Raw genomic sequence first — 288,358 nt, forward strand, 5'->3', positions numbered from 1 at the left:
TTTGTTTGTTACATAAGTTACATTTAATATTTCACCTCTTTCGCTTCGTAATTTAGTTTCGTAATCTTGTTAAAACGTCATCAATAATAATATTTTTAATAGGCATTTTTAGTGAATTAAATAATGGTATAAGATAGTCTATAGCCCCAATTTGTCATTAATTCGAAAATTACTTGGCAACTAATACAATATACCTACAAGCATGCATGAATGCTAGTCTCGAGTCCCGAAGTACCTTAATGCCGCAAATACACCAAAATACGGGTAATTCCGAAAGTAGCCGTCCCGGCTGACGGATGATGATGTATCACAGATCACCAAGTACCATTAGATGTCGTATTATAATTAATAATTTCATTAATAAATAGTTGAGGGGTGGATCTTCGAGGTTTTTAACTGCTCGGGTAAAACGTGATTTATTAGTTGAGACGAAAGTGGACGACCTGTGTGAATTCCTCTTTTCATACAAACGTAGTCCTCATTTTCCTCTTTTGATTTTAACATTATTGCAAATATTTGAACACAGTTCGTTATATACCAACCACAGCTATATTTGATTTTTTTTCGATTTTTTTATTATTATAAGAGATATAAGCTTTTACAATGTATGTCAAATCTGTTTTTCACTCCTAATTTATACAATAATCAAAAAATCTAAAAATGTCAAACGGCGGAGTATTTATAGCTATAAGTAGTTAATATACATCAAATTATGTAAAAATGTTTTCTATAATGTCAATAACCAGAGAGAAAAATGGGGACCACGTGTGTATGGAGAAGCGGCCGTCCCCTTTCCTTTCAACTATGGTTGAATGAATCAACTATTTTTTGTTGTGATTCTGTCCTAGGTAGGCGACAACAGTTTGTTAGAAGAACTCATTTACCACGTTAAATTTAACACCGTGCTTAGATTTTCTTTTGTAGAAAGGGCTTATTACTACCACAAAAAAATAATAATAAAGAAATAAATTTAATGCATACTATTGGGTTCGTTTAAATGTCATAAAACCGGGATTTAAAGGGTGACCAAGGTGACAGTAACCATAGCAACGAGTGACAATAAAAAAGACGAGGTCACTCACCTATGGTTTGGATAGATTTGCTAAAAGCTGCAACACAAACCACCATAGTTTAGAGTCCCCGTAACGCTTCATAGGTACAGTTATAATTGGCAGAGCGTGGCGATCGCAGAATTATGCGCAATGGACAGAATGAATGAAACCTTTATCATTCTGTCGAAGGTGAAGACGTATACCTCTCGCGTCGAATCATATTCTTACGAGTCTTCTTCTTCCTCGCGTTGTCCCGGCATTTTGCCACGGCTCATGGGAGCCTGGGTTCCGCTTGACAACTAATCCCAAGATTTGGCGTAGACACTAGTTTTTACGAAAGCGACTGCCATCTGACCTTCCAACCCAGAGGGGTAAACTAGGCCTTGTTGGGATTAGTCCGGTTTCCTCACGATGTTTTCCTTCACCGAAAAGCGACTGGTAAATATCAAATGATATTGCGTACGTAAGTTCCGAAAAACTCATTGGTACGAGCCAGGGTTTGAACCCGCGACCTCCGGATTGCAAGTCGCGCGCTCTTACCGCTAGGCCACCAGCGCTTTTTTTTTAAAAAACAAAAACAACGAGTATGACAGTTCATCTTAGATGTTTGTAGACATTTTCTGGAAGTTTAGCATAATAATTAATTTAGAAGTGTAACAATTAAGTCATGAAAATATGGTAAAAATCTAATTCTACGAGTATTTTTTATATTTGTCCGCAATACGTTTTTTACGCTTCGTTAATCTATTTGAATTTACAAATTGATCCAAAACCAAAAATACGTGAAAATAACTGTCATAAAGACAATAAAAGATGACTTACGCTAGACCGTCGGAGCTTCCGGCGCTTCGTTTTCTACGGAAAGCACCACGTGATCACCGATCAGCCGTCATAGAAATTGACGTATTGGACGCTCCGGCCCGGTCTAGCGTGAGTTATCCTTTTCAACACGTGAGAAGGATGTAAAATGTGATGTCTAACTGGAGGTAATCTGTGACGGATGAAAGAGCAATCGTCCGCAAATCATCGATCCTAAACACTTGCCGGTTAAGTAAATAGGTAGTTAATTATTAGCGCAGCTATGCTTAAGTGATTGAGTGCTAATAATGTATCGGTTTAGATTTTACTATACACCGTGTTTTTATTGAATTTCGTTAACTTCGGGGTATCGGTAAGTACGTTTAAAAAAACTAAATGGCATAGTTAATTAAAAAAAAAAAAAAAAATGTTTTTTTTAACTATTTTTATTTTTATAAAAAGTGACTAAATGTTGCATATAGCGTTGTTGTAACACGGGCATTACATTAAACTCAACCAAACAATTGAAAACTGTGACATATCAATGTCATTTCGAACGTCGATCGTCCGAGATAGTACTTACGTTTAGTAGCAAATGTATGAACTCGCGCTAAACACTAATCAATAAGTAAACAGGCCCTAAGGCAAGTGTACACACTCGTAAGGGCCTTATAAGATAAAAATTAATGATTGATTATCTCCGAAATGGAGTTAATTAGAATATCGGTGTCTTTGAGAAAGTTACTTAAGTTAAGCTCAGGAATGCACCCTCGAAATTAACGCAAATCAAAAAAAACACGGTGTATATTGGTGACGCAGTCTGGGTTCTGGTATTTTTGTAAACCTGTACACATCTGTAAGTACCTTGCGACAAATGGCATGAGATTTTAGATGATTGCCGGCTAAGTAGGAGCAACGAATTCGATCAATCTTTAAAATGCCGCAATGTATCGCAAAATCTAAAGCGATTAATAATAATATAATAATATATGACATTCTTACACAGATTAACTAAGATTCGCAGTCAGCTCAAGAAGGCTTGCGTTGCGGGTACTCAGACAACGATATACCGTGGTTTTTTTTTTTGTTAATTTCAATGGTGAATTCCTGAGCTTCAGTTAACTAACTTTCTCAAAGACACCGGTATTCTAATTAACTCAATTTCGGAGATAATAAATGAATGAATGAAATTTAATCTAGAAAATTATTTCCATATACATTATACATAAAAAAAAATATTTTATCTGATAAGGCTCTTACGAGCGTGTACACTTGCCTTAGGGCCTGTTTGTGTTTACATATTGATTAGTGTTTAGTACTAGTTAATACATTTGATACTAAACATAAGTACTATCTCGGATGATCGATATTCGAAATGACATTGATATGTCACAGTCTTCAATTGTTTGGTTGAGTTAAATGTAATGCCCGTATTACAACAACGCTATGTGCAACATTTAATTACTTTATATAATAAAAAAAATATTTAAGGAAAATCAACTATGCCAAGTAGTTTCCTTAAACGTACTTACAAATACTCCGAAGTTAACGGACTTCAATAAAAACACGATGTATATAATATACAAATACATAAATAAATAGAAAGGAAAATCTTGCAAGTATTTAAAGACTACCATCTGCATCTGGCATCTGCTTCTCATCATGGACCCGAACACTAACTAGCCGCCCCCTATGGCTATTTTAAAAGTTATCGAATAAAAATTAATCCTTGAAACTGATCGTTGCGATTAAAGCCCCAATGACAAAGCCACCCTGTATACCTACTCGTGTAGACACATTGTACTTAAACGCATCCCCCCATCGCACACACGGACAATCCGCCATAAGAACACTTAAATGAGCAAACACTATTATAGCCCGAGGGATTTCCTTATGTGGTGCTGGCGAATAATGCTCCGGCTATCATGGATTGAATGACGTACATAATGCATTTTCTATGAACTTAACATCAAAATTAGGCTCTCCACTGTTTGTAGCCAATGCGTAAGTACTTAGTTTCATTAACCGGAGCTTCAGCACCATATAAAAACTGAAATAAATGTCATATACTAAGAAAAAGTGACCAAGGCTGGAATCAAACCAGCGTCCTCTGCTATCGCGGCAGGTGCCTGAGCCACTCGGCCACCGGGGTCACGGCAGCATTGGTCGAATTTTTCCAAGTATATGCATCTCTTACTGAAGGCTTACGGCGCCCCCTAGCACTGGAGGCCTTGGTCACTTTTTCTTAGTATATGACATTTATTTCAGTTTATAAATTATATAGTAGTATTTCTACTTGAAATAAAAACAAATTAAAATATTTTCGAAAAATAATTTAATTTGTTCTAATAGTACAGAACCATATAGTCTGGAGAAGCTCATGATCACTGGCCGCATGGCAAGGAAGCAAAGGGATGGACGTATGGCCACGCATTGCATGGACAGAACAGAATAAGATCACACTAGCATACACTGGACCTAAGATAAAGCTACGTGAAGAGCACTGGTGAAGATTGTCCACAGTCCTCACGTCCCCCAGTAACGCAAATACAAGAAAGAAAGAGCAGACTCTCCAACTAAGGAGCAATACGGGTGTGACACATCTACAACGGACACTGAAATGACTAGAGTCAGACCAAGACCAGTCTGCAACGACTCAAACTTCTGTGAAATTATGACGTATAAATAACACTTGCACTGCGTGTGACTAAAGCCACATTACAGGCTAGCATACACTGGACCTAAGATAAAGCTACGTGAAGAGCACTGGTGAAGATTGTCCACAGTCCTCACGTCCCCCAGTAACGCAAATACAAGAAAGAAAGAGCAGACTCTCCAACTAAGGAGCAATACGGGTGTGACACATCTACAACGGACACTGAAATGACTAGAGTCAGACCAAGACCAGTCTGCAACGACTCAAACTTCTGTGAAATTATGACGTATAAATAACACTTGCACTGCGTGTGCTATCCATATCGTTGCAGACGTATATTGCTATAACTTTAGGCTCATTATCACTTAGAGGAATCTGTGAGCTGTAGATCTTGTGAATCGGGTTGCCATACATCAGGATTTACCCTGACATTTTTAGTCCTTTGACAGAATTGCGGGTGAACTTGGCTAGTTAGTTAGCTAGTTCTGTAAATCGACAACCATTGTGCCTATTTTGCGTGAAAACGAGGTAGCGCTACTCTAGCCACCCCAGCTCCTCCATGAAACCTAGCAGTGTCTTCAGGTTGCTAACTGCTTCTTTTAGTGTGCACGGAGTCCCTAGGTATTTGCTCCTGTATACTTCTACCTTTTTGCAGTCTAGGAGAATATGTTTCGCTGTTTCCTCTTCTTCCATGCACGCTCCTAACTAAAAGTTTCAAGTTAGGCAGAGGATAGGGACAGTTATGCTACTATCTATATCTACCTAGCAGTGTGGCAAATTAAGGAGCTAATGGCACAAAAGGTTTTGGAAAACGGGATTTAATGCCTTAAATGGGCGGATAAAAAAAAATACCGTTTAGGAGATGCCAGGATTTTTAAGGTGTCCGGATATCTGCACTTGCCATATAAATTGGCAAAAAATCTTATAAGTTGAAAGTAACGATAGTCGGTTAAAAATGCGAAAAGATGTATAAATGAAATGTAAATATTTATTTTCCTTTTTTATTGTGGAACGTTCCACATTATAATCTATAATCTATTAATTCCATGCAGGCCCTGTTGACCAGAGTTGATCATCGCTGATTTTTTTACTGTGATTGACATCTGTAAAACAATTTCGTTACGGAAGGTGGAGGTAAGGAAATAATCTCCATGTACCAAAAAGTGTCATAAAAAAATCATAAATAGGTGGCGCTACAATACCTAGAATACTTGAACAAAAAAATCAAATCATAGACAGCGCACTTCACTCCATCAATAGCGCCTAGGTTCTTAGCTACTCTAGCGCTACTCTGGAGAGATTTGGAACTATTATTTATAGCTATCACTCCTCTTAATTCTACATTCCATAAATTTCGTCAGATAAAGTTGGTTTTTGTTGAATTATATTTTAAATAATTAGTGAGTTTTACTTGTCACTTGGCGATTTATAGATGTATCAATTGCCAAAAAAACTTATAACTCTGTTTGAAAGCAACGATAATGGTTTAAAAAATGCGAAAAAGAAGCTTCCCATAGTACCCTGTATGCTCTATTGACTCGCGGTCCTTAAACACATCCCTCCATTACCCACGGACCGACAGAAGAACACTCAAATGACCAAACACTATTATCTGAGATTTCCCGAGAGGCCGCCCTTAAAACCGTTGGCCCTACGGACCTTTCGTATCGTAAATTGTTTAGTTTTTTTATGTGTTAAATAATAGTGTTTATCCAACAGTATGGGTACGGTGTCCGATGTCATCTCAGTACTATTTTCAATTTTAAGATTATAAAAAAAAAAGATGACATCGGGTAAGGTACCCATGCTGTTTGAAAAATAATAAGTTACGTTTTTATAGGCATTTTATAATGTTTACAAATACAAAACTTTCCTATCAATCTTGCCAATAGGTGCCAATAGTGTCATATTCTTGTTTTTTATGACCCGGATGACCTTTGAAAGCCAAGTCCCAGAATTAAACTAGATACAGGGAAACCAATCTCGAATTGATTTTCTGGCTCTGATATAAACTTCCACGATTTTTACACTTTTCACTACGACAGGACTTAATCGCGTAAAATTAAACTTTAAATTGACCTCCGACGTTTCGAGGACGGCGTTGTCCCCGTGGTCTCGTAGAAAACAGGCTAAAGTTGACATCAACATTTTCTAGCCGCGTGATCAGTCAATCAATCAATTCAATCAAGACGAAGGTTTTAAGATCTCAACCACATAACCCAGTCATTAGTAAATATAAGCAAAAACAAATATCGCAGATCAAATTGAATGTTTATAAAAAATATTTTATAAATGTTTACTTGGATGTTTATTTCTGAGGCCACAAAAAGCAGACATGATAAGGCCGATATGATAATGTACAATAGGGTTGTTTCCATCTACAAATCTTAGGGCAGAATAGTATCCCAATAAATTCTTATGGATTATAAGAACATGTTAAACTACCTTTAGTGGACCTCTAATGAGCCTATATTTGTAAATATTGAATTTAAAACATCTTTTAACACACATCACGTGACCGAAGTCGAAACGACATTGAAGATTCTGATGACGTCACAACGGTTTGACACTGGGCTATAACCGCGAAAATCGAAGTTCGTCACTGCGGGCATTTTTCTCTGTCATTCTAAGAAAAAGATCCCCACAATATACGATTTTCGGTTTTTGCGGTAGCCCCCCCGTTGTCTGTTCCAAAGAGTAAAGTAAGTATATAGGTCTGTTCTGGCACAAAATTTAATACTCAAACCGTAGCCATTTTGGTGGTGGGAAATTAATTGAAGCTTCGATATCTGAACTAAAAATTAACATCATAGAAATGCTAATGGACAATAAATACTTTATGATATATAAAAACTCATTATTACAGAACACATATTTTATTAGCTGGTTAAAAACCCACACGCACGCATACACAGCTTTCCCACCACCTAAATGGCTACGGCTTGAGTATCAAATTCTGCACTGAGAATAGCACCTATATAATTACTTTACTCTTTGGTATGTACATTGTTGTGTCAAACCGTAAACTGTGACGTCATACAATTTTCAAAGAGCGTTTTGGGCGCGAAAGCATGGGTCAAAATATATTTTGTTAATTTAACATATTTAAAGCCGTTTTTAGGGTCAAAGTTAAGTTTAGGGCAACGTTTGGTTAATATAGAACGTATTATAAACTTTTCAAAAAATTGGAAACAACCCTATTCTATGAGGGCTCTTAAAAAAAGTTAAATATACTAAATTAAAAAAAAACGTGTTACTAATATTTCGTCTGTGTTTCATCAAGTCTATGGAACCACAAAAATGTCATTCATAACAAACTGAGCTTTGCGTAAATTTGACATTTTGACTGTTTATGATTATATTATTTACACGCATATTTTTTTACATTTTATAAGGAACGAAATTTACTAAATCATGTATATTGAAAGAAACAGGAGGTAGTTTAAAAAGGTACCTATGTTAATTATCACGCACGACTAAGTAATGTTTTCTTTTCTGAATCACCCAGTCCTTTCCAACTTTCTAACTGTACGTCCAAAGGTATGTCCTTAAACTACGTCCAAAAGAGAGGTATGGGCACTGTGTATGTCATCTCGCTTTGTGTGGTAGGGCACAGCACAGCGGATGTCATTCCAGGTCTAGAGCAAAGCTCAACGTGGGAAACACAGACCTTACAGAAAACTGCAGCTAAGTAACACTAGATAGACCCTACTCAAAGTGAGTTCCTGCCGGTGAGTAAGGTCGCCAGAGCTCAACGAGGGTGCGGAGTGTTAGGGTCGGCAACGCGCATGTAACACTTATGGAGTTGCAGGTGTCCATAGGCTACGGAGGCTGCTTACCATCAGGCGCGCCGCATGCTTGTTTATCAACGACGTAGTATGAAAAAAAAACCTTTATAATATTCTCATGAAATTTTACTTATTCACCACTAACTTGATTCGCAATATTTAACATCCTATCGTGCACGCTCAGCACTAACGATGACTAACATACATAAATACACTGACCAAAACAAATGTGTGGCCAATAACGTGCTAGTCAATGAGTGCCAACCTGTTAAACTTACTTGCGTATTTTGCGTATTTGCCGGACGCCAGCCTGATAATGCGTCGTCGAGAGAAACACGTGTCCAGTTTTGTACTTTTGATTATCATCAATTTGTTATATTTTTTTGCGTGTTTATTTTCGAGGCGGAAGGGTGGGAACATTAATTGCATGTAAAAATACGCAAGTATAACGAGTTGGCACTGATAGCACGTTATCATATCGTGGATTAGAATAATATTTTTTTTATTCAATTATGGTCACTCAGAGTGCATGCTCGGGGCGTGCATTTCGTGGCCGAGGAGTACCCCACACTAGCGTCTCCCGAGCGTCGGCGTCTAGTCAACTCTATGGCTGCTGCTCGACGCAATGTTAGCGCAACTGCGCAGCGACGCCATTTTCCATAACGCTGACTAGACACCGACGCTCAAAAGATGCTAGTGTGGGATGGGGTAAACACTGCATATTTTCTTACTTCAACGCGTAACTAATCAGTTTTGTTTCAGTGATGCCATTATTGCAGGCATGTTGTATGACCGCCTCTTTGCGCACGGGATGCTTAATAATAGGAATACTTATGTTAATAACGTCCCTTTTAGTCTGCGGATATCCCAGCTACGAGGGTTTTGGTATGAAATTATCACACTGTTATGGACAAGTACCCAATGATCAATTAATTATTTTAACTCTTTTTCAAGCATAGTTCTGGCGTAATTTTTGTAATTATTTTTTTTCGAGTACGATTTTTCTATTTTTTTATCAAATTAGATTGGAAAGAAAATGTGAGTCGTCTCAAATGTAGGGTCAAACCTAAAGTATTTAGAATATATTGAGATTTTTTGAGTAAATCATCTAGATTGATGCTGCCTGGAAAAGAGTTGAAAAACACCTTTTTTAAGAGGAAAGTATACAACGTGATCGTTTATACAAAAAGAGAAAACGTTTTTCCACTTCTAAATATTTTCCAACTTCCATGATTTTTAGTATTTTATTGACACAATGAAAAACTAGGTTTATAGGTATCCCTTTTTTTCAAATATTGCAAAAAAAATTAAAAACATACACTTTTTTTTCAAAAAAGAGAAATCTATAAACCTGGAATATATTATGCTGAAGTGATTAGTTAGTGGAAAAAGTTTTCTCCTGAAATGGAATTTCATAGTAATAAAAATACCGTTATTTCGTTAGATTCGAAAAGGTATCTTCCCTCTTAAGGCAAAATGTGATTTTTCATAAATTGAAATATAATAGGGGCTACTCTTTACTACAACTCAGTACATTAAAATTAATTGGTTTCAGCTTTAATTTTAGCTACTTTCATATACATAGATTGTATAATAACAGCAATAACCAGCATTTTGTTTCTGGTGTTTGGGATTTATGTGGTAATTTTGTATTTTATTCCGTTTATACTATTATACAACAAATATCGGAGCGGCCAAGCAATTCACTACCGAGCCGACCCTGTCTCTTTTACTCCATCGAAAGCGTAATTAGAGTGACAGTGAAAGATGCCCGCAATTTGCGAACTTCGGTGTTCGCGGTAACCAGTAATCTTGCCGTTGATGACTTGCAGCGAGCTATTGCAATATTGTAATTTTTCTATGGAACTTAATCACGGGAAAGGATATGAAAAATCACACGAAAGTTAGACTATAATTACAAGGGCAGACTCCAACAAAAACCACAATAAAAATTTAAAGTTGGCATTATAGAAAAACAACCACAATATCACGTATAATTTCATTTATTTTCAAATTGTGTATCATTAATGTATACCAAAGCAATGTAAGTTTATTATAAAATAGCTAGTGACATCGCTGAAGGCTCTAACGCCAAAAAATTCAGAGTAACTATAATAATTATAAGTAAAAGGTAAAAACACATGAAAAATATTCGGAATCTTCTCATTTTTTTTGGTAATCCAAATTTTCCATTTCCATAATGAAAATTTCCCATGTTTCCTGTGTTATTTACTGAAATTTCACAGAACTTTCCCCACTTTTTGGCAACTTTCCGCAGCTTGTATTTCTGAGCCTATGGCCGCTCCGATATATCTGATAGAAACTGTATTACTTGTATAATTTCGACAAGAAAATATAATGTTTGTATTTCTTTTGCAGGATAGGTTATGGGCAATGATAATGTATGCAAATATATTGGTAATAAAAATATTCGTGGATTTAATACTTTTTATTTTCGCAATAATTTTAGGAAGCAAGTTTATTTTCAATCTAATAAACGCAATATTTATGACGTGTAAGAATATTTTTGCATGTTTTCGTTAACCCGTTCTAGATTGCTTTGATTATAAATTAATAGGACAAAGCTCATTCTGCGCCAACTTTGACGCAACAAATACCAAACTTTTTTTTATATATATGATAAACTGCTCGGCGATGTTTTTGTCATTACATTTGGTGCAAAGTTAGCTTCGTCCGACTCTAATAGACTGTTTTATGCTCACATGTTTGATACACTTTTAATCTGAGATGTTCCTTTTCAGTTTATAACATGTACTGTTTTTGGGTGGTGTACAGTTACTACAGGGAAAGTGCTGGGGATCTTATTCCGTTGTGAGACACGATTCAGAAACAGTGAGATGTCCTATGTTCTGCACAAAAATAATAATTTGCCTAATTAAATGCGTCGAGAAACGCAATGGAATCGTGTGACTGAAATCGGAATTTAAAAGGTACCAGTAATGGACGAGGAGTATCCTCGACGAATATCCTCTTAAAAGTGGTTTTTGACAACAATCGTAGAGTTTTATTCATTTCTCACTTTGTTTGTTGTTTGTTTGTTCAATTTATAATTAAATTAAATGAAATGTTTAAAATTTTCACAAGTAAATCCTTTAAAAAAGAAACAAGCAATTTTTAAAATTATGTTCCTATGTAAAACCAATTGATATACATACACATAAAACAAACTGTATTCTGCTTCCAAAGAGTTCCATTTTTATATATTGTATATTTAATGTAGTTCCAGTAAGGGCCCATTCCAAATACATAAGTAGCAGCCCTCGTATAAAGAACGCCATTAATCTTAACCAAACGTTTCATGGTCTTAGGACCAGGAGTATTAGTACTGGCCTGGCCAAAAAATAATGTATAATAATAATAATAATAAAAAAAATGACGCCGTCAAAGTCAAACGTGTTTTTCTATTTTCTCTTAAATTATTTTCTATATTTTGTATTTACATGTTGATTTTTAACTTTATTTTATGGAAAAAAGTACCCTTGACATGTCTACAATCAAGAATCATATATCGGGTATAATAAGATACCATAAATGTTCGACATGTATTACAAGATGCATACCTAACGGAAATGATTACGAGAAGTAAAACACGCGGCCAATTAGCGTCTCTACAAAACGCACGTCCACCACCCTCGCCCGCCTCGTCCGTCTCCTCGCAACCGTCGTCGGGCGATGAATTCGCCACCGCGCCCGACACCAGCGAGTCGAGCGACGAGTGCGGGCCGCCGCCGCCGCCGCCACGACCACCTGCGCGACGAGGGCGGCCACCGCTGCCGGCACGCTTGGGGCCTGCGGGACATCCTGCCCCGCCCACGGCTCCCGCTGCCGGTGGTGTAGTGCGTCGCATGCGATGGTCTCAATCCATGAATGAGAACGTCATGCGCGCCTACTATGGGGCTACAGAGGGGGGAACACAGCTATCCGCGTATCGCTCAAGAATACTTCCTCTGTTTCAGGCTCTTGAACCTACCATCATCGTATCGGAACAACGATTATCGGATCAGGTGCGCGTCATTCAGCGGCTAAAGCGGTTGGATGACGCGACACTTGATCGGCTTCGCCAGGAGGCTCTCTCTGCTCGCGCGGACTCCTCCTCGGTGCGAGATCTGCCCGCCACTTCGCCGGATCCGATGCCCGCACCCGACCTGGCATCGGGGGCGCCGCGGGTTGATTTCAGTACCGACGAGGGGGACTTTGCGAGTCAGAGCGTGAGTACATCTGCCAATGAGCAACTGAGGAGGACTCTGGAAGAGGTGATTACGCAGTATCGGTCCACATCCAACACTAGGCCACGATTACCACGTTTGCCTATGAATAAACGCAATCTAGCGCTAATGGGAGCCCTAAACGCTTTACTAGAGCCATATCTGCGGACTAGTAAAGATTTAGATGATACGCACGCGATCATGTATTGCGGAGCCATCGCGGCGTGCCGTGTTGCACGAGTCAAGTTTCCGGACGCTGAACGTGCACCTAGGACCGCCGGAGGTGCCCCCGCATGGCAAATACGGATCGAGCGACGTATCAACTCGTTTAGGACTCTCATTGCAAAGCTGATCTGCTTCAGGGGGGGCAACCACCGCCCCCGAGTAATGCGCTTTGTGAATCAGGCGTTCGCGGGGACGGGTATTGAGCCCCGCGACTATATTGCCAATCTCACGGAGCGCATCGACTTTCTTAAGCAGAAAGTGTATGCATGGGCAAACCGTATTCGCCGCTACAGAAAGCGTGTGGATCGATTCCAGCAGAATCGTCTTTTTCAGAGTGATCAAAGGAAGGTATACCGAAGGTGGGAGGAAACCAACCTTCGTGCGTCCGACACGCGGTCGCCGGATGCTACTGCCATGACTGATTTCTGGCGTAGCATCTGGTCAGTGTCTGTCGAACACACCGAGGGGGGTTGGATGAGTGTTGTCGAGCGTGAGTGCGAGTCCATCGAACCTATGGGGGCAATTACCATCAGCCCCGATGACGTAAGTTGTGCCATCCGCACGGCCCAGAACTGGAAAAGCCCTGGGCCGGATGGATTGCACAACTTCTGGCTAAAATGGTTCCGATGCTCGCACTCGCGCTTGGCAGCACAATTTCAACAAGCCCTCGAGCTTGGTTCTCTCCCACCTTCCTTAACAACTGGTGTCACCTTCCTGCTCTATAAGTCCGGTAGTACCACGGAAGCAAAGAACTACAGACCCATCACGTGCTTGCCTACTCTCTACAAGCTCCTTACATCCATTTTGAGATCAAAAATAAACGCGCACATTGTCGCAAACAACATTTTGGCCTCCGCTCAAAATGGATGTAGGGTTGGGTCCCGTGGTACTAAAGAGCTCCTCCTTATAGACATGACCATTTGCCAACAAATCCGGCGGAATAAGGGGGCCCTCTCTGCCGCTTGGATTGACTACAAGAAGGCCTATGATTCGGTGCCTCACTCATGGCTGGGGAGGGTCTTAGAGCTGTATAAAGTTGATACAGCTTTAAGAGCCTTCCTAAGCGCGTGTATGAGGCAGTGGACCACAGTCCTTCGTCAACCAGGAGGTGGGGATGACCGCCCTGGCCCGCAGGATTTTATAAGGATTGAGCGAGGAATATTTCAGGGTGATAGTCTGAGTCCCCTGTGGTTCTGCCTAGCTCTGAATCCCCTCAGCACCCTGCTGAAGGATTCGGGACTAGGTTGCCGGCTTCGGAGAGAGGGTGAAGTCATTTCTCACCTTCTGTACATGGATGACCTCAAATTATTTGCACCAAATAGCCAAGACTTGTTGGAGCTACTGAAAACCACCGAAGTTTTCAGTAGTGCCATCAACATGGAGTTTGGTGTCGATAAATGTGCGGTTATACATGTACAGCGGGGGAAGGTTGTAAATTCAACAAATTTACAACTATCTGAGGCAATGTCTTTCAGATCTATCTCTGAATCAGAAACCTACAAATACCTTGGTATGTCACAGTCGTTGGGTATTGAGGACGAGGGTATTAGACAGTCGGTGAAGGAGCGCTTTTTTAGTCGGCTCACAAAAGTCCTTAACAGTCTTTTGTCAGGAGGCAACAAAGTGCGCTCCTTCAACGCCTGGGTAATGCCCTTACTCACATACTCCTTTGGCATTCTAAGGTGGACTCAGACCGAACTGAACGCCCTGGACCGGAGGGTCCGACTACTGCTCACCACACACCGTATGCTGCACCCACGCTCGTCAGTTATGAGATTGTACATCCCACGGAAGTGTGGAGGTCGAGGCTTCCTAAACGCCAAAGATCTCCACAACCGCGAGGTGTGCAATCTCAGGAATTATTTCCTTAACAACGAGTGTGGGATGCATCGTGATGTGGTGGCAGTAGACAGGAACCTCACGCCGCTCTCCTTGGCAAACGAGAACTGGCGCAAACCTGTGGTACTAAGTACTGCGGATCGCAAGGCGGCATGGGAGAGTAAGGTGCTACACGGGCGGTTCTACAAGGCCCTCACGGGACCCGACGTGGACCTGCTCGCGTCGGTGAACTGGTTACGATTCGGGGACCTCTTCGGAGAAACCGAAGGTTTTGCCTGTGCAATTGCGGACGAAGTGATGATGACGAACAACTATCGGAAATATATCCTGAAGGACGGTACGGTCGACATTTGTCGGGCATGCCGCCGTCCCGGAGAGTCACTCAGGCATATCATTTCCGGTTGTTCTGATCTTGCTAACGGCGAGTACTTGCACAGACATAATCTCGTAGCCAGAATTATTCACCAGCAACTTGCTCTTCTATACGGCCTTGTGGACCGCGAAGTACCGTACTACAAGTACTCACCTGCGCCAGTTCTCGAAAATGGTCGTGCCACGCTCTATTGGGATCGATCTATTATCACTGACAGGACTATTGTAGCCAATAAGCCTGACATCGTGATAATAGATCGATCGCAACGCCGGGCCGTGCTCGTCGACATCACCATCCCCCATGACGAGAATCTCGTGAAAGCCGAGAAGGACAAATCCAGTAAGTACCTAGACTTGGCTCACGAGATAACCGCCATGTGGGATGTTGATTCGACGATCATTGTCCCGATAGTCGTTTCAGCGAACGGTCTCATAGCGAAGAGTCTCGACCAACACCTTGAGAGACTCTCGCTAGGTGGTTGGATCAAGGGTCAGATGCAGAAGGCGGTGATCTTGGACACGGCGCGGATAGTCCGGCGGTTCCTCTCCCTGCGGCCCTGACCACCGGCAGCTTGGGCCCTGCCCCGCTGCTGGCGGCACCCTAGGTTAGGTTTTTTATAATGTGTTTATATCTTTTGTATTGTTTTGTAAGTGTTTTTATATTTTACTTTTATATACATATTGTAAAAAGCCTAATCTGAGAGAAAAAGATAAATAAAGGATAAATAATAATAAAGCATCGTCACGACCAAGTTGCAGCTATCATACACCAATATCTTGCCTTCAAATACAACTTCATCAACAACAGGACCGCTTACTATAAATACACTTCTCAGATTGTACTAGAATCACCCGATTACAAACTTTACTGGGACAGAACCATAATTACAGACAGAACTATCCACTACAATAGACCTGATATTACACTTCATGACAAAACTGCAAAGACTGTTTATCTGATCGACGTTGCTATTCCAAACACCCACAATCTCACCACTACACACACCGAAAAGATCAGTAAATATACAGACCTATCCATAGAGATTAAAACTCAATGGCGAGTGAATACCGTAAAAACTATTCCGATTATAATTTCATCCACTGGTGTTATCCCTCGTTCTCTGCATACCAGCCTAAAATCTCTCGATGTTCATCCACTCACATATATCCTCCTGCAAAAAGCTGCTGTTATGAACACATGCAGGATGGTTCGTAAGTTCCTAACTCTAGAACAGTAGGATTTTATTTCACACTTTCTGTATTCGTTTGGTCAAAAGCCCGCGAATATGGGAATAAAACTTCCTCCAGTCGGAGAGACAAGTAAAGAAATATAAATAAACTGGTGTCACCTTCCTGCTCTATAAGTCCGGTAGTACCACGGAAGCTAAGAACTACAGACCCATCACGTGCTTGCCTACACTCTACAAGCTCCTTACATCCATCTTGAGATCAAAAATAAACGCGCACATTGTCGCTAACAACATTTTGGCCTCCGCTCAAAATGGGTGTAGGGTTGGGTCCCGTGGTACTAAAGAGCTCCTCCTCATAGACATGACCATTTGCCAACAAATCCGGCGGAATAAGGGGGCCCTCTCTGCCGCTTGGATTGACTACAAGAAGGCCTATGATTCGGTGCCTCACTCATGGCTGGGGAGGGTCTTAGAGCTGTATAAAGTTGATACAGCTTTAAGAGCCTTCCTAAGCGCGTGTATGAGGCAGTGGACCACAGTCCTTCGTCAACCAGGAGGCGGGGATGACCGCCCTGGCCCGCAGGATTTTATAAGGATTGAGCGAGGAATATTCCAGGGTGATAGTCTGAGTCCCCTGTGGTTCTGCCTAGCTCTGAATCCCCTCAGCACTCTGCTGGAGGATTCGGGACTAGGTTGCCGGCTTCGGAAAGAGGGTGAAGTCATTTCTCACCTTCTGTACATGGATGACCTCAAATTATTTGCACCAAATAGCCAAGACTTGTTGGAGCTACTGAAAACCACCGAAGTCTTCAGTAGTGCCATCAACATGGAGTTTGGTGTCGATAAATGTGCGGTTATGCATGTACAGCGGGGGAAGGTTGTAAATTCAACAAATTTACAACTTTCTGAGACAATGTCTTTCAAATCTATCTCTGAATCAGAAACCTACAAATACCTTGGTATGACACAGTCGTTGGGTATTGAGGACGAGGATATTAGACAGTCGGTGAAGGAGCGCTTTTTCAGTCGGCTCACAAAAGTCCTTAACAGTCTTTTGTCAGGAGGCAACAAAGTGCGCGCCTTCAACGCCTGGGTAATGCCCCTACTCACATACTCCTTTGGCATACTAAGATGGACTCAGACCGAGCTGGACGCCCTGGATCGGAGGGTCCGACTACTGCTAACCACACACCGTATGCTACACCCACGCTCGTCAGTTATGAGATTGTACATCCCACGGAAATGTGGAGGTCGCGGCTTCCTAAACGCCAAAAATCTCCACAACCGCGAGGTGTGCAATCTCAGGAATTATTTCCTTAACAACGAGTGTGGGATGCATCGTGATGTGGTGGCAGTAGACAGGAACCTCACGCCGCTCTCCTTGGCAAACGAGAACTGGCGCAAACCTGTGGTACTAAGTACTGCGGATCGCAAGGCGGCATGGGAGAGTAAGGTGCTACACGGGCGGTTCTACAAGGCCCTCACGGGACCCGACGTGGACCTGCTCGCGTCGGTGAACTGGTTACGATTCGGGGACCTCTTCGGAGAAACCGAAGGTTTTACCTGTGCAATTGCGGACGAAGTGATGATGACGAACAACTATCGGAAATATATCCTGAAGGACGGTACGGTCGACATTTGTCGGGCATGCCGCCGTCCCGGAGAGTCACTCAGGCATATCATTTCTGGTTGTTCTCATCTTGCTAACGGCGAGTACTTGCACAGACATAATCTCGTAGCCAGGATTATTCACCAGCAACTTGCTCTTCTATGCGGCCTTGTGGACCGCGAAGTACCGTACTACAAGTACTCACCTGCGCCAGTTCTCGAAAATGGTCGTGCCACGCTCTATTGGGATCGATCTATTATTACTGACAGGACTATTGTAGCCAATAAGCCTGACATCGTGATAATAGATCGATCGCAACGCCGGGCCGTGCTCGTCGACATCACCATCCCCCATGATGAGAATCTCGTGAAAGCCGAGAAGGACAAGTCCAGTAAGTACCTAGACTTGGCTCACGAGATAACAGCCATGTGGGATGTTGATTCGACGATCATTGTCCCGATAGTCGTGTCAGCGAACGGTCTCATAGCGAAGAGTCTCGACCAACACCTAGAGAGACTCTCGCTAGGTGGCTGGATCAAGGGTCAGATGCAGAAGGCAGTAATTTTGGACACGGCGCGTATAGTACGTCGGTTCCTCTCTCTGCGGCCCTGACCACCGGCAGCTTGGGCCCTGCCCCGCTGCTGGCGGCACCCTAGGTTAGGTTTTTTATAATGTGTTTATATCTTTTGTATTGTTTTGTAAGTGTTTTTATATTTTACTTTTATATCCATATTATAAAAAATCCTAACCTAAGATATTGAATGAATAAAGAGAATAATAATAAAATGCTTTATTGCACACTACAAAAAAAATGGTACAAAGTATGTAAAGGTATAAATATGTAGGTAACAACAGGCGGACTTATCGCTAAACAGCGATCTCTTCCAGACAACCTTCAGATAGAGAAATGGCGAACATAATCAAGGTAACGGGTGGTGCAAAAATAAAATAAAATACATATACTACAAATATTTTTAATATTTTTTTTTATTTTTATACATATGTATAATGGGTGAAAATAAGAGAAAATAAACCGGTCAAGAGCATGTCGGGCCATGCTCAGAGTAGGGTTCCGTGGTTACTCTTCCGTCACAATAATCTAAACTGGAGCTTAAAGTATGGTAGATTGTTAACCGAGGGATGAACTACTGTGGGTGTACGTCTTTTTACTATGAAGGGGAAACTTTTTGCGATAACTCAAAAACAGCTAAACTGATCATATCCGCTATAGTTTTCATTTAATGTCTTTCTTAAGGTCTACTTCCAAGATTATTTCATAATTTTTGGAGCTATGGTTCAAAAGTTAGAGGGGGGGACACTTTTTTTTTTCTTTCGGAGAATATATCTACGAATATATTCACTTTATCAAGAAATGTTTGTTGAAGACCCCTATTAGTTTTAAAAGACCTTCCCAACGATATCCCACACTGTAGGATTGAAGCAAAATAAAAAATTTCATCCCCACTTTACGTGTGTAAAAAAATTTTTTTGATTTTATTGTACGACTTTGTCGGCTTCATTGATTTATATATCCATGCCAAATTTCAGCTTTCTAGCACTAACGACCACGGAGCAAAGCATCGGACAGACAGACAGACAGATGGACATGGCGAAACTATAAGGGTTCCTAGTTGACTACGGAACCCTAAAAAAGGGGTTCCAAGCTAATAACTTTGCTGACTGTACGTTTGAATCATATAGATATCTAAATAAGGTCTACGACCTCAATGTTTTTTTGCATTCAGAAGTTAAGATTATTAGTAAAACCGTAATTTTGGTACTAAGTGGTGATAATATTAGACGATATTCGTCATAGACTGTACATATGTAAAATGTATAATTGTTGGTGCAATAAATAATTACTTACTTACTCTTCAGGATCCTTGGAAAGATTCTCCACTCTGCGAGCGCAGCGAGGAAACGATGCTTCCAACGCTGTTACCTTCACTCGTATTCTGGACCAGCTGAAGATTTGGATCAGTCACGTCTGAGTTGGTTACCTGGCTAGATACTGGGTACTAATTAACTTCAGTGAAATTCAAATCAGAACCAAGAACAAAGTTGCTTTTGTGACGTTTCGTTCGATTTTAAAACCGAACCCAGTCTATTCTATTTTCTAGTACCATTGATTCAATATTGACTACCATTTTCTTACATGGTGGGCCGTTAAAGGTAAATAAAAATAGTAGCGCTTTTTAAGATCACAATATATTCTTCTTTATATTTAAGTGCTCTTGTCGGTGGACCAATCTCCAACTCGTCCGGTCCTCTGCCAACTCCTTAACCTTCTGGTATGACACGGCCTGAACCTTTTCTTTCATTTGGTTGTAATATTTTTTCTCGGTCTTCCTCTTCTTCGCTTTCCCTCTATTTCCCCTTCTATGATGTTCTCAAGAAACAGGTCGTGTCATATCAGATTTCCAATTAGTACTCATCTTCTATTTTCTGTTTCCTTTATTATATTTTTTTTCTCTTTAATCCTAGCTAGAAGGGTTCATTCTCCCTTCCATTATCCGCCAACACCATGGTTCACAATATTGTTGCCAAAAATTTAATAAAAAATCTTGACGCCTTTCTTGAATAACTTCATTGATTCGTAATCTCATTTCTTGACTTCCGCGCTCTAGAAAAAAATCATCGAAAAATTTAATAGAAAAAACGGATTATAATAGCTAAATTAAGCCTGTTGACGTATGTTTTGGTCGGCCTCACCTTAGTTTGGCAGTTTTTGCAGCCGACCACATTTATAAAAAATATTGTAATATTTATACTTATGAACTTGACAATGAACTTTAATTTGTATTTTCGAATACCGAGTCGAGTGAAATGGATCGCGTCTAACAGCGGACTGCACCGGCACATAGCAACGTAGTGCACATTACTTGCATAAGATATGTCATGCAATTTTTAAACTTAAGTATTAGGGATTAATATCTAAATGAATATGACAAAGTTTCCTTGAAATAAAACTTAACTAGTTAGTTACATATGTATAAGTAGATACTGCGGGGAGAGTTGGGATCCACAACCAAAACGAGGTCTCCTACTTTTGACGGCTTTCGCTCCTCGAGCCGATTTGTCCCAGGCACGAGATGGGGTAAGATTTCACTTAGCTACCCCAGCCAGAACATGTCAGAAAGCCTCTGCGCCTTCCGCCATAGTTTCCTAAAATTGAGATCAGAATCATCGAACTCTCCTACAAGAGGGAGTCGCGATGATAACCCTAAATGGAAATGATTGGGAGTAAGAGACTCACCGTCAGCAGGATCGAAAGTCACGTGCACCAAAGGACGACCGTTGACCATGTTCTCAACTTCTGCCATAAATGTGGTCAAAACTTCATCCCTTGGTGCTCGTGCTTTCAACCTTGAGAGCCAACTTTAACTAACTCGCCCTAACCTTATACGTACTTACTCCTCTGGGGCAGCGACCCAATATGTGTACCTTGGCCTCCAACACGACTACTCGCCACTGATCCCGGTCCTGTGCAGTTTCTCGCCAGTCTGGAGCCTGGAGCTCCCGCCACATCCACCCCATCCGCCCATCGATACCTAGGTCGGGCGGCGTGCTATCGATTTTCCCTCAAACGCTCTTTTCACCGCCTGATCGCTTCCCATACGGTCTAGATGGCCGAGCCACAGGAGCCTTTGCGTCTTTGTGAACCTTATGGCGAGAAAAATATAATCAAACCTCTATCTTGATAACTTTATTTTAATTATCAAGAAACATTTCCGAATTCAGTTTGCAATTTAACCAATTTTACGTGTGCTTATTAGTCTTATAACACTTGAAATTTCTATGAAATTACATTAAAGACAATTTTTTTCATAGAAAAGACCAATTTTCTAATTGTAAGTCGGTTACTATGATAGCGTATTATCCTCGAAAAACCAACATACGTGCATTACATCGCGCAAATTAGTTAGACAATTTAATACTTCTGATCAGAAGTCTTTTGCCTCTATAGTTACACGAAATAATTTAAAGTTTCTACGGAACCCTCGGTGCGCGAGTAAAGCGAACTCGCACATGACCGTTTTTATCTCTAAATCTACAAAGAATTGACAGATGGTTTATGCTACGCATTTAATAAGAACATAAATAAGAATATCGAACCACGTCGATCAGCAAAGCCATAGAGCCAGACCCAAGGTATGTTGGCAGCGATTTTGACAGTCCAGACGGTGCAAGTGTTAAGTAACCGTCATAATGTCATAGAAGTATGACGTTTAAAACAACACTTTCACCGTCTGGACTATCAAATTCGCTGCCAACTTAGGTTGGTCTGACTCCGGAAAACTGCGTGTGTAACCGGCATAAAAAGCCAGTTTTTGTATAGAGTATAGAGCCTAGTGAGTATTATATTCTTTGGTATAGAGTACCTCTACCTTCGTTCTACGTCAAAGATTAAAGTCTGTGAAAGCTCAGAAATGTCAAGCAACTAAAATTTGTGTCTGCAAAGAATTGTACATAGTTTTTCTACATTTTTGCGATCATGGCGTGTTGTACAGTGAAAAACTGCGTTTTTTCTATAAATCTCCGTCTAGGCAGCATTTTAATAGCACTACTAACTATACTAGAATCGATTTATGTAGGCGTGATGGAAATTCTCAAAGAACTCTGTAAGTATATGATTATTAATTGAAGCTTTTATTTAACCTGTATGTATAAATGTAGGCATGTTATGGATCTCTTAATAAGGGATACGGGAAACTGCGTAGGGGGCACCACTACCACAATCCATCACAATCTGAGGGTCTGCCGCGAAACAAGTAAATCGAAATTTCGTTATGTACCCTCTCTATCACTCTTGCATATTCGAGCGACAAAGAGGTGAGCGTCAGGATGGCGGATGGATCTCAGCAAAATTGAACGATATATTTATAAAAATATTGTACCTTCGGTGTGCATCAGTGTACCTTTAATACAATCAAGTGTACCTCTCCCTAAAACGAAATATTTAACAAAAAAAGGTCCACCTGCCATTCTGACGTCAGGATGGAGTGTGGACCTATGAAATCTTGCATTATACTGCACTTAAAGTATGCAATTATATTGTAACTTTGTAAACTTTTAATAGAAATCAGTTTAACTATCCCTAAAACGAGCTAGGCTTAAAACAAGGTCCACCCGCCAACCTGACGTCAGGTTTGCGGGTGGACCTATGAAATCTTGCATTTTTTAACGCAAAATAGATGTATTTTACCTTGTATTGTAACTTTAGTGTACCTCTATAAACTATGAATAGAAATCAGTGTACCTCTCCCTAAAACGAGATATTTTACAAAATTGGTCCACCCGCCATCCTGACGTCCTATAAAATTTTGGATTATACCGCACTACAAGTATGTAGTTATATTGTACCTTCAGTGTACCTCTGTAAACCCTCTGTAAACTTATCCCTAAAACGAGCTATGCTCAAACTAAGGTCGGAATGGCGGGTGGACCTTTTTTGTTAAATATCTCGTTTTAGGGAGAGGTACACTGGATTCTATTAAAGGTACGCTGAGGTAATGTCAAGTTTACAAAGTTACAAATTTTAAAGAACAGACAGACGCAGTGGGCATCCATTTTTTATCGCAATTAACAGCCAAATAGAGCGAAACGTCAAGCGGAGTCTATAATGGTTAATAAAAACATTACGAATATTATGGTCAGACATAGAAGTTATTGTGGCAAAAACGAGTGCTTGAGAAAATGAAAGCTAGTCATAGATTAATAATTAAAAGATGTAAATTCTACTTGCTGTAATTTACCGGGAAATTTCAAGAATGCAAATCAATTACAAATCCGACCATAATTTCTTTATTGCATATATTAAGTATTTAAAAATAAAAACGTAAACTGTAGAATACAGTGTCAAAAAATAAGAAAACTACCAATGGGTGTGATACACCCATTGGTAGTTTTCTTATTTTTTCAACGACGCATAGTTACCGCTTGGCGATTTGTCGTCTTCCTTATGTTTGTTAGGCTAATTAGGTTTTCGAAACAAATTTTTGTCAAGCTCGAGATCTGATGGTAGAATATATGAGGAATCGAGGGAAATTTTCAAATGTGAAAGGCATACATATAGTATTTACTTTAACAAATCAAGCATTTACATTTTAAAAAGTGACATTTGATTGGCGATTTGTCCTCTTCGATGTGTTTGTTAAGTAAATTAGATTTACAAGACATTTTTTAACATAATATAATAATCTTTATTTCACCGGTCTCCCTCGTTGAAGTCGGTTTCTTTTCTTAAACATTATTTTATACTTACTTACTGCTGTGGCGCAGTGACCCGAAGTGGATCTTGGCCTCCGACACCAAAGACCGTCATGCTTCTCTCTCCAAAACCGTATTTATTTATCATATAAGAAATCTTTATTGATAATATAATCTAAATACGGTGAACTGGATGCAATCGGGCTCTCTAGCAGCTGTTTTTCTCATAGGCACCATCTGATATCGGAGAGGCACTTTCGATAATTTGGGCTATGTCGAAATATGTCTAGCTGTCGGACCGATATTATACTCGTAGGATGCATCCGATAAGGATGTCGAATGTAGGATTCCACATTCCGATAATGCGGAACACTGTGATACTGAGTAAGTCCTACATCGGATATCTGTTCCGACAATCGAAAACGCTCAAACAATAATTTTACTAAGTAAAACGTTATAATAATGTCAATTTGCCGAATGTTGGTTCTCAAAGTAAAACATCTGCGAAATGTTGGTTGGCAAGTGAAATTCGGACAATAAAACTTCGGCGAACAGGCAGAACATCAGATGTATGTATACGTATACCGACTACCGTATGTATGTGATGGACGTATGTATGTATGCTCCGGTCAAATTGTGCAAGCTAAATTAGACCCATTATTCGATTGAGCTGAAACCTCATATATATCGAATATATAACTTGGGTGACAATATAATATGACAAAGAAGATGGCCATAGGAACTGTGTGATAAAAGAATGCATGTTTGAGGTTGACAGAATTATCTCGATGAGTATTAGCTGTCTGTTGAAAGAGAAGAACAGTCAGCGATAAAACCTTGAGTTTCTGATGTCGTCTTTGAGAATCTTCTTAATCGGGTTTTGCCTTGTTTGTTTCAGCTCTGGCTATGACTGTCGTTACCTGGATATTTTCTGCTATATTCATAATAGCTAGCATTGCGTTCCTGTATTGCGGGGTTCATAAGGTATGTTATATTGTTATATATATATAAACCCAAGGCACGCGTGGCTTCATACAACTCCCTTGTTCACGACGTGGTAATGTGTGCGCGCCTGGGTGCGTCATCACATATCAATAGTTTCGGGTCTCCCTTTACATTCCTAACAATTTTTTCCTAAAATCACTTGCCCTAACCATTTTAACGACCGCAAACGCGCGTCAGTAGGGCTAATATGGTCGGTTCTTTATCATTTGTCACCATGCCTGTCACGTTCTAACAAGTATGTAAGCACGAAAGTGACAGGCATAGTGACAAGCGATAAAAATGGAACCATGATGTCACTGCTGCAGCGGTATCATGGTCGTGTTTTTGTCACATGTCATATCATCCGTCACTTTCACTCTTACGTATTTGTTAAAACGTTACAGTTAGGGTGACAAATGATAGACAGCCGTCCATCTTAGCCCTGCTGGACATAAGTCCAGCTTGTGGTTTTTGTCATAATGATCATAAGATCATTATGACAAAAATTATTAGGGAATAGGAGAACAAAGTTTAGAACAATGTGTAGATCCAATAGTTTCGCTAATTTAAATAATTAGAATAGAAGAAACTTTATTCAAAAACGCTTAATTTAAACTTACCTAAATATCTAATAACACTGACATAGTATCACTATAAAGCGTCACTGAAATGGTCTCCACTCAGCTTCATGTCAAGGAACCTTTGAGGACCCCGACGCTGGTCTTAAGTAGAAACCCTTTCGAGAGAGCGCAACTACAAGCTATACAATTTAAATATCATTTTATGTAAAATCTTCATCTTGCAAGAGTTAAATTGTTAAAACTATCGACATACAATAAAACTATTGACCCGTACAGTAACAGTCATACTTTTCATACTCATAAAATTAGTTCCACACAGAAAGAAACAAAAAGAATGAGCACAGATAATTAGAAAACTACGGTTTTCCTGTACACTTACAATGTGTTTTTGAAGTTAACTTTAAACGAATTCACTCATAATGAGTTCCTAAGAGGAGGCGGTATATTGTTCTAGCTTTTCGTGGCAGAGTATTTAAAGCACAAAATGCGGCGATGCTGTGCCGTGGACAAAGCAAACGAGTAGCTCCCCTAATATGCCTTTGTGAAAAAGTTATTTTTAGGGTTCCGTACCCAAAGGGTAAAACGGGACCCTATTACTAAGACTCCGCTGTCCGTCCGTCCGTCCGTCCGTCTGACACCAGACTGTATCTAATGAACCGTGATAGCTAGAAAGTTAAAATTTTCACAGATGATGTATTTCTGTTGCCGCTATAACAACAAATACTAAAAAGTACGGAACCCTCGGTGGGAGAGTCTGACTCGCACTTGCCCGGTTTTTTCGTATAGATATTGGGACATTATTATCCTTATAATACCAAAAAGCATACAGACGAAATGCATTGAACGTCGCGACTACATATTCATTAACCCGCTCTGATTTAGGTAAGGACCCATGTTATGGGTTCGAGATGGAATGTAAAAACAAAAACGTGCACATGCATTCTGCACACGCTGTATTAGCTTTTTGAAAACAGACAACCACCTATAACAAATTGGCATAATTGAGTTTTGACAATATCAATAATTTCCACAGAGATATTCTGAATTTCTGACTTCAGTACTCAAATACCTACGTACATTATATAATATTTTGAGTCTATAAAAATATACTCGTGAGGTCTCTACGACATGGTTGTGAAATCTAAGGTTACCGTCCATGAGCACACCCAAGTTCCTTACTTCGGCCAATTGAACTAATGTTGAATTCGTCATTAATATGAAGCTGTGTTTTTGGCCGAACATTCAAGCCTTCGTATAACCTTGACAAAAATCTGTTACGGAATTTATTAATTCATTCAATACTTGACTAGAGTCAGGCTAAGCTAACTCTGCAGTATATTTGATAGCACAAAATGATGAATGAATTACATTCAAGTTTTTATGATAACACTTCTACGCTGTGATATACTTGACGTATGTATTTCGTCGCCTAGTACCAATAGTACAAGCTTCGCTTAGTTTAGAGCTAGGTTGATCTGTGTACATTTTTCCCCAAAATTTTTATTTATTTATATTTATATCCACACGAAACCACCAACACTATTGCCTTCCTACGCCAAATCTTGGGATCAGTTGTCAAGCGGACCCCCCAAGCTCCGAGGCTCCCACACTGAAAGAAATGGTTTTCCATAACTGTAACAAAATTTTGGTTACTGTTTACACAAAAATTGGGACTTGCGAACTATGTGTTATATGTTACAAAACCGTGTTTGGCTATCAGTGTTCAGGTACTGGGTATACACTACAAAATAAGTTTGTAAATTTATGCAAAGTTTATTTTCTTATAACCGTAGTTTAGTTATTTAGTAAAGTTACAAAACCAGTTCGGCGATCTATTTTTTTCAGTGCATGAGCCGTGGCAATATGCCGGGCCAAAACGATAAAGAAGAAGAAGATTTATATCAAACACGCTGCAGAATCACCTTAGTCTGACTTTATTACGTTTATTTCACAGAATGGAGCGCAGACTAAACGAGCATATGCGATGATACTACTGATAAAACTATTCGTCACAATAATATTTTTTATTGTTCTTGCTGTAAAATACGGATTTGTAAATTTCGGTTTAGCTGTCGGTTTGATCATTCTTGAAGTCAGTAAGTGCTACTGTTTAATACATATACATACTAATCCAGTAATCTTTTACCCTGAAAATACGGGGTACTTTGCGTCACATCCGGTAGTTCGGACTTTTTGCAGACTTGTTTATGATGTTGCCCCTATGAATAATCCAACTTTGTGAACTAGCAACAGTTCGGATTCGTAGGGGTCGCAGTTCTAACCTAACTCACTTTTTTGGTAACAGTTTTTTTTTTGTGAATATAATAAAAGTCTATTTAAGATTCGGACTCGCAAACATTCGGGCTATTGTATATCATATAAACTGAAGCTTTCTGCAAATTTTACATTCTTCGAAAAAAGATCTACCAAATAGGTTATACCATATGAATATGACTTTAGGGTCACTGAAATTATGCCAAATAGACAGAGCCCTTGATTGATTGATTGATTGAATGGAACCGTTCGTGTGCAAGTCAGACTGGCACTTGGCCGGTTTTTTATGGCTCCTCTTTACGATGGCCCAGCGTAAGCCAGTCCAAGGGACGCATTTATGCGTTAGAGTGAGCAAGTGATATTTCTATCTCATTCCACCGCATAGCTGCGTCCCTTAGACTGGCCTACGCTGAGCCATCGTGTAGAGTAGCCCTGATGTGCGGACGAAAAACCGACACTACGGCCATCCCATGGCCATCCCGCCGCGCCATAAGCCATCTGACACCGCTACCCTCTCTACACGCTGGCCCAGCTTAGTGGGCCACTATGATGGTCCATCGTGTAGGGGAGCCATTAAATTTGCTGCTTTTTACAGTTTTTACTAAAGACAGAAATGATTTGACAGACTATAAATAACACACTATACTATGGTTCAAATATCATTCTGTACCCCTAGTGTAAATAAATTCGATTTTAAAACGTGACGTACGCGTTTGCGTTTAGTCTCATTTTGTATTGGATTTAGAAAGAGCGCGCCAAGCGGGACGTTTTGGAAACTCAAAATCCTATACAAAATGAGACTTAACGCAAACGCGTTCTGACGAACGTGACCGTTATGATGTCGATAAAATTTACACTAGGGGTACTGATGACAATGTACGTTCGAATTGGCCTGTACGCAAAACTTGCTTTCTGAAATCCTCCTAAATGTGCAAACTGTGTTTAAAACGAAGTTTTATTTTTCAGTTGTCGATATTTACTTTTTCGTGGTGGTATACAGTTACTACAAGGAACAAACAGTTATTCCGGAAAGAACTTGAAGTCAAACTCACCCCATCACTAAACCAAACATAGGCAAATCCACGGTATGACAATTTTGTAAGCTTATAAGTTATCTATTATTTAAATTAAATTTAGAATTTAATATATGGATTTCAAGCTAATCTACTTATTTATTAAAAAATAAAACCGTCAAGAGCATGTCGGGCCATGCTCAGTGTAGGGTTCCGTAGTTACTCTTTCGTCACAATAAGCTAAACTGGAGCTTAAAGTATAGTAGATTGTTAATCAAGGGATGAAACGATACCTTTCACCCGAGTTAAACAAATAGACAAATTTGCATAATCAGTACCTAATTAAAGTAACAGACTTACTTGCAATCGAAGACTGCATGTCTAAAGATAAATATCCCATAGCGAAAAACATTTAGATTGCTATATAGATGAATAAAACACATATTTTAGCAAACTGCAGTTATTTTAAAATGGTTTGGTTCATTAAAGCATGAAAAAGTAAAGTATAACAATAAGTCCTAGACATTAAGCATCGTACATGAGTGCAATAAACGAATATGAATATAAAATTAGCGGAATTGCCTCTTACTTTTTATTTTTTACTCTTTCGTTCTAAAACTGCCAGTAGCCAACGGCTTTACTCATACAGCCAATGAAACTGTTATAGACAAATTAAATAAAAATAGAATGTGTAAAATAAGTAATTTTTTATCTTAAATTATACCTTATTTACATGAATAATGCCAAATAACTTTAACAACCCGTTTAATGTCGTAATAACATAACGTTTAACTGTGTACGTCTTGTTACTATGAAGGGGAAACTTTTTGCGATAACTCTTAATGTCTTTCTTAAGCTCTACTTCCACGATTTTTTTCATATTTTCTGGACCCATAAAAGTATGGTCTTGCCCCGCCACTGAATATGATGATAGGTTTAGGTTGGGAAAGAAAAACCGGGCAAGTGCGAGTCGGACTCGCGCACGAAGGGTTCCGTATCATTATTTATAAAAACGGCAAAAAAATTATGTTTGTTGTATGGGAGCCCCTCTTAAATATTTATTTTATTCTGTTTTTAGTATGTGTTGTTATAGCGGCAACAGAAATACATCATCTGTGAAAATTTCAACTGTCTAGCTATCACGGTTCATGAGATACAGCCTGGTGACAGACGGACGGACGGACGGACAGCGAAGTCTCAGGAATAGGGTCCCGTTTGACCCTTTGGATACGGAACCCTAAAAAATAGTTTCTTGAAACCTGGGGCTTCAGCTCTTTAGCCCCTTTTTTCGGATACAATTTTTTCCTTATTGAATCGATAGTCTTCGTCATTTTGGGTATAAATTACCTACCCAAAATTGATGAATTTGTATTTTAAAAAATGAAATGAATAATTGTTGAAATGTATAATTGTTGGTGCAATAAAGAATATTTACTTACTTTTACTTACTTACTTAAAAAAAATACACTTTTTCCGGAAATGCTCAATAACAACAAAAAATGGTTGATTGACCCCCCTACTAATTTTATTATTAAATGTGTGTTACAGGTAAAAGAAATACAACAGCCATTCTTGATCGTATTTGTGAAGTGTTTTGGAAATAAGTTCAATATTATAAACCTGTTTAGTGTATAATGTAAGGTTTATATTATATTATCTAATTATAATTAATTTTTCGTAAAATTAAACATACGTAAATGACTGAAGACATTTTATTACGCTAGATATCTTAATAGTACATTAAAATACAAGTGCGAATAACGGAAAATTCGCAACGAGTTGCGATAAATTAAAGCACGACCACTCCCTTCGGTCGTGCTTTAATTTAAATCAATACGTGTTACGAATTACCTATTCGCACATGTATCTTACAATTTACAAGCTTATGCGCGTGTTAATTTTCTCTACATTGGGTCTATACGAGCTTACACGCGCGTACGCGTAGGCACGCTCTCATAAAACGCTGTAGTCTGAAACCACCCGAACGGTGACCACTTTTCTTGTACCCTTATCCAATCAAAGTCACCGTCGAGCGTGCACGCCCATGACCGTGCACGCTCGTGACCGAGGTGTAATTGTATCCTGAACATAAGTTGAAAGTTTCCTGTTTCGTAAGAAATTTCCGCAATTTGCATACCACACCACCGATTACGAGTGTGCTCTAATGCGCAAGTGATCTGGGTTTGTCTGGGTCCAGTGCAAGTGCCCAAAATAAGTAAATACTACGCTGCAGAGAAACAAAGTCCTGTGTTACACAAAAGAATGTTTTATAACGGTTCCAAAGTTCACGTGAAAAGGAAATTACGAAAAAAAATTACTCTCCCACAGGATATTTCAATATCAGACCAGCAAAATGTATGAAACAGCCAAAAATTTTTTCGCGATTGTAGGGTTGGTCCCAACGTAAGATGCTCAGTATGACCTATATATTCACGCGTTTAAGTAATTGCTTTTCGTTCAGATACATACTGTATATCATAGATATAGACTTATAGCAAAGAGAATTTGAAATAGAGGTGTATTGTCAAAGAAAACTTTGTAGCGACATAAATTTACTGCCATCTTTCGACATATAATTAAAACTTTTAGAACCCCGTTTGACTTTGATCCTTGTTCTTTCACTGATACATGTCCAATTTGTTAAATATCAAAAAGTGGTGCCATCTAATAGATCAAAGGCCAAAGATGAGCAATGGCGCCAGAACCTTTAGATAGTGCCCGGTCTCTATATGTCATGGGTTTTGGGACTGCTGATAAGTGTATTGCTCAACAATTTACGACTAATATTACAAGCAGAAGGAGTTGAAGAGTTCCGGTAATCCGTATATAATACAAATACAAATACAAATCTTTATTTATAACGCCAAAGTTACAAGTCACAAAATCAATAATAATAGGTACAATAGTAAACCAAATTATTCATACAGATTATTATTCAATGCGATTATTACACTAAACATAAGTTAACACAGTGTGTAAGCACATTGAAACTTATGTGTACGGAAGTTTAAAAAACTCCTCGACACTGTACATTACTGTACATAATATTAGCTGAAAATTGTTGAGTATTGGACTTTTGGGTCGTCGTCTGTTGTCAAGTAGCAGTACTGATAAATGCGCTACTTGACGCTAGATGTCGACTACGAAAATAAGCGTTTTGGTAAGAAAACTGATGTATGGAGTGATTACTCTGTTACTTATTTCTTTATGGTCCATATAATATATAGGGACCGTGCGCGTTAGAGGGTCTGCCATCTTGTGGCCTGAATCGGAACCATAAACATGTACATTTACACGTTACGTGTTTTCTTGTGCATAGTAGCTTCTGCCATCTTGTGGGCTACATCGGTACAATAAACATCACATTTACGCCTCGCGCCAAAAATCTGACGGCTCCTGGACACTTTTGCAACAGTTCTATCATAAGAGATTTCTCTCCTCTTAAATCCACACTCCATAGGAAAGGAAGGAGGCAAGGAACAGAATCTCCATATACCAAAAAGTGTCCGACAAAAAACCATAAATAGGTGGCGCTACAATACCTAGAATACTTGAGAAAAAAATCTAATCTTAGATAGCGCACTTCACTCCGTCATGTCATAAGGAACGAAATCTCCATGTACCAAAAAGTGTCATCAAAAAACTTTAAATAGGTCGCGCTACAATACCTAGAGTACTTGAACAAAAAAATCAAATTATAGACAGCGCAATTCACTCCGTCAATAACGCCTAGGTTCTTAGCTACTCTAGCGCTACTCTGGAGAGATTTGGAATTATTATTTACAGCTGACAGCTGGACACTTTTGCAACAGTTCTACCATAAGAGATGCCACTCCTACGAGTATAACTCCGTCAATAACGCCTAGGTCCTTAGCTACTCTAGCGCTACTCTGGAGCAGGGACTGAAAAACCGCAAAAGACCGGTAACCTAAAATAAAGATATCAATTGAATAGGTATCCAAAGCTAAGGGTACCCGAATAAAATTGCAAAAGACCGATACCTAAGATAAGGGTATCAATTGAAAAGGTGTCCAAAGCTAACGGTACCCGAATAAAATCGCACAAGACCGATACCTAAACTAAGGGTATCAATTGAAAAGCTATACAACTGTAACGGTACCCGAATAAAATCGCAAACGACCGATACCTACACAAAGGGTATCAATTGAATAGGTATCCAAAGCTAACGGTACCCGAATAAAATCGCACAAGACCGATACCTAAACTAAGGGTATCAATTGAAAAGCTATACAACTGTAACGGTACCCGAATAAATAAAATGTAATAGGTACATTTTTCAAACGGTACCGCTACAGTTGAAAGGGTACCGTAAGGTACCGTTTCAAGTAGACTTCTACTTTGGAATCCAAGATGGCGGCTGTGCAGTCGTCATGGATATCGTTTTGTAAGTTTTAGGGAGTGCAGATTTCGAAAATGATGACCATTTTGGAATCCAAGATGGCGGCCGTGCATTCTGTCATAAAAGTCGTCATGGATGTCGTTTTATAGGTTTTCGAGGGTGCAGATTTCGAAAATGATGACCATTTTGGAATCCAAGATGGCGGCCGTGCATTCTGTCATAAAAGTCGTCATGGATATCGTTTTATAGGTTTTAGGGGGTGCAGATTTCGAAAATGATGACCATTTTGGAATCCAAGATGGCGGCCGTGCACTCTGTCATAAAAGTCGTCATGGATATCGTTTTATAGGTTTTAGGGAGTGCAGATTTCGAAAATGATGACCATTTTGGAATCCAAGATGGCGGCCGTGCATTCTGTCATAAAAGTCGTCATGGATATCGTTTTATAGGTTTTCGAGGGTGCAGATTTCGAAAATGATGACCATTTTGGAATCCAAGATGGCGGCCGTGCATTCTGTCATAAAAGTCGTCATGGATATCGTTTTATAGGTTTTAGGGGGTGCAGATTTCGAAAATGATGACCATTTTGGAATCCAAGATGGCGGCCGTGCACTCTGTCATAAAAGTCGTCATGGATATCGTTTTATAGGTTTTAGGGGGTGCAGATTTCGAAAATGATGACCATTTTGGAATCCAAGATGGCGGCCGTGCACTCTGTCATAAAAGTCGTCATGGATATCGTTTTATAGGTTTTAGGGAGTGCAGATTTTGAAAATGATGACCATTTTGGAATCCAAGATGGCGGCCGTGCACTCTGTCATAAAAGTCGTCATGGATATCGTTTTATAGGTTTTCGAGGGTGCAGATTTCGAAAATGATGACCATTTTGGAATCCAAGATGGCGGCCGTGCATTCTGTCATAAAAGTCGTCATGGATATCGTTTTATAGGTTTTAGGGAGTGCAGATTTCGAAAATGATGACCATTTTGGAATCCAAGATGGCGGCCGTGCACTCTGTCATAAAAGTCGTCATGGATATCGTTTTGTAGGTTTTCGGGGGTGCAGATTTCGAAAATGATGACCATTTTGGAATCCAAGATGGCGGCCGTGCATTCTGTCATAAAAGTCGTCATGGATGTCGTTTTATAGGTTTTCGAGGTTGCAGATTTCGAAAATGATGACCATTTTGGAATCCAAGATGGCGGCCGTGCATTCTGTCATAAAAGTCGTCATGGATATCGTTTTATAGGTTTTAGGGGGTGCAGATTTCGAAAATGATGACCATTTTGGAATCCAAGATGGCGGCCGTGCACTCTGTCATAAAAGTCGTCATGGATATCGTTTTATAGGTTTTAGGGAGTGCAGATTTCGAAAATGATGACCATTTAGGAATCCAAGATGGCGGCCGTGCACTCTGTCATAAAAGTCGTCATGGATATCGTTTTATAGGTTTTAGGGAGTGCAGATTTCGAAAATGATGACCATTTTGGAATCCAAGATGGCGGCCGTGCACTCTGTCATAAAAGTCGTCATGGATATCGTTTTATAGGTTTTAGGGGGTGCAGATTTCGAAAATGATGACCATTTTGGAATCCAAGATGGCGGCCGTGCACTCTGTCATAAAAGTCGTCATGGATATCGTTTTATAAGTTTTAGGGAGTGCAGATTTCGAAAATGATGACCATTTTGGAATCCAAGATGGCGGCCGTGCACTCTGTCATAAAAGTCGTCTTGGATATCGTTTTATAGGTTTTAGGAGGTGCAGATATCGAAAATGACGACCATTTTGGAATCCAAGATGGCGGCCGTGCACTCTGTCATAAAAGTCGTCATGGATATCGTTTTGTAGGTTTTCGGGGGTGCAGATTTCGAAAATGATGACCATTTTGGAATCCAAGATGGCGGCCGTGCACTCTGTCATAAAAGTCGTCATGGATATCGTTTTATAGGTTTTAGGGGGTGCAGATTTCGAAAATGATGACCATTTTGGAATCCAAGATGGCGGCCGCACGGTGGGCTGAAAATCGGCCTTCATAGAAATAGAAACCGAAGTATTAATTTTGAACTTTTTTTATTGGAATAGCTTTTGTTGGGTTTTATTGTGTCCAAAAATTAATCTTAGCTAATTTGGTTGGAAAAATAATTAATTATATTTTTTTTTTCAAAATCTTTGTATGGCGCGTATCAGAAAAATCGAGTTTTCTCCGAAAAATTGCACCCCGTAGGAAAAGTCTTAGTATATGAAAAATCATGAATAATTGGTTTTAAAATCATCTGTCAGAATATTACCGTTAAATTTTATTTTCGGAGAAAACTCGATTTTTCTGATACGCGCCATACAAAGATTTTGAAAAAAAAAATATAACTAATTATTATTCCAACAAAATTAGCTAAGATTTGAGCTAAGTATATGTTTGAGCTTTTTGGGGTGGAAACCCTTGGGCCGTGGGGACCTGGCGCTCACAACATTTTTAAAGAGCTTTCGAAGCGCCTCGTGTAGGCAACGGGTGACAAGAGGGCTGGCTCTTACCTCGCACAACGCATTGGCATTGCTGTCCAGCGCGGCAATGCCGCCAGCCTTCTAGGCACCTTGCCACAAGGCACCGAGCTGGAGCCAATTTTTTTGATTTTTTTTCCTTTTTAGCTTTATGTAGTTTTGTTTAAGATATATTTTTATGTGGTTTTTATTTTTTATTTTTCAATAGTATATTCTTAGACGCTACTTACGACAGATTAATTTTGGGACATAATAAAACCCAACAAAAGCTATTCCAATAAAAAAAAATTCAAATTTAAGACTTCGGTTTCTATTTCTATGAAGGCCGATTTTCAGCCCACCGTGCGCCGTTTTGTCACCTAACTAGTGACGGACGGACGGTCATTTTTTGGTAGGTACATGGAGATTGTATTCCTTACGTCCGACTTCCATATTTAAATTGTATCAATTTTATAGTGACATCTGGTGGCGTAGTTTGCATAATCGGAAGTCGACTTTAAGCAAAAGTTAGAGATGTCTCGATTCAATTAATATAAATCGCCTCCATCTTAACTAATGTTAACTACATTTCTAAGTGTCGCCCCATAAGTAAGACTGACACCGACAAGGCCAGAGTCGAAACGCGAGTGCAAGACATTCACCATGAAATTCGAAGATTCAGATAAAGTGAAAAGTAAAAGTAAGTTATGTTATATTTATAAAATAGGTCCTCTGGGATCCTCAGATATCGATTTTCATCTCAATCTGAGCTTAAATGCCGAAATCAAAAATGGCGTGCGTTTTCTAAAAATTTGACCTCAGAATCATAATAAAGGTCCTCTGGGATCCTCAGATATCGATTTTCATCTCAATCTGAGCTTAAATGCTGAAATCATAAAATGGCGTGTGTTTTCTAAAAATTTGACCTCGGAATCATAATAAAGGTCCTCTGGGATACTCAGATATCGATTTTCATCTCAATCTGAGCTTAAATGCTGAAATCAAAAATGGCGTGCGTTTTCTAAAAATTTTACCTCAGAATCATAATAAAGGTCCTCTGGGATCCTCAGATATCGATTTTCATCTCAATCTGAGCTTAAATGCTGAAATTTAAAATGGCGTGCGTTTTCTAAAAATTTGACCTCAGAATCATAATAAAGGTCCTCTGGGATCCTCAGATATCGATTTGCATCTGAATCTGAGCTTAAATGCCGAAATCAAAAATGGCGTGCGTTTTCTAAAAATTTGTCCTCAGAATCATAATAAAGGTCCTCTGGGATCCTCAAATATCGATTTTCATCTCAATCTGAGCTTAAATGCCGAAATCAAAAATGGCGTGCGTTTTCTACAAATTTGACCTCAGAATCATAATAAAGGTCCTCTGGGATCCTCAGATATCGATTTGCATCTGAATCTGAGCTTAAATGCCAGAATCAAAAATGGCGTGCGTTTTCTACAAATTTGACCTCAGAATCATAATAAAGGTCCTCTGGGATCCTCAGATATCGATTTTCATCTCAATCTGAGCTTAAATGCTGAAATTTAAAATGGCGTGCGTTATCAAAAAAATTGACCTCGGAATCATAATAAAGGTCGTCTGGGATCCTCAGACATCGATTTTCATCTCAATCTGAGCTTAAATGCCGAAATCAAAAATGGCGTGCGTTTTCTAAAAAATTGACCTCGGAATCATAATAAAGGTCTTCTGGGATACTCAGATATCGATTTTCATCTCAATCTGAGCTTAAATGCCGAAATCAAAAATGGCGTGCGTTTTCTAAAAAATTGACCTCGGAATCATAATAAAGGTCCTCTGGGATCCTCAGATATCGATTTTCATCTCAATCTGAGCTTAAATGCCGAAATCAAAAATGGCGTGCGTTTTCTACAAATTTGACCTCAGAATCATAATAAAGGTCCTCTGGGATCCTCAGATATCGATTTGCATCTGAATCTGAGCTTAAATGCCAGAATCAAAAATGGCGTGCGTTTTCTACAAATTTGACCTCAGAATCATAATAAAGGTCCTCTGGGATCCTCAGATATCGATTTTCATCTCAATCTGAGCTTAAATGCCGAAATCAAAAATGGCGGGCGTTTTCTAAAAAATTGACCTCGGAATCATAATAAAGGTCCTCTGGGATACTCAGATATCGATTTTCATCTCAATCTGAGCTTAAATGCCGAAATCAAAAATGGCGTGCGTTTTCTACAAATTTGACCTCAGAATCATAATAAAGGTCCTCTGGGATCCTCAGATATCGATTTGCATCTGAATCTGAGCTTAAATGCCGAAATCAAAAATGGCGTGCGTTTTCTAAAAATTTGACCTCAGAATCATAATAAAGGTCCTCTGGGATCCTCAGATATCGATTTTCATCTCAATCTGAGCTTAAATGCCGAAATCAAAAATGGCGTGCGTTTTCTACAAATTTGACCTCAGAATCATAATAAAGGTCCTCTGGGATCCTCAGATATCGATTTGCATCTGAATCTGAGCTTAAATGCCAGAATCAAAAATGGCGTGCGTTTTCTACAAATTTGACCTCAGAATCATAATAAAGGTCCTCTGGGATCCTCAGATATCGATTTTCATCTCAATCTGAGCTTAAATGCTGAAATTTAAAATGGCGTGCGTTTTCAAAAAATTTGACCTCGGAATCATAATAAAGGTCCTCTGGGATCCTCAGATATCGATTTTCATCTCAATCTGAGCTTAAATGCCGAAATCAAAAATGGCGTGCGTTTTCTAAAAATTTGACCTCAGAATCATAATAAAGGTCCTCTGGGATCCTCAGATATCGATTTTCATCTCAATCTGAGCTTAAATGCCAAAATCAAAAATGGCGTGCGTTTTCTAAAAATTTTACCTCAGAATCATAATAAAGGTCCTCTGGGATCCTCAGATATCGATTTTCATCTCAATCTGAGCTTAAATGCCGAAATCAAAAATGGCGTGCGTTTTCTAAAAAATTGACCTCGGAATCATAATAAAGGTCCACTGGGATCCTCAGATATCGATTTTCATCTCAATCTGAGCTTAAATGCCGAAATCAAAAATGGCGTGCGTTTTCTACAAATTTGACCTCGGAATCATAATAAAGGTCCTCTGGGATCCTCAGATATCGATTTGCATCTGAATCTGAGCTTAAACGCCAGAATCAAGAATGGCGTGCATTTTCTACAAATTTGACCTCAGAATCATAATAAAGGTCCTCTGGGATCCTCAGATATCGATTTTCATCTCAATCTGAGCTTAAATGCTGAAATTTAAAATGGCGTGCGTTTTCAAAAAATTTGACCTCGGAATCATAATAAAGGTCCTCAGGGATCCTCAGATATCGATTTTCATCTCAATCTGAGCTTAAATGCCGAAATCAAAAATGGCGTGCGTTTTCTAAAAATTTGACCTCAGAATCATAATAAAGGTCCTCTGGGATCCTCAGATATCGATTTTCATCTCAATCTGAGCTTAAATGCCGAAATCAAAAATGGCGTGCGTTTTCTAAAAATTTGACCTCAGAATCATAATAAAGGTCCTCTGGGATCCTCAGATATCGATTTTCATCTCAATCTGAGCTTAAATGCCGAAATCAAAAATGGCGTGCGTTTTCTAAAAAATTGACCTCGGAATCATAATAAAGGTCCACTGGGATCCTCAGATATCGATTTTCATCTCAATCTGAGCTTAAATGCCGAAATCAAAAATGGCGTGCGTTTTCTACAAATTTGACCTCAGAATCATAATAAAGGTCCTCTGGGATCCTCAGATATCGATTTGCATCTGAATCTGAGCTTAAATGCCAGAATCAAAAATGGCGTGCGTTTTCTACAAATTTGACCTCAGAATCATAATAAAGGTCCTCTGGGATCCTCAGATATCGATTTTCATCTCAATCTGAGCTTAAATGCCGAAATCAAAAATGGCGGGCGTTTTCTAAAAAATTGACCTCGGAATCATAATAAAGGTCCTCTGGGATACTCAGATATCGATTTTCATCTCAATCTGAGCTTAAATGCCGAAATCAAAAATGGCGTGCGTTTTCTACAAATTTGACCTCAGAATCATAATAAAGGTCCTCTGGGATCCTCAGATATCGATTTTCATCTCAATCTGAGCTTAAATGCCGAAATCAAAAATGGCGTGCGTTTTCTACAAATTTGACCTCAGAATCATAATAAAGATCCTCTGGGATCCTCAGATATCGATTTTCATCTTAATCTGAGCTTAAATGCCCAAATCCAAGATGGCGGGCGATCATTCAAATTGAGTGACCGGTTTGTATTGGGGTATCCGATCGCGTGGCAAGATACTTTTACTTAAGGGTACCGTTTGGACGGAAGCTTGTTTGGGTACCCAAAGTATTGATATCGCTTTCGGAATGCTATTTTAACGGTCGGGTACCCTTTCAAAATTGTTTTAAAGTCTAAGGGTATCGTTTGGACGGAAGCTTGTTTGGATACCTAAAGTATTGATACCGCTTCCGTAATGCTATTTCAACGGTCGGGTATCGTTTCAAAATTGTTTTAAAGGTACTTTTATTTAACGGTACCGTTTGGACGGAAGCTTATTTGGATACCCAAAGCGTTGATATCGGTACCGAAATGCTAGTTTAACGGTCGGGTACCCTTTAAAAAGACCGGTCAAAACCGTTTTTAAGGGTACCTTTTCAGTCCCTGCTCTGGAGAGATTTGAAACTATTTATAGCTGACAGCTGGACACTTTTGCAACAATTCTGCCTAAGGAGTTCGTGTTCCTTAAAAGTCTATGAAAGATCAGAAACGTCAAATGAGTGACATTTGTATTGCGAATTTACAGAACTAAGTACCTATACATAGTTTTTTACGATTTAGTAATCATGGCGTGTACAGTAAAAAACTGCTGTTTTAGTGTCGGTCTGCGTGTGGGCAGCATTATTATAGCAATAATCAATATAATAGAAGGAATTCTTATTATCGCGACATTAGCTCTCTTCTCTGCGTGTAAGTATGATTATTGATTCCTCCATGCGTCGTATTGCCTGAGTATTGAGGGTCGGGACCTCCCTTTTGCACCACTTTCTCTATTACTATCTTCCTGCATCTGTTTCTGTCTCTGGTGGTGTGGAGGGCCATATCTGGTCAGACCAAGGTATTGGGCTGTGTCCATTAGGCCTTTTCCTTTCTCCTTTCGGGAAATTTATTCTGTCTCGTGGTCATATGCGGCGATACTGAACAGATTTAATAGTTCCATGTTGAAAATAAAATCGGCCAAGGGCATGTCGGGCCATGCTCAGTGTAGGGTTTCGTAGTTACCATTTTGTCTGAACAGGCCAAACGGGTGCTATTATAAGTATCATGTACAATATCTGGTAGACCGAGCTTTGCTCGGAAAACAAAAAAATAAAAACTCCGTTTCCGAATATATAAACTTTATCAAAAAATGGTTCCTTATTCGTTTTATGGATATGGATATCCCACACTCAAAGCAAAAAAAAATTGTATGGGAAGTATCCTATTTTATTTTATTTTAATAGTATTTTGTTTTACCATTCTGTTTCCATGGATGATTTATGTATTCATATCAAATTGCAGCGTTCTAGCACTAGTAACGATCACGGAGCAAAGCTGCGGACGGACAGACGGACATGGCGAAACTATGAGGGTTTCTATGTGACTGCGAAACCCTAAAAATGAGATAGTTGCAAGGATTGTAACGTCTTCTTCTTCTGGATGTGCCCTGTCATCATCTGACGTCGGCGACCATCTCTCGGAACTTATTTCTATCCTTTGTCATTCTGCTCAAGTTGGCAGTGTCATTAATATGAGCCCAGCTTTTAATGTTATCCATCCAGGCTAGCTTCCTTCTTCCTCTACTTCTTTTGCCCTCTAATTTGCCTTCTATTATTTTCCTTAGAATTACATATTTATTGTTACGATATATATGTCCAAAGTATGAGATCTTTCTTTTCTTTACTGTTTCCAAAAGTTCCAATTTTTTCTTCATTCTTTGTAAAACTTCTACATTGGTTATTCGATCTCTCCGTGATATTTTTAGCATTATTCGGTAGAGCCACATTTCAAAAGCGTAACGTCAGAAAAAATTGTAATCTCTACCTACATACAGTCAAATAATTGAATTTCTCTACCATTTCGTAACTTTGTCACAGTGAAAATCAATATGGAGTCGCTAAGACCTCATTTTATGGTCACTGTGACAATGTACGAAATGGTACTGAAATTCCATGGTGTTGGTATTTTTTGGTTCTGAATTTGGTATTCTTGGCCATACCTAATAAGTATTTTGTATTTTGAAAATAGGTCCCAAAAACGAATTAAAATAAAATACAAAATGATTTTCTTATAAAGGTATTTTAATAAAAAATAGGTAGCTTGCAAGGAGAATTTGAAATAGAGGTGGATTGTCAAAGAAAACTTTGTAGCCACTGTAAATTTGCTGCCATCTTTCGATACGTGATTAAAACTTTTAGAACGCGAGCATATTAGCCCAAAGGTTATGGCGCCATCGCTCGAAACGATGCCGCCACACCTTTGGCCTATGCTCTATTAGATGGCGCCATTTTTTTGATATTTAACTAATTTCAAACACATAATTATCAGTGAAGAATAAGGATCAAAGTCAAATTTACTGTGGCTACTAAGTTTTCTTTGGAAATCCACCTCTAATTCAAATTCTCTTTGCAGCTTGTATTAAAAATGAAATTGTTGACAAAAAACAAATTTTACACTACAGTCAATACAGATAAGTGTAGAGAGGGAAATGTGGTCTTCATGGTTGGGCCGGTTTACACGTTAATTACATGTAGACTGCGAGTTTAACTATATGTACTAATCCGAGTTCGTATATATCTGTAGGGCTAAGATGGTCGGCTCTTTATCATTTGTCACCATGCCTATCACGTTCTTAAAGTATTGACGACCGGTTTGGCCTAGTGGGTGACCCTGCCTACGAAGCTGATGGTCCCGGGTTCAAATCCTGGTAAGGGCATTTATTCGTGTGACGAGCATGGATATTTGTTCCTGAGTCATGGGTGTTTTCTATGTATTTAAGTATTTATAAATATTTATATATTATATATATCGTTGTCTAAGTACCCTCAACACAAGCCTTATTGAGCTTACTGTGGGACTTAGTCAATTTGTGTAATAATGTCCTATAATATTTATTTATTATTTATTTATTTATTTATGTAAGCGCGAAAGTGTCGGGCATAGTGACAGGTGATAAAAATGGAACCATGCTGCCACCGCCGGTCGTATCTTAGTGACCCATCTGTCGAGCATGGATGTGTAATTGAAGTAATTTGCATGGACATACAAGGACATTAAAACATTTTGTATGGGGACTGTTGATGTGTTAAGACTCTTCTTAACAGTGTTTTTGCCTTGTTTGTTTCAGCTCTGGTTATAACTGCCGTTACGTGCGTATTTAATGTTATATTCATAATAGGCAGCATTGTGTTCCTGTACTACGGGATTCGTAAGGTATACAATTTACGAGTATTACTTATACAGTGTGTCCCTAGCCATTGGACAAAGCCGAATTGTACATATGCATTAGGGTATTTAGAACCAGTGTACAAAGTATAACAACCGGTGTAGCGGTTGCGAAGAAATTAACAAATTACCATTTTTTACTTTGGAGCAGCCTGTATGTGTTAGTAGCTCCTGAGGTAATATCCTAAAAGAATAGTATGGAACCTTCTTCGAACTTTTTGATTATCTTTTTTATTTATGACACTAATAAAGCTTCTGACTTTTGAAAAAATGTCATCATTATCAAATATTTCGAACAAATTATCAAAAATACTGCCAAAGATTAACACAGTGTGTTTCTTTTTGTTGTCGATTATTGCAAATAACTTTTGTTCGAAAATTTTTATTTTTTATCTTTTGTTCTAATTAAAAAAATATTAACGTCAGAGCATTCCTGAGAAGTAACCCTACGTGGGATTTCAGGGTTTGTCCAATGGCTAAGGTCACCCTGTATATTATCAATAAGTAGTATCGCCAATTAAAGTAATCGAAAATTGACAAGGCTCGGAAAAACGCCCGGCATTTTGAAAACATAACCATAATTTAGGACCATTTATGCGTCGAAAATGTTCGTTCACAGCCTACGGGATGTCTCGGGCATATCTAGTCGTTAACATTGGTATAACAAAGTCTCTGTTGTACGTAGAGATGGATAACTACCCAGGTAAATATATACCCGAGAGCGGGTATTTACCCGGTATATACCCGATATTTATCTACGCGCGGGTAAATACGCGGGTATTTTTCGTTTTTCTTCTATATTTGATGTGTTAATTGGTCTGTGAGTTTAAATAAGATTAATTTAAGGTATTTTTACAAGCTTTTTATTAACTTGCAATGTACATATCTACGTACGGGTCAAATCTTGCAAGTTAAATTAACCAACTTCCCGGTTTCCGATGAAGCTGAAAATTTGCATACATATGTAAGTCGGGTTTGCATACATATGTAAATCAAATCGACATGTGCAATTGTGCAACTAGGAATGAATCTACCCGTCCATTTGGGTAGATACGGGTAAATACCGGGTACATGGGTATTTACTGGGTAAATAACCGGGTGGGTAAGTTGGGTATTTAACCGCGACCCATCTCTAGTTGAACGGAACAGGGTCATGTCTATAAAATGACGGGGCTTCTATAAGGGGCATAAAGAAGTCTCAGTTGTACGGAACGGGGCTATTTTTATAAAATAACGGGGCTTTTACAAGGGGTATAACGAAGTTTCTGTTGTACGGAGTAGGGTTATGTTTACAAAATTATGAAGGTTTTATAAGGGGCATAATGAAGTCTCTGTTGTGCGGAACAGGGGTATGTTTATAAAATGACGGGCGTTTTATAAGTGTTATAACAAAGTCTCTGTTGTACGGAACAGGGTTATGTTTATAAAATGACGGGGGTTTTATAAGTGGTATAACGAAGTCTCTGTTATACGGAACAGGGTTATGTTTATAAAATGACGGGCGTTTTATAAGGGGTATAAGGAAGTAGAGACTTCCTTATACCCCTTATAAAACGCCCGTCGTCGGAGCAGGGTTATGTTTATAAAATGACGGGGGTTTTATAAGTGGTATAACGAAGTCTCTGTTGTACGGAACAGGGTTATGTTTATAATATGACGGGAGTTTTATAAGTGGTATAACAAAGTTTCTGTTGTACGAAACAGGGTTATTATTAAAAAATATACGGACGTTTTCCCAAGCCTTGAGCATTGTTCAAGCTGTGCTGCTGTTGGCAGAACATAACTATTTTGATAAACATTGCTATGTACTGAATTTATTAATTCAAGCAGTGCCTGAATGAATGTTACGTTTTATTCACAGAACGGAGTGAAGGCTAAAAAAGCATATGCGATAATTCTACTTATAAAAGTAATCGTCGTTATAATAGGGGTTATTATTTTTGGAGTATTTGCTGGAGGTTATTTAAATTGGGCTTCTGGAGTTTGTTATATCAGTAAGTATTTATTTTTAATACATACACATATACAACGTATTTTTAATACATACGTATATAAGGTATGCCAATAACTCAAAAGACTAAAACTGTGGTTCTACTATACGAACCGGCATTATCCGAACCAATTGAGACCTAATGGGGATAATCGAAATGTGTGTTTTTTGAGACGAGTACACACAAATACCAGAAGCGCTGGTGGCCTAGCGGTAAGAGCGTGCGACTTTCAATCCGGAAGTCGCGGGTTCAAACCCCAGTTCGTACCAGTGAGTTTTACCAGTCGCTTTTCGGTGAAGGAAAACATCATGAGGAAACCGGTCTAGTTCCAATAAGGCCTAGTTTACCCTCTGGATTGGAAGGTCAGATGGCAGTCGCTTTCGTAAAAACTAGTGCCTAGGCCAATTCTGGAGATTAGTTGTCAAGCGGACCCCAGGCTCCCATGAGCCATGGCAAAAATGCCGGGACAACGCAAGGAAGGCGACACATAAATACCTACAATAACTTTTACCATTAAAACTAGGTAAGTACATACATATATTATAATAGCACGCTGAATACTACACAGACCAATTCGAATGTACCTACACTGATATCAAAATGATATTTGAATCATTTAGTGATCGTGCTTCTCGCCCGCGCCAATACATGTAAGGAGAAGTAGGAGCGAAATGTATGATAACTAAATCATGACTTAAATATCACTTTGATGTCATTGGACGTTCGAATTGGCCTGTATGCTGAGCTTGCTTTGGAGTTAGTACTTAGGAAAGTATACCACGTGGTCGTACAGTCACGTCTGAAAACATCGACACGATCGAAGTGCCAAAAGTATGTATACACGACTTTATGGCCATATATTACGGTAGTGTATAAATTTTTAGGCACTTTGTCCGTATAGATATTTTCAGACATGACCGTACATATATAAAGAGTTTTTCCACTTCTAAATATTTTATATTATCCATGATTTTTTAGTATGTTATTGACACAATGAAAAACTAGGTTTATAGGTTTTCCTTTTATTCAACATTTGCAAAACAAAAAAAATATTTTTTTTTTCAAAAAAGGGAAACCTATAAACCTAGAATATATTATGGTGAAGCGATCGACATCAAAATCAAAGTGATTTGTTAAGATTTACATAGTTAGTGAAAACCGTTTTCTCCCGAAATCGAATTTCATAGAAAAATTACCGATACAACGTTAGATTCAAAAAACGATTCTTCCCTCTTAACCCTTTACCAGGCTATTAGCTCATTTAGACGGTGCGAGAACTCGCATGCGAGTTTTATTACATTGCGGTATTTGATCGGTCGCCGAATTGGTTGTAAGCTCAATAGTCCGCAATGTAATTAAAATCGCCTGCCAGTTCGCGTGCCGTCTAAATCAGCCCTAAGGGATATATATTTCCCACATGCGGCTCTTCAAACATGTGTTCTATTTTCGATGAGTAAGACTGACATTCGATTGTCATTTTTGAACTGTCAGCCTGGTAAAGGTTTATGTAAAGTTTGTTTAAATTTAAAGCTGTTTTATTTTTCAGTTGTCGACATTTGGTTTCTCGTGGTGGTATACAGTTATTACAAGGAACATACAGCTGTTTCTGCATAAACTTGACGTCATCACGCCGACACTAAACCAAAGAGGCAAATCCGTGGCACGATACTTGTGTAAGTTTATATTACGTCTTATTTCTAGACCTAGAACTTTTTCTTTATAGGGAGCGTGCATGAACTGTAGGAGGCAGCACAGGAGCCGCCAGATTTTTGGCGCGAGGCGTAAATGTGATGTTTATTGTTCCGATGTAGCCCAAGAGATGGCAGAACCTACTATGCACAAGAAATTACGTGACGTGTAAATGTACATGTTTATGGTTCCCATTCAGGCCACAAGATGGCAGACCCTCCAACGCGCACGGTCCCTATACCTATGAGATAGGTTTATATGATGATAGGGCGGGTTGGGTTGGATTGGAAACAAAAAAATAATAATTTCTTTAAAACTGGGGCTTAGCTCCTTAGCCTCGAAAAACGAAACGAAACGCTAATATTTCCATGCGTTATTTACGTAGTTATCTTAGTTTTTGGTTTCGTTCCCTGCATACGATTGATATCTTGACTAGGCTTTTAGATCAGGGGCGAATTTATGAGGCTAAGGAGCTAAGCCCCGGTTTTAACCTGGGTGACTGGGATATAACGCTCCGTAGTGTAGCGTAGTCATCTCTCTCTATCACGTGCTTCTATATTAGTGCGACAGAGACAGTTGCGTTTCGTTCGCTACCGCAGCGTATGCGATTGGCAAGTTGGCTACGCACCCTGACAAGAAATCAAGGAAACTCTTCAAATAGGCAACTCCAAGGTATATTTACTAAACAAATGATCATGATTTCAATTAAATAAATGATATGATATGACATTACATGACATGACATGACGACATGACATGACATGACGTGACGTGACGTGACGTGACGTGACGTGACGTGACGTGAGTTCCATTGAATCGACATGACATGACATGACATGACATGACATGACAAGAAATGGTTGATTTATTTTTAAACGTCCTACTAATTTTATTTTTAAATGTGTGTTACAGGTCATAAAATACTACAGTCATTCTTGATCGTATTTGTGGAGTGTTAAAAGACGTTGAATATTATAATTAATATAAAGTGAGGTTTGCAAGCTTGTTATTTTTTATCTAAAAAATTGTCCTGTCTACTTATATTTTATTCTTCATAAAATAAAACATTTGTAAATTATAATTATTATAAAGTATTTTTTTTAACTACATCAGTTTTTTCCTTGGAGGATTTTACAACTAGAGACGCCTTGTCTGTAATTTTCTGTACAAAACAGTCTGTCAATTTTTACGGGAGACCGGCACGTTAAATGTATGAGCCATGTCAGATAAATATCAGTCCATACAAAACCTATGACCATTGACCGAGGTTTTCGATAGAGGGTTTTTTTTTTATACTACGTCGGTGGCAAACAAGCATACGGCCTGCCTGATGTGATTACACTGTTAGAAGAGAATGTCCCAGAATGTACTAGAAACCTTAATTTTGAACATGTGAGTGCCTCAGATATATTAAAGGCGTTTAAATCAATTAATGTAAAAAAAACTAGTGACCTTTGGGGAGTCTCCGTTCATACTGTCAAATCCTTAATAGAAGTTGTAGCGCCTGACCTGGTAGTTATATTTAATAACAGTGTTGACTGCGGTGAGTTTCCTGATCTAATGAAACATAGTAAAGTCACTCCTTTATTTAAATCAGGTAGCACATCCGACCCCACTAACTTTAGACCGATATCAGTGTTACCAACATTCAGCAAAATTTTTGAAAAAATAGTTTTGAGTCAGTTATTGAAACATTTTAACATTAATAATCTAATGCACAACAAACAATTTGGTTTTACACGGGGTCGCTCAACAACCGACGCTGGTGTTGAGCTAATTAAACAGATCTTCGATGCCTGGGAGGAGTCACAGGATGCTTTAGGTATCTTCTGTGACTTATCTAAGGCCTTCGATTGCGTCTGTCATGAAACATTGATCAGGAAACTGCACTATTATGGAGTAAGAGGCTCGGCACTGAATTTAATAAAGTCTTACTTACACGGTAGAATACAAAGGGTTGATGTGAGTGGACAGCGATCACCGGGGTCATTGGTCTCTATGGGTGTACCGCAGGGATCAATATTGGGGCCGTTCCTGTTCCTTATCTACATTAATGACCTGCCTTACCTAGTAAAGACCCACCATGACATAGTATTGTTTGCAGACGATACTTCACTTATTTTCAAAGTCAAACGACAGCAACAAGCTTGCAGTGATGTAAACAATGCTATTTCTAAAGTAGTAAATTGGTTTAATGTTAATAATTTATTGTTAAATGAGAAAAAGACTAAGTGCATTAAGTTTGTTACAAGTCACATAAGGAATGAGCAAACAGGTGTCATTGTCAAGGATGAGGAATTGGAACTAGTAGATAGCACAGTTTTTCTTGGTATAACTTTAGATTCTAAACTACAATGGGGTCCCCATATTGCTAATCTCTCGAATAGACTGAGTTCTGCAGCTTTTGCAGTGAGCAAGATCCGTCAGTTAACAGACGTGAAAACAGCTCGATTAGTTTACTTTAGTTACTTTCATAGCATTATGTCATATGGTATTTTACTATGGGGTAGTGCTTCAGAGATAAATACCATTTTTGTTCTGCAGAAGAGGGCTATTCGTGCAATATATAAAATGTACCATAGAGACACACTTAGAGATAAGTTTAAGGACATTAACATAATGACAGTACACTGTCAATATATTTATGAGAATATTCTGTATGTACATAAAAACATTGCCAGTTTTAAGAAAAACTGTGAAATACATAATATTAATACTAGAAATAAGCATAAGCTCGCAGTGCCCTTCACTAGGCTCCATAAAATTAAGAAATCATTCATGGGTAATTGTGTAAGATTTTACAATAAACTTCCTAATATTATAACTGAATTGTCTGTTAGTAAATTTAAAAATTATGTAAAACGTAAGCTTATCTCTAAAGCCTATTATAGCACACAAGACTACATGAATGATGAAACACCGTGGGATTAAGTGTGATTGTAAAGAATGAATTATTTATTGTTATGTTATTAATGAATTGAAATGATGAAATTAATTCAATGTATATATATACCGTATTTTTTGACATTTAGATTTTATTCTAGAAAGGTTCTAGACTAGTATTTTTATACAATTTTGATGTATGACGATCTTTTTATGAAATTCTTATTATTAAGTTTACCATATCTATAATAGTTCAATGTTTTTTTTAGAACAATAATAACTGCATCAATAAATTGCTCTGATATTTAGATTAAGATGATATTTGTAAAATTTGACGATTTAAAAGTGCTTGTTGCTAGGCCTATTTGAATAAAGAATATTTTGATTGATGATTGATTGATGGTAAGCAGTATCCGTAGCCTATGTACGCCTGCAACTCCAGAGGAGTTTACATGCGCGTTGCCGACCCTAACCCCCTCCCACCCTCGTTGAGCTTTGGCAACCTTACTCACCGGCAGGAACACAACACTATGAGTAGGGTCTAGTGTTATTTGGCTGCGATTTTCTGTAAGGTGGAGGTACTTCCCCAGTTGGGCTCTTGTGGACGTAGTTTAAGGACATACCCGGGTCCAATTAGGGTAAGCTCTTAAAGACGACTCCGTTTGATAAATCCTCCAAGGTTATTTATTTTATTTTATTTTATTTATTCACCAACTTACATTTACAGTTAAACCAGACATGCAAGTTATGGGTTACATACATACTTAAAACTAATTAGACTAAGCTTATCACTAGATTTAATTAATATTAATAGTTGTGGGTGTAGATATCGACTCTAAGTAGCGGGCTGCTGTGGCTAGGAATCTCGGTTCTGTCTGTGAGAATATGTCAAGAGTAGGATTATGGAAAACAATATTATTAATATGGTTGAGTGCAACATATAGAGGACTACTGACTAATGTCATTGTGCTGGTATTGGGAATTACGAACAGAGGTGTAATTCGTGGCCGGAGAGTAGCTCTAACAAATGGTGAAGGTACCTTAAAATGCACATATTGCAGTAGCAATGGATTAAATATTAATCCACGTATTAACCTAAAAAAGTATTTTACCGTTGTGAGCTGCCTACGTACTTCAAGGCTTTGATATGAGACCATTCCTAATAGAAACGGCGTGGGATACATGTAGGGATAGTACCCATGTGTTTTCCAGTAGAGATACCTGATAAATGATTTTTGATTTTTTTCAAGAAGAAGAATATACTTTTTTTCGTGCGGGTTCCATACAATGCAGTTAGTATCCAGAAGGCTATGTACAAATGCATTATATAATAACGTAATGACATGATGAATGTTAAAGTGTTTTGACTGACGAACAACAAAGCCAAGCGATTTTCTCGATCTATTGCAAATTTGAAGTATATGTTGACCAAACGATATTTCAGAATCAAAAAATGTGCCAAGATCACGCATACATTTAACACTTTGCAGGGTTTCACCATTCAATGTATAAGAACGATACGTAGTGTGTGACGTCTTTGAGTAGGTCATGGCTGCACATTTATTTGTATTTAAATGTAAACTATTACGTACACCCCATTGGTAAACGTTATCAATATCTGTTTGGAGCTTGATGATGTCAGATTGGTCGTGTATAGGCAAAGCAAGCTTGACATCATCAGCAAACATCAGAATTAACGAATGCTTAATACAATCCGGGAGATCATTTATAGTTATTAAAAATAAAAGTGGCCCAAGACTGCTTCCTTGACCTATACCAGAGGAGACTGAGTATGTTTCGGATTTGGCTGCGTTGTATACGACATATTGTTTGCGTTCTGAGAGATAGTTGGCGAAGAACTGTAACAGTATTTCTGAAAAACCTGACTTGGCCATTTTTTGCAATAAGACATCACAATCAATCCTGTCAAAAGCCTTGCGAAAATCTAAGTATATTACGTCGACTTGTTTTCTGTCGTCCAAATAGTGGGCTGTGTACGTTACAATATTGAGGAGATTAGAAGTAGTAGATCTGTTGTGAATAAAACCATGCTGGGAGTCAGTAAACCATCCTCTTAATTGTTGATAAATTTTTTGATAAAGAACACTTTCAAATACTTTACCAAACACAGAAAGAACGGCAATTGGCCGATAGTTTTTAAAATCCGATTTTGAGCCACTTTTGTGAATTGGGAGAACTTTCGAGATTTTCCAGACAGATGGATAGGTGTGTGTTTTGATGGCTAAATTAAAAATAAATAATAATGGTTTCACAAAAGCTTCGCAGCAGTCACGCACAAGATACTGTGGAATAGAGTCTGGGTCTTGTGTGCTCTTGGGAGCCAGTCGCTTTATAGCTGTACGTATATCATTTTCATTAATGTGGTCAATTGAAACGAGGTGATGGGATGTATCCCAATGTTGACTTGCAGTATGAACATCTAATATGGGAGAATCAGGTAGAAATACACTACTAAAATACTTTGAAAATTGTTCGGCAATTTGTACTGAAGTTAAATCGCCAAAAATGGCTTGTTCGTTATTTACCCGGTTGCTTTTAACATAGGACCAAAATGCTGTAACGTCTTGCTTTATGTTCATTTGCATGCGTTTATTATATATCTTAAAATCTCGTTCTGATAGTATTTTTGTTTGCCGTCTGTAGTATGTAAATAAGCTATAATTCAGATCGTTAATTAGATTGTTACTTTGTTTATATAATTTGTGATAATGATTTTTTAGCGTATTCATCTTAATAGTCTCCGGGGAGAACCATATCGGGTATCGGGTTTTTTGTATTCTACGTACCTTAAAAGGCACTGTATTGCCAATATTTCCGTTGAGCGCACCATAAAAAGCAGAGACTGCATCATTGACATTATTATGAGAATAGGTATCGTCCCACTCATTATTAGCTATTTCAGAATACAATAGAGGGAAATTAGCTTTACAAAAATTTCTTTGTGGTGGTGAAACAGTTTCACTCTGGATTTGGTATTGAGTGGTACAAGAAGTTTGTTTTGTGTTAACGTGGATCTTTATGTCTAATGGAATATGGTGTACTTCTTTAGAAACTATACCCTCACATGCAGATACCGATACTCCAACCACAGTCTCATTGACCAATATCAAGTCCAACATTCTACCAAGATCATTAAATACAGTATTTTTCTGTAACAAATTACATTCAGCTAGAAATATTTCGAATTCACTTTTTACGGCAGTACTCGCAGAGTTTAGATTAAAATCTCCTAATATAATTACTGGCAATTTAGAATTATTAATCATCCTTCTAATACAACCAAAAATAGAGTAATATTTGTTATCAGTCACCTTTGGTGCTAGGTAGACAACACAGCAAATAAATCGCGAGCGACCCCTTGTGACCATCGCGCAAACTATCTCATCATCTTTACTCGGGTTACAATCGAGTCGCGAGACGGAATAGGGCGTTCGCGCCGCGAGCAGTACGCCGCCGCCCCGTCCCCCGGCTCGGTCGCAGCGCAGTACACTGTATGCCGATGGGAACACTTCAGAGTCGAACACACTGTCATCTAGTCGGGTCTCAGTCAGTGCTATTAGACAGCTTGTATTGATTGTTTGTAGAATATTTTTAATTTCTGTTCTTCTAGATTTTAATCCCCGTACATTTTGGTAAAATATCTGACCAAGTGTTTTTGTTTTACAGCTAAGAAGTATTTTTTTATGCCCCTTATTGTTCTTACGCTTTAAAAGTGAATTATGATCGAAAAAAATTATTGCTGTTATTAAAATCTTGTGGAGAGTGAGAGCGTGTAATGCAGTCATTAACGGTAGTTGATTGGCTATGAACCTTGAATATAAATTCTTTCAGTCTTAAAAATACACTCCTGATACCATATTTAGTAATTTTGCCTGAGTAGTTACAGAACATATCATAAGTAAGATCCCGGTTTGTGTCAAATACATAAGCATAGTTATTTGTTTGCATATCCATAGTCAACAGGTTATTAAACATTTCGACTTTGTAATTATATATGAGAGCTCCGCAAACATAAGTAGGAACACAAATTATTTTATTAGTGTGTGTTATTTTCTGGAGTTTTTCTCTTATAGTATGAATATGGGGGAATAGTCTACGACGACTACGACTTATCTATGGCGCTTAACACACTCGCTTGTCGCTCCGATGTTTGAGCGAGAAAACACTTTGCGCGTAATATAGCGACATCCCGCTCGCACATCGGAGCGACATGCGAATCGCATCCAGTGTGATAAATAGAACTCGCGCAGTTATTTCCTTTCCTAGTACCATACTACCATCGCCCACATTTAACTGTCTATCGTGCATAAATGGATCTTATTACAAAAGACATAAGGTCCATCGATGTTAACCTTTTGAACGATTTATGTCGTTAAACACAAACATCTCTCAAACGCCAAGCTCCCGGCCGCAAGGGAAATAATGTAAACCTTACTAGAGGTAGTGTGAAGTTTACTTTGACAGCGTCCGCCATAAGACCTATAGTTGTCCTTGGCGCTGTGGGCACGACAAGTAACGACGACTTTAGGTGTTCTTGGCGTTCAAAATGTCAAATTATATTGTATTTTATACGAGTATGTATGCTACGTTTCTATTTAACCTAATACCAAAGATAATTTGAAATAGAGGTGGATTGTCAAAGAAAACTTTGTAGCCACAGTAAAAATTTACTGCCATCTTTCGACAATGATTAAAACTTTTAGAACGCCATTTGACTTTGATCCTTATTCTTTCAGTGATATGTGTTAAATTTGTTACATATAAAAAAGTGGCGCCATCTAATCAGATCAAAGGCCAAAGGCAGGCATCGTTTCGAGCGATGGCGCCACAACCTTTAGCCGATGTCCGATAAGATGGCGCCACTTTTTGTTATTTGACAAATTTAACACCTATCACCGAAAGAATAAGGATCAAAGTCAAATGGCGTTCTAAAGGTTTTAATAATTTGTCGAAAGACGACAGTAAATTTACTGTGGCTACAAAATTTTCTTTGACAATCCAAAATACAAATCGGCTTCATGCAGCCAAGCCTTCAACCAATCCGTAGCTGAATATAATAACCTCGTACCAACCGCCTTGGTGAAGCGCCTATAATAAAGTCATATTTATACGTAAAAACAACACACGTATTTCCAATAAAAAGAACATAAATTTGTCAGCGATTTCATCAGTGATCCCGGTCCACGGACTTTCTCCCGCAGACTACGCACAGAAGTGTTGAGGGGTGAAGACTGCGAGACACCACATATTATACATCTATTTTTTAACATTAGAAAGAACTTCGCAGAAGTAGGTAAGCTTGGTGTGTGTGTGGGTTTCATTCGACAGCACCCTTCCTTGGGTGCGGGCTTCTGCTTAGCAGGTATAGACGCGAATGGTCTGCCCGGCGGTGTCAAACTAGCCTATTTTACTGCGCGTATAGGGTCGTTTTAGCGGTACGAGCTTACACGCGCGTTACAATTCCCTACATTTGGTTTTTACGAGCTTGCGCGCACGTAAGTTTTCCCTACATTTGGTCTATATGAGCTTATATGCGCGTCCGTTTAGATACGCTTCTATAAAACGCTGTAGTCTGAAACCGCCCTGACGCTGACGCTGACCACTCCTCTTTTACCCTTATCCAATCAAAATCACCGTCGAGCGTGCACGCTCGTGACCGAGGCGTTATTATATCCGAATTCTGTGCAGAAGTTGAAAGTTTCGTTTCGTAATAAATTCTCCTGATATTTCCCAGAATTTCCGCAATTTGCATACCACCGATTATGCTCCATCTAGTGCGGAAGTGATCTGTGTATCGTGTACAAATCTGCTGATATTTACAATCTATCGCCGGCCCCCGTTGGTGGTAAATTTATGTAAAATCGATGCAAATTAAAGAACGATGCGGTGAATATCCAGTTTGCGAGTCACAATTAGTACTCGTATCCTGCTGGTACAGACTGCCTCTATTCGACATTTGTCAAAGTCATATGGATATATGATTATCATTTGTCAAAGTTATATGGCTATTTCTTTTTTTTTCTAATTATCATCTGTCAAAGTTATAAGGCTATTCCAAAGTTATATAGCTTTTTTTAAAGACAAAATTTAATGACGGCTAGGGAATTCTTACATCGTTAAATACAATTATCAATCCTTTTCCGAAATAAATTCCAATTATCCCGCAATTATAAAATGATTGTATATGATAAAATAGATAAAACAAAAAAAACGAACGAGTTTAATTTATAGATATCGAACTCACTACTTGTCATTTAATTTTGCCCCCAATAATCGGAAGTAGGTATACAGAGTGTAATCGTTAAGTGTAGCCAGGCGATAATTCCGTAAATGTAACTGATATCAGAAAACTTCAAATTGATATCGAAAGTGCGTTATCCAGTGAGTTACATGAATAACTTCTATTGAATAAAAGTAGTAATATTAAGTTTAAATGCATGCACATTTAGTACGACGACTCACCCCTCAAAGAACGTCGATGTCGTAAGAGACAAAGCTGCATGAAATTCATTATAAATAAATAAATAATAATAAATAAATATTATATGACATTATTACACAAATTGACAAGTCCCACAGTAAGCTCAATAAGGCTTGTGTTGAGGGTACTTAGACAACGATATATATGATATATAAATATTTATAAATACTTAAATACATAGAAAACACCCATGACTCAGGAACAAATATCCATGCTCATCACACGAATATATGCCCTTACCAGGATTTGAACCCGGGACCATCAGCTTCGTAGGCAGGGTCACTACCCACTAGGCCAAACTGGTCGTCATAATTTCACGATTTTCATTATTTGCACGAATAAACTGTGACAAAATAATAAAACTACCGTTTATGAAATAATAAATCTAACATGTATTTTATTTGTTATTTACGATACAAGTGCTGAAAATAGGAAATGCGCAACGAATGGTGATTAAATAAAACACGACCGAAGGGAGTGTTTTAAATCGACACGAGTTGCAAATTACCTATTAGCACGTGTATCGTACAACGTTTTACAGTACATATGGCTGTTTAAAGTTTCGACATATGCACGGAAAGTGCTCATTCCCGTACGCGTGCGGGAAAGTAGTACCATATGTACTGTAAATAATAAATTACATTAAATTAGTATTACAATATTATCTACAATAAAATGTTTACATACATACATACATATCATTTGATATTTACCAGTCGCGTTTCGGCGAAGGAAAACATCGTGAGGAAACAGGACTAATCCCAACAAGGCCTAGTTTACCCTCTGGGTTGGAAGGTCAGATGGCAGTCGCTTTCGTAAAAACTTGCCTACGCCAAATCTTGGGATTAGTTGTCAAGCGGACCCCATGCTCCCATGAGCCGTGGCAAAATGCAGGGACAACGCAAAGAAGAAGTACTAAATGTATGGGAGGGTTTGAAGTTAATGTTTGGGATATTTCTACTTTTATTAAAAAAAAGTTATTAATGTAATTTTACTCATTGGGTAACGCACTATCGATATCAATTTGAAGTTTTCAGATATCTGTTATATTTACAGAATTATCGCCTGGCTATACTTAACGAATACATCCTGTATATTATACACAGAGAGCACAGATTAGTCTAGTAGTAGTTTAGTTTTCAAGTTAAGATATTTGATGATCCTTATTAATAAACACAAACCGGAAGAAAGGTTCATAACGGTACTTCATGTTGAACTATTATCATCTCTATGACGCTTGGCAGTAGATACATAATGAATTTCAGGGTGCCCAGCCAAGATGCCAATCGTTTGCGCCGTAGCACGAAACGGTAATCTCGCTCTCTTCCATATTAGTGCGCCAGAGACATTAGCGTTTCGTTGGCTACGCAGCAGCCAGCGGCTTACATGAGCGAAGGTACGAAATGGGTCACAAATTTGATCTGTTGACTATACCTATGTAACTATACCTATGTTTGTACGGATCAAATCTTGCAAGTTAAATTTGACCCACTTCCCGACTTCCAATGAAGCTGAAAATTTGCATGCATATGTAAATCGGGTGACAGTGCAATATTATGGTACCATCGGGCTGATCTGATGTTGGAGACAGGAGTTGGCCATAAGAACTGTGATAAAACAACTCAACCTAATTGTGTTTGCGGTTCTTACAATTGTCTCAACGAGTATTAGTTGCCTGTGGAAAGAAAAGTGCAGACAGCGATAAAAGCCTATTCCTTTAGGTAAGTATAATAATTAGCAGATGTGTAATACAAAATTAACTTACCTACTAACATACTTTGATGTTTGGACGGACAGACAAGTGAATGACGTTATGAGGATTCCCCTTCCCTTTAGTACAACGGCTTTACAAACACAAATACATACATCAAAGAATGAAGCTTACCTCATCATACTTGTGTTACATAAATTAAGCTCTTAAATTAATTCTAAGGCTTGATTTCCTCCTACGCTGACGTCGGTCGCTGACGTCGGTCGCGCGTACGAACCACAATATCAATGGGCGGCCGCACTGCAACGCCGACGTCCGCGGCAGATTTATTGCTACGCGGCGCTGATGGCGCGCGTCGGTCTCGCTCGTCAGCGCCGCGTACGTCGGTGCGCTGACGCGTTATAGATCACTATTGCGCGCTCAGTGCGAAGCTGACCGCTGCGCTGTACGCACGTGTACGTGGCACAGGCGATTAGAAAAGGGTTTCACCGGGCAACTATGGCTGATACTGTTCCGCACAGCGAACGGTTTCGCACTGCGGGAACTTTTAAATGTCATACGCGAACGATGGTACGCGCGACCGAAGTCAGCGACCGACGTCAGCGTAGGAGGAAATCAAGCCTTAACAAGCATAAACGCGAACGATGCTATATTAAGATTAAAATAATTTAAAAAGTGGAAAAATTACTGCCTTAGGTTAAACTTGAACTCACGCTCCAGCGCTCTGCCAACTGAGCCACCAAGACCTCATATCATAGCCAGCTAATCTTTCCACCATATGGGTCTATGTGGGTTTAGGTCGACATCTACCATATGAGCATTACACTTCTGAAACGGCTCCCGGAGTTCCAAGTCATATTGGAAATTCAGCAGTTAGTATATGCTACCCATACCAAAGAGAATTTGAAATAGGCTGAGCCACCTCTATCAAAAAGTGGCTCCATCATCACTCGAAACGATGCTGCCATACCTTTGCCTTTGATCTATTAGATGGCGCCACTTTTTGATACTTAACGAAATTAACACATATCAGTGAAAAATACAAATGGATCAAAATCAAATGGTGTTCTAAAAGTTTTAATCATGTGTCGAAAGATGGCAATAAATTTACTGTGGCAACGAACGAATTTTCTTTGACAATTCACCTCTATTTCAAATTCTCTTTGGCATACTAAATTTTTTACAAGCAGACGCATCTTCGAACGATGCTATTAAGCCGATGCTATCCAGAGGCCGTGAGTTCAAGTCTCACCCAAAACAGTAATTTTTTCACTTTAAAATTTAATCTAAGCTTAATCAACCTCTTGCTTATCTATGATAAGGATCTTGACTGCATTCTATAACTCTGTATTTTTAGATATTCAAATAAAAGTAAACAAACAATTTATACATTTCCGGGTAGTTATAACATTTATTGTTTAACCAACCAAATAGAAAACCGCCTGTATCTGTCACTGAACGACCAGACTTTAACCTACATTATTTGATCATGTAATGTTTTCATCTACCCTCAACTGGCTTAAGGAGCCATTTGAGGGTAGATTTTGTTTACTTTTATTTAAATACCTAAAGATACAGAGTAAAGTAATATTTTTGTTTTCGTCCAGAGCAAAAACAAGAAATACAAAATAAGTTGAATTAGCACAATCTCTGATGGTGATGAGCTTTGATGTAGGTACAGACCGACAGAGTGATCCTATGAGGATGGCCCAGCTAGCTACATATACTTTCTCATTATCTGCTAATAAAAATATACAGAATGAAGTACGTATCAGAAACCCACTGAGCAGGATGATACATAATTGGAAAACTTTTTTTGCCAATTATTTCGGTTCTACGAGTTCCGATTCCATTGATGTAATGATTTCACATTTTGTCGGGAAATATCCCAAGTTGGTCGCTGCAAACAAAATATGGCCAAATGGGGATTGCTCCGTAGCTCCTCGACTCAATGTACCTGCGTCACAGCAACGCAAACCATGGCACATCTACTGGCGTGCCCCACATGCCCGCATCACTGCTCGGAGCTGGATCTGAGGGACGCGACAGCCAGGGCTGTCAACACCGCTGCCTATTGGGCTTCCATCGTATAAAAAAAAGGAACCTCGACACGAAAAGAAGAAGAGTCGGGAAATGGATTTTCACGAAATCGATTTATTTATTATAAGATTTTATTTACAAAATCAGACAGAAAGTCACCCGGTGTGACGAATACCGATATTTGGGAACTGACGAATACCGATATTTGGGTACCATGTTGCACAGCTCGGGAACATTGGAGTTGAACTTGCAGCACCGGATCGCCGCTGCCTGGCTGAAGTGGCGGGAAGTGACTGGCGTTACCTGTGATCGGAGGATGCCCGTGAAGCTTAAGGGCCTTGTCTATAAGAGCATAATAAGACCGGTTCTAACCTATGGGAGTGAAACATGGCCCATGACGCAGAGCCATGTCCGGTCTGTCCAAGTCACCGAAATGAAGATGCTTCGGTGGATGTGCGGAGTAACGAGACTCGACAAGATACGCAACGAGTACGTTCGCGGTATCCTCGGAATACGTAATATCGCCGATAAGCTACAAGAGAGTCGACTGAGATGGTTTGGACACGTAAAGAGAAGACCTGATTACATCGGGAATGTTGCTATGGGTCTGAACATCGCTGGGTCCCGAGGAAGAGGAAGACCCAAGATGAGATGGATAGATACCGTAGCAAAAGACATGAGTGCCTGTGACGTTACAGTGGACGACACGTCCGATCGCGCGAAGTGGAAAGAAAAGATCAGGAAAGCAGACCCCACAATCAGATGGGAATAATAATGCTGCGGAGAGAGAGAGAGAGAGAGAGACTTACCTTGTTATAATTTTATTACTTTCCGTCACAGTTCGAAAATCTTTCGCTTAAAAGTAACATTTTTAAAACCCAACATTACAGTAAGTGTTAAACTTACGTAAAACAATATTCGGCTTGGACAACAGATCTTCAATCTCCTGGTTCCTGCGGAGTCTCCAGGTACCATCCTCTCCACGTGTGGGTCCTAGGATTTTTCGGTAGATCTTCCTCTCCGCTACCAGTAGCGCGCGCTCTTCTTTTTGTGTTAGTGTCCAAGCTTCGCGTCGGTACATAAGGATTGGCATTGGAGAAACGAAAGCCGCCAGACTCTGAGGGCTCGGGCACGTAGTCGGAATGGGTGAAGATCGTGCAGTCTGGAGAAGTTCCAAATGGCCGAAGACCGTCTGGACTGGACGCCCTAGGTATCGCTGGAGAGATGAAGTGCAAAAACACCTTAGCGAACTCGGCGCCGTCGACTGAACGGAAACGGATTTGGACAGAGAAGCATGGCGGTCTTTGGTGTCGGAGGCCAAGATCCACTTCGGGTCCCTGCACCACAGCAGTATGTAAAAAAATATTGTTTAATATTATAGATACACTATCTGTATTTATTAGGGTGGTCAATAAAATTAATTATGTATATTCCTTTTCAACAAGGTTCTTTTTTATCCAAAATATGCAAAAAATATCCATACCAAAATTTTGAGCAACGAAACATCGTTTAGAGGTCGCTATAAATGAAACAATTCTGCCGTACAAACATGTATGAAAATAATTTGACCCATCAATAATTATTCTTTGGATATGTTTTAGTGGCTTATACATTTTATTTTATTTTATTTATTTTATTTACTTTCGGTCCTTGGTCGTCCGACACCAAGAAACTACTTAGTAAAAGAAATTTCTACTAAACTAGTCTGGGTGTCTGGCGACCTACTTTTCGCACAAAAACTTAGCCTCACTGTGCAGAGAGGGAACGCGGCCAGTGTCCTGGGAACAATGCCTCAGGCTAATTTAGGCTTAGTTTTTTGATAATATAGCTATTGTAATTGAATATAATTATATACTTATAATAAGGTTTATATGGATATAATATAACTGGTATTTTTTGTATGATAAAAACCGGTTGCGAGCCTTTTTATGTATTTAAAAAAAATATTTAAAAAATATGCTGATAGTGAATGTTACTTTTGGCAAGGTTCATTTGTATTTTTTTGTTTGTATAAGATTATTGCAAATATCATAGTGATAGTGACCACTAAATCCTTAGCAAATGAGTTCAAATTTGCTTTATATATTACTATTTCATAATGGAATAAAGGGAGCCTTGTGGAGATAACATTTATTACACTTTTTGTTTTCCATACAAAGTTGGACCACTAGTATTTATAGATTTATTTATTTATTTATTTCAAGAGAAAACTTAAGTGGTAGTTTGTTGGCGAATAGTGCCAACAAACTGTTTAATTAATAATATTAATTGTTTAGTTTAATTTACTATCACAAGTCAGGTTCAGAGCCATTGTGAGCCGCAGATACTAGCCAAAACAAGATTTGAAAAATATCACACTCTTACGGTACGGAGTGAGGTCTCAGTGGCTCAGTTAGCATGCGCTGCCTGCGCTGGTGACCCAGAGTTGTCAGTTAACGCTTATACACCGTGTTTTTATTGAATTTCGTTAACTTCGGGGTATCGGTAAGTACGTTCAAGGAAACTAAATGGCATAGTTAATTTACAAAAAAAAATGTTTTTTTTTTTATAAAAAGTAACTAAATGTTGCATACAGCGTTGTTGTTACACGGGCATTACATTTAACTCAACCAAACAATTGAAAACTGTGACATATCAATGTCATTTCGAACGTCGATCGTCCGAGATAGTACTTACGTTTAGTAACAAATGTATTTACTCGCACTAAACACTAATCAATAAGTAAACAGGCCCTAAGGCAAGTGTACACGCTCGTAAGGGCCTTATAAGATAAAAATTAATGATTGATTATCTCCGAAATGGAGTTATACCTTTTAGTTTTATACCTTGCATTTTATGGTTTTGTTTGAAAACGAGGGTAGTTTGTCGCCTCACCTACTGCCGCCGTCACCCGCGCCCAGCGATTGGTCGCGGAGCGCTGCAGCCCGCAGTCTGCGTCGGTCCGCCAACGCGTGCTCCTGTTGAAAGGTACTCCGAGATTGTCGAGCAATCTTCAACTTAAAATACGCGAGTGTACCGTTTTAATATATTTAATGTCTGTGTCTCACGGAAGTTTTGTTAGGTACTAACAACTAACTACGTACATACTCGTTTATTTCAATCAAATTACCGCTCAAGATCCGTAATAATGAAATCGAATGATCCTCACAAAATTGGGACTGAGTTTGTTTGCGAAAATTCTCGAAACACTTTCAACTCGAAAAGATCGGATCCCGTATTAAGTCAGCCATAAATACAAGATTGTTTCCGTTCAATACGCCTAATCTCTCAGATGAGCATCGGTGCTGAAACGACCCTCTTTTATTGGCATATCTTTGTCGAATTCGACATTTCTCGACCTCATATGAATTTTCTAATCAGAGGGCCTGCCGCAAATATCTATGCTTGATTGGCTGCCTCTCTATTGCTCTTGTCATGTCTTACTTATTCGAGTGGTAGATAGGCAAATTAAGTGACCGACCGAATGAATGAATGAATGTTTTTTATTGCGTATATGGTAATTCAGCCCCACTTCAGCTGAAGTGGGACTGGGCCGGCCATGTCTGCCGCATGCACCCACACAGGCGGGCAAAAATATCCACGGAGTGGGTGCCGCAAGATGGGCATGCCCAGGCGAAGATGGCGGGATGACCTGGACGCATATCTTAAAATCTGGCCGGAAATTGCTGAAAGCCGAGACGGGTGGAGATCGAGGGGCAGCAGTTTGCCCATATAGGCTGGTAATATAAGTATACAATATATGGTAGTTCAGGTTACAATAGCAGGTATAATTGCATATATATTTTTTGACGACCGGTTTGGCCTAGTGGGTAGTGACCCTGCCTATGAAGCTGATGGTCCCGGGTTCAAATCCTGGTAATGGCATTTATTTGTGTGATGAGCATGGATATTTGTTCCTGAGTCATGGGTGTTTTCTATGTATTTAAGTATTTATAAATATTTATATATTATATATATCGTTGCCTAAGTACCCTCAACACAAGCCTTATTGAGCTTACTGTGGGACTTAGTCAATTTGTGTAATAATGTCCTATAATATTTATTTATATTTATTTATTTATTTATATATTACAAAATAGTTCCACTGAACACTACCTTTACAGGTGTACACCGTGTACACGCTTGTATATACTTAGTACTATATTAATAAACGTGATTTTTTACCCAAAAACTATCGTTCGGTTTTGGGTCACGGTTTCATTGGCTCTAGTTTCCGCTGCAATCGAAACTTATATAGACGTCTTAAAATGGAATAACACTATATAAACGGTTTAAATCGCGTATTTAATTAAAAACAAAAAAAAACATATATGATTTTTGTTTTAATTATTTTTGTATGTGGGTAGTTTTGCACATTATAATTTTGACAGAGGTGTTATGGTAACGCTATAGAGGTTTCAAAACTTAGTTTAACTTTATTATATGTGCGCGATACTTCTACTTAATGCGTTTACATAGTTTTATTTCATCAGTAACACTCGCGGTGACCGAAGACATTGTTACTAATGTCTTAAAATTTTAAAATGGTTTAATAAAATATCAGTTGGTCTTTCTTTCTATATAACCATATGAACAATGAAAAATTGACGCACGAACGAAATACCTATGGTTCGCGAATCGCGCTAGGTCCTCCGAAATCCAAACGTAAATATAAACATGAAATTCATTTTTAATATGCAACGAAACACGAAACCTGTTTTAAATGCTTGTGATCCTGTTCTCGCCGCAGTTGAACACCGACTTTCCTCTTATCTAGACTATTCTCTGTATGATACCGCTATCGTATTGTTATTTGACCGTTGCATATTACTCGTATTATGAGTCTAACTCGTGTAGTGGCTATCACGGGATGCGACAGTGGTTTAGGATACGCGTTGGCTACTCGAATAGCCCGTGAAGGTATGGTGACGGTAGCCGGAATGTTGAATGGAGTGGATTCTAGAGCAGCTAAGTCTTTGGAGAAATTAAAGGTTCATTCGTGTCCTTTGGATGTGACGAGTGGAGATAGTGTTGCTGGGTTCAAGGAATATGTGAACGGGCTGTTGAAAGAACACCCAAATTACAGTAAGTTTTTTTTGTTTTCTAAGTTAACCTTTTGTTATATTCTTTTCTGTTTTATCCGGCATGGTTGAGGTTTGAGGCACGGTTTTTGACCACATTATGCATACGAAAAAATTATTTAATAATTTAAATTAATTTTATTAATATATTTATAAGGACACCTTTGTAGATACATATTCTTGTGAAAAAATTATTCTATTCTAGAAAGCTCGGGCGAATTTCACCTTCTAATACAGAGTTTCGTTCTCATTTTAAAACTACGTGTTGGATTGTAATGAAACTTTACACATCACATGAGGTATATCTCGCCCTGTAATTAGTCCATATAGCTCCAGTTTATAAAACAAAGTAGATAAGTAGTAAAAGAAGTAGAGCAAAAACAAGTTTTGTGTGAAAATTTTGAAATCGCTGTATATTTTTAACTATGATATCTGAGGCTACATAAACTAACTTCACTACTAGATATACCTTATCCTATTGTAATAACAAAGTTTCTGAGCAATCTAGGTGGTTGGTTTCAAAATGAGAGCGTAACTACGTTGTATGGTGAACCGAGCTTGCTGGGGACCCTTAATCGTAAAGTATTAAGAGTTCATATAATTTATATTATTTATTTAATCGTATGTCAAACATATTGTGAAAATAGAAACAATATAATTAATTGTCTACACATAGACCAGTCAGCCACTTCATGGCTTCGTGATCATGGCTCAGGGTGATCAGGCGGCCTACCGCGAAAATCGCAAATTGCGGGGATCTTTCTCGTTAACTCTCACTAGGACATAATTAGAGTGACAGAGAAAAATGCCCGCAATTGACGAATATCGATTTTCGCGGTTAAAGCACAGGTCTTCGGGAGGACCGGCGCCATAACGCATTATAGGGCAGTTGAGTTATGTGCTGGATGGTTTGGACTTCCGCACCGCAGCTGTATGCCGGAGAATCAACCCACCCACAGCGGTGTTGACCACAATGATGACAGATTTTTAAGAAGTTTTTACATCATGTCAAAAATTCATTTATTCTGTTTTTAATAGAACGTTACACTTTCTAGGAGCTCTCGGCCCGATTTGAAGAATGATTAAGACACGTTTAAGATCTGGGAGAGATCTTTAAAAGATGGATAGCTAAACGACATGTTAAAATTGACGTTTATTTCGATTCCGCTGTGATCCCAATCAGATATATCTACGTTACTCGTATTTCTAACGTCAAAGTGACATTGGTTGCGCGAATCGAGCTGCTTCTGTCAATTTTTATGTCGTACAAACGATATCTAAATGAGAACTTTACTAAACCAGAACTTATCGTTATCGTATCTCATTCTTCGAATCGGGCCCTCTGAATATAAATGTTCGGATAAACTTTATCAATTTATGTTATAACATTCCTAATATTGAAATTGAAATTGAAGTTTCCAAATATTGTTATCTGTATACCTCTAAGGTTAAAAACAATTAAAATCTGTTATTACTGTAAAAATATATAGTGTTTGCGGGTTTTAATGCCCTAGTAGTGTTCAATAAGGCCCAAAATAGTACTTTTATAAAACGTCTATTTTCCAAGAGAGCCATAATATTTTTATAACTATTTTGGTATATGAGGAAAATTCGAAAATTGAGACACCTATATTGAGTAAGTTTAACATCATTTCCTGATTATTTTTTATAATATTGCATTTTAAATTGAGGTATGCCTCACTTACCTTATAGTATTTATAAATATTTAAATACACCCATGACTCAGGAACAAATATCCATGCTCATCACACTAATAAATGCCGTTACCAGGATTTGAACCCGCGATCATTGGCTTCATAGGCAGGGTCACCACCCACTAGGCCAGGCAGGTCGTCAAATATTTAATTGATACACGTTTTGTCTAAAACTAATGCAATGAAAAAAATCACACGGAAACTAAATTACAGCCCGATTCGAACTTTAAGATACGTCAAAAAATTCCTAAACATACGATATTGATTGGATATGTCAGTGTCAAAAGTGACGTTTTTGTTTGAAGAAACATCACTTGTGACACTGACATCTAACCCATATCCTATTTTCAGCAAATGTTTGACGCATCTTAAAGTTTGAATCGGGCTACTATTACTCGTAGAGACAATTCTAACAAACCCAAACACAATTACGTTGCGTTGTTGTATCACGGTTCCTTTAGCCATGTGAGTCCATCATTAGATCAGCTGGAGAAAAGTTATGCTGTTATAATTTTGTATGCTTGCCCCGTTTAGAAACTTTCTGTCGACAATACAAATTTTCTTAGGTATAAAATGACTTAGATACCTATAACTCTAAAAGGTAAGGTAAGGTAAAGGTATTTAAATAAAAGTAAACAAAATCTACCCTCAAATGGCTCCTTAAGCCAGTTGAGGGTAGATGAAAACATTACATGATCAAATAATGTAGGTTAAAGTCAGGTCGTTCAGTGACAGATCCAGGCGATTTTGTATTTGGTTGGTTAACCAATAAATGTTATAACTACCTGAAAATTTACAAATTGTATGTTTACTTTTATTTAAATACCTAAAGATACAAAGTATAGTGGGTAGTAACCCTGCCTATGAAGCCGCTGGTTCTGGGTTCAAATTCCGGTAAGGGCATTTATTTGTGTAATGAGCATGAATATTTGTTCCTGCTCTTATTCCTGTTCCTATTTATATATTATATACGTCGTTGTCTGAGTACCCATAATACAATCCTCAAGCTTACTGTGAGGCTTAGTCAATATATGTAATAATGTCCTTATATTTATTTATTATATTTCAGGCCTATACGCCATCGTCAATAATGCCGGAGTCATGACCATAGGCGACTACGAATGGCAAACCCCTACCATGATAGAAAACGCAGTAAACGTGAATTTACTTGGTGCTATGAGGGTAGTCTCCGCTTTCCTTCCACAACTAAGGAAGACCTCACAAGTAAGTCCTTGTCACTTTTATACAGCCGGAAAGATATGGTAATAGACGATCCTTGATGTTTTCTGGAGTAATTAAAATATTACGAAAGGTATGATAGAAAACTCAGTAAACGTGAATTTACTTGGTACTATGAGAGTAGTCTCCGCTTTCCTTCCACAACTAAGGAAGACCTCACATGTAAGGTCTTTATCACTCTAATATAGCATGATAGAGATAGAAGACCTTTGATGTTTGCAGTATAGTCGTTAGTTTTCAAGCTGGCCCTTACGGCTAACTCATTGTATATTGTAAGTAAAACCGCACGTGCTACTTAATCTGCATAAAAAAAATTCGGTCACTTTAACCGGTAATTGAATTAAGTACAACTCCTATAGAAATTGCAATAATATTCTAAATGAACTAATGGAAAAATCTTGTGTGGTCCCTCTACGGTTACTGAGTGCCGGCGAGTCGAACGCTACAGAACCAGTCTAAAATGTGTCGTCGAGATGCGTAACAAAGGCGCGTAATCCGAGAGCGCGCCCGCGCTCAGGTACCAATTATAATTATTCGCCATTTGAGCGATTCGACCTATTATGAGCGATTACCTGCAGAAATAAGGGCGGAAACATCCGATACGATTTTCAAGCGTCGATTGAGAAACTTTTTGCTGGAGAACCCATTATATTCAATTAGTGATTTTTTTGACATAACTGTATAAATTATTTTTGCATATTTGACATTGTTTTTGTTTCTTGATTCTATTTCATTTTTATTTTATTATTGTTTTATAATAAATTCTGACTTGGCGATCCTTTTCAGGTGAACATTTCCATTTATTAATTGTTGCTATCTGGATTATGATGTTATTTTTTGTCATTATTAGAATTTATTTTTGACAATCACAATATAGATTCATATAAATTGACATGAATGTAATTTGTAATGCAATCGTATGTTGTGTAATAAATAAATCTAAATCTAAATCTAAATTTTTGCCAACGACCGATCCTTTTTCTTGTACGTGCGGTTTTGCTTACAATAGACAAATAGTTAGCCGTAAGGGCCATATAAATGTCATAAGACGTCTTATATGATAGAACGTGGTAAGTTGAATCTAATCGGTGCTATATCTGAGGGCCTACCGAGAAACAGGAAAATCGTAATTTCGTCATCTGCCTCTTTATCGCTCGAATAAGCGAGAGATTTACGATTTTTGTGTTTCTCGGTAGGCCCTCTGACCTGCGGTCCTAGCTAAGATAACAATCGTGGATAGAGAACGCGAATCGAATCAAAAATAATGTATTGAAATAGTCACTTGCATCTTAAAGCCCGACACAGAGGGAGCGATAATATATATTAATATACGTAAGATACCGACAGATAATGTACAGTATTGCTAAGCACCACACACGCCAACGATAGCAAAATATATATCGCTGTCTGTCTAGCACCTAAATATGAAAACGCATGCATACGCTCACCCGTACAATGTTAACTTATTTACTTTTAATTCTCATGTAAGTGAATTCTAAAAAATTTTTATGAGTTACATTGTATATAAACCTATTACATAGAATTCTATACAACATGACACCCTGAAGGGCGCAGCAAACAGTTTAAATCTCTCGGTTTCCTCATGTTACACCGTGTATATTATAGCTTTGCGTGTGGACTCTGCCAAATGGTACGTAAAATATATCGTTAAATGCCTTGCTGTATCTTAATAACAAAACTTCCGTGAGACACAGACATATTAAATATACCACACATTATTATACACATATACTCGTACATATTTAATAGACATATTATATATATGCTAAGTATAATATCTTTTGGTATACTATCGCTCCGTCTGTAACGAGCTTAATACACTTTTGCTTTACGTTCGGCGTTTGTCGATGGCGATGTGTTATCTTGGCTTCTGGTGTAAACAAAACTTTACGGGGTATACAAAATTAAATATTCCAGTTTATTCTATTATTTTGTTATATTTAGAGCTGAGCTAGTAGATATGTGTACTAGGTACGCATATCTTTCTAAAATATGTAAAAAAAAGTGTTCGGAAATTTCTCGAAAAGTTCGAAGTTTCAATGAAATGAAGGAAGTTACGATTTTTAAAATTACTAACTTATTTCTCTATAATACAGGATGTTTATTTAGTCACCTGCAATAATTTACGGGATGAATATATAGGTCATACTGAGCAACTTTTACTATGGGACCAACTTCGAAATCGCAAAAAAAAGCCTTCTTCTTCTTTCTTCTGCTTCCTTCTCTTCTTCTTCCGTTTGTACCGGCTTATTGCCACGGCTCATGACGGCTCATGGGAGCCTGGGGTGCACTTGACAAGTAATCCCGAGAATTGGCATAGGCACTAGTTTTTACGGAAGCGACTACTATCTGACAAAAAAAATACCTGTTTCATACATTTTAGCTGTCTGACCTTGACATTTTCTATGGGAGAGTAATTTTTTTTTCACGATTTCGGGGTTGGTCCCATAGTAAATGTTGCTCAGTATGACCTATATATTCATAAATTATTGCAGGTGACTACTTAAATAAAATAAATAAAAATAATAGTACATTACTATAGAGGCCGGGAAACGTAGGGTTGCAGGTACGGCTGAGCGTAGCGAAGCCGGATAGAGATACGCGGCCGGCAACCCTGTTTCTCGCCGAGATATTATGTATAGTGCTTTTCTCAAATTTGCAATTAAAACAAAAAATTGTAGTCAATTTGTTTTGTGGCGACCTACTCGGCTCGCCACTCTACCAACGGTGTACAACCTCACGCGCGTAAGGGTCTCCCCAAACTAGTCGACGCCGTTTCGGCAAATCGCGTACGGAAAAAGCTTTATGTCAACGCAATAAGAGCGAATAAGTCGTAAATCGGCTCGGCCCACGCGATACGACGTCTTTCGACGGGAAAACGGCGTTTTGCCGTAAAGCTGTTCGCATTCGTACGACGCTGTTTGCAGCCTACCGCACACGTTCGCATTCATAAATCTCCTTATACCGCCGTACGGTGCCGGAAAGAGTTGAACGGCTCCGATCACGGCCGAGTACCTACGATAAGGACCGGTCAGAGCTGGCGGAAGCCGTTCAGCGTCTTCGACGGCCGAACATAGCTGACGACGGCCGAACAGAGCCGATGACGGCCGAAGTAGCTACTGATGCGTTTGTATTTGTTCATTTGAATTATTACCCACATTAAAATCTGCAATAGATCTGACAACACGAAAGTAATAATGACGGAGGAACATTTAATAATATTAGTCGGTAAATATAAGTGTTTATATGCCGTGTCTGACTCTAAGTATAGTGATCTATATTGCCACAAAGAATCAACCCACGGTCGCCTCCGCTTTTGCTGCTGTTCTAGCTCTTCCAACAAGTATGCTACGATAAAAATGCTGGTAAGCCTTTTTTTCCATGCCCGTCTACGTAAAATAGCCATCATCACAGGTTATTATATAATATGTAACAATTACCAAGGAAAATAATCTTACAGGTCTGTTCAATTTCAAACTCAGGTTGTTACTAACAACCAGTCTCCAAAAATGAGATTTACGATTGCCGATCACACGCTGTCCTACATCTGTTCGTCGGACTCAACGGCTGTACGTGTGCTGTCTGACGTCTCGACGGCAGGACGGAGCACGGGAGAGCCGACCGTCGCTTTACAACTGTTGCGATAGCAAGTCGCAGGCGATCGGGCGTCTCTACGGCCGCAAGGAGGATGAGACTGCTAAACGCAGGTGTCCAACCGCGGAGACAGTCGATCGGCTAAATGCGAATAGTGTGGTGTAAAACACTCGGCGAAAGCCGACTTCGCGTCGACTGGTTTGGGGAGACCCTAAGTCCGCGCGCCTGCGTGATGCGCCACCGCCGTTGCCTAGCAACGAATATGCACAACAAATCACCGTACCAAGCTAACTGAACATAGTTGATGGTTGGATGCCAAGACGTTGTGTCACAATTTGACGTTAAAAAACAAAAGAAGGTTTCTTTACAGTACGAGGTGTGTAAGGCAGTATGAAATTCCTTTACATATCATCTTCAGTCATGCCACCTGATATGTAGTATTTCCGGACCTAATTTGACGTAAGTCATGTCATCATTTCATAGCAAGTTTGAGAAAAATTCATTTATTTCAACACTAGATATTTTTAAATGGAAAAATTCGTAATTTCAAAAACTTCATGGATTTTCAAAAGCGGTAAATATAGAATGGCAATTCCTTTTTTTTTAACGTCAACTTTAAAACAAGATTGGCCATGTCGCAATCTATCAAATACCAAAGTTGAATGATGCCTCTGACAATTACCTCTTGGTAACACGTTAGCGTATCGCGTCATCACCGAGCGCGTCATTATTTGCAATGCAAGCTTTTAATTCACTTGCATTCTCATTATTGGTTGACACACTTACCCGCCCACATGTGGTTTACCTACACGCTAAAGACGTTCTTATTAATATATTATGTTCTTAACTATTACATTTACAATAGAGGTTAAAATAGAATAACGTAACATCTAAGGCTGTCAGCATTACCTTGAAATAAATTGCACGTGTTCGAATTGGCCGGCAAAGCAAAATTATTGTCGAAGTGTGCTTGACATTTCGGTATCAGCAAAATTTTGTTTGATTTCTTTTTAGGTCCTATGTCATGGATTTCTTAATAAAAGTCGTAATATTGTACATGGGGTTACTTAACGGGCCCATTACCTCGGCCTGTCAGTTCGCAAAAGCTGACAATTATGGAGTGTGGAATTAAGAGGAGTGACATCTCTTATGGTAGAACTGTTGCAAAAGTGTCCAGCTGTTAGCTATAAATAATAGTTCCAAATCTCTCCAGAGTAGCGCTAGAGTAGCTAAGAACCTAGGCGCTATTGACGGAGTGAAGTGCGCTGTCTATGATTAATTTAATTATTTTGTTCAAGTTTTCAAGGTATTGTAGCGCCACCTATTTAAGGTTTTTTGATGACACTTTTTGGTATATGGAGATTTATTTCCTTACCTCCACCTTCCGTACTGACAATCGCGAATAACTGACAGGCAGAAATCGTCCAGCGAAATGGTTTTTTTTTTTTTATTATCACAAATAGTATGGTACATTTTAAACTTGTGTTAGGTTCGCCAAACTTACGTTTAACGGCGAAATGAGGCACTCATTTTCAACGTTAGTACCTTAATCTAAATTATATGATTAACTTATAATACTAAGGTTAATACATATTTATATCATATTAACACAGTATAAGTTGTTGTAGTACATTTACCTATCCTATTTATTTATTCGATTCGATGTTAAGTGGGCCCCTTTCTACACAATCAATGACTAATCTATTAGTATTTAAAATTACAAGGTTCAGAAGTCCAAGGAAATAAAAGCTAGAATCATTCGGGTCTATTTACAAGTTTACATTAACATGATTAGAAATCTAAATTAAAAATAAATAAGATATAGGTCCTTTGTGTCGCATTAGACCCTTATCTCTTTAGATATCGCTCAGCTCAACAATGTCTTAGTACTTTAGGTGTATTGAGTCAGGTACCTATATCGTTTGCGCATGACGCTTACAAACTTGACGTGTGTGGTAAAAGGTATGGAGAAATCACTTAGCTTAAAATATAGTACATTGTGCAACGAGGGGGGTAAATGAAATATATATAATAAGCCATATTGTCATGTTCTTTTAGCAGTTAAGGCATCGAAGGCACAGACCTATCCGACGTTCAGCCACAATTGAGAATTGTGTAAAAATATTTTACAGTACATATGGGGCTACTTTATAGCACTAGTGCGAGAAGTAGCATATTATGTTACTGTGTCGAACATTTAAAGGGCCATATGTACTGTAAAACGTTGTACGATACATGTGCTAATAGGTAATTCGCAACTCGTGTCGATTTAAAACACTCCCTTCGGTCGTGTTTTAATTTATCGCCACTCGTTTCGAATTTCCTATTTTTCGCACTTGTATCGTAATGTACTATTAAAGAACTATTAAAGTAATCAAATTAAATATTTTAAATATTCTTACCCCCGGGGTTACATACAATGATTTTCATCAAATTGGCGAAGAAAAAACTAAATTTTAAGCGAAATCTTTTTATTATATGTAATTGTTTTTTCCAGGACGGAATAAAACCTCGAATAATCAACGTGGCAAGTCACTGCGGTCTACAACCTCTACCAGGTTTCGCCGCTTACAGTGCAAGCAAAGCTGGCCTCCTGGCTTGGACGCGAGCGCTGCGTATGGAGCTACGGGACCATGGGCTCTCGGCTGTGGCTTTTGTACCAGGTAAGGCTTCACCTTGTAAGAACGAAAGATAGGGAAGATAAATAAACAGGTCAAGATCTGAGTAGTGAACCGTTGGTTGATCCTTGAAGGGAGCCTTGCGAGCATGTCTGTTGCTGAATGACTTTCAGCTCTGCCAGGCTTCGCTTCAGACAGCACGAGTAAAGCTGGCCTAATACTGGTGTGGAGGTGGGCGCTGTGGATGGAGCTACGAGACCATGGGCTCTTGGCCTTTGTACCGGGTAAGGTTTCACGCTACAAGAACAAAAGATGGGGAAGATAAATAAATAGGTTAGGATCATATTAGAGAACCGTCGTTTAATGGTTGAATGAAACCTAACAAGTATGTCTGTTGCTGAATGACTCTCAGCTCTGCTTGGCCTACTGGTGTAGAGCTAGAGGCAGGCGCTGTGTATGGGCTGACATCTGCACAGGTTTTTTTAAAGGTTTATACACAGGCCAATTTGAGTTTTAGATATTGAATCTGTTTCCACCGTGTTTGGTCACTTTTGACACTGACAGATCAGTATGATATCGGGAACAGATCGAATTACTAACATGCGAATTGACCTATTTGCTTATAGGTATCGTAAAATGGTGCTACTTTGTATACGATACTTTTTCTACGAGTCATCTAAAATAATACTTTTTTAGGAAAACTAAATAATTAATGAAAATTAGTAAGTATCTCAGTAGACAAAAATGTAGTACAAAATACATAAACGCGCGACTCAGCACGACCCCGCGCCACGCGCCCATTTTGTCTTGTCTATGGGAGCGTGGCGGCAAGTGATTGGTATTTTTTTATAGATGACTACAGCGTATTGAAATGAATCTTATAGTTGAGTTGGGGGCCCATACATAAAAAGGAGGCACTTATAGTTTGGTATATGAAATCTTAATTCAACCATTACAGTCGACAAGTAGAAAAATATTATTAATTATTATAAATGGACCCGGACACCATTACACTATTTCTGTACAGTCGGCATCAAAAGTAGCGGATTAAACAACGCGCCAAAAGTATCTGATATTCCGGATAACTTTTCCAAATATAGATAAATTTCTAAAATTCGCGCTCCAAAGTATATCTTTTTTAGTTGTTCTATATTAAAGACATCACTTTTTGTTAAGCTGTTACAGAATGGTAGATACTTATGAAACGTTATTTGATCCGCTACTTTTGATGCTGACTGTACCGTAAATATAGTATCTTCGCTATATGTACCGACATTATCGAACCGGAAATTGCCTGATCAAATTCGGCGTCTTCCAAAAACAAATACATCATCTATAATGAAACAAAATAACGTAATCATCGCAGTCACGCAGTAACTACCCTTCGTTCAGCTGTCAAATTACTGGAAACCACTTAGTTAAATTGGTAGCCCGCAACCGATTTCATCCAATCTTGATACAAGGGGATAGTAAAGGTACCATTCCGATTTAGACTGCAACAGCATTACTGATGCAGTTTTGCAGCGCGATAAAAATCCGGGCAGCAACATAGATTTAGACATTTGCTGCAGTATTGTAGTCGGCAGTATTATCGCGGTAGTGCTTTGACGAAAGTGCAAAAGAAAAAGGCATTTGGTACAGAACGATTCAACTTGCTCTTATAAATATACCATGGATAAATAGCTCGCTTACGCAGCGGCTTACGTGTGCGAATAACTCGCGAACGCGAAACGGCGCGGCGGACTACGGCATTCGTATTCGCAACGAGATCGCCCACGTAGCACACATCCATAGGTATCGAAGGATTGATTCACTACACCCTCGCCGCACCGCGCCGCTTTGCGTTCGCGAGTTAGTCACGTAAGCCGCTGCGTTAATTGGCAAGAAATTGTAACAGCTCTAAGTGTACGTTCAGGGCACATTCCACTAAATAAGTTTGTTTCATGATGCGTAAAGGTACCTCACCATTATGTTCGGAGTGCGATATGATTGAGGACGTGTACCCCATATTAGTGTAATGTGTGCGGAACGAGCCCTTTAGGAGCCAACTGAAAATATCCTATAATACTTTTCACAATGTTGGTGGCTGTAAGAGTGCCCTGGCTTTTCCATTGTCGGACGAGGCCAGAGCACTGATCAAGCTAGTAAATGGGAGAGAGTGTGATTGTATGTTGATTATATGGAGCGACATAATCGCTAAGCGATAAAGCTCTTTAATAAAGATAAAAAAGAGTTTAAAATATCGTGCTGCAATACCGCTGCAGTCGACTGAATTTCTGCAGGAAATGTCAAAAAGGTCATTTTAGAGAGAAATTTATATTAAATTTGACGTTTTCTGCAGTAATACAGTCGACTGCAGCAGGTTTGCAGCGCAACATGACTGCACAGACTGTTATTACTGCCGCAAATGTGAAAATCAATGTTGTTGCCCGGATTATTGACATTTGCGACAGTAATGCTGGTGCAGTAACTGCAGTATGGATCTGAACGCTACCTTTAGATGCATTTCGCTGTCAACGTATATAATGTAATGGATCAGGGTTTAAATTAGATAAACCCCTCCGAAAAATGAACTTTCTTGAAAAAACTTTAGTGATATTAACCATTACTTGGTGCACGGTTCCTTCGAACTTTTCTTGCATGCTAATTTTTAAGTGAAAAAGTGGGTGTTCTTACATGGAACTTTCGTAAGTAGTTCATTTTGCATAATCGCAGAGTCTTTTTCACCCTTTTCTTGGATAGATAGAGCCTGTTTACATATTTATTAGTGTTTATTGTGAGTGCATTAACAAGTACTGTAGCAAATGTATGAACTCGCAATAAAGCCTATTGACCTTACTTCGTGAGGTTTTTGTAGGGAGGTCAATTATACGGAATAAGTACCTTTTGATTAGGTACATAACTGTTATTACAGAATTGACGAATATTTGACATGTGTAAACTACTAAATAAATAATAATGATTAAAATATTTTGTAAATTAATTAGTATTAGGTATATGATTATAATGCATGGTTTATTGTTCAAAACTTTTTATATACTATACTTAGTTATAGTACCTAATTAATAAGGAAAGTTTGCATGCTTCATTAATGTACGCACTAAAATTACCTACATTAAAACTATGTTTACCACTACATTTTTGCAAATAAATATATCTTCATATTTATAGGGTTGATCCTAATACTCCTATTAGTCCAAGTAGTAAGTCCGCCGCCCAAACTTCTTAAACTTTTTTTTTGCACGGATGCGAGTCTTTTAAGCCACTTAATCTTAACATTTCCATGGAAGTATTTTCCGAAAATCTAGAAAACCTACTCTGTCAGTACAAAAATGCGGACGGTTTTCTATGGGAGAACAATAATTAGAATATTTTTTAAATGTGCCGCCTTTTTTCTACTGACAGAAATAGCTTGCCAAACTATATTTATGTTTTTTTTTACAGGAGGTTTCGTTGGATCTAGCAACATACTGGCAGCACAAGCTAACTCCTGCAGCAAAATGCTCGAACATCTAGACCCGGACCAACGGAAACTTTTCGAAAAAAGAATAACGGCCCTCAGTGACTACCTGCAAAGTGCGTGTCAAAATTCGAACTATGATTCGTTAAAGGACATAGATATAATTGAGACGTTTGTTAAGGCGTTAACTGATGAAAAGCCTCGATTTTTATACAAGGTGCAATCGTGGAGATATGCGTGTTATTACAGTTTGTTGAAAATGCCTGTCCCTGAAGCGGCGCATCTTTGGTTGATAAAGAAGTTTCTGAGTTTTCCAGAAGTTTAACTAAGGATTTGTAATATTTATAATTATTTTAGTTTATTGGTATAAAGTTGACCAAATGCGAGAATCCTGTTTGAAAATGTAGTATTGATAGTGTGTTACTATGTTGTCTCTGAAAAGCGACAATTATATCCACACTTCCCGATTTCGGGCCTGATACTCGTTTTCGTTTCACGGAATAAGTATCAGCACATAACAACATTTGATATGTAAAAAATCTTTATCTCTAATTGCCAAAAAATTTCAATGGTAGATATTTTTGCATTTCAAATATTGTAAACGAAGTGCTGATATTTGGTAAAACTGAAAAATATTATTTCTCGGGCCCGAAATCGGGTCTGATTTCAGGCCTGATGAAGTGTGGATGTAATTGGCACTTCACACCATGTTATACACGGTGTTATGTTTTATAAGTTTGTACATACTTTACGATGAAAAACCAATAAATATTTATCCATGACAATCCACATTTATTTTATTACTGATAGTCCGGCAAGCTAAATTGTCATTAGAAAAGGGTGCGAGATTAAAATTTTGTATGGAAGATCGATACTCTTACATATTAAACTTATGCCACCCTTTTCTTTCTACTGACTAAACTGTATCCTATAACTGCATTATATAATTTTAAATAAAAATAACAGGACATTTATTATTGATGTATGGGTTGATGGGTGATTTATTGATGGGTGGCTTGGACACTAACACTCAATACAAAAACAGTCTTCTAGTCACAGAACGTAAGGTGTTAAGGAAGATTCTAGGACCAATCAAAAGACACGATGGCAGATGGAGAATTCAAAAGAAAGCCGAAATAGAAGAACTAATAGCCGAGCCGAATATAATAGGTGAGACCAAAGCACATCGTTTCCGCTGGGTTGGCCACCTCGAAAGGATGGGTGACAATCGGACAGTCAAAAGCAAGTCAAAAGGGCTTACTTGGGTCGACCAACTGGACGCCGTCCTGTTGGTCATCCTAAATACTCCTATCGTTGGTTGGACGGATAGAGTGGAGGCAGATCTCCGTGAGCTCGTCGTCAGCGAAAGCTGGCGCGAATCCGCTCTGAGTCTGGACCGCGCAAAGTGGCGTGCTCTTGTATTGGAGGCCAACACTTATTTTGGGTCATCGCGCCAGGCAAGTAAGTAAGTAGGACATTTATTAACCGTAATTATCGAAATCATAAAGACCACACTGAAAGATTTTTACTGTGGGAAGATCTACAGCCAATTAATTTTCTACACTTTTTTGCGCAGTTGCATAAAAATGACAGTTTATTTGTTTTCTTATTCAATGTTTCCTAATGCACTGACGTTGCGTCCGAGCAACATCCTTTTCCGTTTCACGAAATATAAAGCATTTTAACAATATTTGACATCTAAAAAATACTTTGTCTCTAATTGCCAAAAATGTTTCATGTTTGATATTTATACAGTTGAACTATTTATTATATTAAGAAACGATAACGTAAACGATGTGCCAATATTTTAGGAGACCGAAAACTTTGGTCTGCCGAACATTCTCCTCTCGTGTGAAAGTCAACACCGACATTGGCGAATTCACCCTGTGCAAATTGGCAGGGAGTAAAAGCCAGAAGAAGAAAAAAAACTTTGGTCTGACATCGGGGCAGACGTTGCGGCCGATCGTTAGCCGACCGAAGGCAGGATAAGTGTAATAAGCCCTTAACAACCGTGAGAAGTTAAAGAAATTTGAAATACCTCTCTGCAATTGACGTTTTTGATTGGCTTAAAAGACTCGCATCCAGGACATAATTGTTTAAAAAAAATTACGTTTTTGACAGTTAACAGTTACAAGTTTGACAATTTTGATTTTGACATACGAGTGAAAATTATTTCACAAATGCGCGCAAGTCGTTTGATTTTGCTGTTTGAAACTTTTAATTTAGATATTTAGAACGCTGATTGAATTTTAATGCTGGTTCAGTGTATATGGCTTATCCAGCTACTTGTTGATTCTGTTTTGAAACAGTAAACATTCAAAATGGAAGTGCAGTTTGGTCCAAATGCTCATGATGAACCGGTAAGATTGGATTTCTCATGTTTGCGATCTCATTTAAAGTTCATTGATATTCCAAGAATATAAAAATAGATTAATACGTTTAGCATTGCATTCCCGAATGCTATTGTTCGTATTAACATCGATATCTTTTACAAATCATTGCTACACGTGTAGGTTACATTGATGTGTATACTCCCAACTTTTTTTCAGAATCTGCTATATAAATTACAACGTAAAATCAAGGTGTTTGATACAAGTGACGCACTGCAGAATAGAGGGTATAATCTAGTGGCCAGTGCTAGTAAATATGGGGCTGTCTTTGTTGGTACACCAGATGGAAAACTAGCAGGTAATAAAGGCCACTTCATTTTATCTGTAGCTAGAATTTGAGATAACAAGATTACGCAAATCAATAAGTGCATTTGTTCAGTTATTTTATGCAGGAAAAACAAAACTTTAATCTATTATTTATATTACAATTCATATCAATAAACCTTTGGGCCACTTGTACTATCCAGGGTTAACCTCTAACTTGGAGTAAACTGTTAACACAGGGATGAATTGTACAGCAAACTCTGGGCTTACCGCACTCCGGGTCAACCCTGAGTTACTGGCTAATCCTAGATGGCACAAGTGGCCCTTAAAGATAACTGGACACAGGCAGACCTGTCTGTTTAATAATGCGGGCATAATATTCAGATTACTGGATCTGGAAGCAAATCTAGACATATTTTAACATGTTTATAGAAGGTATGTGACGTCATGTGTCATAGGCCAAAGTATAGTGGTGCCGTTCTCGAGAACGTTCTCCATTTTGTATGGGGTATATTCTTATGCAAGAACATTCCCGATACCATAGAGAAATAAAAAGTACATAGAGTGCTCACTCCATACATCAGTTTTGGTACCAAAATGCTTATTATTTTCGTAGTCGACATCTAATGCTCAACAATTTGAAAACAGAGTAAACTCTATTTTCAATTTCTACACTTACTCTGGTTATAATAATAGCTGTAAATCGTTGAGCATTAGACTTTTTGTTTGCCACGGTATCTATTGTCGAGTAGCATTACTGAGAGTTCCGCTACTTGACGCTAGATGTAGACTATGAAAATAATAGAATTTTTAGTAACAAAACCGTTGTATGGAGTGAGCACTCTTGGTCTTCTTAATTCTCTTTGCCCATACTAACCGGAGAATGTTCTCAAGAAACTGTATAACTATAGGCCAAAGGAAGCAAAAAACATCGCAAATGTGTTAAAAGTGTTTTAACTATATACTAAAAATGCACCATACTGAAACAAAAAAACTTACATTGCATGGAAATTGTATTGTCATTATTATACTTACCTAATATACTTACTTTCCTCTTTGGTTATAGTGTCATATAGTATACTTAGACATGAAATGATCACTCGTACCTCGTACCCCTAATATAATGTTGCATTACTAGTTGTCCCACTATCAAAGTGTGAGATTAAGATTTCACTGTACATCTCAAATAAATTTCAGTATACCACCTCAAGGATCTAGTTGATAAGGAGTGCGAGCCAAACCACTTGCCGGTGCAGCTGCAGGAGAAGCCAACACACATAGCTGTCAACAGCGATCATGAGTTGCTGGCTGTTACAGGAGGACGGCTGTTTGTTCTCTTCAAAGTAGTGGATTTGCTTAACCAGGTCAGTTTTTGAAATGTAAACAGGACTAAATATCATATACCTACGATGTGTAGTTGTGTGTCATGTTTTGAAATGCAGTTGTAAAACACGTTATCATGTGTTCAATACAAAGTTTAGTGTGGCCTAGTCCCAGTAAGGGCATTTATTTGTGTGATGAACACAGATATTTGTTCCTGAGTCATGGGTGTAGTAGTGAAGTATGTATTTATCTATATACGTCTGTATATCATTGCCTAGTTCCCATAGTACAAGATTTGCTTAGTTTAGGGCTAGGTCGATCAGTTTAAGATTGTCCCCAAATATTTATTTATTCAAAAAAAGGCTAGCCTATCCCTCTATGCCTAATAGTTTAAGGGACCTATGCCAGATTAACGTTGAGAATTAAGGAGATGAAAAGAAGAGACACAGACACTGTACAGAACCAAAAGAAAAATATTATTAAAAATGTGAATTCTTTGTCTTATGAACCTACTCCGATTATTCTCTCACATCTCTTATATGTTGTAGATGCAATATTTTATGAACCAATCAGTAAGCACATTCCAACTCCTGTATATTCCAATGAGTTTCTTGGAACTTAGATATGAAATACCTATATGTATTTGCTTGTTGAAGGAAAAGAGAATAGAATTATTGTTCCTACAGAACATAGGATTATAGCCTTCACGCTAGCAAAGATATATGTATATACATATAAGATAAATCTGTCTCCGTAAAAAATAAAGAAGAAAATATAATATATATCTTTGGCCTTTGCAGTAGATGGAGACGCCAATTGATATTTAACACATTTCAGTGAAAGAACTATGGAAGGTAGAGTTAAGGAATAGACTCTCCATATACCAAAACGTGTCCGACAAAAAACCATAAATAGGTGGCGCTACAATACCTAGAATACTTGAGAAAAAAATCTAATCATAGACAGCACACTTCACTCCGTCAATAACGCCTAGGTTAGCTACTCTAGCGCTACTCTGGAGAGATTTGGAACTATTATTTATAGCTGACAGCTGGACACTTTTGCAACAGTTCTGCCAATGGAGATTCTATTCCTTGCCTCTACCTTCCTAGGGTTTTAGTCCTGTGTCCAAAGATGGCAGTAAATTTAGTTGACTACAAAATTTACTTTGACAATACTAAACTTTTTGACGCTAGTTTAATGCAGATTAGGGATTTCACACCCTTAATATTCTGGTGGTGACCGTCCACAGTGGAGGCATATTGTGCAGACGCAGGTGCGTGAATTCGAAGCCAGGCGGCGCACAGAACTTGACGATAAGCGTGACGAGCTAAAGGCCAGACCACCTATGGCCATAACGTAAAATTACGTCGGAGGGGTGCTGACCTGCAGCGAGTGTGGCCGCACATTCGCTGCTAAGATTGGCTACGTCAGTGACCTGAGAGCGCACCAGCAACAATCAGCGGTATAAAGCAGTTGCTGTGGCCGAAAACTGCTAGGAGACGATGATGATGATTCTAGTGAATCTATGCCAAAATATAATTTAATAATTTTTGCACATTTTCCATTTCAGAATGTGTCACCATCCATGTCAGTGCAGTTTGACGTGAGCCCGTCCACATTTGTGTCAGATGTCAAATGGAACCCATGCATTCCTGACACCATTGCGTACGCTTTTTATGATGGCTCCCTTGTCATATGCCAGGCGGGGCAAGGGCAGGTTAAGAAGTTGCAATCTACTGCGAGGTGTGTAAAACAAAACAGTGGTATTAATTTTATATTAAATGTTGTCTTTTCTCGACTTTAAAAGTCGGTATCTAGTCGATGTCCCGCCCTGAGACATTCAGGGAAGAGGAGCATCGGCTTCCCCAATATATATGGTGTTTCCCAGTACTTTAGATAGAATAGTAGTTGTATGGATGGCTGTTTGCTTTTGTATAATATGTATATTTATTTGTGCATCTAATTTGTCTAAAACTGTGTATGTTTTTGGCTACAATACCTGTGGCTCCTATTACTATCGGGATAACTGTGGTAGGCATTTTCCATAATCTCGTCACTTCTAATTTTATAATAATATATTGTCCATTATATTTCAGAATTTAACAAGTTTTTTGCAATATCTCCTAGTCTCACATGAGATTTTACAAAATATGCTCTTGGAAGGGTTCGTCCAGAAAACATGTGATGATATTTTGCCTATTTTTGCCCTAAAAAGAAATTAAGTACACAGCATATCTTCTCTGACGCAATTGTGATCTTTCGTGATATTTTTAAAACGATCACATGATTTCTGGGCAGTGGACAGCTCCTAATTAACTCATCCATTTACGTAACTAGAAAAAAAAAAACCGGACAAGTGCGAGTCGGACTCGCACACCGAGGGTTCCGTACTTTTTAGTATTTGTTGTTATAGCGACAACAGAAATACATCATCTGTGAAAATTTCAACTGTCTAGCTATCACGGTTCATGAGATACAGCCTGGTGACAGACGGACGGACGGACGGACAGCGGAGTCTTAGTAATAGGGTCCCGTTTTGGTACGGAACCCGAAAAAGGCGCAAATTACTATTTTGTTTTTATTTCACACAGTAACACTGTTAATTAGAGAAAAATGATGTTAGATACATTCTACTCAGTTGATTAAATAGTAGGTAATTATAGGTATCGGTTTGGTTTCCGCAACTCTACGACACTATATTGCGCCTATTTTGAATTTGCTTTTTATTAAATAGTAACTTACCAGTGTAATTTAAAACTATATTATTTGTACTGTAATCTCAAAATTATATATTGACAAAAAAAAATTTAGGGGAAAAAAATTGCAAACTATCATTTTATAGAGCTCGGAACCTTTAGAGAATATGTGTTTCTAATTTCAAGCTTGCCAACATAACAGAACTGTTTTATATATCTAGCTTATGTTTACAGATGCCTCTGCTGGAGTCCAAAAGGCAAGCAGTTAGTAGTTGGCAACAGTGATGGCACGATCTGCCAGTACAAGCCAGATCTGTCATTGATGAAATCGTTCCCTGCACCGAACCTCTTTCAAAATGCACCCGTGGAAGTTTTGGCTATATATTGGATATCAACGTTCCAATTTGCTGTGGTGTATAAAAATGCGACGGATAATAGTAAACCAGGTTAGTAAGTTTCTATTCATTTATTTATGGTTTCAAGATGTTGTTGGGGCTGCCTCGTTTCTGCAGCGCATCAGGCATGTCTGCAGTTGCACAAGCTCGCACAGGTGACTACTATGCCATAATATGAAAGAGAATTGCCTCGTTGATCTGCAGAGTGCGGGCCAGCTCCCATCCTGGCTACTATAGCAGGCCGAGAGGAGTGCGACATTTTGAGTGTCTCATTACAGTCATGACCAATACCAGATGATTGTTTTTTTGCTGTACTGTTCGCTTTTTGTTTTTGTTTCTACTAACAGTTAGTTTTAAATCTTAAATGATACTAACAATTATGGACCAGTGTTGTCTATTGTACAAATAAAAAAGAAAGAAAGAAAAAATAAATATATATATTTTAAAAGCGGTGGTGGCCGAGTGGATATGACGTCCGACTTTCAATCCGGAGGTTGCGGGTTCAAATGAGTTTTTCGGAACTTATGTACGAAATATCATTTGATATTTACCATTAGCTTTTTGGTGAAGGAAAACATCGTGAGGAAACCTGTATACATCTGCGAAGAAATTCAAAGGTGTATGTGAAGTCCCCAATTCGCATTGGGCTAGCGTAGGGAATATAGCCCGTGCCCTCTCGCGCACGAGAGGAGTCCTGTGCCCAGCAGTGGGACGTATATAGGCTGAATTATTATTATTATTATTTTCTTTTAGGGTTCGAATCCCGGTAAGGGCATTTATTTAGAACACTATAATGTGTGAAGAAATGTAAAATATTATAGCCACATTGACATATAGCTGGATGGGCCTTACGGGCACTATTCAATTCATTCAATTCAATTCATTTTTTTATTTATCAAGTAACATGACTCATACAATTTGTTAGTATACAATACAATATTAATTCTTATATCTAATGTTAGTATATAATTAATAAATTAAACATAATAAGGGCTGCAAGACACATGCATCTCACAGCAACGCCTCAAGTATGGACAGTCGAACCTGTCCGCAATTGAGCGCAGGATGGGGTTGGGGCTGCCCCGCACCCGGCGCACCAGGGATGAGCATCGCTTGCGTATGGTCGCATGAAAGCAATCCATACGCGCCTCCGCAAACATCCCAGATGCGCTACAGAAGCGGGGCAGCCCCACCAACACCCGAAACGCATTATTATATTGTATTCGGAGGGCTCCATAGGCTCTCTGCGTATAATACCTCCATAAGCTGCATGAGTATAAAGATGTACAAAAGGCTCTAAACAATGTGACTTTTACTTCTTTTGTACATCTAGCGAACTTACGGGCGATCATGTTAGCCCTCACAGATAGGGCCCTCCGTTCCCGCTCTATATCCATATTATCCTTCATATCAGATGTCACAATATGGCCTAAGTATTTAAAACTATTCACCCTCTCCAGTGATGAGCCATTTAATTGTATTGGAGGTACCTCCCCTATCCTGTATCCTCTCGGCTCAAACACCATGTATTGAGTTTTGGTGATATTATACCTCAGGCCATGCTCAGTCGCATACTTCTCACATACGAGAAGTAATTTGCGTAGTCCAGAGGCCGACGCGCTGAGCAGAACCATGTCGTCTGCATAGCTTATATTATTAACACACACCGAGTCAATATGGCAGCCGACATGCATTCCGCACAGCGCCTCGAGAAGCCCATTTATATACAAGTTAAAGAGTGTGGGCGAGGATAACCCTCCCTGCCTCACACCACACTCCAACCTGTATGGACTCGAGAGAGTACCTGACCACCTTACGCAGTTGACCTGGTTTCCATACCAATACCTTAGAATACGCACTGTTTCCGGTGGTATGTTAGTGGCTCCTAATTTTTCCCACAAGATATTGTAGGAAACCAGGTCAAAAGCCTTAGATAAATCTAAGAAGCAAGCGTAAACCGGGGTTCTTCTATCTACATAGTACTTGACAGTGTGCTTAAGGCACAGTATAGCGCTTTCAGTGGATAAACCGGGTCTAAAACCAAACTGGTTATGATGAATACACACATACCTATTCAACTGCGCATTAAGAACACTGTCAAGAACTTTCGCCACTATAGTCGCAAGAGATATGGGTCTATAATTGCTAGAGTCCGATAGACCTCCCGTTTTACTCTTGACTACAGGTATAACAATGGTTTTCATTAAGTCCTCGGGCAGATAACAATGTCTAACACATAATGTATAGAACATTGCTAGCACCCTTGAGATATGTGGCCCCGCATTCTGAAGATGCTCAATGCTGAGACCATCGTGCCCTGGTGACTTGCCTCTGGACATAGACCGTATAGTTGAAGTTATTTGCTTAGCCGTGTATCCAGGCTCCACCAGGTCATTCTTGATCTCAGCATTGCTCACCTCAGCCTGTGATGGCCCTAGAGGAGACTTCATAAAGAAACGGTCTTTGAAGTGGTTAGCTATTTCGAATACATCACTCTTGCCATCAACGCTCACCGGGTAGCTAGGTCCAAGATTCATGTTATTGGTAGATTTCCAGAACGACCGGAAATCTTTCTTGGAGTGCTGTGACGCTAAAATATCCATTTTAATTTGTGTTTGATGGTCTTGACACCACTTAAGACGGGACTTAAAAATTTTTCGCGTTTCACACATTTCCTTAAATAAATTACCATACGCTGGCCTGCCCTGGAGCGTCCATTCTTGAAACTTTGACCTAGCCACCCTATGAGACTCTTGGACGTGCCTGTTCCACCCTGCTATTAATTTTCTAGGCTTACGTTTAGTGCCCTTACTGCTTGCAATTGCGGCCGCGCATAGAACTGATATAATATTTTTGTACAGACTATCTAATATGTACCTATGCTTAGCGTCACTGCAGTATCTATCAGAACAATGTCTTAACTCCTGTGGAAAATCAATGCATTTTAAGCCTTCGTGACATTCCTTCGTATAGCGGGCTACCTGCTCCGGCCCCCTTACCCCCCATATTACATGGTTATTTGGTATGTTAGGTATACTATTTGATCTAGGTGTCAATACATTTAAATCACATTTTATTATCAGGGGAAAGTGGTCAGACCAAGTAACGTCGTACTTAACATATACATCACGGACCGAAGACACTATAGATTTTGTTATTAGGCAATGGTCCAACCAGCGTTTACACTGATGCGCGTCACTAATAAAAGTATAAGTCTCTGAGTTTATACCTAATTTTTGTACATCAACACAGCACCAATCCAGATCATGGCAGTAATTTAAAAGTTCATTATAGAAAAGTTCATTAGGATGGGCGTTAAAATCTCCCAATATATAGACTGATTCTATGCCGTACTCGTCAACAATAGCACTCACCGCACCGAAGCAGTCCGCGAACTCCGCCAGGTTCTCCGCACTATTAGTTGGCATGTAAACACTCATCACTATAATAGGGCGGTCGTTCGTTTTTACCTTTATTGCGCACACTCGCGGGTTATCGCACGGGACCACCGACACATCGCGGAATATCGCACTCCTCCACAGCAAAGCGGTACCTCCGTACGGACGTCCACGCAACATTCCCGACGACGTGTCCACTGCAGATGTCCCCGTCGCACCAAAATTGTCATCGATACTGTTTAAAAACGCTATATCGTGCGGTAATAACCACGTCTCCTGTAGGGCCACTAAATCACAGTTTTTACACAGATCCCTCACACCATCAATGCAGCGCTTAATATTTTTGCAATTAAAGCTAGCAAATGTATATGTATGTGAACTTGTATGTGAACTTGATGCCATAAACTATTATATTGGTATATTGCCGTTTCCAGAGCTTACTCTGACCGACTCTCTGTTTTTATAGTGCACAAACTTACGGAATATGATATCTTTAGGCCATATTTTACTATCCAAAAACAGCGAAATTTTCGATTCATTTACAAAAAACTTATATGAATGGTGCTAGTTCAGTGGTGTCACTCACGAATTCGAGCTTATCGTGCAGTCTAACGCAACTAGTTGTAACCAATCAAGCGCGTGATGCGAACTCATCAACCAATTGCGTTGTGGCGTTAGACTGCACGATTGGCTCGAATTCGTGTGTGTGACACCGCTGTACCAGCTCTATTCTTATTGTATCTAAGGCCCGTCCTAAGTTATATGTCAATGTATAGCAATGAATTCGTATGGTCATATAACTTGTAATAAGTAGGTTGTCTACTAAAATAGTAACAATTGCGCCATATCAGATGACAACATGTTTATCTTGCAGCGGTAACGATAGTGAACACCCCAAAAGGCGGGCAGCCATCATGTCTGAACTACGAAGATGTGTGCTACAGTATGGGCTCCAATCGCCCGTGGTATTACTATCTCCAGGGGCTTGCTCCATGGTAAGTCATTATAAACTTTATAACAGGGCTCAGTCAATGCCAAGTGATTTTCAACCATAAGTTTTCGTAAAAGAGCTTACTTTTGCATTAAAATTAATATGTGAGTCCTTAATTTGTATTCGTCAAAACTCTATTCCTATTTCTGGTTTTATTTCAGGAATGTGATACTCTGTTCGTCATCAAACAGCATGGAAATGGCCACACTTGGGACCACGGATGGTGCCAGTTGGCTTCAATGGTGTCAGGTATGGCCACAAAGTTTCTTTATAAAACACATCATAATACACAGATAATATACAGAGTGATTTCGGGGTCGCGGAGCAAGAAAACAAGACATCGTACAGAATTCAAAGATGAGCCTAATGATGTTGCTTATTATTTATTATCACCAATAATTATGATTATTTTTCAGATGACTAGTAGAAATAGTACATTACGATACAAGTCCGGAAAATAGGAAATTCGAAACGAGTGGCGATAAATTGAAACACGACCGAAGAGTGTTTTAAATCGACACGAGTTGCGAATTACCTATTCGCACATGTATCGTACAACGTTTTACAGTACATATGGCCCTTTAAATGTTCGACACAGTAACGTAATATGCTAATTTTCGCACTAGTGTGTACTGTAAAAACCATTTTTTCATACAATTTGGTCACCCTACTCAATGTGACATCTTGTCACTTTCCATACAGCGTATGTCAAAAGTCATAGGGTGACCATGATTACTTAGTGTAAGATTAAATTTAGTATACTTGAAAAATAAGAATAATTAAAATAATTATCATATGATAATGTGGATAATTTACAGTCAGAAAAAGTGGTTCTGGATCACAACCCAGAAATCATCCTGTATTTCATCTCATTCATGATAATTTTTCCTATCTCCATTGGGAAATTGCAAGTATTTTTAATTTACTTTTATTAATGTTTTAATTTGTTTTGTATACAGTCGGATGAAGCCAGGCCAGAATTGCCTCTGACGGACAAGAAGCAAGAAAACTACCCAATAGGAATTACTATTGACACAGCCGCCATTCACCAATTGCCTTGGGGTAAGTAGGCAAAAAGTTCAAGTACGTGAAAAATTACAGTTTTGAATGATTCACCGTTGGTTTCACTACACTTAAATCGACCGGCATATAAACCGTGATTACATGCCATTGAAATTCATAAATACAGAAATTTCAATCGTGAAGATGGGTTTAAATTGTCAAATGTGTGGAATCCTGTGATTTGTTTGTGTAAAAAACCATTGATATCCGAATCAAACGCGTAGTGACACTGAGTGTGGTGTGCTTATATAATAAGAAATAATAATAATAAATAATAATAAATATTATAGGACATTATTACACAAATTGACTAAGTCCCACAGTAAGCTCAATAAGGCTTGTGTTGAGGGTACTTAGACAACGATATATATAATATATAAATATTTATAAATACTTAAATACATAGAAAACACCCATGACTCATGAACAAATATCCATGCTCATCACACGAATAAATGCCCTTACCAGGATTTGAACCCGGGACCATCAGCTTCGTAGGCAGGGTCACTACCCAATAGGCCAAACCGGTCGTCAAACGTTATATAAACTAACAAGTGTGGACGCGACTAGTGGTAACGTTGAAAGCGACCGCAGCCGACGCGCACGAATGAGTGTAGACCGAGCGCGGTGTACACGACGCCGACACCCACCCGCTATCTCTAGTTACCCGTGAACAAGATGCGTGCACTGCGTCGAAATATCGGGAGCTCAATCAAAACAATATAAAAGGTAATCACGGTTTATATCCCGGTCGATTTAAGTGTTCGTGAAAAATAGATATTTTATTCCTTATTAACGTCTATGAAAGTAATTTGATTAATCAAAAAAAAAATAAGTTGCCTTGAAACTCTCGCAACACTCATTATTCCACTTTTTGAACCATTTGCTACGCTCGTCAATGGACCTAGAATACTAAGGACGTAGTTTCGTTAAAACTCAACTAGGATTCCATCATCCACCAATTTCCTAGTTTGTACGCGTGACACACACACATTGACAGTTATCTCTATGGCCTCATACACCAATCTGCCGTCAATCGAATTGAGACTTCACTGCATTATTTGTTCGAAGAAAAAAAATTAGGCATGCGTCACATGCGTGGTAGAATGTTGCAAAAATTATACCGATCGAAAGAAAAAAAGAGACAGGATAAATTTTCATAGATAAGTTAATCGATTATTACGTCATCTTTCATAAAATACGATAGTGATACCTAAAGTGGAAGGCGTTCTCACTTTTTTTGCCATACTAAATTGAACCTTACCACCGAGTTAAAAAGGTGTTCGAACCAAACAAGAGAAAATGAACTCAATCCGCCTTGGTATACAGCGAGGTTTTTAGCGATAAGACCGCCTATTGTTTACCTCTACTTCTGATGCTGTTTTCTCTCTTGTACATATGGTGCTACCTCAGATCATAGAAAGTACTAGATGGCTGACGGAGGCGTGGCGCGTGTCGCCGCGACATGGCCACATCGTGGCCATACCGGCCCACCGTAAGACAGTAGCAAATTAGCTGTCATTGAACAATGTGCGCGTCAATTTTATTGAAATGCCGAATTATAGCGTTATTTTGTGTCGAAATAGGAGTGCATCCAGAAACTATAAGGATCATGGAGTTACATAGTAGATTTTTTTTTCACGTATTAGTCAATAAAACCACACATTTTAACAAATAAATCCAGTGACATATGATTTTTCTGAGTCAGACCATGTTGTCATACAAACGCGTGGCAATTTGTCTATGCATTCTACATTGACGCTTTGGCATGGAAAACTATTTGTAGTGTCCTTAGCAACGGCGCAATGCATTAAACCGCTAACGATATTCACAGGGACATTATTGTTTCTTGGTACGACCGCCAACCGCTCCCTTCATTGACGCCGCGAAGTAGAGTGGTGCTCGTGCATATAATTGATCTTTGAGCGTTATCGATAAAAATGTTTGGATATAGTGTATACACACATTAAAAATAATTACTTTCATACGAAAGTAATTATTTTTCAAGTAAAATTTTACAATTATTTTATATGCACCTAATGTTTAATTTAATACTTATTAATTTGGATTAAAAATCGAAAAGGTAATTCAAAAAATAAACTGATTTAATTAAGTACAATTGTACAAATGTACAAATGTTTTATTTCAGAAATAAAATAATAACAGTATTACATTTATGCTGGCCCCCACACTAGGCATAGCCTGTCCTGTGGTGGATAATACGGTTTACAAGTAAAAAAAAAAAACAATACTACAATTGAAAATAATAATATACAATTATTTAGAGTAAACAATTGAAAAAGAAACGGTGGTGAATAGAATTTACAGAGGTACAGTTTACAGTGAGTCAAAAAAGAAATATGTTCATGATTGCAATTTTTTTCAGTTTCCCGAAAAATCCCAGTATTAACGAAAAATGGATAAATGCTACAGGAAAAGGGCCCTAACTGGTTTACGAGCGAGAAAAGTGTTATTTGTTCGGATCATTTTCAAGAAAAATGTTTACAGTTACAGTTACAGATAGAATATAAATATGTTTAAAATAATAGTATATTGTATACTTAGTCGATCCAAAAGTTCTATCAGAAAGATTTTTACTGATAATTATGATTACTTTTTCCTTATTATTCGTACATATGATATAAAAGCTTATTTAATGGTGCATTATACTTACTATATAACATGCTGGAATTGCTTTCAATTGGTGACGAAATATTCTATAATAAACTGAAACTATTTTTTTAATGAAGCGCTCGCGTCTAACGACAATCCGAAAGTAAACAATTTAAAAAACATTACATCAAATAATGACTAAAATTTAAACCAATTTGATTAGTTAAGCATAAACAAGCTTTCGCATCATGGTACATGTTTTTTTTTTTATTAAAAGCTTTGTATTACATTTTATCAGTAAAAACCTTTGTGAGAGAACTTATGGCTCAACTAATATACCTTACACGTACCTTACAATTCTTAGCTCGTAAATAAGGTCAAAAATTTAAAGGAATATAAATTAAGTCTATGGCAATTATTACTTAAAACAAAAATGTCAAAACTCTTAGGTCATTTTCAGAACATGTAAAATATCGATAGCTCTATCGAATTGTCCTCACTCTAGTGCCGCCGCTCTAGGCTCCTACACCGCGCGGTTTGGCCAATCACAGCGCGTGAGTTGGTTGTCTGGCCACGCCTTTAATGATGTGGTGGGGGACAGTTGGAGACAGCGAGACTCGTTGAAATTATGCTTCGTTATAAATCTCCTTACTTCTTATATCTATGGGTGCTACTTTCCCGCACGCGTGCGGGAATGAGTACTTTCTGTGCATATGTCGGAACTTTAAAGAGCCATATGTACTGTAAAACGTTGTACGATACACGTGCGAATAGGTAATTCGCAACTCGTGTGTTTTTAAAACAATCGCTTCGGTCGTGTTTTAATTTATCACCACTCGTTGTGAATTTCCTATTTTCTGCACTTTTATCGTAAATAACTATTGTCTCTGTATAGGCGAAAATGAAAAGCTGCCGTTCATGCCGACGCTACACGTATTGTCGCAGACTGGATTGCTGACCATATTCAACGTCATCAATCTGACCAAAGAAGCTCCTCAGATCTGCTCGCCGGTTACTATTGTCGGGTAATTATGAACCTAATAGGGAATATTACGCAAAACTCTGCGTAGGGGGCGCCACTAGCACACACAGTAAACAAACCGCCTTAATGCATCAATTTCATTTATTCGTAACAAGTAATCTGTGAAAACTTGTCAAAAAACTGTTTAAGGCATAGTATATATAAGTTACTATATGGTTTACGGTTTTTGCTAGTGCTGCCCCTGGTGGCAGGACATTGCAATATTACTCCCTTTTGATTTATGTATAGGGCTAACATTTTTTAGAGAAGTCAAATAGAATTAATGAAATTATGTGCACAGCACAGGATGGAAAACATATTCATGCTTGGAATTATATAATAAATCTAGATATGTCTGATAGTTTCTAATTTTTGTTCACCGCCCTGATTGTGTTTGCTGTTAGGTTTTTCAATGAATAAAGTACAATGTACTAAAAAGAAACTAATACATCTGTTTCCATTTTTCGCAGTCCACCATTCCCTGCACAATCACAGCCCATGCTTGGAATTATATAATATAATTATCTAGATATGTCTGATAGTTTCTAATTTTTCTTCACCACCCTGATTGTGTTTGCTGTTAGGTTTTTCCATGAATAAAGTACAATGTACTAAAAAGAAACTAATACGTCTTTGTTTCCATTTTGTTCGCAGTACACCATTCCCTGAACAATCACAGCCCGTTGCCCCACCAGTTGCCGCTCCGCAGCTTAAAGTAAGTTATCTCAATTACTGTAAACAATAATAATTCTCGTCTCGAGTTCCATATGGTCGGATTTGAAAAAAGTTAGCTTCTCAGAAGAGCCAAAACAAAATTGGTACTTTTGGTAAAATTGGACTCTTCACCTACCGTAGAGGAACTCTACCTGGCCATCAAGCAGCTTAAAAACGGTAAGAGTCCGGTCAAAGACGAAGTGTACACCGAAGTCGTCAAGCTTAAGTGCATCCTTCCCGTCCTTCATAACAACCTGACCAAATGTTGGGAAGAGGGTTGCGTGCCTCAAGATATGCGCGATGCTAATATCGTCACTCTTTACAAAGGCAAAGGCGACCGCGGTGAATGCAATAATTACCGTGGAATATCCCTCCTTAGCATCGTCGGCAAAGCTTTTGCTAGGGCCACCTTGGCAAAACTACAAAAGCTGGCTGACCGCGTATATCCAGAGGCGCAATGCGGCTTTCGGTCTCAACGGTCAACTGTCGATATGATATTTTCACTAAGACAGTTACAGGAAAAGTGTAGGGAGCAAAACAGTCCCGGACCCGGGTACGTCCTTGGACCCGGGTACGTCCTTAAACTACGTCCAAAAGAGAGGTATGGGCATTGTGAATGTCATCTCGCTTTGTGTGGTAGGGCACAGCCAGTGGATGTCATTCCAGATCTAGAGCAGAGCCCAACTGGAGAAGTACCTCCACCTTACAGAAAACAGCAGCCAAATAACACTAGACCCTACTCATAGTGTTGTGTTCCTGCCGGTGAGTAAGGTTGCCAGAGCTCAATGAGGGGGGGCGGGTTTAGGGTCGGCAACGCGCATGTAACTCCTCTGGAGTTGCAGGCGTACATAGGCTACGGATACTGCTTACCATCAGGCGGGCCGTATGCTTGTTTGCCACCGACGTAGTATAAAAAAAAAAAAAACAGTCCTCTCGTCGTAGCTTTTGTCGACTTAAACAAGGCTTTTGACACTGTGAGCAGAGCGGGGCTATCCTCTGTTCTTGTCAGTATTGGTTGTCCTCCTAAGCTCCTGAAGATAGTACGATCATTCCACGAGGGTATGGAAGCCACAATCCTCCACAACGGAGAAACATCTGCCCCCTTTGACGTACGCCGAGGCGTTCGACAAGGTTGTGTATTGGCACCTACTCTCTTTGGTACTCTTGAAGGTTGCTTTTGGAGACGATCTACAGGGCGTTCACCTCTACACAAGATCCGATGGTCAGATGTATAATCTTACGAGACTCAAGTCCAAACGTCATAGGGAGGACTTATTTGTAGACAGCCTTATCTTTGCTGACGACGCTGCTCTCGTCGCTCACAGTCAGACTCAGCTGCAGACCATCTTGGTCAAATTTGCAAGAGCATGTGACCTCTTTTCTATGTCCATTAACGCCAGAAAAACCGTCATACTAGCGCAAGGATGTTCAGAACAGCCAACGATTATACTTAACGGCGCACCTCTCGAGGTGGTCAGCAAGTTTTGTTACCTTGGTTCGCTTGTGTCGAGCAATCTCTCGCTCGACGTGGAGATCGAGATCCCGCATCGGCAAAGCGGCCACTACGTTCGGAAGACTCCGTGCAAGGGCTTGGGACAACAAACATCTTACGGTAAAAACGAAAATGCTTATTTACCAAGCGTGTGTCCTAACCACTCTTCTGTACGGAGCGGAATCCTGGACAACTTACGCAAAACAAGAACGCCGGCTGAACTCCTTTCATATGCGCTGTCTGTGGAGCATACTTGGCATCACATGGAAGGATCGCGTGACAAATGAGTCTGTTCTAAGCGAGGCACAGCTCCATAGTATCACAGCCATACTAAAGAAGAGACGACTGAGGTGGCTTGGGCATGTGTATCGAATGGAACGGACTCGTTTGCCACGTCAAATCCTGCTAGGGGAGGTTGCAGACGCAAAAAGGCTGGTCGTTCGGCCAATGCTGCGCTTCAAAGATTACGTCAAGCGTGATATGGTTGCTTTTAATATCACATGTAACCAATGGCAAAAACTGGCCGAAGACCGACCCGTATGGCGTCGTGCTGTTCACGATGGTCAAGCCAAACACGACGATGCCTGGTTTACCTCTTTAAGAGAGAAACGCATGGGGCGCCACGAGCAGGCCTCCAACCCTCGCCCACCTGGGCAAGCATACACCTGCCGCGTGTGTGGACGTGGGATCCTCTCTCGCATAGGGCTATACAGCCACGAACGCAAGTGTCGTTACCAGGATGCTGCTTAAAACATCTCACACAGATAAAAAGGCCTATTATTATTATTATTATACGGGCTAGACATACCAGTCTTTTTTTTATTGAGAAAAGCCTTTTTAATTTCTACTTTGGGTAAATGAAAGAGTCAAGTTTTCTGCTTTATTTATATTTAATTTACATTAAAAATTTATCACTTCAGAACGATTACAATTATTTAACAACAACATAATACATATAAAACTTAAAATCTAAATCTAAAAATAAATAAAACTAATCTTAAAATAAATAATTAAAAACTATCCCCCTGCGGCATGGTGCCGTAGATGCTGGCAGCATTTCCTCGTTGTATCGCAATACTTATTCTCTGTGCAAGGAAGCTGCCAGCTCTACGATCACCTACCGGTGATCTGTCCGTCTGTAAATGAAATAAAAAAAAAATATTTTTTATTAATTCAAACGAATTAACTATGTATAAATGAGTTTTACTTTTAAAATATTAACATTTTTAATTTAGTATTTTTATTCCTGTTTAAAAATATTTGACTACTTTAATAGCTGTTTGAAATAATTTTACACAATTTTCAATAGTGGCTGAACGTCGGATAGGTCTGTGCCTTCGATGCCTAACCTGTCAAAGAATGACAACATGGCGGACGAATGTTTGAAATGTCACCGTATTTAAGAATTAATTCACTTAAAGTTTAGTTTTTTCTTCGCAAGTGTGATGAAAAACATTGCGCGTCCGGGGGTAAGAATATTGTTACTCGAGTCTTTAATTCAATATAGACTCTCGTACAATATTTCACTTACCGTTGCACAATGTAATATATTATTGTTATATTCCAGCCCGCAGTGCCGCAGCCGGCGCCCGCTACGTCCGGCGTGTCGGCCGCCCCGTCGTTTGGAATCGGTTTGTATCAATAATTCGCACTGGGCTGTCTATATTGCCTTTTTTTAATAACACGTCGGCGGCAAACTAGCATACGGCCCGCTTGACGGTAAGCAGTCACCGTAGCCTATGGACGCCTGTAACACAAGAGATATTACATGCGCGTTGCCGACCTTTTCGTTTCTTTTCACATTATATCACCTACAAGTTACTTTTATCACCAAGAAATCAAGTAATTAACTATGCTACTTAAATTAAAGTTTTATAAAAATTTGTTGTTCGATGGGGACAAATCGGGTCCTAAAATAATTTGATACCATTATAATTTAAGATATTTGAGACGATCGTGCTGATTGGCCAGAAGGCCAGAACGATAGGTAAAAGAAGATGAGTTATATCATATACGTCTCAGTTACATTCTTCTTAAACAATTAATAATTTTTTCACTTCTAAATAAGCGGCATAACATTTTATTTATGCTCTAGAGCATAAAGTGAAATCATCTATTACGACCCTTATTAACTTAGCTATAAAGTCCTGCATCGGCCATACAAACTGCCTCCGCTCGCACGCCCCGTACCGGCCTGAATACGATTTTCTTTAGTCTTGAAAGAATACGCCAAAATAACCTAAAATATTGGATATTTTCTATAATTTCCTCGCAATCGAAGTGAAAAGCAGAATGTATAGCTCAGACATATAAATTTTTATCCTCGACTATATTGGTCCCCGTTGCGCTCGGACCAATAAATTGCCTCGGATAAAAAGGGATCGCTTTATGCCCTTGTTGTATAATCTACTATTACAGTACATATGGTGCTACTTTACCGCACTAGTGCGAAAATTAGCATATTAGGTAACTATGTCGAACATTTAAGGGGCCATATGTACTGTAAAACGTACGATACATGTGCGAATAGGTAATTCGCAACTCGTGTCGATTTAAAACACTCCCTTCGGTCGTGTTTTAATTTATCGCCACTCGTTTCAAATTTCCAATTTTTCGCACTTGTATCGTAATGTACTATTACAGTACATATGGTGCTACTTTACCACACTAGTGCGAAAATTAGCATATTACGTTACTGTGTCGAACATTTAAAGGGCCATATGTACTGTAAAACGTTGTACGATACATGTGCGAATAGGTATCGTAATGTACTAATTTTGTTATAGTGCCAAGTCAGCAACCACAACCATTGCCGCAACAAACGCCCGCAGTGCAGCCGCCGAAACCAGTGGAAGTCCAAGCGCCGCCAGCCCCGGTTCAGGTTTGTTATATTTCTGTATTTTACAATCACAATATTATAATTTTGACGAACGGTTTGGCCTGGTGGGTAGTGACCCTGCCTACGAGGCTGATGGTCCCGGGTTCAAATCCTGGTAAGGGCATGTAATGCAAATTTATCACGCAAAATAGGCGCAAGTCGTCGAGTTGCGGAAAATCGCCCGTATACAATACAATACAAAGGGCATGTATTCGTGTGATGAGCATGGATATTTGTTCCTGAGTCATGGTTTGTTTTGTTTGTTTGTTTTCTATGTATGTAAGTATTTATAAATATTTATATATTATATATATCGTTGTCTAAGTACCCTCAGCACAAGCCTTATTTTATTGAGCTTAATGTGGGACTTAGTCAATTTGTGTAATAATGTCCTATAATATTTATTTATTTATAAGCCCAAGCCCTTTCGCGCATGAGAGGAGGCCTGTGCCCAGCAGCGGGTCGTATATAGGCTGATTTATTTTTGTTATTATTGATCCATATGGTGTCCATACATTTGTTTTAGCAAAAAAATTGTGCTCCAACGAACTATATTATTTATTGGCATTTTTATGGTTCCGTACCCAAAGGGTCATACGGGACCCTATTACTCTTTAGTCTTGGGTGTTTTCTATGTATTTAAGTATTTATATATTATATATATCGTTGTCTGAGTACCCACAACACAAGCCTTCTTGGCTTACCGTGGGACTTAATCAATTTGTGTAAAAATGTCCTATAATATTTTTTATTACTGAGTCTCCGCTGTTTGCCTGTCTGTCACCAGGATGTATCTCATGCACTGTGATAGTTAGCCAGTTGAAATTTCTACAGATTATGTATTTCTGTTGCCGCTATACAAACAAATACTAAAAACAGAATAAAATAAATATTTAAGGAACCCTTCGTGCGCGAGTCCGACTCGCACTTGGCCGGTTTTTTATTAAAATGTTGGTTTGAATGACAAATTTGAATGATTTATCCTCCGAAGGTTCAAGGTCCTACCTGTAGTACTTCGATGAAATTTAAATCATATTCAATTGGAACAGAGTCGTTTTTGCATTCTATCGATCAATTTTCAAACAACGCAAAATCAACACTATTTCCTCTAGGTTCAAATTTCAGTGGATTTTTCATTAATATGGCTGGGCCTTAGGAAAGTATATGCATCGTCTATTCCCATCTGTGCCCGGCGGGGACTAATGGGAAACACAATTAAAACGTATGTCGATACAAAAACTACAATTTTGCGATAGGGACCGTGCGCGTTGGAGGGTCTGCCATCTTGTGGCCTGAATCGGAACAATAAACATGTACATTTACACGTCACGTGTTTTCTTGTGCATTGTAGGTTCTGCCATCTTGTGGACTACATCGGAACAATAAACATCAAATTTACGCCTCGGGCCAAAAATCTGACGGCTCCTGTGCTGCCTCCTACAGTTCATGCACGCTCCCTATAGTCCCTTAATATTAACTTAAAAATTTCAGGTCCAACCAAAACCAGCATCCATCCCCCAAAAAGATCCCACTCCAGAAATAAACGCAGCACTAAAAGCCGAGCAGGAGCTGGCTAATCAACAGAAAGCAGACCAGGAATTCAAAAACATGTTGATCAGAGAGGTTAATGAGTTCCAGACCGAGCTGTACGAGTTCGTTACGAAGACGAGGAAGGCACAAATACAGGTCAGTTTTTACAACCTTTCTCAATTTTTTGCAAGGAAAGTATGGGTTTCTAAGAGCCAGCAACTCATATGTGACACCCCTGGATTAGCGAACAAGCAGAAAGCAGACTAAGAATTCAAAAACATGTTGGCCAGGGAGTCTAATGTGTTCCGAGTTGTTCACACGAGAAATTCAGGTAAATCTTATATTATATTTGGGTCGGCAAGTCGCATGTAACATCTTTGGAGTTGCAGGCGTCCATAGGCTACCACCACTGGTGAATGGTGGATGGTGGTGGATGGTGACTGCTTACCATCAGGCGAGCCGTATGCTTGTTTGCCACCGACGTGGTATTTAACCTTTTGAATGCCACGCCTATCGCACGCGGCGCGTAATCGTGAACCTTGTCGGTACGCATGAAGGTTGATATTGGGCTTTACCCGCGCGCGTCATATGACGTCTTTGGCGATCAAAAGGTAAAAAAAAAAGTATTTCTTCAGCTGCTGTCGCTATTGCAGCATAAAAATAGATCAAGTGAGTTAAGATCTCGAAGCTCGGGGCAATAAAAATCCCTCTAAATCTGTTTCGTTATCCTTCTTTGCGAATTTATCTTAGAAGATCTTTATGAAAACAATTCTTTGACGACCTGTTTGGCCTAGTGGGTCCACTTTACAGTGGCCCTGCCTATGAATCCGATGGTGCTTGGGTTCAAAACCCGCTGTTGGCATTTATTTGTGCGATGAGCATGAATATTTGTTCCTGTGTCTTGGGTGTTTGTCTGTGGGACTCAGTCAATTTGTGTAATTTTATTATGTCCTATAATATTGTCCGATTCGTCCGATTTATTTATAACAATCGAGCGGAAGATAGATTACAGACTTTTTTTTCTATACTACTCGGTGGCAAACAAGCATACGACCCGCCTGATGATATTGGGCCGGACTTAAAATCCCATTAAAATAACTACAAACATTATTTTTACAGTTTTACCGCGACCTCCACGCGATAGACACGAACGCAGACCTCCAAAACCTAGACGCCGTAACGCTGAAGAAAGAGTGCTCAGTTGAGGACCTGCGCAGCGCTATTATCGCACTGAAGCTAGATCTAGTGCGCACATGCGCGGTAGTCGCTGAGGCTAGGACACAATCTGAGTAAGTTCATTTTAGTACTACAAGTCGTTGAAAATGTTCACTCCTTTTTCACATTTCTAAGTGTTAAGGCCACCCCGCGGCTTATTGTTTCCCATAAAGGTTTGTCATAATGTATTGTTTGTCCGCATTTTCGTTAGTCATAATTTGGTTTTCTCAGAAACGCGTAAGTTTTCAGGGTTGGCATGAAACAAACTTAACCTAACCTATCTATAAGATAACATTACGAAAATCCTGAAAAGTTAACGGTTTCAGAATTATGTGTAATGATAATCTGACAATCATTACATTATGACTTTCAAGAATTCTTCTTCTTCCTCGCGTTGTCCCGGCATTTTGCCACGGCTCAGGAGCCTGGGGTCCGCTTGACAACTAATCCCAAGATTTGGCGTAGGCACTAATTTTTACGAAAGCGACTGCCATCTGCCCTTCCAACCCAGAGGGTAAACTAGGCCTTGTTGGGATTAGTCCGGTTTCCTCACGATGTTTTCCTTCACCGAAAAGCGACTGGTAAATATCAAATGATATTTCGTACATAAGTTACGAAAAACTCATTAATTAAAGAATTATGACTTTCAAGAATTATATCAAACAAAGGGATCCGCCACCCCACACTAGCGTCTCCCGAGCGTCGGCGTTTAGTCAACTCTATGGCTGCTGCTCGACGCTACGTTGTCCCAACTGCGAAGCGATACCACTTTCCATAGCGCTGACTAGACGCCGCCGCTCAAAAGACGCTAGTGTGGGGCCAAATTCTCCCCCCCCCTCCTCTTGCCAGGAGTGGGGTAAGAAGCCGCGAGTCCCTCACGCCGTGCGTAAATACATTCACACTCCGTCAAAAAAAAAGGTAGGGCGCTTACCATAAGGTTTCAGTCAATGTTATTATAGCTAGCCTCCGTTCGGTGGCGTAACTATATCGACTCGATCGAGGTCCATATCGGAAATTTAACTTTTGCGCCTTCATTTTGGCCGCTTTTTACTGAAACAATTAGTTTACCAGACTTATTTACCTAATATACTCTTTTGCAGCGCTAAAGACCTGGACCAATGGACCCAAGCGGACCCTCTAACCACGAAGCGAGTGGCGTCTGTCAAAAAACTCGCCTACTACATACAAACCCAGCTCGAACAAGCGCACAGCTCGCTCAACTACAAGTGGAACCAGCTCGCTGAGCAAGAATCCAAGTCTAACAAGTAAGTATACTGTACAAGCGAGAAGGTTCCGTAAAGAAGCTGGCCTACTACGTTCAAAGCCAGCTCGAACAAGCGCTCAGCTCGCTCAACTACAAGTGGAACCAGCTCGCTGAGCAAGAATCCAAGTCTAACAAGTAAGTATACTGTACAAGCGAGAAGGTTCCGTAAAGAAGCTGGCCTACTACGTTCAAAGCCAGCTCGAACAAGCGCTCAGCTTGCTCAACTACAAGTGGAACCAGCTCGCTGAGCAAGAATCCAAGTCTAACAAGTAAGTATAGTGTACAAGCGAGAAGGTTCCGTAAAGAAGCTGGCCTACTACGTTCAAAGCCAGCTCGAACAAGTGCTCAGCTCGCTCAACTACAAGTGAAACCAGCTCGCTGAGCAAGAATCCAAGTCTAACAAGTAAGTATACTGTACAAGCGAGAAGGTTCCGTAAAGAAGCTGGCCTACTACGTTCAAAGCCAGCTCGAACAAGCGCTCAGCTTGCTCAACTACAAGTGGAACCAGCTCGCTGAGCAAGAATCCAAGTCTAACAAGTAAGTATAGTGTACAAGCGAGAAGGTTCCGTAAAGAAGCTGGCCTACTACGTTCAAAGCCAGCTCGAACAAGTGCTCAGCTCGCTCAACTACAAGTGAAACCAGCTCGCTGAGCAAGAATCCAAGTCTAACAAGTAAGTATACTGTACAAGCGAGAAGGTTCCGTAAAGAAGCTGGCCTACTACGTTCAAAGCCAGCTCGAACAAGCGCTCAGCTTGCTCAACTACAAGTGGAACCAGCTCGCTGAGCAAGAATCCAAGTCTAACAAGTAAGTATACTGAACAAGCGAGAAGGTTCCGTAAAGAAGCTGGCCTACTACGTTCAAAGCCAGCTCGAACAAGCGCTCAGCTCGCTCAACTACATGTGAAACCAGCTCGCTTAGCAAGAAAAAAAGAATTGAAATCCAATAAGTAAGTACATGTACAGGTTGTCCACTTCCTGGTAAGTCAGGAAATTTCTAGTGAGTTCAGGGTAAAATGAGAGAGTTCAAGGCAAAAAAACTGAAATAACCGTCTATGAAATTATATAAAGGAAAAATGGTATGACGAATATTAGTTTCTCAGGCATATAATCATTAGAAAATTATGTGAAATATGTTATTTTATAGTCTTAAAAGTCAGGGGGTATCTAAGGGGGAAGCCTCCCGAGGACCTACATCTTCAAATTCAATGGAACTCCGACCTCGTCGAATACCTCTTTAATCGCTCAGTTTAGTCGATAGCTCGGTCGATATAAACCGTGCGAAGTCTCCACGTAGGTGGTATAACGACTAGTGAAAGTCATAAATCGATATTTTGATCGATATATAGCATGCGGGTGACTCCCCGCAGGGGGTAAGGTGATATAACGACTAGTAAAACTCAAAATGACATGCGTTTTGGAAATCTCCCGCACCCCGCATACGAGGCCTATCGACCAATGAAAACAGTTCCCCGAATGCGGGCCTTATGGCATGCTTTATGGAAATCTCCCGCACCCCGCACGCGAGATCTATGCACCAATGAAACTGAGCCATTACACATTTGACGATTGGTTCTTGTCTGAACGCTGCATTCTTACAGCTCTGCCTTTGGTGCCGTTTTTTGACAGATACTAACTTTTCAATAATTCCAGACCAGGCCCCCGCATGATCCGACCGATCATGGACGACGTGTACCAACCACTTGTGAAGCAACAGGAAATACTCAGTCGGCAAGAAGCCGTGCTCAAGATACTCAGAAACACGCTCAACGAATGCGACGGCCCGGTGTATAAATCTACACCTATATTGAGGAGCACGCCTTTTAAAAAGTAAGTTTACTTATTTAAATACTAACTACACAGTGTACTAACTACTAGTGAAGCAACAGGGAATACCCAGCCGATAAGAAGCCGTGCTCAAGATGCTCAGGAACACGCTCAACGAATGAGCTGGCCCTGAGTATAAGTCTACGCCTACATTGAGAAGCACGCCTTTTAAAAAGTAAGTTTACTTATTTAAATACTAACTACACAGTGTGCCAACTACTAGTGGAGCAACAGGAAATACCCAGTCGACAAGAAGCCATGCTCAAAATGCTCAGAAACACGCTCAACGAATGAGCTGGCCCTGAGTATAAGTCTACGCCTACATTGAGAAGCACGCCTTTTAAAAAGTAAGTTTACTTATTTAAATACTAACTACACAGTGTGCCAACTACTAGTGGAGCAACAGGAAATACCCAATCGACAAGAAGCCATGCTCAAAATGCTCAGAAACACGCTTAACGAATGAGCTGGCCCTGAGTATAAGTCTACGCCTACATTGAGAAGCACGCCTTTTAAAAAGTAAGTTTACTTATTTAAATACTAACTACAGTGTGCCTACTAGTGGAGCAACAGGAAATACCCAGTCGACAAGAAGCCATGCTCAAAATGCTCAGAAACACGCTCAACGAATGCGACGGTCCAGGGTATAAATTTACGTCTATATTGAGAAGCACGCCTTTTAAAAAGTAAGTTTAAAGTAAGGACAAACCACGAAAAATTCGTCCATTGACCCGCCTGTCTCTATTGCACGCGCTCAATTGTATTGCTGCTCCACTCGCACAGAGACATTGACCACTGCAATAATCCAAATTATTTGTGCTTAGCGTCAATCCTTTCTTTAGTAATTTATTTACTAATTAATAATCTACTAACTAAATATTGACCACAAACGCTATAATGTACGATTTTTACCGCCGGAGCGCATTTTCAATGTGTCTATACATTATGTGTGTGTATGTACATTATGTATGTGTCTCTACATTGTGTATGTGTCTGTACATTATGTATGCCAGAAGCGATGGAATCCGTTCGCGTCCGCGAGCAGCCGACCGGCTTGCAGCCATACAAATGCGAAACGTTGGGACGTATTTTACTTAAATCCGTTATACTCGTACGCGATAATCCGTCTAAATAGGTTTTTTCATGAATAACCGCGGTAAGAAAGACAATATTATAAAAACTTTCATGAAAAAAATCTATGACTGATGCGGTAAAAGCATCTAAGCCGTCAAGTGAACCTTCTAAGTATATGAAAGAAGAGGAACAGCAGCTCGTTGGGGGAAAGAAGCATAGAAATAAGCAAATGAAACAATTTAAATCGAAATAAGAATGTGCGAGTGATTTAGACAACAAGTCCTAAAGCAGCTCACACTAAGGTACCGATGTTTGTAACGAAAGTACATTAGGATACTGTCGAGTCTGACATGCGGATATATTTTTATTTATAAAAAAAACTAAATACGAGGAGAAAAAAATTATCACAGTGCATAGAAATTCTTTGTCAATAAAGAAAAGTTGCCGTTGTTTTAGAATGCAGACATTTTCCCCCTCCCTATGTCAAATATCAAATATCAAACATTTATTCAGCAAATAGGCCACAGGGGCACTTTTACATGTCCATTTTTACAAACAATAAATTAAAAAAAAAAAAACGATTACAAATATCGAATCTATGAAATAATAAATACTTTATTAGAGATGTATACTGTCTCTAAATGTCAAATTACACAAAAAAAACTATGATAAAAAAATAAAACCATAAATGCCTCCATATGGCCAAAGAGAATTTGAAATAGAGGTGTATTGTCAAAGAAAACTTTGTAGCGACGATAATTTACTGCCATCTTTCGAGACATAATTAAAAATTTGAGAACGTCATTTGATTTTGATCCTTATTCATTCATTGATATGTGTTCAATTATTTAAATATCAAAAAGTGCCGCCATCTAATAGATCGAAGGCCAAAGGTATAGCGGCATCGTTTCGAGCGATGGCGCCATAACCTTTAGGTAGTGCTCGGTAAGATGGCGCCACTTTTTGATGATTAACAAATTCAACACGTATCAGTGAAATAATAAGGATCAAAGTCAAATGGCGTTCTAAAAATGTAATTATGTGTCGAAAGGTGGCAGTAAATTTAAATCGCTACAAAGTTTTCTCTGACAATACACCTCTATTTCAAATTCTCTTTGCTATGGCTCATATATCAATCTTTTATTTTATATGGTGGAAATATTCGCTGTATTGGGTACGGTCTTCGTAGCTCAAATGGCAGTACACTGTACTAGTCATCCAGTGGTTGTGGGATCAAGTCCCACCAAAGAAACATCTTATACTAACATTTCTTACTCTTTCCAGAGATCCACTGTCCAAACTGACCAAGAACATTCTAAACATGAGTCTGGAACCCCAGAAATCGGAGAACAAAAATCTACTCACCCCTCAAAAGCTGGACGCGTTGCGCGACATGTTGTCCATACATCTTATACTAACATGTCTTACTCTTTCCAGAGATCCACTGTCCAAACTGACCAAGAATATTCTAAACATGAGTTTGGAACCCCAGAAATCGGAGAACAAAAATCTACTCACCCCTCAAAAGCTGGACGCGTTGCGCGACATGTTGTCCATACATCTTATACTAACATTTCTTACTCTTTCCAGAGATCCACTGTCCAAGCTGACCAAGAACATTCTAAACATGAGTTTGGAACCCCAGAAATCGGAGAACAAAAATCTACTCACCCCTCAAAAGCTGGACGCGTTGCGCGACATGTTGTCCTTACATCTTATACTAACATTTCTTACTCTTTCCAGAGATCCACTGTCCAAACTGACCAAGAACATTCTAAACATGAGTTTGGAACCCCAGAAATCGGAAAACAAAAATCTACTCACCCCTCAAAAGCTGGACGCGTTGCGCGACATGTTGTCCATACATCTTATACTAACATTTCTTACTCTTTCCAGAGATCCACTGTCCAAACTGACCAAGAATATTCTAAACATGAGTTTGGAACCCCAGAAATCGGAGAACAAAAATCTACTCACCCCTCAAAAGCTGGACGCGTTGCGCGACATGTTGTCCATACATCTTATACTAACATTTCTTACTCTTTCCAGAGATCCACTGTCCAAACTGACCAAGAATATTCTAAACATGAGTTTGGAACCCCAGAAATCGGAGAACAAAAATCTACTCACCCCTCAAAAGCTGGACGCGTTGCGCGACATGTTGTCCAATCACAAAACAGTAAAGATCAAGCCAGTGAATGTGGAGATGAGGCATCATTTGACCACGATGAGGATGAGCTATGAGAAGAGTTTGAGGGAAGAAAAGGCCAGAGAACAAGCGATAAAGGCTGAACCAGGTAAGTAGTGATATTAGTTTAGTTTAGTTTATTTATCTCTCAATACAATGTTCAAAGTTAATGTAAAAGGATATATAAGCAATTACTTATCGTATAGTGATCGTCGGATACAATGTGAAATTTAATATTATTACAATACAATGTAATATATGTTAAAGAGGTAGTTATATACAATGGTATATAAATCTATCATATAATATTTGCCATATCAAAATGTCAAAAATAATTAATAGGAATAAAGAAAAAAACTGAAATTGTACCATGATACTACAGAGTACCTATCAATGAATAAGTTAAATATGATATTCAAACAATGTCAAGTAGAAAATTAAGAATTAAAAAGAGTACAATTACTGCAGCTAGAATAAATATTGAGCTAGAGCATATTTATGAGAAGTTTTGGACCCGGGTACGTCCTTAAACTATGTCCAAACGAGAGATATGGGCATTGTGAATGTCATCTCGCGTTGTGTGGTAGGGCACAGCACAGCGTATATCATTCCAGATCTAGAGCAGAGCCCAACTGGAGAAGTACCTCCACCTTACAGAAAACAGCAGCCAAATAACACTAGACCCTACTCATAGTGTTGTGTTCCTGCCGGTGAGTAAGGTTGCCAGAGCTCAACGAGGGGGGGGGGGGGCGGGTTTAGGGTCGGCAACGCGCATGTAACTCCTCTGGAGTTGCAGGCGTACATAGGCTACGGAGACTGCTTACCATCAGGCGGGCCGTATGCTTGTTTGCCACCGACGTAGTATAAAAAAAAGTAGTAGAATCATCAAATTAAAAGTATTTATGAGTTTTTTTAGAAGTTTTTACCATGACATTGATGCACCAAAGCGGTTTGGTTACAGAGGCCTACCGCGAAACGCGAAAATCGAAATTTCGTTATCTACCCTGTTTATCGCTCGAATAGGCGAGTGATAGAGAGGCAGATAACGAAATTTCGATTTTCATGTTTCGTGGTAAGCCCTCAGAATGTGGTAGTGGTACCCTCTACGCAGAGATTTGCGTAATATACCCTATTAATACATTTTGGCAAACGTCTATGTGTTTTTTTGTAATTTCAAAGATGCATTGATTGTAAGATTACGTAAAGTCTAATGGCATTATTCATAAACTCTTGTCAAAGTCTAGCAAGCCCTTGATAACCGTTACACATCTGTCATTTTGACATTTGTATTTGTTAGGAAGGGTCAAAATTTAACATAGGTTTGCTAAGTTTTTTTAATAAAGGGTTAACCTTTTTGACGTCAATGACGGATATATCCGCACCTAAGGTCCAGCACCGAAGACTGATTCATCCGTCACAGACCACAGAGCAACATAGACCTCCGGCATATGCATAAAGTTCAATTTCAGTTTTGACACTTCGGTGACGTGACGTCCGAGGGACAGCTTTTGTGTTTGACACGGCGTCGAAAGATTAATAAAAACCGTGCACCCAATAAGGCATATTACTCAAACTCTGCGTAGGGGGCGCCACTATCACAATCTGAGGGTGCGCGCAACAAGAAATTTCGAAGCTACCGCTAATGTACGACCTTTGACTATTCACCAATTTGCCTTTTACTAAATTAATTTTTAACACGCAGAAACGTCTGCGAACGATCCCATATGGTGGGAAAATTTGCTGCATATGGATGAGGTCTTGGTGGCTCAGATGGCAGAGCGCTGGAGTATCGATCCAGAGGCCGTGAGTTCAAGTCTCACACAAGGCAGTAATTTTTCCACTTTTGACTGTTCACATCTAACGCAAATAACGCAATCATTCAATGTTGATATATTTATTTATTTACAGTACATATGATGCTACTTTATCGCACTAGTGCGAAAATTAGCATATTACGTTACTGTGTCGAACATTTAAAGGGCCATATGTACTGTAAAACGTTGTACGATACATGTGCGAATAGGTAACTCGCAACTCGTGTCGATTTAAAACACTCCCTTCGGTCGTGTTTTAATTCATCGCCACTCGTTTCGAATTTCCTTTTTTTCGCACATGTATCGTAATGTACTATTATTTCAGTCAAAGTGCAAGTGAAACAAGAAGTGAAGCCTGTAATTAAGCAAGACCCTAAACCAGTAAAAGAACCACCGAAGCCAGTGTTTGCCCCAATAGCGGTCACGCCTGCTCCACCACCTACTAAGACTTGGTTCACTGAAGGTAATAAAATAATTTAACTAACTTATTCGTAATACGCAACTCGCCTCTTAAAATAAGCGTTATCTTTTAAGTGAATTTGAAATAGAGGTGGATTTTCAAAGAAAACTTTCTAGCCATAGTCAATTTACTGCCGTCTTTCGACACATGTAAGGTTGTCTGGAAGAGATCGCTTACAGAGATAAGACCGCCTGTTGCTACCTTTCTTTACATTGTAAATCTGTTTTTAAACTTGTTTTCTTTGTGGTGCAATAAATAATATTTACATACTTTAATATCAAAAAGTGGCGCCATCTAATAGATCAAAGGCCAAAGGTATAGCGGCATCGTTTCGAGCGATGGCGCCATAACCTTTGGGTTATGCCCGGTAAGGTGGCGTAATTTTTTGATATTTAACAAATCTAACACATATCAGTGAAAGAATAAGGATCAAAGTCAAATGGCGTTCTAAAAGTTTTAATTATATGTCGAAAGATGTTGAAGTAAATTTACGTGGCTACAAAGTTCTCTTTGAAAATCCAACTCTATTTCAAATTCTCTTTTAACACCTTAACTATAAGGCGTTCAAAAGGTAGACATTTAGATGCATCTACTCCATAAGCAACCCAACAGTAAGTAACTAGTGGTAGAAGAGCTGATTGCAAAATTTCGTACCGACATGATACCGCGATGAAATGCATAATCCTTCCCCATAAACACACCCACGACTATAATAAATAATAATAATTCAGCCTATATACGTCCCACTGCTGGGCACAGGCCTCCTCTCATGCGAGAGGGCTCGGGCTATAGTCCCCACGCTAGCCCAATGCGGATTGGGGACTTCACATACCTTTGAATTTCTTCGCAGATGTATGCAGGTTTCCTCACGATGTTTTCCTTCACCGAAAAGCTAGTGGTAAATATCAAATGATATTTCGTACATAAGTTCCGAAAAACTCATTGGTACGAGCCAGGATTTGAACCCGCGACCTCCGGATTGAATGTCGGACGTCATATCCACTCGGCCACCACCGCTTTACCACGACTATACCGTCATAATATCAGTATTATTAGGGCCTGTCTCACAATGTCCAAGTAAACTCCTGAATAAGATACTTACCACTTATCTGACAAATAAAGTCATCGTTGCTGTATCACAATCTTCAAATAAGCTTAACTGGTAGATAAAGTTTTATCTGGCAGTTAATTTATTTGTTAATTAGCTATCCGATACTTTGCAGTTTTTCCGTTCCGTCTAGTGTTGCCTTCTTAAACTAAGTTTAACGTATAGTAACGTACATGTTTGGTACGAGTATACCTGTTAGGGGGCGTCCATTTATCGCGTCATATTGTATAGGGGGGGGAGGGGGTCAGCAAAAAATCACCAATGATCACCACAGGGGACGGGGGGGTATGGACACGTATCACGTGTATTTTTTTTTTCATCTGTGCTAAACTGTATTATAGTCAATAAAATAAAAATAATAGTTTTCCGCCCTTATTATCCTTCACGTGTACTTAGGTTCATTTGTTAGAAAACTGTTCTTTAGTTATCGAAAAAAATACACGTCATATTGGATGGGGGGGGGGGGTCCTGAAAATATCACCAAAGATCACCATGGGGGAGGGGGGGGTCTAAAACAAGCCAAAAACGTATGACGCGATTAATGGACGCCCCCTTAGTGCAAATTAGTTAATAAATAAACAATAACTAACTAACTAACTGCTTTGGCTCAGCGATCCAAAAAGAATCTTGGCCTCCGAAACGAGAGAACGCCACCTGTCCCGATCCAGCGCGGTTTCCTGCCATGACTTGGCATTCAGCCGACGCAGGTCCGCCTCCACGACATCACACCAGCGGTACCTGGGGCGCCCGATCGGTCGACGGCCGGTTGGTCGCCCCAAGTACGCTTCCTTGACTACGCGATCCTCCCCCATTCTGAGTAGGTGACCGAGCCAGCGAAGTCTGTGGGATTTAGTTACGCCGATGATATTGGGCTCAGCCACCAACTCTTCGATCTCGGCATTTTTCCGGATCCTCCAGGAGCCGTCGTCACTTCGGACAGGTCCCAGGATCTTCCTGAGCACTTTTCTTTCCGCTATCAAGAGCTGACTTTCCTCTTTTTGATAAATAAACAATGATAAATAAAAATAGATAAAAGTGATGCTAAGTTACGGCAGAAAAAGCCTTGGCAGGCTTATATATTCCTGAAATGAGAGTTCATATCTACCGGCTGGAATTAGTTTCATGCTGGTATCAGATGGGTATATTTAGGGGTCCCGATGAATTTCTAACTGCTGCCATAACTATTATTTCAGTATTGGATAAAATAAACATTTTTCTATCAGAAATGTATTATTTCAGAACCAAAAAAAGAACCCCCCAGCCCCCAAACACAACCTCCACAAATCGGTTTCACGATATCCAACACACCAACTGCCTCTCGCAACGTTCTCAAAAATTTGCTCGAAAACAAACAAGTCACGGTCGAAGTGAAGAAAGATGAAAACACTATGGACAACTTCATGGGGCAGAAGATTTGTTCTCCTTCTAGTTTCAACTGTGAGTATATGTCAGCTTCACTGTATCTACTCGTAATATACCGACAGCATCTCGAAATATCCTCTGAAACTTGCTAGAGAACAAGCAAGTTAGGTACGGTCGAAACGAAAAAGATAAAAACACTATGGACAACTTCATGGGGCAGAAGATTTGTTCTCCTTCTAGTTTCAACTGTGAGTATATGTCAGTTTCACTGTATCTAATATACCGACAGCATTTCGAAATGTCTTAGGAATCTTGCTGGAAAACAAGCAAGTTATGGTTGAAGTGTAGAAAAATTAAAACACTAGGGACAGTTTGATGGGGCAGAAGATTTGTTCTCCTTCCAATTTCAACTGTGAGTATATATCAGCTTTGCTATATGTAATATACCGATAGCATCTCGAAATATCCTTAGAAACTTTCTAGAGAACAAGCAAGTTACAGTCGGATTTCTCCAAGATCCTATTGTCAGATTTTCACTTGGTTACAATAGGGCCAATGGGGTTAGCAACTGTCAAAAGTTTGTACAGATGGCGCCAGCAGTTTTACCTTTAGTTTTGTCCCCAGTTTTGTTTTATGAGGTGTACCGTAAAGGGCAAGCATCCAGGCCTTAAAAGTCCCAAAAAATAAGAGTTTGACACTATTCGTAGGATTGACAGGTAAAAGCTGTGCTAGCGCCATCTGTAAAATACTTCGACCGGCCAACCCCATTATGTTTTTTTTAATGGTCTTCGAGAATTCGGAGTCCATACATCTCCTTTTTCCATTGATCTGCTTTTTGATGTCAGTTAAAATAGAATAAACAATTAATACACATGCAAAATTAACACAATTTTTTTCAGTTTCATCAGTGATAGTCGCAACACCTACAGCATCATCCTTCACAACGAAACCCATATCAGCACTTAATAACATGTTAAACCAATTCACACCACCAACTGAGAATAAAACTATTGAAACTATTGAACCAGTCAAAGAAAAGCAGATGTCCAATCTTTTCACTATGTCATCTAAATCAAATGTGCCAGATGTCTTGGGCAGTTCTAATATGATTACAATCAAACGGGTTGAACCTAAAGATAAATCGAAAGAGAATGTCCCAGCAAAGACAGAAAATGTGATTTTGTCAATTCCTAAAGTGAATAAAGAAGATAAGAAGGAAAATGAACCGAAACCATTTAGTATACAAAATACGAATAAACCGCTATTTACTTCTGTTGCTCAACCGGTTGCGATTTCTTCTGGATTTAGTAATAAAGCAGGTATGTACAGTACAATACAAATACTCTTTATTGCACACCTCAATACAGAAACAGTACAAATAATACAACACATAAAGAAGAGGTAAACAACAGGCGGTCTTATCGCTAAAAAGCGATCTCTTCCATACAACCTTTAGGTAGAGGAATTAAAACAAAAAGTCGTGTCAGTAGGTGTTCCAGATGCAATAAAAGAAGTATAGCACAGAATAAACAGAACAATATATCATATACAAATATAAATAAAAAAGATAATATATAGATACATATATTAAAATACATATTATATATATAATAAATGCCAGCTGTAAGTATGGAAAAGGAAGCAGATAAAAGTATTACGGAGCAGGTAAAAAGTGAAGTTTAATGAGTCTCTTGAAAGAATTAGGACATTGAGTGCGCCTTAAGTCTATAGGCAATGTATGCATACTTATAACATTTAAATCGCGTTTTGAACAAATATTAAACAGGGTGCTCAACAAGGGTGTTGGAGTTGCAGGCATACATAGGCTACGGAGACTGCTTACCATGCGGGCCGTATGCTTGTTTGCCACCGACGTAGTATAAAAAATAATCAGTTTTCTTGGATCTATCACGAATTTATTTAGTTACCTGTATTTCCGAAAATTCGACAGGTTACACCGGTCAAAAACATTTTCATGTAAAATGTTGCCAAGACGAAACCATAAGGCTTGCACTGTCAAAAAGTTATCAGATCTCTTGTAGAGCCAAGCTTATAACTCTACAAGCCCTAACTTCACAAACTCTACACCTTAGTCATAACAAATGGCTTGGCCATTTTGCTATCGTCACACAGGCGTAAGGTGAAAAATGTATTCACTATTCATTATTTTACAGTACATATGGGGCTACTTTATAGCACTAGTGCGAGAAGTAGCATATTACGTTACTGTGTCGAACATTTAAAGGGCCATATGTACTGTAAAACGTTGTACGATACATGTGCGAATAGGTAATTCGCAACTCGTGTCGATTTAAAACACTCCCTTCGGTCGTGTTTTAATTTATCGCCACTCGTTTCGAATTTCCTATTTTTCGCACTTGTATCGTAATGTACTATTTTATTATACAATACTTCTAGTAGTAACGTGTGAAATAATAAAGGTAACAAAGCAATTTCTCGATAGAGCTGATAAAATTATGATTAAGTTGGCCTAGCGACCGAGAGAAGTAGCGCTGTCCTGTGTCGGAGGACAAGTATCATTTTGGGTCACAGCCAACAAAGTAGGTAAGTAAGTATATGTATTTTACCCGACAGCGCAACGCAGAGGGTAATGTGTTGATCAATCTGTGTATGTATGTTCGTTTGTTTCTTTGTCGCACTGAGAACGCGTGGGCCGATTTTGAAGATTCTTACGTCAATAGATTTGTCTTGATTGCCCGAGTGTCAATAAAGATACTGTTTGCTAACGAAACTAAATAAAACTATTGACAGTTATCAACTCCATTGGATTTCGTTTGATCCGTACTGAAAGCGGCACTCTGTATACTTCATTTAAGATGATAAAATAAATATAATTATTTCTAAAATAATGCTATTTTTAGGTGATATACAAAAATCAGACGAAGCTAAAGCAAAACTAGAAACAGAAACGCCGAAAGAAGCTCAAAAATTTACAGCAGCTCCTGTGTCTTCAGCTTCCATATTTGCTACTGCTAATGCTACTACGAGTATAACAGGTAAACGTTTTTCCTCTCCTATATGAATAATAAAAGAAACATTTCCTCTTAATTCAATAACGTGCAAAAAACTACATAAAACCCTCAAATAGCAATTCATTGGGGGTTGTGTAGAATTTAAGGGTTTTACTTTTATAACGTACCATTATTCTTTGTTTCAGTACCTAAACCAAAGTCAATGTTTGGATCTCCTGCAACAACATCAACTACATCATCATTTCAATCAATATCTACTTCTAAACCTGATTCTTCAAGTATATTTGCAGCAGCCAATACGTCTACTCCGAAAACCCAGTCAAGTTCAATATTTGCTGCAAATTCAACACCTTCAAGTGTATTCGGCGCAAAGCCTTCTATATTTGGCACTGCAGCCACCACTGTTGCAAGTAGTACTTCAGAAAATGCAGTGAAATCAACTGAAAGCACTTCAGTGGCATCAACGACATCCTCTACATTTGGGACAGCGAAATCAGTATTCGGTTCCGCGTTTACTGCCTCTGTTACTACCACCAAAACATCTGAAACTTCCACACCTTCCAGTACCCCAAGTATACAAGCTTCCTCAACTGAAAGCGTTGTTTCAACTGCGGCTAGCCCATCAGTAACAACTACATCGTCAATATTCGGTTCTGTAACATCAACGACACAACCCTCAGTATTTGGCGGTGTACCAACGCCGACTTCTGTATTCGGCTCTTCCACTCCATCTTCTGTTTTCGGTAGCGGTGCTGCAAAATCTGCTTTCGGAACAACATCCCCAGTTAGCACTACGGAAACGACTTCCACTACTAAAACATCTACACCAAGCACTACATCGTCATCAGTATTTGGAAGCACAACAACACCTACGTCTGTGTTTGGAACACAACCTTCTGTGTTAGGAGGCACAACAACAAGCACAACAACGACAACAACAACAACATCCGTGTTTGCAACTGCAACAACTAAAGCAACCGACACTGCAACAACGACAGCATCCGTATTTGGAAGTACTGTCACCACTCCTGCTTCAGTATTTGGAAGTACTACCACAACTCCAGCCTCTGTATTTGGAAGTACTGCCACAACTTCTGCTTCTGTATTCGGAAGCAATACCACTACTTCATCTTCAGCATTTGGAAGTACAACTTCATCTGTATTTGGCACGACAACCACACCATCCGTATTTGCTACCGCAGCTAAATCTGCATTTGGCAGTCCTACTACCACCACGCAAAGCTCAGTTTTTGCTCCCACATCAACCCCATCTGTATTCTCAGGAGCAAATCAGAATCAATCTGTTTTCGGAACACCGTCTACTCAAGCTTCAGTATTTGGTTCGCCTACGACACAGGCGTCCGTATTCGGAAGCCCTGCGACTTTTGGAAGCACAGCAACAACTCAATCTGTATTCGGTACACCAACTACCCAATCTTCTGTCTTTGGTAGTCCACAGACAACACAAGCTTCTGTATTCGGCAGTCCGTCTTTTGGTACTCAGAATAACCAGTCAGTATTTGGAAGTCCGACATCACCACCGTCAGTTTTCGGTGCTCAAACTCAAGCATCTGTATTTGGTACACCAACGCAATCCACTCAAGCTTCTGTTTTTGGAACTCCTACTCAAACTACTCAAGCATCAGTCTTTGGTACCCCTACTCAAACTACTCAAGCATCAGTATTTGGTACCCCTACTCAAACTACTCAAGCATCAGTCTTTGGTACTCCTGCTCAGACCACTCAGGCGTCTGTTTTTGGTACACCTACTACACAATCTTCATTTGGCGGTGGTCAGAGCGTGTTTGGAACCCCGGCCACTACGACGCAAAGCTCTATGTTCGGTGGAGAGTCGCTGTTCGCTTCAGTTAATATTTCGACGACCAGTGCTTCGAGTGGTGGGAGCATATTTGGAGGGTAAGATTTTTCTTCCAAAGCTTAACCTAAAGTGAAACTTATTTTCAAAAAATATAAAAACTGGGTGACCAATATCGTAGAAACTAAATTGATTATTTCGCAGGAGACTGATGTTTACTTATTTATTTTTATTTATTTATTGTGTCGGGAAACACAGCATCAATAACACATATATCTTAACCTTTTGAACGCCACGCCTATCGTACGCGGCGCGTCATCGTGAACCTTGTCGGTACGCATGAAGGTTGATATTCGGCTATAGCCGCGCGCGTCATATGACGTCCTTGGCGGTCAAAAGGTTAATAATAGGAAGATAAAACATTTGTCAAAACAGTTTCCACTTTAAGTTCATATAATAAAAGTGCTCTGAAATAGACACGCATGAGATTAAAGGAATTAAGACGAAAACAACAGCTATTATTTTGTACACAATGCAAACAAAGAACAACAGTGCGATGCAAAGCAAGTCTAATATGAGACGGATTAAGATAAAATAGTAAAAACTACTACTACTATCTAACTAAAGCTGAAAATTAAACATGTAAGATCTTACCACATTCACTATGTTTGACTATTTTTATACATATATTTTTTACTATTTCGAATTGCAAAAACAAATTTGTGCTGATTGAATTAGAATAAGTCAATATGGGAGTATGTTTTATTATAAGCATTACACGCTTTGGATAAATATTAATTGCTTACATATATCTTATTGCTAAATGGGATAGAAAAAAAAATTGTCCAGCAATTTACAATCCTCTTTAACCTTTTGAACGCCACGCCTATCGCACGCGGCGCGTAATCGTGAACCTTGTCGGTACGCATGAAGGTTGATATTGGGCTGTAGCCGCGCGCGTCATATGACGTCTTTGGCGGTCAAAAGGTAAAGCAAATATTATAATTGTTTAATTTGAAAACATTTTAAGATTCCTTGAAGCCTTCCAGGGCACTATGTCCAAAGGTCAAAACGTCCAAGGAGTCAATATGTCCAAGGGTCAAAACGTCCAAGGAGTCAATATGTCCAAGGAGTCAACACATCCAAAGGTCATAACGTCCAAGGAGTCAATATACCCAAGGTGTCAAAACGTCCAAGGAGTTAACAGGTCCAAGGATCTTAACATCCAAGGAGCCAATATATCCAAGGTGTCAAAATGTCCAAGGGTCAAAATGTCCAAGGAGTCAACAGGTCCAAGGGTCAAAACATCCAAGGAGTCAGTATGTCCAAGGTGTCAAAATGTCCAAGGGTCAAAACATCCAAGGATTCAAAACTTTTAAGGAGTCAACATGTCCAAGGAGTCAATATGCCCAAGGTGTCAATATGTCTAAAGTAAATTTATTATGTTACCTAATATTAATACACTAATAAATAATAAATAAATAGTTTATTTATTAATACACACTATGTCGACTCTACTATTATACTTTTTGTACTTTGTTCCTTCTTTAACTTTTCGACTCTATCAAATAAAAAACCGGACAAGTGCGAGTCGGACTCACGCACGAAGGGTTCCGTACCATTATCTATAAAAACGGCAAAAAAATTACGTTTGTTGTATGGGAGGCCCCTTAAATATTTATTTTAATCTGTTTTTTAGTATTTTTGTCGTTATAGCGGCAACAGAAATACATCATTTGCGAAAATTTCAACTGTCTATCACGGTTCATGAGATACAGCCTGGTGACAGACGGATGGACGGACGTACGGACGGACGGACAGCGGATTCTTAGTAATAGGGTCCCGTTTACCCTTTGGGTACGAAACCCTAAAAAGGTATAAAAAGAAATAAATATTATATATAAATAAATAATATTAATATTATTGTTTTCAAAATAACGTAAACTCCAGCTATTCCGTGGACATTTTGACCCTTTGACATTTTGGCACTTGGATATATTTACTAATTGGACTTGTTGACTCCTTGGACATATTGATATTGACTCTTTAAACATTGTGACTCCTTAGACATATTGATTACTTGGACGTTTTGACCATTGGACATTGTGATTCCTTGGACATATTGATTACTTGGACGTTTTGACCCTTGGATATCTTGATTCCTTGGACATATTGACTCTTTGGACATATTGGCACTTGGATATATTGACTCTTTGGACATTTTGACACTTGGGCATATTGACTCTTTGGACGTTTTAACTCCTTGGGCAAATTTACTCTTTGGACGGTTTGACCTTTGTACGTGTTGACTCCTTGGACATATTGACTCCTTGGACGTTTTGACCCTTGGACATATTGACTCCTTGGACGTTTTGACCTTTGGACATAGTGCCCTGGAAGGCCTTGAAGGATTAAAAATCTAACATATACCTAGTTTGATTCAATTCTTGCTCACGAATTGAAGATTCACAAATTATTCGGTTGCCTCTTAAGTACAAGACGTAGTTGTCAAATTGTGGACATTTTGGCCAAGTTTTTGAACGATTTAAAGCCCCATTTAGGCGGTTTAAGAACTTGCATGTGATTTTCGTTACGTTGCGATATTTGGTCGATCGACTGAATTCAATGTGTAAGTAAATATTCTTTATTGTGCACTATACAGTTAAAAATAGACAGGAAATGAAAAAACACTTAACACATTCACTGCCAGACAAAAAACGGCGCACTACCCCAGAAACCGTTGGTCTATAGCTGCGTACAAAACAACCCGCCCAGCGGGTTGTCCGGCATCTGAACAAAGTTCATGAGCGCCCACCAGGTGGGTTCCCGGCAGTGAATGTGTTAAAAGTTAGGTAACAACAGGCGGTCTTATCGCTAAGAAGCGATCACTTCCAGACAACCTTTGGGTAGCCGGAAACTATGAACTTTGAAAAGCAACAACAAAGCAGTACACTCTGCGACGAAGATCGTCTTATAGAAAAGTTGATTTTTTTCTGGATGACTTGGGTTTAGATGTAAAGCTTTGATTGGAAATAATAGGAAAGATTCTAAATTACATTTATAGTACACAATTGTATATTTTTCGTAGGGTTTTACGTTTTTATAGGCATTTCCGCAACGTAGTAAAAACAGCCGATTTTCATAATATATTTTTTTTTCTTCCAATATCATTTAAGTAAAGGTTACAGTTAATTTTGAAACAATATTAAGTAATGCAGAATATAATATAGTTTTCCCTTAATTTACATTTTCTTATATACTGCTATTATATTGCACACAACTGTACATACGGTCAACCAATTTGATTCCTAGGCCACTATAGAACCATGTCATAATGACTTCTACGACAGTGCTTATTGAGTGATGCATGTCATGTATAGACTAATTAAAGCGACAAGGTTCTATAGTGGCCTAGGATTGGTTAGTAGGTAGGTAGAATTGGTTGACTGTACCTAATAAAATAAATATATATATTATACAATCATAAATAAAGGCAAGTTAAGGCAGCGAAAGGTAATGAGTTTACAAAAGATTTTTGAAAACTGGAAGGGATTTAGCACGTCTAATGTCTAATGGAAAATATATCTGTCGAATATTGCATGCACGGTTGAACCGTCTAAATAGGGTTTTAGTCAATGTTATAACGACCAGAAATTTGGTCCTAGTACAGTCAAGATATTAAATACTGACACGGACAAAGTGCCAAAAATATGTATACACGACTTGTCGCCTATACTTTAAGGCAGTGTATACATATTTTTGGCACTTTGTCCGTGTATATATTTAATACCTTGACTACCATTAACTACCAGTACCATTAACTTTTCATATCGTAGGGACTCTTTCTCACCGTATATGACCCGTCTATTCTATTTCTAGATCGACCACCTCCCCAGGGTTCGGTAGCAGCAACACCAACGTTTTCGGCGGTAAAACCACTTTCGGTCAACCGAATCCCGCCGCCGAAGCCATTTTCGGCGGCGGTGGGAGTGGAGGCGGATTCGGACAAACGCAACCCGCTAATAACTTCTGGGGGAGCAATAATAACACCAGTGGTGGATTTGGGTCTAGCGGCTTTGGTACGAATATCATTATTTCTTTTTGTAATGTATCTCTATAATATATATATGTATGTACGCCTAGCTTCCCACTGTCATAATATTACAACAAATTATATTAAATGTATATAATTTTAAATTGGAACAGAGTTGCATTTGTGGCATTTGTAAAATAATACGAATTTACTGCCAATCATATACTTCACACATGAATATAAAAAAAACGGACAAGTGCGAGTCGGACTTGCCCACTTTTCACATTCGGGTTCCGTACTTTTTAATATTAGTTGTTATACCGGCAACAGAAATACATCATCTGTGGAAATTTCAACTGTCTAGCTATCACGGTTTATGAGATACAGCCTGGTGACAGACGGACGGACGGACAGCGGAGTCTTAGTAATAGGGTCCCGTTTTACCCTCTGGGTACGGAACCCTAATATTATAGGAAATTCTTACACATATTGACTAAGTTCCGCGGTAAGGCTTGTGTTGCGGGTATTCAGACAACGATATACATAACGATATATATATTATACAAATACTTAAATACATAGAAAACATCCATGACTTGATAACTCGGGAACAAATATCTGTGCTCATCACACAAATAAATGCCCTTACCGGGATTCGAACCCAGGACCATCGAGTTCATAGGCAGGGTCACTACCCACTAGGCTAGGCCGGTCGTCAAAACAAAATAAAAATTAAATAATCTAAATATTATAACAAAATTTAGCTAAATGGATAGAAAATGAGCCATCAATTATAAAAAAAAGTGGTATTTAAAAAGACATATTGAGCTTATAAAAAATTATACTTTCAAAAAGAAAAAAATAAAATGGTACAGAAAATATAAATGCAATATTTCTGGGTCAAAATAGCAATTTTCTTGATCTTTCATACATTTAGGACAGACTAATGTAATGTGACGTCACATTACAATATAATTTAGAGGCATTTCTATCCTCGAGTGCGAGCGTCAGACTTTAACTCTCATTTCTGACCTTTGTGTTGCTTAAATGCCATGAGTCCTATATAGACATTTGATCCTCAGGAAAATCAAGATCGTTTGACATTATTTACAAAAAACTGTCAAGTAGCCAATTGTTCTTGTTTTTACAAGCTTTTATTTAACTTGCCCTGTTAGTATGTATGGGACAAATCTTGCAAGTTAAATTTGACCCACTTCCCGGTTTCCGATGAAGCTGAAAATTTGCAATATTATGGTACCATCAAGTTGATCTGATATGGTGACAGGAGGTAGCCATAGGAACTCTGTGATAAAACAACGCAACCTAATTGTGTTTGGGGTTTTTAGAATTGTCTCAATGAGTATTAGTTGCCTGTGGAAAAAAAGCGATAAAAGCTTGTACCGAAAATGAAATTTTTACCAAAAACTTATCTGTAAGCCGCTGTTGGATGCCAGGCATACAATCTGTTTGTAATCTCTTCCCGGGCAAGAACTCGTTAAGTGGTTAAATGTAATTACTATCCGCAGGTCAACAAGCCACAACGCAATCATCATCCGTGTTCGGGACGGGCAGCTTCAGCGCCCCCTCGCCGCCGGGGCAAGCATTTGGTTCGCCCACGTCGTCGACAGGTTAGTCTTTATTTTTCTACCCTCCGGTCGGAAAGCGACAAGCTCTCTGGTTAATTGTCCATCGTAGTCATAGTATTTTTCGCACTGGGTACATAAATTAATATATATGTATGTATATTTAATTATACTATATTTATGTAAGTTTATTACCGTTAGTATATATTATTTATCGCTATTTAGCTTGTTTTAAGTTACTTATTCTGTTTTTTTTTTTGTTTAATGTCTGCACGTACTACTGTTTCTGTTTAGCCTGATGGTTGACTGGTAGAGAATGCCTTTAGGCATTAAGTTCGCCATTTGTACTTTATTTGTTATATTGTGCAATAAAGTTTAAATAAAAAAAAATAAAAAAAATAAAGCGTCAACTTTCGGCCCGCTGCGCTAAACGAAGTTGCCGCTTTTCGGCTCCGTCGAACAGACAGAAAGTATACACAGCTCGGTGAGTAAATAAGAAAGCCTCAATTGTAATCTGAAGAATATATAATATACTATATGCCCTAGATATACACCGTGTTTTTTTATTTCCATTAATTTCAAGGGTGCATTCCTGAGCTTAAACTTTCTCAAAAACACCGACATTGTAATTAACTCCATTTCGGAGATAATCAGTAATATGTTTTTACAGTACATATGGTGCTACTTTATCGCACTAGTGCGAAAATTAGCATATTACGTTACTGTGTCGAACATTTAAAGGGCCATACGTACTGTAAAACGTTGTACAATACATGTGCGAATAGGTAATTCGCAACTCGTGTCGATTTAAAACACTCCCTTCGGTCGTGTTTTAATTTATCGCCACTCGTTTCGAATTTCCTATTTTTCGCACTTGTATCGTAATGTACTATTACATGCTAGGTCATAGGTAGACTAAGTTAACGGTGTCTGTAGCCTAGTCCCGCTATAGCTAGTGACTGCCTACGAAGCTCGAAATCGACTCCCGGTAAGGGTATTTCTTTGTGTGTTCATCACAAATATTTATTCCTAAATTATGAATGTTTTCTGTGTTCAATTATTTTTTTAATTATATGTCTATACATTATTTATTACGTCTCTAGTACCCACAACACAAATCTTAATGTGTTTTCTTGGGGCTAGGTCGTTTTATTAAAAAAAACAACGGGTTGCACTCCGGGAGTGCCGGCAGAAGCGAAAACTTGAATATTAGCGTTTTGTTATTTTGGAATGGTTAGGGAATCATTTTGCACGAATTGCTTTAATTATCAGTATAAAAGTACTATAATTTATGTGGTAAAATACAATACTTCCTCTCCTACGCCTCGCCGGCGGTCTACTGGCTTCAATGACATTGTAACAGTTTTTCGATCAGGTCACGTGTCCGTCTTACGAATTTTCAATCTGACGAATCTTTCGATCTCGTGACCTGTCGCGAGTTTAACATTTTTTCCCCATCACAAAAAGTGCACAGCGCCGCTAAAGAAGTTTTCACTTCAAAAATATGTACAATTGGCGACGATCAGCAAAAATTCAAGACGAATTTTTTTTTAAATATTTTTTACATTTGTTGCAGGAGGTTTCGGCAGTGGTTTTGGATCTAAAGCTGTTTTCGGCCAACCAGCTGGGTGAGTTACATGACTAATCGTAATGGCAAGTGATCACGTTCATTTATTATGAAGCGTTTCGAGGGCACAGTTAAAGATTTGAGTGATTTGTCTTTTATAATTGGCTTTTTTATTGATCCATCAACTTTTTGCGCTAAATAAATATTTAGTACGCTTAGGGTCAGTTACACCAACCCGTTTGTCAAAATTAATGGGGTCTTCTCAATATTTTAGTATGTGAAGTTTTATAGTTCCCTGCTGTGTGACGATGATCTGTGCAACTGGCCCTTAGAGTCGCCTAAGACACTGAGCAGTGCACCTCTATATTAAATTTTGTATCTTGCTCGAAAAAGATCTTATTTCATGCAGGTGTACTGAACGACAAAGGCTTATCCCACGGGAGTTTTTGGATTGTAAAAAAAAATTGCGATAACTTATTTTATTATTATATATTAGCTATATATATTTTTTTAATAATTCATACGAAAAAACTAGGTATGTATAAATGAGTTTTACTTTTAAAATATTAATGTTTGTAATTTGGTATTTTTGTTCATGTTTACAAATATGTAATTTGATTAATTTAATAGCCGTTTAAAATATTTTTACATAATTTTCAATTGTGGCTGAACGTCGGATAGGTCCGTGCCTTCGATGCCTAACCTGTCAAAACATTACAATATGGCGGACGAATGTTTGAAATGTCACCGTATTTCAGAATAATTTCGCTTAACCTCCTAAGACCCTGAGTACAAATTTTTGTACATATTCCAAAATCTATTTTGAACTTTTATTATGTAACTAAGGGTTCCAAATTCAAAAACAAAACAATTGCTTCTGGGTCTCAGGAGGTTTAGTTTTTTCTTCGCTTGTGTGATGAAAAACATTGTAACTCCTGGGTCAAAATATTGTTACTCGAATATTTAATTCACTCCAGCCGTACCAAATGTAACTTACTCCCCTCGTTGCACAGTACTATAAACATGTATCACGTTCGCCATTTAAACTACATACGGAAGTTTAAATGCTCGATTGAACACGAACAAAATTCAAAATTAAAAAATTTATTCTGCAAGTAGGCCTCAAGGGCTCTTTTACAAGTCAATACAACATTTATAGTAACATCATATAGTGACATGAAAAATACATAACAACATTTTATAAATACAACAGCCAATACCTGGGTAAACATTACATTATAATAATCTTAAAAAAAATAATTACTACAATACAATAGAGATGTATAGTCTCTATGGTTAAAAACACATTAAATCTGGAGATGTAAAAGGTCCCCAATACATAAAATACCGGTAATTTTTAGTTTCGGCTCCCCGACCAGCTCCGGTTTCGGTGCGCCGGCGTCGTTCAGCGGCTTCAGCAAGAGCCCGGGCGGGTTCGGCGCCGCGCCGGCCTTCGGGGCCGCGCCGGCCTTCGGGGGGGCGGCCTTCGGCGGCGGCTCGCCCGGCGGCGGCGTGTTCGGGAGTGCAGCGCCCGCTACAGGTACCTTAATATTTCTAAAATCGGTCGGTCGGTCGGTCGTAGCTCAAAACCGGGATGAGTGGAAGAAGAGGGAGGAGGCCTTTGCCCAGCAGTGGGACACAATGGGCTCGTTATAAAACTGTAATTATTGAATTAAGATTTCGTATACCAAACTATAATTGCTTACTTTTCATCTATGGACTTCCAACTCGATTATAATATTCATTTCGATACGCTGTAATCAACTATGTATAAAAAAATTGACCAATCACGTGCCGCCGCGCTCCCATAGGAAAGACTAAACGGGCGACAATAGTCGCGCGTTTATGTCTTTTGTATGACATTTTTGTCTACTGAGATACTTACCAATTTTTATTAATTATTTAGGTTTGACAGTAAAAAAAGTATTATTTTAGATGACTCGTACAAAAAGTATTGTACACAATAGTGAAATAATCAAGCTTTTCAATCTCGTACCTTACTTAGGCAACTCAGCAAGCTTCGTCCTAAACTCGATACTCGACTGAAATAGTACATTACGATACAAGTGCGAAAAATAGGAAATTCGAAACGAGTGGCGATAAATTAAAACACGACCGAAGGGAGTGTTTTAAATCGGCACGAGTTGCGAATTACCTATTCGCACATGTATCGTACAACGTTTTACAGTACATATGGCCCTTTAAATGTTCGACATAGTAACATAATATGCTACTTCTCGCACTAGTGCTATAAAGTAGCCCCATATGTACTGTAAAGATCTATTATATCACGATTATATGAAACACTATTGTTTCAGGCGTCTAAGGACCATTTATGTATGGTATAAGTATAAATTTATTAATAAACATGAATCGTTTTTCTTATAAATAAATTACAATGTCCGCTGCAGATTCTGTTGTATTCTGCTTCCGTTCTGTATTTATCTTCTGTATTGTTTTGTTTGTTTAACGTATCAATGGGTACACTGAAAATCAGCATCGTAACACTACTCATGTGCTATGATATGACTGCGATTTAAGCTTATTTTAATGTTGTTGTTTCGAATAAAAGCATCATTCATTCATTCAATAAAAAATATTAGAATCGGCAATGTTCAATTGACTACTTGACAGTTTTTTTTGTAAATAATGTCAATTGATATTGATTTTCCTGACGATCAAATGTCTATATAGGACTCATAGCATTTAGGCAACACAGAGGTCAGAAATGAGAGTTGAAATCTGACGCTCGCACTCGACGATTGAAACGCCTCTAACAAAATGATATTGTAATGTGACGTCACATTACATTAGTCTGTCCTGAATGTATGGAAGATCAAGAAAATTCCTATCTTATTTATTTATTTATTTATTTTATTTAATCTTTATTGCACATAAGAAAACACACTGTACAATAGGCGAACTTAATGCCGTAAGGCATTCTCTACCAGTCAACCTTTAGGCAAAGCAGATAAGTTGTAGGCGGTGCAAAAACATAGGTATAGGTGATACAATTGATACATGTACGAACACAATACATTCATAAAAAATACACATACATAAACATACATATATATTAATAATATTGATACAAATACATATACTTACATATACATACCTATATATATATATATATATATATGAAATCAGATGAACTTACAAAGCAGAAACATTAAGATTTTCCAGTACTGCCAGCAAAGACCCTGAAATATTGCGTTTATGTATATAGTTGTTGTACAATTAATTTTTCAATAAAATTTAAGGAATCGAATGGTCTAAAAAAATATTAAGCCTTGTATTTTTTTATAATCTGAATATGACTTTTTAAATTCCACTTTTTTTTAAATGGATGACTTATTATCGATCCATTTAGCTATATTTTGTTATAATATTCAACATGTGTCAAGTACCCAATTTCTCAATCTGTTTCTCCAAGTGCATATTTAAGTTTCTGCTTTCCTAACCTCTAATTTTGTCGCAGGATTCGGCTCGCCGACACAATCCAACGCCACGTTCGAGAGCCTAGCGACACAAAACACGCTCACGTTCGGGAACTTGGCGCAACAAAGCGCGCCCGCGCAAGCCGCGCCCAGCTTCAACACGTAAGTAAATGTAATCACTTATATTCCGAAACCCGCAACAAAACAAAACTTTAAAATAATTGTTAAATACGGTGACATATCAAACATTCGTCCGCCATTTTGTAATTTCTTGTCAGGTGAGGTCATAGAAATAGGATAGTATAGAACGACTGTCAAACTTGGAAAGTGTGACCAAAAATGAAATGCAAGTGTGTGCGTAAATTGTCTATGTGCGAACAAAAATAGTGATGTCATGTTACAACATATTAATAATCTATCGATGTTTAACTGCTTTATCGACTACTTTTTCAAATGTGTTTGAAAAAGTTGAAAATGATAAAGTTGAAGTTGTTTGAAAATGTGTTCACAAAGAGTTGACTTACCAAAGAAAATTTGAATTTCGCGCCTTTTCCTGCTGACAACTTGGGTTGGATGTGTATACGCTGTCTTGTGTTTCCTTGTGTTGGCGGCAAAGCCGTGGAAAAGTGGTTAAAATGTAAGTACTGTGTTGGAAAGTGAAGTTTAAATTTATCACTAAACATGTACACGTTCAAAAAAGGTATTATAACAATCGTTATTATTTTAAGTCGGTTATAAAGGTAATATCTTAATGATGTCTTGTGAACAACTAATTCCATACCTACTAATATACCGACAAGTTATCGATACAGTCATATCAACATTTTGTCAAGCCCTAGCGTAAAGTAACAGTTTAGGTTTTTACACAAAATATTCTAAATTATTGACTAATATGATGAAATATTAACACACAATTGAAGAAAAACTTCTAATGAACTGTTATAATTGGTTTTTTACACTTTTTATGCTGTTAATTTGATAAAATATCGTTACGAAAATTTCGCTAGGAATATCATAATTACCTGTGAAATGAGTATTTTCCTGGGTTTTTTGGCCCTGAAACACTACAACCCGGCACACAACATGACACCATCGTCACTAAATTACTTAATGTATACTTTTCATTTTATATTTTTCACGTTAAAAAATACGGCAATATGATTTTGGCCGCCTCGGCCGCCTTCGAACTCAAAATTGGTTACGTTTTCTCATATGTAGTCTGCCTCTTTTGCACTTATGGCTTGTTCATATACGTCATGGCTTCCCTTTCGCACACTTCATCTGTCTGTCAAGCGAAGCGACTGACATGTCTCTGGGTGAGGTATCGAAGGCTCAGACTTGTTCGGCATTCAGCCACGATTGAAATTTATTTAAAAACATGTTTTAAACAGCTGTTAAATGATCAAATTAAATAATTTTAAACGTCATAAACAAAAATATTTAATTATAAACGTCAGTATTTTAAAAGTAAAATTCATTTGTGCTACTTGGTTTGTATGAATAAGTGACATAATCTAGGGACTCCTAGGGAGTTATAGCTTTATTTCACAATTCATAACTCCCGCGGGAACAAAATAGGCCTTTGTTCTTCAGCACACCTGCGTGAAATAAGATCTTTTTCGAGCATGTGTGATGAAAATGTAATTACTTATATTCCGAAACTGGCAACAAAACGCAACAACGAACATTAATCCCCTTATTCATAAAAGTCTACTAAAGTTGACAAGCCGCTAATAATCGTGTGTCCCTTTCCGTCATACAAATACGTCGGAAAGGGACAAACAATTATTAACGGCTTGTCAACTTTAGTAGACGTTTATGAATAAGGGGTTAAGTCTATTATTACGTCACAGGTTCAAATTTCACTGGTAAATTTTGGATTTCTTCTAGCATGGAGTAGTTTAAGGGTAAAATTAGGGGAATTCATAAAAAAATACTTAATATTTAATTATTTCATTTGTTCCGTAGTTGTACTTTCCAATAGGGTTGTTTCCATCTACAAATCTTAGGGCAGAATTGTATCCCAATAAATTCTTTTGGATTATAAGAACATGTTAAACTACTTTTCGGGGACCTGTAATGACCATATTTTTGTAAATATTGAATTTAAAATATCTTTTGGCACACGTCACGTGACCAAACTCAAAACGTCTTGGAAGATTCTGATGACGTCACAACTCTCTGATTGACACTGTTGACAGTTAGGCAATAAACAACAAATGACAAATGTCAGTTGACAGTTCGTATCTTCTACGTTTGTAAGGTTGTGTCAAACCGTAAACTGTGACGTCACACAATTTTCAAAGAGCGTTTTGGGCGCGAAAGCATCCGTCATAATATATTTTGTTAATTTAACATATTTAAAGCCGTTTTTAGTATAAAAGTTGAATTTTAGGGCAACTTTTAGTTAATATAGAACGTAATACAAGCGTTTCAAAAAATTGGAAACAACCCTATTGTCTCCACTTCAGCTGAAGTCTCATTGGCGGAGCGAACGCGAAACGTTTTGTTGATTCCGTTTTTGGAAAATGTTCAAAATGTCTGCCTGTTGGTGATCCTACATTAAAAAAAAGGCTCTTACGGAACTTTCAGTTGGAGTAGCAGTGAAAGCGCTATTATTGTTTGTCCTTGTCATAGTCTATCTTTTCCTTTCTGTCTACTTCTAAAACGTCCTAAGTGACGTAGACGTGTTTTGTTGCTCACCGTTTTTATGGTGGGTAACAATGAACCCGACCAAATTACGTTGGTTTCTGGTATGTTGTCAGGAATGTTAAAACGTATTTTTAATTTAGTCGCATTGCGTATATTCTGTCCCTCACGGGTGCACGCGGTATATACGATCCTACCATCTATGGGTTATACCTATACTGACAATTTTTGATGACCGGTCTGGCCTAGTGACCTTGCCTATGAAGCTGATGGTCCCGGGTTCAAATCCGGGTAAGAGCATATATTTGTGTGATGAACACGGATATTTGTTTCTGAGTCATGGGTGTTTTCTATTTGTTTAAGTATTTATAATTATATATTATATATATCGTTGCCTAGGTACCTACAACACAAGCCTTAAACTCATTACTGTGGGACTTAGTCAATTTGTGTAATAATGTATTATAATATTTATTTACAGTACATATGGTGCTACTTTTCCGCACTAGTGCGTAAATTAGCACATTATGTAACTATGTCGAAACTTTAAAGAGCCATATTTACTGTAAAACTTTGTACGATACACGTGCGAATAGCTAATTCGCAACTCTTGTCGATTTAAAACACTCCCTTCGTTCGTGTTTTAATTTATCGCCACTCGTTACGAATATCCTATTTTTGGCACTTGTATCGTAAATAACTATTATTTCTATTTAATTGTATTTCAGGTCACCATCATTCACGGGGTGGCGCGGCTGATGACAGATGCACAGAGGTCGTACTGTGCGCTTAAAACAACTCTTGTAACATCTCAGACAAATGTGAACGTGATTCTTGTTATTTGTATCTATGGCTAAAAATGCGTACATAAAGAGCTTACGTACTTTTGTTATGTATTACGCGTAAGTACAGGTAGCCAGTGACTAATGGTACTCTACCTGTCCGATTTCTGTGTCCCATGCACATTGCGTCTCACACTGTCATTAAGCAAAATGCGAGACGCAAATACACATTGGACCAAGATATTGGATAGATGGAATACCAACATAACTTAAAGAATTCTTAAGCTCAGTGTGGACGCACTATAATGTAAAATTAAAGGCGTAACCATTGTAATCAAGATAGACATTGATGTTGAATAGTGGCATTGTAAACTTATTTATAAATATCCTTAAATGTAATGTGTATGTATGATTATTTTTAATAAACGAATTGGCTAATTGAATGTTTATTATTACCCGATTCTATTTTTTCCTTAGAACCCAACCAAATTGGATTATTTTTACACGACTGCCTAAAAAAGGCGTGTAAAGTTTGACTGCTTGTTTAGATCAACATTTGCCAACACAATTTCCTATGTCCGATGAAGCTATTTTAAAATACTACGTCATTGGCAAACGAGCATACGGACCGCCTGATGGTAAGCAGGCTTTGGTCTCGGACTGTCTAGAACACAAAATTACTAGTGTAATATTTTGCCTATATCCCTTTTAGTCTACATCGCAAACGGTCTAGAACACAATATGACTACTTATAGGTAGGTTAGGTTCGTTAGTTATCTTTTAATGGCCGAAGGCCAAACCGCACAGAAATAGGAGCCCCGCGGTCGACATCGCTAACGTAAAGATAAACCGACGAAATGTAGATAAATAAAAGGTCTAAATAATTGTAGTCATTTTGTGTTCTAGACCGTTTGCGATGTAGACTAAAAGGGATATAGGCAAAATATTATATTAGTCATTTTGTGTTCTAAACAGTCCGAGATCAACCCGTAAGGTGTTACATGCGCGTTGCCGACCCTAACCAACACCCCCTCGTTGAGCTCTGGCAACCTTACTCACCGGCAGGAACACAATACTATGAGTAGGGCCTAGTGTTATTTGACTGCGGTTGGGGTAAGGTAGGGAGACTTCTTCATTTGAGCTCTTTTCTAGATCTGGAATGACATCCGCTTTTACTGTGCCCAATTTATATGTAAAAAATTGTTCCTTTTACTTCATTTTGTATCTACCTCACCCAAATATTGTACCTACTTATACCGCGAAGTGTAATGAGTTGAAAAAAAGCAAATATATCCTTACCTTTCTAATTCATGTAAATAAATGCATTTCTTACTTCAAAATCCAATTGCATTGATCGCAAAAGTTTCAAAGTCCCTAGTCATTAGTACGAACTTCCAACTGAATAGGCCGACTTCATTATAATATTCACATAACTCGCTAACAAACCGTAGGATTTCTTATATCAAGTTCCGGGCGGCTAACGAATGAAGTTTCTAAGTGTCGCAGGGAGTTAGGGAAGACGAGGCGCAATTTTATGATACTTTTGCTTCAAGTTGCCCGTATAAGTTAGGTGTTTGTGATATGACAAATCTACTAGTGAGAATTTACAACTGGTTACAGTCGGCTGCAAAAATATGTATCGAGAGAATCGTCTCATAAATATGGTACTACGCTTTTATTACACTGGAATAAGATGCTACGGGACATATTTTTGAGTAAGATGTATGTGTGTACCCATATTTTTACACTTGACTGTACATGGATCGATTCCATACCGTAGATAATTAACAATTATAAATGTGGTGTCATCTGTGTATGAAGTGAGCATTCTAAGCTTAGGTATACTTAGTATCAAGACTCGGAAACCGGTTAAATTTCCAAACCGTTATCAGTACTTGGCACAAAACCTTTTAATTTCGGTTTCGCTCGAAAAACCGTTATTTATAAACCGGTTTTTATGAGATCAGTTCTCAAATTAACCGGTTTAGAGCAATAAAAACCGGGTTCTTCCTATGCCGATGTCTATGTTTACGTGGCACACCACCAAGCCGGCCGGCTGTTTCGTCGCTTGTCGAATAAACCGTTTTTTTTTTGTTTACAATAAAGTTCTTAAAACGTTCTCGTTCTTATAAAAGTTCGGAGTAAAACCGAAATAAACCGGTTTTTACTTAACCGGTTCCGAGCCTTGCTTAGTATGAATTTTATGAAATGAGTTTTTGTCTCGGTCCCTAATACGAGTATGTTAAACAAAATCCTTTGTTTCTTTTATGCGAAGCGGTCAGCTCCCATTTAAAAGCGTTTATCGTGATAGTATTAAGGTTCAAATTTATGTAAAGTTTATTCCAAACCCAATCAGCCACGCGTTGCAAAACAACAGCACTATTTTTGGAGATAACATAACTTCTTATCTCCGAATGGGCCGTTTTATGAATTTGAACCATATAATTAGCAGGGTAAAATTGGTTTTTAAACGGCTTGTTCCCGTTTACTTATGACGCTGTTTTTAGCAGTAGAACTACTCGCTGCATAAAGGAAACAATGCCTTTTGTTTAACAGATTAGGGTCTGAGACCGAAAGTCATTTCTTAGAATTCATATGTTTCATCCTAAGTATATTCGTATTTTATACAATCGTTATATAATAGAGAGCTTTTCAGTCGAGTACTGTTAGGCTACGAAGCTTGCTGAGTTGCCTAACTAAGGTACGAGATTGAAAAGCGTAATTATATCACAATTATATACAATATTTTTTCAACGAGTTATCTAAAATAATAAGTGTGATAAGGGAAAAGTGTGGACTGAACGAAGATGTAGTGACAAAAATTGAGAAAGGTGTGTTGAGATGGTTTGGACACGTGGAAAGAATGAGTGAAAGAAGTTTAACAAAGAGATTGTATAAGGGAGAAGTAGAAGAGGGAGCTGGAAGGGGTAGACCTCGGCGGACTTTCTCTGATCAAATCGGGGAAATCCTGAAGAAAGGCCAGGTCAAGAGCACCCTAAACCGACGAGCGTGTATGAGGAATGTCATGAAAGTGAAGGAAGCGAAAGAGGTAGTCAGGATCGTAGTAAGTGGAAATCCGTGGTCTCTGCCTACTCCTTCGGGAAATAGGCGTGATTATATGTATGTATGTATCTATAATAATACATTTTTTACTATAAATCCTAAATAATTAATGAAAATTAGTAAGTATCTCAGTAGAGATATAAAGATGCAAGCCATCGCCCGGCCATCCCCCGTTTAGTCTTTTCTATGAGAGCGCGTTGACTACAGCGTATCGAAATGAATAGGTATTATAGTCAAGTTAGGTAGTTGGGAGTCCATACATGAAAAGTACGCAATTATAGTTTAGTATTCGAAATCTTAATTCAACCAACAGTCGACGAGTAGAAAAAAATACATACCTTCATCTTACCTATTTGTCTAATGGTACCTTATGTAAATATTACAACCGATTAGGTACCCAAAATTATAATATCTAGAATATAATTTACCTAGAACATTGCCTACCATAGACTTCCTCAAATATCAGAAGCAGAATAGGTACCCTCAAACCCGTAAGTTCCGGTTCAAAAATAGATCGGCTGAAATTCCTTATATTCATGTAACTCTCAAGAGACCTCGGCCAAGTGGTCTCGAAATTCTTTTGATAGAAAAGGGGAAAGCGGAAGTTATCAACTTTTATGTCTTTGTTAGAAACCCTTCTCTAAATTCAATAGCTTCCTGTAGGACGTTTTGCAAGCGCTTATAATACAACTTCGTATGAAAAATAAAGATAAAAGATAAAGATAGTTTATTGTTCAAGTAGGCATATTACAATGCGCTTATGAACGTCAAATAAAGCTACGCCGACTCTAACCCTACACATCTGACCCGAGAAGATACACCTTGAAATATATACTCCTTGTATGTGTTTAAGGCGTTTCCTTCTACTCGTATTGTTGTTGATATTACATCCTCCTCTGGAGTTGCAGGCGTACATAGGCTACGAATACTGCTTACCATCAGGCAGGCCGTATGCTTGCTTGCCACCTACGTAGTATAAAAAAAAATATACTCGTAATAAAAGTAAGTCCTCCTTATCAGTCGTACCTGGGCCGATTTTTTTTGTCATAGTTTGATATTTGGTGAGTAGGTAGACTTCTAGAGTTGTCTATTCTGAACAACATTAGCGCAATTTCAGCATTATGTCCTATAAAATCTTCCACTGAATTAAGAAAACGTGTCTTAAGAAGCGCCTGGCGTCCGTTGGCTCGTTGGGTGGACGACATTCGAAAAATCGCGGGACACTTCTGGATGAGACTAGCCCAGGACCGGGCTGTGTTCAGCAGTAGGTGACTGAAGGCTAAAATAATGAAGAAAACGTATGGCATTTCCTATCGCATGTATTACGGTGAGTGCTCCGAGGAATTGTTCAGATTAATCCCTGTCGCATTCTGCCCGCTCTACACGACAACAATTCCATCTTTACCACTTATATAGATAGTTGGCATGGCGACTGTGCGTTTCTCCAGAAATTTCCTGCCTCACACTATTAATCTGTGGAATGAACTGTCGCTTGCGGTATTTCCGGACCGAGACGACCTTCAAACCTCCAAGAAAAGTAACGTACTCCTATCTTATATGCCGGTAACGCACTTACAACCTGGCGATTTGTCTGCTCATTTGCCTGCTATATCATAAAAAAAAAACAATGGAAATTCGTTTTTTTTTGTCTCATATTGGGATTTCGTCTATTCCAATTACTTTTTTTTTATTAAAATGAGACTAGATAACTAGAATGAGAAGCTCTTCAAACCTACCAACATTTTTATAAAATAAATATCGTCTCCCCTAAATTTACAAGACCTAACAAAAAAGTTCTGGCCACGAGCGCGACAGCGGTGAAAAAGTATCAATTAGCTGCAGATAGTACATTTCTTTGCTCCGCGCAATTAGCTCTAAGCACCCCGAGTAATTTGCTCAATCCGTGGGGTGCTTAAGGTGCGCCAAGCGTAGGACTGTTCCACACTAAAGCGTTTCTAAGGCCAATAGACAATGTAATATAAATTCCTAAGAATTTACCACGCGTAGTTTTAAGTGATTTTGTATATTGTGAGATAAATAAATTATTCTCTAAGTACCCTCAACACAAGCCTTATTGAGCTTACTGTGGGACTTAGTCAATTTGTGTAATAATGTCCTATAATATTTATTTATTTATTTATATCATATCATATATCATAATAGTTATATTACATATGTAAGGACTTGGTTATTGAAACAACGACATATTGGAAGTGTCTTTTATTTGTAAAGCGCTGTCTCACTCTTACCTTATTGTTTATACATACCTATCTCTATTCTTGTTACTCTAACGGTCTTATTAAATATCGAATGAGACTACTATGGTTCGACCTAATAATCGACTTTGCCCTTACAGGTACGAGTATAGTCAATTGCAGGGAAAAGGTACCATGCATATGAAGTTTGTATACTTTGTATGCAAAGGTGCTTAGCTAATATTGCTTGGTTTTGTTGACTGTACAAAGGGCATTCGCCTCGGCCGACAATTACATGTGATCTAAGGATTCTAAGGCTTCCTTATTTACTGGTTGGGGTGTGTGAATCTGAAAGCGACAACTTCGTTTAGTGCAGCGGGCCGAAAGTTGATACCTACAGTTTGTTTTGTACTCTGCAATTAAAACATATAAATAAAGTACTAGCTACTTATATGAAATTGGAGAGCGCAATATTCGTAAGTATACAATGTTTTCGCCAAACTGAAGACATTGTTCTAAAGTTCTAAATAAAAAACCCTTCCAACCCAAAGGAAAAACTAAGTTTATGCCGCGTTTATCTTATGTATTATAATTTCCAGTCACTGAGAAGCGACGCGACGGGTAAGTAAGTATTTAGGTAGGCACCTAAAGCAATAATACTCGTCTGTACATAATACAAGGAGGTATGTTTGTTTCAAAGCGGGCCCTTCTTTATTCCAAAAAAACGCTCCCGAAAATTTTGCTTACGGTAGTCACGCTCCGTCATTGCTGAACCATTTAGGATTCTAAGTTGGTTGTTCAATACTGACGCGATATAACGTCCAATTTAGCTAGGACTCTAAATGGCTCAACAATCACGGAGCGTGACTGTACGAGTACACTGTACCTGCTTCGCGACCGCCCACGGCCCCAGGAGTTCCAAAGTTAAACTGTATCTATACAAAACTACTTTTGCTACCACAAATATGAATTTGTTACTGTATCCTATGTTGTAACCGTAGCTGTTGTTAATTTTAGCTTTATATTATATCGTTTATATTGTTGTTGTTGTTGTTGTTATTGTTGAAGCGCTGGTGGCCTAGCGGTAAGAGCGTGTGACTTGCAAGGGAGCGTTCAAGTATTACGTAACGAATTTGGGGGGAGGGACGCTAATAATATGAGAATGCATGAGAATAACAATGGCGGATAAAGCAAAAATATGTGTAAGGACAGGCGTTACATTTCAAAAATCTTTAAAAATTGCGTTAAGTAATACTTGAACACTCCCCAATCCGGAGGTCGCGAGTTCAAACCCCGGCTCGTACCAATGAGTTTTTCGTAACTTATGTACGAAATATCGTTTGATATTTATCAGTCGCTTTTCGGTGAAGGAAAACATCGTAAGGAAACCGGACTAATCCGAACAAGGCTTAGTTTACCCTTTGGGTTGGAAGGTCAGATGGCAGTCGCTTTCGTAAACTAGTGCCTACACCAAATATTGGGATAAGTTGCCAAGCGGACCCCATCTATGGACGATGTTGTTGGTCTCACGCTTTATATTCTGTTTCTGTGTCTAAACCTGTGTGTTACTGTTTTGTTATCCCAAAAAAAGAAAAAAAAGATAAAACACATTGATATAAAAGAAACTTAACGAATACCCTTGTGCACGCGGCTTTACCGGGCCCCTTTCTTACTCTAATTAATTGCAGACGCAAGTAATACCCCTCATTTCGAGGACACTTTGTTTACATTTACCTCTGGATATAGAGAGACATCATCATTTAGGGAGCCTAACTTAATGTCATATACTCATTGTAACAATGTTTTAGCGAGGGCTTTCAGAAAAGTTTATTTACTTTGATTTCTTTAAAACTAACAACTTACGGTCCTTACGAAATGTATATGAAAATACACTCCCTGCCCCCCTCCACCCAGCAACAAATAATCGTGATAAACACGGCCGAATAAATATGGCCCGGATTCGAATCCTTTCAGCTTTGTAAGCAGGATAACTGCCGACTAGACTAGCATGGCATCGCATTCGCTCTCTATCGCACCAAGACATCAGTGCGAGCGAGATGGACTGCGAGTTTACGCAGTCGCTATCGTAAACGTCAAGTGTCAACTCGTGGTACGGCTACAGGACGCCGTTACTTTGAAATTTAGAATGCTAACTGTTTTATTGAAGCATTTAAGTGACCCTTCTGAATAATTGATGCATTCCCGTCTGGAATGAGCACTCAATTCGGCAGAATACTAGATTAGGTAGGGACGTAAATAGCTAGGTACTCTAGGTAGGTTTATAATGTGCTGGCGCGCTTAAAATATTCTAAGAGCCAGACCAAGATAACTCTGCAGCGATTTTTATAGCTCATACGTGCAAGTGTTATTTTATCAAACTTCTATGAAATTATGACGATTAAGTAGGTAACACTTGCCCGTCTGTGCTATAAAAATCGCTGCAGAGTTATCTTGGTAAGTCAAAGTTATATATATATATATATATTATGTTTTATAATATGGGGTTTTTAGAAAATAAAAAAACCTGTTTCGCCTTAAATTTCCATACAAAATGTATTAGTCAGAGTTCGCACCTGGCTGTTGTAAATCCGCACTTAAACACTACACTTTAAGGTTCACTTTACTGCAGTGTTGCCAGGTGAGCGGAAGAGAATTATCGTATTTGAGTGTCAAAATTATCGTACCTATGAAAAAATTGTCGTACGCCTATCAAAAAGGCACTACTCCCAAAATTTCTTGCAAAATTTGCTTACATGTCCAATGTATAATAAAACAAAAACGCAATTTTCGTCTAAATTGCGCAAAAAACAGTTTTATATTTGTGTATTGTTGTGATAGATCCAAACAGTTTACAGGAAATTTCGATATTTTTGACGTAAACCCCTTGGTTTACGTCAAAGCCGAACACTCAAAAGGTGCTAATAGTAGCCTATTTCGCAAGGAAAGTGTCATACTTTGCTTCAAAGACTAGACTTTTGGAGGCATCGTCTAAGGGCTGAAATTATCGTACATTCGCGTATGATAATACTCTTTGGAACGTACGAAGTACAACGTACCGGAGCCCAAATTATCGTACGCCGGGAAACACTGTTACTTTACTACTTCACTGTGTCACTGTCACTTCATTTTTGGTTACTGACTTGACCATGAAAACTGTTTGACTCCATTGTTTTAGGAAAACACATCGTTATTTAGTTTGAATTTTAAAAAGCGACATCTAGCGATCAATTCAGTAACTAATTTACAGTATGTACTCTTATGCGGCAATTTTAAATCTCAACAGTCAGTTTTGTAACGATCCATACACTCCATACAGCATGTTTATTTATTTCACTTCATTTATTTATTATGGTTGCGTTACACAACTGACAATTAAAAGTGGGACACTTTTTGAATGGCTTAAATCGATCGTGCTGATGATTCGGAGTAAAACGAATCCAAAAACTGTTAAGTAGGTTAAAAAAAAATACAGGGTTTTTCTAAAAATTCCCATACTAGGTAGGTATAAAAATCGAGTTAACTAAGCTAAGCTCAACCCTTGAAGAATACTTCTGTGAAATATCAATACTTTACCTCCAACTTTTTTGCAAATAGACCGTCATGCAATTAATTCGATTGAAGCACACTCTTGACTCACAAAGTGTCACAAGGGGCGTTGAAGGCTCTTCACGCTGGCGAATGCATTCACGCGCGTCATTCAATTTTAAAATACTATTTTATTTTAGCTTTCAATGGACTCGTGGGTATTCTAACCTAGCAGTTAAAGGGCTTTTAGGTAATGTATTTTTTTTTTTCAAGCAAATCATAGAGATGAAATGGCGGAGCCGGCAGATGACCGAACGAGATACTCTTATGGAACTTTCAGTAGGAGTAGCAGAGAAAGCGCTATGATTGCTTGTCCTTGTCACAGTTTCATTTGTTTTATGCCCGACTTTTTAGCATGGGTTATGATGGGAAACAAATAACCCGACCAAATTACGTAGGTTATTTTTGGTATGTGGTCAGGATTGTTAAAACGTGTTTTTAATTTGGCGCATTGCGTATTTTCTGTCCCTCACGGGCGCACGCGTATAGCATATCTAGTTGATCCTACATAGTTGATCTGCAAACGATAGGTACTACAATTGTTTAAAGAATTTCACCAGTTCGCGTTATGCTCCTCCCTTGTAAAATAAAAGGAAGGAATGGAATCACATACACACACACACACGTACGCACGCACGCACGCACGCACGCACGCACGCACACGCACCACACACACACACACACACACACACACACACACACACACACACACACACACACACACACACACACACACACACTAAAAAAATGTTAATAATGTTAAATATATATTTTTAGCTTAAGTTAGTTTTTAAATTAGTTTATAATTATTAAATTAAATTAAAGTAAATTATATTATATTATATTAAATTAATTGCTTAAATACGAAAATGTTGTCTGGGAAGAGTGGGGTCTCCTGTCACAGGTATAATATACTTACTAGGGGACTCCATTAACTGTATCGTCAAAACAAAATAGTTACCTAAATAAAATAAAAAAACATTTTTTTTTCAATAAATTTTCAATGGAAAGATTCGCAGTGTTCTAGTAAACTTCAGTAGCTCAATTGGTAAAGAGCGATTGGTCCGGTGGTGTTTTAAAGAGCGATTGCATTGGTTACAAGTTAGAATCTCAGGAAGCGCAGAATAAATATAGTACCACCGTACAGAAATGACACCTCCTACAAAACCGAAGTTCGACAGCTATTCAGGGAAGAATCATGCTGTCCCTTTCTAATGTGAAGTACTATTCCATTCGGCTTAAAGGGTTGTTAAAATTCAAGTCATTATCTTATCTGCGGTCGTGCACGCAAAGGGACGTCAAGTTGTGCCAACCCTAATAATTGCTCGGAGCAATGCTGAGCCGAACGGAGCCGAGAATGACCGAAAGGATCCTTCAATTTTAAAATCTTTAGGTTGCGTTTTCTTGTAGAACCGTTTTTGGACAAAAATGTTCTCGAGTGGCGACCGAATATTAGAACAGTTATTTATCAAAGATCCCACAGAGATCCCTTGCAAAGTCCCGCAATAATGAATATAATGATATAAAAATTAGAAATTTTTAGGGAAGTCGACGAGATAATATGAGGGTAGTCGACGACGCGCATCCGACGCAGGTTTTTATCCAGTAGATTAAGCTTGAAAATGATCGTGATGAATTCCCATTGGACCCTGGTAGAGTCGTGTCATTCTCGAGAACGTTCTCCGTTTACTATTGGTAATATTTTCGAGCGAGAACGTACCCCATACAAAACGGAAAACGTTCTTGATGACTTAGAAGCGTCCCACACAGGTCCGTTTTTATCCAGCAGATTAAGCTTGAGAGTGACGGTGATCAAATCCCATTGGGCCCCCGGTAGCGTTGTCATTCTCGAGAACGTTCTCCGTTTACTATGGGTAATATTCTCGAGCGAGAACGTACCCCATACAAAACGGGAAACGTCACCTGCCCCCCCCCCCCCCCCCCCCTGCCTGTACCTGCCTACGCCCATGCTCCGGTCTCTATAAAAAGGCAGTCTTACAAGCAGACTGGTATTATTTATCTACATACAATAGGGAACTTTTACATTATCTTTAAACCTGAGGCGTTAGAGCGTTTTAAAAGTCCACTGCAAGCTCAGCCGTATTTCACCTTCCCATACAAACGGAGTTTCGTTCTCATTTTAAAACTAATATCTGGGAGACCGAGCGTTGATCGGAAAACATAAAAACTCAAAAATGCGCGTTTTCAAAGAGATAAGACCTAGTACGATCGATTTATCCCCCCGAAAATCCCCATATAGGAAATTTCATCGAAATCGTTAGAGCCGTTTCCGAGATCCCAGAAATATATATATACAAGAATTGCTCGTTTGAAGGTATAATTTACGCGTCGGATTGTAATGAAACTTTGCACATACAATGACATGAGATATATATCTACGCTTGTAATTAGTTTATATAGCTCCGGCTTGTAAAACAAACGCAATACTTAAAGCGAAAACAAGTTTTGTATGAAAAACTTAAATTCGCTGTATTTTAAACTATGGTATCTGAAGCTACATAAACGAATTACACATCTTATCCTATTGTAAGTAGAAAGTTTCAGAGCCATCTAGCAAGTCGTTTTTAAAATGAGAGCGTAACTACGTTTGTATGGAGAACCGAGCTTGTTGATGCTGCGGACTCTTAAGCTATCATAAGATTCATAAGGGCGTCCATTATTACCTTAGCTGAAGAGGCAAGGCAAGAGATAAGAGACATCAAAAATCGACGTTGAAATGCACAAACAACATGCTCGAGCTACAGGCATCAGTTACTCGCGCCTATTATGCTTCTACAGTGATTGCATGAACACATTATGAAAATTCACTATACTGCAAAGTAGCTGGGAGTACATACATCGTGCATGTAACTGACGTGCGCTGCTTGCGCAAGCAGTAGCCGCATGTTTATTTGTATTAGCCCGCGCCTTTACTTTTTCCAGTTATGCTGATCTCAAGAGTACTTGCGAAGTCAGTAGAGCTCGAGCTTGCACAAGTCACTGGCTGGATGCTTCGTTATACCATATATTATATTATTATACTTTTTGGTTATGCCTATTGTTCACACGATGCATAAAACTTGCGCAAGTGCAATAACAGGCGCAATTCAATATGTCTTAGTATCCGAACGTAATTCGGATTGACATCTGACATTAGTGACGTTTGTTGAGCGAATGACGTTGTTTCATTCATTCACCGTGGGTGTTTGTTGCAAATAAAGAACTTATCCTTCTTTAAATAAATTTATTGAAATAATAATGTGAAGTAATGTAGTAGAAAAACCTTTAAAAATGTGTCTCTAAAAGTGTAGTGTGTTGTTAATATACTCAATTACTTTTACATGTGGCAGTCAGAGTCAGCTATGTCGACAAAACATTTTGTAATAGTCTGTTTACTATGTCTCTGTTCGTCAACTCTGGCTTCGGACGAGCCGAATGAATTCGTGGTTGACTGTAGTACGTTAAGGTTAGGGCAGTACATTTGCCCGGATCCGAGCATAGACCAAATAGATCCGGATACGCAGCAGTTTAGAGGCTGTTCTCCAGGAAAAGATGTGCCTTCGGAGGGGGAGGCAGAAGGTAAGTAAGTTCAACTTTATAACCATTAGAAATCGTCGGACAAATGTTGTAACCATAATAAAAAAAAGGCATTGAGTCAATGCTGTGATTTTTTGCTTTTTACTGGTTGTTTATTATACAATGTTGCAAAGAATAAGAAAATGTTTGAAATTATCAATACATTTTTAACTGTTCAGAAGTCCAGATGTTTGAATGTAAAGATGCCAATTGTTTGCACCGTAGGGAACCAAATGTAATGTCTCTCTATCACTCTTCTATCTGCTTATCATGAATAGTGACAGAAAACAAAATGGAATGCCATTTCAAATCTTACCAGTAAAAGACAAAGTATTAAATGCAATAGCATTTTCATTTGAGCTGTGACACTGTTCTCGATAAGCAGAAAATTTGTGTGACAGAGACACATTAGCATTTCATTTGCTACAGCGCAAACATTGGCATCTTGGCTAGGCCCCTTATGTTTGACAATATTGACAAATGCAAATTTTCATAAGTGCAGAATCATCAACACCTTGATGGAGCCATAACACGAAAAATTGATTGATTGAGGTATTTAAAAAATGTGTTTGTAAGTTTAGTTTTTTTTTGTTAGTTTGTTTATTTTCTGTTGGAATATCTCAAATAAAAAGATACCAAAAAACGAAGTCAATAGAAAAGTGAGAAGAGAAATTCCGGAAAATATATTATATCTTATAACTTTAAACGAGCAATTCTTGTATATATATATATATATATATATATATATATTTCTGTGATCTCGAAAACGGCTCTAACGATTTCGCTTTAATTTGGTATATGGGGGTTTTTGGGGGTATATAATCGACCTAGATTAGTCTTATGTTTGGTAAAACGCGTGTTTTCGTGTTTTCATGCGTTTTTCTTTCGACGCACAATATGGTCGCTAATTTCGTGTTGCTGGCCACTGTCCGTCTGGCCCAGCGGGTTAAGACGAGGGCGGCTGCGGAAACGAGTGTTACGGGTTCGAATCTCGCCCGGTGACTAACTTTTGTTTTTTTTTATTATATAATGTTCAAGTTTATATATATATATATTTTTTTTAAATTGTTTTAGACCAGTTTAATTTAGTAAAAAAAATATAGTTAAGATTATCACCTATACACCACCATATTACAATAAATAGTTATAACCGAGCAACGCTCGGTCGCCCAGGTACTTTACAAATTAAAATACTATCCACTCCACTACAATAAACACATTTATTTCCAGTGTTCTGCAGAGCAGCTGATGGAATAAAATGCGAAGGAACCTCAAATTCCACTTTCAAAAGAAAAATGCCATGCAAATGGACAAATGGATACTCATTAGAGATAGCGCTGCTGCTGTCTGTTTTCCTGGGGATGTTCGGATTGGACCGGTTCTATCTTGGCTATCCGGGCATTGGGCTGGCAAAGTTGTGCACATTGGGGTTCATGTTCTTGGGCCAGTTGTTGGACATTATTTTGATAGCTGCACAGGTAATTTGAAATTCATTTTGATGGTGTTTACCTTTTTTATTGACACTTCAGTTGACCTATTACTATTACAAAACATTGATATATATCTAAGGACAGGCCTTACAGGCAATAAGAATGGGGCCAGTACAGCTGTGTCACGCACACGAATTCGAGCCAATCGTGCAGTCTAATGCCACAACGTCATTGGTTGATGAGTTCGAATTACGTGCGTTATTGCTCGCAACTAGTTGCGTTAGAATGCACGATTGGCTCGAATTCGTTAGTAACACCACTTAACAGCACTTAGCACCATTCTTAGTGCCTGTAAGGCCGTTTTAGATATATGTCAATGCTAGAAAATTAGTAACCAGACAGCATAACAGCAGAGTATGAATATTTATATTGCTGTCCTGCTTGCATAGTGGAATTGTCCGCCGGCATCATAGGCGGGACATCAATATAAATACGCGCGTGCGATAGACAGGAAATGGCGGCTCAGGTCAATGTATGAAATTCTTCGTGTTTACCATCCTTTTATTATTTGCTGTGGGAAAAGTCCAGAGCAACACTAGAACTAACTCTTCCCTTTATTCCATAGGTTGTAGGCCCTTCAGACGGCTCAGCCTACGTCATCCCCTACTACGGAGCCGGCGTCACAGTCATCCGCAGTGACAACGAGACCTACCTCCTACCGCAGACGGACTGGCACAATATCACTTGACAGTGGGGCACGATCTCTTTTGTCGAAGATGAGGACTATGAGTGGACATGATTGTGGGAGTTCTATTATGTTGGTTAATTTCTTTTGTGGGGTCCAAACTTTTTGAACCGAGGGTTTTGAACCATGGTAAGCCAATTTTGCCAGTAGGACCTATAATTCCGTATATTTTAAAGTGTCGAATTCTCATACATATTTTAAATTTCCCACCTTTTTTTCTGACAGATTGGTTTGCCAAATTGTAGTTTGTGTGTTGGTTCTATGTACCATAGGTGAATGTGTTAAGACATCATTAATTGGGGCTAGCACAAATAAATATATAAATAAGAATCTTATGACTGTTTCGTGACTTACGACATGATGCCCAGTTGTGCTAGCCCCACAGTTCGGAGATTGGCTTTTTTTAGCCAGGGTCAATCTTGGAACTGATTGTTGTAATTGTCCTGATGGCAGAAAAGAGTGTCCTGGGCATAGTGAGCTCTTAAATTTTGTGATATAGATAATTGGGAGACATAGATATGTACATTGTAATTTATATGCATGCATATTTAAGTATCGGTATACCTTAAATACATGGCGAAAATAATAGGTACTTATCCTAGTATTACTAGTCTATTCATCTTAAAAATTGTCATTGTAAGTAGTAACGTTCATAACATTGGTATATATAATGCAAGTAACGTTAGCCGGGACAATTGCAACTGTGGGGTAATTGCGACTATGGGACTGATAATGAGAATTATAATGACTGATGAAAGTATGTCATGAATACAAGAGGCTAGCTCATTACTTCTTGTATTTTTAGAGTAAATAGTTGCATTGGCCCCATGGTTGCAATTGCCCTGGGTGACCTTAGTATAATTTCATAAAATCAGCCATCATCAGTTTCATACACTGCCAGAGTATTGAAAGGTAACAGGGCAGAATTAGTGTTGCTCAGACAAAACTGTGATTTAAGAGCACGCCGATTTCGTCGTGTTTACGTGCGAGTCGAGCGACACACATTCACAAAACGAGGTCTGAGCGGTGATGACTAACCAGTATATGAGTAGGTATGTGTGCGTGCGAAATCGGCTTGTCATGAAGTCACAATGTAACCTCTAAGGCGGTTATCGCACATCGGAGCGATGCGCGAATGGCATCCAGCGTGATAACCACCTAAATAGATTTTGTAGTAGAAATCAGAGGATTTTAGGCTAAGCTAACTTACCAAATACAAAATAAAACCATGTACATAATTCAACTAGTTTTATTACTAACAATAATATATTTACTAGCTTGTGCTCGCCATCTTATCCTGTTCGTTCCCAGTCGCTGGTTGCGTCTCAGGTACCGTAAGGTCGTTGGGCGGCGCTGTGAGTGTGAAAATTACTGGTATGCTGGACAGGAGAGGATTGCCATTCTTTTCTAATAATCTTATCCAGGAAAGTAGGGAGTCCCGTGAAGATGTTCCTGAAAAGAAGCACAAAAGGATGATGCATCATGATCATGATATATGTTCAATAGCGTTGTATTTTCACTATATAGTAGGACTACTATAGTAGTAAACTTTATTGTAACGAATGAGCCTTCTATAAGCATAGTATGTGTCAATAGAATTTAAACCTTAGCAGTCCGAATTAAGACTAAATTTTCGTAAAATGTGACTTGTCTGTAGATGAATCATCACAACTAAACATATACTTGAGAGAGTGTATAAGTGACAAATGCTGACTTTGTCATCACTTAACAACGCCTCACTGACTATATCCTAGAAAAAAAAACAGTGGCACTCCAGGAGTGTCGACAGAAATGAAAACTTAATCTCAAAAAATGCCAACATGCATGTGTATCTATGTACGTACATACACAATATATTTACTACATACTTATATACAGAGGTGTCGGTTACGGTAACGGTAACAGTGTCGCAAGTTCAATGGTTTTTTTTTTCATCTCAAAAATGCCAAACGCGCCTAAAGAAGTTTTCACTTCAAAAACAATAATCCATATTATTACCTGTAGCACACACAGAGAGTATAGTTCCATCATCTTGTTCATGCACTATACATCTGTTTGACGGTAATGTCGTTTGTCCAATGAAACCAGGTATGCCTGAAGGCTTTTTGAGATTTGAAACATCTGAAATGACAAATTATATCAAAGAGATTGCAGAATGTTTACAAATTTCGTGTTGTGTTCCATCATAGCTGTGCAAGACTGCACAACCTTTTATATAATTAACCTTTTTTTACTTATTTTTGTCTATGGTTTTTTATACTGTTTTTGTCTATTTTTACTATTTGTCAGATTACATTTTGTTTCTCAAAGAAAACCAGTGCATTTTACTTGAGTCTGAAACTACTAAGCTGATTTTGGTGAATGAGAATGTAACCGATTTTCCTTTGTGTGACATGCATCGCATAGGCTACTTTTTAAACAACTTTTAAAGTAGAGATTTTTAACTTTTTGAACGCCAGGAACACCTAGTTGCCATTTTACTAGTCGCGCCTACAGCGCCAAGGACAACTGCCATGGCGGACGCTGTTAAAGTAACCTTCACACTTTCGAGTAAGGTTTACATTAGCTCCCTTGCGCCTGGAAGCTTGGCGTTTGAGTGATGTTTGTGTTTATGACATAAAGCGTTTAAAGGGTTAATATTGTTTATAATATTTTGTACAACTGTATTGACAAGCAGAATAGACCAAAGACCTTAGTCTTATCAAAGAAAAACATACCATCAGGATCACTGTCATCCTTAACATCCGGCCTGATCTTTCCCAGCAACAGGAAATATGTGACAAACTGGTCCCGAATGCAAACTTTATAGGGACCTCTCACAATTAAAGGTTCGTCTTCTGGCTGCTCTGCGAGTAGGATCTTCTGTGCGTCGCTCTGGGCACTGACTATCCAGGTTTTGTCTAGGGATGCTTCTATTTCTTCTGTCTGAAATGATTAAAAACTTGTATGAGAAAGTTTAACAAGTATGCAATGTCAAAGAATTTGAACACCATACAAGAAAAATTTACAGTAAAATTTGAATCAATGGCATTAGAAAATTTGAAGTTGTTTTGTTTTAATCTTCTTCTTCTTCAACCTAGCGTTTTCCCGGCCTAGCGCCAGGGTCCGCTCTCCTACTTAATCTTCTCCACTTTGCCCGATCTTCGGCATCCTCAGATGTGAGATTGCTCTCCACCATGTCCGCTCTCACGACCTCCAGCCAGCGCTTCTTAGGCCTACCGCGGCCGCAAGGCCCTAGCCTTGGACAGTGAGGTTGAGGCATCTATTTCCGACGTAGTCTACTGGTCTGCGGCTTATATGGCCATACCATCAGAGGCGACTTTCCTGCAGCTTATCCGCTACGTCACGAATTCCAAGGCTGCCACGAATGTGTTCGTTACGTATGCGATCTAATCGCGTAACGCCACACATCCATCGCAACATCTTCATTTCGGTGACGTGAAGCTGCTGGACATGTCTTCCGAGGACAGGCCAGGTCTCGCTACCATATAGTAGGACTGGTCGGATGATGCTCTTGTACACAAGGCCCTTTAGCTTCACCGGTATCCTAGGGTCGCAGATGACACCGGTTACTTCTCGCCATTTTGCCCAAACAGCACTTATTCGGACTTGGACGTCGTGATCGATTTCACCAGATTCGTGCTGCACGGAACAAAGGTATTTGAATTTATTCGTTTTCACGACAAATTCGTCTCCTACCTTTATGGGACGGGGTCCGTGCCGCCACATGCCATGTACTCGGTCTTCGCAACATTTAGTTTCAGACCGCCATTCTCTAGCGCACCCTTACATTTGTTCACTTTATGGAAGGGTGCGCTAGAGAATGGCGGTCTGAAACTGGTCTGGTGTTTTAATATTGAACAAAAAACAAAAGCAACTCTATTATATTTAATAATGATTTAAATTTCATTAGCAGTCATTTAAACTTGTAATAGGACCATGGGCAGCTCATGGTTAAAACAGTTCTTAAGTAAAAGCTGAACCACACCAAACACACGGCTTTTGTAACATTTATATTTTGCTACCTTTTACACATTCCTAAATTGTGTGACAGATGCCCCATACAATTACCCCCTTATTCATAAACGTGTACTAAAGTTACGATGCCGCTGATCATCGTTTGTCTCTTTACATCATACCAATACGTCGGAAAGGGACAAATGATGATCAGCGGCATCGTAACTTTAGTACACGTTTATGAATAAGGGGGTTAGTGATTTATGCTAGACAAAATGCAAAACTTACCTGCCAAACTTCAACTCTAGTATCAGGATCAACTGATGTTATCCTCTGTATAGCAAGTTTTGCCAGCTCCATTACATCTCCCGGCAGCTCATCCGGCAAGTACCATGGACTTAGGTTCTTAAACTTAGGCATCCAGTACAGCATGCGCCAGAACTTTCTGAGTGGTATGCCTCTCCGACCGAAGGTATTCAGGAGTATTTGTTCCAGTTCCGAGTCGGGCATGACACCTAAAACAGAGAGTAAAAAAATATTTATCATATTTTTTTTATGTAAAAAAGGCGCAGTGTTGCATACGTTTTACAGTGTTACTCGTAGATGTTGACTTTCAAAGTTGCTCAGAAAAAATATCTAAGTATGCAACAATCAATGCTTGGACATCATTTCTTCAATTGATAAGAATATTACAAGTTTAAAGTTAGAATTTAGAATAATAAACTTTTTTAAATAATGCAATAGCTAGTTGCAGTAGTTACACAACACATGAAGTACCGAGAACCTGCTAGGTAAGCTCAATTGTATGATTGGCACTGAAAGTGCTAATACTTCGAGATAAATAGCCATTGCTAACTTTTTGTATGTATTGGAATTGTTATTGATTTTCTGCAAGTAAATTAGTTTAAATTGTTGAAGTTGAAAATAATTGACAGAGCATTAATAATTCATTGTTATTTGAATTTACCAAACATTATTATGAGTAAAATTCCTTGTTTAAAATATGTAGTTCTCAAAATTAACTCATTCATGGCCATAAACCACCAGCATACTCAATACACTGGGCCACTATACTAACCGTTTTTAACTAAAACATATGACTGCTTATGGCTCTCGAGCCTGGCGTGCACAGTAAATAAATCGCTGCTTATGAAGCTGGCCAGTTGAACAACATAAACTATGCAACATTTTTACTAACCACCTTTTTTCTGTGCCTATCAAATAAATTACTAATTATTGCAGTTTGCAGGAATGAACATTTTTACTTTTTACAAGCTCTTAGAGTAAGACTAAGCTAAGTTGGCAGCGATTTTGATAGCCTGTGCAAGTGTCGTCGGGTGAAGCAGGTTCGGGGTCCAGTGGTTAGTAAATATACAGAAAGTAAAGTACCGTTATCTTCCATTTGTTCAAGCAAATCAACAGCACACTGCTGCTGCTTCGGATAATGCATGAACTCCGCTTGAAATATATTCTCAGCTATAAACTTTCCCTTTGGCAGCACTTCCACTAGCGCTTTATACACTTCCAGATCTTTCTGCACTCCAAACTCCTTCATTCTCCCTAAAGCTGCATAGATAAACTCGACGTGCCCCCGCCGCCGAGTGTCCCGGTCTTCGAACATCTTTATCACTTCCAAATACGTCTCCTTATTCTTCTGTGGCTTATTTACAAATGGGTCATAGACAACGATCTTCTTTTCTGTACCCTCCCAACGCCTAAACAAAATGTTTGGCGGCTTAGTTCGCAAAATGTTTCTCAACATCTTTGTAGCCATTGTAGGTTATGTTACGAACTTTCTTATGTCTTCTTAAACTTAGACTATAATTTGCGCTATCATATTTCGTAATTATTCTTTTAAGTTAACATTCAGGTAATGTTTATGTTTTTTATTAAATTCTTACATAAAAATCGAAAATTCAAGCAAGAATAAATACATACTAACAGCTCACAGTCGAGTTGACAGCTGACACAAGACATTCGTCCTTACCATGCAAAAAAATATTGCGAATATACCTATTCGTTGAAATATTTTTATTTTTTATATTTAAAATAAACTTTTCAAATTTCTATTTGAATAAGGAAAGTATGAAAAGTATTATACAGGTCTTTCTGTCTTTTTGCTGTCAATGTAAAACTACTGTTTGCGCGGCAGTTGCTGTCCACTCCACGCACTTGCTCATTTTGTTGGGTTTTGTAAACAGTTGAGATTGATAAGTCGAGGAGGGAGGACGTCGCTTCCCTAAAAAAACTTGTCGACGTATTCAACTACGCGGAGTTGTGAACTTTTAATTAAAATTATAAACTGAAGTTGATGTGTGTTAAAGTGATTTAGGATTAAAAGTGGTTGAAGTGAACATTGAAATAAATTAAAATTTGAAAACAAATATAACATTTTGCTAACAAAATGTGTAAACACATGGTTATCGGGCTTCTTGTTGGCTTGATTTTAACTTCAGCGGGTAAGTTTATATTAATCATATTAGCACATTTTTCTCATTCAGTCAAGCACTAAAGTGTTAAATATCGAAAAGTCGTATCGATGTGATCTTGTTTCAAGGTTGTCTTGTGATACAATAATTATTTATATTCAATAACATGTTGGTATGCAGGCGAGTGACTGCCGGGAAGGTAAAAACAGATTATAAGGCTGTTACGTGACATTTTAAAAGGTAATTTGCATGGTTTTGTATTCAACACAATACCTACCTAATAATATGCAAATAAATAATGTTAATACGTATTTCATAGTTCAATATTTAATGGACTCGTGTATGGAAATTATAGGGGTTCAAACGAAAGAACACTTTTTAAACGAAGTTATCCTTCCGGCCGAATGGCCGAACCGGCATTTCGTATTTATATCGCTCACTCTCACTACCCCTTCACAATTTGCATTTGATGTGCATTGTAATGCTTAAAAATCCTCTACCGCGTACTAGAAGAATAGTTTTAAACATAACTCTTAATATAAAAAATTAAAAGAAAAACAACAATATTACAGCAGCGTTAACTAGTACATTAATAAAATTTAATAATCATCTCGAGATTTTGATTAAAAAACGCATTAAAATCGGTTTATTATTCATTTCGTAGCTACGTTGCTACAGACAGACGAATATGTTAAAACTTATAATGCTCTGCCGTACGAAGAATTAATAAAAGAGAATGTTTAAAAACAAGAAATGGTTAAATTTGATACATAGGTTTGTAATTTCTTATGCAAACATTAGATTAACACTAATTTTCAGGCTGCTTAAATCAAAGTTTAAGGAAATCCTTCTAATATTATTTTATTCCGGAATCCTGTAAAAAAATATTATCGTTTATTAAATAAATACAATTTCAACATTTATTTGAACAGGTAAAATACTTTACAGTACATATGGGGCTACTTTATAGCACTAGTGCGAGAAGTAGCATATTATGTTACTGTGTCGAACATTTAAAGGGCCATATGTACTGTAAAACGTTGTACGATACATGTGCGAATAGGTAATTCGCAACTCGTGTCGATTTAAAACACTCCCTTCGGTCGTGTTTTAATTTATCGCCACTCGTTTCGAATTTCCTATTTTTCGCACTTGTATCGTAATGTACTATTTTATGGCTACATTTTCTACAGAGCTTGTCTCTTTTCAAATTGAAATAAATGTCTAACGCAAAATTTTTAGGTAACTTATGAGAAAATTACTTATTTTACTACTTATTTTTAAAATGTTACTACTTATTTTCAAATTTAATATTATTTATACACAATATCTTACAATGTAATACAGAATTTTTACTAAAATTCCTTATTTTTCCTTTTCAACTGTTTTAATGTTGGCAGCTCTGTTATTATTACCACTGCGTTATTATTTTGCTCAAAGATATATTAGCATAATTAATAAAATAAAATAAGTAATATTTATTTAAATACTTGGACTCCAAAAGTGTCTTGTTGTTTACCACTAACCAATGCGTTTCCTGCATTTTTTTCTAATAAAATAAGTATGTATACCTATAATAAGGTTTTATTAAAGTAACGCAGTTGTTGTTGGGACCGGGGCACCCCATGTTTTTTAGGGTCCCGTACCCAAAGGGTAAAACGGGACCCTATTACTAAGACTCCGCTGTTCGTCCGTCCGTCCGTCCGTCCGTCTGTCCGTCCGTCCGTCCGTCTGTCCGTCTGTCCGTCCGTCCGTCCGTCCGTCTGTCCGTCTGTCACCAGGCTGTATCTCATGAACCGTGATAGCTAGCAGTTGAAATTTTCACAGATGATGTATTTCTGTTGCCGCTATAACAACAAATACTAAAAAGTACGGAACCCTCGGTGTGCGAGTCCGACTGGCACTTGTCCGGTTTTTTCAATATGCGTATATTTATCATGAAAACTTCGCTTTAGCGATGATAGACTATTATAGAAAATATTATAAATATTCCAAATGAATATTGAAATGTTATCTTTTATTAACTAATTTGCCTCTCGAAACTGTGTACTCAATTTCTATTAGGCATTAAAAAGTATTTTGGCCTAAGTGCCTAAATCCATGGGTATATAAGTAGGTACCTACATTGCAGAATTTGCAGTGGTTGTCTCTCTTCATGCTTCATTTTTTTATTGCGCGTTCGCAAGATTTTTTTTATTTTTATACTACGTCGGTGGCAAACAAGCATACAGCCCGCCTGGTAAGCAGTCTCCATAGCCTATGTACGCCTGCAACTCCAGAGGAGTTACAAGCGCGTTGCAGACCCTAAATATCCAGACGTTAGATACGCCAGATTAATGTATGATTGCACACAGTACCAGGAACGCATTCCGATTTAAGATAGCAGTTAACAAACCTTAACATTGTCGTTTTTCATACCTCTGATTGTCGGTTTGAAGATCTGATAACAACATGTATCTACAGTCGTCATCAGATATATCTGAGCGGCCGACGTGCTCACAAATATCTGAACACGTCTCTATTGTCACGGCGTTAGAGTGCGTGCTACAATTTTTGCGTCGGTTTTTATAACCGACTGAAGTGTCGTCGAATTATATTTTTCGGCTTTTATACCCAACGATACCAACACCTATCCACAATAAGTATGATCTCCTATCACACACAGTTGTCTCAGATCTTGGTATCATCTTTTTCAAATTGATTTCAATTTGTTAATTTCGACGACACTTCACCCCAATGGGCTTCATGCATGAAAAATGTTTTACAATGTTTGCTAATTAATTCAAAAATGTGAAGTCTTAAATTTTTTGTAACATCTTTGTAAATGCATTTATTCGACTTTAAAAATGTAAAATTTGTAATGTCTATATTAAATAAATAATTTTATTTGATTCCCTATAATATAATGAGAAGTAATACATATAATCACTTGCTATTCCTTATCATAGTAGATAGGTATAGTCAAATGTAAATAAGTTTAAATACTTACCTACCTCCGTACCTTCTTATCAAGTTATTACATAAGTGAGTGAATTGTACAGGGTGATATTCACGGCACCTTATAATTACCTACCTATATACGTTTACGTATAAGATGACTGGCGGTAGTCGAGTGGCAAAGCGTGCGCTTTCCAGACCGGAGGTTGTGGGTTCGAACCCCTCGCTTATTTCGAAAAAGAACATCTTTTAATATTAGGAAGAACGACTTCTCAAAGAAAAATCTTAACTCAAAGTAGCCAAAAAAAAATCAATTTTTTGTGGTCCACATTATATTAGGAAATTCGGAGGTTGGTCCCATGAAACCTGAAAGTATGGTCGATAGATCGCGGAATATGGTCAGATGGCGAAACACTCCATGTTATACCTCTTATCTCCGAAGAATTGCGGGTTGAGAACTTCACAATCTTTAAATTTGTTCGCCAGAATTTATTTAGTTTAGTGGGCGGTAATTGCTTCTTTACAGTCTCTTGTGACGTAAAAATATACAAACTTCCGCGTACTACACGCATCATTTTGACTAACGTAAATGCTACTATTAATACGGTGCGGCGGACTAGTGTCATTCCATCAGTTTGTTATGATTACAAGCTCCGATTTCAGCACTATACCTGTGACTATCACCATCGTTCGTGTCATGTATGCCTGCTAGCGGTCTAGTCAGCCTAACTTCGTTAATGTACCTAATTAATAACACTTTCCATGTGTATGGCCTTGTTCAAATTTCAAGTCGATAGCTTAAGTAGTTCTCGAGATATTTAACTTGTGACAGATAGACGGACGGAGAGACTGGCACCATAAGGGTTCATTTTTATCTATTTAGTACGGAACCCTGAACAGAAGCACTGTGTTTGTACCTATAGACCTAAAGCGACCTTGGTATGTAGTTTTGGTATATTTGGTATATAGTCATACCCACTCTTCTGTATGCCGCAGAAACCTGGTGCTGCTACAAAGCAGATATTAAAAGGCTAGATTCATTCCATGTACGCTGTCTTCGCTCAATTCTGCGCATAAAGTGGCAAGACAAGATACCGGAACACGGAAGTCCTCCGTCGCGTCAAGATGCCTGGTATCGAAGCGCTTATTATCAAGCACCAGCTGAGGTGGGGTGGCCACGTTGTGCGTATGGGTAATAACAGATTACCCAAAGCAGTATTCTATTCAGAACTCTCCAGCGGAAAGAGGAAACAGGGGGGTCAGTACTTGCGCCATAAAGACGTCCTCAAGCGTCACCTGACCACTTGCGGTATACCGAGTGATTCCTGGGAGAAACTGGCGATGCGTAGAACGGAATGGCGCGCAACTGTGCATAAAAAGGTAGAGCAATACGAGCAGTGGCGCTTGGAAGACCTGGATGCCAAGCGCCATCTCCGTAAGCCGCGACCGAGGCCCTCGTATACCTATACCTACAACCCAGCTGGCCAGCTTTATTGCGCACCATGCGATCGCATTTTCAAAACCAAATTTGGCTTTGCAAGCCATATTAGAGCGTTCCATGTTTCCCAATAAAAACAGTTGAAGGAGTCGCCGTCGTCGGATACGGCGAGGAGGACTATATATATATGTAGTTTTAAACCTCTTTATAATTACATCCTGCCGTTGTTGTAAAAAAGTACAGTACCTAACCTTCTCCAATTACGCCAAAGCACTGTTTAACAAAACTGCCTTTGCCTTTGCTGGTATGGCCGCGCTTTACGAGTTACGTGGGTTATTAATTAATAATTACATTTATTAATCTGGATAGAAGCTTTAGGATGACATGCGTGTCAAATTGTCAATGATCTTAAAAAAGAGTAAGCGAAAATCCTGCAAAGTGGTGGAGAAAATTTGGAAAATGGATCCTGACCTGCTAGCATGAGTTGCGTTCTCGCGTGCAACTCCATACATCTAGCGCGACTTCAAGTATGGACTCGCACGCGAGAACGCAACTCATGCTAGACCAGTGGTTCCTAACCCGGGGGTAATTACCCCCGTAGGGGTAAAACTGGTATTTCACGGGGGTAATAAGCTTAATTAGAGATAACTAAGATTAGGCCTATAAGAAAGACTATTGATGATTATTGGGAGGAGGGGTAAAATCAGGATCCCCATTTAGTATTAGGGGTGACAGGACTGAAAAGGTTAGGAACCACTGTGCTAGACGGTCTGGACGCCGAAATTGTAGCATAGGAATTAAGAATTAACTAGGTTAAAAACCAAGATAAGTACATATATTACGGATCTGAATGCTATATTAAACTAGATCTCCCATTCTTATTCTCACTTGCAACCAAAGACAATACACAGCTAGGTGCAATAAGTGCACTAGATTCGCTACAAGTTCATTGTAGTTCTGACGTCACTCGGAATCTGTAGGTGTCAGGGCTTTTATACCCAACGATACCAACACCTATCCACAATAAGTGTGATCTTCCATCACACACAGTTGTCTCAGATCTTGGTATCATCTTATGGTGGTTTAGTCATGCTTCAAGAATACGAAAGAGTATTTTTGTTTACCGGGACGCTCTCTGGGCACCGCTCCAATACTCCCACGCTATGATTATTGATACGCGAAACCAGACGTATAAAACACTAATTGTCGGATAGACTATTCACACATTATAACAATTGAAGATTAATCGTTTTTAGGGTTCCGTAGCCAAATGGCAAAAAACGGAACCCTTATAGATTCGTCATGTCCGTTTGTCTGTCCGATTCTGTCACAGCCACTTTTTTCCGAAACTATAAGAGCTATACTGTTCAAACTTAGTAAGTGGATGTATTCTTTGAACCGCATTAAGATGTTCACACAAAAATAGAAAAAAAAACAATAAATTTTGGGGGTTCCCCATACTTAGAACTGAAACTCAAAAAATCTTTTTTCATCAAACCCATACGTGTGGGGTATCTATGGATAGGTCCTTAAAAATGATATTGAGGTTACTAATATCATTCTAATATAATTTTTCTAAACTGAATAGTTTGCGCGAGAGACACTTCCAAAGTGAAAAAATGTGTGTCCCCCCCCCTGTAACTCCTAAAATAACAGAATGAAAAATCTAAAAAAAACATATGATATACATTACCATGCAAACTTCCACCGAAAATTGGTTTGAACGAGATCTAGTGAGTAGTTTTTTTTAATACGTCATAAAATTAAAAAAATATTTTTTTTTTCATCAAACCCATACGTGTGGGGTATTTATGGATAGGTTTTCAGAAATGATATTTAGGTTCCTAATATCATTTTTTTCTAAACTGAATAGTTTGCGCGAGAGACACTTCTAAAGTGAAAAAATGTGTGTCCCCCCCCCCGGTAACTTCTAAAATAACAGAATGAAAAATCTAGACTAGAATACATCCGTTATCCATCCATAAAAACTAGAAGACTATGATAAGTAGGTTTATAATATGTCATTATCATATGGTGTCATCCCAAGCAGCACATTAGTGAATTTTGCAGCTTATCTTATAGCTTTATGTTCTAAATGAGTGGTTTAACAGTGTTTGATAAAACTTATACCTTTAAACACAACTCAAAATTGTATATGAGTTCATCCTGTCACTTGTAGTTGCTTAGGAACGTTTATTGCTTCTACTTTATTACTTATGGTTGGGTAAAGGCGATTTTGCTACTTAAAGTTGCATGCAGGTTTTAATTGTCACTGAATAAGAAGCAATAGTGCTATATAAGGCCCTAAAGTCACTTATAAGCAACTCCTACATATAAGTGGGAACATACCCTTATTTGGAACTTTTAATTCCAAATGACTAGTATAATAGAGTAGTATATCACCAATAGTGGCTATAGAGATAATTTTACGGCCCTTTTGGAACCTAAAGTTATTGCAACTTTAAGGGCTAGAAATACTCTTATTGCCACTCCAACGCATAATTAAATCTCAATAGGAGGTTCTTGAAAACCAAAAGCAGTTATTTTCACTTATTTCAAACCACTAACGATCTAACAGTTCCAAAATTAGGTCATATACATAATATCCTATCAAAAACATTTTCATGAAAATGTTGCCAAGACGAAACCATAATGCTCGCACTGTCAAAATGTTATCACATTTCTCGTAGAGACAAGCTTCTAACTCTACAAGCCCTAACTTCAGAAACTCTACAACAAGAGTCAAAATATGTGGCATGGCCGTTTCGCTAATGTCACATGGGCGTAAGGTGCAAAATTTATTCACTAAGTATACTTGTAGTAACGAAACGGCCAAGCCACATATTTTGACTAAGGTGTAGAGTTTGTGAAGTAAGGGCTTGTAGAGTTAGAAGCTTGGCTCTACAAGAAATCTGATAATTTTTTGACAGTGCGAGCCTTATGGTTTCGTCTAGGCAACATTTTCCATGAAAATGTTTTTGATAGGATTTCACTTCTTTTTGTAAGTTGCTTATGACAATCTTCCATCCCCTAATATAAATGGTAAAGAAAGTAGAGTAAATACACTTTATTGGACCACAGAAGAAAAATTCAAAAATCAAAAGCCCCTTAAGGGCTATAAATTTCCAATTTTTTTTCTTTCTTTTGTTGTTTGTATACTAATACTATGCTACATACCAAATTTTTGCTTCCTAGGACTTCAGGAAGTACCCCAAGGGTTTTGGTGATCATCAGTGAGTGAGTGAAGTGAGTCGGTGACAAAACGGGGTTTTTCCGATACGAACAAAATCTTAAGTATGAGAGCTATGCATCTGAATTTTTTTATGCTTAATAAGTCCACTATTGACATTATATCCCGAGAATTTTGTTTATCTGGTATAATCCAAACCCAAGTTATGAGGGTTCAAAAAAACGACGATGCGCTTTTAGAAAAGGTAGGCCATGCGCTTCGCTTTGCTCGTCTTGGCGGGGGCACTACCCTGCCCCCAGATTTATTTTTCCTATTGCGGCGCCTCCTCTGTCAATAGCATTCACTGCTTTGCCACTCGCAAGATACAAATAAGTGATTTTCAGACCTGATAGTTCTAAATAGAGAACAAATAAGTGAAAATAAACACTGTAAAATATTTTTTGTTCCGCCATGTTTACAAATGGAGTCCTTGAAAATCAAATTATTTTAAACAGAATTTTATCACACTGACGCATAATCACAGACCTTTGATAGTTGTGACGATGTTACTTTAACATTGTACGTAACCTACAATCATTAGGTCAGGTTTTTAACAGTTTTATTTCTTATCAGTATCAATTCCTCATTTAATTTAGCACTCTCCTTTTAAATATTCCTGGATCAAATCAAAGGCGCATCGAAATTTACAAAGAAACCATACTATAGTTTCACAGTAAAAAATAATCCGCAAGGATTTCGTGCTTATTTCAATTCCTGTATAACGTGAAGTTTTCATCACTTTACCAAACAGATATGTACATCCAAAATTAAAATGGCAGATCACATTCACTTTTAAAAAACACAACTTATTGTCTTAATTGTTGCCACGCCACTCAAAGGAAATTGGGCATCTCATTTATCACTCCTTGACCGAACTGAAATTGTAATACATTCATTCGTTCAATATAAATCGTTCACTGCGCATAACTGTCACCCATAGTTCTAATTGCCACTTAAGGTAATCGAGAGATCTCTTATGGATTCAATTTAGAACCAAAAATAGGCTGCAATTTTTCTCCTTTTTGGTCTATATTGGGTCTATATGGGTTCTCTCCACCTATATAGAACTTAGTCATGGCTATATATTTCACTTAAGTATCTAAATAGATATGATATACGAGCTATTTCCCACCCCGTGTGCTACTTGGGATGTCATACTTTTTAATTTGCCAAAGAGATAATTCGTACTTTTCTGAAACTGTATAGTCAATTTTTTGTTTGTAATATGCCATTGTAACGCGAGCAGTAGGGCTCAGTTTCATTGGTCGATAACTCCGTCGATATAAAGCGAGCGGGGACTTCCCGCAGGCGGTATAACGACTAATGAAACTCATAAGTCTATAGTTAGGTCGATATACAGCATGCGGGTGCCTCCTCGCAGGCGGTAAGGTGCTATAAGGTGGTATAAAGACTAGTGAAACTCATAATAGCATGCGTTTTGGAAATCTCCCGCAACCCGCACGGGCCCTATCGACCAATGAGAACAGTTGCCCGAATGCGGGCCCTATGCCATGGTCTATGGAAATCTCCAGCACCCCGTACGCGGGCCCTATCGACCAATGAAACTGAGCCAGACTAAATTAGCCATTACGAGTATATCCCACACCTATATAGTAATGTTTAAAAAACTGGTTATTTTTATAATCTTGCCTAAGAATCACTCGATTTTATTGGCTATATGGAAGGATACTTTTTGTCGACTTTTTATAAACCTTGACGTGGCTTGATCAGAGTAATTAAGTCAATGGGTATTGGGTAGCTAAAAGTATAATGGACTGCTTATACAGTAGCAAAGATTTTACCCGTCAACGTTGACAGTATGAATATGTGATGTAGTCTATATAGCAATTATTTTGTAATGTCCTATAGCTACTCACAATATCCTTTATCTAAAATCATACTAAAAACCTTTCATTCCTTTAGGCATTATTATGACATACCTAAACACATACATAAATACAAACATATACAGACTTGAAAATTTGATGTTCAGAAGTTGAGCTATAATAATAATACCTACCTACTTTTTTGTTAGTTTTCATTTATTTAGTTCAGATTTAATTTAAATATATTTTCAAGCCTATAGTATAAGGTACCTGTTTCATGTTAAATTACAATAGTTAGTAAGTACTGTATCTTTCTATAGGTACTTCACTTCAATTTAAGTCTCGCCTATTAATTAAGTATCTACAATTGTGAATTGGGCATCTTTTGTGTGGGGCCTCAAAAGCTGGGCCCCAAATTAATAACAAAGATCGGCTTAACGGTCGTAATAGTCAATCTACGCATAAATTTCGGTACGACTGGTACCGGTAATTATGGATGTACCACGGCACGGTAAATCCCACGGGAACATTCCCGTTTCAGGAATTATTACAAGAATAAGAAAAAATATTTACTGACTTGTACCTAGTGTATTTGTTTTTGTGGATTTTTTTCCACAACAAATATACATGGTAAATACCCTGTTTTTAATGAACTTGGTTGTAATATAAATAACCAACCATCTAAAGCTAACGTAAAATAAAATCGTTAAAACGTTGGAAAGTTAATGAAATAATTATGATCATTTTAAATTAATTACTCATTTGTCAATGAATATTGTTACTTTATTTTTACAAACTTATACTACTTACTTATATAGTATGTTTATTAACTAAAACCATTTACTCTAACCCTCAAATCTGAGTAACCTTTACTATGGGAACCACCCCGAAATCACGAAAAAAAAAATTTACTTTGCCATAGAAAATTTCTGTCAGATCAGCCAAAATGTACGAAATAGCCAAATTTTATTTAGTGATTTCAGGGTTGGTCCCATAAAAAAAGTTACCTGCTCAGTATGGCCTAAACTTTTACGGGTTTGAGTAAATGGTTTTCTTTTCGAGATGATTCAAATTGAATAAAAATAATCGAAGCAGAAAGTTTAATCTCGGTCTATGAGGAATAGATTTTATGAATTTATGATATAAGGAATGGAATAAAAAAATCCTATTCTCTGAGCCAAGGATGTTTTTCATTCCTATAAACGCCCGCATCACTATTAATGTATTTACGTATTTGTTTCACATTTTACGGCGAAAAATATAAAGGCTTGTAGGGCCATAAATTCAGGTAAAACAATTTCAGACTGTAGCCCGAACCCCGAACTATGCGGCTCAGCGATAAATCCTTATTAGCCGTCGGCAGAAGAAATGACCGCAGATTATTGTATAAATAAGGGAATCTTCGATATTCACGTATTAAAATATTGCTCAAATTTATACGGGATATTATTTTGTCATTTTTAGATTATCTCATAAATCATATATGATATTATATCGTTCCATTCTTTAATTTAACTAGGTATGATATTTCTTACTTTTTTGATAAATTCGTTTAGTTTTGAAGGAATTAGACTTAAAATGATTTGAGCAAGAGCATGTCATATTGCGTGAAGAACACGGGAATATTTCCCCTTCTCTCAACATTCTAATTCCTAGAAACTCCCATCACTATTAATGTATTTAATTGTTTGATTTGTTTCACATTTTACGGCCAAAAATATTAAAGCTTGCGGGGCCATAAATTCAGATAAAACAATTTCATAGCGAACCCGAACTATGCGGCGCTGCGATAAATCCTGATTAGCCTTCGGCAGAAGAAATGAATCCGTGGATTATTGCCGTATTTTCATACGTGTGTAAATAAGGGAATCTTCGACGTTAAGATATATTGCTTAGTATTATTTGGGGTGTTATTGGCTTACATTGGCGAATCAGCAGCGGTATATACCTATACGAAACAGTTATTACATTATTGAACTCAAGAAAAGGTCTATTATTGACTTAATTCGCACCTTCAGAATAAAATAATTAGTACCTATTACAAGTCACGCGAACCTACTGAACCTACGTAGCCGCTAGTCACCGTACAATTGAAGTAACCAGTAGGCCTAAGTTGGTCGGCTCTTTATCATTTGTCACTACGCCTGTCACGTTCTAATAAGTATGTAAGTGCGAAAGTGACAGGCATAGTGATAGGTGATAAAAATGGAACCATGCTGCTACCGCAGCAGGCGTATTACTTATGGATTGTTTTATCCACGTGATAACCGTCACTTATTAACAGCACGGTATTAAAAGTTATTGAAAGGATTGAGTTCTTGGTGTACTAAGTTAGGTATTATTATATTATATAATCGGTGTGTTGACTTGACACGCGTCTGCACATGTCGGTCCTAACGTATGGAAATATATGTCAGCTGTCACATCGCCTGCGAGCCTTACACATTTAGAATTTTCTCATATGATGTTTGGTGGAAATTTCATATGAAATTATCGTAAGTGCTATTCACCAGGTAATTTGAAATACGGCCTTCATACTATTTGCGCAAGTGCGAGATGGTTGTACCTACAATGTACGTCAAATGATATATTATGCGTACATCTGCACGTTATTTCTCATTCAATAAATAACAATATAGGATTGTAGGTAGGGTCGCCATAATTATTCGGAACGAATACGGGACAGGGTAGAAACGCCCTTTACTGTGAGTGAAAATACGTTTTCACATAGTTTTAACTCGCGTAGGTGAGGAAACAAGGTGGTTAAACAGAGGTGTTTGTGAGTATTTATATAGGTAGCTATTCTGCGTATTCTGCAGCGGTATTGATATACGGAACAAAAACGGGACGGGAAAAAATACGGGACGCGATACTTTAAAACCGCGACAGTCCCGTATACACGGGACGTACAGCAACCCTGCCTATAGGTGTATTTTGTACATATATCGAAAGGAGATAAAATAATATCTAGGTACATTCCGTCTAAGCTAACAACTCACTATTTTGTTCAACTAAGGGATCATTTAGACGGTGCGAGAACTCTCATGCGAGTTTCATTACATTGCGGTATTTGATCGGTCGGCTGAATTGGATGTAACCTCGAATTGCTCCTTCCACAGATTTCTTTTACAGATTAGTCCGCAATGTAACTAAAATTGCATGCGAGAAAACGAAACGAAACGCTATTGTCTCTCTTCCGTTGGTTGGTGCCATAGAGACAGATAGCGTTTCGTTTTTCTGCGAACGAATGTCACCTTGGCCCCAGAAAATAAAGTTTTATCTAGTGATATGTATGGGTCAAATCCATTTAAGAAACAAGTTAACGATCGGGTTACATAATTATATCAAGATTTTTCTTATTTGAGTCGCAAAATAACGCGAACGAGTTAGGCTAGGTTCACACGGCGTTAATTTTTCTCGTCGGCGTCTATGTGGGAAAGCCGTCTAGCCGTGTGAACGATTTTGAACGTAACCATACAAATTTTGTTGTTACTACGATATACGATAAAATCTCTAATACGGTATACGGGAAAAATTTACGCCTTAGCCTTAGTGGCTGCTCGATTTGGGTGTACAGCGAGGCGGGGCGTGCGGCGGGCATGTGAAACAAATGCAAACGTATAGGAGCGGCCTCAGTGCACGCTGCTCACGTCACTTGTGAGCCCGACGCCACGCTCCACGCTCCGCCGAACGCTCTGCTTCGAGCGTTCGCTCAGACCATTAACTACACACGTATAAATACAACAAAATGTATATGACCCGTATATCAAGCGGTTTTCTTCCATCATGGTAGCAAATCTTCACTGCCGTTCCATGACGCGAAGACTAATGAAAATCACTGAATAACCATAGTTAAAATAACATCGTCAACTGGCTATTATGAAGCCATTGTATCAATCAAGGAGCAGTAATTACGCGTAAGGCCGAAGCGTCGTGTACTTATCGAGCGCTACACAATACATGAACATGGACGAAAGTGGACGACCACCCCGAATCCGCCTATCCATACAAATGTGTAGTCCCCATTTTCTCACTGCACTGTATATTATTGTTGAAATCTTTTGGCAAAATTGGATGTATAAATATAAATAAATAATAATAAATATTATAGGACATTATTACACAAATTGACTAAGTCCCACAGTAAGCTCAATAAGGCTTGTGTTGAGGGTACTTAGACAAAGATATATATAATATATAAATATTTATAAATACTTAAATACATAGAAAACACCCATGACTCAGGAACAAATATCCATGGTCATCACACGAATAAATGCCCTTACCAGGATTTCAACCCGGGACCATCAGCTTCGTAGGCAGGGTCACTACCCACTAGGTCAGACCGGTCGTCAAGTATGTATATCAACCACAGCTTTGTCCGTCCGTTACATTTTACCCGATTTTTAATTATTATAAAACGACCGGCCTGGCCTACTGGGTATTAGTAAGCCTGCCTATGAAGCCGATGGTCCTGGGTTTGAATCTCGGTAAGGGCATTTATTTGTGTGATGAGCACAGATATTTGTTCCTGAGTCATGGATCTAGCGAGGAAAATGGGGACTACGTTCCCTTTCCTTATTATATCACTTTAAACTCTCACGTTTTGTACATATATTTAATGATTAGAGCGGGTTGAACACGATATAAATTTTCATTCTGTTTACCTTGTGTGACGGTGCACCAGAATGATCCCAGGATGCACAGTGGTATAGGCATTCATAATCATACCGCACGCATGTTTTTTCTGTCTGTTCGTAGGTGATCTGGACGTAGTTAAAGGAAAAGGATCCAATCCACAAAAATACCAAAACATGAGTTAAGTATACCAGGCAGGCCTTTAATGTGTATATTTTCATTCAGCAAAAAAGCACTGAGCTCACATAGCGTTTTCATATTTTAATCGACATCGGATACCATCCCCCATGTATGAAAGATTAAAAATGATATTCACCAATAAGTATTCAATACTCTTGGTACCTTGTTGTAAAATTATGTTAGTGACAGGACTGGTTTATATAAATTTCAACAAGAAAAATCCAAACTGCTTGGAATCTTTTTGAGAAAATGCAATGAATACTTTTCGTCCTAAATATATATCAACAAAACTGATCCAACCCATTTGGATCGTTTTTGAGAAACTAATTTGACGATGTGTAAATACTTTAGCTAAACAACAAAAACGATTCAGCAAACTTGGATCACATTTGTGGAATTCTTGTTATTCCAGCATTGGTGTGTCAGTAAACAACAAAAACGATTCATGTTAAATATATTAACTTTAGGCTGACTTTTTAAATTTAAACAACTTTATACTTAACCTAAAAGGCAGTTTTACTGCTATGATAGGCTATTTTTGAATTTTTTGCTATATATGTCGACTTGGATCGTAATTCATAAACAAATTAAATAGATGAGGAAAAATAACAGAAATCATTCAAACTGTTTGAATCATTTTTGCAGGTTTAAATTAACTTGTTCTTATATTCAGCGTCAAACATCAAAGTCGATTTAAGTTACTTGGATCTTTTTTGATAATTTACTCCAGGTATAGTTTCATAGTGGCAAATTAATCAACGGAAAAGATTACATAAATACGTTATAGGGATTTTTTTTATTTAAAATGGCAATACAATGCTAAATTTTAATAACGATCCATGTTAATTATATTGTTCATAAAAAAAATTTGCTTTTAGTATTAATTTCTTTTATACGTTGCTGGTATTAATAATGTTATAGTAATTATAATTTTGAAACTTTACCTATCATTTTTGTAACTAAAAAAACTGATTTTGCTATTGCGTCATGCTGTGCGTTGTCGGCAAAGACAGGCCTGTAGATTTGTAACGACAAAAATGGTGAGTAAAAGCTATTTTGGTTGAATCCATCAAAACTTCTTCCGATAAGATAAGATAAATTATTAAAGTTCTGTACTAATAATATTAGAATACAACTTTAATAATTTATTATTTATTTACATATTATGTGTATGTTATTATTTAGCTGAGAACAGCGATCCTAAATTTTTTGCAAGGAAGGCATGCAGGTGGGGCATGCTATGACAAGATGGAAAAAAATGACGATAATAGACACAAAAGTAAGTGGTATGGTTATAGTTATATTTCTTTTAATCTACAATTACTTTGGTATTAACTATTAAATATTCATTTTCCATTGGTTTTACAAAAGATGAATGAATGAAGAGATGTGATGAATTTGGTATGTCATGGGAAATATTGTTCAAAATGGTATTTTGATTTATGTCCTAATTTTTTTTTATGTAAACGATTAGTGATGCGTTTCAGCGGGACTGGCGGGACCTTGCTCAGCACAGGGAGGATTGGAAAGCTAGAGGGGAGGCCTTTGCCCAGCAGTGGGACACACAAATAGGCTAATAAAAAAAAATAAAAAAACGATTAGTGATTATAAGAGGCTTTTATTATCGTTAAACAGAAGTGATCTCAATTTTGTTAATACTCAATAATTTGATAAGCTATTACATTGTTTTTTAATAAAGTTTTTTATCTTTTCTTGGTGATTTTCTCGTTTTTTTTTCCAATTTATTGGGATGGATCCTTATTGCCTATTTAAAATGAAAAAGGTTACATGGAAAAAGTATTTTCTCAAAATGGATCCAACCCCACATTTAGTTAAATATCTCAAGAAATACGACATTAAACTAAATCGTTTATGTACAGAATCTTAAAACACGTCAAAACTCATGTTTCATCCAAATAAGTATTATGGGAAAAGTGAATCAGTAATGAGGAATACCATTTCTAACTTTAAACCTCCATAACTTTTGCTCATCTCGCTGTGGATTGAATCCTTTTCATTTAACTACGTCCATCTTATATATCTTGTTTTGAATGGAGTTACTATTTTGGCATCCGGATGTTTACAGTCATCAGTACTGTCCCTGTCGTACGTTAGGAGAGCCGTCTTGGCATCCAGTCCAACTAGGTGCAGTGTAAATAACATATTTACTATTACCACAACGTATATTTTTTCACTTTAGCGAACAAGCCTACTTTCGTCACTCTAGGGATTGAGACAAAGTAGCTTTTTAATTTAGTGAAGTCTTTGAACACAGGAACATTTCTAGACGATTACGTCATAATGATGATGCCTTTCATTCATGAATGTAAATAAATGTGGTTAACACTTAACTTTACTTGATGTTCAATTTTTTTAACCTTTAATATGTTCTCACTACTGAGGTAAAACGTTGTATGTATCACACGAGAGGAACGTTATTTTACATCTCGTGGTTATGAGTCCCTCGCTACGCCCAAGATTCTAACTTAGAATCAGTCGCTTCGCTCGTGATTCAATTATAGAATCTTTCGCTTACTCGGGACTCAAAATCAACACTCGCAAGAAAAACCAACTTTCCTCTCTTGTTGCACAAATAACTATTTCACCACACCAGCTGCTAAAGGCTCTCTTAATTGTTCAAAAACTGATGAGAAAGTTGCATTTTATCCACATGTGGGGCAAAGTAATCAGATGCAAATTGTGAGTTATATTAGCTTTGCTTTGCTTTGCTAGAATTGACTTTTAAGAGGAACGGGGACGGCCGCTTCTCCATTCAAACATAGTTCCCATTTTCCTCTACGGATATTGACATTATGGAAAATAATTTTACACAATTTGGTGTATATTATAGCTCTGCCCCTACGTTTGACTTTTTAGGGTTCCGTAGTCAACTAGGAACCCTTATAGTTTCGCCATGTCCGTCTGTCTGTCTGTCTGTCTGTCCGAGGCTTTACTCCGTGGTCGTTAGTGCTAGAAAGCTGTAATTTGGCATGGATATATAAATAAATAAAGCAGACAAAGTCGTACAATTAAATCTAAAAATTTAATTTTTTTTAGGGTACCTCCCCTACACGTAAAGTGGGGGTGACATTTTTTTTCGCTTCAACCCTAGAGTGTGGGGTATCGTTGGAAAGGTCTTTCAAAACTAATAAGGGTTTTCGAGAAACATTTTTTGATAAAGTGAATATATTCGGAGAAAATCGCTCCGAAAGAAAAAAAATGTGTCCCCCCCCTCTAACTTTTGAACCATAGGTCCAAAAAATATGAAAAAAATTGTGGAAGTAGAGCTTAAGAAAGACATTAAATGAAAACTATAGCGGACATGATCAGTTTAGCTGGTTTTGAGTTATCGCAAAAAGTTTTCCCTTCATAGTAAAAAGACTTACTTTAATTAGGTACTGATTATGCAAATTTGCCTATTTGTTTAACTCGGGTGAAAGGTACCGTTTCATCCCTTGGTTAACAATTTACTATACTTTAAGCTCCAGTTTAGCTTATTGTGACGGAAGAGTAACTACGGAACCCTACAGTGAGCGTGGCCCGACATGCTCTTGGCCGGTTTTATTTTTAGATATTTTGATTATTGTAAAAATTATGAGCGAAAAACAGATTTCAAACAAATAGTTAAAACGGGTTTAAGACTAAACTAATTTTCTTCATTAGCTGCACACTTCCTTGTTAGCTCACTGTATACACTTTAAACAACATAAATTAACGAAAAACATTATCAATCAAACATATCATGAATCGCGTTTAACAATCCCGTAGTCAACACCCGGTCCTCCACGTGGCTGTTCTATCGCTATGAGTTCATCACCATACACTGTCTTGTACTGATCGTACACTGTATAATCATCACATAATTGTGCTCTTACTGCTTTTTTTTTTTTTTTTAATAAATATCACGACGGTGGCAAACAAGTATACGGCCCGCCTGATGGTAAGCAGTCACCGCAGCCTATGGACACTGGCAAAAACTAAGAAAAAAAACTCGACAAATCGACAAAATGTGACTTAGATACTAATTTTGGTTTAAGCCCGAAGATGTCACGGCAGAATTGTAACACTTTTGTGGTCGACAGACCAGAATTTCATGTCTCATGTCACTATCGCTAGTTAGTCAAAGACCCTACTAACACTCTCACAAGCAATTAAAACTTATCAACTTACTTTACAAGAAAGTGACCGCTTTATTCACATAAATTACTTTAATTCACTCGGCATATTTCTTGCAGTACAGTAATTCCTCAGTACCTCAAGTGATAATAACCCTCGATATCTCCATAAAACTCGTGGCGAAGTCAGCGGGCCGTACAAAAAGTTATCCCATCCCGCGATGACAAACGAGCTAGCTGCCGACTCGAGCCACCAAAATAGCCGATTTGCTCTGCCATCACTCCGAGATCCAGGCTTTATGTCACTGATTTTCTCTTGGGACTTTCATGATGTTAAAAAACAACGTAAGTCATTTTTCCTAGTCGATTGTTGAATAAAATAGGCATCGGAGTAATATTTTGCTGAGCGACAGACTTGTGGCTTTTCAAGTCAATTTCCAAATTGGATAGAAATCGGAGTGTTTTACTTCTTTGTTAGAAATGATTTTAAAATGATTAGTATAAGGTTATTAGGGAACAACATAAAAGTAGGTAATTTTTCGTAGTACATTCTTTACAACAATATTTAGTGTCGGTGTTATATTTTGCAGATTGACGTGATTTATGTAACTGAACTACTTTTTTGAACTCAATTTCCAGAATGGATGCAATAAATATGAAATTTTCTTTCACGATGTCATCAGGGAACAACGTACTCGTAAAAGTAATTTTTCGTAGTAGATTCTTTACTAAAATATCGAGTGTCGATGTTACTGAAATATAGAACATCGAGTAATATTTTGCTGAGACAGATTGTCGCGATTTATTCAAATTGCTGTTGTAAAGTCAATTTCAAAATGGTAAAATATAAATATAACAACTTGTAGCTACTATTTCAGAAAAAGATTGAGTGTCGATTTAACTAATTAGGTAATTTAAAACTTTTTTGAGCGTCAATTTGTCGGGATTATTTTAGATGGTTGTTTTTCAAGTAAATTTTCGAATTGAGTATGGAAGTAGATCCCTTTTCGGTGCTCCTTTATTTAACAAATGAAAGTAGAATCTACAAAATATATATTATAACATTTATAACACAAAACTCTTATTTTAGTTGCGTTCTTAAATACATTGCATCTGGTCGTTTTATACCTACGTATCGAATAGGGTAACATTATGAAATCTTTTTAGACAAGCAAGGATAATATTGCGAAATTAACAATCTATAGGTTTTGGATTATCAGAATTGGACGATCATGGATTTATACCTTCATCAGTTAGTAGTAATATGAAATAAATATGTTTAAAGTAATCCCATTTGGCGGTATTTTCCTATACTTACTCGTAAAAACGCGTCAGAATACGAGTAAAAGATCTTATCGACAAAATCACGCCAAGATACGTATGTATCACGAGTGACATGTTAAATTGATAATCCCGAGTCAAAATAATAACAAATTCGCAATGATAAGATATAACAGATAGCGATAAGTTACGACTACGACTTAGTTTTTATCATATCAATCTTCACACCTATCGTGTCTAGATACGAAATTCGCGAATTGATAACTATACACGGTATAACATGTTCACATTTATAGATTCCTGATCACATTTAGAGACTAAAATGTCGTATTAACTTTTCTGGATTTCGTCTAGTTTTAGAGTTAATACTAATTAAAAAAAAAACTTCTTATTGTAACTTAGTGCAAAACGCCTTTTTGTATATTATTGATAGATGTCAATAATAATGTGCTAAGTAACCTTTGCAGAAACTAGGTTTAAAAAAAAAATCGTTAAAATTCATTTTCAGCGCTAGTTTTACTATAACATTAACTTTTTATGTACAAATACATTAAAAAATGTAAATTAAAAAAATATATTTTTGGCGAAATTTACTTAATTTTTCTTTCCTTATTTTGGCCTCAGTAGTGCGTGGTTCAAATCTTTTGGGGTCCTCGTGTTACATCGTGTATATAGCTATTACATGACCAATAAATATAACAGTTTATTTCCTTTGACGTGATTAATTTGCCTTATATGAGTTAATTGTGATTGATATGATTAATTGAAGCATTAAATTAGTGCGGTCAATTATAAAGGTGTTATATGATTTTAGTTTGCACATATAGTGCCCAAGAACAAAGAGTAATTAAAATAATTGTGTCAGTGAACCTAGAACTCGAATCTGTGGACGTCTCAGTTATTCGACTTATTTAATTTTATTTTTTCTAGTTACTAAAATACTTAGAAGGAAATAATGTGTTTCCTTAGAAAAATATAGAATGAAATAAAATAATCATCTTTATCATCTAACTGCTGGCCGAAAGTGCTCTTAACTAATTGGTTTAGGCCACTGGTGGGCAAAGTACGGCCCGCAGGCCAGCTCCGGCCCGCAAAAGGATTTTAACTGGCCCGCACCGCGCCGGTCCTTCGAAGGACGAAAACACTAGTTATATGGCCTGCGAAAATGCTCTTGTGAAATGTATTACATTTTCTGGCCCCCCATGAAGAAATTTTGTCCACCACTGGTTTAGGCGTGATACTATTTTATGCACTCTTTAATTTCTCCGATAATGTATAAGTATGATATATGTAAAAATATCTTAACATTATATCTATTGTGCAAATATGCAATCAATGAAATATTAGATACTTTTTTTTGGATTGTATACATATCTAGTATACCGTCTCTAAATATCGAATTACACAAAAAACTATAATAAAAAATACAAACAACAAACACAAAAATTCTTTAAGATGTAAAAGTCTCTAAGTATCAGAGATAAAATATAATTTAAAGCCGTTGCGTTGACGTTAGAATAATCTCCTTCATTATATCTCCGTATTAATTTGCTCGGAATAGATCGTATTGATTAAATCGCAAGATCCATTAAAAACTTTGTAGCGAAAACGACTGACTTAGTCACGCACTGATAACTCATAACATGCAATAAATGACTGTTATACAGCAAAGTTCGGATAAACAAAACTTCAGTTGGCAATAATAGATAACCCCATCGTAAAATATATAGATAAACTTAAGTTATCTAACACATTACTTAATCTTTACAAATATTTACTGGTTAATAGGTCATCAGAAAGTAATCTGATCACGCTATTTACATTGCTGTAAAAGTTAATCAGTGTAATTAAACAAGTTCACTTACTTATAATATGTTTTTGAGATATGATGTTGGCGAAGACTGCTGCGTTTACCTTGGGCAGCTAGAAGAACAAACCTCTCCATTCTAAGAGAGCTCAACATTGCCACCTGGCTCTCCACAACATGCCATAAGCGAGCCCTTATATTTGGACATGTTTTGCGGTCTACAACGCATAATTTGGAGAAATATAGTTTTAGGCTGAATAAATGGCAAACGTGCTTGGGGTAGACGGTAGAACGCCATAAAGACGCAGACGCAAAGATCGGCAGGCGGCAGTCTGTACCGTATAGTCCACATGACTTATTACTGCACAAAATGGAGACAAATTACATGAGGTCACGATCCTTAGCAATGAGGGAACGAGAAAGAAGAAGAGATGTGTTTCGTATTTTACTTAATTAAATTCACTGCGACGGGGGATCGATTCGACCCCTAAGCTTTTTTACAAGTTACTTAATTTAATTACCACAGCGAAACTCATAATTCTCCCAGTAGTTTAATAAAATATAATGTATCTTATAGATGCACTATAAGCAAACACCGATATATTGGTTTTAAGAAGGAGGCCATTGCCCACTCAAAGGGTATGTGATTATTAACCTAACGTAATTGGCCAATTTAAGTCAGTGCATCTGCATTGTACGACATGAAGTCTTGACTAGTCCGGTCCGTTCTTCCCAAACTTGGTCCATTTTCACCGCTTCGAGTTTACCAACTTATATTATAACTCTCGCGTTGAGTTTCTGTGCATCTTACAGCACCGTAGCGTTAGGGCTATTTACAATACCTGGGGCAATTTTGAATTTGGAGAAACCTAAAGTTAACATCAGAATGTTTTATAGTCGGTATTGTATATATAAAACAAATGCTTTATAACGGTCATATAGCATACTACCGACAGAGCATCTTCGGATGGTTCAGAAAATGGACTTATAGTTTTATTGGTAAAAGTTTCGTGGTTTTCCAGATAATCGAAATTTCCTTTCATTATGAATAGCTTACATTACACCTTACTTCACTAGTTTCGCTTCTTTCAATGGTCATTATTTAATGAAAGTTGGTTACTCTGGTTTCCATACATATTTTATTGACAGAAAATAAAAAAGAATATTTGTTTTAACTTTTTTTCTACCCAAATTGAGTGTCCCACTGCTGGGTAAAGGCAAAATCTCTCTCCTTGATCTAAAACTTTTTTCATTCGTACAATACAATGTTCACTCTCATGACACCTCTGAAGCGTTGCGTTGTTTTCCGAAATTCGAAAACTAAAAATAAACTCAAAAAAACATTAGCAATTTAAAACGTGATACTTGTGATACTTCTTATCTTTAGTTGTAAATATTGGCGCAAGTCCACGCGGTCTACACCCAGCTAGTTACGTATATTAGTATATTACTGACTGCCGCAACCTTCACGTTATTATATTTTACTGTTTCTTACTGAAGTTTTGTAGAAACGATTTGGAGTAAGTACCTTAAGACGATAGTAGACGACCGTTTCTCGATATAAACGTACTTATTCCCCATTGCATTCCCCCTCCCTGGTGCATTATGGATTTTTTTTACACAGTTTATAGCATTTTAATCATAGCTATGCTCCTTAGTTTGAGTTTTTCGATTTTTTGATTATTATAGGAGTTAGGAGCGAAAAACAAATTTCATACACATTTCAAAGGCTTCTAACTCAATTTTAAGAAAAAAGTTAAACAAAGAGTCATAGCATGAACCTATGGTTAATGTACAGTAAGCTGTAGAGATAACTGACCTCCTGCATAGAACATTTTAATAAAAACAGAAAATCAGGTCTTATTATGCCACTAATAAGCGTCTTAATTATAAATCAAAGTGGATTATCGGGATAATTCCATAGTAATCAGTGAAACAAGTGGCGTCTTTATTCGTACTTGTAAATTGAGTTGCCAATATGCCATCTTGACCATGAGTGTGAATGAAATCATTCTGGAAAAACCTTCAGTAAACATTGAAGGTTTTACTACACAGTTATTCTCATAGGAACAGTCGTATTAATAGCTATCTATCTTCGCTATTAATGTTATTATTAAATGCGCGAGCTATTTTCATAATCTATTTATGACTATTTTAATGAAATCTAGTTTTTTAATGATTAAATCTGAATTCGTATTATTTAGCAACGAGGAAGCACTATTACTCAGTCAAATATATCTTTAGCCCTGAATACTTTATATAATCCGGACAGAACTTCAATTCAGGCATGTTCGTTTAATCATACTAGCTAGAAATTATTGTATCAAATTAGCTTATGTATATTTATTTATAGGAAGGTACCTATGTATTTATTGGACTGATTCCTACGCAAGCTGTTGACAAATGAATGACAACATTACAAGTTCACGAGCATCTAGACCAAAACTAACTACATTGCAAAAAAAAAATGTTTACAATCAATCATCAATAAACTACTATTATTGAGTCGAACGCGTGTCAAGGCAAGACTTCTAAGGCATCTTAACAATTCCACAGTTAATTGGCGGTTCTATATCTACGAGAACGAATTGGCCCTCGATCATGATTCGATTGGATGACAATGTGTGTCTTGAGTATTCCCATATGAATAAAATTCTCGATCACCACTGTTATATGACCTCTAGCTTTATAACAACGACGCTAAATAGCAGAACGCACTATAATGCTTCGAGAAAGCTATTGGATTCGGTAAGCAATTGCAATGTTTCCCCCGTGCCGACTCAAGCGCCTCTCACACATGCAAAAACATCGTACGATGCCAGTTAACCAATGGCAGCGCGTCGTGAGGTGGGCTCGGCTCCCCACCATGTTGACGGAATGTATGGTTCTTAGAACGGCACTGTTAAAAATAACTACCTGTTTAACAGGACACACACGATGTTGGCGATTATTCGAGGCCAAGATATAATATCACATTCCGCATTTCACATGCACACAATATATGATTCACACAGTGTTCAATAATTTTAGTTTCACGTTTCAAATAGTATTAGTATTTTCTCTGACGTTGGGGATCTTTTACATCTCCAAATTTAATGTATGATATTTTATAAATGTTGCTGTATTTTTCGTGTCATTATATGGTGTCACTGTAAATGTTGTATTGAATTTTAAAAGATGCCTTGAGGCCTACTTATATAATACATTTTTAAATTTTGGATTTCGTATTTTAATGTGTAAATTACCAATTTGATAAGTCTGTATGGCCTATTTTGAACCTCTAGATACGTATTTGCAACTTCATATAGATTATCAAATTTTATTATGTACTTCGCCACATGGAATTGTTTGTAGCGATCAAGATTAGACATGTGATTCCTAATAGCGGTTACAAAAATACCTATACTAATAAATCATACATATTATCGGATCATTGATAGCAACGCAGATACAGATAACTCGTATATTTATTTAGGTCTCAAATTGCAAGTGAGATAAAACAATCAAAAATAAAATGCGTGACATGAAAGACCAAGTTAATTTATAATTAAACCACATAACTATAACCTGTTTTGTAAGTTTTATTGGATTTCTTTTTTTTCATCATAATAAATTACGGTATAATGTCATTCGGCATTCGTAGTCCGCGACCACGTTACAAATCGTAGAAGTTCACGAATATCCTCAGACAACTCCGCAGATCAGTGCGCTCTAATCACGTGTGCGTGAACAGCTGATCGCGCGTGCGCGCTGCGTGACAGATGACCGGCTGCGCCGGCGCTTGCCGCGCTTGGTTATTCTTGTTATTCGCGTGCAGTCAAACGCTCGCGAAGTTACTTTGGGAGATCTGTAACAAATACATGAATAGGTATATTTATCTGTAACAAATATATGAGTATAGTATTTTTCACAAAGCCTGACAGCGGAGACAGCTGTCAACTCAATAATTTTTTTAAATTCTGCTTTTTAAGCAATGAAAAATAGTTATTTATTATTTTACAAGGGGGCAAAGTTGCTTTAAAAGTCTTAAGACATAATGGTCCAACATATTTTTAAACAATATTTTCAGCTGACCAACGCGAGAAAACTAGTTGTAAAACATTACTAATGTTTGTTACTTATTCAATATTTGTAATTTAAAACCATCTCTTATATTGTGGTTCCTCTTTATGATTGCTCAGCGCTGGACCAGTGAGATGGTCATGCGATGGTGATGGCTCCTCTATACGATGGCCCAGCGCTTGACCAGCGAGATGGAAGTGCGATGGTTGAAATGCAACTACACGATATAGTTCTGGAATGGACCACGTGACGTGCGGACCGACACCGTGGCCATCCATCGCCGTCCCGCCGCGTCAAAAGCCATCCGATACCACTGCGCTCTCCAAACGCTGGCTCATCTTAATGTGCCAGTATAATGACCCATCTTGTAGAGGAGTCATTATAGTTCTATCTGACGTGAACGTGAGGAAACCACTTAAAATTTGCTTTAAAACTGCCGCTCTAGAGGATAAAATGCAACTTTGAAGAATGACCTTTCCAAGTGTGTAGTAAACGATCTTTAGCTAGTACTTCTCAAATGCACGAGCATCTAGAAGTCTAAAGATAACCAGTTTAAATGGTATCAAGGTCCCTAATAATTATGCTTGAGGCAAGTTCACGCTAATGTTGGTCCACTTGAGACAAAATGCTTAGTAAAGCAATAAAGTATGATTAGACCGCGGGCCAGGAGCATATATCGCCATCCGGCTGACACTTTGTCAGATGAAAGTCTAGATGCTGTTTTAAATTAAAAAAACCATCAGCCAGTTGTATCGCGGTGGAAAGACCGTCAGCTATTTACATGAACATGTAAACAAAACGGGCCTTACCACTTTATGTCCGTGTGTGAAATATGTCCTTTATGTGTGAAAAATGCGCAATCCGTTTATTTGATCACAATATAGATTCATATAAATTGTCATGAATGTAATTTGTAATGTAATCTTATGTTGTGTAATAAATAAATCTGAAACTGAATATTTGAATTATTTGAAACACCTGATCGAATGCTACATGCAAAGTTTCATGATTTTGTTATTACTACCATAAAAAGCTAAAGCGCTTATTTTTAACATGCTTATGTCACCAGCTGACGTTCTTACCGCCGCGATACAACCGGCTGACGATTTTTTCAACTAACAATAGCATCTGAATCTGAACTATCATGTGACAAAGTATCAAACGGGAGGTGATGACTTGCTCGACCCACCAACGGATCGGCAGCGGACGTCCACGAGGCGGGAAGCGATTGGTTATGGAAATCTGTTACTGGCTCGCGGTCTAGATCGCCTGTCTCGCTAGAGATACGAGACATTCGTCAACACCATGCTTGCTCTTGATAAGAACGTGATATTTTACGATTTTTAGTTTACATGTCTTATCTAGTTAAACACGTATAGATCATGTCATTCACTAACACGTGTGCCTTGAATCATATTGTCATGTTATTAAAGATTATATTTGACAAATCTACGCGTCATCTTGGATGACACGAACTGTAGCTTGTTTGCTTTCAGAAGGTTAATTAATGGCGATAAGTGTTATTAACTACCTCTTTGCACTGAAAAATGTGATCTATCCAACACACATTAAAGTGATTTTTATAAAGATTAACTGCTTTATACAATATCAACAAATATTTGAAAAACAGGTAAATACAGAACAGTAACGTTAACTATTTTGTATTTAATTGAACATTTCTAAGTATTGAAAAAACGATAGAAATAAACGAACAGCCACTACATTTTAGCTACTCAAAACAGTGAAACTTACTGTCTTTTTGGAACAGTAAAATTTACTGTTTTGTTCGATAGGAACTGGATATGGAACTGTTTAAACCATTAAACGCATTCATTTTTTTTAATACTACGTCGGTGGCAAACAAGCATACGGCCCGCCTAAGTAAGCAGTATCCGTAGCCTATGTACGCCTGCAACTCCAGAGGAGTTACTTGCGCGTTGCCGACCCTAACCTCCTCCCGTCCCTCGTTGAGCTCAATTCATTCATGCAATTTCAATTGTTTTAAGTAAATGGTTTTTTTCTCAGTGTGTCTGTGTCAGTGTGCAACGGCTTCTTGAAGATACATTTTTCTTCTGGTTTCTGGTATTTAACGTTGTTTTATTATGTGACATCGCAAATAGCAATTGCTCAAAGTAGAATAGTCGGGGTCCGGGCACCTGGTTCCCTTGGATTCAAACTGTAAGGCTACCACCAGTTTTGATATTGTCATTCGCTCACGTCTACGTAACTTACTTTATACATATCTCGCTTGCACTAATATGCCAGTACGTGTACGTTACTTACTTTCTGTACATCGCGCTGGCACTAATATGCTAGTACGAGCGAGATGCATAGAAAGTAAGCTACGTAGACGGGTTAAAATTATTCTCGTTGTCTTCTTTCTGACCACTCACCCTTGTATTTGTGTCTTCTATCAAATAAATAAATAAAGTCGAGTGCTACTGCATGTCTTTCTAGATGTAGATTATAATTTACATGAGAAATAATGAAAAATAAATTTCATCTGATACAAAAAGCTACAATCAGTCACATTTTTTGGGGACAAAAGCACAACGAAAATAATTTTGATACAGATATGAGCAAATATGTCAATGTCAAAACTGTTTGCAGTATATTTTACTTCAGTAAATGACATATATATATCTCAATTTAGTACTTTTAAAAACATAGATACATGTTTCATAAAATGTCCAAAAATATACATATGTGTTACACTTAAATGTTAACTGAACAATGGGGTCCTAAAAGGCCCCTAGGTAAGTTAACAAAATTATATTCCTAGTTTTTTGTTAACTGTCTTGAGTTTCCTTTGAAGACATTCTTTAAAAGATTTTTACTAAAATGCTATTTCATATTACCTTGAAATTAACGATACTGCGTAAATACTCGTATTTGCCCCACCTCCAAAAGTCATCTGGAGATGTGCCCACGCGAATTCATTTAAAGCTGTGCGCGTCATACGAAAGTCATATATATCATTAGTAGTCCTAAACAAAAACGACGTATGTTCTTATGAGATTCTAATTATGGGCCATTTTATTTTATTTTTACTATACTATGATATTTCTACTCAGAATCCAGAGCTCTTTCGAGTTTGGATCCTATTATGAGAAAACGTGTCTAAAACTTTCCATAAATTTATCGTTTTTAGGGTTCCGTACCCAAAGGGTCAAACGGGACCCTATTACTGAGACTCCGCTGTCCGTCCGTCCGTCCGTCGGCCCGTCCATCCGTCCGTCCGTCCATACGTCCCGTCCGTCTGTCACCAGGCTGTATCTCATAAACTGTGATAGTTAGCCAGTTGAAATTTGTACAGATTATGTGTTTCAGTTGCCGCTATAACAACAAATACTAAAAACAGAATAAAATAAATATTTCTTTCCAATTTCGAGGTTCCCATCCAATCACCGAAGTTAAGCAACGTCGGGCGGGGTCAGTACTTGGATGGGTGACCGTTTTTATAGATAATGGTACGGAACCCTTCCTGAGCGAGCCCAACTCGCATTTGGCCGATTTTTTCTCCTATCAGTATCAAAAGAGCTCGTGATCCTGAGTAGAATATAAAATATCTCAAATCTGAAAAAAAGTGTATGGAAAAAAAATGTGACGGAGTGTAGCTTTTTGTATGAGATGAAATTTATTTTAAAATTTTGTCATATAAATTATAATCTAAGACAATAGCACTCGATTTTTTTATTTATTTGATAGAAGACAAAAATACAAGCGTGACAGAGTGGTCAGAAATAAGACAACGAAAAGAATTATGATCCGTCTAAGTAACTTTCTATGCATCTCGCTCATACTAACATATTAGTGCAAGCAAGATGTATAGAAAGTAAGTTATGTAGACATGAACGAATGTCAATATCAAAACTGGTGGTACCCGTACAGTTTGAATCCAGCCTAGGGCACCAGTAGGGCTAATATGGTCGGCTTTTTATCATTTGTCACCACGCCTGTCACGTTCTAACAAGTATATAAGCGCAAAAGTGACGGACATAGTGACAAGTGTTAAAAATGGAACCATAATACCGCCGCAGGTGCCCGGACTCCGACCGAGTGAGCAACCTACAACTTTGAATGAAATGACCCATATAAGATATGACTTTTTGAAGTAAGATGGTAGTTGACGCATGCAGTGTTTGATTATTCTGTTCACATGTTTGCCGAGACTGCGCTCTAATGCGCATTTTACGTTATGTCAACAGGTTTTTCATAACTAGAGAAAATTAATTTTGATTGATGATTTATTGTTTTGGTTTTGGCTTTCAGGAGCCTGATTCAGATTCGCAAATTGATATGGTTTTGATCTTCTTTCGACACGATGTTGAAGATCGCTCGTGTGAAATGAAGTGAAAAGTCGTGCGTGAAATTCCTGCCAATCACCAAAACGATCGTGAAAGTCGTATCCAAACCATAACAAAATCTTAAAATAGAATCGATCTTCTGGTTTTCCAGGCTTGCGATGCATCTTCCACTTAAACTAACTAGATCTTTTCTGAACGACTATTTAGGTTTTCAGGTTTATAACTATTAAGTTTTAGGTTAAGCTTTATTGAGCTTACTGTGGGACTTAGTCAATTTGTGTAAAAATGTCCTATAATATTTATTTATTTATTTTATTTATTTATAACTTTTTAATTTTATTTTTAAAACGGAATACGGAAACGGAAGTTATATACTATACTTCGTCTTATTATTGAAAAAAACTTATCTAAAAATAACTCCATTCAAACAAAAAAAGAATTACTCAAATCGGACCACGGGTGTCGGAGTAATCGGTGGACATACATAATAGTACATTACGATACAAGTGCGAAAAATAGGAAATTCGAAACGAGTGGCGATAAATTAAAACACGACCGAAGGGAGTGTTTTAAATCGACACGAGTTGCGAATTGCCTATTCACACATGTATCGTACAACGTTTTACAGTACATATGGCCCTTTAAATGTTCGACACAGTAACGTAAAATGCAAATTTTCGCACTAGTGCTATAAAGTAGCACCATATGTACTGTAAAAAAATATATAGCCCCAACCGAATACAGAACCTTCTCCTATGAAATTGAAGTCGGTTAATAAGCAAATATATAACAATTATATATCATATATGATCATGTACATTACTTTGGTTTAATAAGTAATAGTTCCTATTTTTATAATTATTAAAAAAGACACGTAGAAAAAGGGTAAACAATAGTTTACCCTTTACCCTTAAACAAACAATAGTTTACCCTTTACCCTTAAACAAACAATAGTTTACCCTTTTTCTAATGCAAAAAAAAAGAAGTATAAACTAAAGTATGCATCCAACAAGTATTTGAAATGAAATCTGTTGCGCTATTTTCACTGCGCTCTTTAATAGGAAGTGGTAGAAGATAGGTATTTATTTAGTGACATCTAGAATATCGATACAATTATTAAATATGACTTTTTAAATTAATACGTTACCTTTTTTGTCCGCAGGAGCCAATGAGAACTGCAACAAAGACATGCTGCAGCGATGCGCCATGGACCTGCCTGTGCTAAATTCACCGGAGATCTCCTTTGCCCTAACTAGAGAAGAACTAGACAAGAGTTGCATGTAAGTTATTTCAATGATACTGCAAACTGAACCTGTTGCTTCTTAAATAAAGCCAGGATATTAGAAAACCAACAAAAGATGGCGTGCCGCGCGAAACTTTCGGCGTAAGAAATGTCCATCGGGCCTTATTTATTTCAATTACTCTAAAAATATACTTGTGTTTAAACTTTTAATAAAATCGTCAAATCCCTTGACTGTAATTGACCTACCTAAAATTATACAACTATGGTAAGCATAATAACTATAAACAATAAAAAATAAATGAAAATTTCACTGAGTTTTTTGTAAAACTGATATCCCAAATTCTGTGTAACCTCTTACTATTCGGCTGAACCTAAACGATGATAGGTAGTTTTTCGTGCTTCTATATCAAGATATGCTTAAGAAAAATGGAAACTATAGGTCTTTTAAGCGAAGAAACTATAGCAAAATTTAAATAAAAAATTAATTGATATTTTTCCTATCGAGCCAACTTTAACGTTTTGATGTAAAATCTGCCCATAAAATACCCTTTACCTGTGCCAAATCAGGCAGTTTCGAGAATAGCGCTGTGTCTGTGAACGTGTTAACACATTCACTGCTGAAATACGGTCGTAGCGCTACGTCATAGCCGATAACTTAGGTTTCCCGGTATATAGCGAAAATGCTTCGTAGCGGCAAAACGACTACACGACAATGGGTTAAGGGTCACTGAAACAATATCTGTATTTCCATTTTACAAACGCCTGCAGAGAAAATGATACTGTTCAAACGCAGTTAACAGCAACCGACACTTTATGCCTTTATGCAATCCGCCATTTCGAACAATATACAGCCGATGACATAACTGACTAGATCTACTTAATTATCGCTCCAAACAAATTATTTAGTAGATACTCGGCCCGATTCGAACTTTAAGAGACGTCAAATATTAGGTCTAGATACGATATAGGATCGGATATGTCAAAGTCAAAAGTGACATTTTTGTTTGATTAAACGTCACTTTTGACACTGACATATCCGATTCATATCGAATCTAGACCTAATATTTGACATATCTTAAAGCTGGTCTTGAATGTGGAGTGAAACATGTTTTCCATATCTTGGTGGAATGTCTTCGAAACGAGGCTGAGAGGATAAATTTCATGCAAAAATACAACTGTAATTTATATGACATAGGTGAAGTTAACTTAATTTTAGCCTACCCGCAAGAGTTGATTTGTTTTGCTATGTCACAATAAGGGTGACATTTTCAATTGTGAAAAAACCCTTTTTTCAATAAAGATTTTAAAAAAAAGCTGGTTTTCCAACCCAGAGGGTAAACTAGACCTTATAGGGATTAATCCGGTTTCCTTCACCGAATAGAGACTGGTAAATATCAAATGATTTTTCGTACATAAGTTCCGAAATACTCGTTCGTACTGCAGCACTATATTACTGCCGCAAATGTTAAAATCGATGTTGCTGCCACGATTTTTTATTTTTTTTAGGACATTATTACACAAATTGACTAAGTCCCACAGTAAGCTCAATAAGGCTTGTGTTAAGGGTACTTAGACAACGATATATATAATATATAAATATTTATAAATACTTAAATACATAGAAAACACCCATGACTCAGGAACAAATATCCATGCTCATCACACGAATACATGCCCTTACCAGGATTTGAACCCGGGACCATCAGCTTCGTAGGCAGGATCACTACCCACTAGGCCAAACCGGTCGTCATCGATTTGATATTGGCAACAGCATTGCAGTCGGCACTAATGTCGCGCTGCATTACTGCAACAGTAATATTGTCTATTCTAAACACGAAAAATACCTTTATGCAATCCACCATTTTCAAGCTACCTGCAGCCGTAACGTAGCTAACTAGATCAACTTTCTCAACGCAATGAATAAATTGCTTTGTAACTAGAATGAAAGATCTGAAAAGTAATTGTTGGTAGTATAGTGGTTTAATTACGTGGGTCAAAATGTTTGTTGCCTTGTCCCCAAATGTGACAGAGTGGAGCTTTTTGTATGAGATGAAATCTTGTTTCTAATTTTTCTTATCTAAAATCAAAATATAATCTACAGCCACAAAGAAACATTCGAGAGCACTCTACTTTATTTATTTATTTGGTAGAAGACGGAAATACAAGCGTGACCGAGTGGTCAGAAACAAGACCACGTTAAGAATTATGACCCACGTATCGATTTGTGAGTTTTGTTATACAGCCCAATTGAAACCTACACTGACATCAGAATGATATTTGAATCATGTTATACATATTTAGTCATCGCGCGTCTCGCCTCGCCAAAAGTACGAGCGACATGCACCATTAGGTATATATATATATCACACACACACACACACACGCATGCATGCACGCACGCACGCACGCACGCACGCACGCACGCACGCACGCACGCACGCACGCACGCACGCACGCACGCACGCACGCACGCACTCACGCACGCACGCACGCACGCATGCAAGCAAGCACGCACGCACGCACGCACGCACGCACGCACGCACACACACACACACACACACACACACACACACACACACACACACACACACACACACACACACACACACACTACGACGGTGGCAAACACGCATACGGCCCGCCTGATGGTAAGCAGTCTTCATAGCCAATGTATACCTGCAACTTCAGAGGTGTTGCATGCACTTTGCCGAACCTAACACTCTGCACCCTCATTGAACTCTGGCAACCTTACTCACCGGAAGGAACAAAACACTATGAGTAAGGTCTAGTGTTATTTGGCTGCGGTTAACCATAACTAAACAACATGATTCAAATAAATATCCCCGATAGTCATTGTTTTGTACATTTTTAATAGGTATACATTTATTGTCCTTATAGTGTTTTAGATAACAGTGCCGTATGCATCATTATTAGACCGTCTTTTGTCTTCTGTTCCATGTACGAGTAAATATGGTCCTAGACTTCAAGAAACGCGATGCTGCCAGGCTGAAATGTGGTGCTATTCCTCCACAATCCCCCTGAAATTCCCATTTACAATTTTACATTTATAAATTAAAATAGCCAAAAAAATACAAAATATTCGAACATATTTAAAGAGAGCACACGCTCATTTTTCACCGCGGCAGTGTCTAAAGTCTGTATAGCCCTCATGATAGCCGACCTTCGGTAGAAGATGGTACTTGAAGAAGGAGCCAAAAGTAGGTGAAAACTGTAAAAACAGAAACATTTCTAAGCATATAATTCAAAAAAGATATTAATACCTACACAAAATAATTCCCGCCCGCACTCAAAACTTCGGGGTAAGAACATAATTGCATGATCCATGAGTTGCTACATATTCTGTAGCCGTGAAATGTAGTCGAGCATCAAGTTACTCAACTGCGCTGCAAACAAATTGCTATGTAAATACACTGAGCTGCAGCACAGATTGCTGAATTATGCATGCATTTAATTGCAGATAATCGATGAATAGCTTCTGAAAATAAAACTGTTGGTGCAATTTACAACAGCGATATATATATGTAAGTATCGAAGCAGGCGCGGATACAAGATTTGGCTTAGGGGGGGGCCATTTTGAGAAAATCATATATTTTTTCACAGAAAATAAGGTAAAAAAAAATGTTACTCAATTTAGTAATGTGAGAGCCAGGGTTTTAGGGGGGGGGCCATTGCCCCTATGGCCCCCCCCCTTGTATCCGCGCCTGTATCGAAGTATTGAATTGTGATTATGATTTTAACAAGCGTGGACTTATAGACATAATTAGACATGACTAAGTTACGATAAATATAACCTGCTTAGGGAAAACCAAGTGATAAGGTAATTTTTAGGGTTCTGTACCCAAAGGGTAAAAACAGGACCCATTACTAAGACTCCGCTGTCCGTCCGTCTGTCTGTATGTCCCTCTGTCACCACGCTGTATCTCATGAACCGTAATAGCTAGACAGTTAAATTTTCACATATGAAGTATTTCTGTTGCCGCTACAACAACCAAAACTAAAAAGTACGGAACCCTCGGTAGGTACGAACGTAGGTTAATTAATATCGGAATGACATCTAATGGATGACTTTCAGTATTTTTCACGATAATAACTCTTCCTCACGTTATGGGAGCCTGGGGTCCTTTTGACAACTAATACCAAGAATTGGCGTAGGCATTCGTTTTTACGAAAGTGACTGCCATCTGACCTTCCATCCCAGAAGGTAAACTGGGATTAGTCCGGGTTCCACACGATGTTTTTCTTCACTGAAAACCGACTGGTAAATATCAAAGATATTTCGTTCATAAGTTCAGAAAAACTCATTGGTAGGCCACCATCGCTTCCTCTGCCACCAGCGCTTCCGCCGGTCGATCCGGTCAATCCTTTTCACCCCAAGCATGTTGCGCTCCACGGCTCTTAAGCAAATTATATTACTTAATCCTAGTTAACACTTAAAACTGCTTTAGTTTCACTTCACTCCGCACTCAGACCGAAAGTGATGGCGTAATTTATAACCCCTCAAGCACAGGCACAGGCGGCGTGCTGTGACCCGCATCTCTTAACGACAACAGGCAGGCAGGAGTGCACAGGAATAGAACATTTATGTAACAAAAACAGTAAAACAATTTAATGATTACTTAATTTGATTTACTCCATCACTTCTGCCTCAAGTAATGATTTAGCTCAAGATTAAGAATAGTTGTCTTCAATCGTTAAGTAGGTAACTATATAAGTGTTCATTTATTTACAGATAGGGTTGCCATATGAAAACATCACTCTAAAAATCCTGACACTTCCTGGGCAGTCATTTCTCCAAAAAAGACTACCCTGGATCGCATTCGGTTCAAAGGTTCCCATTACGCTAGCAGCGTTTCCGTTTCCACGTTGTAATAGCCAACTAAATCCCCCGCATCAGATACGACCCGGAGCGTGGATCACAGCCCCTATCCCTTAGGCCACGACCAAGTTCCTTTACAAAAGCTTTAGCCTCTGTTCCCCAGGATCTCCACTGCAATTGGCACAACATCGTACATTGGTTCTAGGGCATTGTACTTAGCATGCTTGAATTTGACCATATATTCAGCGGCTGACCCAGCAGACCTAAGCGTGAAGCTAAGGGGGGACGGTGCAAACTTAATGACACATGTGGTGTCTCACAAGAAGCACCGGCCCGCGGAGGTTTCTAAAAACCCTGACTTTCACCAAGTCCCCTTAGGAGTGGAACTCACTATCTCTTAGGTAAGCATGCTCCATCCTTGACCGCATCGGCACTTATTGGCCCTTACCTTCAGGTGAGATTGTGGTCAAATGCTTTCCTTTATCCAAAAATAAAGGACCAAAAATCCTGCCCCTCCAGGAGAAATTTTGACGTATAGCAACCCTATTGACGGAACGCTCAACTTCGTGAAAACCGGGTAACTTTGGTAAAATGGCTAACTTTTGCTAAAGACGTAGACGTCAGCAAGTTGCGGAATGGTACGCAGTTAGCTCATCTTAATTTAGTGTTCTTGTTTGTGGTAAATAGCAATTTGAAACTAGTTGTCTGGCTGACTAACTTTGGATGGATGCTGAATAGCCAATGAGTTCCTTGGCGTGAATAGAGATCAACTTAAGTTTGGCTTGCACTTTTAACAATATTTGGTATTATTATTTCCCCGTTTACATGACTACGTGAAACATGCAGCGTCTGGGTTTTGGCTGACATAGGAGTACCTATAAAAACAGAAACGATATAGGGGCGTAAAAATACGCTTGCCCTTACGGTTGGTTCGGCGCTATGAGCTTACGCGCGCGTTACTTTTCCCTATATTTTGTCTATATGAGCGTACACGCTCGTACGCGTAAGCTCGTATAACACGCTAGTCTGTAACCGCCCTAAGGGAGAATAACAAAAAAAATATACATAATTAAAGAAAGTATGAAGGGCACAACTAAGCTTGTTCTAAGAGTAATATTCTGTGGGATTGATAAACAAAGGCGTTATTTCAATGAACAAATAAATAACAACATAAGATGTTTTTAATTACGGTAAAAAATACTGAAAACAAATTGACGTCATTAAGGATATTTCTTAGAAAAATATGGTTTTTAAACCTACTTTCTATGAATTTATGAACTAAACAGTACCTAATTACTCACGTGTATGTATATTACGCGACTTGGCGAAAAAACGAGACTGTTTTTCTTCCTTCGTCGTGTCGTGATCTATCCGTCTCCGGAAATGTCACGACTCAAACGGTAAAAGTAACAAAACATTTATTGCTTTTTAAATCTATGATTTATTGTATGCAAGTCTCGTTTTGTATGAAAATCATAAAGTTCAAATGTATAAATTAAAAGCAATATAAATATCGTTGTGTATATTCGCAGTTGAAACATATTAATGAAACCCGAAATAATTAATAGTGATTTGTATTTGCCATTTACAAACTATGGAGCCGTTAATTAATACGTTAAAACAAATACAACTAAAAACAGAATTGGAATTTGTGTGCTTAATTAAACAGCTGTCAATTGATGATTTGTCGGCCTTATTTATTTGCAGTAAGGTGTATTATCAGTGTGGATGACGCTAAATACAAAGTAGAGATGGGCCAAATAATAATATGGAATTTGCCGAATACGAATATTCGGCCGAATGCTCGGTTCAAATTTAACCGAATCGGATATTTGGTCGAACTATTCGGCTCAAATATAACATTCAAATAAACTATACGAAAACTCATTAATCACATTAGCAGCTAATAAAAATTAGGCAATTCCCTAAAAATAAAACAGGTCAAAAAGCTGAGTTCCTTACCTTACTTAAGAATATTTTCAACCCTCGCTAAATAATCTACTCTGATTCAACATGTCTCATCATACATTACATCATTTTCATTCGTTCATCAATGACAAAAGACCCCTAGTGTACATTTATTCGATGGCGTAACGTGACGTACGCGTTTGCGTTAAGTCTCATTTAAGACTTAACGCAAACGCGTACGTCACGTTATGAAATCGAATAATTTTACACTAGGGGCTCTGATAGACGTAATCTGCCAGAGTATCTTCTGAAGGAGCTTTATTTTACAGTGTCGTAATCAGACTTTTTTTTGTTAGCCTACTTTAGTGTTGCTTGGCAAAGGCCTCCCCTTTTCTCCACATTTTCCCCCATGTTGTATTTTCGAACCCCACGACTTATTTTGAACTTCACGGAACACCACATTCGGGGTGCAGTCAGACCAGACAAATATAAAAAAAAAAATGCTTTTATTCCGCACTTTAATCGAATTATTCGGCTGAATACGAATATTGAAAAACATGCCTCGTATGCCAAATACCGAATGTTCGGTCCATCTCTAATACGAAAATTTTACCTAACTAATTATTTGACAATTTCATGAGTTGTGGCATCATGTTCGAAAGCCGCTGGCGCGGCGAATTATTGATTGTGTGGTTTGATATGGTGACAAAGCTAAACTGGGACTACTGTTGTGGGATGAAAACCCAGCAATCAGTACAAAAATATGAAAGTTGGCCATTTTGTAGGGCGCCTTATTTGTAGTTGATTTTTTATGTCGGCTGAGATCGCCTCCGTCTTAGTTTGTGCCTGCATCAAAATTGTAGGCGTTTTGTTTCACCAATGTCTTAATTTCTGTTAAATGTATTTTTTGTGATTGTGATAATTAATATTATTTTCATAACACTTCCCCTCCACTACAGCTTGCGGCTGTAGTGCATTTAAAGACCTCATTTGCAAAATTTTACTTACCCCCCTCGTTGCACAATTATACTATTGATTATTAGTGAACTTTGAATACTTATTAAAAATATACATATTATTAAATATATGAATTTCTGATTTTACTTCTGTGAAATTAGGAAAAGTTTACTTGTAACATTCATGACAAATGTGACCCAACATTACAACTTTTTCTCATTAACTCTCCTTACCTAAGTACCTACTTCAACATTTTACAAATATCTATCTCTTTTCAGAAAACTCCACTCCGGAATCACATGCATCGATAACTACACACGCGCCTGCATGACCAGACACGAACAAACCGTCTTCCGCAAAATCTACTCCGGGATCAGCGATGGAATGAAAGAGCTCTGCACGCCCGGAGCTTACCAAGACGAGTACTTGAAACACGCGCGCTGCGTGAAGATATTTTGGGCTGATTATGAGCAATGTAGCCAGAAGTATGAAGTTACGCTCACACATCTGAATGATCATCAGAAGAATGAGCAGTATTCTACTGATCAGCGAGATATCAGCACCAGCCATGAGGATTATTTGAGGACAGTTTGCTGGTAAGTTGGTTATTTAGTATTTTTGACTTTTATCGTTGACGACCAATCATCCAGAATAACTATAGAAGTCAACAGCTTAAAAGTGATCTCACGATTGTGGTGTGGGCGATGCAACTGTACTGCGGGATTGCTTGATAACGCCAAATATTGTAGCACCACAATACTATCACAACTTTTAAAAATAGCGCGAAATGACGAATGATGATGAATGATGAAATGAATGATGAATGATGATGATGAACGATGATGATAATGTTCTTATTATTTTTCGTGACGTTCAAATCTCCGTGTGGGGTGCGGGGTATATTTTATGAAGAAGGGATAGCTGGCAGTTATTGTACGTCATGTTGAACAATGTTTGAAGTAAAAAATGTACAAAGAGTTTCGTCTTTATATATTGTGTCGCAAGAGTCAAATAGAAATGCAACGTGGTGGAGGTTCTTATAGGTAGTAGGTGTACTGGTGTAGGAACTGTCCTACAATGCATAAAAGTTGTACTTTAACAGACATTGGAAAACTAATTCAATTGTTTACGCATTTTCCTATTCCTGTTTCGGTTGTTTTTTTTGTCGACTATAGGTACTTTATAGTCGTATATGTCACCGCGGCCGGCAAATGTCCCACTTTATCGCTTGCCATAAGGACGAGATTTGCTTGTATCTTTATGCCTATGAATAACCTGTCAAGGCATCCTTATGGCAAGCGACAAAGTGGGACGTTTTGCCGGCCGTGGTCACATATGACAACTATGAAAAATGACCACAAAACAAATCTAGAAACCCGGGTTCTTATTATTTTTCGTTATAACCAGCATTCGCTTCGAAATGTATTTTTCCATTTTCCCATTGACCATTGTCATCATATTATAATGGGTGCCAATTCGACTTTTGTGAGTTTCATTAAAAATGTGTTACTAAGTGAGCTTATTGAGTTTTCATAAAAACGAGTCGAATTTTTTAGAAAGATAAAAGAAAGCAGAATCAACAATCACTTTTCTTAATATTTTTTTAAGTCTCCAAAAGTCTTTGATTCTCTCAATAATTGCGAATAAAAAAAGACAAGATATAAAATTAAACTTAACTGTTCGTAGTTATTATAAGAAGCTTAGAGTCTTTATGTTTAAAGCGTTTCCACCATGAATGCTTAATAACACCAAAAACTCTTGAGAAAATTGCCAGGTGGTATAAGCCTAAATAAGCATAAACTGTTTATTTTTGGACAAACTATGAGGTGGTGGGAGATATACTCAAATTCGATTCGAATGAATAATGTAGGCATTAAAAAAGAAACTAAATTTATGGTTAAAAAAAGGAAAAAAAGTGTCCGAAAATAATTGCCAGTTTTGTGACAATGTGAAAGCATAGGTACATTTTATATGAAACGTCACAAAACTAACACCTACAATTTGAATGAAAAATTCTCTTAAAAACGTTAAAAAAAACACATACCAATTTTTTTTCGAATGCTGTAAAACGTCATACAATTGTAATATTTGTAACACAAAAAAAAATTTTTTTGTAAAATATTCCAAGGTCTATTCTAAACCTGTTTCTGCTCAAATTATTTTATATCTCAATATTTCAGCAGCAAACTGTAAACATAATTAATAATTCCGTCAGCTTTCTCATTATCTAATCCAGATATCTTTAGATTGGCCTTAGAGAATTTGATTTTCACAAATTAAAGTGTCCAAAAACCAGATTCTGTTTTAGCAATTTGATGTGGGTTTGTTCTTATTCTGATACGACCTTGAATAAGCGTGCGGCGCAGCTCCAACACCAATCAACGTAAGTCGCTAATGCTGATTGGTCGTAACGAATTGAAATCAGCCGAAAAAATTGTTTAGTACGAGTTGAATTTATGCGACCTGTATACATCATAACATTTATTAATTTATTTAAACTTTATTGCACACATAAGAAAAATGTAGAAATGGCGAACTTAATGCCAAAAATAAACGGAGTTAAAGCTTTATATTTCTACTCTTTACTTATTGACATGTAAAAAAAAATTGTACTTATTATTTTTTAAGCTGAATCTTAGAAAAATCGTTAACGCCGTTAGTCGTCGGTTTTCCAGAACGTCCTTGATCCAATCGGGAGTCGTCTCATAAGGCATCTCGCTCATTTGCCCGCACTGATTGGTGCGTGTGACATGCCTGAAGATATGACTCAAATCGTTTATTTCAGACATAAGTCCATCGGGGTTAGCATCATTATTACTATGTACTTAAAATTAGAGTTAATATTATTTAAAACTAAATATTACAATAAAACTATGACCCGTTACATAAGTAACTCGCGCATGCAGACAAAGCCAGTGTCTCATTAGGGGGCTGTCCAATGTTTCTGAAACAACGCACAAGATTCTATAAGATTAAATAAGATTAAAACCCTTTCAAATTATTAAAAGAAAATCGGCTCCCGAGAAGTTATCAAGGGACTGAGTCCAAAGAGTCGGAGTCTTGAATATTGAATAGTCCTCGTTAGTATATTTTACGGGATCGAACAGTTCCTTAGAAGTAATTACGGGGCCGGGCGTGAATCTTTGCGAATGCTCTGGTAAAATTGGACTATTTTAGATGGTAAGGTTTTGCTGCACTCTTGTTACGTTTTCTCGAATTGTTAATTTATTATTAATGAACGTAGCTATTTTTTTTACCTCAGTCGGATAATATAATGAAAAAGCATGAGTGTTATAATATACTGAAAAAGCACGTGTGTTCTTCTTGGCGTTCTACCATCTATAACGGTGTCAAAACATTTGAAAATAACCGCCTCACTAGCCTAGACATAAAAGGCCAGTTACGGAAAGAGAGACCTAAGCCCTCCTACGTATACACGTTGAACGCAGCTGGGCAACTTTATTGGCATGCGTGCGTGAATTTGCAAAATCGAGCTTGATAAATCTTTATCGCTTACTATTCAACACACAAACCATCATTAGTGTTTTGCGATCCATAATATCTCTAATGACTCACAATCAATCAATTTTATCAGAGTTCCACTCCCATTATGTCCGATTTTTCCTCCATTGTGACCATTCAACTGTTTAAGGATTCTGCTTGAATTTATTCAGTATTAGGGCCTCAATCGATGTTAATGGCTTCGTTATCCGCGTTTACTTCAATTGAATCGTTAATTTGCCGATAATGTTTAAAATATTCGGTATGCAGAATATGCAGATATTATTACAGTGTTTTAGATTGTATATGTACTTTTACCAATGGCTTTTATACTTCGCTTATTTAGCGTAGTCTGCAAGCTTTGTTGATGGACTTTCCTATACTCGTAGCTGATATATATATATATATATATATATATATATATATATATATATATATAGAATTTTGTATCGATTCAGTTTTTGAATTATTTTTCAAAATGACCGAGTTATGGGGATTCACGAGGTCTACATATCAGCAGCATATCACAGAATGATAGGAGGATGGCAGCCAACCCTTTGCCAGTGTGTTTGCAGTCCAATAAAATAATTATTTTATTTTCATAAACCGCGTACTTTATATTCATAAACCGCGTGCGGTTTCTTTAGAATTTCGTCTCAATTCGTTAAATTACATGTAACTAATACATCTAAGTACCTACAGTCCGCATAAACTTATATTCCAACCTAAGATATTTTATTAAAACTTCTATAAACTATGTTTGCGATGAATTTTTCTCTATCGCAGCGCAACAGCGAAACTACAAACATACTTACAATGCAAACAAATATTGTTTCAGAACCCTTTTTCATTCGCCCGCCGTTGGTCAGTTCCTCCATTAAAAATATTCCTCTATCATAGGATTTACACATCGCTGCCTGCGTTGGCACAATGGAAAGATAAACAAAACTGCTACCTATTTTTTTCCGAGAAAAATGGCTATGAAAATTAATAGACTTTTTAAAAAGTTAGTGAGTGAAAGAGGCTTAAATAACGTTGAATAAAATATTAAAAAGAATTCCATTTGGCCATTTCAATAGCAGAAATAAAATATGAGTGCCCCACACCAAATCACCTAGCTAACGTCTCGTACCTATAGGGACCATGCAAGTTGGAGGGTCTGCCATCTTGTGGGCTATATTGGAAGCATAAACTTCACATATACACCTCGTGCCAAAAATCTGATAAATCCTATCTACAGTCTCTTATAAGCAACGCAAACATGGCAAAAGTAACTACCTATCAACTTTTGTTTTATTTAGGGCGATAATATGCTTCGGATTTTACCGGACGTGCAGTTTAAAAATGGTTTCTCTCTCTCTAGTTACGTAAAGAATTACAGAACTTCATTCTATATATTTCCCATTTCATTTAGATATTCAAGAGCGACGCCATTTTTCTCATCTTGTATTTGCGCGGAAACGATTTGCCTTTTCTCCCCTAATGCAAACTGCTTAGAAATGGATTTCGCTCCCGGCATTAGTGTTGTAAATATTGTATAAGACGCTATTAAAATGAAAAGGCTATTAAAGTTAAAGAAATTATCAGGTTAAGTGCTTAATTTAAGTCTAGTATGGCGCTACCATTCAATATCACTGCTAAATAGCAGCAAACTTAGGTGGACTCAACTGATCATGACCTTTCAGCTCGGACAGTCGATACTTACTAGATTTTAATAAGGCTATGCGTATGCTGAGACGCAGGCGACGCAGCTCCACGCAGCGCAGGACAGAGCAGATTTTGTAAAGTATAGAACATCGTTTAGCTATGCACGGTGCGGCGCAAGGACGTTCTATACTTTACGAAACCTGCGTCGCCTGCGGCTCAGCATACGCTTAGCCTGAGTCAATTAAAGTCAGGACGGCGAAGAAGAGTTTCGTTTATTGGCCCGCCATTTCCTGTTTACATAGTTTATTTCATGAGTGACTATCGCGTTAATCGAAGACAGTATCATCAGACTCGAGCTTTACCATGTATTTTTTTCTTCCAGTTCATTCCAGGAGTTCATGTCGTGCTCTGAAGAAACAGTACAGAGGACCTGCGGTGATGAAGCAGCCGTGTTCACCAGCAAGTTCCTTAAACAAATGGCTTCCAACATTATAAAGGTTTGTCTGACATATTCAGTCCCTGTCCATTTCCTCATTATAAAATGTATAGTCAAGTAAGTAAATACATTCATTTTTAACATTGTGTACGAGTAATTCAATATTCTAGATAATTTATACCTCAAATTAACCAAATTTATAGTTTCACAATCTGTAACTCCCGCGGGTTCAATATAGGCCTTGCCTTTGTCCTTCAGTATCAGTACACCTGCATGAAGTAAGATATTTTTGAACAAGTGTGATCAAAAGAAAGATAATCCATAGACAAACAACTTTTAAAACGAGTTAATCTTCTCCTCTTTCAAAACCGCCCTCTGTGTGCAGTTTCTAATTTGCATCTCATAATCGGATTAGGAATGCAAACGTGGTATATCCCTTTTTGAATTGCAAATATAAAAAATAACAGCCTCAAAACTAGAACAATGCAAGATGTAATCAATTTCTACATTCTAACGTGAGTTTAATACCTATCTACACTGTTACAAAAATTGTTTTTTTAAGGGTTCCGTACCTCAAAAGGTAAAAACGGAACCCTTATAGGATCACTTTGTTATCCGTCCGTCCGTTCGTCTGTCAAGACCCTTTATCTCGGGAACATGTGAAGTTATCGAATTGAAATTAAAACCATATCAAATTTTACGTAAAAAAGATACGGCCATTTACGTCGCAAAAAACGTATCATTCGACACTCTCAAGGGAATCAAATTTATAGGGTACTTCCCATTGACCTTATGAAATTTGGCAAGTAATATTTGTCTTAGGTACACTACAATTACAGGGAAAATTTCAAAACAATTTTGTAGAATATAAAAGAAATAAAAAAAATTCAAAGAATTTAAATCTGTACGGAACCCTCGGTGGGCGAGTCCGACTCTAACTTGTACGGTTTTTTAGCAAAGAAAGAGAGAAAAAAAGTTTCTATTAATCCATAGTATGCCGGAACGCGCACTCGCGTCGCGCTGCAAAAAACGATTGAAAAGTCTGGCGAAAGAGGTTAAACTCTAGTTATTTTTTCTTTATTCTTGTTATTCCTGAATTTATTTAGCTCATTTCTAATAATTTAATTTCTTTACAGAATTTCTGCTACGAATACCGGGATAAAGAATGCACCACCCCAGGAAAAGCCAGCGCAACGTTTCAAAACCTCCAACTAGTTCTCATCGCGCTTTCGGGGCACCTCGCGTTTTATCTCGGGAACCTAGTACCAACGTAAACTAACCTAAAATAGTTTTAGGAATTGAATTTTGAAATTAGAACATTCGTGCGTGTGTGAGTGCAATGAACTGTAAATAGTGAGCGAATGGTAGTGTTTTGTTAACTTAATTTTATGCATCACTTCGAGTAACTTAATTAATTTGCGCATGCAATGCGTCTTTTGCCTAGTTTTATAAGATATTGTTTACTACGGTCATATAAAGAATAACCCATATCGAAAATTATTTCAATAAATAAACATTTTGTCTGTTTTGTTAGATTTCAAGGCGAAGTACGCAAGGTAATCGTGAGGTATAGTAAGATATAGTCTATGTCAAAGATACGTGGACACTTGTGTATGTAGGCTTTTGGAACAAGGTGATAAATATACATTTACATAATCTTCGATGCTGGCTATACCAGTTTCCATGCTTTTAACTAAGATTTCGTTAATATTACAAAGATTGGAACCCGCCAATGGCACTTAAGAATGTAAAAATTTGACTTTGTAGATTTTTGTACTTTATCATGACTTATATTAAAACCATATCTTTAAATTTGTATGATAAAAGTCCAATGCCGGATTTAGAGGTCTGGAGGCCTCGGGCAATAAAGGAGTGGAGGCCCCCTGGCCCCAAATTTTTTCCAAATAAAATGGTAAATTTACCGAATTCTCTATTGTGGGGGGCCCCTCTTTTGTGGAGGCCCGAGGCAGTAGCCCCGGTTGCCCTCCCCTAAATCCGGCCCTGTAAAAGTCTTAGATGAAAGTCTTGATGAATGAATGCAAATCGTTCACTTTGTTGTCTACAGAAAAGATACTTTCCCGAAGATTTTTTACCTGTAAATATAGTCTGTTCATTACTCTTCACTATTTTTCTAGCATTCTAGCATCGCAATTTCATTTCTGACCTCATCCATGTTATTTTTTTGCAATACATATGACCATTGGCCGAGGTTTTCGACAGAGGGATAAGCTTTTAAAAACGACTCCGGTTTTTAAATCCTCCAAGACTATGATATTACATATATACTATCTCAAGATGGGTTTGTGCAAATATTCCCTTGAAACGCATAAGGGAAAAAGAGATTTTAGTTAGGATCAAGCATTAAATGCTATTTGCATGCAGCCAAACTAAACTATTTAGTTATAATAATGTTTTATTACTTATCTTATTAGGGCTAACACACACACAAATTGACTTTCTATGATTTACGAATAGGTATTTCCGAGAACATTTTTTGTGGCAAAGGTCACAGACATCTAGACCATGAATTCGTATGTGCGTGATGGCTCTAAATGATATTCATACAGTTGTGTTTAAAAATGCTCATGGGCCATTTTTTAAGGTGTACATTTCACTTTTTTAATTTGGATTTATTGTTCCGTTATAATTTTCGTATAACACTGATTTAAACTTTCACGATTTGTACACAATATTAACTAACACAAATGGGACTTAATCGCGTATTAAGTTTTAAATTTACCCCCGACGTTTCGAGGATGGCGTTGTCCCCGTGGTCTCGGAGAAGACTGGCTAAAGTTGACATCAACATCTTTTAGCCGCGCGAGTTTTTCGAACTACCCGCACTTGATCTTGTTTGTTGACTTGAACATTCTGCTCACTAGCGATGTTACTCTGTCGACACACAACAAACTAAAACTTAATACGCGATTAAGCCCCGTTTGTCTTAGTTGGGAGAATCAACTTTTTAGCATCACTCGTTGCCATGGTTACGATTAGTTGTCCAGAGGACAAAAGTTAATTGAAATACTGATTTTATGGTACTTAAATGTATCAAACTTGCGTTTTTGTGGTCGTTATAACCAATGTCCATAATGGGCCCCCTACTAAGCATGTTAATAGAACGGCATACAACGTCTCTTCAAACAAACTGTGCCACTGTTGTCCCTTGGACAACGGGACAGGATAACAAAACAAAAAAAGTTGATTCACCCAGTTAATAATCATTTTTGTATGCCTGTAACGGAATTTTGGAATATTTTTTCTATTAGAATCTGAAAAGCTCTTGGTTCTGAAGAGAAATAATTAAAAATCCCGACTTTTATAAATAAGGGTTCCGTTTTTTGCCATTTGGCTACGGTACCCTAAAAAGTGTATAGTTCGTTTTTAAGCATTAGAAAGATCGTAAGCGATCTTGTCGTGTATTTTTATTAAAAAACACTTGAAAAATAAGTCTGAGCTGAATATAACAATTATTAATCATATTCGATTATTTATATTTTTTTGTTTCCATACGTGATAAAAACTCATTTTTAAAAAGCGTTATTCAATAAAAAGATACGTCAAGATTGTTTACTAGAAGTACTAATGTTTAAAAAAAAGAACTACAGTGTACCTACCTTAATATAAACAAAATGACTCATAAGCATTTGAGAACCTACCTATAAGTATATTATGTGATGTTCTCAGTTTTTATTAGTCGGGAATTTCATAAAACCTAGCTTTAATGTTTCATTGTCCATTACAAAGTAATTTTAAGCTCATTAAAAGCGTTATGAAATTCAAAGTTAAATATCTATAATATTTTATGCCATGTTCGTTCGTGTTACTCGTAGGTATGTATTAGATCCGTTAAATTAAGCTCACACCTTCCTGTGATATATATAGATATCTAAGGAATAATTCATTTTATTTATAAGCATTGTTTTATGAAATCTTTGATATTTTTCACTAGATAATAATTTCACTTAGGGCTGTACATTAATCACGTCATACTGAGTTGGGTCAGTAAAATATCACCAAATATCACCATGGAGGAGGGGGATCAAAAACTCGCCAAAAAAGTATGACGTGATTAAAGGACAACCCCTTAGGTATATATACTTTTGCAAAGAAGAGAATGTCTTTAAGACTATTGCTAGATTTAGTTGTTATTGCAATTTATTAATAAGCACTACTTACTTTTTACGATGAATAGACATGACAAAGGATGAAATTCAAATAAATATGCAGCAAGTTGGGTAATAACTACGAAAAAAATGATATGTTTCATATGTGATTTTCTAAAAAAGTGCAAAATGTACTGCTCAAATCCACGCTTATATTCGATATGCATATATTCTAATACATATTAACAATGCATCATTTTAGTAGAACAGAAAAATACCTGTTTTCACAATTTTTCGCAGAAAACGTATACAATTTTACAATGTATTTTTTTCTGAAATTCCTAAAATAAATAACATTTTAGGTGCTACAAAATCTAGAAATTCATTTATTTCACAATATTTGTTTTACTATTTCTTACGTATATAATAGAAATTATTTCACTTGTAGGTAGGTATTAATATAATTATGTAATCACTTAAATTAAATCGAAATGTTAGTCATTTTGGTAAACACTACTTAGAAGGAGAGAGGTCACTGTCTCACACTGTCTTTAACTGTACTCATTGACATATATCTAGGGACGGGCCTTACGGGCACTAAAAATGGTGCTAGTTCAGTGGTGTCACTCACGAATTCGAGCCAATCGTGTAGTCTAACGCAACTAGTTGCGACCAATCGCGTGCGATGCTAACTCATCAACCAATTAGACTGGACGATTGGCTCGAATTCGTGTGCGTGCCACCCCTTGCTGTCCCATTTTTATTGTCCATGAGGCTATTCCTTAGATATATATATATTAATTAATTTTACACATGTCAATTTTTTTATATATGTCAATTACTGTATTTAATTGTATAAACGGTTAACTCCGAGTTAGCTAACCCTGGAACGCGCAAGTATCCATTAAAACTCCTTATCGCATTTAATGTTGACAAAGTTTGTTTAACAATGTTGAAATTTGAACTTTAATAGCTGTCAATAGAGTCCGCCATATATGGCTTCGTTTGCGGTAAGGTTAAAAACCTACTTAATTCCCAAAATGATATTAGAGTTTTACAGGAAACAGGAACCGTATTTTATTTTCATGGATACATTGTGAAATTGTGACAATGATTAATCATAACAGGCACTTTTGTTAAAAACAGCGATATCACCGGCGAGAGTCGATAGACGTGTTGTCATACAAAAGCACACATAAAAATTCAATACACACTAATGCAGCGGTTTCCACCCTGTATTGATATTCTAATATTGAAGTGTCCCCAGCAAGCTCGGTTCTCCATACAAACGTAGTTACGCTCTCAATTTCGTTCCCCGAATACTGTTAATGAAATTGGAACCGTTTTTAGTACATTTGCATTGTCTGGCATATCCAATTTTCGATACAATATTTTTGCCGTTTTCCATTTTTCTAATGAAATTAACTGGGCAGGTTGATGTTTGTCACAGACTACATAATATCGTAGCAGCTATTCTTTTTTTCTTCCCTTTTCTTCTATTGCTATTTAATTCTATTTTAGGTGCCCGCAATATTAACATTTTATGAATTTAAATTATTATTATTTTCTTTATTTCAGACTTTGTTGTCTACAGAGTTATTAGTATTACACGAACTTACAACAATGTTAGTAAGAATACAAAATGAGAATTAATATAATAATATTAAAATTAAACTTAGATAAATACTTAATCTAATAAAAAAAGATTTTTTAAGTGGTGTATCTATTTTGTGACGTATTATGTAATCTGCGTTCCTGGAAGAGACTACACGATGCACTTCGAATTATTTTTCATAAATATTAAATATTGAAAGCAAAGCTTTTAAAATTTACCGGCTCACAATTTTGAACTAACACTAAACTTTGAATTTTGTCATAATACACTAAGGTTTCTTTTACATTGTCATTTTGTCTCATATATCAGATGACAGCTGATACTTTCCTTACTATTTCCAGTTTATTTAGTCAGCTATTGGGTTACCACTGGTGACAGCTAGGATTATTTTCATCTGTTACCACTTGTTCTTACAGAAAAGCCAGTCTTGAAATCTACAAATTCACTCGTGGTAACGCAGTTGTTACCAATGGTAACAGATGAGAAAAAATGTTACCACAACGTTTTTGCCACTGGCTGAGCGGCCAGCCAATCGTGTTGTTAGAAAATATTTGAAGATTCATCCCATCTAAATACTAGTCGTGTCTCCAAAGATAATAATCATGCTATATCTGTTTTCAGTTGGTTTGTTATTGCTAGGGTTGCCATACGTCCCGTACTTACGGGACTGTCACCGTTTTAAGTATCGCGTCCCGTATCTATCCCCGTCCCGTTTTTATCCCGTATATCAGATCCTGCTGCAGAATACGCAGAATACTCATATAAATGGTCACAATCATCTGTGTTTAAGCACCTTGTTTCCTCACCTATGTGAGTTAAAGGTATGGGAATACGTATTTGCACCCCCTTCCCCCGTAACTCCGATATTACTCCATTGTCCCGTATCAGATCCGAATAATTATGGCAACCCTATTGCAACAGACATAATGTACTTATACTGAGAGATAATATAATTATACCATATGTACTATCCAAAGTGAGAGACGAGTGTTTAGGTCCTACTAAAATTTTGCTATGGAACCTAACCTCAAAACAAAAAAAAATGTTTCATACATTTTGGCGAATTATATATCGATGTTTGGAATTGGATCCAATAGTAAAACTTGTTCAGTACGACTTACGTACTTACTTCTCTGACTCTGGCTTGATATAACAAAATCACAGTGTACTACTAAGAAGTCATTATTTGTTTAATTTTCGTCAAAATTAAGTACTCGTATTATATAAAAAAAATATTTTAATTTGAGAACACGGTAGGGTTTTCACGAAGGATCGGAAATGTATGGGAAAATCCGTGGACCGGATCCAGATCCGGATAATTTCATACATTTTGGATCCAGATTGCAAACCCTTTACATCAGTAACAAAAGCACTGCTTAGGTGTTTTAAGTATACATATCCATAAATATAAATATATTCAACTATATCAACATATCATACCAGTGTAAATATTCAAGTCATAGTATAAATGCGTAGCATGTCGTACAACTATGTTCGCCCTATCTGACTTTGCCATGCGAAATTAAATTTAAATCCAAAGGTATTAAAGTTTAAATTTGCATTCGTGTCAGGTTGTCGAACATAGTCAAGTACATACCGGATGGCTATGATCGTGGGGCTTTAAATCTAATGATAGATTTTATTCCTCATACTGAACTAAGGTTAAGGTAAGTTAAGGTTAAGTATGGCTGGCCTTCATACTGGTATGAAAGGGCCCTGGGCCTCTTTGCACATTAATTAGTGTTTATTTCGAGTTCATTCATTTGCCACTAAACCAAAGTCCAATAGAAAAAGCAAATAAACAAATATGACAGCTTTTGTTGGCATTTGACATCTAACCTAAAATTTGTATAGAAGTTGATTTTACTGAAATTTTATTAACTTACATTTTAACAAAAAAATTATACAAATAAAATATTAAAGTATATAAATTGTTGATAAGATCATGATTGTCGCCGAAATATATGAAATTATCCGGATCTGGATCCGGATCCGCGGATCTTTCCATACAGTTCAGATCCGTCGTGCAAACCCTAACCGCAGCCACACTTACCCGTAATACGGGATTCCGTATTGACCTTACTTCGATCTACAACTTCTTTAGATTATTAAATCCTATAGGTATTAGAAAATAAAACTTGATCAAAAGTTTTAGATTAAAGGGTAAAGTTAATATTGATTTTATTTTATATTTAAATCCCCAAGATCAGGCACTCTGTATAAAATGTAAGATTTGTAACTAGTTGCCAGTAGCAAGTTATTCGTTAACGAAAATAATTGTAATTAATTTAGTAAATCCGTATCCATTAGATGATAATTGAAAAGACTTTAGTCTGTTAGAATCTTGATGTATGTGAAAGAAATAAAATGTGCGTATCAAGTAAATAATTTTGTTTATATTTCATTACCTCTTTTCCTTCCTAGCTCTAACGTCTTACGGTTCAATATCCAATACTAGTACAAATTACCTCCAATGAAAATTTAATCTTAATTAAATGTAATAGAGTTGCTTTTGTTTTGTATTGTTCGACTTTAAAACAATAGTAGATTTTTAACCAAGGGATGAAAGGTACCCGTGTCCGTCGATGTAGTTTGGCGCTCGAGCACAGGGAGGGCGTCAATAATCCGAGACTAAAATGGTGCCTTCGTTAAATAGTACCTTCGTTAGTAGTTCGAATACGAGGAAAGTTAAATCCATGTGCATTATAAAAAAAACACTGCTGAGTATAAACTTCAGTAGTATTTCTTGAGGGTACTTTCAATTAACAATTTAAGTAAAAATATCGTTATTTATGGAATGGGAAGTTTTTTATCATATTGGATTTTAATTGCATTAAACTAAACCAAATTTTAAAACCAAAATTTGAATTTTAAGAAAAAACCTACTTAGATAGTAATTATTTATTTATTTAAACTGTATTGCACAGTAAAAAAACTATACAGTACCGTAAAATGGGGTGAGTAGGGACAAAACTGACATGCAAACCTCGATAAAACTTTATTTTTACATGTGGCAAACTGATTTTTATACATAATAAATGTTCGGGTCGGATGAATTTAAGTTTTTTTATTATGATTTTGTGTAGTTCCATTTCATAACGTTAAAGATAAATACGAAATAGTAGGAAATCCCAGCTCACCCAGGAGTACGGGTGAGGAGGGATTTCCTACTAAGGTGAGTTTTGAAAATTGTTGGATTGACACTTTCGGATTATGAACTATTAATAGCTTAATTTGTTATCAGAATATATAATTTACTGTCATCCCTCCTCACCCCATTCATAGCCCAACGGCCCTCGTAATCTCTACTCACCCCATTTTACGGTAGTTAAAAAGTACAGTGATCTAGAGTAGACACATAATATTATTTTCTGCGCATGAGAAATTAAAGCAAATTCAACTCTATTTTCTAATACCATTGATTCAAAGTCGATTGCCAATTTTTCTTGTTTGGTGGGTCGCTAGAGGGTATACTAAGGTATTCGAAATTTTTAATGATATATGTAGGAGGCAGTCGAGCAGACGAATCACCTGATGGTAAGCAATTACCGACGCCCATGGACACCTGCAGCACCAGGGAGGTTGCAAGTGCGTTGCCAGCTTTTAAGATACGCCGTTTTATGCTCTTTTAGGGTTCCGTAGCCAAATGGCAATAAACGGAAACCTTATGGATTCGTCATGTCTGTCTGTCCGTCCGCATGTCACAGCCACTTTTTTCCGAAACTATAAGAACTATACTGTTGAAACTTGGTAAGTAGATGTATTCTGTGAACCGCATTAAGATTTTCACACAAAAATAGAAAAAATAAAACAATAAATTTTGGGGGTTCCCCATACTTAGAACTGAAACTCAAATTTTTTTTTCATCAAACCCATACTTATGGGGTATCTTTGGATAGATCTTTAAATATGATGTTGAGGTTTCTATCATTTTTTTTCTAAACTGAATATTTTGCGCGAGTGACACTTCCAAAGTGGTAAAATGTGTCCCCCCCCCTGTAATTTCTAAAATAAGAGAATGATAAAACTAAAAAAATATATGATGGACATTACCATGCAAACTTCCACCGTAAATTGGTTTGAACGAGATCTAGTAAGTAGTATTTTTAATACATTATAAATGGTACGGAACCCTTCATGGTTGAGTCCGACTCGCACTTGGCCGCTTTTTTTAAGATTTGAAAGTCGTCTCTGTCCGAAACTACCGCGCGCATGGGGGGTTTACAATTTACTTGCCGAGAGTTTGCTGAAGATTTGTTACTTAATAAAAGCGAGTTAAAGTATACGAATTCAAAATCAGTACCCCTAGTGTAAATTTGATCGACATCATAACACGACGAACGCGTTTGCGTTAAGTCTCATTTTGTATAGGATTTTGAGTTTCCAAAACGTCCCGCTTGGCGCGCTCTTTCTAAATCCAATACAAAATGAGACTAAACGCAAACGCGTACGTCACGTTTCGAAATCGAATTTATTTACACTAGGGGTACAGAATTACCGTGAAAATAAAGGTACGTAACTATATCGTTCGCAAACGGCCAAAACTCGAACAAAGAGCGTTTGAAAATTTTACAAAGCAACCCTAAAAGAAGAAATTTTTAGCACTACCCTTTCCTTCCATAAAGACTTAAGTCCCGCAGAAGCTGGATTTATTTAAGTCATTTGAAAATTTTGTGAGTGGCTGACGCTAATAACATTGCTAGCAGGTGAACCAGGCCTCAAGTTCGATTTGGAATAGTTACACACAAAACTATCCACATGGTTACCCGCTAAAGTAAGTAAAAGATAGGTATATCTTCTCTTTCCCTCTTGGCAGAGCGGTCGTGGTCACGTCGAGGCGCCCGCATCGGTAGTAGAGGCGGACACAAGTCTTCGCACGATCTCCTGCTATCTCTCCCTGTTGGTAAACTATCTGGCACAGTCAGATACGCGGTTTCCATCTGTGGATATTATTTGGCCAGTCCAGCGCATAGGTGACCTGCTACGCGATCTGGTTCCCACCACTTGTACGACTAGCCGCTCGCTCGATGGAGTTCATTTTGAGTTCCTGGGGCATTTTGCACGAGACTACTGTAGTGTCCCTAGGACACCCAGAAGTTTAGGATTAAAGTTACTACGGAACTTGGCTCCAACGCGCACCACCACTCCTGTCAACGCTCCGTGAGGAACTGTCTACCCCCACCTGCGTTAGGTGTGACGTATGCGCCAGAGATAAGACATAGCAACACCATCTACAACCACCAACTACCATCATCGTCATAGTATCTAAGGAATTATAATGTTAGTTTTCAGTAGCAATGTGCATGTTGCATAATATTCTCAACATTTCCAAAAATTTCTGTAAACTTTCAACACAAAGTTCTAATACAAGTTTCCAGTTTAAATTAGGAATTATTACTCAATGTTCTTAAATATTTACGCCAATCAATGGCGTTTGTTTCAAATTTCATAGAAATCGAAACTAAATAAATGTAAAAAGGTTCGACAAGAAACATCACTACACCTTATAAACCAAAGTCCCCCGCCATGTATCTCTGTGTGTATGTATATACGCGATAAACTCGAAAACTACTGAACGGATTTTCATGCGGTTTAAACCAATCAATAGAGTGATTCTTGAGGAAGGTTTAGGTGTATAATTTGTTTGTGTAACCCGGGCGAAGCCACACAAAAAAAAAGCCAAAAACATTTCATGAGAACTTAGCATTTTTTGAATATTCTCTTTGGCACATTGCTAGTTAGTTCGCAGGGTTTCCCGAGGGAAAAAATGGAAGAATAGGTGAGGCGATATGGCGCTAAAGGCTTGAGAATTCACAGCTACTGCCGCCGGACAGCCTCGTTTTGAGCACATCGCATGCACTCTGCCGCTCCTTTCTTTTGATTGAATATTTCCACACTTTTCAACGCTTTTAAACCGTTAGGAGGAACTAAATTAGAGGTTCATTTGAGCTTCTGATACAGTCGACGATCGGAAAGGTTTTTTGTTAATAAGAAAAAAGTTACCAAGGTAGAGGTCTGATTATATTTTTTCTGTAAAATGTATAGTAATGTTAATATTCTGTAAAAGTTTCCTCTGCCTCTGTATGACGGGTTTGCTTAAATCTTTAAGTTTATTTCTGTTATACTGTGCGGCTTTCAAATAAGTAAATTGTAATGTTTTACAGTTTTAATTACGAATTTCCAAAAAAAAGGTTGTGTACGGGTTTTTGATGCTTTTAAATTTGATATTCCTGAGGCTTCAATATCGTTCAATTATAAACTAGATACATCCTATATGCTTACAAAAATATTTTTAGAACAATATTTACACACTTTAAAAAATATATTCGAATTCGAACAAGTTTTGAGCTAAAAAACCTTTTAACGTATATAGGGTAATACAAAGTAATAGATAAACAATTAAACAGACTATATCAGGCCGTTTTAAAAACGTTAGGTTAATTAAATGCATAAAAAAACTCGGTCAAGTGCGAGTCGGACTCGCGCACCGAGGGTTCCGTACAAAAATGTACGGTTTTCGCAATGTTTCCTTTTTCTGTGCTATAAGACGTTGCTTCGTACCAAATTTAAGGATTCTGAGTTCACGGGAAGTACCCTGTAGGTATTGCGGGTGTCGAAAATTTGGGGAAATTTGCGGCATATACGGCTGTATCTTTTGATTGCGTTAGCTTAGAAGTTTGATTTTTTCACAGCTCCCAGGGACAGTAGCTTGATATAAATTCCAGCTTGATACCTCCACGCGTTCCTGAGAAAAAGGGTCTTGACAGACAGACAGACAGACAGACAGACAGACAGACAGACGGACGGACAACAAAGTGATCCTATAAAGGTTCCGTTTTTTCCTTTCGAAGTACGGAACCCTAAAAAACATTATATATATAATATACTACGTCGGTGGCAAACAAGCATATGGCCCCCTGATGGTAAGCAGTTTCCGTAGCCTATGTACGCCTGCAACTCCAGAGGAGTTACATGCGCGTTGCCGACCCTAAACCCCCCTCCCCCTCGTTGAGCTCTGGCAACCTTACTCACCGGCAGGAACACAACACTATGAAGTAGGGTCTAGTGTTATTTGGCTGCGGTTTTCTGTAAGGTGGAGGTACTTCCTCAGTTGGGCTCTGCTCTAGATCTGGAATAACATCCGCTGTGCTGTGTCCTACCACACAAAGCGAGATGACATTCACAATGCCCATACCTCTCTTTTGGACGTAGTTTAAGGACGTACCCGGGTCCAAACTTCTTATATTAAAAATATTATGTGAAAATGAGTGAAAGTTAAGACAATATAGCGTCTTTTCAATATTAATATTGAAGACTGGCAACATCAAAGTATGACATTTAAAGACGGTCCAGAAAACCATAAAATTGCAACCAATGTAAAGTAATACACAATAATCGGTCCCGACCGGTTTTGGCACCGAGTAGCCCGCGGCTCGGACAAATAGCTTCACAAAGCCATCCTCGAATGAGTTGCTCTCGAACAAAGTCTTTGTCGACGGAAAACTACTCGTGGTCTGCGTATCTGAAAGACTTATAATCAGGCGGGCTATATTATAAATTTAATACTAAAAAAATAAGATTAAATACCTTTCGTCGTTTCACGAAAGGCAGCGTGGATTTTATATTAAAATGTTTACAGTTCAATACAAATCTCGTGCCAGCTCTTATGAATTTTATTCACCTCTAAGATGTTAAGCTTTTCGTGAATGATACAAATTGAGATATCGTAAAATTGAAGTTTGACAATTAGGCATAATGAAGTATGACACTTAAAGAAGGCCAAAAAAGCCATACACTTGCAAAAAATGTAAAGCAATACAAAGTAATCGGCCCGACCGTTTTTGGCAGCAAGCAGCCCGCGGCTTTGACAAATAGCTTCACAAAGCCACCCTCGAATGAGCTCTCGAGCAAAGACCTTGTTTTGTTGTTGAGGGAAAACTACTCGCAGCCAACAATAGACAGATAAAATAAAGATAAGGATAAGCTTGATTATAAACTATCCTAGACTCTGACCCCGCTAACCTTGCACAAACTTAGCAGTAAAAATGCACACTAACCCTATAAACTCCATACTTTGACGTAGCACACGGCATGAAAACTTAGCGTGGCTCGACCGTATGTATTTTTAAGGTTCCGAACCTCGAAAGGAAAAAACGGAACCCTTATAGGATCACTTTGTTGTCTGTCCGTCCGTCTGTCTGTCTGTCAAGACCCTTTTTCTCAGGAACGCGTGGAGATATCAAGCTGGAATTTATATAAAATATTTAGGTCGACTGTCCCTTAGAGCTGTGCAAAAAACAAACTTCTAAGCCAACGCAATCACACACACACACACACACACACACACACACACACACACACACACACACACACACACACACATATACACACACACACACGGCCGTTTATGCTGCAAATTTCCTTAAATTCACGCAAGGGAATCAAAACCTACAGGGTACTTCTCGTGTACTCAGAATCTTGAAATTTGGTACGAAGCAACGTCTTATAGCACAGATAAAGGAAAAATTGCGAAAACCGTAAATTTTTAGATACATTATATAATAAAAATATTTTTTATAATTGATGACTCGATTGTCGTGATGGGTGAACTTTTACTTATATACGGTTTTTTTCTACTCGTCGACTGTACTCGTAATAGTTGAATGCAGAGCCCCTAGTGTAAATTTATTCAATAGCGAAACGTGACGTACGCGTTTGCGTTAAGTCTCATTTTGTATGGGATTTAGAAACAGCGCGCCAAGCGGGACGTTTTGGAAACTCAAAATCCCATACAAAATGAGACTTAACGCAAACGCGTACGTCACGTTACGCTGTCGAATAAATTTACACTAGGGGTACAGATTTCGTATACCAAGCTATAATTGCACGGAAAAGGTACCAAAAATTTGTATACACGACAATATTACCTTTATATTAAGATAGTGTGTAGATATTTTGGACACTTTCGCTGTGTCGATAATTAATAACTTGCCAGTACTATAAAAAAACCTGCCTACAATATTAACAACGAGTAACTAGGTCGACAGAGAATAGAAAAAATTGGCACGGCTGTCCAAAAGTTTTCAGAATGGGTTTGGCATTTTTTCTTATCCAGTCGGCGGATAGCCCAGTTATTTCACAAATGGAAATAGGTAATACTAAAAAAGATGTGGGATAGCAAAATGTCGTGTCATACGATTCATTAGGAGTAGCCTAGGGAATTCATACTAATACACATACTCGTAAATGCGAAAGTGTGTCTGTCTCACTGTTGCTTGGTCACGCTTAGGTAAACCGCTGAACCGATTTACAGCCCAATTCGGACTTTAAGATTAAGAAACTTTTGCTAGAGATACGATATGGAGTAGATAGTCAGTGTCAAATACGACACTTTCTGTCAGTGTCAAATATGACAGATTTCTTTAAACAAAAACGTCACTTTTGACAATGACATCCAATGCATGACGTATCTAATTTTTTATTATTGAGTAATATATATTTTTTTTATTTTGCTGGAGTAGTAATTGGACTGTCATCGATGTCATGTAACGGAACGCGTGTTGTATAGCCCCGAATAAAACGCAATTAGTTAATTTACAGTTTTATTTGGCTCCAAATAATAATAAAATTTTATTTCACGTTGTTACAAACCGTTCTGTAGACCAGTGGATCACAAAGTTCACTAGGCCCCAATTTTCGTGTAAGTAGTAACAAATTAAAAAAAAATATTTTATGAGAAATACCAATAACCGGTATACCCATTAGCTTCTTATATAGGTATCTATTCAAGCTACCTATTTTACACAGTTTTTTATTCAGACAATTTTTAAAGACTAACACTAAAACTTTTTAAAAGTGAACGACTTTTTCCATTGACTTATCAACTGAGCAACATTTAATAGTTATTTGTTTTACAAGGGGGCAAAGTTGTTGATTAACCAATCGTGTCAATATTGATACCCGAGCAAGCGAAAGATTGCAAAATTTATTCGATAAGTGAAATCTCGAGCGTTGCGAGGGTTTCAAGACTAGAGGGTTAAACAAATTTTGTGAAATACAAAATTGAACACCACACCAACTCGAGGAAAATCATGGAAAATACTAACAGTTAAATATCAAACAAAGCAAATTCAAATCAAAATGAATATAATTGACTAGACTTAAGTTAGTCTTAAGTTTTGTTTTTTTAAGTATTTTTTTTTGTGTAAAAAAAATAAATGTATACCTACATAAAAATGAAAATTATTAAAAATGTATCATTAAAAATCATTTAAAAGTCAATTGTACCAGCTAATATAAGGAAATAAGTCACAATTTGCATTTGATTACTTTGCCACTCATGTGGATAAAATGCAACTTTCTCATCCGTTTTTGAACAATAAAGGGGGCATTTACCATCTGGTGTGTTAAAAATATTTTCACCACACCAACACGAGGAAACCACTAACTATGAAATACCAAAAAATTCAAATGCAATCAAATCCAAATGAACGTAATAAAAAAATAATCATTCAAAATCATCATTTAAAAGTCAATTCTACTAGCTAACATAAGGAAACAACTCAAAATTTGCATCTGATTACTTTGCCCCACATGTGGATAAAGTCATATTTAAGTAACCGACAGCAATGTGTTGAGATAAGAAGCTCTTTAAACTCAACCATAGTTCATCATAGGTCTTCGTACATGGAAATTAGCCAAGGAGTGCCGCAGGGTAGTGTACTAGGACCACTCCTTTTCCTGCTATATATTAATGACCTACCAGATATAACTACACATCAATATACGCTATTTGCTGACGACATATCAATTCTAGTAACATGTAATGATGAAATGCAATACAATAATGACATTAATAATACTATACAATCTATAATCGAATGGCTTGAATTCAATAATTTATCTATAAATCTTAGTAAAACTCAATTTATCCAATTCCGTAGTGTGAGAAAGAATGGAAAGTTGTTAGATGTCCGACACAATAACACACAAAACACAAATTAAGGAAGTTGATACTGTAAAATTTTTAGGAATCACTTTAGACATGAATTGTAGTTGGAAAAACCATATAGACACAGTGTGTGACAAGCTGTTGAAATTTGCATATGTTCTGAATCGACTTCGCAACATATCTGGTTGGAACACAGTAATAATGGCGTATCACGGATATGTTGCGTCTCGGTTAAGATATGGACTCCTTTTATGGGGAAATTCCAGTGACGTGGTTAGGGCTTTTATAGCACAAAAAAAGTGCTTAAGGGCAATGTGTGGGATACCTCAAAGGGAATCATGTAGACCAATATTTGCAAAGTATGAAATTTTGACATTACCATGTATGTATATTTTTGAAGCAGCGGTTTTTGTAAAAAAATGCCCGTATCTTTTCAAAAAAGCTAAATATGTATATTATAGAAACACAAGAAATCTGAATCGACTTGTAATTGATTTTGTTCCCAGTAGTGCCCTTTTCATGAATAGTAGTTATTATATGTGTATACGAATATTTAATGCTCTTCCAGATAATGTTAAGGATCTCCCTCTTAATTCATTTAAAGCACAACTATATCGTTGGCTGAAAACAAAAATGTTTTATACTACAGATGAACTGTTTTGCATGTTAGATACGTAATATTAAGTATAAGTTAGATAGTTATTAAGTTAAGTGTACATTTGCATGCTAAACTAGCAAAATATGTTTTTGTACTGATATATGTTATCCTTGCCATCTCATTGTACCATATTTTAAGCAAATAAAGAATATTTATTATTTATTATTTATTATTATTATTCTCTTTATTCATTTAATATCTTAGGTTAGGATTTTTTATAATATGGATATAAAAGTAAAATATAAAAACACTTACAAAACAATACAAAAGATTAAACACATTATAAAAAAAAACCTAACCTAGGGTGCCGCCAGCAGCGGGGCAGGGCCCAAGCTGCCGGTGGTCAGAGCCGCAGAGAGAGGAACCGACGTACTATACGCGCCGTGTCCAAAATTACTGCCTTCTGCATCTGACCCTTGATCCAGCCACCTAGCGATAGTCTCTCTAGGTATTGGTCGAGACTCTTCGCTATGAGACCGTTCGCTGACACGACTATCGGAACAATGATCGTCGAGTCAACATCCCACATGGCAGTAATCTCGTGAGCCAAGTCTAGGTACTTACTGGACTTGTCCTTCTCGGCTTATTATTATTATTATAAAATGCAATTTTCTCATTCGTTTATGAACAATCAAGAGGGCCTTTACCAGTTGGTGTGGTGAAAAAATATTTTGTGACTGTTATGCAAACGTTTCTTTCAGTATTTAATTCAGGAAAAGCCGGAAAAGGTACGCACCTTTAGGTACTGCTGAGCATTTACACAGTAGGTGTAGATATTCACAAGTTTTCCACTTAATTCAGTTAGAGCCCTACTTAGTACTTAATTAGAGGCATCGCTGATAGAAAGTTCGCAACTACTCTAACTCCCGATCAATCCTTTATTTCGCACGAGGCGCGAGTCGAGCGCTTCTTCTAAGTTTTTTTCTATTTTATCCGGTAAGGCTGTGGTCGTTCCTGTTTATAAAAAAAAAATCTGCAAGTAGGCCTTAATGGCTCTTTTACAAGTCAATACAATATACAGTGACATCATATAGAGTCATGAAAAAATTATAGCAACATTTTATAAATACAAGAGCTAATAATACCTGGTATTATTATTATTATTTTATTTGATACACTAGCAGCTCTTGGAGCTGATGCGTGTATATCGCAGCACTTGTGTTTATTTAGCACTTTTTAATGTTCTAAAATGTGTATCTAGTCTATTTTTGAAAGAGTTCACTGACGGTGCACTAACAACAGTTTCTGGTAGAGAGTTCCACACATTTACTACACGATTTGGCAAGAAGTGTTTCCTAGGGTTGCTAGCACATGGAGGTTAGACTAATTTTTTAGTATATGTGACGTTCCATGCACAGAACACAAGTTTTATGACTTTGTCCATAATCCCCCCCGGGTATGTCCTTAAACTACGTCCAAAAGAGAGGTATGGGCAATGTGAATGTCATCTCGCCTTGTGTGGTAGGGCACAGCACAGCAGATGTCATTCCAGATCTAGAGCAGAGCCCAACTGGGGAAGTACCTCCACCTTACAGAAAACCGCAGCCAAATAACACTTGACCCTACTCATAGTGTTGTGTTCCTGCCGGTGAGTAAGGTTGCCAGAGCTCAACGAGGGGGGTGGGGTTAGGGTCGGCAACGCGCATGCAACTCCTCTGGAGTTGCAGGTGTACATAGGCTACGGAGACTGCTTACCATCAGGCAGGCCGTATGCTTGTTTGCCACCGACGTAGTATAAAAAAAAAAATCCTTATGCTCCATGTACTTAAAGACCCTTCTCTGATGGAAAAACAAGGAATGGTACATTTGATATATTTATTTTTTTATACTACGTCGGTGGCAAACAAGCATACGGCCCGCCTGATGGTAAGCAGTATCCGTAGCCTATGTACGCCTGCAACTCCAGAGGAGTTACATGCGCGTTGCTGACCCTAACATTCCGCCCCCTCGTTGAGCTCTGGCAACCTTGCTCACCGACAGAACACAACACTATGAGTAGGGTCTAGTCTTATTGGGCTGTTGTTTGCTGTATGGTGGAGGTACTACTAGCTACGTTGCGGGCGGCCAATTGATTTGCCACTTGCAGCGCCGCGCGCCGCTTGCGTCCAGTCCACAGCCTTAGTTCTTCAGCACTTCGCCATCGAATAACGAATAATCGGCTTTCATTAGTACTCTACTGATTTCTCTGAGGAAGATCGATCCGCCGCTTAGCAACTTACAGCGATTTAAAAATGCTGTCTATCACTGCTTCCCTCAGCAGTCGTTTGAAAGAATTACGAGTATTGATGCGTCAACAAACTGCGGTCCGCTTTAGGTGAATTTCCCTGGTAGAAAGTAATTAAAGCATTAATATTTCAGTTCCGATCGTCAATGTCGTATCAATACCAGTTTAAAACCATACCAAAATGTTAAGTAAGAATCGACCCTTCTCTCGAGATAAAGCGAAATGACGAAGCAATAAGCCTTTTTAAGATTGCAAATACTATTATGTAGAAAATAATAGTCCTGACCACCGAAGGCCATATAGTTTTTCTTATTAAGATTAACGGCCCGATTCGAAGAATGATTAAGACACATTTAAGATCTTGGAAAGATCTTTAAAAGATCGATAACCAAACGACATGTCAAAATTGACGTTTATTTCGATTTCAGTGATCCCAATAAGATCTATCCGCGATATTTCTAACGTCAAAGTGACGGTTGCTCGAAACTGCTGAAAAGAGCTGCTTCTGTCAATTATGCGACATACAAACAATATCTAAATGAGAACGTATCTAAACCAGAACTTATCGTTACCGCATTTCTTTCTTCGAATCGGCCCGTAAAACAAATAGTTTCAATTCAACTACGAGTAAATCAAGAATACCGCCTTTTACATATGTACTTAAGTATGAACTAAAACTTAAACATGTCATGATTCCAACGGCCTCTTTCTATCACCGCGCCGCTCGCCGTCGGCAGGGTGGCAGGGTGTGTTGGGTCATACCCTAGCACATAAATGGTCGCGCATTGTGCGGTTTAAGTTAGAAGAATTTCCTCCCGCGGACGCTCCGGCTGTGGAATGAGAATGAGGTTTTCTCGAGATGTCCCTATATTCCATTCGTCCCTAGGGTACAGTGACCACTTACCGTCAGGGCCATATGCTTTTTTGCCACGGATGTGGTATGAAAATAAACTAAAAGTCATCCCATTTTACGACGGTAAGGAAAATGCAAAGGAAAATATATTTTTCATGATTTTAATCTCATTTATACACTTTACGTAAAACCTAACTGCTTCAACACCTTTGATATTTCGTAGGCTCATTATCTCATTAAAGATGTTGATTAATATGGAAATTCCAGGAACTGCTTTACCGGACTATACGACAAAGCTGGACAGTTTTAATTTATAAGGGTTCCGTATTGCGCTTTATAAGGGTTCCGTAATTTTATTATAAAACCTAAATAGCTTTTAAAATAATACAATAAAAGATAAAAAAGCTAGAAAAAAGCTAAGCTGTAAGTAAAGCTGTTAGCTTATAAATTATATAATAGTTCGTCTTTTCAACATTTTTTTAACCATGACGGCGACGGCCTATGGACGCCTACAACTCCAGAGGTGTTACACTCGCATTGCCTACCCTTTAGAAACACCTGTACACTCCTTTTTTGAAGAAACCCATATGGGATCTGACTTGCGATTTATATAGCAGCAGTCTTTGCCCCGAGAAAAGTATCGCTTCGCTTCATTAAACACACCGAGTTGTTTGGATGCCAGGATGCCGCCGCCTTCCCTTCCAGGTGGCTACAGAATTGGACGTCACTGGAGATTTCGACACCGAGGAGCCCAATATTTCCGATATGAACAGAACAAAGTGAAATATTATTAGGTGCGGAATCCACGTAGCGGCGTGGTACCGCTCCGCGCGGCGCAAAGTTTTGTTCTCGCCGCGCGTGGGGTCTGCGCCTAAGGAAACAATATATTGCTTACATTAGATTTTTACATTAAAGATGACACTACCACGCTTTTTTTATTGAGAATACCGTGCAGAGTGAACATGGTCCAATTCTTGATCCGTCATAAAAATATACAATAATTCTGTAAAGAAAATACTTTCAGATGTACCTATGCATGAAAATTGTAGCGACATCAAACAATAGTTCTTTACGATACAAGTGCAGAAAATAAGAAATTCGGGATAACTATTTACTTAAAATACGACCGAAGAGAGTTGCGAATTACCTATTCGCACGTGTATCGTACAACGTTTTACAGTACATCTTTAAAGTTTCGACATATGCACGGAAAGTATGCTCATTTCCGTACGCTTGCGGGAAAGTAGCACCATAATATGTACTGTAAGACGGCCCGATTCGAAGAATGATTAGGACAAGTTTAAGATCTTGGAAAGATCTTTAAAAAGAGCGATAACTAAACGGCATATCAAAATTGACGCTTATTTCGATTCCGCTGTGATCCCAATAAGATCTATCCACGATAATTCTAACGTCAAAGTGACATTGGTTGCCCGAATCGAGCTGCTTCTGTCCATTATACAAACGATATCTAAATGAGAACTTATGTAAACCAGAACTTATCGTTACCGTATTTCATTCCTCTACTCGGGCCGATAGTATATTGTACAACAAGGGGGGTGAGTACAATTTTGCAAACGAGGGCTGTAGATGGCTTTAACAACTTTAGCCAGTGTTTTCCGAGACCACGGGGGCAACGCCATCTTCGAAACGTCGGAGATAATTTAAAACTTAATACGCGATTAAGTCCCGTTCTATAATTTAATAATATTTATGGAGGTAGTTCAAATAACAAAAAATATCAATAAATAAAAAAAATAAAAAAAATAAAAACCTCCTTATGGTAAGAACTGCATCGACCTCTGGTTTAAACGTCAAACTTCTAAATCAACCATCCACAGCTATACATTAGTATCCCTACTCTTAATGCTATAAATGCGAAAGTAACTCTGTATGTCTGTCTATTACCTCTTCACGCTTAAACTGTTAAACCCATTTAGACATGGTAATAGTTTGAGGTCTAGGAAAGTACATAGAAGCCAATTCGAACAGTATACATTGACATCAGTTAGTTATCGTGCGTCTCGCCCACGCCAGTACGTATGCTGGAATGACATCAGTTACAGGTCATTCTGATATCAGTGTAGGTACGTATAAATTGGCCTTATAGGATGGCCATAATATCTAAGGACGGGCCTTACGGGCAATAAGAATGGGGCCAGTAGGGGAGGCCGGGGCTGAAAGTTCCGATTTTCAAATAACATGGAATTATATGATGAAAATGATAAGTTTTATTTTTGATATTTAAATCTTTTAAAGAATCTTAATCGATATCTGTAATAATATATTAATTTTTGCCAGTATCTCAATAGTTTTTTTTTACAGGCATATTTTTGCAAAATTTCGGAAGGGAACATTTAACCCCGCGTTGGGGCGAGTTGTTCCATGTGTGGGGCAACTTGTGCCGCTTGGATAATAGAAATATAAAATGAGAATAATTTAGGTTTCTTTCAAATAAAACAGTAATTTTTAAAGTTATATTTACTGTGTGTTAATGCAATGCTATAAACTATAAAGAAAACAACAAAAAAACATCACTAGTTACATCTAGATAAACATTTGGCACTGGTTAACTAAAATTGAGATCTTATAGCTTATAAATCTTACTACCTCCATGCTTAATAATACTTTAGGATACAAAAAAATTTACTGGAAAAGATCCTCGAGATAAACACTTTTTTATAACTAAAACAAATGGGCACTTCCATGACAGAACTTTAAAAAAAACATAAACATAACTGGTAACTTTCAGATAAATGTTATTTTATACTATAATAGAGATTCATCAAGTTAAAAACCTTATCAAATACATAACTGCATTTATTTTAACTAAATAACACAACTGGTAACCTCCAGACTAACGTTTAATTCATAAGTGTAATAACAAGTGAGATCACAACTTCAATTCTAATCAAATAACAAAACAAAACTTCTAACGTCCATATTTTTTTTTCTTGAAGTTATTAAATTATTTTTCTTTTAGTGGAATCATCAGTCTTGTTTTAAGCAGTCATAATTAACTTTGGCAAATTTTATTCTTATTCATCATTCAATTCTTCATCTGACTCACAATTGGGACACACATAAGTAATACCAGCTTCATTTATACATTTAACATGTGCCCAATTTTTACACATTATACATTCTATCCACTGTTCTCTTGGAAGAGAATTTGAATAATAATCACAATAAACTATGCAGTACCATTCCAGATCCTCGTTACTATCACTCTCGCTTTATTGTAATACTCTTAGCTTAGCTTTTTCTTGAACTTTTTCCTTTCTTTTTCCTTTGCCTTTACCTTTTCCTTTATTATTGTTGTTTTCTTTTCCCTTGTTAGTAATGTCTTCATTCTTCTTTGCTTTTTTCTTTGCCTGTTCTTCAGTTAATGCATAAAAAAATATGATAAATTCGAAGGGGGTAAGTTGTTCCGGGGAACAACCAACCCCTTTAGGAGGGAACTTGTAGCCCCAAATTAAGTTTTTGTATAAAAACTGTCATACTAGCAAATTAACGAAATCAATTGAAAAAACATTCAAATAATAAGATACCTAACTAGTGCCGCTCTTATATAGGAAAGATACACATAAATTGGTCAGTAATAAATAAAAATAGACCAAAAAGATTAAATACGAAAATATTTACTCACGTGGTGTTCTAATAGCACGGTGCACACAGCCACTCGTCCGCCGCTGTTGGAGCAACTAAGATGGCCGCCAGCGCGGTGCGTCACTTGATGCTTAAACGACGCACTTCACGTGTATTGCTATTTCTTTCCTTTACAAAGTTATAACTGTCGGAACAACTTACCCCGGGAACTTCCAGCCCCGGCCTCCCCTACAGCGGTGTTACGCACACGAATTCGAGCCAATCGTGCAGTCTAACGCCACAACGCGATTGGTTGAGGAGATCGCATCACGCGCGCGATTGGTCGTAACTAGTTGCGTTAGATTGCACGATTGGCTCGAATTCGTGTGCGTGACACCGCTGTACTCACTGGGTTCAGTCTTATTAACTGTAAGGCCCGTCCTTAGATATATGTCAATGCCTGATAGTATAGGATCAGAAGCAAAATAATATTTAGAGTTTGGAAAGATAATTATAAAGTTTCAATGTACATTAAATTTATCTCAACTCAAGGTTAATTTATAATCGAGAAGATTTAAGTTAGATTAAACATTTTGAAATAAGATTAATATTATAAACAAGCTAGATTAATTCCTTAGAGGTTTACCTACTGTGCCAGACTGACTATATTTCTGCTGGAGCCGTGAATGAAATATTAAGCTTTTGCACGCCAACGACGTTTCAAGTAGTCTCAAGTACTAAAAGCCATTTTCAGGATATGTTACTTAAGTAGTAAACTACACTTTTTTCTTTTCATATTTGGGATATTTTAAGTTTTTTTCTCTTCAAAATCACGACACGCAATAATAGCCATAATGGAAAATTAGTCGGGCTGACAATGCTTACGCATCTGTGCATCCTCGTCCAACTCATCAACTCCTGCGCAAGAATTGTGGGCCCAGCTATTATACTCCATATTACAAATCAACCACGCTTCGATTGAAAACAAATGCTCGAGTAAATGCAAGTTCAGTCATTTCAGAGTCTCTTTTCCTTTATCGTGCTTCTACTTACAAGGGTTTATAATGGTTACAATCCAAAAATAATATTAAATGCTTAGCGCAAATCGTAAAACGGGGTAAAACGGCATACCATTCCTTTGTGTCATATGTTTTTGCCCCATACGAAATTTTTCTTATAATAATACTAAGCATTTCTAACCTAAAGCTGTGTAGGTTATAAATAGTATCTAATATAAAAAAATGATCTTTTTTAACGGTGTTTAGCTTGAAAATATTGTAGTAACATACTTACTAATTTCACAATATGTACATTGACATTTGACTTCAAATATAGTAATATTATTCTAAATATTACGATTTTTCACGCGGAGCAGCAAAAACAAGAAGGGACACGTTTTTTTTTCACTGACGGGTGAATCGCGACTTAAAATGGTACTACTAATGGGGCTTCTGTAGTTGAATATCGGGCGTAACCACGCAAAACAGCACTTTTCCGTCCTGCCCCAAGGTTCATCTTGCCCGGTCTCCCCTAGTTAGATGCATGTGCTTTAAACAGTGATACAATCTTGTATTATATCTTATCATGGGTTCTACCTTCGGCTCAGTAACAATTAATTTCTCTGAACTTATGAAAAATATTATAATTTATTCTCATAGCTTTCCAGTTTAAACGAGGGTAAACATCGTGAGTCAAAATTGAACGGACAGCTTTAGGTTTTTACTAGTATATTATCTATATCACATACAGTACCATTATTTCTTCTTCAGTCGGTCCCTCAATGCTGAGGATCGTGACATCATATCCTCCTGTTGAAGACCAGGTTCCTCCATAGGCTTCTATTCGTCGCCAAGCGCCTCGTGTAGTTTTAATTACATAGGTGGTGCAGTTATTTGAGCACTCCATCTAATAGGAGGAGGACCCTGAGGTCTGGTGCCTTCAACTTTGCCTATTATAATAACTCTCTCGAGGCTATCCGGGGAGCGGCGTGAGAGATGCCCGAAGTATATGAGGGTTAGGTCCCGGCATGTCGTTGACAACCGCTGTTTTATGCGTAGCTCTTCCAATATGGACTTATTAGTACGCATATCTGTCCAAGGTATCCGTGAAAGCCGGCGCAAACACCACCTACTATTAATTAACTTACAAGAATGAAAACCCAGGCTCATTTTACTTAAAGTCCATTTAAAGAAGTAGGTATTATTTAAAAGTAAATTCAGACATGAGCTTAAATTTTATTTTCTACATAATTAGGAATCACGATATCTCTGTTAATCCGAGCATTGGGTTAAGTCACAAACCTACTGCGTATAATGCCTATTAGATTTTTTATTGATCCCAGTTTCGTATTATATGTTCTACGTATGGACCCAGATAGACTTCCCCGGGCAGTGATGTTGAGTGAAATTGCATACGCCAAAAGACCAGTCGGACGCCCGATGCTTCGCTTTAAGGATTCCTGCAAGTGGGACATGTTGTCCTTCGGCATCGACCCGAACACCTGGGAAATGGCAGCCCTTAAAAGAGCGGAATGGTGTAACCTTCTACATGACGGCATAGCGAAGCATGACGAAGTTTGGCTCGATGTTTTGAAGCAGAAAAGACTTCGGACTGCACAGGAACCATCAACAGATTCGCGCTTCACCTGCGATCTTTGTGGCAGGAAGTGCCGTGCTGCGCTTGGACTTTACCGCCACAAAAAAAAAGATTTTCCGCACCTCCGATCTCTTCTTCTTCTTAATAACCTGTCGCTGCAATAATCATCTATCAAGATGCCGTGGCCAATGATGATGACTTGATTAAACTATTGATATTATGATACGATTTTAACGAAACTAAAAAAATGCAGGCGTGCATAGGCTACGGACACTGCTTACCATCAGGCGGGCCGTATGCTTGATTGCCACCGACGTAGTATAAAAAAAAACTCGTTGTTGCACCCCTTTTCATTCATTATTATTCATATTCATTCTTCTCGCCCGCTCTTCTTTCATATTCTACTCTCTATTCGACCTTATTTTTATTTTCATATCAGCCGCCTTTTGCCGACCTACTTAAATGCAAAATAAAGAAGAGCAGAATTTAAATATATTCGTTTTGGCAATGTCAATCACGTGAAAAACAACATACGTTTTTTCTACCACGAAAGTAATACTACATAATAAATTATAATTAAATAAACGTGAGTGTGGAGGAGTAGGGATAAGGAGAGAGAAGAAAGCAAACCAAAATTAAAACCATATTATTGGGGGCCGCCGTAAATAAAACCTTACGATTCATTATTAACATCCTTTTTGTTTTATTCTAATTTCGTTTCTCACATCCATAGACCGCTTTCCGCTGGTCCTTCGAACTTCCCCGCGTCCCTACGTGGTGTAGCTGCATCTCGCTCATTTTTATCGTGGATTTTTACTTCGAATTTAACTTTCGCTTATAGATCGTGTAAATCGTACATGTAAACATATTCACGGCCAGCGACCCGCTAGGCGGGTTCTCTGTTAGTAAGCGCTTTTCGCTACACATGGGTTTTCCCATGTTATCGCCTACACTCGTGGCGCGTAGCTCATGCTGGCACAGACAACTACGAAGAGCTTTCTCTAACTATGCTACGGGCCAACGTAGCACTTTCGTAGCACACCTCGAGCGCTTAGGTCTACCAGTCATAACAAAGAATGACGTAAGTAATGTCTTTCGGCCCGATTCAGACCTTAAGCCGTTTGGCTGTGTTTATACACACTTACAGCGCCCTACGCGTGCAATATAATAATGCTTTTAGGATGCTGTTGGGGCTGCCACACTATTGCAGCACTAGCGGTAAGTTCGCGGAGGCGCGCACCGACGGCTTCCCCGCTATCATGCGCAAGCGGGTGTCGGCGCAGGTGCGGCGCGTGCGCGGCAGCGCCAACAGTCTCCTTGCAACAGTCGCGGACAGGGTAGATGGCGCTTTCTGGCAGTACTGGAGTAGCCTACGTGCTCATAATAGTCAACTTAGTACATTATATAATAGTTATTAACATAGGTTTAGTATATTAGGTAATAAGTTACTAATATAATATGGAAATTTAATTCTGCAATAAATGTTTATTTAATTTAATTTTAATTTTACTCTGATGTAAAAAAAGGGGTGTTATATATTTGACGTCAGTTTCCGTCTGTCTGTTTGTCTGTGGCATCGTAGCTCTCCATCGCACAGACCGATGTCGATGCGTTTTTTTACGTGAAAGAGAGTTTCCTTGCGATTGGTTCTCAGCTATGTTTGACAAAAATCGATCCGGCAGCACAGAATAACTAATTGCCGGCAGTTTGAAGAGTATCAGCTGTTTTCCAGAATGCTGCACGACATCCATGTTTTTGCTTCGCTATCCATGGATTAAAAGCTAACTAACTTTCACATGTAGACCGTTTTCCTACGTTTCTTATAAAACTAATTCAGGTAAATTATTGGTCCACGAACAGATTAATATTAAATCCGCCGTTCACTTGCAACTTGCCCTGTCGGGCGTTAATACCTTCAACTAGCAGTTCCATTCAGTTGGAGCCGATTATGAGCGTCTGTAATACCCCTTACAATGTCGTTCAATGAGCGTCCGGATTGCAGACTATCTCCTAGTAGATCTAGCATTACTGAGCAAATACGACGAATCGCGTTCCCTGTTCTCCTGGGGCCCCGTGTCATACTCGTAAATATAATGGATAGAGTTTGGTCTCTATACATGCATTGCTAAAGTTAAAATGTGTCTAAAAAAGATTAAGTCCTGAGGCTATAGCGTTCTATCGCTGAGAAGACAATTTTCCATGATTAAACAATAAGTTATTGATATATTTTGTATCAAAAAATAACGTTTTTGAAAAAAATACATGTCTCAATAGCAACAGCAGCAACAACAGGAAACATTAAGCTATATTCCGCAGAAGAACTTCCACTGTGTTTGGGTATAATTTATATATTTATATTTTGGTGCAGACAACAAAGTGTTTATTACAAATATACTTAGACAAACTTATAATATTACAATATAAATGATGGATATCTAGTGTATAGTTTATTATCACGTTAATGGCTGCGTTACTTTCGTTTGTCATAATTGATATGCATCACTTTTTCGATTCAAGACTTCTTTAAACAATTTATTTAAAGAATCGCTCTGATCATAATGTGCAAAGAAGTGACTCCACAGTCACGGGACAGGTTTAATGCAAAACGGACTGATCTAAAACAATAAGTTTTATTTTACTTTTATATTGAATTGCGACTTAACTTGCTTAGGTTCCCAGAAATCTCTTGCTTGCAAAATTGGACCTAAACAGACGAACAAACACGGTGAGCTGATAAAAGTTTTAAAATATATTGCTTGTTTAATACTGTTATACGATAATTTTCTATGCTACATCTTGTGGTAGTAATCTGAGCGCCGGACACTCCAGTACCCCAATCAGCAAGGCACTCTGGGCCATTGGCTCTCGAACGTATATGACTTTATCGGCCAAGATTATCCTAGTCCACGTCCAATCAGGAAACTGTTGCTTTTATGAGGTTGGGTGTGTCTTAGAGTGTATTTTCAACTGACATTGATTTAGCATTTAAGTAATATGTAAGGAATGGTTGGTCCTAAATGCTCGCGCGAATAATATCTAAATAACATCATGTAATTTCGAATCGGCCTATGTCTTGACTTAAGGCACAATTTCAAGCATCTCAAAGCCAAAATAATGCTTTCTCGAAATCTCTAAATGTATTTGGAAATGTTTAAAACATCTGCTTTGTACCGTCCAGTTGAGACGTCAATATCATAGTACCACTCAGTCCTTCAAAGTCAACCAATCAGAGAAAATCATCAAAGAGAATCCCTAACACGCACGTAACGCTATACTGGTTATTACAGTCTACCGCGAAAATCGACAGTTATCTGCTTCTCTATCGGTCGAATATGAAAGAGCGATAGAGAGGCAGATAACGAGATTTGTATTTTTGAGGTTCACAGTAAGCCCTCTTGTTGCTGGGTCTTGAGCACCGCCAGTGTAAGTAGATATCTGATTACTAATAGTTGAAGTAGGTCTTGAGGTCTTGGTTATTTGGTTGGTAATAAGAGGTTTGTAGAAACTTTCGACAAACGCCGGTAGACGCCGGCTTCACGTTTGTTTTTTTATTGCCAATAATGCGTGCCTTAACAGAAAACCTTTACTTTTCTTGGTTCCGTATGTCTTAATTGAAAACCTTCAAAATCTATAAAATAATTATATACTTATTTGCACATTGTCATGTGGGTTATGAGAATTAAAGTTTATTTTGCTCGGGACAAGAGACACAGTATGAGGATTTTCTACAAGTGTTTCTCTTAATTCATCTAAAATTATAAACTTGGTATTAACCTTTTGAACGCTTTCTCTCTCGCATCAAAATGTGGCATACACGCCAATATCTCAACTAGGGAGAAAAGAAATCTTATCTGTCAACAGTAAAATTGCTTTGACAGCGTCTGCCATGACCACTTTAGTGGTCGTTGGTGTGGGAGGCTCGACAGCACACGACCACTTTAGAGGCTCTTGGCGATCAAAGGGTTAAACTAGCTATTAAGAGCTATTCCTAGCTGATCAACTTTTCAAATCTCGAATTTTTGAAGCTATTCGCGCTGCGGTGGGCGGGAGTGCGTGCGTGCGATAAGGACAACTGCAGCTCGGACTAAAATTTAAAAAAAATCGTAGGGGTCACTCTCGACTGTCTCCTCCTCCAAAACGCTGCCGCTGTTTTTATTTTTTGGATATTTGTTGTCAAATTTGTATACTGCGCCTTTTTTTGCAGCCAATTCAATTGAGCCGTTTTTGCGATTTTCGAGGCGCTGTAAGTTTCTTCAAAATAAAATAATCCAAAAAAACATAACATAGCGGCACAGATATTGATGATATTAATCTTATTTGAAAAACACATTGCTTTAGGTTAAAAATCCAGGGAGGAAACAGTCTAGAGCGTTTTTGTGGAAAAATCGCAACTAGGAATTCCTCTTAACTTAGGTACGAGTTTAGGTTTGTCGAATTGGCCTTTTGGTTTTATTTGCTTACTACTACTACTGGCCTTAGCGTCTATTTCAGACGATCTATGGTGCAATGTCCAGAGACATTACACCGCCTGGGACGGAGTTAAGGAAAACGCAGGGATGCCCAGCACCCCTCTCAACCTCACTGGCCGGACCCACAGGAAAGGCAAGCCAATACGTGTGGAGCCAGGTTGGCTGCAGGAGTCTACCGCACATTTCAGGTTGGACCCTACTCACGCCTAACGGGGACTCCGTCCCGGGTTTGATTTTGGAGTTTTCCTTCTCCTAGATAAGTTGCAACCCAATACTTAGAGGCTTATCTCCCCTGTGATGAAGCGTAAGATGATGGCTTCCTTCGTGAACTTATTTGCTTAAAATGTACAGTAATTCAATTTACGCTTTGTTTTTTGTTGGAAAATATACAAACGCAACTAAAATGATCAAGGAACCATAATCCTCCAGTTGTCTATTTTCATGATTCTGTACCCTTTTCACTATACGCTCGTGTCCCGGTAAACTGCCAGACGCCTAAAATTGACTTCTGGGTTGACTGAACTCGAAGATGCGATGCTTATTTAAATGGGATATCTGAATACTGAATCACTTAAACGATATTGTGTTAGGGTTTTGGGAACAAGATCTAGATTATCTAGAAATAGCGTTTATATTTAGGTTATTTTTAAATGGAACTAGCTTAAGACGAACTATACCACGCGGTCTTCCATACAAAAAGCGAGAGCGTTTTTGCACTTCTAAATATTTTCCATTATCCATGATATGTTTTCCTATTTTTTTTAATTTGCAAAACCAAATTTTTTTTTTCAAAAACGCGAAACCTATGCTGAAGCGATCGACATTAAAATCAAAATGGGTTGGTCAGATTTAGTTAGTGGAAAACGTTTTCTCCCAAAAAGAATTTCATAGAAAAATTACCGTTATTTCGTTGGATTCGAAAAGCTATTCTTCCCTCTTAAACGTAGACCAGAGAGAACATTTAATCTCTGTATTTTTTAAGCTCTGTTTATACTTATATTGCACACTACACAATCAAACTGTTGTTTCAGTACAAATCAGATAAATTAGAAGATTGGGCCATCGAATTGTTAGTATATTTAATATTGTTTTGTAGGCACTGATCTCCAATATCGCTGTAAGACTCTACCCTAAGTAATAGGTACCACAAGTAAAACCTATTAAACTGTTCAAAGAGGGAGTGATTTTCTTTACTTTGAGAGAAACTAAATTTTCACCCTCTCAAATAGTGACTGAAGGTTGAAGAGTTAATAAAACTTACCTTAGACGTCCCTTCTAATTTACCCATAAATTGAAATGAAACCTTTGGAAACAAACACCAATTTCCACAAATAGATAATGTCATCCTTAAAATTGTGTAAAAATATTCTAAACGGCAATTAAACCAATCAAATCAAATATTTTTAAACCATCAAAAAAAATTATAAACGTAAAGATGTAGAAGCTGACAAGGAAAAAGTAATAAAATTAAGTTTGTTTTATGATCTCCACAGGAAAGTCCTTTAATTCGTACTAACAAAGTTTTTGACTCGCTTCCTTTTTTAATATGTATCAACAGTAAATAAATACCCACCGACCCAGACAGTCCTATGTACAGAGCGTGCATGCAAACCTTATTCTCCTAGACTGTAAACAGGTAGAAGTATACAGGAACTCCGTTCATCCTAAAGAAAGCAGTTAGCAACCTGAAGACACTGCTAGGTTTCGTGGAGGAGCTGGGGTGGCTAGAGTAGAGGTGGATTTGCGGAAAGTACCCAGCATAACTAACTAATTAAATTCCCACTCAAATAGTGATTTAAGGTTTTTAAAGAATGTCTTTGAGGATCCCCAGATGCTAATGCAACAGATGAAGCAAAAATCCCTTCTAATTTACCCGTAAATTGAAACGAAACCTTTGCAAACAAAATGCCGAAATCCACAAAAAAGAGCAATATTTTCGGGCTTAAAATCTTTTTCTTTTGCATTTTGCCGTTGCAGGATTGGAGCGTAATAATTGATTGGATTATACCTTTCATCGAGGGTCTACGTGATCTCTGTACATGATTGGTGGAGCGCCAGCATTTATTTACTAACCGTGACAATAAAACGCGTTATCTGTGTCATACAAATTCATCGGCTCGGACGTGCTACATGAATAAAATATTTTCGCTTAAACTTTTGAATGCCAATTGTGAGTTTTGCATGCCTTTAGCACTGTTAAAAGGTTTGATGATAGTGAACTGTAATTTGCGTGGAGTCAACTGGGTGCGTAAAATTGATAATTTCAACTTTGCCGTCTGAATAATGGTAACTTGGTGCTGAGTTAGGTAGTAGACTGTTTGTTTAACTTAAATGCGTATATAGAATAGAATAGAATAGAATAGAGAGCGTTTTATAATTATAATTTTTCTCTACACCAACTGGTAAAGGCCCTCTTGATTGTTCAAAAACAGAAAGTAGCAGTTTATCCACATGTGGGACAAAGTAATCGGATCCAAATTTTGAATTGACTTTTTAATGATGATTTTGAATGATGTTTTTTTTTTATTACGTTTTATTTAATTTTTTTTGTTTTTTTTTGGTATTTCATAGTTAGTATTTTCCTCGCGTTGATGTGGTGAAAATTTTTGTGTTTAAATCGGAGACAAAGTTTGTTTAACCCTCTTGCCTTGAAACCCTTTGAACTCATTAAACTTTTTAAAAGCAGTCGAGAACGGAAGTGTCCAAACACACACGAGTTTCTCTTAATAACGAAGTTACAATAAATAGTTAAATAAATAAATATAGGACATTAGTATACAAATTGGCTAAGTCCCACATTAAGCTCAATAAGGCTTGTATTGTGAATACCTAGATTACGATATATATTATAATATATAAATAATGCTTAAATACATAAAAAAACCCATGATTCAGAAACAAGTATTCATGCTCATCAAGTCATTACACTAATAAATGCCCATACCAGGATTAGAACCCGGGTCTATCAGCTTTATACACATAGTCACTACCCACTAGGTCAAAATAAATTAAAGTAAAATAGTTATGTTCAGTTAATTTTCAACATCTCATCCTTAGCCACTTCTGCTACAAAAAAAAAATCGGGACAATCTTACGCATCGACCTAGACCCAAACTAAGCAAAGCTTGTACTATGGGTCCTAGGCGACGATATACAGACGTACATAGATAAAAAAAAAAGTTTATTTCGGACCAACATAATTAATAGCCTAAGGGTAAGTGTACACAAAGAAAAACAGTGCAAAAAAATTAAAGACACAATTAACAAAAAACTTTTTAACAAAAAAATTTAACCGCCGAAAGAAAACTAAAAGGCAATAAAAAACCGGCACTAACACGAAACGAATCGACCAACAAAAAAAAAACAATAGCGCACTGAAAAGAAAAAAATCATAATTTTGTCTTCAATAACGCAAGTGAATACCTACCTTACAATTACAATTATAATCTATTTCTATACACTTTCTATATACCTAATACAATGGCTAGGCTTATATCAATTTAATTTCATCTAGAAAGTATCAACTATATACATACTTCTGAAATCAATCACACAAATCTGCGTATTTATATATTTACAATCTGTTATTTTTGGAGTCGGTGCCAGCCTCAAACAAACTTGAGCACCTTAGTGAAGAGTTGAACGCAACACATTCCAAAACTGCAACCTCCGCCAAGCGCCCAATACAAGGCAATACAAGGGGCGTCAAGGAAGGTGCTCAAGTTTGTTTGAGGCTGGCACCGACTCCAAAAATAACAGATTGTAAATATATAAATACACAGATTTATGTGATTGATTTCAGAAATAATTATCAAAATCGAACTACTCTGTAAAATGTTATGTCCTCCTCCGTTTTTTTCGTCGGTTAAAAAGAAATATTGAACCACTTACAAAATACCCCAACTTTTAGGGCAAGTAGCCCCTGCCTATCGTAAGAGCAATCCAATATTTAATTAGCGGGCTGTCAAGACGCTCGGGCAAACACCTAAGCATGATGTTGCCACTGCCGTGCATTCGTTTCAGCAGTGAGGCAATTCTTTTTCGCCTAATGGCAAAAAATCAAGTCAAGATAAATAATAAATAAATATTATAGGACATTATTACACACATTGACTAAGTCCCACAGTAAGCTCAATAAGGCTTGTGTTGAGGGTACTTAGACACCGATATATATAATATATAAATATTTATAAATACTTAAATACATAGAAAACACCCATGACTCAGGAACAAATATCCATGCTCATCACACGAATAAATGCCCTTACCAGGATTTGAACCCGGGACCATCAGCTTCGTAGGCAGGGTCACTACCCACTAGGCCAAACCGGTCACCGGTCGTAAATACATAGAAAACAACCATGACTCCGGAACAAATATCTGTATTCATCAACCAAATAAATTCCCTTATCGGGATACGAACCCGAGACCATCAGCTTCACAGGCAGGGTCACAAGGCCAGGCCGGTGGCCATAATTTTAAATATATGTATAAAATTTTCAACAACCTAAATTAACTACGCACAGTAATAATTTGCATAAACTCCACAGGGACTTAAAAAAAGCCCAGTATATCAGTATCCACGGCGCTTCATCAACGGTCCGTCCTCGGGGGCTTTTAGGGCAGTTCTGGGTATAGACTACCACTCACAGACTCCATTTTATGAAGCTTTTACGATAGCGCGTGACTATACGTACAAGTACCTTATTACTAAGACTCCGCTGTCGTGCCTTCACCGAAGGAAAAATTCTGGAGGAAACCGATCTAATCCCGATATTCAGTTTACTTGCTGGGTTGGAAAGTCATAAGGCAGTCGCTTTCGTAACAATTAGTACCCGTACCTATTCTTAGAATATGCCGTGGCAAGAAGCGGGTAATACGCTAGGAAGATTTATTTGTAATTTATACAGTCATAAATCCTTTTGCCTTTTCTGATCCGTATATACTTACTTGTGGTGTAAGGCAAGGGGGGTTAACCTCGCCTAGACTTTTTAATTTATATGTAGACCAGCTGATCGGCAGGCTCAGCAGCATGCATGTCGGATGTAGAATAGATAACACAAGTGTTAATAATATCAGTTACGCTGATGACATGGCGTTGTTGAGCCCGTCGGTGGCTGGTTTACGTAAATTATTGGAAGTGTGCCAAGAATATGCGGTACAACATGGTTTAAAGTATAATGAAAAGAAAAGCGAGTTTATGGTAATTAAAGGTAGAAATAAGGGTCCGGCGAATGTGCCTCCTATAATGTTAAATGGAACTGCTTTAAACCGTGTTACCCATTTCAAATACCTAGGTCACGTAGTGACAGAGGATTTAAAAGATGACATGGACATGGAGAGGGAGAGGAGGGCATTATCCGTCCGTGGCGGTATGTTGGCGCACAGGTTCGCTAAGTGTAGCATGGAGGTCAAAATTACTTTATTCCGTGCGTATTGCCAATGTTTTTATACCAGTGGCCTGTGGGCTAATTTTAAGCAGAAATCCTTTGACTCTCTAAGGGTCCAGTATAACAACGTTTTCAGGGCCCTGTTGAGGCTTCCGCGATACTGTAGTGCTTCTGGCATGTTTGCGGACGCACATGTAGATGATTTTTATGCTATTATGCGAAAAAAGAATGCATCAGTGGTACACCGTATACGCGGGAGCACCAACGGGATCCTGAAAATGATTGCCGAGCGGTTAGATTCCGGTATTTTGGGACGATTTATCGAATTGCATGTTCACAAACGTGCAGTTCGGTAAATCGGCCAAGATAACCAACAATCTAAAGTTACCTAATTTAATTTCTATAATTTATTGTGCGGAAGGTAACATAACATAGGTTGTAAGTTGATACTAACAAATATGGACTATATTAATTGTCTGAGAATAAATAATTTTTATTTTTATTTTTATTTTTTTTATATAAATCATAATCCTGGACGCGATTTATTTGGGTACCTTATTTTCAAGCGCCGATCTTGTCCTGGCCCCATGGCATGGGTAAAGGTTTTTTTTGTTGTAATATGCCTAGCTAATACGAACCATACATGTGTAGTTAATATTTGCCTAATTAAACACAAAAAACATTAATATTTTAAATAAAGAATTAGATCCAGCGGTGCTCTGAGCGACATAAATAAATATTTGGGGCCAATCTTACACACTTACACATCGACCAAACTAAGCAAAGCTCGTACTATGGGTACTACTTAGGCGACGATATACATACGTATATAGACAAATAGATACTTATATATAGTTAGAAAACACCAATGACTCGGGAACAAATATCTGTGTTTCTGTGTTCATCACACAAATAAATGCCTTTCCCGGGACCATCGGCTTCATAGGCAGGGTCTCGACCTACTAGGCCAGACTGGACGTCTCTTCCATTTTTACTGGAACTATTACAAACTTGTATGGGTTGACTACTCCTGATTTACTTTAAGGTTTCTTGGCCGAGGTGTAAGTGATCTGTGTTAGGGCGGATATCCACGATGGCCACCTAGTTTTTTCCACGGTAGAAATGCAGCGAAAGGCTAACATAAATCCTATCAAACGTAGTGCAACAGAGCTTAGTGAAATTGTAAAATATGCTGCGTATATGGCAGTGCCGTTTAAGGCATGCAGGCCTATTTGTGGTAGTTTTCGATTAGAATTTATGGAACGAACTTTAATCGTGTAGCCATTTAGTGTGGATCGCTATACTCTGTATCTGAAGATATGTAAATTAAAGTGAACAAACAATTTGTAAATTTTCGGGTTGTTATAACATTTATTGGTTAACCAACCAAATAAAAAACCACCTGGATCTGTGTCTGAACGACTTGACTTTAACCTACATTATTTGATCATGTAATATTTTCATCTACCCTCAACTGGCTTAATAATAATAATGGGACAGGATTCTCTGCCTCTGGCTTACCTTAGCCAGCCGGCCAGAGTGGAGTCGTTAGAGCTATAAGCTCCAGGGGTGGAAGTGAAAAATTGCATAAGACGCGTGTTGGCGCAGCCACTGGGTAGAAAGCGGCGTACACCTCTCAACACCCGCTCACACCGGTGTTGTCCTAGAGCAATCCTAGATGTCGCTTTTTGTGGGGGCTCATCTTGTGGGGGCGAGTCACTGTCTACCGGAAATAAAACTGAATACCGTTTACTTAGGCAGGCGGTTTTTTATCCAATAGCCCAGTATTTAGTCCATCGCTTCCACCCAATAGCCCAGTTCATTTTAGATTCCGTAAACTCTCAAATAGTCCTTACACTCTGGCGGGTGCTGCCTCTATTGTTGGAGGCTAGCAACATGCCCTTCCACTGCAGAAACGGGGTAGTTTCAACAAAATACGAAAGGTGTTGTTTTACTGTACCATTAACGCGTTGAAGGAGTACCTGGTGTACCTGTTCCAAAGCTGACAAGTATAAAAACATTGGCAAAAGGCTTTGAACAGGGTCACCTTTTCCTCACTCGAACAACGCGCAAAGGAGCCACTTAAGGAGCCATTTGAGGGTAGATTTTGTTTACTTTCATTTAACGACCTAAAGATACAGAGTAAAGATGATGACAACTCGTTAGTTATCATCAGTACCGTTCTACTGTACAATATTTTTTGCGAAGTATATTTAATTTTCCATTAGGTATCTACAGATAAAATCAACATGCATACTCATACCGGTCTATAAGCCGATGATGGATAATTGATATGACTAAATTTAATATGTAGTAGGTAATATTTTCTATAAAATATATTTATGGTGTTTGTTGTAAACATATATTATTGTACAATGATTACGACAATCTCGTCGGTTAGTTCAATTTATTACTGAAATTGATACTCGCCTGTGTGATGCGGGTAACTTTATCCCGGCTACGCAAGTAAAGTAAGTGCAAGTTTTATTGCAAGCTTTATTACTCGCCTACAAATAGAAATAAAGAAGTTTTTATTGCAAATCATGCTGCGGCATTATGTGCGTGTTTATATTCCATGAATTTCTTTCTCACTACATTATCACGTCATATTATTCCTCACCTTGTCTCGGCTTAATGTGGTAATAAGGTGTAATGTAACCAAAGCAGTAGTCCATGCAGCAAAAAAACGTCATTGTCGCAGCAGTAATGCGGCGGCGAACGTCACTCATTATATCAAGCAAAATAATAGACACAGCGTCCGCATCTAGTTCGAATCAGTAATCTCGCAACAGAAACGAAGAGCAGCTGCAATTGCCATTCAAAAGTCGACACCACAAACACAATAAACAATATTCGTAGTATTCGTACACAACACACAGTGATAAATACGATCACCGCAAACCCACACCCAACCGCTTTTTATTCAAAAGCTAATTCAATGAACCGAAATGCGAAGCGTTAGGGAAAAAAACGTAAAATTCGGGATTCGGGAGTATATTTCAAAAGGAGTCGTTACATGACTTTGGTGTACCGGATTTTATGTGAAAATGAGTCGCAGATAAAGAAAAGGTTTTGGCTTTAAATTACTTTGTGACACTTTTTTTATTTTAATCACCTAACTTTGAAGGTCCTTTTGTTATTCATAAGTTTAAGTCAAGTTTAAATTATAATAGTAGATATTCATTTTAATGCAAGGAATAAGTTAGCTTTTTCAAACAGTTTAAGCACTGAGGTATACCGAGGCAAATCGGATTTCAGGGCGAATCGGATCGAAATGAGAAATCCGTTGATAGTTGAACTATTGCATCGATATGAGCTAAGCACAAGTTTTGACAGGCTAGGCTTTTATTTAGGTATACCGATTTTTATTCGAAATGACGTGAAATATAAATTGTTAGGAGAAAAAGTACCCCCAAATAAATATTCCAAAACTACTTAATTGATATTGAATACATAAACTGCCACAACTTTTCTGGAATTAACGGCAGCTTTATTTAGTTAACGTGAAAATACTATCAATTAGGGCGCGACACAACCGACCAGTTTTAAACTTAAGCTAAAATAGACCTATGGTAATTGGACTGCGTTATGCAATATCGAATTATAAATAAATAAATAAATAAATATTATAGGACATTATTACACAAATTGACTAAGTCCCACAGTAAGCTCAATAAGGCTTGTATTGAGGGTACTTAGACAACGATATATATAATATATAAATATTTATAAATACTTAAATACATAGAAAACACCCATGACTCAGGAACAAATATCCATGCTCATCACACGAATAAATGCCCTTACCAGGATTTGAACCCGGGACCATCAGCTTCGTAGGCAGGGTCACTACCCACTAGGCCAAACCGGTCGTCAACGAATTAAGCGCCTAAAACGAAAAAAGTTATGAAGTACGCCACTAGTTATATGATTTCTATTACCTTATTATAAGGGATTGATTTAAGCGCCATAAAATTAAAGTAAATTGCAAATAAAATTAGAAAATATATTAAATATATACTGTCTTTTGTGTAATGTAAAAAGTTATCAAGATAGAGGTGTGATTATGTAATGTATATTATTCTTATAATATTTATGATATTGTTAATGTCATGTAAAAAACTGATAATGTATCGTTGGTAAACTTCGGAGATAAGGGAATGCTATTTGTTGTCACATTTTCATACAAATATATTTTTAATTCCACTACTAAAAAAAATTGGAATGTTCGATTTGAGTTCTTTCAAATGATAACCCACTTGTCATAGTAACTAGACTTTGAAATTTTGCCCCTTCTTTATATTTTGCATTTTCTATAGAAAATGGTGTTTAAAAATAAAATTAAAAATGTACACTTTCAATGTGTCTGAGTTAGAGCTGTTCATAATTATTCCAAATTTCAAACCAAGAGCACAAGTAGTTCTGGAGATATATGGCAATGTGATAGACAGACGGACGAACGGACGGAGTCGCACCATAAGGGTTCTTTTCGTACCTTTTTGGTACGGAATCCTAAAAACATACAACTTCCAATTGTAATGCTTAAAGGATGACTCACGCTAGACCGGGTCGGATCCGGGGCGGAGCTTCCGGCGCTTCGTTTTCTATGAAAAGCACCACGTGATTACCAATCAGCCGTCGTAGAAAATGACGTGTCGGACGCCTCGGCCTCGGCCTTTATCTTTGAAATAAATTTTCTCATTTTTAACTCAATGCTGCTTGATTCCTTTTTACATAACACAGTCCAATTTAATGGGACAATGCTGCAGTGGACGGTAATTTGGGCAAAGAATAGTAGTTCCCTTTTTACCCCATAATAATTATTTTATGTTGAATTTTACATACCTAAATGCGATATAATCAGCATAATTATATATTTAGGTATCTCTAAATCGGGCTTCCGGTTTCAAAACAAGTATACTGATATTATTTTATTTAAATACCTATTAGTCGAAAAAAACTGCGCTCCACTATCTCAGTAAAACTAAATGCAGCTTTATTTGATTTCCCAAGGAATCACAAAGAGCATTGGAAATAAAAAATGTACCAACACGCTTACCATCTTGACCTCACCCTCTTAATCTACGAAAGAAAATAGTAGATCCTTTGTGGACTTGAAGTGCCTACTTTGAGGTGAATTATTCTTGGGTCTGGGTTCCCGAGTGTGATTCGTGCGGAACTTATTCCCTAAAATTTACATAAGCACTAATTGTTACGAAAGCGATGTGTCTTCACGATTTTTCTCATTTCTCAAGCGTTATATTGGTGGGTAAGTCGCGTAAGCGGCACAAAAGTTGCTTTTTATGCTCTAGTGCATAAAGTAAAATTATCAAATGCGACCCTTATAGACTTAGCCATACAGACCTAAACCTGCCATATAAACTGCCGTTGTTGCAGCTGGCGGCCGGCCTGCTCCCCTCCCCACACGGCGCGGGCTCGAGTACTCTAACATTTATTTCTTTTGTCTGGAGTAAATACGGTAAAATACCTTAAATATTTGATATTTTTGTATATTTTGAAAACAGAGTATATGTATAACTCGACAAGAAAATTATATCGGCCTTGGACCGTAAAATTGCCTGGGATAAAATGGGTTACTTTATGCCCTTGATTTAAAAGTTGTTATAATCTGCAGTATAATATCTTTAGCAAGAAACGATTGGTAAATAAATTATATTTCATATATAAGTTTTGACAAGCTTCCACCAATGTACCAATGTAAGAAACAGGACCGGCCCCCTGATTACAATTATTCAGCATGTCCCAAAAAAACAGGTTTCACCGTAGTAGATCTATTGTGAACTTGGCGTCCCCACTTCTTTTTTTTTATCTTGTACAATAAATAACAAACGCCATCAAGTAGCACGTAACACGGGTTAGGCGACCCGTAAGGGTTGTATTAAAACGGCTAAACAGAAATATTAGCAAATGTAATTACTGGGAGGAAACGTACCTAATGTCCTGGGGCGAAATTACAAACGCTAGGAGAGTGGAGGCGAGTTTAATTGCTACGGCGATCCAGAGCCCAAATTAGACTTACCTAACTATACTTACTTACCTAACTATACTAAATATACTTGTCACATAACTTTAATAACATATTTTGTTATACGCAGTGGGCCTTGTAAACCTGACAGATTTTAACCAAGCATTTAGGCCATAAGAAGCAAAAAAAAGAGTTTTGGGCAAAACTTTTGGAAACAAAAATTTGTTTTTGCGTTCTCTGCACACGACACACGTGACGAATAATTAGAATCTGTAACCGATCAAGAATTGACCAATACTTTGAATATAATTCCGCGGCTGCAATAACAAATCAGACATATAAAATTGAACTCCGAAAACCATGCCAAATACCAGTTGAAATAAAGATATCGCCTATTAATGAGTTCAAAAAGACATTGTATAAAATACTACTTGAAAATTGTTTTTACAGTATAAACGAATTTGTATTGCTTACGTTTTAAATGTTATTTGACATCTATAGATCTTATATTACTATTTCATTCTATATATTGTAATGTGTTATTTTTATTGTCTTTATTTCGTTTTTTGTCTTACGTTAGGTTATTTACAATATGTATATAAAAGTAAAATTAAAAACACTTACAAAACAATACAAAAGATATAAACACATTATAAAAAACCTAACCTAGGGTGCCGCCAGCAGCGGGGCAGGGCCCAAGCTGCCGGTGGTCACGGCCGCAGAGAGAGGAACCGACGGATTATCCGCGCCGTGTCCAAGATCACCGCCTTCTGCATCTGACCCTTGATCCAACCACCTAGCGAGAGTCTCTTAAGGTGTTGGTCGAGAATCTTCGCTATGAGACCGTCCGCTGAAACGACTATCGGGACAATGATCGTCGAATCAACATCCCACATGGCGGTTATCTCGTGAGCCAAGTCTAAGTACTTACTGGACTTGTCCTTCTCGGCTTTCACGAGATTCTCATCATGGGGGCTGGTGATGCCGACGAGCACGGCCCGGCGTTGCTATTTTTTTTTTATTATTATTGTAATTTTAATATTTTCAGGCTATTGATTCCTCATTGAATTATTTTTTATTAGTTGATGTTAAATTATATTTAATCTTGTAAATATAATCTAATCAAGTAATCGCTGACAACTGTTTTCATACGTCGTCGCTAGCGGTCCGCTTGAATATAATAAGGTTTTGGCAAAAAAAAAAATTTTTTGGTACAAGCTTTTATCGCTGACTGTACTTTTCTTTCCACAGGCATCTAGTTTATTCAGCGAGAAAATTCTCACACAATAGGTTGCGTTGTTTTATCACATAGCTCCTATGGCCACCTCCTGTCTCCATCATCAGATCATCTCGATGGTACCATAATATTGTATTGTCAGTTGTCACCAGACTTACATATGTATACAAATTTTCAGCTCCATCGGAAACCGGGAGGTGGGTCAAATTATACTTGTAAGATTTGACGCGTACAAACATACATAGCTCTCACTTAAGCTCTCACTGTAAGTTAAATAAACGGTAAAATTGGAGAATTTGACCCGCTTGCCCGAGTGTAAGCCATTGGGAATGGAACAGCCCTGTTAGAAGTGAGACGTGACCCCAACAGCGAGTTTTTCAAGGAAATGAGTTAACTTTCCCAGCTGCCCCTAATTCCGAGTCAACTACGCCATTATTTATTTTGTTTACGATTCAAATGTCTGTGCGGCGGATATTTATTTTTGTCGCCGGTTTGTTATTTATAACTTTGTGCGTTTGGAATCGAATTTTGTTAAAAAATCGACTGAATTAATGGGGATAAAAACGCATGAAGTAGTAATAGGAATAACCTATCGTTTTTAGAACTGAACAAAAGTCTGCATGTAGAATAACTTTTATTATGGGACGGGCTGATGCGATGCCGCTGATTTCTATGGGACAGCCAATTTGTTTTCGACATATCGTCATTGGCCCCATAATAAAAGTTGTTCAATATGACCTATAAAGTCAATACGCAGAGTATGAACGGTGTTTACGGTTAAAATTTTACCCTGTGTAGCAGGCCCAACGACTTTGTCAGTAGAAGGAGGCGCAAATTTCAAATTTAATATATAACCCTTCCCGCCTAAACTTTTTTTAATTTCCGCTGACGAAAATGACTTGATAGACTATATCTTATTGTTATCCAGGAAAAAGGGAAATATTATGATTATTTAAAAAGTTTTCTTCTTTAAAAAAGTAGCCGTCCGCTATTCTCTGAACGCAGGCCAATGTCTGACGGTACCACCGGACATTGTTTAATTTAAAGTTTAGAAACAAAGCAAACAAGTTAAACCATTAATAACGTTTCCAAATTATAAACCTACAAACACAAAGGAACAGTGAATAAGAACAATATCTTATTGGGAACTTGTGAAACATCGGAATCTTGAGAAACATTCGAAACTTGTGAAAATTCACAAATCCCTCAACGAACTTGTTCCCGATTAGCGCTCGGGGCGATTCTATTGTGTCAATAAAATTATTGAAACAAATTGATACAAACAAAGTAGTGCGGACGGCGGCGGCAATGACGGGTACACGGGTAGTCTTATGGACTTGAAGGGTGAGAGGGCCTACCACGAAACTCTACGTTCATCCATTCATTTGAAATACGGTACCCACCCAACGGGCGGAGTCGGTGCACAGTTTGGTGTTTGAAGCACATTTCACATTTATACGGCCGCAAGCCAGTCGGCGTCTCTCGGACGCGACCGGTTCCGGACAGACGCCATCGCTTCTGTATATTAGAAGAAAAATATTATTGACGTTTTGAATTTTTTGACCTTTATATGGAGGGCCGGCTTGGACAACCTGCCCCATAGAATATAAACATTTTTATCGCGTCAGATTTTTTTAAAATACTTTTTCCTTATCGAAACACGATAATCGGTATCGGTATATGCCCTTAAGCGGATCCTCGATATTTTTATTACATGTATGGAACTTGAAATCGCTGTCCATCAGTTTTGTTTGTCTCTGCCGGCGTAAAGCCCCCGGCATCAAGTTTAAAGCCCCGCTATAATAATTTAATTATTATTCGGTGATACCCTTGAGCCTTCTAATGCTGGCAGTCAACAGTAATTAACTGGATATAATCAAGGGAATTTGGAAGAAAAATAAGTTTCATTTTATGAAGACCTGTTTCTTAATCTTTATGGACGTGGCAGGACAATTATTTTAGGAAGTAATGCCATCTCATACAATTTCATAATAATAATAGACATTTTTGACACTTTTCATCAAAATGCTGTTGTTGACACCAAGAATCCTTAAGACTGTCGGTGTTTAGCTTTCGCTCTGAATTAATATTATTTATTCTAATTAGTGGTAATCGCTGTGGGCCACACATATTGTAAACAATATAGTAATTATTTTTGTAAGTATTACTTGTAGTGGCTGTTTGTTTACCCTAATAAAGAGAAAAAAAATCGAACACTCGGCTCGATTCGAATTTGCTCGTACCAAAAATGAAGTTTTTGGCAAAAAATCAATTTTTGATACAATCTTTTATCACTGACTGCACTTTTCTTTCCACGAGTAACTAATACTTATCGAGACAATTCTAAAAACCCCAAACACAATTAGGTGACGTTTTATCACAGAGTTCGTATGACCACCTCCTGTCATCATCATCAGATCATCTCGATGGTACTATGGTACCATAATATCGTCAAGAGACTTAGTGTATGCAAATTTTCAGCTTCATCGGAAACCGAGAAGTGAGTCAAATTTAATTTGCAAGATTTGATTACAGACCAACAAACAGACAACGGGACGGGACATGGAAACTAAATAAAAGCTTGTATAAAAAACACAGGACCGATGCTTGCTTCAGAGCCAGCCAACACTTACATATTGAAGGCAGACGGTGCCCGTATTCTGCACGCAGTTAATATATTACATGTTGAAAAACAGTGGATACGCAAATAATGATAAACTTTTCCCTTACGCCCTCATAGTTAACCACAAAAAAATTATGATAACTGCTAAACTGACCAAATGAAACTGCAAACAAGGATAATGGGCGCATGTGGATCGATGCATAGCGACATTACTTATGTCCTGGTTCACTCAAAATTTAAAATTCAAAAATGTATTCTGCAAGTAGGCCTCAGGGGCTCTTTTATAAGTCCATACAATATTTATAATAACATCATATAGTGTAATGAAAAGTACATAACAACATTTATAAATACAACAGCCAATACAGGTGTTGGTACAATGAAAAATACATAACAACATTTATAAATACAACAGCCAATACCTATATATTGGCTTTTGTTGGTAATCATTACATTATAATAATCTAAACGCAAAACGGTATCCGAATTTGATTTATAACAGAACGAAATAAATGTCAAATAAAGTATCAAATTTATTACGTCAACACTTGTTATTTAAGACATCGATATAAATAAATAAAATAAATAAATAAATATTATAGGACATTATTACACAAATTGACTAAGTTCCCCACAGTAAGCTCAATAAGGCTTGTGTTGAGGATACTTAGACAACGATATATATAATATGTAAATATTTATAAATACTTAAATACATAGAAAACACCCATGACTCAGGAACAAATATCCATGCTCATCACACGAATAAATGCCCTTACCAGGATTTGAACCCGGGACCATCGGCTTCATAGGCAGTTCAAGTTTTAATTATGTGTCGAAACATGGCAGTAAATTCACGTCGCTACAAAGTTTTCTTTGACAATACACCTCTAATTTTCATATTATCTTTGATACAACTGACCCTAAGTATCTTGGTTTAGAGGATAGTAGCAGATGGCATAATGGATAGCGGCATAGATACAAATTCCTATGATCAAAATATTTTCCATTAAAAATAAACAAAATTTGAAAATGAAAGGAAAATTAAAAAATATTTATTTCCTTATGAAGTAAAGGTTTACAATTTGGCATAAGTGGTTGGAGCTTCCTTTTAGGTGAATGAACATCCTGATACAGATGCCCCGCTCCTCCATAACTTACAGTCTTTTTACTTAGTAGTAGGGAAATATTGCATAAGTACATGAAAGTTTTATAGCTATTTTATATATATATATATATATATATGCTATTTGATTTGTGTTCTAGCCTAATTAATATATGAATATATGAGTGAAGTATCTTGGTTTAGAGGATAGTAGCAGATGGCATAATGGATAGCGGTATAGCTTTAGTTCATATAGATTTACAAATTCCTATGATCAAAATATTTTCCATTAAAATAAAAATAATTTCAATTGAGAAAACTTCAAAGATATACAATCAACTCTGAATCCATGGGTGTAGTGGGATCGTTAAGGCTACTTCCTTTGCTGACGGTTAGTATCCAATATAAATGGAAAGGGCTTAACAAAATGCGGCGGGAGAGAATCCCGGTCGAGAATTCCGATTGCTACGAGAACGCCTAGTTGTGCACTTATATCAGCGAGGGAATATAAATGACGAGGAATATAATCGACGACCAGTATGGCCTAGTGGATAGTGACCCTGCCTATGAAGCCGATGGTCCCGGGTTCAAATGCTGGTAAGGGCATTTATTTGTGTGATTAGCACAAATAAATATTGCCTTTACCAGGCTGTTTGAGTTATTCCCACTACTTACCACCAAGTTGTTACCAGTGGTAAAAGGTGGGAAAAAAAAACTTGGTGGTAACTAGTGGGAATAACCCGGCTGTTTGTGTCAATCATGAGTGTTTTCTGTGTATTTAAGTATTTATTATATATTGTCTAAGTACCTACGACACAAGCCTTATTGAGCTGACTGTGCGACTTAATCAATTTGTGTAATAATGTCCTATAATATTTATTTATTTATTTAATTATTGATTTAATATATGAGTACAGACGAAGCTCTAAATACATTTTGACTGCAAAAAACGGGTAACATGACTGACACTTATCTGAAACGTAGATATCACTGACATTTAGTATCCTTTATTCATACCTATAAGTATTTAAATTAAATAAAAGTTGGAAAAAATTCCATCCTACTACATATTATACCGGCTCAGGGTGCCTAGCCAACGTGCCAAACGTTTACGCTCGGTAGCTGTCTCTATCGCACTATGTTATACGTATACTCGCAACTCGACTGGACATCTCTACTGCGCAGGGATCGGAAACCGGTATTTTTTGTATGGGAACGAAAACGGTATTTTTTCGTTCTTTGTTAATTATTCCCTTTCTAATTGGGCAATCTAATAATACGAAGTCGTTATCTAAAAACATAACCGAGTCCTATATTTAGAGTATAAAATAAACCGAAATATATGTTTATTTCAAAGTTTTTCCAAAAAACCGGTTCCGATCCCTGCTACTGCGTATCGTGTGACCGCATCTTCAAAACAAAATTTTGTTTTGCTACACACATAAGAACATTTCATAATCCGGACAAAAACTGTTGATGGAGTTCACCATTTTACGACACGGAAATAGATGATGATGATGATGTTGTACTAATATGGAGGAGTGTTAGAGAGAGATGACTGTGCTACGCTACTGAGCATAAACCATTGTTAGCCAGGCACGCTGGGACCCGTAGACCTCACGAATTTCCAAGGCTCTTTCGCTGCGGAACGGATACGCTTTCGCTGAGTGCTTCACGCTCGTTCGGTTAAAAAGTACCTAATGTACGATTCTCACCGACGGCTGGGGTCGGGCCGCGCCGGACCGCATTTTCAATGTGCCTATACATTATGTATGGCAGAAACGATGGAGTCCATCCGGAGCCGTCCGTGTCTGCGAGGAGCCGACAAATATGACATGCGCTCCGACTCCGCCCGTTCGGTGGCAATCGTACGTACTCGTACGTATACTTCTTCTTCTTCGGCATTTTCCCACGGCTCATGGGATCCTGGGGTCCGCTTGAGAACTAATCGCAAGATTTGGCGTAGGTACTAGTTTTACGAAAGCGACTGCTGTCTGACCTTCCAACCCAGAGGGTAAACTAGGCCTTGTTGGGATTAATCCGGTTTCCTCACGATGTTTTCCTTCACCGACTTGTTGTTAACACGCTTTTATTAGGTTGACCTGTATGTAACTATGTAATGGAATCTAAGGTAACAAATTTAACCATCTTCCAAGGATCGTAGCGGCATGAAAATTGGCAGCTGTATGTAGTTCTGATGACAATACAATAATATGGTACTGTCGAACTGATCTGATGGTGGAGCCGGAAGATATAAACTGGAACTTCATGATGAAACATCGTATCATAGCTGTGTTTGGATTTGTTAGAAAAGTTTTGTAATGAACTTTGACCACGATTAGGTTTTAAGGTCTGATGATGAAGCCGGAAGATAGGCACTGGCATTCCATGATGGAATATCGTATCATAGTCGTGTTTGAACTTGTGAGAAGGGTCACGTAATGGACTTTGAACACGATCAGGTTTTTATTACGTGCATCTATAAAAGCGTGTTTTTCTAGTGTTTTTTAAACTATTAATTTATTTTATCTTTAGTTTAAGTACTTAGTAAGTTTTATTATATTTATTTTTCGTTGACTCGTAAGCTTTTGGAATCAAAAATGGAATGAATGATGCGCGACTGCATCGAGGCTATTAATTGTGGGATTGCTGGCGCCTCGCGGCCATTTTACACTATACAACTTACTTTATAGATCGTGTCATTCACGAAGACGCGCGCCTTGATTCGTATTGTCATAATATTAAAGGTTAGATTTGACAAATCTGCGCGTCATCGTGGATGACACTAACTATACTAGTGGCTGTGTTAGCTGTATCTCATTATATATCGATACCCTAGTTCACAGTTGGACTAATTACGCGGAATATCTGGTTGTAATTAGTAATGACAACTGTACATACAGTTATCATTACTATGCTCTATGGTACTAATACTGTATATATACTTGTGCTTCTGGACAATTTCTGCAAATCGACAACCATTGTGCCTATTTCGCGTGAATTGAGGTAGCGCTTCTCTAACCACCTCAGTTCCACGAAACCTAGCAGTGTCTTCAGGTTGCTAACTGCCTCTTTTAGTGTGCACCCCCTTGGCATTTGCTACCTGTCTGCAGTGTAGACGAATGTGTTTTGTTGTTTCCTCTTCTTCCATGTACAGTCAGCCAACAAAATGGTTTACCACTTTTCGACTCTATTTGTCAAGTAATAGAGTCGAAAATTGGTAAACCACTTTCTTGGTTGACTGTACGCTCTGCACTGGGGCTGTCTGTTTTACCCATATTATGTGGGTGTTTATTTAGTGTGTTATGTCCTGTAATTAATGTTACTATAGGGGATATTACTCAAAACTCTGCGCAGGGGGCGCATAAGCATATAGTGACGACTTCTACATGACTGCATAGCGAAGCATGATGAAGTCTGGCTCGATGATTTAAAAAGCAGAAAAGACTTCGGACTGCACAGGAACCATCAACAGATTCGCGCTTCACCTGCGATCTTTGTGGCAGAAAGTGCCGTGCTGCGATTGGGCTTTACAGTCACGGGAAAAGATGTGCCGCACCTCCGATCTCCGACGGCGCACGGACCTCTTCTTCTTCTTAATAACCTGTCGCTGCAACAATCATCTGTCAAGATGCTATGGCCAATGATGACCGGGAAACTCGGAAGAAGAAATTTCGTTATCTACGTCTCTACCACTCTTGCATATTCGAGTGATAAAGAGACAGAAAAAAAAATTTGATTTTCGCGTTTCGCGGTAGGCCTCTGTCAACAAACTGCCATGAAGCAGCAATGTCATAGTGAAAACATCTGAAAAACTGTTTAAGTATGTATAAGTTACTCTATGGTTTACAATATGTGCTAGTGCTGCTCTCTGACGGCAGAACATTGCAGTAATACCCCCTATTACAACAATTTTTTATCCGTAATTCATCATCATCATCATCATCTTCTAGCCGTTTTAGACCACAGCGACTGCGTTCTACCGCTGAGAGCGTCGCTGGTGCGCTCTCAGGTGACAGATATGGCCAATTTTTGCAGCAAATGTACGACCACACTCGTTGCAAGTCAGCACCCCTGCGACATAATTGTAAAGTATGGCCGCAGGTGGTCTGGCCTTCAGCTCGTCGCGCTTAGCGTCGAGTTCTGTGAGCCGCCTGGCTTCAAACTGACGCACCTGAGTCTGCACATTATGACTCCAACGTGGACGGTCACTAACTAGACTCTCCCACTTCGTTGGCTCTATATGAGCTCTCTTCATATGCCGTTTCAACACATCTTTGAACCGCGAGAATTGGCCGCTTTGTTTGCGCTTTCCATCTTGCAGTTCGCAGTAGAAGATGCGTTTCGCGACTCGGTCTTGGGACATGCGGGAGACGTGACCGCACCATCGTCTCACTTGGTTAATATTGATTTTATATGAGTTCAATATTACCAGGACCTGTGTCTGTACGTTTTGCTTTTTTGATCTTCTTGTTTTTATAAGAGCTAGATTACTTTAAAAAGCGCTAAAAAACGGTAAAATAAATGCACCGTAAACAGATGCCTGGCATACAAAATCGGCAAACATAAACGCAAAAAATCACAAGTCAGACACTGATAATTTTTTTCTCATTCCTTTGTCAAAATTTTGTTACGATCGGTTTTGGGGGAGGAAAATGTCGAGCTCGAAACTTCGATTTCTGAGATTTGTACGCAGGATTTTCGCTTAAGCTGCAATTGTCCTTGTCGCACTAATTTTAGGAACCGCCCCCGTCAGCGCAACGGAGATACTTAGCTCGGCTGGTATTTCCTTAAGACCGTATCTGACCAATATAACTTCTAACCAACCGTCTCACTCATACAGTATAGCTATAGGTACATATGAGCACATGACTGGTTTTAGTTTTCTTTTTTTCCAAATTTCAAATAAACCTAAATCATTCCAAAAGAAAACCAAAGCACACAAAAATCGTAAAAAGTTGATTGACCCAAATATATTTCCGGAGCCAACAATGACAATAATAATAATATAAACTATTCACCGTTTGATGTTTAGTATTCCATCATCAAATCCACCAATCACGGCGCGCGAGGGCGCCAAATACTTCATTAAGGAGGCGGATTGTGATTTAACAATTTGATATGGTTGTTATTTATTTTGACACGACATTGACTAAGCACCCATGATCGTTAGCGGTTCACACGGAGCGGTTGATAAAATGCAATCAGAGCGAAACGGAACCGCGAAAAACGAATAAAGAAATTTCTTTATTTCTTGCGTATTCGAGCGATGGAGAGTTAGATAACGAAATTAGATTTTTCGCGATAGGCCCTATGGAGTCGTGTCATAAGGTAATTCACTCGCACATATTCGTGCGTGTGAGATACCTGAAGGCCTACTCAGGTAATTTCTTGTTAACACAAGGTTAAGGTCTGTCAGGGTCAGTGGCGGTAGGATATGATCTGTCAGCTGTTTTTTTATAGGCAGGCGCAAAGAGCATATAATCACTACGTTGGCAGGCGTTTGACCACGGTCTCACCTGACGGTCTGACTCTGACTGGTTGAAGAAATGGTCACTGTTGACAGCAGACAGATCATATGCATAACCGTTTGATAACAAGAAATTACTCCTACGTTAGATAACTAAACTAGGGATTACTATATAAATAGCCTCTTGATGACACGGACGTATCAAAATAAGATGAAAACCCATATCAATTTTTTAAAATAGAATTGGCCTCCGGCCGGCCCTTAAGGGACAGCGCAAATTTCATTATATACAATGAAGATATATTTCAGGACTTCCAGGTAATCAGCCTTTTTATTGAAAGATTTTGCGAGATTTTCCCGGCGAAGGTTTAAATTGAAAATGGATATTTTAGGCACCTTTGTATTTTGAGGACGTCCTTCACAATCCAGGTACTTGTACCTACTTACATTTAATGCTTTAAAATTAGTTATTTTTCGTGCAAAAAGATATTAAGCCTATAAGTTTTACTTTGTTTATTTTTTAGAAATATGGCGGTCGAATTTACCCATGATTCTACAGATATTCGACCATTTCATGGAAATATAATTATATAAATATGTCAAGATTTGCTTAAGAAAATAAGAAGTACCCATATAGTATGCCTGATTTTTATACATTGCACAACAGATAACGCACAGATTGTCCAATTTTATTTTTATAACACTTTAAACTCTCGAGTTTTATACACATAATTTAATGTAATTAACTAGGTCTAACGCAATTAAAAATATTTTTCAACTCACTTGCTCAAAACGGCGTTTTTATTCCACCGAGCCTAGCTGTTAGACCGTGCAGAGGTTCACCTAACACTAATGGCTTGCACCAAAGAGTTTTTGGAACTTATTTGCGATAATATTTTGATATTTACCAATCGCTTTTCGGCGAAGCAAAACATCGTAAGGAAACCGGACTAAACTCAACAAGATGTAGTTTCCCCTCTAATTTAGGTCAGTCTGACCTGAACTAAATTAGAGGGGAAACTACATAGGCAAACACTTTTACTTAAAAAAAAAACTCTACGCTAATTTTTGGTATTTTTTGTTGAGCATCCCATGAGCTGTGGCAAAAAGGAGGACAACGCGAGATTTTTTACTTAATAGGTACACTAAACAGATATCGTACAATATCATGATAAACATGCAGTTGCATATTATAGCTTAAAAAGTAGCACGAGATCAAAAACAAGTGTACACAGCATGCTTTACAAGCACCGGAAAGTTACAAATTAATTTAACACCATATCATAGCTACAGTGAAATCAGAGAACAAGTTACTATCTAAATATTGATGATAATGCAACCTGCTCACCCTTAAATCGCTTATTCGAGGCAAATAAAATGTAGGTTGCCTGAGCGTATCGCGCATGCAAAGAGCCCTCTGTTTACAATCGAAGACAACGTAATTGAAGGATGCTATTGTAAGGTTGTTTAAACTTCGTATTTATTGAGCTAGCGGAGGCGGAGGTGCAGTGACTGGTATCTTGGCTCAAATATGCATACAACTAGTGATTCCGCGATTGGTGCTTTTGGCACCGAATGGTTTAGAAAGTCGATTTAATTTGTTAGCGTGTGTTGTGTTTTGGTAGCGGTATAAATTCCAAATTTAATAGTATTTAAAATTGCTGTTGTGGCTGCCACGCGAATTCCGGACCGTTCTAGTGTGAGCCACCCATCACGGTTGCCTAGTAATAATGAAAGTAATGAAGGCGATGGTCCTGGGTTCGAATCCCGATAAGGGCATTTATTTGTGTGATGAGCACAGATAGGTATTTATTTGTTCCTGAGTCATGGATGTTTTCTATGTATTTAAGTATTTGTATATCATGTATATCGTTGTCTGAGTACCCTCAACACAAGCTATTCTTGAGCTTACCGTAGGACTTAGTCAATTTGTGTATATAAGATTGTCCTTGTAATATTTATTTATTTATTTTATTTATATTTTATAAATGTAGTTACAGCCCCAGACGGTGCATCTCCATTAAACAAACTAAAGTTTGCTAAACTGAAGTAGCCTTCTTGAGCTTACTGTGGGGCTTAGTCAATTTGTGTAATAATGTCTTATAATATTTATTTATTTTATTTATTTAAGTTTTAGTTCGTGTTCTTTTCTCACTCTCACTAAAATTTGTGCCGATTTTTAGAAGCAATTTTCATAATTTGTTACAAATTTTTTAAGTGCATTTTTAACTTATGTTCGTGATTTATTTCATTCGAATTCAGGATTCGAATCGATACAGTCCCTCAAAAAAGGGGAAGATTGCTAATTAAATTTATAGTAGCCATATCGTGATCCAAAAAAGCGCTACGACTTTTTAAAATACTCCGTTTTCTGGAGCTAATGTACCTTAAGAGCCGACACTAGCGTCTCCCGAGCGTCGACCTCTAGTCAACTCTGTGGCTGCTGCTCGACGCAACATTGGTGCAACTGTGCAGTGACGCCATTTTCCATAGCGCTGACTAGACGTTGACGCTCAAGAGACGCTAGTGTAGGGTGACGCTTAACGTTAATCATTATAATGAAGTGGTCGGGATGCTCTGAATTTTGCTCCACGTTTGCTTCGAATTTTAAATACATTATTCTTATTATAAATGCTTTAAATGCTTTCTACATTCATTTATATTTCCATTGAAGTATTTTAAACACTGATATTTGTAAATAATGAACACATTCTGTGATAATTAATTTAATTATTAACTTTTATCCCGAATTTTTTGAACGGTTTTGTGTTAGTAAATATATAGTCGTTCTATTATTGTATTCATATCGCTGATTTTCATATCCACCATCAAACCTGATCAATACTTAGCATAATATTGTATTGTCATCGATTGAAAGCTTAAAGTAGTCTGACACGTTTTTTTATAACACGTCGGTGGCAAAAAACCATACGGCCTCGCCTGATGGTAAGCAGTCACCGTAGCCTATGGACGCATGCAACACCAGAGATATTACATGGGCGTTGCCGACCCTTTAAAAACCTGTACACTCCTTTTTTGAAGAACTCCATACTGGAGCCTCGGGAAAACCTCGGCAGGAAACTCATTCCACAGCCGAAGCGTTCGCGGGAGGAAATCTCCTCCCGCGAACGCTTAAATCCTTTTAAACTGCATAGTACGCGTCCATTTAGGTTCTAGGGTGTGAAGAACACCCTGCCAACGGCGAGCGGTGCGGTGATAGAAGGCGGCTGTTGGCATCACGTCAAACAATTCTTCAGAACACAGCCCACTGTAAAAGCGGTAAACACAGACAAGGAGGCAAAGTCTCTCCTTAGACTTAAAGGTTCAATACTGCTTGGGATTGTAAATTACTAACAAAATTACGTATGAACCAGCAAAACTTAGAGTTAAATAAAACTTTTAAATATTTAAACAAAAAACAGTTTATAGCGCTTTTATAATTGGCTGTGCTAATTAAACCAATAAAAGTCAACAGCTCGAAAGCATTTCAATGTAATTGAAAATACGAACGTTTTGTTTCGAATTTATCGTAAATACGACAAATTTAACTTACCAATCATAACCACGTAAGTGGCATGGGAAAAACAGTTCAATTTCAATATATATTTCACTGGAATGTGGTTCAGAATTGAATGAGTTTTCGAATGTCACATACGGCTGTTATACCATGTGCGGTAAACACATAGAACGTGTTAAGCCTCACCAACTAAGCTATAAATATCGGAGCTCTGAATTATGGCCCAGTTCGACATACAGATTTAACACGTTCCTTTTCTGCCAGATTTAAATCTGGACAAGAGAAGCTGTGGCAGGGTTACGATACAGTAAGGTAAGTAAATTATCTCCTGACTAGAAAAAAAGACTGTTAGGAATTAATGGAAAATAATATCAATTCAAAAGAGGTGAAACTCGCGACACTGCTTGCTGCTCTACCAACCTATGCTACCGAGACTTACCCGTTAACAGAGAATATTTTCACTATATCCTTCATATGCATGTTAGGGAGGCGCCTATGAACATGAACATGTGTTGTATATATTATGTCATAATTATACATGTGGGTGATTGGGTAAAGTGCGGTAGGTTCTGAATAAAAATAAATCAGTTTTGATTTCGCTTAACGTATATAAAGACACTCCCTCATGTCGTTCTGTTCAAGTTAGTGAAAAGTTAGCTTTGATTAGACGGGTTCTATTCTATTCTATTACTATTGCACTACTAAACTAACACACGACTTGGCATACTAGATTGCTTGATACGTCACTGTTCACTCCCGTCACCGGCATACTAAACTAAAGTCTCCTAGTGTTCCGCTCACAATAAAATATAGTCACTCGCTGTTGCCACATGTAAGGCTATACAGCCACCATTATATATATAGGAGCGGCTGAGGTGCTCAAAAATATCTGAATACGTACTATAATGCCTTGACAATAGAAGTGTGTTCAAATGTTTGTGCGCACATTGTTCCACGCACGCACGTAATAGTCGAACCAAGTTAAAATCTGCATTAACTTTGACCCTTAGTTGAAGAAACTAGACCATAATGAGACTAATCGAGTTGCAGAATTAGTTTTATTTAAAGTAAACTATATAATTTATAAACAAAGTGCTATACATCTTTGTTATTTAATGCGGGCGCATAGCACCTGTGCATCGATGGAGATCCGAGTGCCGTGCTAACATCGATCAATTCAATCGGACCGGACAAAGTACGGTTTCATCATACCGCACTAACCGCATCATCCGGTTCCCAGCGACCCTACGCAACAAACATTTGCCCTAACTATAGTCATGTTTGCATATTTTTAGTAGGGTAACTCGGAAATAAAAAGTAACCCCGCAGATAACCTGGGCTGGACGGTTTCCGTTATTTTTTGTGCTCATAAAAATACTTTAAGCCTTTATAAGGCGGAGAGAATATATCTCCCACAATGATATTAAACTTTATGCTAATAGAGATAGGGTTCAATTTAAAATAATTTCTATGGCGTAAAATAGTCATTTGTTATGCCGTGGTGTACCTAAATAGTTATTTATTTTACAAGGGGGCAAAGTTGTTGTTTAGCCTCTCGTTCTGAACGTAAGCATACGAAATTCAATCTAGAACGTAGCAAGTGGTTCGAAAAGTGGCATCTTTAGCGTTGCGAGTGCTTCAAGGCACGAGGATTAAACAAACGTTGCTATCGAGTGAAACATAGGTATTAATTCTTTTCCGTACCTGTGAAAATAGCGAAAATTTAATGCTTTGCCCGATCGACATAATAAATCTAGGCTAAAATGATTTGAAAAACCATTTTTTTCTACGCCTTTATTAACTTCACTAATTTTAAGAATGAATCCCTGAGCTTAAATTAAATAACTTTCTCAAACACACCGGTATTCTAATTAACTCCATTTTGGAGATAATCAATAATTTATTTTTATCTATTAAGGCCCCTACGAGCGTGTACACTTGCTTTAGCGCCTGTTTACATATGAATTAGTGTTTGGTCGAGTTAAATATAATGCCCGTGTTACAACAACGCTACATGCAAGCATATAATATTAACTTCTTATGAAAAGAAAATGTGTTAATGAACTATAGTTCCCTTAAATGTAGGTACTTAAGTAGCCATACCCCGACATTAACGAAGTCTTAAAAACCTCGGTGTATTCAGTAATAATACAGTATGGTTACGAAATATACATCGTGTCATTCACGAAGACGCATGTCTTGACTCGTATTATCGTGTAATTAAAGGTTATATTTATCTGCACATCATCGTGGATAACACGAACTATACATGGACTTGCTAAAAATCTAAGCGCTTGGACTCGTAAGAAAGCAGTTTTGTATTAAAATATTAGGGTCCCTGGTCAGCCGACATGAAAATATTCATGGCAGCACTGTCGGCGCGGCTGGTCGACACCACAGGGGACCCCAGGGCTGGCGCGTACCTCTCTCAACGTATTTCCCTTGCCATACAGAGAGGTAATGCCGCCAGTATCATGGGGTCCATGCCGCAAACAGACCTGTTAGAAGGGGTATTCTCTTTATAATTGGTTCCTTTTTTTTGTAGGTAAGTATATTTTATAGTAGATGATTTTATTTTATTTCTAGGTTTAATTTTAGTTTTAATTTTGTAATATTATATTTTAGTTAGTCAATATAGATTGTTTAAGAGCTTTATTAGAATAAACGAATATCATCAGTAAAAAAAAAAAAAAAAATATAAGTTTTATCTCTAACAAAAGGTAAGGTGTATTGGGGTAACTTATATTATATTAGAAGTATTTTCTTCTGCAGTAACTGATGACACATCATTTAACAGAAATTTATCTGTTCGGTGCAGGTTGGCGGCTAACCACCGCACCAGATTAATCTAGCCCCGGATAGCCGCAGCCGTATTAGCTCGTAGATTGCACGTTGCTGATCACTAGAGAAACTAGCGATAATGTACGGAACTGAGCCCGACTGCTATGGTATTAGGTCAAATTCAAACTCGGGTATCCGTATTACTTGTATTTTTCCGAGATTTAACCTTTTAACCACCGTAGTCTTATATATAAGACATACAATATCCAGCTCATTTCCCCGCAGTCTGACTTGATAAGACAAAACTTCGTGGAACTTCGTTCAAAAAATTCTAAGCGGTTAAAAGGTTAAGTTTTCGCTTTAAATATGTAATTTGACACATTACTGCTGCAGCTTCAACGCCGCCGCCGTGTCTCACAATCCCCGTGATAAATTAAGTGACGTTTGCCGCCGTGTTGCTGTTGCGATCGCGATTATGATAGGAAAGATAGATAGATAAAGCGTTTATTAGAGATCTGAAAATACACTTAATTAAAAATACATAGGCAAACAGAATAATACACAATTAACAAAATACACAATCAATTAAAACAAAATACATAATCTTATAAATATTAGGGACAATATCAACAGGAATAGTGGAATAACGCAGTCATTCCACTGTGTGCATTGCAGCAACAACAAAAGGGTGCCGACTCAGCTATAGGCTCCAGTCTTTCGAGCAAAGCACTGATATTTTGCCAGATCACGTGGTGAATGTTATCTAAAAGTGTGGATAAAGTGGTAATATAATATATATAATAATAATAATTCAGCCTATATACGTCCCACTGCTGGACACAGGCCTCCTCTCATGTGCGAGAGGGCTCGGGCTATAGTCCCCACGCTAGCCCAAGGCTGATTGGGGACTTCACATACACCTTTGAATTTCTTCGCAGGTTTCCTCACGATGTTTTCCTTCACCGAAAAGCTAGTGGTAAATATCAAATGATATTTCGTACATAAGTTCCGTAAAACTCATTGGTACCAGCCAGGATTTGAACCGGTTCACTATAAATATATTTGCTTCTTTTTATTATGACGTTCAATCCGTCAATCATTTATCAAGGAAATATATAAAGGAGCGGAATCAATGTGTGAGCGTTTCTATTATTTAATAATAGGCTAAAATGAATTGAAAAACCTGTTAACTTTTTTTCTAACTATGCAGTAGGTATTAACACTGTACAGTAAGTATTAGTGATATAGCAGTAGTCTATGTAAAAATGCTGTATTCTACTTTGTACTAAAACGTTAGTTTTCACTCTAACGAAAGACCTGTGAAGAAAACTTATTTTTAAAAGAAACTTAATACGTTAGATGCAGGTGTGTCGCAAACCGCCGCGCCGCGCCAGATTAATCTAGCCCCGGATAGCCGCAGCCCTATTAGTTCGTAAATTGCAAGTTGCTTGTCAAGGTAAATATTTAGCTTGAGAAAAACCGGTAGCTTACCGGTAAATTCTATGCATTTTTTCCGATTTGCACATCATAATCAAGTATGTAGCGACAATATACAGCGGCTGTAACACGGTTGCATTCTTATCACTTGTCACTATGCCTGTTTATTTCACACTTACCCATACATGTTATCAGAACGTAACAGGCATAGTGACAAGTGATAAAAATGCAACCGTGCTACAGCCGAAGGACTGTTTAAAAAAAATGAAGTACAAAAATAATCCCAAAACCTTTTTAAAGTTAGGGTTATAAGTTCTTTACCTATACTTATAGCAAATTGAATAGCCGGCGGCGCCCTCAGCGTTATTAGCTCGGAGATTGCACGTTGCAAACGCGTTGCTGATCGTGTTCAAGTGGCGACAATGTACGGGAGGCGTATTCCGATTGTAATAACAGGTTATGAATCTTGATTTGTATGATCTGTCAGTGTCAAAACAGATTTTTCTAGCTGAAGAAATGTATCAGGCATCCGGTTTGAGCGCGATATTATGTAATACGTTTTATCCTATCCTATGTCCTTCCCCGGACCTCAAATTATTTCCATACCAAATTTAATCTAAGGGCCACCCCACAATAGCGTATTTTGGGAATTGGCGTCTAGTCAGCGCTATGGAAAGTGGCGTCGCTGCGCAGTTGCGCCGACGTTGCGTCGAGCAGCAGCCATAGACTTGACTAGACGCCGACGCTCAGGAGACGCTAGTGGGTCTAAATCAGTATTCAGTTCAGCGGTTTAAGTGTGAAAAAAGTAACAGACAGACTGACACCCAAACTTACTTACGCATTTTTATAATATTAGTAGGGCTAAGAAGATTCACAAATGCCTATATTTTATAATATGTAGCTAGATACAACTCTAAAGGCCGAGCCATACTGGCTGCGTGTGCGTCGACGTGCACGTGCGCGTGCGCTAAAATATTTGAGCCGCGCACGCACACGCTACGCAAGCGGTGTGCCGTCTCTCATAAGGATCTGCAAATTACAACGCGCACGTGCACGTCTACGCATACGCATCCGGTGTGCACAGGCCTTTAACCACAGACAGCAAGCGGCCGCCCGCAGTTGTTTCAGCCCGTATTCCCGTATAGTTCGTGTCATCCACGATGACGCGCAGAATTGTCAAATATAAACTTTAATATTGTGACATTACGAGTTAAGGCACGCGTCGTGTTGAATGGCACGATCTATAGATTGGACGTTGCTGGTCACAGCGACACAGAATTGTGGTCGTTCTGGTATGGATCCTCATCATCATCATCGTCTCCTAGCCGTTTTTGGCCACAGCAACTGCTTTCTACCGCTGAGAGTGTCGCTGGTGCGCTCTCAGGTGACTGACGTAGCCAATCTTAGCAGCGAATGTGCGGCCACACTTGCTGCAGGTCAGCACCCCTCCGACGTAATTATATGTTATGGCCATAGGTGGTCTGGCCTTTAGCTCGTCACGCTTATCGTCAAGTTCTGTGCGCCGCCTGGCTTCGAATTCACGCACCTGCGTCTGCACAATATGCCTCCACTGTGGACGGTCACCAACTAGACTCTCCCATGTCGTTGGCTCTATATGAGCTCTCTTCATATGCCGCTTCAACACATCTTTGAACCGCAGAAATGAATTGATCCTAACTCTTATTGGAATCGGATTTCGAAAATAGTCCGTTTAGGCTCACTTTGCAGCGATTTGGCAGCGACTATGTGTCGCAGCGCCACTATATACACGTGTAGGTTCGTCATATTTTCATAGGAATTTGAATTTCAGAGTTAATTGCAATTGACCAGTAACCATTACAAATTGAACCGTATACTGTAACCGTCCCGTCCGTTAATTGCATTAACGTTTCGGCCAACACTGGGTGTAAGTACCTATATAATGTAGAAAAAAAAAGTTAAAGCGTTTTAAAGGCCTTTTATAACTGAGAACGTGTCAAAAGCGGTAAAACGCAAAAAGATTGCTTATAACCTATACAAAGAATTTCGAAAATGTTTTTACACGTGTACCTAGTACCTACTCATCAAAATGAGTTCTGTTTGAAAATATTCATTGAAGTGTGAAATGTTCGAAAATGTTTTAAAAGACAAAAACATTTCTTAGCTCATCAGTTTGCTTAGAATACTTTACAAACGATTTATAAAATACGGCTTAGGTGCCTATAAGTATTGTTTGGTTTCTAAAACTAATATTAATATTACAATATGAAATAAATTCACCTACAGACGTGCAAGATGCAGGTAGTTTCGAAAAACTTTAAAGATAACAAAGGAAAATTTTATTATAAAATTGGAAAATTTCTATTCCCACACAAAAAAAAGGGCAGGAGAGTTATGGCAAAAGTGGTAGCCATTAGGGCATGGCAATTGAAGAAGACGACATACAAAAATACCTACGAGAAGTGTTAGAAATTATTCCATGTGGAAATTTCGCAATATTTTTAATCTTTTCAACGGCAAATCAATAAATTTACCTATAGTATAGCCTTCATACATATAAACGTTGGTTCAATAAACATGCTTATAATTCTGCGGCTCGCATCACGCCACACATCTAGCGCACTCGAAGCCGCAATTTAGTTTGTGGTTTCCGCTGACAACGTGCTTGTTTTGTTGTAGTTAAACCTCGAAATCCGGTAAGACTAGGTTTAGTTAGTCCAGGGGCCTCGCCATGATGACAATTGTGCATCGATATCGCCAAACGAAAAGAAAAAACCGGTCAAGATGTCGGGCCATGCTCAGTGTAGGGTTCCGTTTTTACCCATCCATCAAAATAGACTTTTTGCTAAATCTCAAAAACGGCTTAATCGATCATGTTCGCTATAGATATTTTTGAAAATTTTTAATAAGCTGTTTTTTTACGCTCTTTTTCATTTTTTTTGGACCCATGGTTCAAAAATTAGAGGGGGTGGACATTTTTTTTTACTTTCGGAGCGATCTTTCGGAAAATATGTTTTAAAAATAAAGAATTGATTAAAAACCCCTATTCGTTTGAAAGCCCTATCCAAAGACACCCCACACTATAGTGTTAAAGCGAAAAAAAAAATCATCCCCACTTTTCGTGTAGGGACGACAAAGCCGCGGACGGACAGACAGACGGACATAGCAAAACTATAAGGGTTTCTAGTTGACTAGGGATCCCTAAAAATGCATCGGGATGACAGTGCTACGAAAAATGGCGTGTACCAACAAAATGTACTGTACTTATATAATTGGTGTTTCGCAAATAAATACTGATACGAAAATTCTTTCAAAAAAGAGACTTCGAAAGTCTGCATTGTAGAGGAATAAGAAGAAGTGCCCCCATGAGTCACCGATTCCTACCCGACCCTATACTAGTCACACATGAGATTTGCCTAGACATCATCAGAATGCCGGAGTTTCGAGGTTTGACTACAACAACTGTCTAATTTCTGTGTAACTACTCTGTAACGGATTATACCTCAGGGCTTACACGTATGTTTATTATAATCGAGTGAATTATTGCGTTTGAAAACTAGTTGCTCGTGAACTTCACAAGTATTTATCATGTTAGTTGATAATTTATATCGCAGATAAAGAGACAAACATAATTGTGTATTTATTACTGACATTCCTGTTATATAGTTTTGTTAGAGCAGATTAAATTTTGTTTCGTTTGCCCGCGACTAAAGTCATTCGCATTGAATAATATATTACATAAATTAGACATAAATATTACTTACTTTACGACCTCGTTCGGACCGTCAACATCTCCAGCATCTCCTGATGATGCCTCGTAGAGAGCCGAAACACTTTTCGAGTTTTGTACTTTTGGTAGTAATTCGTTGTAATTATTTGCATATTTATTTTTGCGGTGGGAGGATGGGAACATTAATTGCATGTGAAAAATAGGCAAGTCTAACGAGTTAGTACTGATTGACTAGCACGTTATCGTTTCGCGGATTAGCACAGTAATATTTTTGTTCTAATTGGGTTAAAAGATTTTTATTACTCCTAAAGAACAAAAGTTCGCTTACAATGACCTTAAACTATAAACAATTACATACGTGGTTTACAATCACATCCAGCTAGTCGATGATACTTAATATAAATTATCACTGATATATTTCTTCAACTTGGTTTTAAACATTTTTAATGATTTGCAATTTTTCACTTGACTAGGTAAGTTAATAGTACATCTTTGCTCCCTCGGACATGATGTTTCTTTTGCCGTATCCTGTTCTGAAATTATGTTCATTTCTTCAATATTGTGATAATGCTATAGAAGCTCTATGAAGACTATGCCATAGTTTTTACATGAAAGGGTAGGGTTATTAGTTAGTTAGTATGAAAGTCAGGGTTTGAATTTTTTTGGCTTTTACTGAGATCTTATAACTTTTTAGAGTCTTGGTCGCCAATTTTACATGAAATATTTTTGGTGGGATTATCATTTCAACTCGCACAATTATGGTAAGTTCTTATTTATTCAAAGCTAAAGTATTTAGGACATCATGTAATTATTATAATTTATAATGATGAAGAAAAATAAAATATCTTTTTAAATTCTTAAATAAGTCGCCTCCGATGGTATCGCCATAAGCCGCAGACCGGTAGACTACGTCGGAAATAGGTGCCATTGGACAGTGAGATCAACGCTGTCCAAGGCCGTCACGCCGCCGCCACGGTTAGGTATAAGAACCGCTGGCTGGACGTCGTGATAGCGGACATGGACGAGAAAAATCTGAGGATACCGAAGACCAGGCAAAGTGAAGGAAAATGCTAGGTTGAAGAAGACTCAGACTTAATGCTATGTCGTCAACCCTGTAAATACACAAAATATCTTCGATTTCCCAAAATACTGAATTTAGCTCTAGCTTTCCAACTAAACTTAACTAGCATTTACCTATTCCGTGTGCCTTGCTGTTTGGATGCCGGGAACTTAATCGGTGGCTCCACTTTTGGGCTAAATACAGAGCTAATACATGTAGAACTTTGAAATGTTAGTTACTAAGTTGAGGGGAGTTGCAAGGCCTAGAATGTTACTTACGTAGGCAATTATTGTATGTTAGTTTCCGCCCGCGAGTCCAATTCTAATTTAAGTAACAATTTATTTCATAAGAACTTTTTAACAAGAATATTATTTTTCTGCCCTCCGGCCGGAAAGCGTCAACATTCGGCCCGCTGTACGATCACGTCTGAAAATATCGATACGGAAAAAGTGCCAAAAATATGTATACACGACTTTATTGCCCATATATTTATTGGAAGAACCCTTGTTAAGGCTATTTAGCAGAATAGTGGAGCTGATAGTTAAAACACTAGTTCTCGTGGTAAATATTACTTAGACGATTAGAGACTTAGAGTGATTGACATCAGACAACTGTACAAAAACATAACAAATTCAAACGGGTGTCATATATGTGTCGTAATAAGTTTACTATTGTGCCAGCATACACATATGCAACCTCCAATAATATTAAGGTAGTGTATACATATTTTTGGCACATTTTTCGTACCGATATTTTCAGACGTGACTGTACTAAACTAAGTTGTCGCTTTCCGACCCCGTTGGACAGAAAAATACTAATACTACTACTAACCTCAGCCAGTAAATAAGAAAGCTCAAAATCACATGTTTGTCGACCTCGGCTTCGCCTCGGCCCTCAATTTAAGATTGTGTCTCATTTGAGACACACTCGGAAGTTGGCGGGATCGGCGGCAGAAACGGCTGCAAGGCTCAAACACGCCAAGGCTCAAACACCCTAGAAGTGGCGTACGATTTTGTACCGGTCGCCGTGGAGACTGCTGGACCCTGGGGTAATGAGGCTCTGGAGTTTTTTAGGGAGTTGGGCAGGCGTTTGCGAAAAAAGGGTAATGATCCCCGCTCTGGGTCTTGGCTGGTCCAACAGGTTTCCATCGCCATACAGCGGGGGAATGCTGCCGGCATAATGGGAACTTTTGGGCCGGGCTTGTTGCAGAGTGGGGATGGGCGTTAGGTTATAGGTGTATTTGACGAAGCTTGTTGCGGAATTTATAAGCTGTTTTAGTGTTAAGGTTGTGACAATGCTTGTGCGGATTATATTTGTGTTTTGACGAAGCATGTGGCAGATTGCATTAAAAAAAAATAAGACATTTCTCACATTTAAACTGAAACAAATGTCATAAGTGTCTTGGTCACTTTTTAAAGATAAAGATAGGTTATTATTCAAGTAGGCATATTACAATGCGCCTATGAACGTCAAATAAAGCTACACCGGCTCTAACCCTACACCTCTGGCCCGAGGAGATTTAAATCCCCCCTCAATTGGAGGAGGGTATCCCAATATGTACTGGCAAGAAACTCGGCAGGACACATCTTTTCAAAACATTACATCTTATAATGAACATTAAATAAGAAAAAAAAAATACAATTTAGATTACTATAGAAATCATGCAATTACAGTAGCTACTTTTCTTTATAGAAATTTGATATATATTAAAATTTCAGTTTTCGATTTATCGAGGTTAAATTTGTATCGGATAGCCGTGAAGGAAATCCTTGGTTACTTTGTCTTAATGAGGTTAAATATTTCGAGTTATAGAGATTTTGGGTTTTGAATGGAAGGGAATAATAGCTTTTTATTTCACGTCAAAGAGGATTTCGTCTTATCGAGGATAGAGTTAGCGAGGTTCCACAGTATTTATTAACCAAAATTGCCTCTACTTTGCCAAGTGGAATCCATATCTTCAGCATAATACGTCGCCATAAAATTTAACTACCCCTTTGTTTACGCAAACATATCCCAAATGTGTGAGACAAGCCATTATCTTAGCTAATGCAAGTTGCAAGCACTGGCAGCGGGGGGGGGGTAATCGGGCAAGTTGCGAACCTTTGGAATAGCGGGGTGCTATTGCAATCGCTAGCGTGTACGGGTTAACTTTTGGACCCGGTTACGTCCTTAAACTACGTCCAAAAGATAGGTATGGGCATTGTGATTCATCTCGCTTTGTGTGGTAGGGCACAGCCATTGGATGTCATTCCAGATCTAGAGCAGAGCCCAACTGGGGAAGTACCTCCACCTTACAGAAAACCGCAGCCAAATAACACTAGACCCTACTCATAGTTTTGTGTTCCTGCCGGTAAGTAAAGTTGCCAGAGCTCAATGGAGGGGAGGGGGCGGGTTTAGGGTCCTCCTCCTCTGGAGTTGCAGGCGTAAATAGCCTACGGAGACTGCTTACCATCAGGCGAGCCGTATGCTTGTTTGCCACCGACGTAGTATAAAAAAAATGGCGTATATCGGTCTCTAAAGATGCCGTTCGAATTCAGTGTATAATGCAGTCGACTGCAGCAGTATTTACTGCTACACTATTACTGCTGACGGTATTAACTTAAAGGCAAACGTTCGGCATTCCTGCTGGGCCATTAACGCGTATGAATGCAATGAGTGACAGATTGAACATCATAATTGCATTAGTAATGCGGCGGCGAACGTCATTTTATCATTGAAATTGACAGATACAGCGACGATATCAACGCCGCTGCAGTAATGTCCCAACAGTAATGAAGCTTCAGTTGACATCCGAACGTCACTTTTGTAGGTATACAAGATAAGTTGGCAGCGCTTTTGACAGCGCAGACAGTGCAAGTGTTATCTTAAACGTCAAACTTCTATGAAATAATACAAATACTAATTATTTATTGTTTGAAGGTTGATATTACGTTCACTTATCATTTGCACAGGCTGGGCTATCAAAATCGCTGCGAACTTAGCTTGGTCTGACTCTAGGAGTGGATGAAATAGCGCGTCAACGGTATCTGCCACCCTCGAACATAAAATAAATAAATAAATATCTGGGGACAACCTTACACAGATCGATCTAGTCCCAAACTAAGCAAAACTTGTACTACGGGTATTAGGCAACGATATAACATTCATAGATAAATACATAAGTACTTATTATACACAGAAAACATCTATGACTCAGGAACAAATGTCTGTGTTCATTACACAAATAAATGCCCTTACCGGGATTCAAACCCGGGACCATCGGCTTCATAGGCAGGGTGACTACCCACTAAGTCAAACCGGTCGTCAAACAATGCCAATAGAACGTGACATTTCCTAATGAAATGTCGGTATATCTAAAGTAACCCGGGATTTTAAATAAACATAGTATATAATATATTCATTTGGTTTGCCCCAAAGCTCGGAAATCGGTTAATATTCCAAACCGTTATCGTTTAGTTTCGGTTTCGTCCGTAAAACCGTTATTCTTAAACCGGTTTTTAAGACAACATTTTCATAAAGTTATTATCAGATTAACCAGTTTTGCCTGGCATCAACGGAAAGCTCACAAGGGCGCTCCTTCAACTAGGGAAGGTCCGACTGAGTATGGTAACCAGTGTCATAACAGGTTATGGACTATTTAACAAACATCTTTTCATAACAGGTGTCACAGACAGTCTCCTGTGCCGAGGATGCATAGATACAAAAGAAACAGCCTCTCACGTGGTGCTGGAATGCAGCGGAGTGGCCCCATACAGGGCAAAACATCTCGGATCCCCGAAAGACCTCCCTGAGGTCCTACTCAACATCAAAGGTTTGATAGGATTCCTCGAGGAGTTGGGCTGGCAAGAGTAGCCAACCCTCCACCCCCCCCTTGTCACGTAAAATAGGCGCCAGTCTTCGAGTTGTGGAAAATCGCCCGTACTACAATACAATACAACCAGTTTTGAACAATATAAACCAATTTCTTCCTATGTCGGTGTCTATGTTTACGTGGCACACCACCAGGCCGGCTGGCTCGTCGTCGCTCGTCGAAGAAACCATTCGCGTTTTTATGAAAGTTCGGAGTCAAACCGAAATAAACCGGTATTTACCGTTATTTTTGCCCTAGCATTCGAAACGCCCACGCTCGCTAACATATGAGAATACGGTAAGGTTGTATTAAACTAATAAAGGCGATACAAGGACTTAACCCTTTCTCTATTTGGATCAATAAGGAACTAAGTGTATATCCATCGCAAGGCTTTTAATGCCGTTGGGAGCGTGACGGGATAAAATTTGGCATGGAAATGTCGGCTTATAAAATTTTAGTTCCGCCAAGGCGGACGTATTGCGTTACTAGGTACCCACATTATATAGTTTCACTCAGTAGTTTCAAGTTTTATGTAGGTATAGACTTTTATTGATCATATAGGAGTCAAGATAATTTGGTTTCTAATACTAACGGTATGAAATGCCCAATGTGAAGTAAACCTGGCTCAACAATTAATGTCCGTGACTGTACCTACTCAGATTATTTGAATATCAAATGATGCTCCTTTCACGTTTTATTGATTGAGATTTATTAAATTTTCTCCACATTGATGTTAAATATTTATTTACAGTACATATCACGCACGCACGCGACGACGCATTTATTAGCATGCGTGCGGGAATGAGCTCTTTCCGTGCATATGCGAAACTTTAAAGAACCATATGTACTGTAAAACGTTGTACGATACACGTGCGAATAGGTTATTCACAACGAGTGGTGATAAATTAAAACACGACCGAAGGGAGTGTTTTAAATCGACTCGAGTCCCTATTTTCTGAACTTGTATCGTAAATAACTATTGGCTACCATTTTGCTCAATCAGCAATGAAAATATCATATTTAATTTAATATAAAACTTATGAACGGAAATATCGGCATAAACACTTTTGTTTGCTGACGTTTTATAAAATATTTTTTATTATAATTTTTACTTTATTTTTGTATTGATATATGTAATGTTAGGACGTTAGCACAATGATAAATAAATGTATAATTGATGTAACAGGTATATTATTTAGATGATCGTAAATGCTATTGTGTATTTCTTGTTATTTCTAAAAAAAATAGTAATAAACATAGTAGCCTCATGGCTACGCGAATTTCTCAGTCCGCTATAATGTAAACACGAATGATAATGTATTCCTTACAATAACATATTTCAACCACCATATTATTCGGTAATAGTAGTACATTACAATACAATTAAGAAAAATAGGAAATTCGCAACGATTGGCCATACGAGTTGCGAATTACCTATTCGCACGTGTATCGTACAACTTTTTACAGTACATATGGCCCTTTAAATTTTACCGACATATTTACTTATGTGATCGCACTAGTGCGGTAAAGTAGCAATGCTACAAATAGGATGCAGGTACTCTAATAAATATTACCGCGAAAACCTGAAATCAAATTACAAATTGGTAAAGTTTGTCGAAAAGGATGACTTTGAAGAACCTTCTTTAATAGCTCTTGGAATTATTAGATTTACTTTAGAACTTATTATTAGAATTTAGCAAACTAAACCGCAAATTTACTTACGCGAAAATGCTTTTTAGGGTTCCATAGTCAACTAGGAACCCTTATCGTTTCGCCATGTCCGTCTGTCTGTCCGTCCGCGTCTTTGCTCCGTGATCGATAGTGTTAGAAAGATGCAATTTGGCATGGATATATAAATCATGCATCGGGACAGAATGGTAAAATAGAAAAAAAAAATAGCTTTAACCCAATGGTGTGATGGGTTAAAGTTGGATAGATCTTTCAAAACTAATATTGGTCTCCGAAAAACATTTTTTGATAAAGTGAATATTTTCGGAAATAACCGCTACGAAAGAAAAAAAAATGTGTCCCCCTGTAACTTTTGAACTATGGGTCCAAAAAATATGCGAAAAATCTTAAAACCAAAGCTTAATGAATACTTTCAATGAAAACTATAGCAAACATTATCGGTCCAGTCGTTTTTGAGTTATCGCAAAAAGTCTTATCTTCTATAAAAAGACGTACAAAGCGTTGCGAAGGTACTCCCTTATGCTTGTAATTTACATGATACTTACTAGTAGACCCCGTTTAGCCTGTTCTGACAGAATGGTAACTACGGAACCCTTCACTGAGCATGGCCTGACATGCTCTTGGCTGATTTTATACTAAGATACTACTTTTTGTGGTTAAAATTTTGTTAAAGTGTATTTTTCTATTACCGCTTTAACAACAAATAAAAAAATAAATTAAAAAAGCTTATTAAAATAATCGTTTTTGTATTTTTTTTTGTTTACCTATGTATACTGTAACTATTTGCGTAACTGTAACTAGGTAAAGATGTAAATTTATAAATAAAAACGAGGTAAAAATAGTCTGACCTAAAATATGTGTAAGGCAAAAATAAAATTTTTGCCACTAGATTTAATCGCTGACTGTGCTTTTCGTTCCACAGGCAACTAATACATATCGAGACAATTCTAACAACTACAAACATAATAAGTTTGCGTTGTTGTATTTTTATCACGGAGTTCTCATGGCCACCTCCTTTCTCCATCATCAGATCAGCTCCATGTCATCAAAATATTGCATTGTCATCCGATTTACATATGTATGCAAAATTTCAGCTTAATCAGAAATCGGGAAGTGGGTCAAATTTAGCTTACAAGATTTGCCCCACACTAACATACATACATACATACTAACAGGGCAAGTTAAATAAAACCTTGTAAAATAGGTCTTTTGCGGTGCGAATACAACTCGCACTTGGCACAAATCGGCAGATTATTCCTAATTTTATTCCATTTTCCAATACGCTCGTTTTCCTTGACGTGAAAGAATAGGATATAAATAAAGAGAAAAACGAAAAACAAAGGCTTTATATTTGGACAGCAATAATTGACACGTTCACGCTACGTTTCTAAATGTACATGTTTTTTTTTTATATAAAATCTTTAAGTTCGTAAATCGTAAGTTAAGAACATCTGCCGTGATAAAATTCACTTGGAAACAAAACTATAAATATATACTATAAGTAGACGTCCTCGACGCTCTGGGTACTTGAGACCACTAGACGTCGCGCCGTTGACTTTCAAAGGGTTAATATTTTATTTAAAACTACCTACAAATAGAACAAAAACCTTCATTACAATTTGTAAAGTTATAAATCATAATACTTATAAGTTACCTAAAAAAGCCATTTATTTATACACCGTGGGCCAATTAAACCCGATAGATTTCAAAGTTGTATTCTTGACTGCATTTAGAGACTAACATGTCATACAATGTTTTCTGAAATCGGTCTTGTTTTAGAGATAATGACAATTTCTGTGAAAATTTGTTTCTTTTATAACTTAGTCAAAAACGCCTTTTTAGCTGTGACGCTGCCACTATGTGACTTGGTTTAGACATACCTACTGACAGATATTAAAGTTTTAAAGTAAACTCGCAATTTTCGTCTGTAAATAAAAAAAAAACTTTACTTCTTATTCGTTGTAATGATTTTTTTTTCACGAAGGTGTAAAAATAAATAACGTGTCGTGTGCAGAAAACGCAAAAGGACCATTTTTTTTGGCAAATTTGGCCAAAACTCATATAACCCAATGGTTGACTGGTAGAGAATGCCTTTTGCCATTAAGTTCGCCATTTGTACATTTTTCTTTATGTGTGCAATAAAGTTTAAATAAATAAATAAATAAATAACATTACATTACATTAGACTCTCCCATGTCGTTGGCTCTATATGAGCTCTCTTCATATGCCGCTTCAACACATCTTTGAACCGCAGAAATGAATTGATCCTAACTCTTATTGGAATCGGATTTCGAAAATAGTCCGTTTAGGCTCACTTTGCAGCGATTTGGCAGCGACTATGTGTCGCAGCGCCACTATATACACGTGTAGGTTCGTCATATTTTCATAGGAATTTGAATTTCAGAGTTAATTGCAATTGACCAGTAACCATTACAAATTGAACCGTATACTGTAACCGTCCCGTCCGTTAATTGCATTAACGTTTCGGCCAACACTGGGTGTAAGTACCTATATAATGTAGAAAAAAAAAGTTAAAGCGTTTTAAAGGCCTTTTATAACTGAGAACGTGTCAAAAGCGGTAAAACGCAAAAAGATTGCTTATAACCTATACAAAGAATTTCGAAAATGTTTTTACACGTGTACCTAGTACCTACTCATCAAAATGAGTTCTGTTTGAAAATATTCATTGAAGTGTGAAATGTTCGAAAATGTTTTAAAAGACAAAAACATTTCTTAGTTCATCAGTTTGCTTAGAATACTTTACAAACGATTTATAAAATACGGCTTAGGTGCCTATAAGTATTGTTTGGTTTCTAAAACTAATATTAATATTACAATATGAAATAAATTCACCTACAGACGTGCAAGATGCAGGTAGTTTCGAAAAACTTTAAAGATAACAAAGGAAAATTTTATTATAAAATTGGAAAATTTCTATTCCCACACAAAAAAAAGGGCAGGAGAGTTATGGCAAAAGTGGTAGCCATTAGGGCATGGCAATTGAAGAAGACGACATACAAAAATACCTACGAGAAGTGTTAGAAATTATTCCATGTGGAAATTTCGCAATATTTTTAATCTTTTCAACGGCAAATCAATAAATTTACCTATAGTATAGCCTTCATACATATAAACGTTGGTTCAATAAACATGCTTATAATTCTGCGGCTCGCATCACGCCACACATCTAGCGCACTCGAAGCCGCAATTTAGTTTGTGGTTTCCGCTGACAACGTGCTTGTTTTGTTGTAGTTAAACCTCGAAATCCAGTAAGACTAGGTTTAGTTAGTCCAGGGGCCTCGCCATGATGACAATTGTGCATCGATATCGCCAAACGAAAAGAAAAAACCGGTCAAGATGTCGGGCCATGCTCAGTGTAGGGTTCCGTTTTTACCCATCCATCAAAATAGACTTTTTGCTAAATCTCAAAAACGGCTTAATCGATCATGTTCGCTATAGATATTTTTGAAAATTTTTAATAAGCTGTTTTTTTACGCTCTTTTTCATTTTTTTTGGACCCATGGTTCAAAAATTAGAGGGGGTGGACATTTTTTTTTACTTTCGGAGCGATCTTTCGGAAAATATGTTTTAAAAATAAAGAATTGATTAAAAACCCCTATTCGTTTGAAAGCCCTATCCAAAGACACCCCACACTATAGTGTTAAAGCGAAAAAAAAATCATCCCCACTTTTCGTGTAGGGACGACAAAGCCGCGGACGGACAGACAGACGGACATAGCAAAACTATAAGGGTTTCTAGTTGACTAGGGATCCCTAAAAATGCATCGGGATGACAGTGCTACGAAAAATGGCGTGTACCAACAAAATGTACTGTACTTATATAATTGGTGTTTCGCAAATAAATACTGATACGAAAATTCTTTCAAAAAAGAGACTTCGAAAGTCTGCATTGTAGAGGAATAAGAAGAAGTGCCCCCATGAGTCACCGATTCCTACCCGACCCTATACTAGTCAAACATGAGATTTGCCTAGACATCATCAGAATGCCGGAGTTTCGAGGTTTGACTACAACAACTGTCTAATTTCTGTGTAACTACTCTGTAACGGATTATACCTCAGGGCTTACACGTATGTTTATTATAATCGAGTGAATTATTGCGTTTGAAAACTAGTTGCTCGTGAACTTCACAAGTATTTATCATGTTAGTTGATAATTTATATCGCAGATAAAGAGACAAACATAATTGTGTATTTATTACTGACATTCCTGTTATATAGATTTGTTAGAGCGGATTAAATTTTGTTTCGTTTGCCCGCGACTAAAGTCATTCGCATTGAATAATTTTCGACCTCGTTCGGACCGTCAACATCTCCAGCATCTCCTGATGATGCCTCGTAGAGAGGCGAAACACTTTTCGAGTTTTGTACTTTTGGTAGTAATTCGTTAAATTTATTTGTATATTTATTTTTGCGGTTGCGGAACATTAATTGCATGTGAAAAATACGCAAGTCTAACGAGTTAGTACTTGACTAGCACATTATCGTTTCGCGGATTAGTACAGTAATATTTTTGTTCTAATTGGGTTAAAAGATTGTTTATTACTCCTAAAGAACAAAAGTTCGCTTACAATGAGCTTAAACTATAAACTATTTCATACGTGGTTTACAATCACATCCAGCTAGTCGATGATACTTAAACATTATCACTGATATATTTCTTCAACTTGGTTTTAAACATTATTAATGATTTGCAATTTTTAACTTCACTAGGTAAGTTATAGTACACCTGTGCTCCCTCGGACATGATGTTTCTTTTGCCGTATCCTGTTCTGTGCTTAAATATTTTAATTTTGTCTGTATTTCTCAGGCAATGTCTAAAATTTCGTTTTGTTAATGTAATGTTTGTATGTATTTTATTCGTTAGGATTTTTTGAATTAAGATAAGTAGTATAAGTGTATAGTTGTTTTATATTGAATAGTTTTTTTTTTATATATGGATATGGATTACCGCAAAGTAACGCCTGATTCTATTAATTAGTATACATACTTAGCACTAAAATAACAAAATGTCTCAGATCACATGTAATTGCCGGTCGAGGCGAATCCGAGGTAAGGTAACAACTAACACAATATGATAAGAAATTATGTTCATTTTTCAATATTGTGATAATGCTATAGAAGCTCTATGAAGCGACTATGCCATAGTTTTTACATCAAAGGGTAGGGTTATTAGTTCGTATGAAAGTCAGGGTTTTAATTTTTTTGGATTTTACTGAGATATTATAACTTTTTTGAGTCTTGGCCGCCAATTTTACATGAAATATTTTTGGTGGGATTATCATTTCAACTCGCACAATTATGGTAAGTTCTTATTTATTCAAAGCTAAAGTATTTAGGACATCATGTAATTATTATAATTTATAATGATGAAGATAAATAAAATATCTTTTTAAATTCTTAAATAAGTCGCCTCCGATGGTATCGCCATAAGCCGCAAACCGGTAGACTACGTCGGAAATAGGTGCCATTGGACAGTGACATCAACACTGTCCAAGGCCGTCACGCCGCCGCCACGGTTAGGTATAAGAACCGCTGGCTGGACGTCGTGATAGCGGACATGGACGAGAACAATCTGAGGATACCGAAGACCGGGCAAAGTGAAGGAAAATGCTAGGTTGAAGAAGACTAAGACCAATGCTATGTCGTCAACCCTGTAAATACACAAAATATCTTGGATTTCCCAAAATACTGAATTTAGCTCTAGCTTTCCAACTAAACTTAAGTAACTAGCATTTACCTATTCCGTGTGCCTTGCTGTTTGGATGCCGGGAACTTAATCGGTGGCTCCACTTTTGGGCTAAATACAGAGCTAATAAATGTAGAACTTTGAAATGTTAGTTACTAAGTTGAGGGGAGTTGCAAGGCCTAGAATATTACTTACGTAGGCAATTATTGTATGTTAGTTTCCGCCCGCGAGTCCAATTCTAATTTAAGTAACAATTTATTTCAGGAACTTTTTAACAAGAATATTATTTTTCTGCCCTCCGGCCGAAAAGCGTCAACATTTGGCCCGCTGTACGATCACGTCTGAAAATATCGATACGGAAAAAGTGCCAATAATATGTATACACGACTTTATTGCCCATATATTTATTGGAATAACCCTTGTTAAGGCTAGCAGAATAGCGGAGCTGATAGTTAAAACACTAGTTCTCGTGGTGAATATTACTTATATTGCAAGTGATTGACATCAGACAGCTGTACAAAAACAACAAATTCAAACGGGTGTCATATATGTGTCGTAATAAGTTTACTATTGTGCCAGCATACACATATGCAACCTCCAATAATATTAAGGTAGTGTATACATGTTTTTGGCACATTTTTCGTACCGATATTTTCAGACGTGACTGTACTAAACTAAGTTGTCGCTTTCCGACCCCGTTGGACAGAAAAATACTAATACTACTACTAACCTCAGCCAGTAAATAAGAAAGCTCAAAATCACATGTTTGTCGACCTCGGCTTCGCCTCGGCCCTCAATTTAAGATTGTGTCTCATTTGAGACACACTCGGAAGTTGGCGGGATCGGCGGCAGAAACGGCTGCAAGGCTCAAACACGCCAAGTACTCCACCTATTGGAAATTGAATGGAAGGGAATAATAGCTTTTTATTTCACGTCAACGAGGATTTCGTCTTATCGAGGATCGAGTTAGCGAGGTTCCACAGTATTTATTAACCAAAATTGCCTCTACTTTGCCAAGTGGAATCCATATCTTCAGCATAATACGTCGCCATAAAATTTAACTACCCCTTTGTTTACGCAAACATTTCCCAAATGTGTGAGACAAGCCATTATCTTAGCTAATGCAAGTTGCAAGCACTGGCAGCGGGGGGGTTAATCGGGCAAGTTGCGAACCTTTGGAATAGCGGGGTGATATCGCTAGCGTGTACGGGTTAACTTAGAGCCCAACTGGGGAAGTATCTCCTATTACAGAAAACCGCAGCCAAATAACATTAGACCCTACTCATAGCGTTGTATTCCTGCCGGTGAGTAAAGTTGCCAGAGCTCAATGGAGGGGGGGGGGGGGGTTTAAGGGTCCTCCTCCTCTGGAGTAGCAGGCGTACATAGCCTACGGAGACTGCTTACCATCAGGCGGGCCGTATGCTTGTTTGCCACCGACGTAGTATTAAAAAAAAATGGCGTATATCGGTCTCTAAAGATGCTGTTCGAATTCAGTGTATAATGCAGTCGACTGCAGCAGTATTTACTGCTACACTATTACTGCTGACGGTATTAACTTAAAGGTAAAAGTCAACTGCAGCTGTTGCGGCATTACTGCTGGGTCTGAGATCTTATGGCAGACACCACACCGGTGACGTAAAAGACGCAACTGTTTTGCGAACAAAAAAGATTCGCGTGAAGCACGTCACAGCGATTCCGTACCGTCACCGTTTTTTAAGCAGCGGTGTGGGGAGCATGCGTCAAAAACGGTACGCATACGACGCGTCACTGCGATTCCGCATCGTGACCGTTTTTTAAGCTGCGGTCTGGTCGCACCTTTATCATTGAAATTGACAGATACAGCCACGATATCAACGCCACTGCAGTAATTTCCCAACAGTAATGAAGCTTCAGTTGACATCCGAACGTCACTTTTGTAGGTATACAAGATAAGTTGGCAGCGCTTTTGACAGCGCAGACAGTGCAAGTGTTATTTTAAACGTCAAACTTATATGAAATAATACAAATACTAATTATTCCCGGGACCATCGGCTTCATAGGCACCGTGACTACCCACTAAGCCAAACCGGTCGTCAAACAATGCCAATAGAACGTGACATTTTCTAATGAAATGTCAGTATACCTAAAGTAACCCGGGATTTTAAATAAACATAGTATATAATATATTCATTTGGTTTGCCCCAAAGCTCGGAAATCGGTTAATATTCCAAACCGTTATCGTTTAGTTTCGGTTTTGTCACTTTCGTCCGTAAAACCGTTCTTAAACCGGTTTTTAAGACAACATTTTCATAAAGTTATTATCAGATTAACCAGTTTTGCCTGGCATCAACGGAAAGCTCACAAGGGCGCTCCTTCAACTAGGGAAGGTCCGACTGAGTATGGTAACCAGTGTCATAACAGGTTATGGACTATTTAACAAACATCTTTTCATAACAGGTGTCACAGACAGTCTCCTGTGCCGAGGATGCATGGAGACAGAAGAAACAGCCTCTCACGTGGTGCTGGAATGCAGCGGAGTGGCCCCATACAGGGCAAAACATCTCGGATCCCCGAAAGACTTCCCTGAGGTCCTACTCAACATCAAAGGTTTGATAGGATTCCTCGAGGAGTTGGGCTGGCAAGAGTAGCCAACCGAGTAGCCAAAGGGGTGGAGGGTTCCACCCCCCCTTGTCACGCAAAATAGGCGCCAGTCTTCGAGTTGCGGAATATCGCCCGTACTACAATACAATACAACCAGTTTTGAACAATAAAAACCAATTTCTTCCTATGTCGGTGTCTATGTTTACGTGGCACACCACCTGGCCGGCTGGCTCATCGTCGCTCGTCGAAGAAACCATTCGCGTTCTTATGAAAGTTCGGAGTCAAACCGAAATAAACCGGTATTTACCGTTATTTTTGCCCTAGCATTCGAAACGCCCACGCTCGCTAACATGAATACGGTAAGGTTGTATTAAACTAATAAAGGGCGATACAAGGACTTAACCCTTTCTCTACTTGGAACAATAAGGAACTAAGTGTATATCCATCGCAAGGCTTTTAATGCCGTTGGGAGCGTGACGGGATAAAATTTTGCATGGAAATGTCGGCTTATAAAATTTTAGTTCCGCCAAGGCGGACGTATTGCGTACCCACATTATATAGTTTCACTCAGTAGTTTCAAGTTTTATGTAGGTATAAACTTTTGTTGATCATATAGGGGTCAAGATAATTTGGTTTCTAATACTAACGGTATGAAATGCCCAATGTGAAGTAAACCTGGCTCAACAATTAATGTCCGTGACTGTACCTACTCAGATTATTTGAATATCAAATGATGCTCCTTTCACGTTTTATTGATTGAGATTTATTAATTTTTCTCCACATTGATGTTAAATATTTATTTACAGTACATATCACGCACGCACGCGACGACGCATTTATTAGCATGCGTGCGGGAATGAGCACTTTCCGTGCATATGTCGAAACTTTAAAGAACCGTAGGTATGTACTGTAAAACGTTGTACGATACACGTGCGAATAGGTAATTCACAACGAGTGGTGATAAATCAAAACACGACCGAAAGGAGTCCCTATTTTCTGCACTTGTATCGTAAATAACTTTTGGCTACCATTTTGCTCAGTCAGGAATGAAAATATAAATATTTAATTTAATATAAAACTTATGAACGAAAATATCGGCATAAACACTTTTGTTTTATAAAATAATTTTTATTATAATTTTACCTTATTTTTGTATTAATATATGTATTGTTAGGACGTTAGCACAATGATAAATAAATTTATAATTGATGTAACAGGTATATTATTTAGATGATCGTAAATGCTATTGTGTATTACTTGTTATTTCTAAAAAAAACACACACACATACACATAGTAGCCTCATGGCTACGCGAATTTCTCAGTCCGCTATAATGTAAACACGAATGATAATGTATTCCTTACAATAACATATTTCAACCACCATATTATTCGGTAATAGTAGTACATTACAATACAAGTAAGAAAAATAGGAAATTCGCAACGATTGGCCATACGAGTTGCGAATTACCTATTCGCACATGTATCGTACAACTTTTTACAGTACATATGGCCCTTTAAATTTTCGACATATTTACTTATGTGATCGCACTAGTGCGGTAAAGTAGCAATGCTACAAATAGATGCAGGTACTCTAATAAATATTACCGCGAAAACCTGAAATCAAATTACAAATTGGTAAAGTTTGTCGAAAAGGATGACTTTGAAGAACCTTCTTTAATAGCTCTTGGAAGTATTAGATTTACTTTAGAACTTATTATTAGAATTTAGCAAACTAAACCGCAAATTTACTTACGCAAAAATGCTTTTTAGGGTTCCATAGTCAACTAGGAACCCTTATCGTTTCGCCATGTCCGTCTGTCTGTCCGTCCGCGTCTTTGCTCCGTGATCGATAGTGTTAGAAAGATGCAATTTGGCATGGATATATAAATCATGCATCGCGACAGAATGGTAATATAGAAAAAAAAAATAGCTTTAACCCAATGGTGTGATGGGTTAAAGTTGGATAGATCTTTCAAAACGAATAAGGGTCTCACGAAAACCATTTTTTGATAAAGTGAATAATTTCGGAAATAACCGCTACGAAAGAAAAAAAAAATGTGTCCCCCTGTAACTTTTGAACTATGGGTCCAAAAAATATGAGAAAAATCTTAAAACCAAAGCTTAATGAATACTTTCATTGAAAACTATAGCAAACATTATCGGTCCAGTCGTTTTTGAGTTATCGCAAAAAGTCTTATCTTCTATAAAAAGACGTACAAAGCGTTGCGAAGGTACTCCCTTATGCTTGTAATATACATGATACTTACTAGTAGACCCCGTTTAGCCTGTTCTGACAGAATGGTAACTACGGAACCCTTCACTGAGCATGGCCTGACATGCTCTTGGCTGATTTTATACTAAGATACTACTTTTTGTGGTTTTACGCATAAGGCTGTTTGTCAAGAGCCTTAATTTGTACTTTTGTAGACAGTTAAAATTTTGTTAGAGTGTATTTTTCTATTACCGCTTTAACAACAAATAAAAAAATGAATTAAAAAAGCTTATTACAAGAATCGTTTTTGTATTTTTTTTTGTTTACCTCTGTATACTATAACTATTTGCGTAACTGTAACTAGGTAAAGATGTAAATTTATAAAAAACGAGGTAAAAATAAATAAAAATAGTCTGATCTAAAATATGTGTATGGCAAAAAAAAAATTTTTTTGGCACTAGATTTAATCGCTGACTGTACTTTTCTTTCCACAGGCAACTAATACTCATCGAGACAATTGTAACAACTACAAACATAATTAGTTTGCGTTGTTTTATCCCGGAGTTCTCATGGCTACCTCCATTCTCAATCATCAGCTCCATGTCATCAAAATATTGCATTGTCATCCGATTTAAATATGTATGTAAAATTTCAGCTCTATCGGAAATCGGGAAGTGGGTCAAATTTAGCCTACAAGATTTGCCCCACACTAACATACATACATACATACTAATAGGGCAAATTAAATAAAACCTTGTAAAATAGGTCTTTTGCGGTGCGAATACAACTCGCACTTGGCACAAATCGGCAGATTATTCCTAATTTTATTCCATTTCCCAATACGCTCGTTTTCCTTGACGTGAAAGAATAGGATATAAATAAAGAGAAAAACGAAAAACAAAGGTTTTATATTTGGACAGCAATAATTGACACGTTCACGCTACGTTTCTAAATGTACATGTTTTTTTATATAAAATCTTTATTCGTGTACAGTATACATGTATACAAAAAAGTTAAGAACAACTGCCGTGATAAAATTCACTTGGAAACAAAACTATAAATATATACTATAAGTAGACGTCCTCGACGCTCTGGGTACTTGAGACCACTATGCGTCGCGCCGTTGACTTTCAAAGGGTTAATATTTTATTTAAAACTACCTACAAATAGAACAAAAACCTTCATTACAATTTGTAAAGTTATAAATCATAATACTTATAAGTTACCTAAAAAAGCCATTTATTTATACACCGTGGGCCAATTAAACCCGATAGATTTCAAAGGTGTATTCTTGACCGCATTTAGAGACTAATATGTCATACAATGTTTTCTTAAAACGGTCTTGTTTTAGAGATATTGACAATTTCTGTGAAAATTTGTTTCTTTTATAACTTAGTCAAAAACGCCTTTTTAGCTGTGACGCTGCCCCTATGTGACTTGGTTTAGACATACCTACTGACAGATATTAAAGTTTTAAAGTAAACTCGCAATTTTCTGTCTGTAAATTAAAAAAAACTTTACTTTTTCACGAAGGTGTAAAAATAAATAACGTGTCGTGTGCAGAAAACGCAAAAGGAATTTTTTTTTTCGGCAAAAAAAAATTTTTTTTTAGCGAATTTGGCCAAAACTCATATAACATTTTTTGCGCCTTATGACCTCAGGAATGCGTGGTTAAAATCTGTCGGGTTTAATTGGCCCACGGTGTATACGCTTGTTTTGTATCATGTTTAGCCTTATTGAGCTTACTGAGGGACTTAGTCAATTTGTGTACTAATGTCCTATAATAATATTTAATATTTATTTATTTATGTTTCCGACGAATACAAAACAACGATTTCAAAAGTAAACACAGGCCCGTTCACATAATTCCGACCGATCATTCTCGTTTGGTGCGCACCAGTGGAATGGCACAACGCGATTGGTTGACGAGTTCGCGTCATGCGCGCGATTGGTCGCAACTGTTGCGTTGGACTGCACGATTGGCTCGCATTCGTATGCTCACCAGTGTGCCCCATTTTTGGTCCCCATAATACCTCTCTCACGTCTTCACGAAGTAATACCTATATAAATTAAATTAAACTAAAATGTCTGTATTAAAGACAACATATAGTCCATAAATGTCCTTCATTCTCTATAGATCCAACCAGTAGATCCAAGATGGATCTTGTGAGAATTTTTGTATTCGTTAGATCCAACTTCGGGCCGATGGATCTAACGAGAACTTTATTTAGTAATAGGTAGATTCAGTTTAAATGACAAATGGATCTAGTGGGACTTCTTTTTATCGCAAGATCCAATCTTTACTTACGTTATTGAATCAATCAAACATTCTCTATTAGTTATAGCTCATCATTTATGCTACGCCGGACTATAATTGCAGAGGCGAAGGCTATTGGGAAGACTTGGAGCGAACTCAAGCACGAAGCTCAAGACCGATCCAGATGGCGGCGCACTGTGGACGCCCTCTGCCCCATCTAGGGGACATAGGACAATAAGTGATTTATGCTAGTAACAACGGTAAGCTAATAAAATATATAAAACTATACGTATATAACTCAATGATACAAAATCACAGTGCGTAAGTATATTCCATATCCTCGTTTATGCCGTCCAAATGTAGGCCATGAAAAATGCATAAACTGCAGCTAGGTACTGACAATTTGCAACATCTATTGAGCATGCTACCTTTGAGAATACTGCATTGAAATGGAATAATGAAATGGTTGATTCTGTTCTAACAAAATAAAGGAAAAGTATGCTTGTTATCTAGCTCAAATAGAAAAGTGTTGTCATATACCTACAGGGAAGTCATAAATATAACAAATACAATATTTAAAAAAACCGGCCAAGAGCATATCGGGCCACGCTCAGTGTAGGGTTCCGTAGTTACTCTTCCGTCACAATAAGCTAAACTGGAGCTTAAAGTATAGTAAATTGTTAACCAAGGGATGAAACGGTACCTTTCACCCAAGTTAAACAAATAGGCAAATTTGCATAATCAGTACCTAATTAAAGTAAGTCTTTTTACTATGAAGGGAAAACTTTTTGCGATAACTCAAAAATAGCTAAACTGATCATATCCGCTATAGTTTTCATTTAATGTCTTTCTTAAGCTCTACTTCCACGATTTTTTTCATATTTTTTGGACCTATGGTTCAAAAGTTAGAGGGGGGGACACATTTTTTTTTTCTTTTGGAGCGATTATCTCCGAATATATTCACTTTATCAAAAAATGTTTCTTGAAAACCCCTATTAGTTTTGAAAGACCTTTCCAACGATATCCCACACTCTAGGGTTGAAGCGAAAAAAAAATTCACCCCCACTTTACGTGTAGGGGAGGTACCCTAAAAAAATGAAATTTTTAGATTTTATTGTACGACTTAGTCGGCTTTATTGATTTATATATCCATGCCAAATTTCAGCTTTCTAGCACTAACGACCACGGAGCAAAGCCTCGGACAGACAGACAGACAGACAGACGGACATGGCGAAACTATAAGGGTTCCTAGTTGACTACGTAACCCTAAAAAGGATTTACCTACTTCATTGCCGTTGATAGTTACCTGCTCATTAAATAATAGTACATTACCTACGATAAAAGTGCGAAAAATAGGAACTGCGCAACGAGTGGCGATAAATGAAACACACGATACTCCCTGTGTTTTAAATTGACACGAGTTGCGAATTACCTATTCGCACATGTATCGTACAACGTTTTACATTTTCGAAATAGGTACGTAATATGCTAAGTGTCGCACTAGTGCGGTAAACAAGCACCATATGTACTGTAAAAACAAATTACTGATTATCTCCGAAATGGAGTTAATTACAATATCCATATATACTGTAAAAACTATTTTAATTGATTATATCGCATATAATGAATTTAAAATACTATACGCTATAAATTTATTGGGAACGAAGTCGACAAACAGCCGATTAATAAAATGTAAAAAAGCTAATATTTTCGTATTTCTATTCGACGGATGGAGATCAAATCGATAAAATGTTATGTTTATTCATTAATTTTATTTACGAGATAATTTAATCTATAGATTATGTTTCGTGTGATAAAACCTTTTTGAACTAACATTTGAAACCTAATAGTTGGTTAAAAAAAATTATTAAGTACTTGAACAAATTAAGAAGGCTCCTTTTCCATGCATATTATTATAGCAATCAGTTACCTTCTTAACTCAGTCAGATAATATAGTGAAAAAGCACGAGTGTTATAATATACTGAAAAAGCACGAGTGTTTAATATCTAGGATTATGAGCTAAAATTCGGTGGAATAAAAACGTCGTTTTGAGCAAGTGTGTTGAAAAATTGTTTTATATCATAAACGTCATCCTTCTGTACCCTTAGTGTAAATTTATTCGACAGCGAAATGTGACGTACGCGTTTGCGTTAAGTCCCATTTTCTATGGGATTTTGAGTTTCCAAAACGTTCCACTTGGCGCGCTGTTTATAAATCCCATACAAAATGAGACTTAACGCAAACGCGTACGTCACGTTTCGCTATCGAATAAATTTACACTACGGGCTCTGAAGTACTTACCTCCCCAACCAAAGAAAACCCCTAGGTTTTTATACTACCACACATTTTTTGCTTTTAATCATGAGATGTTGTATTGTAGCACATACCTACATTTAAAAGGCACAAGACTCCCGATGACTAAAGATGAATTCACGAAAAGTCCGTAAAAAAAAAATATATATAATTAAAAATATAATTCAGCCTATATACGTCCCACTGCTGGGCACAGGCCTCCTCTCATGTGCGAGAGGGCTCGGGTTATAGTCCCCACGCTAGCCCAATGCGGGTTGGGGACTTCACATACACCTTTGAATTTCTTCGCAAATGTATGCAGGTTTCCTCACGATGTTTTCCTTCACCGAAAAGCTAGTGGTAAATATCAAATGATATTTCGTACATAAGTTCCGAAAAACTCATTGGTACGAGCCAGGATTTGAACCCGCGACCTCCGGATTGAATGTCGGACGTCATATCCACTCGGCCACCACCGCTTAAAGTCCGTAATATAATGCATATTCCTATTGATGTGTTATTTAAATTTAATGTAAATAATTCAATTGTTAATTGAGTGAATGAGGAATACGTTTGAAATCAAGTAATATTTCTAGCTGCAATGAGTTGATTATTAATAGTTCGCTGAATTCAGAACTGAATATAATTAATACAGGCAAATTCAAAAGCTTTGCCTGTTAAGGCGCATGTGTGTTAGGCGGACGATAAAATAATTAGGTACCTATAGGAACTTATACTTATTAGGGCCAGTTCCTGGGTTAGCAATTAACTCGGAGTTAACAGTTAACCCAGGGTAACTCCGGTTTTAACCGGATAACCCCGAATTAGTGGATAGTTTTGGATGGCACAAGTGGCCCTGACTGTACAAGCTTCTGTCCACAACTTTGTCTGTGTCTAGAATAATGACGAAGACCGATAAAAACTAGTCTCCAAATCTCCATACCAAATTTCAAATGTGAAGAGATTTTTTTTTATATTACGTCGGCGGCAAACACGCAGTAGTTAGTCTCCATAACCTATGTACGCCTGCTCTTGAGCTCTGGCATCCTTACTCACCGGCAGGAACACAATATTATGTGAGCGGTCTAAATAGTGTTATTTGGCTGAGGTTTTCTGTAAGGTGGAGGTACTTCCCCAGTTGGGCTCTGCTCTAGATCTGGCATGACATGCGCTGTGATGTGCCCTATACCACACAAAGCGATATGACATTCACAGTGCCTATACCTCTCTTTTGGTAGGTAACATACATAGAGTCACTTACGCATTTATAATATTATAGTATTGACTTAATTAATATATTACGCTACAAACGGAGACACTCGCGCCAACACAAGCAAAATATCAAAAAAGGTACAGCCGCAGGTATGAAAATATCGATACGGACAAAGTGCCAAAAATATGTATGTAGGTTGTGTATACATATTTTTGGCACTTCGATCGTGTCGATGTTTTCACACGTGACTGTACCATAATTCCAATACGTATTCGCCTTAATAAGTTAGCATGATCAAGAACGGGCGGTCAGCAGCGCCGTGATGCGGTCGTGTTATAAATTAGCCCGAATTGAGGCGGTCTCACTGTCCAGGTGATTCCTGCCGCCTGCCAAATACGGGCGAGATTATTAATCACTGCATATGTAGTATATACTAGACAACTAAACGAACACTGGCGAGTTGTTCAATCACCCTGTATGATGTTGAAAAGTCATCTGTATATTTTTATGCATGCCAACTTGTACAAAAGTCAACTTGTACATTATGCATGATAGCCTGTATGAGGAAACAGAATTATTATATTAAAATCACACCGTAAGCGTCTAAGAAGTCAGCATGTTCATCAAGAACGGGTGGTTAGCAGCGCTGTGATAGACGCTCAAATAGACGGCTCCCGCTGTCCAAGCGATTCCTGTCGCCTGCGAAGTACGGGCGAGTTTTAACCTGTAAGTATATTATATTATAAACAAGTATCTGAGAGACCGAGCTTTGTTCGGAAAATATATTATGAAAACTCAAAAATGCGCGTTTTCTCAGAGATAAGAGCTAGCTAGATCGCCTTTTCACCCTCGAAAACCCCTATATAGCAAATTTTATCGACATTGCCGTTTCTGAGACCCCGAAACATACAAATATATACAAGAATTGCTCACACCAGGCAATAATTAGTCAAGTTAAGACGACCCCGACTGTCGAAGTAGTTCCCATCGCCATATGATGATGATTATGACATGAAAAGTGAGTGAAACGTCTTTAAAAGCCCGTAGAAGAAGTGGGATCAAAGACCGGATATATTCGTCTACCAAGTTAACATCGTTCAATAACGGACGGTTAGCAGCGCTGTGATGCGGTCGTGTTATAAATTAGCTCAAATAGACGGCTCCCACTGTCCAAGCGATTCCTGTCGCCTGCCAAGTACGGGCGAGTTTTAACTTGTATATATATTATATAATACTTTAAACATCTGGCAATAATTAGTCGAAAAAAGATGACCCCCACTGTCGTGGTAGTTCTTAATTATGACGTGAAAAGCGAGTATAACATCTTATTATAGAAACCCGTAGGAGGGATCGGATTAAAGACCGGATATATTATTTTTCTTATACTATGTCGGTGGCAAACAAGCATACGGCCCGCCTGATGGTAAGCAGTCTCCGTAGCCTATGTACACCTGTATTCGTTCAACAAGTTAGCATGATCATAAACGGACGGTTAGCAGCGCTGTGATGCGGTCTTGTTATAAATTGTCGCCTGCCAAATACGGGTGGGTTACGACCTGTATACGAGTACTATACATCTGTATAGTACTCGTATACAGGTACTATACATCTGTATAGTACTCGTATACAGGTCGTATACGACCACTTGATTTATTAACATCTGGCAAACATTACCAGAGACCGGTAATGTTTGCCAGGTATTTACCTCTACTTTTAATCTTCTTTATATGTCGTGTATTCTACATTGTATCGATATAGGTTTATAGGTGTATAGAAAGTCGATAAATGAGAAGTCCCTAATGATAATTCAAACTGCCACGAGAATTCCGGCCTCTGATATTTACAGTAGAACCTCGAATTTTCGAACCCTCATTTATTTTTACTGAACCCTCAATCATTGGAAAAAAAAAGTATACTTACTATGGTAATTTAAGGTGACGTTTGGATTCAGACTGCACCAACATTACTGCTGCAGTGTTACAGCCATAGAGGTGCAATAGTATAGAGATGAAATGGTAGAGCCAGCAGATGACCGAACGAGATGCTCTTATGGAACTTTCAGTAGGAGTAGCAGAGAAAGCGCTATGATTGTTTGTCCTTGCCATAGTCTCATATTTTCTTATTCCCCACCGTAAATTTTAGTATGGTTTATGTTGTGTGTCACATAACCCGACCAAATTACGTAGGTTATTTTTGGTTGTCAGGAATATTAAAACGTGTTATTTTGTCGCATTGCGTATGCTCTGTCCCTCACGGACGCACGTGTATGGCTCATGTATATTATCCTACCATCTATGGTTGCAGCGTGACATTATTGCCTCTCATTGCTGCTGCAAATGTCAAAATCGATGTTGTTGCCCGGAATTGTGACATTTGTAGCAGCAATATGCAGCAGGTATGTCACAACCATTGATGTACGTAATAGGGGTAGATGAGGTACCAGGCGCTCGATCGTGAGCCACAAAATATAGGTTCCGGGACCTATATTGAATTAGTCGTACGGGTGACGCTGAAGTGTCAACATTGTCATCAAATTAGATAAAATATTGCCAAAGAATGCCGTGTTGCGCCTTTTTCCAGTGCTTCAATAGCTCCAAGCACAAAAACAAAGCTCACGGTATCACTTTTCATTCGTAAGTACTGTTATAACATTTGAAAACATATTTTTTTCTAAATAAAATTAAAAATTTCCTTGTTATTGAGTGAGCGCGACAGTTAAATAATGCATTACCCATGTGAGTAACACGTTTATCCGAGTGTCAAGTAGGCCTGCCCACTTCATGCATTGTAGAGTCAGCAATTTTTTTTATAAATAATGCAACTTTTTAAATCATGTGCTCCTATTCCTTGAAACTATAGAATGTAACAGGTTTTTATTTTAATATACGAATAACCGGTTGTTAACCAAAAATTCAGTTTTTCTGATAGTATTGTTAAAACAATATCTTGCATTAACTTGCATTAAATAGTCCATCAAAAATTACTAAATAGTACTTGTACAACAATAGGAAAACTATGGACAACATTTTTAACGAGAGCTCGATTTACAATTTTAATATGCGAGTTATAGTGTAGTTTTAAGATGTATTTATGTATGTTGAAAACTGTGTAAAAAATTTAGAACAGATATTAGATCAATCAAATTTAACCTTTTATCATAAACAAGAGAAATAAATAATAATCATCTCTATTTGTCAAGTAAAATGTATGATGACTGGTCTGGCCTAGTGGGCAGTGACCCTGCCTATAAAGCCGATGGTCCCGTCCCGGGTTCAAAGTTCTAATGATGGAATCCATGAAGAATTGAGGGAACACTTAAAGTCTTATAGGTACACATATAGTGATTTTTGTGGTTTTTGTTTACAAATTAAGCATTTTCATCCAAAAACTGGCAATTAGTGTAGTGGAACTGCTGATTATAAACAGAACGAAACTCCCTAACTACGTTTTTACCGTTTGAGTATTTGTTTTAATTTGTCCTCTTTGTAGAGCAACTAAGGTGATGAAAATGAAAACGATGAAAATCAGAACGAATACTTTAAATTGAACATTCTAATGTAAGGGCACGCTGCCGTCTCAAATCGAGAAAAGTGGGACATTGCTAATTTCGCCTTCGTTAGGGAATGATTAAAAAAAATATAACTTCAAAATCAGTATTAAAGTTAAAAAAATGAAAACTATAATGTTTAGAGAAAAAACTTTCACTTATTTCTATTTTAAAACGAGGTGCAGCTGTGGAAATGCCTAGCGATTGAATTGTGAAAATTAAAAATGATGCTCGGTTTCGTTTTTGATACAATTTTTTTTCTCCATACATTATAATTTTCCTTTTTATACCGCCCTCTCCGCATATTTTTTTTAATTGTATAGATAAACTATCGGTTTTACATATAAAATACATACAGTTTTACATATTTTATTTGTGTTAGCGAAAAAAAAATTGTTTTCCATAAAATAAATAAAGTTCCTATTTATTTTAATTACGTATATATTTTATAAATATTTGTTTCCTGACGCTACCTAATAAAGACCGCCGTTGAAGGCGCTTATTCCCATGACTTACAACTTGTCCAATATAAGTGAATCCGTATACGTATCGTAACTATGAATAAACAAAGTTCACACTTTTATATTGGTTATCTTGAGTCGTGCGCTCGGTGAACGATTGGAATATATAAATACCAGGAGTAACTACGAATTACCAGTGATTACATTATCTCTTGTCAAGCGTACTTGTCT

The 288,358-nt window shown here is 37.9% G+C and overlaps 5 protein-coding genes and 2 long non-coding RNA genes across 9 annotated transcripts; 6 read left to right on the forward strand and 1 right to left on the reverse strand.

The window, feature by feature from the left end:
• Positions 1-7,823: 7,823 nt before the first annotated feature.
• LOC133522354 (uncharacterized) lies at positions 7,824-30,519 on the forward strand. Of its 2 annotated transcripts, XR_009800045.1 has the most exons (10): positions 7,824-7,956; positions 9,057-9,179; positions 9,850-9,935; positions 10,674-10,809; positions 11,057-11,245; positions 19,634-19,927; positions 24,864-24,949; positions 27,485-27,626; positions 28,771-28,889; positions 30,366-30,519. It is a non-coding gene; the product is annotated as an uncharacterized LOC133522354 (long non-coding RNA). The 2 variants fall into 2 exon arrangements; XR_009800044.1 differs by lacking the exon at positions 7,824-7,956 and having other exon boundaries at positions 8,771-9,179.
• An 11,762-nt stretch (positions 30,520-42,281) lies between these two features.
• On the forward strand, positions 42,282-47,907 carry LOC133522385 (uncharacterized). The gene is made up of 4 exons (XR_009800051.1): positions 42,282-43,138; positions 45,012-45,144; positions 46,688-46,814; positions 47,743-47,907. It is a non-coding gene; the product is annotated as an uncharacterized LOC133522385 (long non-coding RNA).
• Positions 47,908-64,308: 16,401 nt separating this feature from the next.
• LOC133522355 (D-beta-hydroxybutyrate dehydrogenase, mitochondrial) lies at positions 64,309-78,464 on the forward strand. The gene is made up of 4 exons (XM_061857672.1): positions 64,309-65,030; positions 67,811-67,965; positions 74,093-74,258; positions 77,658-78,464. The coding sequence occupies exons 1-4, from the start codon at positions 64,784-64,786 to the stop codon at positions 77,996-77,998; spliced, it is 909 nt and encodes a 302-aa protein (XP_061713656.1). The 5' UTR covers positions 64,309-64,783; the 3' UTR covers positions 77,999-78,464.
• Positions 78,465-79,844: 1,380 nt separating this feature from the next.
• LOC133521764 (nuclear pore complex protein Nup214-like) lies at positions 79,845-132,054 on the forward strand. The gene is made up of 29 exons (XM_061856832.1): positions 79,845-80,033; positions 80,223-80,361; positions 81,525-81,691; positions 83,224-83,396; positions 84,584-84,795; positions 89,017-89,137; positions 89,295-89,382; positions 90,093-90,195; positions 93,704-93,833; positions 94,484-94,544; positions 97,603-97,666; positions 98,822-98,916; positions 100,405-100,599; positions 101,563-101,732; positions 102,759-102,923; positions 104,573-104,749; positions 104,923-104,925; positions 107,870-108,117; positions 110,148-110,285; positions 112,630-112,827; positions 113,652-114,071; positions 115,635-115,769; positions 115,892-117,662; positions 121,441-121,640; positions 123,121-123,222; positions 124,754-124,805; positions 126,106-126,284; positions 128,226-128,346; positions 131,562-132,054. Exons 1-29 carry the CDS (start codon positions 79,995-79,997, stop codon positions 131,590-131,592), a joined length of 5,697 nt encoding a protein of 1,898 aa, XP_061712816.1. The 5' UTR covers positions 79,845-79,994; the 3' UTR covers positions 131,593-132,054.
• On the reverse strand, positions 123,905-152,121 carry LOC133522371 (evolutionarily conserved signaling intermediate in Toll pathway, mitochondrial). Of its 2 annotated transcripts, XM_061857693.1 has the most exons (6): positions 151,556-152,121; positions 150,455-150,681; positions 148,927-149,134; positions 148,208-148,330; positions 147,481-147,661; positions 123,905-124,069 (listed from the first exon to the last, which is right to left on the reverse strand). In XM_061857693.1, exons 1-5 carry the CDS (start codon positions 151,938-151,940, stop codon positions 147,483-147,485), a joined length of 1,122 nt encoding a protein of 373 aa, XP_061713677.1. In that variant the 5' UTR covers positions 151,941-152,121; the 3' UTR covers positions 123,905-124,069; positions 147,481-147,482. The 2 variants fall into 2 exon arrangements, with proteins under 2 accessions (XP_061713677.1, XP_061713676.1); XM_061857692.1 differs by lacking the exon at positions 123,905-124,069 and having other exon boundaries at positions 147,445-147,661.
• Positions 143,643-147,447, forward strand: LOC133522378 (TM2 domain-containing protein CG10795). The gene is made up of 3 exons (XM_061857700.1): positions 143,643-144,037; positions 145,265-145,512; positions 146,090-147,447. Exons 1-3 carry the CDS (start codon positions 143,800-143,802, stop codon positions 146,210-146,212), a joined length of 609 nt encoding a protein of 202 aa, XP_061713684.1. The 5' UTR covers positions 143,643-143,799; the 3' UTR covers positions 146,213-147,447.
• A 216-nt stretch (positions 152,122-152,337) lies between the features above and the next one.
• On the forward strand, positions 152,338-205,053 carry LOC133522376 (uncharacterized). The gene is made up of 5 exons (XM_061857697.1): positions 152,338-152,625; positions 183,578-183,695; positions 191,639-191,956; positions 196,891-197,005; positions 198,081-205,053. Exons 1-5 carry the CDS (start codon positions 152,571-152,573, stop codon positions 198,216-198,218), a joined length of 744 nt encoding a protein of 247 aa, XP_061713681.1. The 5' UTR covers positions 152,338-152,570; the 3' UTR covers positions 198,219-205,053.
• The last annotated feature ends 83,305 nt before the right edge of the window (positions 205,054-288,358 follow it).

Source organism: Cydia pomonella, chromosome 10, assembly GCF_033807575.1.
Source record: "Cydia pomonella isolate Wapato2018A chromosome 10, ilCydPomo1, whole genome shotgun sequence".
NCBI classification, from domain to species: domain Eukaryota; kingdom Metazoa; phylum Arthropoda; class Insecta; order Lepidoptera; family Tortricidae; genus Cydia; species Cydia pomonella.

Coding starts and splice junctions, on each gene's coding strand:
- LOC133522355 (XM_061857672.1), top strand. CDS start 64,784: ATGAGTCTAACTCGTGTAGTGGCTATCACGGGATGCGACAGTGGTTTA. Junction 65,031..67,810: donor GAAAGAACACCCAAATTACA/GTAAGTTTTTTT, acceptor ATTATATTTCAG/GCCTATACGCCATCGTCAAT. Junction 74,259..77,657: donor GGCTGTGGCTTTTGTACCAG/GTAAGGCTTCAC, acceptor TTTTTTTTACAG/GAGGTTTCGTTGGATCTAGC.
- LOC133521764 (XM_061856832.1), top strand. CDS start 79,995: ATGGAAGTGCAGTTTGGTCCAAATGCTCATGATGAACCG. Junction 115,770..115,891: donor TGCTACTACGAGTATAACAG/GTAAACGTTTTT, acceptor GTAGAATTTAAG/GGTTTTACTTTTATAACGTA. Junction 117,663..121,440: donor GGTGGGAGCATATTTGGAGG/GTAAGATTTTTC, acceptor TTCTATTTCTAG/ATCGACCACCTCCCCAGGGT.
- LOC133522378 (XM_061857700.1), top strand. CDS start 143,800: ATGTGGCAGTCAGAGTCAGCTATGTCGACAAAACATTTTGTAATAGTC. Junction 144,038..145,264: donor TTCGGAGGGGGAGGCAGAAG/GTAAGTAAGTTC, acceptor ATTTATTTCCAG/TGTTCTGCAGAGCAGCTGAT. Junction 145,513..146,089: donor TTATTTTGATAGCTGCACAG/GTAATTTGAAAT, acceptor TTTATTCCATAG/GTTGTAGGCCCTTCAGACGG.
- LOC133522371 (XM_061857693.1), bottom strand. CDS start 151,940: ATGGCTACAAAGATGTTGAGAAACATTTTGCGAACTAAGCCGCCAAAC. Junction 148,331..148,926: donor GGATGACAGTGATCCTGATG/GTATGTTTTTCT, acceptor TTGTCATTTCAG/ATGTTTCAAATCTCAAAAAG. Junction 147,662..148,207: donor ACTCTCTGTGTGTGCTACAG/GTAATAATATGG, acceptor GCTTCTTTTCAG/GAACATCTTCACGGGACTCC.
- LOC133522376 (XM_061857697.1), top strand. CDS start 152,571: ATGTGTAAACACATGGTTATCGGGCTTCTTGTTGGCTTGATTTTAACT. Junction 152,626..183,577: donor CTTGATTTTAACTTCAGCGG/GTAAGTTTATAT, acceptor TTTTGTCCGCAG/GAGCCAATGAGAACTGCAAC. Junction 191,957..196,890: donor TATTTGAGGACAGTTTGCTG/GTAAGTTGGTTA, acceptor TTTTTCTTCCAG/TTCATTCCAGGAGTTCATGT.